General features: G+C 39.6%; 7 protein-coding genes, 1 long non-coding RNA gene, 36 other non-coding genes and 290 pseudogenes across 45 annotated transcripts; 332 read left to right on the top strand and 2 right to left on the bottom strand.

Annotated features, from left to right (window-relative positions):
- The first annotated feature begins 15,766 nt into the window (after window positions 1-15,766).
- On the top strand, window positions 15,767-15,885 carry LOC149704562 (5S ribosomal RNA). The gene has a single exon (XR_016382002.1). It is a non-coding gene; the product is annotated as a 5S ribosomal RNA (ribosomal RNA).
- Window positions 15,886-16,014: 129 nt separating this feature from the next.
- On the top strand, window positions 16,015-16,133 carry LOC149704561 (5S ribosomal RNA; annotated as a pseudogene).
- A 140-nt stretch (window positions 16,134-16,273) lies between these two features.
- On the top strand, window positions 16,274-16,392 carry LOC149704560 (5S ribosomal RNA; annotated as a pseudogene).
- Window positions 16,393-17,289: 897 nt separating this feature from the next.
- On the top strand, window positions 17,290-17,408 carry LOC149704559 (5S ribosomal RNA; annotated as a pseudogene).
- Window positions 17,409-17,548: 140 nt separating this feature from the next.
- Window positions 17,549-17,667, top strand: LOC149704558 (5S ribosomal RNA; annotated as a pseudogene).
- A 1,150-nt stretch (window positions 17,668-18,817) lies between these two features.
- LOC149704557 (5S ribosomal RNA) lies at window positions 18,818-18,936 on the top strand (annotated as a pseudogene).
- A 140-nt stretch (window positions 18,937-19,076) lies between these two features.
- LOC149704556 (5S ribosomal RNA) lies at window positions 19,077-19,195 on the top strand (annotated as a pseudogene).
- A 637-nt stretch (window positions 19,196-19,832) lies between these two features.
- On the top strand, window positions 19,833-19,951 carry LOC149704555 (5S ribosomal RNA; annotated as a pseudogene).
- Window positions 19,952-20,080: 129 nt separating this feature from the next.
- LOC149704554 (5S ribosomal RNA) lies at window positions 20,081-20,199 on the top strand (annotated as a pseudogene).
- A 634-nt stretch (window positions 20,200-20,833) lies between these two features.
- On the top strand, window positions 20,834-20,952 carry LOC149704553 (5S ribosomal RNA; annotated as a pseudogene).
- Window positions 20,953-21,491: 539 nt separating this feature from the next.
- LOC149704552 (5S ribosomal RNA) lies at window positions 21,492-21,610 on the top strand (annotated as a pseudogene).
- Window positions 21,611-21,750: 140 nt separating this feature from the next.
- On the top strand, window positions 21,751-21,862 carry LOC149704551 (5S ribosomal RNA; annotated as a pseudogene).
- A 653-nt stretch (window positions 21,863-22,515) lies between these two features.
- LOC149704550 (5S ribosomal RNA) lies at window positions 22,516-22,634 on the top strand (annotated as a pseudogene).
- A 129-nt stretch (window positions 22,635-22,763) lies between these two features.
- Window positions 22,764-22,882, top strand: LOC149704549 (5S ribosomal RNA). Its single transcript, XR_016382008.1, has one exon. It is a non-coding gene; the product is annotated as a 5S ribosomal RNA (ribosomal RNA).
- A 141-nt stretch (window positions 22,883-23,023) lies between these two features.
- On the top strand, window positions 23,024-23,142 carry LOC149704548 (5S ribosomal RNA; annotated as a pseudogene).
- Window positions 23,143-23,282: 140 nt separating this feature from the next.
- LOC149704547 (5S ribosomal RNA) lies at window positions 23,283-23,394 on the top strand (annotated as a pseudogene).
- Window positions 23,395-23,534: 140 nt separating this feature from the next.
- On the top strand, window positions 23,535-23,653 carry LOC149704546 (5S ribosomal RNA; annotated as a pseudogene).
- Window positions 23,654-24,029: 376 nt separating this feature from the next.
- Window positions 24,030-24,148, top strand: LOC149704545 (5S ribosomal RNA; annotated as a pseudogene).
- Window positions 24,149-24,277: 129 nt separating this feature from the next.
- LOC149704544 (5S ribosomal RNA) lies at window positions 24,278-24,396 on the top strand (annotated as a pseudogene).
- Window positions 24,397-24,537: 141 nt separating this feature from the next.
- LOC149704543 (5S ribosomal RNA) lies at window positions 24,538-24,656 on the top strand (annotated as a pseudogene).
- A 129-nt stretch (window positions 24,657-24,785) lies between these two features.
- LOC149704542 (5S ribosomal RNA) lies at window positions 24,786-24,904 on the top strand. The gene has a single exon (XR_016382006.1). It is a non-coding gene; the product is annotated as a 5S ribosomal RNA (ribosomal RNA).
- Window positions 24,905-25,045: 141 nt separating this feature from the next.
- Window positions 25,046-25,164, top strand: LOC149704541 (5S ribosomal RNA; annotated as a pseudogene).
- A 140-nt stretch (window positions 25,165-25,304) lies between these two features.
- LOC149704540 (5S ribosomal RNA) lies at window positions 25,305-25,423 on the top strand (annotated as a pseudogene).
- Window positions 25,424-25,552: 129 nt separating this feature from the next.
- On the top strand, window positions 25,553-25,671 carry LOC149704539 (5S ribosomal RNA; annotated as a pseudogene).
- A 128-nt stretch (window positions 25,672-25,799) lies between these two features.
- Window positions 25,800-25,918, top strand: LOC149704538 (5S ribosomal RNA; annotated as a pseudogene).
- A 129-nt stretch (window positions 25,919-26,047) lies between these two features.
- Window positions 26,048-26,166, top strand: LOC149704537 (5S ribosomal RNA; annotated as a pseudogene).
- A 141-nt stretch (window positions 26,167-26,307) lies between these two features.
- LOC149704536 (5S ribosomal RNA) lies at window positions 26,308-26,419 on the top strand (annotated as a pseudogene).
- A 141-nt stretch (window positions 26,420-26,560) lies between these two features.
- On the top strand, window positions 26,561-26,679 carry LOC149704535 (5S ribosomal RNA; annotated as a pseudogene).
- A 129-nt stretch (window positions 26,680-26,808) lies between these two features.
- On the top strand, window positions 26,809-26,927 carry LOC149704534 (5S ribosomal RNA; annotated as a pseudogene).
- A 382-nt stretch (window positions 26,928-27,309) lies between these two features.
- LOC149704533 (5S ribosomal RNA) lies at window positions 27,310-27,428 on the top strand (annotated as a pseudogene).
- Window positions 27,429-27,556: 128 nt separating this feature from the next.
- LOC149704532 (5S ribosomal RNA) lies at window positions 27,557-27,675 on the top strand (annotated as a pseudogene).
- A 129-nt stretch (window positions 27,676-27,804) lies between these two features.
- LOC149704531 (5S ribosomal RNA) lies at window positions 27,805-27,916 on the top strand (annotated as a pseudogene).
- A 2,630-nt stretch (window positions 27,917-30,546) lies between these two features.
- On the top strand, window positions 30,547-30,665 carry LOC149704530 (5S ribosomal RNA; annotated as a pseudogene).
- Window positions 30,666-30,806: 141 nt separating this feature from the next.
- On the top strand, window positions 30,807-30,925 carry LOC149704529 (5S ribosomal RNA; annotated as a pseudogene).
- A 140-nt stretch (window positions 30,926-31,065) lies between these two features.
- On the top strand, window positions 31,066-31,177 carry LOC149704528 (5S ribosomal RNA; annotated as a pseudogene).
- A 140-nt stretch (window positions 31,178-31,317) lies between these two features.
- Window positions 31,318-31,436, top strand: LOC149704527 (5S ribosomal RNA; annotated as a pseudogene).
- Window positions 31,437-31,565: 129 nt separating this feature from the next.
- Window positions 31,566-31,684, top strand: LOC149704526 (5S ribosomal RNA; annotated as a pseudogene).
- Window positions 31,685-31,813: 129 nt separating this feature from the next.
- LOC149704525 (5S ribosomal RNA) lies at window positions 31,814-31,932 on the top strand (annotated as a pseudogene).
- A 141-nt stretch (window positions 31,933-32,073) lies between these two features.
- Window positions 32,074-32,192, top strand: LOC149704524 (5S ribosomal RNA; annotated as a pseudogene).
- Window positions 32,193-32,321: 129 nt separating this feature from the next.
- LOC149704523 (5S ribosomal RNA) lies at window positions 32,322-32,440 on the top strand. The gene has a single exon (XR_016382001.1). It is a non-coding gene; the product is annotated as a 5S ribosomal RNA (ribosomal RNA).
- A 141-nt stretch (window positions 32,441-32,581) lies between these two features.
- LOC149704522 (5S ribosomal RNA) lies at window positions 32,582-32,700 on the top strand (annotated as a pseudogene).
- A 129-nt stretch (window positions 32,701-32,829) lies between these two features.
- Window positions 32,830-32,948, top strand: LOC149704521 (5S ribosomal RNA). Its single transcript, XR_016382000.1, has one exon. It is a non-coding gene; the product is annotated as a 5S ribosomal RNA (ribosomal RNA).
- Window positions 32,949-33,089: 141 nt separating this feature from the next.
- Window positions 33,090-33,208, top strand: LOC149704520 (5S ribosomal RNA; annotated as a pseudogene).
- Window positions 33,209-33,336: 128 nt separating this feature from the next.
- Window positions 33,337-33,455, top strand: LOC149704519 (5S ribosomal RNA). The gene has a single exon (XR_016381998.1). It is a non-coding gene; the product is annotated as a 5S ribosomal RNA (ribosomal RNA).
- A 141-nt stretch (window positions 33,456-33,596) lies between these two features.
- Window positions 33,597-33,708, top strand: LOC149704518 (5S ribosomal RNA; annotated as a pseudogene).
- Window positions 33,709-33,849: 141 nt separating this feature from the next.
- LOC149704517 (5S ribosomal RNA) lies at window positions 33,850-33,968 on the top strand (annotated as a pseudogene).
- A 129-nt stretch (window positions 33,969-34,097) lies between these two features.
- LOC149704516 (5S ribosomal RNA) lies at window positions 34,098-34,216 on the top strand (annotated as a pseudogene).
- Window positions 34,217-34,598: 382 nt separating this feature from the next.
- Window positions 34,599-34,717, top strand: LOC149704515 (5S ribosomal RNA; annotated as a pseudogene).
- Window positions 34,718-34,845: 128 nt separating this feature from the next.
- Window positions 34,846-34,964, top strand: LOC149704514 (5S ribosomal RNA; annotated as a pseudogene).
- Window positions 34,965-40,374: 5,410 nt separating this feature from the next.
- On the top strand, window positions 40,375-40,493 carry LOC149704513 (5S ribosomal RNA; annotated as a pseudogene).
- A 129-nt stretch (window positions 40,494-40,622) lies between these two features.
- On the top strand, window positions 40,623-40,741 carry LOC149704512 (5S ribosomal RNA; annotated as a pseudogene).
- Window positions 40,742-40,869: 128 nt separating this feature from the next.
- On the top strand, window positions 40,870-40,988 carry LOC149704511 (5S ribosomal RNA; annotated as a pseudogene).
- Window positions 40,989-41,117: 129 nt separating this feature from the next.
- LOC149704510 (5S ribosomal RNA) lies at window positions 41,118-41,236 on the top strand (annotated as a pseudogene).
- A 129-nt stretch (window positions 41,237-41,365) lies between these two features.
- Window positions 41,366-41,484, top strand: LOC149704509 (5S ribosomal RNA; annotated as a pseudogene).
- A 3,109-nt stretch (window positions 41,485-44,593) lies between these two features.
- LOC149704508 (5S ribosomal RNA) lies at window positions 44,594-44,712 on the top strand (annotated as a pseudogene).
- Window positions 44,713-44,841: 129 nt separating this feature from the next.
- On the top strand, window positions 44,842-44,960 carry LOC149704507 (5S ribosomal RNA; annotated as a pseudogene).
- Window positions 44,961-45,089: 129 nt separating this feature from the next.
- LOC149704506 (5S ribosomal RNA) lies at window positions 45,090-45,208 on the top strand (annotated as a pseudogene).
- Window positions 45,209-45,349: 141 nt separating this feature from the next.
- LOC149704505 (5S ribosomal RNA) lies at window positions 45,350-45,468 on the top strand (annotated as a pseudogene).
- A 129-nt stretch (window positions 45,469-45,597) lies between these two features.
- Window positions 45,598-45,716, top strand: LOC149704504 (5S ribosomal RNA; annotated as a pseudogene).
- Window positions 45,717-45,845: 129 nt separating this feature from the next.
- On the top strand, window positions 45,846-45,964 carry LOC149704503 (5S ribosomal RNA; annotated as a pseudogene).
- A 376-nt stretch (window positions 45,965-46,340) lies between these two features.
- LOC149704502 (5S ribosomal RNA) lies at window positions 46,341-46,459 on the top strand (annotated as a pseudogene).
- A 129-nt stretch (window positions 46,460-46,588) lies between these two features.
- On the top strand, window positions 46,589-46,707 carry LOC149704501 (5S ribosomal RNA; annotated as a pseudogene).
- A 129-nt stretch (window positions 46,708-46,836) lies between these two features.
- LOC149704500 (5S ribosomal RNA) lies at window positions 46,837-46,955 on the top strand (annotated as a pseudogene).
- Window positions 46,956-47,331: 376 nt separating this feature from the next.
- On the top strand, window positions 47,332-47,450 carry LOC149704499 (5S ribosomal RNA; annotated as a pseudogene).
- Window positions 47,451-47,579: 129 nt separating this feature from the next.
- LOC149704498 (5S ribosomal RNA) lies at window positions 47,580-47,698 on the top strand. The gene has a single exon (XR_016381974.1). It is a non-coding gene; the product is annotated as a 5S ribosomal RNA (ribosomal RNA).
- A 141-nt stretch (window positions 47,699-47,839) lies between these two features.
- LOC149704497 (5S ribosomal RNA) lies at window positions 47,840-47,958 on the top strand (annotated as a pseudogene).
- Window positions 47,959-48,087: 129 nt separating this feature from the next.
- On the top strand, window positions 48,088-48,206 carry LOC149704496 (5S ribosomal RNA; annotated as a pseudogene).
- Window positions 48,207-48,335: 129 nt separating this feature from the next.
- Window positions 48,336-48,454, top strand: LOC149704495 (5S ribosomal RNA; annotated as a pseudogene).
- A 376-nt stretch (window positions 48,455-48,830) lies between these two features.
- LOC149704494 (5S ribosomal RNA) lies at window positions 48,831-48,949 on the top strand (annotated as a pseudogene).
- A 129-nt stretch (window positions 48,950-49,078) lies between these two features.
- Window positions 49,079-49,197, top strand: LOC149704493 (5S ribosomal RNA). The gene has a single exon (XR_016381973.1). It is a non-coding gene; the product is annotated as a 5S ribosomal RNA (ribosomal RNA).
- Window positions 49,198-49,338: 141 nt separating this feature from the next.
- Window positions 49,339-49,457, top strand: LOC149704492 (5S ribosomal RNA; annotated as a pseudogene).
- A 129-nt stretch (window positions 49,458-49,586) lies between these two features.
- LOC149704491 (5S ribosomal RNA) lies at window positions 49,587-49,705 on the top strand. Its single transcript, XR_016381997.1, has one exon. It is a non-coding gene; the product is annotated as a 5S ribosomal RNA (ribosomal RNA).
- A 141-nt stretch (window positions 49,706-49,846) lies between these two features.
- Window positions 49,847-49,965, top strand: LOC149704490 (5S ribosomal RNA). Its single transcript, XR_016382005.1, has one exon. It is a non-coding gene; the product is annotated as a 5S ribosomal RNA (ribosomal RNA).
- A 140-nt stretch (window positions 49,966-50,105) lies between these two features.
- Window positions 50,106-50,224, top strand: LOC149704489 (5S ribosomal RNA; annotated as a pseudogene).
- Window positions 50,225-50,353: 129 nt separating this feature from the next.
- On the top strand, window positions 50,354-50,472 carry LOC149704488 (5S ribosomal RNA; annotated as a pseudogene).
- Window positions 50,473-50,601: 129 nt separating this feature from the next.
- Window positions 50,602-50,720, top strand: LOC149704487 (5S ribosomal RNA; annotated as a pseudogene).
- Window positions 50,721-51,096: 376 nt separating this feature from the next.
- LOC149704486 (5S ribosomal RNA) lies at window positions 51,097-51,215 on the top strand (annotated as a pseudogene).
- A 129-nt stretch (window positions 51,216-51,344) lies between these two features.
- On the top strand, window positions 51,345-51,463 carry LOC149704485 (5S ribosomal RNA). The gene has a single exon (XR_016381972.1). It is a non-coding gene; the product is annotated as a 5S ribosomal RNA (ribosomal RNA).
- A 141-nt stretch (window positions 51,464-51,604) lies between these two features.
- On the top strand, window positions 51,605-51,723 carry LOC149704484 (5S ribosomal RNA; annotated as a pseudogene).
- Window positions 51,724-51,852: 129 nt separating this feature from the next.
- LOC149704483 (5S ribosomal RNA) lies at window positions 51,853-51,971 on the top strand. Its single transcript, XR_016381996.1, has one exon. It is a non-coding gene; the product is annotated as a 5S ribosomal RNA (ribosomal RNA).
- Window positions 51,972-52,112: 141 nt separating this feature from the next.
- Window positions 52,113-52,231, top strand: LOC149704482 (5S ribosomal RNA). The gene has a single exon (XR_016382004.1). It is a non-coding gene; the product is annotated as a 5S ribosomal RNA (ribosomal RNA).
- Window positions 52,232-52,371: 140 nt separating this feature from the next.
- LOC149704481 (5S ribosomal RNA) lies at window positions 52,372-52,490 on the top strand (annotated as a pseudogene).
- Window positions 52,491-52,619: 129 nt separating this feature from the next.
- LOC149704480 (5S ribosomal RNA) lies at window positions 52,620-52,738 on the top strand (annotated as a pseudogene).
- A 129-nt stretch (window positions 52,739-52,867) lies between these two features.
- LOC149704479 (5S ribosomal RNA) lies at window positions 52,868-52,986 on the top strand (annotated as a pseudogene).
- Window positions 52,987-53,362: 376 nt separating this feature from the next.
- Window positions 53,363-53,481, top strand: LOC149704478 (5S ribosomal RNA; annotated as a pseudogene).
- A 129-nt stretch (window positions 53,482-53,610) lies between these two features.
- On the top strand, window positions 53,611-53,729 carry LOC149704477 (5S ribosomal RNA). Its single transcript, XR_016381971.1, has one exon. It is a non-coding gene; the product is annotated as a 5S ribosomal RNA (ribosomal RNA).
- A 141-nt stretch (window positions 53,730-53,870) lies between these two features.
- LOC149704476 (5S ribosomal RNA) lies at window positions 53,871-53,989 on the top strand (annotated as a pseudogene).
- Window positions 53,990-54,118: 129 nt separating this feature from the next.
- LOC149704475 (5S ribosomal RNA) lies at window positions 54,119-54,237 on the top strand. Its single transcript, XR_016381995.1, has one exon. It is a non-coding gene; the product is annotated as a 5S ribosomal RNA (ribosomal RNA).
- Window positions 54,238-54,378: 141 nt separating this feature from the next.
- Window positions 54,379-54,497, top strand: LOC149704474 (5S ribosomal RNA). The gene has a single exon (XR_016382003.1). It is a non-coding gene; the product is annotated as a 5S ribosomal RNA (ribosomal RNA).
- Window positions 54,498-54,637: 140 nt separating this feature from the next.
- On the top strand, window positions 54,638-54,756 carry LOC149704473 (5S ribosomal RNA; annotated as a pseudogene).
- Window positions 54,757-54,885: 129 nt separating this feature from the next.
- On the top strand, window positions 54,886-55,004 carry LOC149704472 (5S ribosomal RNA; annotated as a pseudogene).
- Window positions 55,005-55,132: 128 nt separating this feature from the next.
- Window positions 55,133-55,251, top strand: LOC149704471 (5S ribosomal RNA; annotated as a pseudogene).
- A 129-nt stretch (window positions 55,252-55,380) lies between these two features.
- Window positions 55,381-55,499, top strand: LOC149704470 (5S ribosomal RNA; annotated as a pseudogene).
- A 141-nt stretch (window positions 55,500-55,640) lies between these two features.
- LOC149704469 (5S ribosomal RNA) lies at window positions 55,641-55,759 on the top strand (annotated as a pseudogene).
- A 129-nt stretch (window positions 55,760-55,888) lies between these two features.
- On the top strand, window positions 55,889-56,007 carry LOC149704468 (5S ribosomal RNA; annotated as a pseudogene).
- A 141-nt stretch (window positions 56,008-56,148) lies between these two features.
- Window positions 56,149-56,260, top strand: LOC149704467 (5S ribosomal RNA; annotated as a pseudogene).
- Window positions 56,261-56,401: 141 nt separating this feature from the next.
- Window positions 56,402-56,520, top strand: LOC149704466 (5S ribosomal RNA; annotated as a pseudogene).
- A 129-nt stretch (window positions 56,521-56,649) lies between these two features.
- LOC149704465 (5S ribosomal RNA) lies at window positions 56,650-56,768 on the top strand (annotated as a pseudogene).
- Window positions 56,769-56,897: 129 nt separating this feature from the next.
- LOC149704464 (5S ribosomal RNA) lies at window positions 56,898-57,016 on the top strand (annotated as a pseudogene).
- A 141-nt stretch (window positions 57,017-57,157) lies between these two features.
- LOC149704463 (5S ribosomal RNA) lies at window positions 57,158-57,276 on the top strand (annotated as a pseudogene).
- A 129-nt stretch (window positions 57,277-57,405) lies between these two features.
- On the top strand, window positions 57,406-57,524 carry LOC149704462 (5S ribosomal RNA; annotated as a pseudogene).
- Window positions 57,525-57,653: 129 nt separating this feature from the next.
- On the top strand, window positions 57,654-57,772 carry LOC149704461 (5S ribosomal RNA; annotated as a pseudogene).
- A 141-nt stretch (window positions 57,773-57,913) lies between these two features.
- On the top strand, window positions 57,914-58,032 carry LOC149704460 (5S ribosomal RNA; annotated as a pseudogene).
- Window positions 58,033-58,173: 141 nt separating this feature from the next.
- On the top strand, window positions 58,174-58,292 carry LOC149704459 (5S ribosomal RNA; annotated as a pseudogene).
- Window positions 58,293-58,421: 129 nt separating this feature from the next.
- On the top strand, window positions 58,422-58,540 carry LOC149704458 (5S ribosomal RNA). Its single transcript, XR_016381970.1, has one exon. It is a non-coding gene; the product is annotated as a 5S ribosomal RNA (ribosomal RNA).
- Window positions 58,541-58,681: 141 nt separating this feature from the next.
- On the top strand, window positions 58,682-58,800 carry LOC149704457 (5S ribosomal RNA; annotated as a pseudogene).
- A 129-nt stretch (window positions 58,801-58,929) lies between these two features.
- On the top strand, window positions 58,930-59,048 carry LOC149704456 (5S ribosomal RNA; annotated as a pseudogene).
- A 141-nt stretch (window positions 59,049-59,189) lies between these two features.
- LOC149704455 (5S ribosomal RNA) lies at window positions 59,190-59,308 on the top strand (annotated as a pseudogene).
- Window positions 59,309-59,437: 129 nt separating this feature from the next.
- LOC149704454 (5S ribosomal RNA) lies at window positions 59,438-59,556 on the top strand. The gene has a single exon (XR_016381969.1). It is a non-coding gene; the product is annotated as a 5S ribosomal RNA (ribosomal RNA).
- A 141-nt stretch (window positions 59,557-59,697) lies between these two features.
- LOC149704453 (5S ribosomal RNA) lies at window positions 59,698-59,816 on the top strand (annotated as a pseudogene).
- Window positions 59,817-59,945: 129 nt separating this feature from the next.
- LOC149704452 (5S ribosomal RNA) lies at window positions 59,946-60,064 on the top strand. The gene has a single exon (XR_016381994.1). It is a non-coding gene; the product is annotated as a 5S ribosomal RNA (ribosomal RNA).
- A 141-nt stretch (window positions 60,065-60,205) lies between these two features.
- LOC149704451 (5S ribosomal RNA) lies at window positions 60,206-60,324 on the top strand (annotated as a pseudogene).
- A 140-nt stretch (window positions 60,325-60,464) lies between these two features.
- On the top strand, window positions 60,465-60,576 carry LOC149704450 (5S ribosomal RNA; annotated as a pseudogene).
- A 141-nt stretch (window positions 60,577-60,717) lies between these two features.
- LOC149704449 (5S ribosomal RNA) lies at window positions 60,718-60,836 on the top strand (annotated as a pseudogene).
- A 129-nt stretch (window positions 60,837-60,965) lies between these two features.
- Window positions 60,966-61,084, top strand: LOC149704448 (5S ribosomal RNA; annotated as a pseudogene).
- A 382-nt stretch (window positions 61,085-61,466) lies between these two features.
- Window positions 61,467-61,585, top strand: LOC149704447 (5S ribosomal RNA; annotated as a pseudogene).
- Window positions 61,586-61,713: 128 nt separating this feature from the next.
- LOC149704446 (5S ribosomal RNA) lies at window positions 61,714-61,832 on the top strand (annotated as a pseudogene).
- A 141-nt stretch (window positions 61,833-61,973) lies between these two features.
- Window positions 61,974-62,092, top strand: LOC149704445 (5S ribosomal RNA; annotated as a pseudogene).
- A 129-nt stretch (window positions 62,093-62,221) lies between these two features.
- Window positions 62,222-62,340, top strand: LOC149704444 (5S ribosomal RNA; annotated as a pseudogene).
- Window positions 62,341-62,469: 129 nt separating this feature from the next.
- LOC149704443 (5S ribosomal RNA) lies at window positions 62,470-62,588 on the top strand (annotated as a pseudogene).
- Window positions 62,589-62,964: 376 nt separating this feature from the next.
- Window positions 62,965-63,083, top strand: LOC149704442 (5S ribosomal RNA; annotated as a pseudogene).
- A 141-nt stretch (window positions 63,084-63,224) lies between these two features.
- LOC149704441 (5S ribosomal RNA) lies at window positions 63,225-63,343 on the top strand (annotated as a pseudogene).
- Window positions 63,344-63,528: 185 nt separating this feature from the next.
- Window positions 63,529-63,867, top strand: LOC149704440 (uncharacterized). The gene is made up of 2 exons (XR_016381684.1): window positions 63,529-63,621; window positions 63,682-63,867. It is a non-coding gene; the product is annotated as an uncharacterized LOC149704440 (long non-coding RNA).
- Window positions 63,868-65,220: 1,353 nt separating this feature from the next.
- Window positions 65,221-86,633, bottom strand: LOC149704438 (uncharacterized). 2 transcript variants are annotated; one of them, XM_089867004.1, is made up of 18 exons: window positions 86,071-86,633; window positions 85,883-86,009; window positions 85,650-85,795; window positions 85,441-85,585; window positions 85,277-85,357; window positions 85,107-85,206; window positions 84,816-85,034; window positions 84,594-84,748; window positions 68,694-69,043; window positions 68,521-68,606; window positions 68,335-68,445; window positions 68,050-68,264; window positions 67,913-67,981; window positions 67,761-67,856; window positions 67,558-67,681; window positions 67,317-67,506; window positions 66,956-67,235; window positions 65,221-66,847 (listed from the first exon to the last, which is right to left on the bottom strand). In XM_089867004.1, exons 1-16 carry the CDS (start codon window positions 86,081-86,083, stop codon window positions 67,384-67,386), a joined length of 2,160 nt encoding a protein of 719 aa, XP_089723130.1. In that variant the 5' UTR covers window positions 86,084-86,633; the 3' UTR covers window positions 65,221-66,847; window positions 66,956-67,235; window positions 67,317-67,383. The 2 variants fall into 2 exon arrangements, with proteins under 2 accessions (XP_089723130.1, XP_089723131.1); XM_089867005.1 differs by having other exon boundaries at window positions 67,377-67,506.
- LOC149704439 (uncharacterized) lies at window positions 73,563-76,159 on the top strand. The gene is made up of 4 exons (XM_089867060.1): window positions 73,563-73,853; window positions 74,122-74,295; window positions 74,363-74,456; window positions 75,331-76,159. Exons 1-4 carry the CDS (start codon window positions 73,563-73,565, stop codon window positions 75,804-75,806), a joined length of 1,035 nt encoding a protein of 344 aa, XP_089723186.1. The 3' UTR covers window positions 75,807-76,159.
- A 211-nt stretch (window positions 86,634-86,844) lies between the features above and the next one.
- Window positions 86,845-86,963, top strand: LOC149704437 (5S ribosomal RNA; annotated as a pseudogene).
- A 140-nt stretch (window positions 86,964-87,103) lies between these two features.
- LOC149704436 (5S ribosomal RNA) lies at window positions 87,104-87,222 on the top strand (annotated as a pseudogene).
- A 129-nt stretch (window positions 87,223-87,351) lies between these two features.
- Window positions 87,352-87,470, top strand: LOC149704435 (5S ribosomal RNA; annotated as a pseudogene).
- A 128-nt stretch (window positions 87,471-87,598) lies between these two features.
- Window positions 87,599-87,717, top strand: LOC149704434 (5S ribosomal RNA; annotated as a pseudogene).
- A 129-nt stretch (window positions 87,718-87,846) lies between these two features.
- Window positions 87,847-87,965, top strand: LOC149704433 (5S ribosomal RNA; annotated as a pseudogene).
- A 141-nt stretch (window positions 87,966-88,106) lies between these two features.
- Window positions 88,107-88,225, top strand: LOC149704432 (5S ribosomal RNA; annotated as a pseudogene).
- A 129-nt stretch (window positions 88,226-88,354) lies between these two features.
- On the top strand, window positions 88,355-88,473 carry LOC149704431 (5S ribosomal RNA). The gene has a single exon (XR_016381993.1). It is a non-coding gene; the product is annotated as a 5S ribosomal RNA (ribosomal RNA).
- A 141-nt stretch (window positions 88,474-88,614) lies between these two features.
- LOC149704430 (5S ribosomal RNA) lies at window positions 88,615-88,726 on the top strand (annotated as a pseudogene).
- Window positions 88,727-88,867: 141 nt separating this feature from the next.
- LOC149704429 (5S ribosomal RNA) lies at window positions 88,868-88,986 on the top strand (annotated as a pseudogene).
- A 630-nt stretch (window positions 88,987-89,616) lies between these two features.
- Window positions 89,617-89,735, top strand: LOC149704428 (5S ribosomal RNA; annotated as a pseudogene).
- Window positions 89,736-89,863: 128 nt separating this feature from the next.
- On the top strand, window positions 89,864-89,982 carry LOC149704427 (5S ribosomal RNA; annotated as a pseudogene).
- A 377-nt stretch (window positions 89,983-90,359) lies between these two features.
- LOC149704426 (5S ribosomal RNA) lies at window positions 90,360-90,478 on the top strand (annotated as a pseudogene).
- Window positions 90,479-90,619: 141 nt separating this feature from the next.
- LOC149704425 (5S ribosomal RNA) lies at window positions 90,620-90,738 on the top strand (annotated as a pseudogene).
- A 129-nt stretch (window positions 90,739-90,867) lies between these two features.
- LOC149704424 (5S ribosomal RNA) lies at window positions 90,868-90,986 on the top strand (annotated as a pseudogene).
- Window positions 90,987-91,114: 128 nt separating this feature from the next.
- LOC149704423 (5S ribosomal RNA) lies at window positions 91,115-91,233 on the top strand (annotated as a pseudogene).
- Window positions 91,234-96,644: 5,411 nt separating this feature from the next.
- On the top strand, window positions 96,645-96,763 carry LOC149704422 (5S ribosomal RNA; annotated as a pseudogene).
- Window positions 96,764-96,892: 129 nt separating this feature from the next.
- LOC149704421 (5S ribosomal RNA) lies at window positions 96,893-97,011 on the top strand (annotated as a pseudogene).
- Window positions 97,012-97,139: 128 nt separating this feature from the next.
- LOC149704420 (5S ribosomal RNA) lies at window positions 97,140-97,258 on the top strand (annotated as a pseudogene).
- Window positions 97,259-97,387: 129 nt separating this feature from the next.
- LOC149704419 (5S ribosomal RNA) lies at window positions 97,388-97,506 on the top strand (annotated as a pseudogene).
- A 129-nt stretch (window positions 97,507-97,635) lies between these two features.
- Window positions 97,636-97,754, top strand: LOC149704418 (5S ribosomal RNA; annotated as a pseudogene).
- Window positions 97,755-97,883: 129 nt separating this feature from the next.
- On the top strand, window positions 97,884-98,002 carry LOC149704417 (5S ribosomal RNA; annotated as a pseudogene).
- A 3,117-nt stretch (window positions 98,003-101,119) lies between these two features.
- LOC149704416 (5S ribosomal RNA) lies at window positions 101,120-101,238 on the top strand (annotated as a pseudogene).
- Window positions 101,239-101,367: 129 nt separating this feature from the next.
- On the top strand, window positions 101,368-101,486 carry LOC149704415 (5S ribosomal RNA; annotated as a pseudogene).
- A 129-nt stretch (window positions 101,487-101,615) lies between these two features.
- LOC149704414 (5S ribosomal RNA) lies at window positions 101,616-101,734 on the top strand (annotated as a pseudogene).
- Window positions 101,735-102,123: 389 nt separating this feature from the next.
- LOC149704413 (5S ribosomal RNA) lies at window positions 102,124-102,242 on the top strand (annotated as a pseudogene).
- Window positions 102,243-102,619: 377 nt separating this feature from the next.
- Window positions 102,620-102,738, top strand: LOC149704412 (5S ribosomal RNA; annotated as a pseudogene).
- Window positions 102,739-102,867: 129 nt separating this feature from the next.
- Window positions 102,868-102,986, top strand: LOC149704411 (5S ribosomal RNA; annotated as a pseudogene).
- A 376-nt stretch (window positions 102,987-103,362) lies between these two features.
- LOC149704410 (5S ribosomal RNA) lies at window positions 103,363-103,481 on the top strand (annotated as a pseudogene).
- Window positions 103,482-103,622: 141 nt separating this feature from the next.
- On the top strand, window positions 103,623-103,741 carry LOC149704409 (5S ribosomal RNA; annotated as a pseudogene).
- Window positions 103,742-103,870: 129 nt separating this feature from the next.
- LOC149704408 (5S ribosomal RNA) lies at window positions 103,871-103,989 on the top strand. Its single transcript, XR_016381968.1, has one exon. It is a non-coding gene; the product is annotated as a 5S ribosomal RNA (ribosomal RNA).
- A 141-nt stretch (window positions 103,990-104,130) lies between these two features.
- Window positions 104,131-104,249, top strand: LOC149704407 (5S ribosomal RNA; annotated as a pseudogene).
- Window positions 104,250-104,378: 129 nt separating this feature from the next.
- LOC149704406 (5S ribosomal RNA) lies at window positions 104,379-104,497 on the top strand. The gene has a single exon (XR_016381992.1). It is a non-coding gene; the product is annotated as a 5S ribosomal RNA (ribosomal RNA).
- A 141-nt stretch (window positions 104,498-104,638) lies between these two features.
- On the top strand, window positions 104,639-104,757 carry LOC149704405 (5S ribosomal RNA; annotated as a pseudogene).
- Window positions 104,758-104,897: 140 nt separating this feature from the next.
- LOC149704404 (5S ribosomal RNA) lies at window positions 104,898-105,016 on the top strand (annotated as a pseudogene).
- A 129-nt stretch (window positions 105,017-105,145) lies between these two features.
- LOC149704403 (5S ribosomal RNA) lies at window positions 105,146-105,264 on the top strand (annotated as a pseudogene).
- A 129-nt stretch (window positions 105,265-105,393) lies between these two features.
- Window positions 105,394-105,512, top strand: LOC149704402 (5S ribosomal RNA). Its single transcript, XR_016381991.1, has one exon. It is a non-coding gene; the product is annotated as a 5S ribosomal RNA (ribosomal RNA).
- A 141-nt stretch (window positions 105,513-105,653) lies between these two features.
- On the top strand, window positions 105,654-105,772 carry LOC149704401 (5S ribosomal RNA; annotated as a pseudogene).
- Window positions 105,773-105,912: 140 nt separating this feature from the next.
- On the top strand, window positions 105,913-106,031 carry LOC149704400 (5S ribosomal RNA; annotated as a pseudogene).
- A 129-nt stretch (window positions 106,032-106,160) lies between these two features.
- Window positions 106,161-106,279, top strand: LOC149704399 (5S ribosomal RNA; annotated as a pseudogene).
- Window positions 106,280-106,408: 129 nt separating this feature from the next.
- LOC149704398 (5S ribosomal RNA) lies at window positions 106,409-106,527 on the top strand (annotated as a pseudogene).
- Window positions 106,528-106,668: 141 nt separating this feature from the next.
- On the top strand, window positions 106,669-106,787 carry LOC149704397 (5S ribosomal RNA; annotated as a pseudogene).
- A 129-nt stretch (window positions 106,788-106,916) lies between these two features.
- LOC149704396 (5S ribosomal RNA) lies at window positions 106,917-107,035 on the top strand. The gene has a single exon (XR_016381990.1). It is a non-coding gene; the product is annotated as a 5S ribosomal RNA (ribosomal RNA).
- A 141-nt stretch (window positions 107,036-107,176) lies between these two features.
- Window positions 107,177-107,288, top strand: LOC149704395 (5S ribosomal RNA; annotated as a pseudogene).
- Window positions 107,289-107,429: 141 nt separating this feature from the next.
- On the top strand, window positions 107,430-107,548 carry LOC149704394 (5S ribosomal RNA; annotated as a pseudogene).
- A 628-nt stretch (window positions 107,549-108,176) lies between these two features.
- On the top strand, window positions 108,177-108,295 carry LOC149704393 (5S ribosomal RNA; annotated as a pseudogene).
- A 141-nt stretch (window positions 108,296-108,436) lies between these two features.
- Window positions 108,437-108,555, top strand: LOC149704392 (5S ribosomal RNA; annotated as a pseudogene).
- A 129-nt stretch (window positions 108,556-108,684) lies between these two features.
- LOC149704391 (5S ribosomal RNA) lies at window positions 108,685-108,803 on the top strand. The gene has a single exon (XR_016381967.1). It is a non-coding gene; the product is annotated as a 5S ribosomal RNA (ribosomal RNA).
- Window positions 108,804-108,944: 141 nt separating this feature from the next.
- On the top strand, window positions 108,945-109,063 carry LOC149704390 (5S ribosomal RNA; annotated as a pseudogene).
- Window positions 109,064-109,192: 129 nt separating this feature from the next.
- LOC149704389 (5S ribosomal RNA) lies at window positions 109,193-109,311 on the top strand. The gene has a single exon (XR_016381989.1). It is a non-coding gene; the product is annotated as a 5S ribosomal RNA (ribosomal RNA).
- A 141-nt stretch (window positions 109,312-109,452) lies between these two features.
- Window positions 109,453-109,571, top strand: LOC149704388 (5S ribosomal RNA; annotated as a pseudogene).
- Window positions 109,572-109,711: 140 nt separating this feature from the next.
- Window positions 109,712-109,830, top strand: LOC149704387 (5S ribosomal RNA; annotated as a pseudogene).
- Window positions 109,831-109,959: 129 nt separating this feature from the next.
- On the top strand, window positions 109,960-110,078 carry LOC149704386 (5S ribosomal RNA; annotated as a pseudogene).
- Window positions 110,079-110,207: 129 nt separating this feature from the next.
- On the top strand, window positions 110,208-110,326 carry LOC149704385 (5S ribosomal RNA; annotated as a pseudogene).
- Window positions 110,327-110,467: 141 nt separating this feature from the next.
- Window positions 110,468-110,586, top strand: LOC149704384 (5S ribosomal RNA; annotated as a pseudogene).
- Window positions 110,587-110,715: 129 nt separating this feature from the next.
- On the top strand, window positions 110,716-110,834 carry LOC149704383 (5S ribosomal RNA). The gene has a single exon (XR_016381987.1). It is a non-coding gene; the product is annotated as a 5S ribosomal RNA (ribosomal RNA).
- Window positions 110,835-110,975: 141 nt separating this feature from the next.
- On the top strand, window positions 110,976-111,087 carry LOC149704382 (5S ribosomal RNA; annotated as a pseudogene).
- A 141-nt stretch (window positions 111,088-111,228) lies between these two features.
- LOC149704381 (5S ribosomal RNA) lies at window positions 111,229-111,347 on the top strand (annotated as a pseudogene).
- A 129-nt stretch (window positions 111,348-111,476) lies between these two features.
- LOC149704380 (5S ribosomal RNA) lies at window positions 111,477-111,595 on the top strand (annotated as a pseudogene).
- Window positions 111,596-112,470: 875 nt separating this feature from the next.
- Window positions 112,471-112,589, top strand: LOC149704379 (5S ribosomal RNA; annotated as a pseudogene).
- A 135-nt stretch (window positions 112,590-112,724) lies between these two features.
- LOC149704378 (5S ribosomal RNA) lies at window positions 112,725-112,842 on the top strand (annotated as a pseudogene).
- Window positions 112,843-112,971: 129 nt separating this feature from the next.
- On the top strand, window positions 112,972-113,090 carry LOC149704377 (5S ribosomal RNA; annotated as a pseudogene).
- A 163-nt stretch (window positions 113,091-113,253) lies between these two features.
- LOC149704376 (uncharacterized) lies at window positions 113,254-116,653 on the top strand. Its single transcript, XM_089867003.1, has 2 exons — window positions 113,254-113,495; window positions 113,554-116,653. Exon 2 carries the CDS (start codon window positions 113,660-113,662, stop codon window positions 116,651-116,653), a length of 2,994 nt encoding a protein of 997 aa, XP_089723129.1. The 5' UTR covers window positions 113,254-113,495; window positions 113,554-113,659.
- Window positions 116,654-116,725: 72 nt separating this feature from the next.
- Window positions 116,726-118,045, top strand: LOC149704375 (uncharacterized). The gene has a single exon (XM_089867191.1). It carries the CDS (start codon window positions 116,726-116,728, stop codon window positions 118,043-118,045), a length of 1,320 nt encoding a protein of 439 aa, XP_089723317.1.
- Window positions 118,046-118,501: 456 nt separating this feature from the next.
- On the top strand, window positions 118,502-118,620 carry LOC149704374 (5S ribosomal RNA; annotated as a pseudogene).
- A 129-nt stretch (window positions 118,621-118,749) lies between these two features.
- Window positions 118,750-118,868, top strand: LOC149704373 (5S ribosomal RNA; annotated as a pseudogene).
- A 128-nt stretch (window positions 118,869-118,996) lies between these two features.
- On the top strand, window positions 118,997-119,115 carry LOC149704372 (5S ribosomal RNA; annotated as a pseudogene).
- Window positions 119,116-119,244: 129 nt separating this feature from the next.
- LOC149704371 (5S ribosomal RNA) lies at window positions 119,245-119,363 on the top strand (annotated as a pseudogene).
- Window positions 119,364-119,492: 129 nt separating this feature from the next.
- Window positions 119,493-119,611, top strand: LOC149704370 (5S ribosomal RNA; annotated as a pseudogene).
- Window positions 119,612-122,729: 3,118 nt separating this feature from the next.
- Window positions 122,730-122,848, top strand: LOC149704369 (5S ribosomal RNA; annotated as a pseudogene).
- Window positions 122,849-122,977: 129 nt separating this feature from the next.
- Window positions 122,978-123,096, top strand: LOC149704368 (5S ribosomal RNA; annotated as a pseudogene).
- A 129-nt stretch (window positions 123,097-123,225) lies between these two features.
- Window positions 123,226-123,344, top strand: LOC149704367 (5S ribosomal RNA; annotated as a pseudogene).
- A 141-nt stretch (window positions 123,345-123,485) lies between these two features.
- LOC149704366 (5S ribosomal RNA) lies at window positions 123,486-123,604 on the top strand (annotated as a pseudogene).
- Window positions 123,605-123,733: 129 nt separating this feature from the next.
- On the top strand, window positions 123,734-123,852 carry LOC149704365 (5S ribosomal RNA; annotated as a pseudogene).
- A 129-nt stretch (window positions 123,853-123,981) lies between these two features.
- Window positions 123,982-124,100, top strand: LOC149704364 (5S ribosomal RNA; annotated as a pseudogene).
- Window positions 124,101-124,476: 376 nt separating this feature from the next.
- Window positions 124,477-124,595, top strand: LOC149704363 (5S ribosomal RNA; annotated as a pseudogene).
- A 129-nt stretch (window positions 124,596-124,724) lies between these two features.
- On the top strand, window positions 124,725-124,843 carry LOC149704362 (5S ribosomal RNA; annotated as a pseudogene).
- Window positions 124,844-124,984: 141 nt separating this feature from the next.
- LOC149704361 (5S ribosomal RNA) lies at window positions 124,985-125,103 on the top strand (annotated as a pseudogene).
- A 129-nt stretch (window positions 125,104-125,232) lies between these two features.
- Window positions 125,233-125,351, top strand: LOC149704360 (5S ribosomal RNA). The gene has a single exon (XR_016381986.1). It is a non-coding gene; the product is annotated as a 5S ribosomal RNA (ribosomal RNA).
- Window positions 125,352-125,492: 141 nt separating this feature from the next.
- On the top strand, window positions 125,493-125,611 carry LOC149704359 (5S ribosomal RNA). The gene has a single exon (XR_016381954.1). It is a non-coding gene; the product is annotated as a 5S ribosomal RNA (ribosomal RNA).
- Window positions 125,612-125,751: 140 nt separating this feature from the next.
- LOC149704358 (5S ribosomal RNA) lies at window positions 125,752-125,870 on the top strand (annotated as a pseudogene).
- Window positions 125,871-125,999: 129 nt separating this feature from the next.
- Window positions 126,000-126,118, top strand: LOC149704357 (5S ribosomal RNA; annotated as a pseudogene).
- Window positions 126,119-126,246: 128 nt separating this feature from the next.
- On the top strand, window positions 126,247-126,365 carry LOC149704356 (5S ribosomal RNA; annotated as a pseudogene).
- A 129-nt stretch (window positions 126,366-126,494) lies between these two features.
- LOC149704355 (5S ribosomal RNA) lies at window positions 126,495-126,613 on the top strand (annotated as a pseudogene).
- A 141-nt stretch (window positions 126,614-126,754) lies between these two features.
- Window positions 126,755-126,873, top strand: LOC149704354 (5S ribosomal RNA; annotated as a pseudogene).
- A 129-nt stretch (window positions 126,874-127,002) lies between these two features.
- Window positions 127,003-127,121, top strand: LOC149704353 (5S ribosomal RNA). Its single transcript, XR_016381985.1, has one exon. It is a non-coding gene; the product is annotated as a 5S ribosomal RNA (ribosomal RNA).
- A 141-nt stretch (window positions 127,122-127,262) lies between these two features.
- Window positions 127,263-127,374, top strand: LOC149704352 (5S ribosomal RNA; annotated as a pseudogene).
- Window positions 127,375-127,515: 141 nt separating this feature from the next.
- On the top strand, window positions 127,516-127,634 carry LOC149704351 (5S ribosomal RNA; annotated as a pseudogene).
- Window positions 127,635-127,763: 129 nt separating this feature from the next.
- On the top strand, window positions 127,764-127,882 carry LOC149704350 (5S ribosomal RNA; annotated as a pseudogene).
- A 382-nt stretch (window positions 127,883-128,264) lies between these two features.
- LOC149704349 (5S ribosomal RNA) lies at window positions 128,265-128,383 on the top strand (annotated as a pseudogene).
- A 388-nt stretch (window positions 128,384-128,771) lies between these two features.
- Window positions 128,772-128,890, top strand: LOC149704348 (5S ribosomal RNA; annotated as a pseudogene).
- Window positions 128,891-129,019: 129 nt separating this feature from the next.
- Window positions 129,020-129,138, top strand: LOC149704347 (5S ribosomal RNA; annotated as a pseudogene).
- Window positions 129,139-129,514: 376 nt separating this feature from the next.
- Window positions 129,515-129,633, top strand: LOC149704346 (5S ribosomal RNA; annotated as a pseudogene).
- Window positions 129,634-129,762: 129 nt separating this feature from the next.
- LOC149704345 (5S ribosomal RNA) lies at window positions 129,763-129,881 on the top strand (annotated as a pseudogene).
- A 141-nt stretch (window positions 129,882-130,022) lies between these two features.
- On the top strand, window positions 130,023-130,141 carry LOC149704344 (5S ribosomal RNA; annotated as a pseudogene).
- A 128-nt stretch (window positions 130,142-130,269) lies between these two features.
- On the top strand, window positions 130,270-130,388 carry LOC149704343 (5S ribosomal RNA). Its single transcript, XR_016381984.1, has one exon. It is a non-coding gene; the product is annotated as a 5S ribosomal RNA (ribosomal RNA).
- A 141-nt stretch (window positions 130,389-130,529) lies between these two features.
- Window positions 130,530-130,648, top strand: LOC149704342 (5S ribosomal RNA; annotated as a pseudogene).
- A 140-nt stretch (window positions 130,649-130,788) lies between these two features.
- On the top strand, window positions 130,789-130,907 carry LOC149704341 (5S ribosomal RNA; annotated as a pseudogene).
- Window positions 130,908-131,036: 129 nt separating this feature from the next.
- Window positions 131,037-131,155, top strand: LOC149704340 (5S ribosomal RNA; annotated as a pseudogene).
- A 128-nt stretch (window positions 131,156-131,283) lies between these two features.
- Window positions 131,284-131,402, top strand: LOC149704339 (5S ribosomal RNA; annotated as a pseudogene).
- A 141-nt stretch (window positions 131,403-131,543) lies between these two features.
- LOC149704338 (5S ribosomal RNA) lies at window positions 131,544-131,655 on the top strand (annotated as a pseudogene).
- A 141-nt stretch (window positions 131,656-131,796) lies between these two features.
- LOC149704337 (5S ribosomal RNA) lies at window positions 131,797-131,915 on the top strand (annotated as a pseudogene).
- A 129-nt stretch (window positions 131,916-132,044) lies between these two features.
- On the top strand, window positions 132,045-132,163 carry LOC149704336 (5S ribosomal RNA; annotated as a pseudogene).
- A 382-nt stretch (window positions 132,164-132,545) lies between these two features.
- Window positions 132,546-132,664, top strand: LOC149704335 (5S ribosomal RNA; annotated as a pseudogene).
- Window positions 132,665-132,793: 129 nt separating this feature from the next.
- LOC149704334 (5S ribosomal RNA) lies at window positions 132,794-132,912 on the top strand. The gene has a single exon (XR_016381983.1). It is a non-coding gene; the product is annotated as a 5S ribosomal RNA (ribosomal RNA).
- Window positions 132,913-133,053: 141 nt separating this feature from the next.
- Window positions 133,054-133,165, top strand: LOC149704333 (5S ribosomal RNA; annotated as a pseudogene).
- Window positions 133,166-133,306: 141 nt separating this feature from the next.
- On the top strand, window positions 133,307-133,425 carry LOC149704332 (5S ribosomal RNA; annotated as a pseudogene).
- Window positions 133,426-133,554: 129 nt separating this feature from the next.
- Window positions 133,555-133,673, top strand: LOC149704331 (5S ribosomal RNA; annotated as a pseudogene).
- A 382-nt stretch (window positions 133,674-134,055) lies between these two features.
- On the top strand, window positions 134,056-134,174 carry LOC149704330 (5S ribosomal RNA; annotated as a pseudogene).
- Window positions 134,175-134,302: 128 nt separating this feature from the next.
- Window positions 134,303-134,421, top strand: LOC149704329 (5S ribosomal RNA; annotated as a pseudogene).
- Window positions 134,422-134,562: 141 nt separating this feature from the next.
- LOC149704328 (5S ribosomal RNA) lies at window positions 134,563-134,681 on the top strand (annotated as a pseudogene).
- A 343-nt stretch (window positions 134,682-135,024) lies between these two features.
- On the top strand, window positions 135,025-135,136 carry LOC149704327 (5S ribosomal RNA; annotated as a pseudogene).
- Window positions 135,137-135,524: 388 nt separating this feature from the next.
- LOC149704326 (5S ribosomal RNA) lies at window positions 135,525-135,643 on the top strand (annotated as a pseudogene).
- Window positions 135,644-136,020: 377 nt separating this feature from the next.
- LOC149704325 (5S ribosomal RNA) lies at window positions 136,021-136,139 on the top strand (annotated as a pseudogene).
- Window positions 136,140-136,280: 141 nt separating this feature from the next.
- On the top strand, window positions 136,281-136,399 carry LOC149704324 (5S ribosomal RNA; annotated as a pseudogene).
- Window positions 136,400-136,528: 129 nt separating this feature from the next.
- Window positions 136,529-136,647, top strand: LOC149704323 (5S ribosomal RNA; annotated as a pseudogene).
- Window positions 136,648-136,775: 128 nt separating this feature from the next.
- LOC149704322 (5S ribosomal RNA) lies at window positions 136,776-136,894 on the top strand (annotated as a pseudogene).
- A 5,409-nt stretch (window positions 136,895-142,303) lies between these two features.
- Window positions 142,304-142,422, top strand: LOC149704321 (5S ribosomal RNA; annotated as a pseudogene).
- A 129-nt stretch (window positions 142,423-142,551) lies between these two features.
- On the top strand, window positions 142,552-142,670 carry LOC149704320 (5S ribosomal RNA; annotated as a pseudogene).
- A 128-nt stretch (window positions 142,671-142,798) lies between these two features.
- On the top strand, window positions 142,799-142,917 carry LOC149704319 (5S ribosomal RNA; annotated as a pseudogene).
- A 128-nt stretch (window positions 142,918-143,045) lies between these two features.
- LOC149704318 (5S ribosomal RNA) lies at window positions 143,046-143,164 on the top strand (annotated as a pseudogene).
- Window positions 143,165-149,746: 6,582 nt separating this feature from the next.
- On the top strand, window positions 149,747-149,865 carry LOC149704317 (5S ribosomal RNA; annotated as a pseudogene).
- A 129-nt stretch (window positions 149,866-149,994) lies between these two features.
- On the top strand, window positions 149,995-150,113 carry LOC149704316 (5S ribosomal RNA; annotated as a pseudogene).
- Window positions 150,114-150,242: 129 nt separating this feature from the next.
- On the top strand, window positions 150,243-150,361 carry LOC149704315 (5S ribosomal RNA; annotated as a pseudogene).
- A 141-nt stretch (window positions 150,362-150,502) lies between these two features.
- LOC149704314 (5S ribosomal RNA) lies at window positions 150,503-150,621 on the top strand (annotated as a pseudogene).
- Window positions 150,622-150,748: 127 nt separating this feature from the next.
- On the top strand, window positions 150,749-150,867 carry LOC149704313 (5S ribosomal RNA; annotated as a pseudogene).
- A 129-nt stretch (window positions 150,868-150,996) lies between these two features.
- LOC149704312 (5S ribosomal RNA) lies at window positions 150,997-151,115 on the top strand (annotated as a pseudogene).
- Window positions 151,116-152,005: 890 nt separating this feature from the next.
- On the top strand, window positions 152,006-152,124 carry LOC149704311 (5S ribosomal RNA; annotated as a pseudogene).
- Window positions 152,125-152,251: 127 nt separating this feature from the next.
- On the top strand, window positions 152,252-152,370 carry LOC149704310 (5S ribosomal RNA; annotated as a pseudogene).
- A 129-nt stretch (window positions 152,371-152,499) lies between these two features.
- On the top strand, window positions 152,500-152,618 carry LOC149704309 (5S ribosomal RNA; annotated as a pseudogene).
- Window positions 152,619-152,745: 127 nt separating this feature from the next.
- LOC149704308 (5S ribosomal RNA) lies at window positions 152,746-152,864 on the top strand (annotated as a pseudogene).
- Window positions 152,865-152,993: 129 nt separating this feature from the next.
- On the top strand, window positions 152,994-153,112 carry LOC149704307 (5S ribosomal RNA; annotated as a pseudogene).
- A 631-nt stretch (window positions 153,113-153,743) lies between these two features.
- LOC149704306 (5S ribosomal RNA) lies at window positions 153,744-153,861 on the top strand (annotated as a pseudogene).
- A 140-nt stretch (window positions 153,862-154,001) lies between these two features.
- On the top strand, window positions 154,002-154,120 carry LOC149704305 (5S ribosomal RNA; annotated as a pseudogene).
- Window positions 154,121-155,285: 1,165 nt separating this feature from the next.
- LOC149704304 (5S ribosomal RNA) lies at window positions 155,286-155,404 on the top strand (annotated as a pseudogene).
- A 140-nt stretch (window positions 155,405-155,544) lies between these two features.
- On the top strand, window positions 155,545-155,663 carry LOC149704303 (5S ribosomal RNA; annotated as a pseudogene).
- A 142-nt stretch (window positions 155,664-155,805) lies between these two features.
- Window positions 155,806-155,924, top strand: LOC149704302 (5S ribosomal RNA; annotated as a pseudogene).
- Window positions 155,925-156,065: 141 nt separating this feature from the next.
- On the top strand, window positions 156,066-156,184 carry LOC149704301 (5S ribosomal RNA; annotated as a pseudogene).
- Window positions 156,185-156,313: 129 nt separating this feature from the next.
- Window positions 156,314-156,432, top strand: LOC149704300 (5S ribosomal RNA; annotated as a pseudogene).
- Window positions 156,433-156,561: 129 nt separating this feature from the next.
- LOC149704299 (5S ribosomal RNA) lies at window positions 156,562-156,680 on the top strand (annotated as a pseudogene).
- A 141-nt stretch (window positions 156,681-156,821) lies between these two features.
- LOC149704298 (5S ribosomal RNA) lies at window positions 156,822-156,940 on the top strand (annotated as a pseudogene).
- Window positions 156,941-157,069: 129 nt separating this feature from the next.
- LOC149704297 (5S ribosomal RNA) lies at window positions 157,070-157,188 on the top strand (annotated as a pseudogene).
- A 129-nt stretch (window positions 157,189-157,317) lies between these two features.
- Window positions 157,318-157,436, top strand: LOC149704296 (5S ribosomal RNA; annotated as a pseudogene).
- A 376-nt stretch (window positions 157,437-157,812) lies between these two features.
- On the top strand, window positions 157,813-157,931 carry LOC149704295 (5S ribosomal RNA; annotated as a pseudogene).
- A 129-nt stretch (window positions 157,932-158,060) lies between these two features.
- On the top strand, window positions 158,061-158,179 carry LOC149704294 (5S ribosomal RNA; annotated as a pseudogene).
- A 141-nt stretch (window positions 158,180-158,320) lies between these two features.
- On the top strand, window positions 158,321-158,439 carry LOC149704293 (5S ribosomal RNA; annotated as a pseudogene).
- A 129-nt stretch (window positions 158,440-158,568) lies between these two features.
- Window positions 158,569-158,687, top strand: LOC149704292 (5S ribosomal RNA; annotated as a pseudogene).
- A 380-nt stretch (window positions 158,688-159,067) lies between these two features.
- On the top strand, window positions 159,068-159,186 carry LOC149704291 (5S ribosomal RNA; annotated as a pseudogene).
- A 129-nt stretch (window positions 159,187-159,315) lies between these two features.
- Window positions 159,316-159,434, top strand: LOC149704290 (5S ribosomal RNA; annotated as a pseudogene).
- Window positions 159,435-159,563: 129 nt separating this feature from the next.
- On the top strand, window positions 159,564-159,682 carry LOC149704289 (5S ribosomal RNA; annotated as a pseudogene).
- Window positions 159,683-159,811: 129 nt separating this feature from the next.
- LOC149704288 (5S ribosomal RNA) lies at window positions 159,812-159,930 on the top strand (annotated as a pseudogene).
- Window positions 159,931-160,071: 141 nt separating this feature from the next.
- Window positions 160,072-160,190, top strand: LOC149704287 (5S ribosomal RNA; annotated as a pseudogene).
- Window positions 160,191-160,570: 380 nt separating this feature from the next.
- LOC149704286 (5S ribosomal RNA) lies at window positions 160,571-160,689 on the top strand (annotated as a pseudogene).
- A 129-nt stretch (window positions 160,690-160,818) lies between these two features.
- Window positions 160,819-160,937, top strand: LOC149704285 (5S ribosomal RNA; annotated as a pseudogene).
- Window positions 160,938-161,066: 129 nt separating this feature from the next.
- On the top strand, window positions 161,067-161,185 carry LOC149704284 (5S ribosomal RNA; annotated as a pseudogene).
- A 129-nt stretch (window positions 161,186-161,314) lies between these two features.
- LOC149704283 (5S ribosomal RNA) lies at window positions 161,315-161,433 on the top strand (annotated as a pseudogene).
- A 141-nt stretch (window positions 161,434-161,574) lies between these two features.
- LOC149704282 (5S ribosomal RNA) lies at window positions 161,575-161,693 on the top strand (annotated as a pseudogene).
- A 129-nt stretch (window positions 161,694-161,822) lies between these two features.
- On the top strand, window positions 161,823-161,941 carry LOC149704281 (5S ribosomal RNA; annotated as a pseudogene).
- A 141-nt stretch (window positions 161,942-162,082) lies between these two features.
- On the top strand, window positions 162,083-162,201 carry LOC149704280 (5S ribosomal RNA; annotated as a pseudogene).
- Window positions 162,202-162,341: 140 nt separating this feature from the next.
- On the top strand, window positions 162,342-162,453 carry LOC149704279 (5S ribosomal RNA; annotated as a pseudogene).
- A 140-nt stretch (window positions 162,454-162,593) lies between these two features.
- LOC149704278 (5S ribosomal RNA) lies at window positions 162,594-162,712 on the top strand (annotated as a pseudogene).
- A 129-nt stretch (window positions 162,713-162,841) lies between these two features.
- On the top strand, window positions 162,842-162,960 carry LOC149704277 (5S ribosomal RNA; annotated as a pseudogene).
- A 394-nt stretch (window positions 162,961-163,354) lies between these two features.
- Window positions 163,355-163,473, top strand: LOC149704276 (5S ribosomal RNA; annotated as a pseudogene).
- A 141-nt stretch (window positions 163,474-163,614) lies between these two features.
- Window positions 163,615-163,733, top strand: LOC149704275 (5S ribosomal RNA; annotated as a pseudogene).
- A 393-nt stretch (window positions 163,734-164,126) lies between these two features.
- On the top strand, window positions 164,127-164,245 carry LOC149704274 (5S ribosomal RNA; annotated as a pseudogene).
- A 786-nt stretch (window positions 164,246-165,031) lies between these two features.
- On the top strand, window positions 165,032-165,150 carry LOC149704273 (5S ribosomal RNA; annotated as a pseudogene).
- Window positions 165,151-165,289: 139 nt separating this feature from the next.
- Window positions 165,290-165,408, top strand: LOC149704272 (5S ribosomal RNA; annotated as a pseudogene).
- Window positions 165,409-165,548: 140 nt separating this feature from the next.
- LOC149704271 (5S ribosomal RNA) lies at window positions 165,549-165,667 on the top strand (annotated as a pseudogene).
- A 142-nt stretch (window positions 165,668-165,809) lies between these two features.
- LOC149704270 (5S ribosomal RNA) lies at window positions 165,810-165,928 on the top strand (annotated as a pseudogene).
- A 141-nt stretch (window positions 165,929-166,069) lies between these two features.
- Window positions 166,070-166,188, top strand: LOC149704269 (5S ribosomal RNA; annotated as a pseudogene).
- A 394-nt stretch (window positions 166,189-166,582) lies between these two features.
- Window positions 166,583-166,701, top strand: LOC149704268 (5S ribosomal RNA; annotated as a pseudogene).
- A 785-nt stretch (window positions 166,702-167,486) lies between these two features.
- LOC149704267 (5S ribosomal RNA) lies at window positions 167,487-167,605 on the top strand (annotated as a pseudogene).
- A 139-nt stretch (window positions 167,606-167,744) lies between these two features.
- Window positions 167,745-167,863, top strand: LOC149704266 (5S ribosomal RNA; annotated as a pseudogene).
- Window positions 167,864-168,003: 140 nt separating this feature from the next.
- Window positions 168,004-168,122, top strand: LOC149704265 (5S ribosomal RNA; annotated as a pseudogene).
- Window positions 168,123-168,264: 142 nt separating this feature from the next.
- LOC149704264 (5S ribosomal RNA) lies at window positions 168,265-168,383 on the top strand (annotated as a pseudogene).
- A 400-nt stretch (window positions 168,384-168,783) lies between these two features.
- Window positions 168,784-168,902, top strand: LOC149704263 (5S ribosomal RNA; annotated as a pseudogene).
- Window positions 168,903-169,042: 140 nt separating this feature from the next.
- On the top strand, window positions 169,043-169,161 carry LOC149704262 (5S ribosomal RNA; annotated as a pseudogene).
- A 140-nt stretch (window positions 169,162-169,301) lies between these two features.
- On the top strand, window positions 169,302-169,420 carry LOC149704261 (5S ribosomal RNA; annotated as a pseudogene).
- Window positions 169,421-169,560: 140 nt separating this feature from the next.
- Window positions 169,561-169,679, top strand: LOC149704260 (5S ribosomal RNA; annotated as a pseudogene).
- Window positions 169,680-169,819: 140 nt separating this feature from the next.
- Window positions 169,820-169,938, top strand: LOC149704259 (5S ribosomal RNA; annotated as a pseudogene).
- A 393-nt stretch (window positions 169,939-170,331) lies between these two features.
- Window positions 170,332-170,450, top strand: LOC149704258 (5S ribosomal RNA; annotated as a pseudogene).
- Window positions 170,451-170,590: 140 nt separating this feature from the next.
- LOC149704257 (5S ribosomal RNA) lies at window positions 170,591-170,709 on the top strand (annotated as a pseudogene).
- Window positions 170,710-170,849: 140 nt separating this feature from the next.
- On the top strand, window positions 170,850-170,967 carry LOC149704256 (5S ribosomal RNA; annotated as a pseudogene).
- Window positions 170,968-171,330: 363 nt separating this feature from the next.
- LOC149704255 (5S ribosomal RNA) lies at window positions 171,331-171,449 on the top strand (annotated as a pseudogene).
- A 395-nt stretch (window positions 171,450-171,844) lies between these two features.
- LOC149704254 (5S ribosomal RNA) lies at window positions 171,845-171,963 on the top strand (annotated as a pseudogene).
- A 1,175-nt stretch (window positions 171,964-173,138) lies between these two features.
- LOC149704253 (5S ribosomal RNA) lies at window positions 173,139-173,257 on the top strand (annotated as a pseudogene).
- A 137-nt stretch (window positions 173,258-173,394) lies between these two features.
- On the top strand, window positions 173,395-173,513 carry LOC149704252 (5S ribosomal RNA; annotated as a pseudogene).
- Window positions 173,514-174,701: 1,188 nt separating this feature from the next.
- LOC149704251 (5S ribosomal RNA) lies at window positions 174,702-174,820 on the top strand (annotated as a pseudogene).
- Window positions 174,821-174,961: 141 nt separating this feature from the next.
- Window positions 174,962-175,080, top strand: LOC149704250 (5S ribosomal RNA; annotated as a pseudogene).
- A 906-nt stretch (window positions 175,081-175,986) lies between these two features.
- LOC149704249 (5S ribosomal RNA) lies at window positions 175,987-176,105 on the top strand (annotated as a pseudogene).
- Window positions 176,106-177,011: 906 nt separating this feature from the next.
- On the top strand, window positions 177,012-177,130 carry LOC149704248 (5S ribosomal RNA; annotated as a pseudogene).
- Window positions 177,131-178,229: 1,099 nt separating this feature from the next.
- On the top strand, window positions 178,230-178,341 carry LOC149704247 (5S ribosomal RNA; annotated as a pseudogene).
- A 140-nt stretch (window positions 178,342-178,481) lies between these two features.
- On the top strand, window positions 178,482-178,600 carry LOC149704246 (5S ribosomal RNA; annotated as a pseudogene).
- A 131-nt stretch (window positions 178,601-178,731) lies between these two features.
- On the top strand, window positions 178,732-178,850 carry LOC149704245 (5S ribosomal RNA; annotated as a pseudogene).
- A 139-nt stretch (window positions 178,851-178,989) lies between these two features.
- LOC149704244 (5S ribosomal RNA) lies at window positions 178,990-179,108 on the top strand (annotated as a pseudogene).
- A 567-nt stretch (window positions 179,109-179,675) lies between these two features.
- LOC149704243 (5S ribosomal RNA) lies at window positions 179,676-179,794 on the top strand (annotated as a pseudogene).
- Window positions 179,795-180,193: 399 nt separating this feature from the next.
- On the top strand, window positions 180,194-180,312 carry LOC149704242 (5S ribosomal RNA; annotated as a pseudogene).
- A 141-nt stretch (window positions 180,313-180,453) lies between these two features.
- LOC149704241 (5S ribosomal RNA) lies at window positions 180,454-180,572 on the top strand (annotated as a pseudogene).
- A 387-nt stretch (window positions 180,573-180,959) lies between these two features.
- On the top strand, window positions 180,960-181,078 carry LOC149704240 (5S ribosomal RNA; annotated as a pseudogene).
- A 140-nt stretch (window positions 181,079-181,218) lies between these two features.
- On the top strand, window positions 181,219-181,337 carry LOC149704239 (5S ribosomal RNA; annotated as a pseudogene).
- A 141-nt stretch (window positions 181,338-181,478) lies between these two features.
- LOC149704238 (5S ribosomal RNA) lies at window positions 181,479-181,597 on the top strand (annotated as a pseudogene).
- A 390-nt stretch (window positions 181,598-181,987) lies between these two features.
- LOC149704237 (5S ribosomal RNA) lies at window positions 181,988-182,106 on the top strand (annotated as a pseudogene).
- Window positions 182,107-182,238: 132 nt separating this feature from the next.
- On the top strand, window positions 182,239-182,357 carry LOC149704236 (5S ribosomal RNA; annotated as a pseudogene).
- Window positions 182,358-183,970: 1,613 nt separating this feature from the next.
- Window positions 183,971-184,043, top strand: TRNAY-GUA (transfer RNA tyrosine (anticodon GUA)). The gene has a single exon. It is a non-coding gene; the product is annotated as a tRNA-Tyr (tRNA).
- A 514-nt stretch (window positions 184,044-184,557) lies between these two features.
- TRNAK-CUU (transfer RNA lysine (anticodon CUU)) lies at window positions 184,558-184,630 on the top strand. The gene has a single exon. It is a non-coding gene; the product is annotated as a tRNA-Lys (tRNA).
- A 74-nt stretch (window positions 184,631-184,704) lies between these two features.
- TRNAD-GUC (transfer RNA aspartic acid (anticodon GUC)) lies at window positions 184,705-184,777 on the top strand. The gene has a single exon. It is a non-coding gene; the product is annotated as a tRNA-Asp (tRNA).
- Window positions 184,778-192,132: 7,355 nt separating this feature from the next.
- On the bottom strand, window positions 192,133-201,514 carry LOC149704232 (uncharacterized). Its single transcript, XM_089865820.1, has 4 exons — window positions 201,076-201,514; window positions 200,813-201,022; window positions 192,983-193,216; window positions 192,133-192,909 (listed from the first exon to the last, which is right to left on the bottom strand). Exons 2-4 carry the CDS (start codon window positions 200,951-200,953, stop codon window positions 192,583-192,585), a joined length of 702 nt encoding a protein of 233 aa, XP_089721946.1. The 5' UTR covers window positions 200,954-201,022; window positions 201,076-201,514; the 3' UTR covers window positions 192,133-192,582.
- Window positions 201,515-210,156: 8,642 nt separating this feature from the next.
- TRNAI-GAU (transfer RNA isoleucine (anticodon GAU)) lies at window positions 210,157-210,229 on the top strand. Its single transcript has one exon. It is a non-coding gene; the product is annotated as a tRNA-Ile (tRNA).
- A 3,713-nt stretch (window positions 210,230-213,942) lies between these two features.
- Window positions 213,943-217,430, top strand: LOC149704230 (uncharacterized). Its single transcript, XM_089867190.1, has 2 exons — window positions 213,943-217,224; window positions 217,287-217,430. The coding sequence occupies exons 1-2, from the start codon at window positions 213,943-213,945 to the stop codon at window positions 217,428-217,430; spliced, it is 3,426 nt and encodes a 1,141-aa protein (XP_089723316.1).
- A 2-nt stretch (window positions 217,431-217,432) lies between these two features.
- On the top strand, window positions 217,433-219,551 carry LOC149704229 (uncharacterized). The gene is made up of 2 exons (XM_089867189.1): window positions 217,433-217,883; window positions 217,963-219,551. The coding sequence occupies exons 1-2, from the start codon at window positions 217,433-217,435 to the stop codon at window positions 219,549-219,551; spliced, it is 2,040 nt and encodes a 679-aa protein (XP_089723315.1).
- Window positions 219,552-234,890: the final 15,339 nt, after the last annotated feature.

Below are 234,890 nucleotides of genomic sequence, written 5' to 3'. Positions count from 1 at the left end.
TCAAGATAACGGTCGCTCTCTCCCCTCAAGATAACGGTCGCTCTCTCCCCTCAAGATAGCGTCCGGCCTTGCTTGTTTTTTATCGTTGCCTTCCACAGTACATTTTTTTGTTGGGATGCGCTATTTTGCAAATCCATACAGTTGCGGTGAAGATATTCAAACAGCTCGTGCTACTTTGCAGACCGTAGTTCAGGAGACTCATACTGCAGACTCTGTATAGGTTGGAGTTATATTCAAATTATTACGGATAATTACAGATAATTATAAAATAAAGTGCAAAATAAACTAAAATCTTATTATCCATATTTTTTTTCATGTAATACCATGATAATTAATTACAGATAATTATAAAATAAAGTGCAAAATAAACTAAAATCTTATTATCCATATTTTTTTTCATGTAATACCATGCCAATTTTCTGGGTAATTTTAAAATAAAGTGACGTAGCTTATGTTTAAAAAGACAAAGCTCTGGTGCTTAACTATGCAAACGTTAGCTCACACGATTGTGAGATATTGAAGAGGTAATTTCGGAAATTAATCGGGTACAAGCATGCTTGTTGTAGTGTTTTTCGACAGTCATTTAGGCGGTCCAAAACAGTCCGAAAATTAGTGAGTGCACTTTTCGGCAAATTGCAAAATGAATTAATTAATCTTCATTAACAAATTAATTCTAATATCAATTTTGCCTGTAAGTTGTACTCAAGCATTTATTGTGCAACTTTAGAAATAATTGCTTTTGTGTTATGAATTTAATTCACTTTAAGGTATGTTTCCATTTCTCCCCATCTCAGATTTAATAATCGGATTTTTTCTCCCAATTTTTCAGATTCCCATTTTCCCCAAAACCACGTTCCTCCCAAAGCTCTTAGATACAGAATTTAGTAAGGTGGAATTGATTAGGTTCGTTGCAGTCGTAATTGATTACATTAGGTTAGGTTTGGTTGGAATAGATTAAATTTGAAAAGGTTGGATTTGGTTGGCATTGTTTAAATTTGGTTTGGTTACGTTTAATTGGAATTGATTAAATTACGTTAGGTTTGGTTGTATTATAGTTAATAAGGTTAATTAATTAATTTAGTTTGGAATTGAAAAAATAGGTTAGGTTAGGCCGCTTTCTTATTGGAAATGTTTTCTATACGTTTTTAACTATTTTTGGAAAGTCATTATTTTGGTCGAATACATCTTCTTTAGCAAAATATTGCTTCTTTTATACGGCAGGTTTCGTTAGGTTGGAATTGAAACAATTAATAATGTTGCGCTCACTCAAAAACCAAATTTTTTGGAATTTCGGGAAAAATAACTATATAATGGTTTTAAACTTTGAAACTTTGGACGACAATTTAGAAACCTTCATTACACGTCTCTGTAAATTTTCAAGATATTTGAACCGTTGAATCCGAAGAAAACACTTTCAATAAGGGCCGAGCCAACTACTTTATTATAAAAAACCGTCTTGGTTTGGACCAAGGCCGAAAAAACAAACGATATGTTTGAGGTTTATCAATTGACTGAAGTTCAGATATTGAAATTTTTTTCTAGTTATTTTTATCCACTCAATCCTTAATCAATATTTAATTCAATCAACTGATTTTACTGTTAATCGATCTAGTCCCTCTAAATTAATTGAAAAAATTACATATCTACGCTTTTTCAAGAACAATTACGTTTTCCGAAAACATTTTATCATGAAATTAATTATTTTGAAGGGAGTACGTGTTGAGCAGAAGAAAATAGGGGAAGTGGGTAGCCGTAGCCTTGAGCCATACAAGTCGTCCAGTGATTCTCACTTACAATGGTCGATTCCCCTACCACCCTTAAAATTTGAATCTGGCCAATCGGCGCGAAGCATAAAATAGTACCAGATTTCATTGCGAACGCCACCATGTAGCGAACTGTGGAACTAACTTGTGTAGTCTGCTTATATTTCTGCTGTGCTTCAGTTTGAGTTAGGGTTACGTCAGGCAACGGGTTAATGCGGATATTGGTTTAATTAAGGACGAAAATTCGGTTATTTAATAAAATGAATGTCGTTAAGAGTACGCAGTGTGATTTAACGTACAAGGAAACTACCCATAAGAAAACTCAGGCTGTGTTGAAAGGAAAAGTAAGATCTACCCAAACCAATCCCAATATTAAAAATCAAACTACAACAACTTGGATACAACTTTATTACTTTTAACTCTTCCCTATCACAGTTTAAAACTTCGGACAAGTTAATTTTTTCCCTGGAACTTAGAAATACCATTGTATTTAAAAATAAAGACATATTTTAAAATAAGTTATGAATTTAGTACTTACCACTCGATTCCAGCCTCTGCCATTCTGCCCGTGTGCCTCACTGCCTCTAGCAGACGCCTCTAGTCAGTTGGAAGGCGTAGGACCGTACTGTCCACAGATTCACGTCACTCGTGTGTTAATGCGCGTAAAAATCCTATCTCTCTTCACCCCCACGGGGAGGGAAATGGCGCGAAAAATCCGTAAACGGGACGCCTCGCGAAGTTGCCCAAGCTACCCACTTCCCCTATTTTCTTCTGGTGTTGAGGCATCAGTATTGAATATTTGAAATGTTCTACTGGATGTCTAAAAAGAGCAAGCGAACTTTGGCATAACTCGAATGGAAAATGTAAATATTTAATTGATACCAAACCAGGGTGTTGCGCGAATTTATACATTAAATTTCGTATATCGAAATGCTACATTTCTGTTGTCGCCTCTATGAAGGTAAAGTTGCACTGGAACTTCCATTTCCATACTTTAGAATTTCTTGGTCATAACTCAGTCTTCATTTGAAACGTCACCCCCTACTTTACACCGGTTACGTATTACGCGTAATCATTTTAGCAAGCGTAAAGATCATTTCGGAAAACACAGGGGCGAGGCCACCATTGGGGTGTATTCTCCCTCGCACCAAGGGTCATCGCCAGACGGTGCCAGAGTTCACTACGGGCAGGAGGCTAGTCAACTAGCACTGCCTATAGCGGTGTTTCTAAGCGAGCGAGAAAATGAAAGAGAGAAAACACCCCAATGGCGAGATCACACCTGTGTTTCAGTTTCTCTGTATGTAATTTCCGAACTCACTTACAAATGTACTGTACACCGATTACACTGAGTGATCGGTCGTTCGGGCGCTAGCGAGTGTCAAGCCATAACCATAACCATTCATGTACACGAATGTTTTATAGTGTTAGGTTAATAAGGTTGGCGAGCAAGTCCGGAGTGTCATGTACCGTTTACTAATGTGAAAAGGTTTCGATCTATATGGTAATATAATATAGTGTGTTGCGACGGCTCAGATGACCCATACACTGGAACCACTGGTGATTATAAAATGCAATATATTGGGAAAATAGAGGAAGGGAGGGGGTGTCGGTGTTAAATGTGACCTTCTTGGCATAACTAGTAAAGAATGATGTGTTTAACCATATTATCTCCGCGGGAAATGAATATAACAAGTCATTGATACTGAGAAGTATTTCTGTTTATGTGATCTTTACCCTTAACCACGCAGGATAAACTTTGTTGCTTTGTCTTAAGTAGACGACATTCACTGTAAACGACAGTCTTATCAACAACTTAAAACAGATTTAAACTTCTTTTGGTGCAAACTTGAAAATTTGTCAAGCCAGCAACAATTAAAACTATGTTGGTCAAGGTGCTTACAAGTTAGTGATCATCGACACGAAATCCCTTCAAAATAATTAATTTCATGATAAAATGTTTTCGGAAAATGTAATTGTTCTTGAAAAAGCGTAGATATGTAATTTTTTCAATTAATTTAGAGGGACTAGATCGATTAACAGTAAAATCAGTTGATTGAATTAAATATTGATTAAGGATTGAGTGGATAAAAATAACTAGAAAAAAATTTCAATATCTGAAACTTCAGTCAATTGATAAACCTCAAACATATCGTTTGTTTTTTCGGCCTTGGTCCAAACCAAGACGGTTTTTTATAATATCTGTCACTTCAGTCTTAATGTAATTAAATTTTGAATAATCATGTTTGCTTCACCGTCATACATTTGCACTCTAAAATATAACGGTGCATTCAAACACCATATATGCTGTTTTTTCCGGTGCCAAAAAAGACATCATTTAGGGTGTACTTTAACCCCATTTTTATGATCAATTCACGCCATTTGCTAATATTATTTGCAAGTATTAAGGAAATATTAGGCATTAATGCACCATTTACATGGGTTTTTAACATCTTTGTTAGGCAATCTGTTGAACTTCTAATATTACTTAGTTTAATGGTGTTAAAAGTATGTAAAAAGTACGCTACCTCTGTCACATTATTAAACCAAGTGAAGTGAAATAGTTGTAAAATATTTATTTTTTTCATATTTAGCACCACGTTTATGGTGTAAAACAAATCGGTCAATACACCATTTCAAGTCCCTGTTTACCCATTTAAAGACCTTATTTCCCCCGTTTTAACTTTTAAGGCCCTATTGACCCATTTCAAGTTAATTGTACTATGGTAATTAACCGCTTGCCTGCCTTACGACCGAATTCCAATTCGGCTGAAAACTACCTCAATTTGGCGGTTTTGGATTTGGTCTAATGGGACAAACATCTTGGCTTAAATTAAAATTCTATATACGCCCGTTAACATCTGATTAACTTGAGTGGTTATGTAAAATGAGCAATAATCCTATCTATTTTGTAAAACATTAAGCAAAATTTATAGTTTTGAAGAATGAAATATTTTTAAATTGCAGAAATGCACCGTTATAAAGCGATTCGCTTATTTTAATTTTTAAGTCAAATTACGTAACACTGTAACGAACTTAAACGAAGTTTGAACATAGAATGAGTTCCCAAAAATAATTTTCTAACGTAATATAGTGCCTATTAAAAACCACATATTATTAAAAGAAAATATTTTTATTTTTAAACGCTGTCAACGATAAAACGTTTGTTATTATTGAACTATTTTTTTTATTAAATTTATAACATTTATAGGATAAATACGTCTACTATTAAGAGGTACAATGCTTGAAATTTGTGTCTCAATGACACGTAACCTAACTAACATATGCCTTACCTAACCCGACCTATAAAACAAGCCATATTTTCAACGTTTTTTGTTGAGGGACCTTGAAAAATAAACGATTTTTTGGAAAAGGCCCGAGTTGATTAGTAATGACTTAATATTAATCTCGGTTTGTAAAATAAAAATAAAATTCTTATGCCATGAAATATTTTCCAATAAGCATGTATTTTTAAAAAATTGTGCATACAGACCTCAGAAAGGTTTTTAAGTGATGTTTTAAAAAGTAAAACATGCTCATTATTAAAACCATTACATTAGTTGTTGCCCAAAAGAGTTCATTTGGATAATTTTAACGGCATTAACATTTTTACTTAAAATCGTGTTCAGTCAGGATTGATATAATAAGAGAGCCTTCAACGTGTACAAACACAATAGGAAAGGCAGTGAAGTCCCACTGAACAAGACTATAAATATTCCTGTAAATCAGGCGCATGGTCCTGAAATGGGGTGAACAGGGGTTTCATATGGGATTAATAGGGGTTTTAAATTGGGACATGAAATGGGGGTAAATTGGGACATGAAATGGGTGTAAATTGGGACATGAAATGGGTGTAAATTGGGACATGAAATGGGTGTGTAAATTGGGACATGAAATGGGGGTAAATATGGACATGAAATGGGCGTAAATATGGACTTGAAATGGGGGTAAATATGGACATGAAATGGGGTAAATATGGACATGAAATGGAGGTAAATATGGACTTGAAATGGGGGTAAATATCGACTTCAAATGGGTCTAAATATCGACTTGAAATGGGTCTAAATATCGACTTGAAATGGGTCTAAATATCGACTTGAAATGGGTCTAAATATCGACTTGAAATGGGTCTAAATATCGACTTGAAATGGGTCTAAATATCGACATGAAATGGGTCTAAATATCGACTTGAAATAGGTCTGAATATCGACTTGAAATGGGTCTAAATATCGACTTGAAATGGGTCTAAATATGGACTTGAAATGGGTCTAAATAAGGACTTGAAATGGGTCTAAATATGGACTTTTAATGGGTCTAAATAAGGACTTGAAATGGGTCTAAATAAGGACTTGAAATGGGTCTAAATATGGACTTGAAATGGGTCTACATATGGACTTGAAATGGGTCTAAATATGGACTTGAAATGGGTCTAAATATGGACTTGAAATGGGTCTAAATATGGACTTGAAATAGCTAAATATGGACTTGAAATGGGTCTAAATAAGGACTTGAAATGGGTCTAAATATGGACTTGAAATGGGTCTAAATATGGACTTGAAATGGGGGTGAATATGGACATGAAATGGAGGTAAATATGGACTTGAAATGGGGGTAAATATGGACTTCAAATGGGTCTAAATATCGACTTGAAATGTGTCTGAATATCGACTTGAAATGGGTCTAAATATCGACTTGAAATGGGTCTAAATATCGACTTGAAATGGGTCTAAATATCGACTTGAAATGGGTCTGAATATCGACTTGAAATGGGTCTAAATATCGACTTGAAATGGGTCTAAATATCGACTTGAAATGGGTCTAAATATCGACTTGAAATGGGTCTAAATATCGACTTGAAATGGGTCTAAATATGGACTTGAAATGGGTCTAAATATGGACTTGAAATGGGTCTAAATATGGACTTGAAATGGGTCTAAATAAGGACTTGAAATGGGTCTAAATATGGACTTTTAATGGGTCTAAATAAGGACTTGAAATGGGTCTAAATAAGGACTTGAAATGGGTCTAAATATGGACTTGAAATGGGTCTAAATATGGACTTGAAATAGCTAAATATGGACTTGAAATGGGTCTAAATAAGGACTTGAAATGGGTCTAAATATGGACTTGAAATGGGTCTAAATATGGACTTGAAATGGGGGTGAATATGGACATGAAATGGAGGTAAATATGGACTTGAAATGGGGGTAAATATGGACTTCAAATGGGTCTAAATATCGACTTGAAATGTGTCTGAATATCGACTTGAAATGGGTCTAAATATCGACTTGAAATGGGTCTAAATATCGACTTGAAATGGGTCTAAATATCGACTTGAAATGGGTCTGAATATCGACTTGAAATGGGTCTAAATATCGACTTGAAATGGGTCTAAATATCGACTTGAAATGGGTCTAAATATCGACTTGAAATGGGTCTAAATATCGACTTGAAATGGGTCTAAATATGGACTTGAAATGGGTCTAAATATGGACTTGAAATGGGTCTAAATATGGACTTGAAATGGGTCTAAATAAGGACTTGAAATGGGTCTAAATATGGACTTTTAATGGGTCTAAATATGGACTTGAAATGGGTCTAAATAAGGACTTGAAATGGGTCTAAATATGGTCTTGAAATGGGTCTAAATATGGACTTGAAATGGGTCTAAATATGGACTTGAAATGGGTCTAAATATGGACTTGAAATGGGTCTAAATATGGACTTGAAATGGGTCTAAATATGGACTTGAAATAGCTAAATATGGACTTGAAATGGGTCTAAATAAGGACTTGAAATGGGTCTAAATATGGACTTGAAATGGGTCTAAATATGGACTTGAAATGGGTCTAAATATGAACTTGAAATGGGTCTAAATATGGACTTGAAATGGGTCTAAATATGGACTTGAAATGGGTCTAAATATGGACTTGAAATGGGTCTAAATATGGACTTGAAATGGGTCTAAATATGGACTTAAGTGCTCATTTAATTGTAAAGATTAAATAGGAAAATTGAGACTGGGTGAAAGATAAGTGTAGTTTTAATTTTAATTAAATAAGGTATCCATGAATTTAACCAAAAAAATCGTGTTTTGCGTTAATTTCACCTCGATTAAGTTTGGTTTAAAGGCTTATCTCGATTAAGTTTGGTTTAAAGGCTTATCTCGATTAAGCTTGGTTTAAAGGCTTATCTCGATTAAGCTTAGTTTAAAGGTTTATCTCGATTAAGCTTAGTTTAAAGGTTTATCTCGATTAAGTTTAGTTCAAAGGTTTATCTCGATTAAGTTTAGTTCAAAGGCTTATCTCGATTAAGTTTAGTTCAAAGGCTTATCTCGATCAAGTTTAGTTCAAAGGCTTATCTCGATTAAGTTTAATTTAAAGGTGTATCTCGATTAAGTTAAATTTAAAGGTTTATCCTGATAAAGTTTAATTAAAGGTTTATCTTGATTAAGTGTGAAATAGAAATACGAGGCTTTATCAACAGCTATACAGTTTAAATATTAATTAAGTAGTCCATTTAAAATTTATTCGAGTTTTTATCCAAAATATGTATATTGTATGTTTAAATTCACCCTAATTATACTTAATTATGCTGAAATTAATGAAGGATTGTGGTTTGGCAGTATTGATTTAGCTTATAAATTGAGCTTCAAAAAATTATTAACCTTAATTTTAATGTTTAGATGAGTTTTTGATTAGTTCCAACACATTGCGTTCAATTTTTATCATGCCCAGTGCTAAATTTGCGGTAACGTGTACCGGGGAGCCCGTTACAACGGATCACTACAAAGGTTACAATGTTAATGAATGATATGATTCCATAGTTTCGCTTAAATACCAGTAATTAAATCAAATAACTAAACAATTCATAGCAATTCTGACATATAAACAAACGGCAATGAAGACTGTGGAAATAGCGAACGTAACCCTCTGTTTCCCACGTGGTTACGTTGAAAAAAATCTGCACATGGAATTTATTTGACTAATTACGTAAAGACAATGTTCTCCTGGATTAATCAGCACCACTGTTACTTATATTTCTAAATTAAACAATCTACTCTTGGTAACAAATAATTTATAAAACGTAATATCATATACGGACTGTTTCACCAGGAAAAAAATTGTTTTAACGAATCGTTTCCAACGTGGTTACGTTGAGAGAATCTGTGCTGATGTAAACATGGAAATTCCTCTACATTGGTTCAGTTTAAGGAAATATATCACACATCTTCACAATTAGTAGCATTTTAGTGAGATTAACAAATAATGAAACCCTGTATACCTGCTGCTATATTTGTTGGTAGCAGAAAACGAAGCAGACTGCGTATTTTTATAATACAGAGCTGGAAATTAGCTTTTTTATCTTTAAAGGGGAAAGACACTATAAAGACTATATTACATAGACAAACTAAAATACAACTTAAGCCTTGGCCGTAAAGAACGTTCAAAAACTTACTTTAAATGATATAAAAACCTCTGTTAACTGTAATTATTTACCTGAATTACTTTTCTAGACGAAAATTCGACCTGATAACGACGTATTTCTTATTAAGGGTGCTACAGTTAATTAGAAAATACATATAAAGGTGCTCAAGCTCGGATGAAATACCAAAGTAATTTGTCACCGTCTACTGCTAGATAGTCTGACCCAAAAGTAATTTTTGACGTACTTTCAGAATTAACTAAAATTAACATACTTAGAGTTAATTGATTTAAATTAAACTAGCCGATAGCACACCTTGAATACTTAATTGTTAATTCAAGAGTATTCCGAAAAGTAACTTCGCGGTAGTTTTTCTATTCGCGGTGGGGGTAAATCACGAAAAACGCCATGTTAATCTCCATAGGAAATTAAGTAAAAGCATGTGAATTTTGCTTTAACGTTACAAAAGGGTGTCAAGTCATATCTACAAGGGCCTACCGGCCCTGTAGAATGTCTAATGTTAAAGTCCCATAGAGCAGATCATTTTAGCGGGCCGTATCCTAAAAAACTTAATTTACCGGTATATTTCCGTTACATTTTTTCCCAACATTTTCAAATACCGACGAAAAGGTAACTGAACATAGTTGGATATAAAAAGATTCTCCGAGTACGAAGAAAAAACCTGTGTATTACCATAAGTTAATTATCCTCCTCTAAGTACACAAATGCGGGGGTTCGGCTGGGTATCTTCAGCAGGGTAGCGTGACGTCAGAACTTGTATGGCTCTAAGATCGAAAGAGAGAAAATTCTGTCGAGGTGCAGCCACCGAACGGCCGAGACGGTTACTAAATGTGTGGAGCTATATTTTGGGAGAGTTCACTAGTAGTATTTCTGTTAGTAGTCAAGCTGGCAGGTGAACCTTCCCTCCCGCTATCTCAAAACTTCGTATTTTTATCTCTCGCGTAGGGTATTGGGGGGAAAGCATTTTTCAAACCGAACCCCAAAATTCTTCTCTCTGGCGAGTTCGAAGCAGGTTTCAGGCCTAAAGCGTAGTAAAGAATATGTAGGAAGCGCTAGCTCATACAGCACAATTTTGTATTAATGTTGAGTTGATACATGTTACGGATAGGGTATAGGGTCTTTGTAAAGGAATCCAGACAGACACTATTGCCATAGGAAGCATAGCGTTTTGTGTACTTAGAGGAGGATAATTAACTTATGGTATTACCAAAAGTATAAAGATATTAGAACAAAAAGAAGTACAGTTCGTACAATATTAATTGCGAGGGGGTAGACACTTCATTTTTTTATGTTACCCTGAGTTCGAATTTTGCTGAGTTCGCAAGAGATCTTCTGAATACGAGAGAGTTCTATTGAATTCGGAAGAGTTTCTTGCGAGTTCTATTGAATTCCAAAGAGTTTCTTGCGAGTTCCATTGAATTCCAAAGAGTTTCTTGCGTGTTCTATTGAATTCCAAAGAGTTTCTTGCGAGTTCTAATCCGCGCCACTTGCGGACGGTCTGAAAACTACTCCCATTGAGTCTAGGGCGCCATACACGGGTTTGCAGAATCACCGCCAGGGCTCGAGCGCCGCGCCATCTGACGGAAATTTTATAATAATGAATTCCAACCAAATCTAACCTTATTTATTCACTTACCACCAAACCTGACCTAACCGAATTTAATCAATTTCAACCAAACCTAACCTGAATTTATTTATTCAAACCCAGTGAAACATTACTTCAATAAATCAAATCCAGTCAAATCAAACCAATACTAATCTAATTTGTTCAATTCCAACCAAAGATAACCAAATCTACTTTAATCAATGCCAACCAAATCCAACCTTTTCAAATTTAATCAATTCCGACCAAATCTAACCTAATTTAATCAATTAGAACCAAACATAGCCTAAAGTAATCAATTACAACTGCAACGAACCTAATCAATTCCACCTTACTAAATTCTGTATCTAAGAGCTTTGGGAGGAACGTGGTTTCGGGGAAAATGGGAATCTGAAAAATTGGGAGAAAAAATCCGATTGGGAAATCTGAGCGAGGATGCCCATTTCCGCACAATTTTCGAGAATCATAGCCCAATTCCGCACACTTTTTATAACCCATTTCTACATTAAAATTTTAGTTCACCATCTTTTACCATAACCCATTCCCACACAGTTAGGTTCTGTTTGGTTCGGTTAGGTATTGGCTAGGTTAGGTTAGGTTCTGTTTGGTTCGGTTAGGTTTTGGCTAGGTTAGGTTAGGTTCTGTTTGGTTCGGTTAGGTTCGGTTCGTTTAGGGTTGGATTCGGTTTGGTTCGGCCTCGGTTGGGGTTAGGTTCGATTAGGGTTAGGTTTGGTTCGGTTCGGTTACGGTTAGGTTAGGTTTGGTTCGGTTGGGGTTAGGGTTCGGTTTGGTTCGGGTTCGGTTTGGTTCGGGTTCGGTTGGGGTTAGGGTTCGGTTTGGTTCAGTTAGGTCATGCTACAATAGAGGTATCCTATTAAACTTGTGATTTGACCATTGCAATATCACTATCTATAAAGAAAAGTGTATTGATAGACGTTAGCATTAAATTAAGTGTGTTTTTGTTAAAAAAAAAATAGAAGTAAAAGGAGCATTTTTTAAATACCGTTTGTAAAATCTGTATCAAAATTAAATCTATCGTTAAATAGTATCAAAAATTTTATAATCATAAAACCTCATATTTTTCCTATTTACGTTCCAATGAGTCAGCAGCCCAAGCTTAAGGTTACTAAAAGAAAGTAAAAATGGTTTTTTTTGTTTTTTTTTTTATTAAACTGTGCGGAAATGGGTTATGAAAAATTGTGCGGAAACGGGCTATGGGTTTTTAAGGTGTGAAAAATAAAAATGTGCGGAAATGGGCAACCACCAATCTGAGATGGGGAGAAATGGAAACATACCTTAAAGTTAATTAAATTCATAACACAAAAGCAATTATTTCTAAAGTTGCACAATAAATGCTTGAGTACAACTTACAGACAAAATTGATATTAGAATTAATTTGTTAATGAAGATTAATTAATTCATTTTGCAATTTGCCAAAAAGTGCACTCACTAATTTTCGGACTGTTTTGGACCGCCTAAATGACTGTCGAAAAACACTACAGCAAGCATGCTTGTACCCGAGTAATTTCCGAAATTACCTCTTCAATATCTGACAATCGTGTGAGCTAACGTCTTTTTAAACATAAGCTACGTCACTTTATTTTAAAATTACCCAGAAAATTGGCATGGTATTACATGAAAAAATATGGATAATAAGATTTTAGTTTATTTTGCACTTTATTTTATAATTATCTGTAATTATCCGTAATAATTTGTATATAATTCCAACCTATACAGAGTCTGCAGTATGAGTCTCCTGAACTACGGTCTGCAAAGTAGCACGAACTGTTTGAATATCTTCACCGCAACTGTATGGCTTTGCAAAATAGCGCATCCCAACAAAAAAATGTACTGTGGAAGGCAACGATAAAAAACAAGCAAGGCCGGACGCTATCTTGAGGGGAGAGAGCGACCGTTATCTTGAGGGGAGAGAGCGACCGTTATCTTGAGGGGAGAGAGCGACCGTTTTCCTGAGGGGAGAGAGCGACCGTTTTTTCCGAGGAGAGAGCGCGGCTAATGTAAAGAGGGGGAGCGAGTCTATTATAAAGAGGGGGAGCGAGTCTATTATAAAGAGGGGGAGCGAGTCTATTATAAAGAGGGGGAGCGAGTCTATTATAAAGAGGGGGACGAGTCTATTATAAAGAGGGGGAGCGAGTCTATTATAAAGAGGGGGAGCGAGTCTATTATAAAGAGGGGGAGCGAGTCTATTATAAAGAGGGGGAGCGAGTCTATTATGAAGAGGGGGAGCGAGGCTTTTATAAGGAGAGGGAGCGAAGCTTTTATAAGGAGAGGGAGCGAAGCTTTTATAAGGAGAGGGAGCGAGGGTATTATAAGGAGGGAGAGCGAGGCTTTTATAAGGAGAGGGAGCGAGGCTTTTATATGGAGAGGGAGCGAGGGTATTATAAGGAAGGAGAGCGAGGCTTTTATAAGGAGAGGGAGCGAGGTTTAAAGAGAGGGAGCGAGGTTTAAAGAGAGGGAGCGAGGGTATTATAAAGAGGGAGAGCGAGGGTATTATAAGGAGGGAGAGCGAGGTTTAGAAAGAGAGGGAAGGTTTTGAAGGGAGGGAGCGAGGTTTAAAGAGAGGGAGCGAGTTTTAGAAAGAGAGGGAAGGTTTTGCAGGGAGGGAGCGAGGTTTAAAGAGAGGGAGCGAGGGTATTATAAGGAAGGAGAGCGAGGTTTAGAAAGAGAGGGAAGGTTTTGAAGGGAGGGAGCGAGGTTTAAAGAGAGGGAGCGAGGGTATTAAAAAGAGGGAGAGCGAGGTTTTGAAAGAGAGGGAAGGTTTTGAAGGGAGGGAGCGAGTTTTTGAAAGAGAGGGAAGGTTTTGAAGGGAGGGTGCGAGGTTTAAAGAGAGGGAGCGAGGGTATTATAAGGAGGGAGAGCGCGAAATATCTAAGGAGGGAGAGCGAATTTCGAATTTTGTCCGCTTTGGCTCGCCATAGCCGCTTGGAGCCCGAAGCCCCGATGCGACGCCTCGAGTCGGCGACTTCCGCAGCTTGTCAGAGCAACAGTTCGCTCGTTTCCTGTCATTGGACGAAGTGCTAGCGAATCAAAGCGCGATTTACGATTGACATCACAGTTTCAAATGGCGCTAAGCTGAATGGGTTATTTAGTATGTTCAAAATAAATAATTAAAGACAAACTATTTATTTTCGTTACTATTTGCATAATTTTTCGTGTAATAATACTTAAAAAGGATTTTATTAATGGTGGTCCTTTCCTTTAAATAATTAAATTTTATTATTCCAAGTTCTTTAGAAATACTAAATTAAATTAGTTTATCGTTTTTCTCGAAGCTTCGGTGACATAAATATGACTGAAACAAGTGAATTAAATATAGTTTCCGAATGTTCTGGCACATGGTAGCGAAATTATTTTTATGGGTGAGCGTACGATTATAAAAAAAAATAGCATGCAGATATTTTATTCCGATGGACCCAAAAAATATTTAGTGTTTATTGTCTACACTGATAGGAAACTCAACCTGATTTACAGTTCCTTAAAATTCCCGCTCAACGTACGTCGGGTTGGTGTTAGTTTCATTACGAAGAACTATTACTGTTAGGAATTTCCAATGATTTTCAGGGTTTAAAATTTCAAGAATTTACATTTGAATATTCGCACACCCACCGATCTCGCGTGTATTAAACCTTTCGATCCAATTATGTTTTTTTTTTTTTTTTTTACTTTTCTTGGCAGTTGGATGGTCAAGCGAAATTGATAGATATAGAAACCAGGGATCTGGAAGATTTCGTGAACATCACCAAAAAACATACGGAAACAGAAAACGCGGTATGTCAGCCCTTAATCCATCTAGTCTAAACATAGACCGAAAATATCTATAAACATTTTCATTGTAGAAAATGCAATCGGAACTTGAAACTATCCAAAGTAACGTACGTGCTTTACGAGTTGAGCTTCTCCAAATCTCACAACCGAGCAAGCAACTTACTCAGTTGGAAGAGGATGTTCGTCACCGTGAAGAGAAGTAAGTTCTACTTATTAAAGGGAATGAGAAGCTTCGTTTGAAAAACCTTCCGATATATGTAACAAAGATAGAATTAATTTCTGTGAATTCAAAAATATCAAGCTTTTAATTCTCCGATTTCTGTTTATTTGGCAATATGCATTTGAAAATGCTTCATATGAAATGATTTGAAACCCACTTTTAAATTCGAATTATTAACTAGTTCTCTCGGCATTGCAATATCACGCTGAAAACAACGGTTCTCGTCCCATCACAGAAGTTAAGCAGCGTCGAGCGCAGTCAGTACTTGGGTGGGAGACCACTTAGGAACACTGCGTGCCGTTGACTATTTCACTTTTGTTTCCTATTTTAATTTTCACCAGATATGAAAAAAGGGAAATTTTTTCATTAAGTTATTTATTTAAAAAGATGCAGGAAGGCTAATTTGTCTAATTAGTTTTAAATTCGAATTATTAACTAGTTCTTTCGGCAATGGCCATATCACGCTGAAAACAACGGTTCTCTTCCGATCACTGAAGTTAAGCAGTGTCGAGCGCAGTCAGTACTTAAGCGGGAGACCAAAACTGCGTGCAGTTGTCTTTTTCACTTTTGTTTTCCACTTTTAAATTCCACCAGATATGAAAAAAGGGAATTTTTTCATTTATTTATTGTTTTAAAAAGATGCAGAAAGGCTAATTTGTCTAATTAGTTTAAAATTCGAATTATTAACTACTTCTCTCGGCAATGGCAATAGCACGCTGAAAATAACGGTTCTCGTCCGATCACCGAAGTTAAGCAGCGTCGAGCGCAGTCAGTACTTGGGAGGGAGACCACCACTGCGTGCCGTTGGCTTTTTCACTTTTCTTTTCCACTTTTAAATTCCACCAGAAATGAAAAAAGGGAAATTTTTTCATTTAGTTATTTTTTTAAAAAGATGCAGGAAGGGTAATTTGTCTAATTAGTTTTAAATTCGAATTATTAACTAGTTTTCTCGGCAACGGCCATATTACGCTGAAAACACTGGTTCTCGTCCGATCACCGAAGTTAAGCAGCGTCGAGCGCAGTCAGTACTTGGGTGGGAGACCACTTAGGAACATTGCGTGCCGTTGACTATTTCACTTTTGTTTCCTATTTTAAATTCCACCAGATATAATTTATTCATTTAGTTAATGTTTTAAAAAGATGCAGGAAGGGTAATTTGTCTAATTAGTTTTAATTTCGAATTATTAACTAGTTTTCTCGGCAACGGCCATATGACGCTGAAAACACTGGTTCTCGTCCGATCACCGAAGTTAAGCAGCGTCGAGCGCAGTCGGTACTTGGGTGGGAGACCACTTAGGAACATTGCGTGCCGTTGACTATTTCACTTTTGTTTCCTATTTTAAATTTCACCAGATATGAAAAAAGGGAAATTTTTTCATTAAGTTATTTATTTAAAAAGATGCAGGAAGGCTAATTTGTCTGATTAGTTTTAAATTCGAAAAATTAACTAGTTCTCTCGGCAATGGCCATATCACGCTGAAAACAACGGTTCTCGTCCGATCACAGAGGTTATGCAGCGTCGAGCGCAGTCAGTACTTGGGAGGGAGATCACTTAGGAATACTGCGTGCCGTTGGCTTTTTCACTTTTATTTTCCTCTTTTAAATTCCATCAGATATGAAAAAAGGGAAATTTTTTCATTAAGTTATTGTTTTAAAAAGATGCAGGAAGGCTAATTTGTCTAATTAGTTTTAAATTCGAATTATTAACTAGTTCTTAATTTCGGCAATGGCCATATCACGCTGAAAACAACGGTTCTCGTCCGATCACCGAAGTTAAGCAGCGTCGAGTGCAGTCAATACTTGGGCGGGAGACCAAAACTGCGTGCCGTTGGCTTTTTCGCTTTTGTTTTCCACTTTAAAATTCCACCCAGATATGAAAAAAGGGAATTTTTTCATTTATTTATTGTTTTAAAAAGATGCAGGAAGGCTAATTTGACAATAGTTTAAAATTCGAATTATTAACTAGTTATATCAGGCAAAGGCAATAGCACGCTGAAAACAGCGGTTCTCGTCCGATCACAGATGTTAAGCAGCGTCGAGCGCAGTCAGTACTTAGGCGGGAGACCAAAACTGCGTGCCGTTGGCTTTTTCACTTTTGTTTTCCACTTTTAAATTCCACCAGATATGAAAAAAGGGAAATTTTTTCATTTAGTTATTTTTTTAAAAAGATGCAGGAAGGGTAATTTGTCTAATTAGTTTGAAATACGAATTATTGACTATTTCTCTCGGCAATGGCAATTGCACGCTGAAAACAACGGTTCTCGTCCGATCAAAGAAGATAAGCAGCGTCGAGCGCGTCAGTACCTGGGAGGGAGACCATTAAGGAACACTGCGTGCAGTTGGCTTTTTCTCTTTTGTTTCCTCTTTTAAATTCCACCAGATATAATTTATTCATTTAGTTAATGTTTTAAAATGATGCAGGAAGGGTAATTTGTCTAATTAGTTTTAATTTCGAATTATTGACTAGTTTTCTCGGCAACGGCCATATGACGCTGAAAACACTGGTTCTCGTCCGATCACCGAAGTTAAGCAGCGTCGAGCGCAGTCGGTACTTGGATGGGAGACCACTTAGGAACATTGCGTGCCGTTGACTATTTCACTTTTGTTTCCTATTTTAAATTTCACCAGATATGAAAAAAGGGAAATTTTTTCATTAAGTTATCTATTTAAAAAGATGCAGGAAGGCTAATTTATCTGATTAGTTTTAAATTCGAAAAATTAACTAGTTCTCTCGGCAATGGCCATATCACGCTGAAAACAACGGTTCTCGTCCGATCACAGAGGTTATGCAGCGTCGAGCGCAGTCAGTACTTGGGAGGGAGATCACTTAGGAATACTGCGTGCCGTTGGCTTTTTCACTTTTATTTTCCTCTTTTAAATTCCATCAGATATGAAAAAAGGGAAATTTTTTCATTAAGTTATTGTTTTAAAAAGATGCAGGAAGGCTAATTTGTCTAATTAGTTTTAAATTCGAATTATTAACTAGTTCTTAATTTCGGCAATGGCCATATCACGCTGAAAACAACGGTTCTCGTCCGATCACCGAAGTTAAGCAGCGTCGAGTGCAGTCAATACTTGGGCGGGAGACCAAAACTGCGTGCCGTTGGCTTTTTCGCTTTTGTTTTCCACTTTAAAATTCCACCCAGATATGAAAAAAGGGAATTTTTTCATTTATTTATTGTTTTAAAAAGATGCAGGAAGGCTAATTTGACAATAGTTTAAAATTCGAATTATTAACTAGTTATATCAGGCAAAGGCAATAGCACGCTGAAAACAGCGGTTCTCGTCCGATCACAGATGTTAAGCAGCGTCGAGCGCAGTCAGTACTTAGGCGGGAGACCAAAACTGCGTGCCGTTGGCTTTTTCACTTTTGTTTTCCACTTTTAAATTCCACCAGATATGAAAAAAGGGAAATTTTTTCATTTAGTTATTTTTTTAAAAAGATACAGGAAGGGTAATTTGTCTAATTAGTTTGAAATACGAATTATTGACTATTTCTCTCGGCAATGGCAATTGCACGCTGAAAACAACGGTTCTCGTCCGATCACAGATGTTAAGCAGCGTCGAGCGCAGTCAGTACTTAGGCGGGAGACCAAAACTGCGTGCCGTTGGCTTTTTCACTTTTGTTTTCCACTTTTAAATTCCACCAGATATGAAAAAAGGGAAATTTTTTCATTTAGTTATTTTTTTAAAAAGATGCAGGAAGGGTAATTTGTCTAATTAGTTTGAAATACGAATTATTGACTATTTCTCTCGGCAATGGCAATTGCACGCTGAAAACAACGGTTCTCGTCCGATCAAAGAAGATAAGCAGCGTCGAGCGCGTCAGTACCTGGGAGGGAGACCATTAAGGAACACTGCGTGCAGTTGGCTTTTTCTCTTTTGTTTCCTCTTTTAAATTCCACCAGATATAATTTATTCATTTAGTTAATGTTTTAAAATGATGCAGGAAGGGTAATTTGTCTAATTAGTTTTAATTTCGAATTATTGACTAGTTTTCTCGGCAACGGCCATATGACGCTGAAAACACTGGTTCTCGTCCGATCACCGAAGTTAAGCAGCGTCGAGCGCAGTCGGTACTTGGATGGGAGACCACTTAGGAACATTGCGTGCCGTTGACTATTTCACTTTTGTTTCCTATTTTAAATTTCACCAGATATGAAAAAAGGGAAATTTTTTCATTAAGTTATTTATTTAAAAAGATGCAGGAAGGCTAATTTGTCTGATTAGTTTTAAATTCGAAAAATTAACTAGTTCTCTCGGCAATGGCCATATCACGCTGAAAACAACGGTTCTCGTCCGATCACAGAGGTTATGCAGCGTCGAGCGCAGTCAGTACTTGGGAGGGAGATCACTTAGGAATACTGCGTGCCGTTGGCTTTTTCACTTTTATTTTCCTCTTTAAAATTCCACCCAGATATGAAAAAAGGGAATTTTTTCATTTATTTATTGTTTTAAAAAGATGCAGGAAGGCTAATTTGACAATAGTTTAAAATTCGAATTATTAACTAGTTATATCAGGCAAAGGCAATAGCACGCTGAAAACAGCGGTTCTCGTCCGATCACAGATGTTAAGCAGCGTCGAGCGCAGTCAGTACTTAGGCGGGAGACCAAAACTGCGTGCCGTTGGCTTTTTCACTTTTGTTTTCCACTTTTAAATCCCACCAGATATGAAAAAAGGGAAATTTTTTCATTTAGTTATTTTTTTAAAAAGATGCAGGAAAGGTAATTTGTCTAATTAGTTTGAAATACGAATTATTGACTATTTCTCTCGGCAATGGCAATTGCACGCTGAAAACAACGGTTCTCGTCCGATCAATGAAGAGCAGCGTCGAGCGCGTCAGTACCTGGGAGGGAGACCATTAAGGAACACTGCGTGCAGTTGGCTTTTTCTCTTTTGTTTCCTCTTTTAAATTCCACCAGATATAATTTATTCATTTAGTTAATGTTTTAAAATGATGCAGGAAGGGTAATTTGTCTAATTAGTTTTAATTTCGAATTATTAACTAGTTTTCTCGGCAACGGCCATATGACGCTGAAAACACTGGTTCTCGTCCGATCACCGAAGTTAAGCAGCGTCGAGCGCAGTCAGTACTTGGGCGGGAGACCACTAAGGAACACTGCGTGCCGTTGGCTTTTTCTCTTTTGTTTCCTCTTTTAAATTCCACCAGATATAATTTTTTCATTTAGTTATTGTTTTAAAAAGATGCAGGAAGGCTAATTTGTCTAATTAGTTTTAAATTCGAATTATTAACTACTTCTCTCGGCAATGGCCATATCACGCTGAAAACAACGGTTCTCGTCCGATCACAGAAGTTAAGCAGGGTCGAGCGCAGTCAGTACTTGGGAGGAAAACCACTAAGGAACACTGAGTGCCGTTGGCTTTTTTACGTTTTCTTCCTCTTTTAAATTCCACCAGATAAGAAAAAAGCAAACATATTTTCTTTTTTTTAAATTTTTAAAAGATGAAGGGTAATTTGTCTAATTAGTTTTAAATTCGAATTATTAACTAGTTCTCGCGGCATTGCAATATCACGCTGAAAACAACGGTTCTCGTCCCATCACAGAAGTTAAGCAGCGTCGAGCGCAGTCAGTACTTGGGTGGGAGACCACTTAGGAACACTGCGTGCCGTTGACTATTTCACTTTTGTTTCCTATTTTAATTTTCACCAGATATGAAAAAAGGGAAATTTTTTCATTAAGTTATTTATTTAAAAAGATGCAGGAAGGCTAATTTGTCTAATTAGTTTTAAATTCGAATTATTAACTAGTTCTTTCGGCAATGGCCATATCACGCTGAAAACAACGGTCACCGAAGTTAAGCAGTGTCGAGCGCAGTCAGTACTTAAGCGGGAGACCAAAACTGCGTGCAGTTGTCTTTTGCACTTTTGTTTTCCACTTTTAAATTCCACCAGATATGAAAAAAGGGAATTTTTTCATTTATTTTTGTTTTAAAAAGATGCAGGAAGGCTAATTTGTCTAATTAGTTTAAAATTCGAATTATTAACTACTTCTCTCGGCAATGGCAATAGCACGCTGAAAATAACGGTTCTCGTCTGATCACCGAAGTTAAGCAGCGTCGAGCGCAGTCAGTACTTGGGAGGGAGATCACTTAGGAACACTGCGTGCCGTTGGCTTTATTTCACTTTTGTTTTCCTCTTTTAAAATCCACCAGATATGAAAAAAGAAAACATATTTTCTTTTTTTAAATTTTTAAAAGATGAAGGGTAATTTGTCTAATTAGTTTTAAATTCGAATTATTAACTAGTTCTCTCGGCATTGCAATATCACGCTGAAAACAAAGGTTCTCGTCCGATCACAGAAGTTAAGCAGCGTCGAGCGCAGTCAGTACTTGGGTGGTAGACCACTTAAAAACACTGCGTGCCGTTGACTATTTCACTTTTGTTTTCCTCTTTTAAAATCCACCAGATATGAAAAAAGGGAAATTTTTTCATTTATTTATTGTTTTAAAAAGATGCCCGAAGGCTAATTTGACTAATTAGTTTAAAATTCAAAGACCATTAAGGAACACTGCGTGCAGTTGGCTTTTTCTCTTTTGTTTCCTCTTTTAAATTCCACCAGATATAATTTATTCATTTAGTTAATGTTTTAAAATGATGCAGGAAGGGTAATTTGTCTAATTAGTTTTAATTTCGAATTATTAACTAGTTTTCTCGGCAACGGCCATATGACGCTGAAAACACTGGTTCTCGTCCGATCACCGAAGTTAAGCAGCGTCGAGCGCAGTTAGTACTTGGGTGGGAGACCACTTAGGAACACTGCGTGCCGTTGATTATTTCACTTTTGTTTCCTATTTTAAATTTCACCAGATATGAGAGAAGGGAAATTTTTTCATTAAGTTATTTATTTAAAAAGATGCAGGAAGGCTAATTTGTCTTATTAGTTTTAAATTCGAATTATTAACTAGTTCTTTCGGCAATGGCCATATCACGCTGAAAACAACGGTTCTCGTCCGATCACCGAAGTTAAGCAGCGTCGAGCGCAGTCAGTACTTAAGCGGGAGACCAAAACTGCGTGCAGTTGTCTTTTTCACTTTTGTTTTCCAATTTTAAATTCCACCAGATATGAAAAAAGGGAATTTTTTCATTTATTTATTGTTTTAAAATGATGCAGGAAGACTAATTTGTCTAATTAGTTTAAAATTCGAATTATTAACTAGTTCTCTCGGCAATGGCAATAGCACGCTGAAAAAAACGGTTCTAGTCCGATCACAGAAGTTAAGCAGCGTCGAGCGCAGTCAGTACTTGGGAGGAAAACCACTAAGGAACACTGAGTGCCGTTGGCTTTGTTACGTTTTTTTCCTCTTTTAAATTCCACCAGATAAGAAAAAAGCAAACATATTTTCTTTTTTTAAATTTTTAAAAGATGAAGGGTAATTTGTCTAATTAGTTTTAAATTCGAATTATTAACTAGTTCTCTCGGCATTGCAATATCACGCTGAAAACAACGGTTCTCGTCCGATCACGGAAGTTAAGCAGCGTCGAGCGCAGTCAGTACTTGGGTGGTAGACCACTTAGAAACACTGCGTGCCGTTGACTATTTCACTTTTGTTTTCCTCTTTTAAAATCCACCAGATATGAAAAAAGGGAAATTTTTTCAATTATTTATTGTTTTAAAAAGATGCCCGAAGGCTAATTTGACTAATTAGTTTAAAATTCGAATTATTATCTAGTTGTCTCTGCAATGGCAATGGCACGCTGAAAACAACGGTTCTCGTCCGATCACAGAAGTAAAGCAGCGTCGAGCGCAGTCAGTACTTGGGAGGGAGACCACTAAGGAACACTACGTGCCGTTGGCTTTTTCTCTTTTGTTTCCTCTTTTAAATTCCACCAGATATAATTTTTTCATTTAGTTATTGTTTTAAAAAGATGCAGGAAGGCTAATTTGTCTAATTAGTTTTAAACTCGAAGTATTAACTAGTTCTCTCGGCAATGGCCATATCACGCTTAAAACAACGGTTCTCGTCCGATCACCGAAGTTAAGCAGCGTCGAGCGCAGTCAGTACTTGGGTGGGAGACCACTTAGGAACACTGCGTGCCGTTGACTATTTCACTTTTGTTTTCCTCTTTTAAAATCCACCAGATATGAAAAAAGGGAAATTTTTTCATTTATTTATTGTTTTAAAAAGATGCAGGAAGGCTAATTTGTCTAATTAGTTTTAAATTCGAATTATAAACTAGTTTTCTCTGCAACGGCCATATGACGCTGAAAACACTGGTTCTCGTCCGATCACCGAAGTTAAGAAGCGTCGAGCGCAGTTAGTACTTGGGTGGGAGACCACTTAGGAACACTGCGTGCCGTTGACTATTTCACTTTTGTTTCCTATTTTAAATTTCACCAGATATGAGAGAAGGGAAATTTTTTCATTAAGTTATTTATTTAAAAAGATGCAGGAAGGCTAATTTGTCTAATTAGTTTTAAATTCGAATTATTAACTAGTTCTTTCGGCAATGGCCATATCACGCTGAAAACAACGGTTCTCGTCCGATCACCGAAGTTAAGCAGCGTCGAGCGCAGTCAGTACTTAAGCGGGAGACCAAAACTGCGTGCAGTTGTCTTTTTCACTTTTGTTTTCCACTTTTAAATTCCACCAGTTATGAAAAAAGGGAATTTTTTCATTTATTTATTGTTTTAAAAAGATGCAGGAAGGCTAATTTGTCTAATTAGTTTTAAACTCGAATTATTAACTAGTTCTCTCGGCAATGGCCATATCACGCTTAAAACAACGGTTCTCGTCCGATCACCGAAGTTAAGCAGCGTCGAGCGCAGTCAGTACTTGGGCGGGAGACCACTAAGGAACACTGCGTGCCGTCGGCTTTTTCTCTTTTGTTTCCTCTTTTAAATTCCACCAGATATAATTTTTTCATTTAGTTATTGTTTTAAAAAGATGCAGGAAGGCTAATTTGACTAATTAGTTTAAAATTCGAATTATTATCTAGTTGTCTCGGCAATGGCAATGGCACGCTGAAAACAACGGTTCTCGTCCGATCACAGAAGTTAAGCAGCGTCGAGCTTAGTCAGTACTTGGGAGGGAGACCACTAAGGAACACTGCGTGAAGTTGGCTTTTTCTCTTTTGTTTCCTCTTTTAAATTCCACCAGATATAATTTTTTCATTTATTATTGTTTTAAAAAGATGCAGGAAGGCTAATTTTTCTAATTAGTTTTAAACTCGAATTATTAACTAGTTCTCTCGGCAATGGCCATATCACGCTTAAAACAACGGTTCTCGTCCGATCACCGAAGTTAAGCAGCGTCGAGCGCAGTCAGTACTTGGGCGGGAGACCACTAAGGAACACTGCGTGCCGTTGGCTTTTTCTCTTTTGTTTCCTCTTTTAAATTCCACCAGATATAATTTTTTCATTTAGTTATTGTTTTAAAAAGATGCAGGAAGGCTAATTTGTCTAATTAGTTTTAAATTCGAATTATTAACTACTTCTCTCGGCAATGGCCATATCACGCTGAAAACAACGGTTCTCGTCCGATCACCGAAGTTAAGGAGCGTCGAGCGCAGTCAGTACTTGGGTGGGAGACCACTTAGGAACACTGCGTGCCGTTGACTATTTCACTTTTGTTTTCCTCTTTTGAAATCCACCAGATATGAAAAATGGGAAATTTTTTCATTTATTTATTGTTTTAAAAAGATGCAGGAAGGCTAATTTGTCTAATTAGTTTTAAATTCGAATCATTAACTAGTTTTCTCGGCAACGGCCATATGACGCTGAAAACACTGGTTCTCGTCCGATCACCGAAGTTAAGCAGCGTCGAGCGCAGTCAGTACTTGGGCGGGAGACCACTAAGGAACACTGCGTGCCGTTGGCTTTTTCTCTTTTGTTTCCTCTTTTAAATTCCACCAGATATAATTTTTTCATTTAGTTATTGTTTTAAAAAGATGCAGGAAGGCTAATTTGTCTAATTAGTTTTAAATTCGAATTATTAACTACTTCTCTCGGCAATGGCCATATCACGTTGAAAACAACGGTTCTCGTCCGATCACCGAAGTTAAGCAGCGTCGAGCGCAGTCAGTACTTGGGTGGGAGACCACTTAGGAACACTGCGTGCCGTTGACAATTTCACTTTTGTTTTCCTCTTTTGAAATCCACCAGATATGAAAAAAGGGAAATTTTTTCATTTATTTATTGTTTTAAAAAGATGCAGGAAGGCTAATTTGTCTAATTAGTTTTAAATTCGAATCATTAACTAGTTTTCTCGGCAACGGCCATATGACGCTGAAAACACTGGTTCTCGTCCGATCACCGAAGTTAAGCAGCGTCGAGCGCAGTCAGTACTTGGGTGGGAGACCACTTAGGAACACTGCGTGCCGTTGACTATTTCACTTTTGTTTACTATTTTAAATTTCACCAGATATGAAAAAAGGGAAATTTTTTCATTAAGTTATTTATTTAAAAAGATGCAGGAAGGCTAATTTGTCTAATTAGTTTTAAATTCGAATTATTAACTAGTTCTTTCGGCAATGGCCATATCACGCTGAAAACAACGGTTCTCGTCCGATCACCGAAGTTAAGCAGCGTCGAGCGCAGACAGTACTTGGGCGGGAGACCACTAAGGAACACTGCGTGCCGTCGGCTTTTTCTCTTTTGTTTCCTCTTTTAAATTCCACCAGATATAATTTTTTCATTTAGTTATTGTTTTAAAAAGATGCAGGAAGGCTAATTTGACTAATTAGTTTAAAATTCGAATTATTATCTAGTTGTCTCGGCAATGGCAATGGCACGCTGAAAACAACGGTTCTCGTCCGATCACAGAAGTTAAGCAGCGTCGAGCTTAGTCAGTACTTGTGAGGGAGACCACTAAGGAACACTGCGTGCCGTTGGCTTTTTCTCTTTTGTTTCCTCTTTTAAATTCCACCAGATATAATCTTTTCATTTATTATTGTTTTAAAAAGATGCAGGAAGGCTAATTTGTCTAATTAGTTTTAAACTCGAATTATTAACTAGTTCTCTCGGCAATGGCCATATCACGCTTAAAACAACGGTTCTCGTCCGATCACCGAAGTTAAGCAGCGTCGAGCGCAGTCAGTACTTGGGCGGGAGACCACTAAGGAACACTGCGTGCCGTTGGCTTTTTCTCTTTTGTTTCCTCTTTTAAATTCCACCAGATATAATTTTTTCATTTAGTTATTGTTTTAAAAAGATGCAGGAAGGCTAATTTGTCTAATTAGTTTTAAATTCGAATTATTAACTACTTCTCTCGGCAATGGCCATATCACGCTGAAAACAACGGTTCTCGTCCGATCACCGAAGTTAAGGAGCGTCGAACGCAGTCAGTACTTGGGTGGGAGACCACTTAGGAACACTGCGTGCCGTTGACTATTTCACTTTTGTTTTCCTCTTTTAAAATCCACCAGATATGAGAGAAGGGAAATTTTTTCATTAAGTTATTTATTTAAAAAGATGCAGGAAGGCTAATTTGTCTATTTAGATTTAAATTCGAATTATTAACTAGTTCTTTCGGCAATGGCCATATCACGCTGAAAACAACGGTTCTCGTCCGATCACCGAAGTTAAGCAGCGTCGAGCGCAGTCAGTACTTAAGCGGGAGACCAAAACTGCGTGCAGTTGTCTTTTTCACTTTTGTTTTCCACTTTTAAATTCCACCAGATATGAAAAAAGGGAGATTTTTTCATTTATTTATTGTTTTAAAAAGATGCAGGAAGGCTAACTTGACTAATTAGTTTAAAATTCGAATTATTAACTAGTTCTCTCGGCAATGGCAATAGCACGCTGAAAACAACGGTTCTCGTCCGATCACAGAAGTTAAGCAGCGTCGAGCGCAGTCAGTACTTGGGAGGGAGACCACTAAGGAAAACGGCGTGCCGTTGGCTTTTTCTCTTTTGTTTCCTCTTTTAAATTCCACCAGATATAATTTTTTCATTTAGTTATTGTTTTAAAAAGATGCAGGAAGGCTAATTTGTCTAATTAGTTTTAAATTCGAATTATAAACTACCACTCTCGGCAACTTCCATATCACGCTGAAAACACCGGTTCTCGTCCGATCATCGAAGTTAAGCAGCGTCGAGCGCAGTCAGTACTTGGGAGGAAGACCACTAAGGAACACTGAGTGCCGTTGGCTTTTTTACGTTTGTTTCCTCTTTTAAATTCCACCAGATAAGAAAAAAGCAAACATATTTTCTTTTTTAAAATTTTTAAAAGATGAAGGTTAATTTGTCTAATTAGTTTTAAATTCGAATTATTAATTAGTTCTCTCGGCATTGCAATATCACGCTGAAAACAACGGTTCTCGTCCGATCGCAGACGTTAAGCAGCGTCGAGCGCAGTCAGTACTTGGGAGGGAGACCACTAAGGAACACTGCGTGCCGTTGGCTTTTTCTCTTTTGTTTCCTCTTTTAAATTCCACCAGATATAATTTTTTCATTAAGTTATTGTTTTATAAAGATGCAGGAAGGCTAATTTGTCTAATTAGTTTTAAACTCGAATTATTAACTAGTTCTCTCGGTAATGGCCATATCACGCTGAAAACAACGGTTCTCGTCCGATCACCGAAGTTAAGCAGCGTCGAGCGCAGTCAGTACTTGGGAGGGAGACCACTAAGGAACACTGCGTGCCGTTGGCTTTTCTCTTTTGTTTCCTCTTTTAAATTCCACCAGATATAATTTTTTCATTTAGTTATTGTTTTAAAAAGATGCAGGAAGGCTAATTTGTCTAATTAGTTTTAAATTCGAATTATTAACTAGTTCTCTCGGCAATGGCCATATCACGTTGAAAACAACGGTTCTCGTCCGATCACCGAAGTTAAGCAGCGTCGAGCGCAGTCAGTACTTGGGCGGGAGACCACTAAGGAACACTGCGTGCCGTTGGCTTTTTCTCTTTTGTTTCCTCTTTTAAATTCCACCAGATATAATTTTTTCATTTAGTTATTGTTTTAAAAAGATGCAGGAAGGCTAATTTATCTAATTAGTTTTAAATTCGAATTATTAACTAGTTCTTTCGGCAATGGCCATATCACGCTGAAAACAACGGTTCTCGTCCGATCACCGAAGTTAAGCAGCGTCGAGCGCAGTCAGTACTTAAGCGGGAGACCAAAACTGCGTGCAGTTGTCTTTTTCACTTTTGTTTTCCACTTTTAAATTCCACCAGATATGAAAAAAGGGAATTTTTTCATTTATTTATTGTTTTAAAAAGATGCAGGAAGGCTAATTTGTCTAATTAGTTTAAAATTCGAATTATTAACTAGTTCTCTCGGCAATGGCAATAGCACGCTGAAAAAAACGGTTCTCGTCCGATCACAGAAGTTAAGCAGCGTCGAGCGCAGTCAGTACTTGGGAGGAAAACCACTAAGGAACATTGAGTGCCGTTGGCTTTTTTACGTTTTTTTCCTCTTTTAAATTCCACCAGATAAGAAAAAAGCAAACATATTTTCTTTTTTTAAATTTTTAAAAGATGAAGGGTAATTTGTCTAATAGTTTTAAATTCGAATTATTAACTAGTTCTCTCGGCATTGCAATATCACGCTGAAAACAACGGTTCTCGTCCGATCACAGAAGTTAAGCAGCGTCGAGCGCAGTCAGTACTTGGGTGGTAGACCACTTAGAAACACTGCGTGCCGTTGACTATTTCACTTTTGTTTTCCTCTTTTAAAATCCACCAGATATGAAAAAAGGGAAATTTTTTCAATTACTTATTGTTTTAAAAAGATGCCCGAAGGCTAATTTGACTAATTAGTTTAAAATTCGAATTATTATCTAGTTGTCTCGGCAATGGCAATGGCACGCTGAAAACAACGGTTCTCGTCCGATCACAAGTTAAGCGCGTCGAGCGCAGTCAGTACTTGGGAGGGAGACCACTAAGGAACACTACGTGCCGTTGGCTTTTTCTCTTTTGTTTCCTCTTTTAAATTCCACCAGATATAATTTTTACCTCTCCGTGTGACGTAGTCCAGGAGAGGTTCTGTAACGGCCGTGTCTGTGTGTGTGTGTGTGTGTGTCTGTGTGTCTGTCTGTCCGTTGTTACACCCACGTGACCGCGTTCGCAGTTTGCGTATCGGAGCAAACGTGTTCGCCATTTCCGAACTGCTTTCACAGTCACGGAAATGGCTCCTCTACTTGAGTTCTCACACCACCAATCTTCTGGTCTTTGTCCATACCACACGGACACTAGTCTGTTCTTACTGGCTGCTAATCACCACCATCTTCTGGTCTTCGTCCATTCCACGTGGACACCAGTCTGTACATACTGGCTTCTAATCACCACCATCTTCTGTTCTTTGTCAATTCCACATTGACACCCGTCTGCACTTACACTGCCTTCTAACACCACCATCCACTGGTCTTCCGTCTATTCCACATAGACACCAATCTGTATCATTGGCTTCTACTCCATTATCATCGTTTGGTTTTAGGATATACGCGGCGATCAGCTAGGGTTACGAGAAACGTCTAGCCTCCCTAAGGTAGGATCGCTACCAAAGGTTTTCGCATTTGCGGTTTTTCCTTACTATTATAATGGAAACGAATCGTATATATACCCCAAAATTTGAAGAAAGCGGGAAGAGGGGTACCCTTCACTTTAAACGTCAATATTAGCAAAGTTTGAGAAGATAATAAGTATAACTTTATTTTAAACGATTTAACTATTATTAATGTTAATTATTGAAGATTAAAATAATTAAAAATAATTATATTTATTTAAATATTAAAGATAAACCTCTCGTGCAAAGAGAGAGATTATCATTGCCTCCTATATCTACCAAGGCCCGTGCATGCGATATATTTCCTTCATTGCCTCCTATATCTATCAAGGCCCGTGCATTGTGATATATTTCATTCATTGCCTCCTATATCTATCATTGCGATATATTTTTCAAAACAACAACAAAAATGGGAAGCTCCTCTCAGAAACATAATAATTTCATTTCTCTGTATATGAAATGAAAATATGGATAATATTGCGCTCCTTTAATGGTATGAATCCTTGCCTGTCTATTAATATTTTACGTAGGAGTAATACGTTTTTAGCGAAGTTTAGAGAGGATAAACATAAGCGAGATTGTTTCGGAAAAAAAAATACTGCTTCCACTAATGGGTTTACACTCCTTGTTACTGTTGTATAGAGTAATCATGATAAAAGCTTAAAAAATTACGAGAGGACAGACCTTTTTTATCCTCTTGTTTTATTCTTAATAAGAATATAAAACATTTATTTTGTATCAAAAAATATTTTTTGCTGCTAAGATTGCTTTTAAAAAATCCAAACGGTTAGGCGTTGGTAAAAAAGACAAATGATATTTTTCAAATCTAATGAGATAACGCCCACCTAGTTGAAAATTGCCCTTTTTTTATCCGCGGGAGCCATTCTTAATGAGAATTTCGATGCTAGTAGGTTGTCAATTAAACTAGCGGTATATTATTGTTGTTGGAAATTGGATATTAAGTGGTTGTAAAGAGCCAGCAGGTTTTTGCCACTTCTTTTTGTGAGTATTTGATTTTTGTATGTAAAATGGAGGAAGATAATGTTGAGACTAAGGATGAAATGTGGAAGCGCAAAGCGCGGGAAAGGATGAGGGCAAAAAGGTCGACGTTTTCATTGGATACTTAAGGTTATATAATCTTCTCGACACGGAGAGGTAATATTTTGTTTTCCCAACTTGTTTCATTTAGTTATTGTTTTAAAAAGATGCAGGAAGGCTAATTTGTCTAATTAGTTTTAAACTCGAATTATTAACTAGTTCTCTCGGCGATGGCCATATCACGCTTAAAACAACGGTTCTCGTCCGATCACCGAAGTTAAGCAGCGTCGAGCGCAGTCAGTACTTGGGTGCGAGACCACTTAGGAACACTGCGTGCCGTTGACTATTTCACTTTTGTTTTCCTCTTTTAAAATCCACCAGATATGAAAAAAGGGAAATTTTTTCATTTATTTAATGTTTTAAAAAGATGCAGGAAGGCTAATTTGTCTAATTAGTTTTAAATTCGAATTATAAACTAGTTTTCTCGGCAACGGCCATATGACGCTGAAAACACAGGTTCTCGTCCGATCACCGAAGTTAAGCAGCGTCGAGCGCAGTTAGTACTTGGGTGGGAGACCACTTAGGAACACTGCGTGCCGTTGACTATTTCACTTTTGTTTCCTATTTTAAATTTCACCAGATATGAGAGAAGGGAAATTTTTTCATTAAGTTATTTATTTAAAAAGATGCAGGAAGGCTAATTTGTCTAATTAGTTTTAAATTCGAATTATTAACTAGTTCTTTCGGCAATGGCCATATCACGCTGAAAACAACGGTTCTCGTCCGATCACCGAAGTTAAGCAGCGTCGAGCGCAGTCAGTACTTAAGCGGGAGACCAAAACTGCGTGCAGTTGTCTTTTTCACTTTTGTTTTCCACTTTTAAATTCCACCATATATGAAAAAAGGGAATTTTTTCATTTATTTATTGTTTTAAAAAGATGCAGGAAAGCTAATTTGTCTAATTAGTTTAAAATTCGAATTATTAACTAGTACTCTCGGCAATGGCAATAGCACGCTGAAAAAAACGGTTCTCGTCCGATCACAGAAGTTAAGCAGCGTCGAGCGCAGTCAGTACTCGGGAGGGAGACCACTAAGGAACACTGCGTGCCGTTGGCTTTTTCTCTTTAGTTTCCTCTTTCAAATTCCACCAGATATAATTTTTTCATTTAGTTATTGTTTTAAAAAGATGCAGGAAGGCTAATTTGTCTAATTAGTTTTAAACTCGAATTATTAACTAGTTCTCTCGGCAATGGCCATATCACGCTTAAAACAACGGTTCTCGTCCGATCACCGAAGTTAAGCAGCGTCGAGCCCAGTCAGAACTTGGGCGGGAGACCACTAAGGAACACTGCGTGCCGTCGGCTTTTTCTCTTTTGTTTCCTCTTTTAAATTCCACCAGATATAATTTTTTCATTTAGTTATTGTTTTAAAAAGATGCAGGAAGGCTAATTTGTCTAATTAGTTTTAAATTCGAATTATTAACTACTTCTCTCGGCAATGGCCATATCACGCTGAAAACAACGGTTCTCGTCCGATCACCGAAGTTAAGGAGCGTCGAGCGCAGTCAGTACTTGGGTGGGAGACCACTTAGGAACACTGCGTGCCGTTGACTATTTCACTTTTGTTTTCCTCTTTAAAAATCCACCAGATATGAAAAAAGGGAAATTTTTTCATTTATTTATTGTTTTAAAAAGATGCAGGAAGGCTAATTTGTCTAATTAGTTTTAAACTCGAATTATTAACTAGTTCTCTCGGCAATGGCCATATCACGCTTAAAACAACGGTTCTCGTCCGATCACCGAAGTTAAGCAGCGTCGAGCGCAGTCAGTACTTGGGCGGGAGACCACTAAGGAACACTGCGTGCCGTTGGCTTTTTCTCTTTTGTTTCCTCTTTTAAATTCCACCAGATATAATTTTTTCATTTAGTTATTGTTTTAAAAAGATGCAGGAAGGCTAATTTGTCTAATTAGTTTTAAATTCGAATTATTAACTACTTCTCTCGGCAATGGCCATATCACGTTGAAAACAACGGTTCTCGTCCGATCACCGAAGTTAAGCAGCGTCGAGCGCAGTCAGTACTTGGGTGGGAGACCACTTAGGAACACTGCGTGCCGTTGACTATTTCACTTTTGTTTTCCTCTTTTGAAATCCACCAGATATGAAAAAAGGGAAATTTTTTCATTTATTTATTGTTTTAAAAAGATGCAGGAAGGCTAATTTGTCTAATTAGTTTTAAATTCGAATCATTAACTAGTTTTCTCGGTAACGGCCATATGACGCTGAAAACACTGGTTCTCGTCCGATCACCGAAGTTAAGCAGCGTCGAGCGCAGTCAGTACTTGGGCGGGAGACCACTAAGGAACACTGCGTGCCGTTGGCTTTTTCTCTTTTGTTTCCTCTTTTAAATTCCACCAGATATAATTTTTTCATTTAGTTATTGTTTTAAAAAGATGCATTAAGGCTAATTTGTCTAATTAGTTTTAAATTCGAATTATTAACTACTTCTCTCGGCAATGGCCATATCACGTTGAAAACAACGGTTCTCGTCCGATCACCGAAGTTAAGCAGCGTCGAGCGCAGTCAGTACTTGGGTGGGAGACCACTTAGGAACACTGCGTGCCGTTGACTATTTCACTTTTGTTTTCCTCTTTTGAAATCCACCAGATATGAAAAAAGGGAAATTTTTTCATTTATTTATTGTTTTAAAAAGATGCAGGAAGGCTAATTTGTCTAATTAGTTTTAAACTCGAATTATTAACTAGTTCTCTCGGCAATGGCCATATCACGCTTAAAACAACGGTTCTCGTCCGATCACCGAAGTTAAGCAGCGTCGAGCGCAGTCAGTACTTGGGCGGGAGACCACTAAGGAACACTGCGTGCCGTTGGCTTTTTCTCTTTTGTTTCCTCTTTTAAATTCCACCAGATATAATTTTTTCATTTATTATTGTTTTAAAAAGATGCAGGAAGGCTAATTTGTCTAATTAGTTTTAAATTCGAATTATTAACTACTTCTCTCGGCAATGGCCATATCACGTTGAAAACAACGGTTCTCGTCCGATCACCGAAGTTAAGCAGCGTCGAGCGCAGTCAGTACTTGGGTGGGAGACCACTTAGGAACACTGCGTGCCGTTGACTATTTCACTTTTGTTTTCCTCTTTTGAAATCCACCAGATATGAAAAAAGGGAAATTTTTTCATTTATTTATTGTTTTAAAAAGATGCAGGAAGGCTAATATGTCTAATTAGTTTTAAATTCGAATTATTAACTAGTTCTTTCGGCAATGGCCATATCACGCTGAAAACAACGGTTCTCGTCCGATCACCGAAGTTAAGCAGCGTCGAGCGCAGTCAGTACTTAAGCGGGAGACCAAAACTGCGTGCAGTTGTCTTTTTCACTTTTGTTTTCCACTTTTAAATTCCACCAGATATGAAAAAAGGGAGATTTTTTCATTTATTTATTGTTTTAAAAAGATGCAGGAAGGCTAACTTGACTAATTAGTTTAAAATTCGAATTATTAACTAGTTCTCTCGGCAATGGCAATAGCACGCTGAAAACAACGGTTCTCGTCCGATCACAGAAGTTACGCAGCGTCGAGCGCAGTCAGTACTTGGGAGGGAGACCACTAAGGAACACGGCGTGCCGTTGGCTTTTTCTCTTTTGTTTCCTCTTTTAAATTCCACCAGATATAATTTTTTCATTTAGTTATTGTTTTAAAAAGATGCAGGAAGGCTAATTTGTCTAATTAGTTTTAAATTCGAATTATAAACTACCACTCTCGGCAACTTCCATATCACGCTGAAAACACCGGTTCTCGTCCGATCATCGAAGTTAAGCAGCGTCGAGCGCAGTCAGTACTTGGGAGGAAGACCACTAAGGAACACTGAGTGCCGTTGGCTTTTTTACGTTTGTTTCCTCTTTTAAATTCCACCAGATAAGAAAAAAGCAAACATATTTTCTTTTTTAAAATTTTTAAAAGATGAAGGGTAATTTGTCTAATTAGTTTTAAATTCGAATTATTAATTAGTTCTCTCGGCATTGCAATATCACGCTGAAAACAACGGTTCTCGTCCGATCGCAGACGTTAAGCAGCGTCGAGCGCAGTCAGTACTTGGGAGGGAGACCACTAAGGAACACTGCGTGCCGTTGGCTTTTTCTCTTTTGTTTCCTCTTTTAAATTCCACCAGATATAATTTTTTCATTAAGTTATTGTTTTAAAAAGATGCAGGAAGGCTAATTTGTCTAATTAGTTTTAAACTCGAATTATTAACTAGTTCTCTCGGTAATGGCCATATCACGCTGAAAACAACGGTTCTCGTCCGATCACCGAAGTTAAGCAGCGTCGAGCGCAGTCAGTACTTGGGAGGGAGACCACTAAGGAACACTGCGTGCCGTTGGCTTTTCTCTTTTGTTTCCTCTTTTAAATTCCACCAGATATAATTTTTTCATTTAGTTATTGTTTTAAAAAGATGCAGGAAGGCTAATTTGTCTAATTAGTTTTAAATTCGAATTATTAACTAGTTCTCTCGGCAATGGCCATATCACGCTGAAAACAACGGTTCTCGTCCGATCACAGACGTTAAGCAGCGTCGAGCGCAGTCAGTACTTGGGAGGGAGACCACTAAGGAACACTGCGTGCCGTTGGCTTTTCTCTTTTGTTTCCTCTTTTAAATTCCACCAGATATAATTTTTTCATTTAGTTATTGTTTTAAAAAGATGCAGGAAGGCTAATTTGTCTAATTAGTTTAAAATTCGAATTATTAACTAGTTCTCTCGGCAATGGCAATAGCACGCTGAAAAAAACGGTTCTCGTCCGATCACAGAAGTTAAGCAACGTCGAGCGCAGTCAGTACTCGGGAGGGAGACTATTATAATGTTGTCACGTGACCCAGACGAGGGTAGCTTATTCACGTGATCTAGACTGGCCAATAAGAAACTTACACGATAAACAAAGCTACAGTCAGGCTAGGTAGATCGGCGAGACGACAGTCAGGATCAGATACTCGAGCGATGTAGTCATTCTTAATGTTAATTTAACGAGCTTATGTCAAAGTTATAAAGATACTGTTTTTAAGTTTTATGCTGACTTATTATTATAACATGGTGATAGAGGTGGGATTACGGCCCCACGCAAACGTATACAGAAAGATCCGCACCGTCACAACACGCCAAGGCCCAAATTGATTTCGACCACAGAAGAAGGAGACTGACTCCAGATGGCATCGTTCAAAAGCCCTGCGCAATTTATACCCGGTACAGACCCTGCTACCGCTTGGAGGGAATACAAAGAAGGCTACGTCATATACGCCACTGCAGCCAAGTTAAATGGCGAAACCGTATCGATTCAACGCGCCACATTCTTACACGTATTAGGCCCGGTCGGCAGAAGAATATACAATACGCTTCCAATTCCAGAAGTAGACGACGCCCGTACCGTTCCGGTAATTATAGCGGCATTTGACACTTATTATCAACCATACAAAAACCTGCTCTATTCGGGTTATTTGTTTCTATTAACGAAACAACAAGAGAACCAAACATTCGATCATTTCTTCACGGAGTTGAAGGCCAAGGCTTATGAGTGCGATTTTACTCCATTAACTGATCAATTGATAACCACCCTAATCGTCGTAGGCATACACAATGACAAACTACGGAAACAACTACTATCTACACCCAACCTGACACTTGACATAGCTGTTGCCCGATGTCAAGCGGCAGAAACATCCAGCATTCAGGCCTCCTTGATGGGCACACAGCACGCCACTCGGGTAAATACAACAAACGACATACCAATTGCGACCCTTGATGCAATGAATCGACGGAGGTTCCAGACACAGCGACCACGTCACACCGCACCCCCAACCATCTTGCGCCAGCCACACTGCCATGCTAATTCTTCGCGCTTTTCAACCAGTAATCGCCGGAATACCCCATATGAGGAGCGGCAACCTAATCACGACTGTCCCAACTGTACTACAAGTCACGGGGGGAGACCTTGCCCAGCACGGAACTCGAAATGTCTCAATTGCAACATTAGGGGACACTGGCGCCCCAAGTGTCGAAAGACGTTTTGACTTCAAGAAAGACAACAGGCCCAGGAGGACAGAGAGCCCTTACAGGACTACTCACGCCAGCCCATGGTATTTGACGAGATCCCAGCCGATTATAACGAGGTTTTCAACTACAGTATCACATTGGACACCCACACACTTGATGTACCCAAGTTAGAACTACGTCCACTTACACACTTACCGAGAGAGGACGAGATCTACGACCAAATATATCTCCTTGACAAGCCAATAACCTTCAAGGTGGATACAGGATCTCAAGTAAACATCATTCCAAACCAAATTTACGAAACATTACCAGGCAGGCTGACACTACGACAACCCGTCCACACGGTAACAGCATACTCTGGCCATACAGTCCCGATAGAAGGCATAGTCGATCTCCCATGCACCTCTTATAATGCATCAATCACCTGCCCATTTTACGTCATAAAGGACGACCGGACGCCAATCCTGGGTGCCGCAGCCTCTTTTCAACTAGGCCTCATTGAACACCACCGAAGACCATTGGGACCACGTCCAGAATATCAAGTGAACTCTACATCATTAGCTGGCGAAGAAGACCATACGACAACGACTCTACAAATTACACCCACGGAAGTAATTCGACAATACTCCTCAGTATTCGGCGAAATTGGCATAATTCCGGGCACCCATCACATACAATTGAAACCAAACACTATGCCTCACATAGCCACCGCCCACAAAATACCGATAGCACTGCAAAAGCCAGTGAGACATGAACTAAACCGACTTCTACAACTCGGAATCATAGTCCCAGTCCAGGAGGCAGTGGATTGGGTCCATCCGATGGTGGCCGCCCCAAAGAAGGATGGCACAGTCCGCATTTGTCTTGATCCTCGGCGGCTCAACAAGGCCATAATGCGCACACCATATCCAGTTCCAACGTCCCAACAAATATTTGCGGAGCTAAATGGAGCTACAATCTTTACTGTATTAGACGTCCAGAGCGCTTTCTGGAAAATAAAACTTGATGAGTTTAGTTCAAAGCTGTGCACATTTGCCACGACAGAAGGCCAATATCGTTTCACGCGCCTCCCCATGGGCATCTCAACAGGCTCGGAAGTTTGTCAAGCAGCCTTACGGCGCATCTATCCAAAGACACAATTTCCAGAAGTACATATATCGACGGACGATTTTCTTATTGCCACACCGGACATGAACTCGCACATACATTCATTAATAAGAATTCTAGAAAAAGCCTACCAAATAGGATTACGGTTTAGTAGTCAAAAACTACAACTGGCAGTAACGAAAACAACCTACATAGGACATCTCCTTACCCCATCTGGAGTACAAATAGATCCAAGAAAAGTCCAAGCGATTACGTCCTTACCACCACCAACAGACAAACTGGCGCTACAAAGCTTCCTCGGCATGATAAACTACAACGCAAAATTCATTCCTAATTCTAACGAAGACACAGCTCCACTACGAGCTTTGCTTAAAAAGGATGCAGATTTTCGATGGGAAGCCACACACCAACGCCATTATGACAACTTAAAAACACTTACATCCACAGCCCCAGTACTGGCATATTTCAACCCGGAGCAACCAATCGTACTATCAGTAGACGCAAGCCCGCACGGAGTAGGAGCCGTTCTCCTACAGGACGGACACCCAGTGGAATACGCATCGACATCTTTTAATCCAACCCAACAACGCTACGCCCAAATAGACAAGGAATTACTGGCTATAGTCTACGCATGCGAACACTTCAACTACTATGTGGCAGGAACACGATTCACCGTACAAACAGACCATAATCCTCTCATAGGATTGTTGCAAAAACCTCTCCGACTCATCTCACCACGTCTACAACGGCTTACCATGCGATTGTTTCGCTACCAGATCGATCTAATTTATGTACCTGGCAAACAACTTTTGATCGCCGACAAGCTCTCACGAGCCCCTCAAAAACACATGTTAATCAACACACCTGAACTGGAAGGCCCACAAACCGCAGTACATACCATAACTACCCACCCCCAAGAAGTACAGGATCGATACATAGAAATGACGCAGCAGGATTCTACCTTACAGCTGGTAATTGGGTTTGTAAAACGAGGCTGGCCTAAACATCAAAAGACATTACCAGAAGAATGTAAACCATACTAGCCCTATCAGGACGAATTATACTGCAAGCACCACTTACTCTTTCGTGGCACCAGATTGGTCATACCTCAAAGTATGAGACCAGAGATTCTTGGGAAAATCCATAACACTCACCAAGGCACAAACGCGTGTATTGCCAAGGCCAAACTCAACGTCTATTGGCCAAACATAACACAAGACATCACTAACTATGTGAAGGAATGCACGATCTGCATGGAACGACAACGGGCTAATCCTCCAATGAGCATGACACCACACCCGGTACCCGCTTTACCATGGGAAATGGTTGGCACAGATCTGTTTATGATCGGATCACAAACATATATTCTTCTGGTCGATTATCTTTCACATTACGTTGAAGTACAAGAACTACCTAAAGCAAACACGCAAACAGTAACCACTTTCCTGAGATCTCAATTTGCACGATATGGTCCACCTCAAAGGCTCATATCGGACAACGGACCCCCATACAACGCCATGGACTTTAAACTCTTCTTGAAGAAGTGGGGCGTACAACATGTTACGTCCTCTCCTCACTACCCCCAATCAAATGGGCTGGCCGAGAGAATGGTACAAACAATTAAGAACGCCATTATCAAGGGTAATCAAGACGGAATAGACTTAGAAACGGTCCTATTAGAATACAGGACGACCCCCAAAGTGAATCGTCCATCCCCGGCAGAATTAAGCATGGGTCGCCGGCTACGCACGTTACTCACAACTACAAACAAAACCTTGCAACCCCAGTTCCCGATACAAAAGGCCAGGACTGCCATAATTCATCAACAGGCAGACATGGTAAATAGAGCCAACGAAAAACGGACTATGACGTCAACGCCGCTATACCCGGGTCAAGCTATTTATTATCAAAAAGGGAAAAGGAATTGGCAACCGGCAAAAATTGTTGCTAAAGCAACAGAGCCTCTGTCATACAAGATCGAGACGCCAACGGGTCAGATCTATAGACGCACCAGAATCCAACTGCGACCTAAACAGCCAGAGAATTTTTCCAATATCAGTACTCGCAATCCCACTCCACCAATACTCCCAAGACCAGACAACACGCCAGAGCAGAGTCCAAGTCCAGCAAACCATACAGCCTCGTTCAACTCAAGGACATTTTATCGAAGACAGACTGATCAACGACAGGACCCAACACTACAACCAGAGGTCATAGACGAACAACACCCTCCCAGAACAGTTCTTCAGACAACGGGCAATCTTGATGAGACTGAACCCTCCCACACTCACGAAAGGATCCAGATGCCTGACAACGACGTCAACGAGACCAGACCACAGAGCAACCAACGGGAGGACTCCAGAACATACGCCCAGCCTAGCAGAACCAGTAGGAGTGGTAGACCATTAATACCACCACGGCGATACCAAACATAGGATAGGGCAACACTAGCATAGGCATAAAATTAAAAAAAAAAATTAATGAAAAGAAAGATGTTATAATGTTGTCACGTGACCCAGACGAGGCTAGCTTATTCACGTGATCTAGACTGGCCAATAAGAAACTTACACGATAAACAAAGCTACAGTCAGGCTAGGTAGATCGGCGAGACGACAGTCAGGATCAGATACTCGAGCGATGTAGTCATTCTTAATGTTAATTTAACGAGCTTATGTCAAAGTAATAAAAATACTGTTTTTAAGTTTTATGCTGACTTATTATTATAACAGAGATCACTAAGGAACACTGCGTGCCGTTGGCTTTTTCTCTTTTGTTTCCTCTTTTAAATTCCACCAGATATAATTTTTTCATTTAGATATTGTTTTAAAAAGATGCAGGAAGGCTAATTTGTCTAATTAGTTTTAAACTCGAATTATTAACTAGTTCTCTCGGCAATGGCCATATCACGCTTAAAACAACGGTTCTCGTCCGATCACCGAAGTTAAGCAGCGTCGAGCGCAGTCAGTACTTGGGCGGGAGACCACTAAGGAACACTGCGTGCCGTTGGCTTTTTCTCTTTTGTTTCCTCTTTTAAATTCCACCAAATATAATTTTTTCATTTAGTTATTGTATTAAAAAGATGCAGGAAGGCTAATTTGTCTAATTAGTTTTAAATTCGAATTATTAACTACTTCTCTCGGCAATGGCCATATCACGCTTAAAACAACGGTTCTCGTCCGATCACCGAAGTTAAGCAGCGTCGAGCGCAGTCAGTACTTGGGAGGGAGACCACTAAGGAACACTGCGTGCCGTTGGCTTTTCTCTTTTGTTTCCTCTTTTAAATTCCACCAGATATAATTTTTTCATTTAGTTATTGTTTTAAAAAGATGCAGGAAGGCTAATTTGTCTAATTAGTTTAAAATTCGAATTATTAACTAGTTCTCTCGGCAATGGCAATAGCACGCTGAAAAAAACGGTTCTCGTCCGATCACAGAAGTTAAGCAGCGTCGAGCGCAGTCAGTACTCGGGAGGGAGACCACTAAGGAACACTGCGTGCCGTTGGCTTTTTCTCTTTTGTTTCCTCTTTTAAATTCCACCAGATATATTTTTTTCATTTAGTTATTGTTTTAAAAAGATGCAGGAAGGCTAATTTGTCTAATTAGTTTTAAATTCGAATTATTGACTAGTTCTCTCGGCAATGGCAATAGCACGCTGAAAAAAACGGTTCTCGTCCGATCACAGAAGTTAAGCAGCGTCGAGCGCAGTCAGTACTCGGGAGGGAGACCACTAAGGAACACTGCGTGCCGTTGGCTTTTTCTCTTTTGTTTCCTCTTTTAAATTCCACCAGATATAATTTTTTCACTTAGTTATTGTTTTAAAAAGATGCAGGAAGGCTAATTTGTCTAATTAGTTTTAAACTCGAATTATTAACTAGTTCTCTCGGCAATGGCCATATCACGCTTAAAACAACGGTTCTCGTCCGATCACCGAAGTTAAGCAGCGTCGAGCCCAGTCAGTACTTGGGCGGGAGACCACTAAGGAACACTGCGTGCCGTTGGCTTTTTCTCTTTTGTTTCCTCTTTTAAATTCCACCAGATATAATTTTTACCTTTCCGAGTGACGTATGTCACGGAGAGGTATTACACCGGCCGTGTCTGTGTGTCTGTCAGACCCCACGTGACCGCGTTCGCAGTTTGCGTATTGGAGCAAACAAATACCCGATTTCCGGAACGCGTTCGCGGTTCACGGAAATTTGGCCATTCATCTACCAACACAAGTCTTTACTAACTGGCTTCTAAGGACCACAATCTGCTAGTCTTTGTCCATCCCACATGGACACTAGTCTGTACTTGCTAGCTTCTAAGCACCACCATCTTCTGTTCTTCGTCAATTTCACCTTGACACCAGCTTCTATGCACCACCATCTTCTGTTCTTCGTCAATTCCACATTGACACCAGGTTCTATGCACCACCATCTTCTGTTCTTCGTCAATTCCACATTGACACCAGCTTCAATGCACAGCCATCTTCAGGTCTTTTGTCCATTCCACATGGACGCCAGTCAGTACATTCTGGCTTCTTTTCCTCCGTCATCGTTTGGTTCCAAGATATACGCGGCGATCGGCTAGGGTTACGAGAAACGTCTAGCCTCCCAATGGCAGGGCTTCCACCATCGGTTCACGCAAATGCGCTTTTATCTATTATTTGGTTTTAAGATATACGCGGCGATCGGCTAGGGTTACGAGAAACGTCTAGCCTCCCAATGGCAGGGCTTCCACCAAAGGTTCACGCGAATGCGTTTTTATCTATTATTATAATGGAAACGAAACGTATATATACCCCAAAATTTGAAAAAAGCGGGCAAGAGGGGTACCCTTCACTTTAAACGTCAATATTAGCAAAGTTTCGAAAGATAATAGGAACAACTTTATTTTAAACGATTTAACTATTTTTAAAGTTATTTACTGGCGATTAAAATAATTAAAAATAATTATATTTATTTAAATATTAAAGATAAACCCAAGTACCGAAGTCGTTAAATCATTGCCTCCTATATCTATTAAGGCCCGTGCATTGCGTTATATTTCGTACATTGTCTCTTATATCTTTTTAGGCCCGTGCATTGCGTTATATTTCCTACATTGCCTCCTGTATCTATCTAGGCCCGTGCATTGCGATATATTTTTGAGAACAACAACCAAAATGGGAAGCTCCTCTCAGAACCATAATAATTTGTTTTCTCTGTTATATGAAATGAAAATATGGATAATATTTTCGGCAATTCGTTTTGAATGGCTCTTTCTGATGTATCATTCTCTCAGCACTGTTCATAATGGACAGGAACTTAGAGATTCGAGACACTTGGAATTACGATAGTGTTTCAAATCCTCTGTAATGAGGGCTTAACGACTTGGAGTGACTGGAAAGATAGATACACATCCTATTTTTTAGTTGTACCATGCGTACCACAATGTTGCCAGGCGTTTATTGAAGGATGCTTGGGTACTTGGTACAGACTGTTACGTCTACCAAGTTTCCTAGCATCCAAGAATAAATAGGATTCATAGAAGCCAGTGTTATGGGCATGTCATGGGTCAAGTCGTTAAATATATCGACGCAGTTAAATAGCTGATGGCATTATTTTATCCACTTTCTCATTGCGTTTCGAGTGGAAGTTCAACTTTGGCACGGACGACAGATGGCGCTCTTAACCTTCTACCCCCAAAAATCGCAGTTGTCTGCTCGTTTTCCCCTTCCGCGTTTTTTCGCTATAAACTTATGATTTAACGAACTGTTAAGATAAAATTTCATATTTCCTTAGACAGATAAGCTTCTACTCCTTTCATCTTACTCCCAGTTAGATTTAACCTTGTTAAAACATAATCAGATGAATTTGAGTTATAATGTCTAGGAGTGATAGAGACATTTTTACCCATGTCTAGAGATGTTAAGCTTAAGCGAAATTGTTTTACGTTTGAATAAAAATACCGCTTCCAGTAGTGGGTTTATAGTACTCCTTGTTTGTGTAAGATTAGTGTAGCTGTAGAGCGTTGTTGCTGTTTAGTTTATACGCCCCCTAGGCCTATTTGTGAAAGACCTTTTTTTACGCACTTTTATCATTCTTTATTTGAAAAAAGTGTTGGCAATGTATATTTTTTAAATATGACGGAATTGCTGTTGGTATGATAGCGCCCTATTCGCGAAAAAAACCTTTTTTTAAACAGTTGATTCATTCTTTGATAGAATTTCGAAGGAAGAAGTTAAGTGTTAAATTTGCTCGATTAATTTTGTTCGGCAAATAATATAATTAAGCCTTACGTATTACTGAAGGAGATTGATTTTGCCAACCTGTGTGAGTATTTAAGGAGATTGATTTTGCCAACCTTTGTGAGTATTTAACTGATCAATAAGTAAATGGAGGAAGATAATAATTTAAGTAAAGAGGAAATCAGAAAACTAAAGGCAAGGGAAAGAATGAGGGCAAAAAGGTCAGATCCTGAATTTAGGAAACGAGAAAATGAAAGGAGAAGAGCGTTAGCCGCGGAAAAAAGGCTGTTTCTGGAACAGGTTCTAGCACGCAAAATGTTGGTCCTACCACGAGGCCAGTTGGCCATGATCGTACGAAAGATAATGCATTAAATAAATGTTCTATTGAAAGTACTGTAGGCGTAGGCATATCTATTAATAAGGAACCCAATAATGTACAAAATGTTAATGCTAATATTAGTGAAATCATCGAAAGCGATGAACAAGTACGAGCCTAGCTTATGTGTGATTGGGTTGTGGCTTCCATGTTTTGGGGACATTTGCTTTTTGTGTGGCGATGTATGATTCAGCTTTGATATGGACAAATGTTACAAATCATACTGGTAGACTAAGAATACGGTTGAGGTATAGCAAGAGAGTAGAGTTTCCCCAGCAATTGAGAGATATTGAAAAGGCTTGAACAATTGACTATTTTAAAATTGAATTCCTGCACTTGGAAAGAATTAAAAAAAGCGATAGATGCATATATTTAGGTTGTTTAAGGGGTAGTGATAGTCATCTCCACTCGGAGAGGTAATATTTTGGCTTTCCCAACTTGTTTCATTTAGTAATTGTTTTAAAAAGATGCAGGAAGGCTAATTTGACTAATAAGTTTAAAATTCGAATTATTATCTAGTTGTCTCGGCAATGGCAATGGCACGCTGAAAACAACGGTTCTCGTCCGATCACAGAAGTTAAGCAGCGTCGAGCTTAGTCAGTACTTGGGAGGGAGACCACTAAGGAACACTGCGTGCCGTTGGCTTTTTCTCTTTTGTTTCCTCTTTTAAATTCCACCAGATATAATTTTTTCATTTAGTTATTGTTTTAAAAAGATGCAGGAAGGCTAATTTGTCTAATTAGTTTTAAACTCGAATTATTAACTAGTTCTCTCGGCAATGGCCATATCACGCTTAAAACAACGGTTCTCGTCCGATCACCGAAGTTAAGCAGCGTCGAGCGCAGTCAGTACTTGGGCGGGAGACCACTAAGGAACACTGCGTGCCGTTGGCTTTTTCTCTTTTGTTTCCTCTTTTAAATTCCACCAGATATAATTTTTTCATTTAGTTATTGTTTTAAAAAGATGCAGGAAGGCTAATTTGTCTAATTAGTTTTAAATTCGAATTATTAACTACTTCTCTCGGCAATGGCCATATCACGCTGAAAACAACGGTTCTCGTCCGATCACCGAAGTTAAGGAGCGTCGAGCGCAGTCAGTACTTGGGTGGAAGACCACTTAGGAACACTGCGTGCCGTTGACTATTTCACTTTTGTTTTCCTCTTTTAAAATCCACCAGATATGAAAAAAGGGAAATTTTTTCATTTCTTTATTGTTTTAAAAAGATGCAGGAAGGCTAATTTGTCTAATTAGTTTAAAATTCGAATTATTATTTAGTTCTCTCGGCAATGGCAATAGCACGCTGAAAAAAACGGTTCTCGTCCGATCACAGAAGTTAAGCAGCGTCGAGCGCAGTCAGTACTCGGGAGGGAGACCACTAAGGAACACTGCGTGCCGTTGGCTTTTTCTCTTTTGTTTCCTCTTTTAAATTCCACCAGATATATTTTTTTCATTTAGTTATTGTTTTAAAAAGATGCAGGAAGGCTAATTTGTCTAATTAGTTTTAAATTCGAATTATTAACTAGTTCTCTCGGCAATGGCAATAGCACGCTGAAAAAAACGGTTCTCGTCCGATCACAGAAGTTAAGCAGCGTCGAGCGCAGTCAGTACTCGGGAGGGAGACCACTAAGGAACACTGCGTGCCGTTGGCTTTTTCTCTTTTGTTTCCTCTTTTAAATTCCACCAGATTTAATTTTTTCATTTAGTTATTGTTTTAAAAAGATGCAGGAAGGCTAATTTGTCTAATTAGTTTTAAACTCGAATTATTAACTAGTTCTCTCGGCAATGGCCATATCACGCTTAAAACAACGGTTCTCGTCCGATCACCGAAGTTAAGCAGCGTCGAGCCCAGTCAGTACTTGGGCGGGAGACCACTAAGGAACACTGCGTGCCGTTGGCTTTTTCTCTTTTGTTTCCTCTTTTAAATTCCACCAGATATAATTTTTTCATTTAGTTATTGTTTTAAAAAGATGCAGGAAGGCTAATTTGACTAATTAGTTTAAAATTCGAATTATTATCTAGTTGTCTCGGCAATGGCAATGGCACGCTGAAAACAACGGTTCTGTCCGATCACAGAAGTTAAGCAGCGTCGAGCTTAGTCAGTACTTGGGAGGGAGACCACTAAGGAACACTGCGTGCCGTTGGCTTTTTCTCTTTTGTTTCTCTTTTTAAATTCCACCAGATATAATTTTTTCATTTAGTTATTGTTTTAAAAAGATGCAGGAAGGCTAATTTGTCTAATTAGTTTTAAACTCGAATTATTAACTAGTTCTCTCGGCAATGGCCATATCACGCTGAAAACAACGGTTCTCGTCCGATCACCGAAGTTAAGGAGCGTCGAGCGCAGTCAGTACTTGGGAGGGAGACCACTAAGGAACACTGCGTGCCGTTGGCTCTTTCTCTTTTGTTTCCTCTTTTAAATTCCACCAGATATATTTTTTTCATTTAGTTATTGTTTTAAAAAGATGCAGGAAGGCTAATTTGTCTAATTAGTTTTAAATTCGAATTATTAACTAGTTCTCTCGGCAATGGCAATAGCACGCTGAAAAAAACGGTTCTCGTCCGATCACAGAAGTTAAGCAGCGTCGAGCGCAGTCAGTACTCGGGAGGGAGACCACTAAGGAACACTGCGTGCCGTTGGCTTTTTCTCTTTTGTTTCCTCTTTTAAATTCCACCAGATTTAATTTTTTCATTTAGTTATTGTTTTAAAAAGATGCAGGAAGGCTAATTTGTCTAATTAGTTTTAAACTCGAATTATTAACTAGTTCTCTCGGCAATGGCCATATCACGCTTAAAACAACGGTTCTCGTCCGATCACCGAAGTTAAGCAGCGTCGAGCCCAGTCAGTACTTGGGCGGGAGACCACTAAGGAACACTGCGTGCCGTTGGCTTTTTCTCTTTTGTTTCCTCTTTTAAATTCCACCAGATATAATTTTTTCATTTAGTTATTGTTTTAAAAAGATGCAGGAAGGCTAATTTGACTAATTAGTTAAAAATTCGAATTATTATCTAGTTGTCTCGGCAATGGCAATGGCACGCTGAAAACAACGGTTCTGTCCGATCACAGAAGTTAAGCAGCGTCGAGCTTAGTCAGTACTTGGGAGGGAGACCACTAAGGAACACTGCGTGCCGTTGGCTTTTTCTCTTTTGTTTCTCTTTTTAAATTCCACCAGATATAATTTTTTCATTTAGTTATTGTTTTAAAAAGATGCAGGAAGGCTAATTTGTCTAATTAGTTTTAAACTCGAATTATTAACTAGTTCTCTCGGCAATGGCCATATCACGCTGAAAACAACGGTTCTCGTCCGATCACCGAAGTTAAGGAGCGTCGAGCGCAGTCAGTACTTGGGAGGGAGACCACTAAGGAACACTGCGTGCCGTTGGCTCTTTCTCTTTTGTTTCCTCTTTTAAATTCCACCAGATATAATTTTTTCATTTAGTTATTGTTTTAAAAAGATGCAGGAAGGCTAATTTGTCTAATTAGTTTTAAATTCGAATTATTAACTAGTTCTCTCGGCAATGGCCATATCACGCTGAAAACAACGGTTCTCGTCCGATCACCGAAGTTAAGCAGCGTCGAGCGCAGTCAGTACTTGGGTGGGAGACCACTTAGGAACACTGCGTGCCGTTGACTATTTCACTTTTGTTTTCCTCTTTTGAAATCCACCAGATATGAAAAAAGGGAAATTTTTTCATTTATTTATTGTTTTAAAAAGATGCAGGAAGGCTAATTTGTCTAATTAGTTTTAAATTCGAATCATTAACTAGTTTTCTCGGCAACGGCCATATGACGCTGAAAACACTGGTTCTCGTCCGATCACCGAAGTTAAGCAGCGTCGAGCGCAGTCAGTACTTGGGCGGGAGACCACTAAGGAACACTGCGTGCCGTTGGCTTTTTCTCTTTTGTTTCCTCTTTTAAATTCCACCAGATATAATTTTTTCATTTAGTTATTGTTTTAAAAAGATGCAGGAAGGCTAATTTGTCTAATTAGTTTTAAATTCGAATTATTAACTAGTTCTCTCGGCAATGGCAATAGCACGCTGAAAAAAACGGTTCTCGTCCGATCACAGAAGTTAAGCAGCGTCGAGCGCAGTCAGTACTCGGGAGGGAGACCACTAAGGAACACTGCGTGCCGTTGGCTTTTTCTCTTTTGTTTCCTCTTTTAAATTCCACCAGATTTAATTTTTTCATTTAGTTATTGTTTTAAAAAGATGCAGGAAGGCTAATTTGTCTAATTAGTTTTAAACTCGAATTATTAACTAGTTCTCTCGGCAATGGCCATATCACGCTTAAAACAACGGTTCTCGTCCGATCACCGAAGTTAAGCAGCGTCGAGCCCAGTCAGTACTTGGGCGGGAGACCACTAAGGAACACTGCGTGCCGTTGGCTTTTTCTCTTTTGTTTCCTCTTTTAAATTCCACCAGATATAATTTTTTCATTTAGTTATTGTTTTAAAAAGATGCAGGAAGGCTAATTTGACTAATTAGTTTAAAATTCGAATTATTATCTAGTTGTCTCGGCAATGGCAATGGCACGCTGAAAACAACGGTTCTGTCCGATCACAGAAGTTAAGCAGCGTCGAGCTTAGTCAGTACTTGGGAGGGAGACCACTAAGGAACACTGCGTGCCGTTGGCTTTTTCTCTTTTGTTTCTCTTTTTAAATTCCACCAGATATAATTTTTTCATTTAGTTATTGTTTTAAAAAGATGCAGGAAGGCTAATTTGTCTAATTAGTTTTAAACTCGAATTATTAACTAGTTCTCTCGGCAATGGCCATATCACGCTGAAAACAACGGTTCTCGTCCGATCACCGAAGTTAAGGAGCGTCGAGCGCAGTCAGTACTTGGGAGGGAGACCACTAAGGAACACTGCGTGCCGTTGGCTCTTTCTCTTTTGTTTCCTCTTTTAAATTCCACCAGATATAATTTTTTCATTTAGTTATTGTTTTAAAAAGATGCAGGAAGGCTAATTTGTCTAATTAGTTTTAAATTCGAATTATTAACTAGTTCTCTCGGCAATGGCCATATCACGCTGAAAACAACGGTTCTCGTCCGATCACCGAAGTTAAGCAGCGTCGAGCGCAGTCAGTACTTGGGTGGGAGACCACTTAGGAACACTGCGTGCCGTTGACTATTTCACTTTTGTTTTCCTCTTTTGAAATCCACCAGATATGAAAAAAGGGAAATTTTTTCATTTATTTATTGTTTTAAAAAGATGCAGGAAGGCTAATTTGTCTAATTAGTTTTAAATTCGAATCATTAACTAGTTTTCTCGGCAACGGCCATATGACGCTGAAAACACTGGTTCTCGTCCGATCACCGAAGTTAAGCAGCGTCGAGCGCAGTCAGTACTTGGGCGGGAGACCACTAAGGAACACTGCGTGCCGTTGGCTTTTTCTCTTTTGTTTCCTCTTTTAAATTCCACCAGATATAATTTTTTCATTTAGTTATTGTTTTAAAAAGATGCAGGAAGGCTAATTTGTCTAATTAGTTTTAAATTCGAATTATTAACTACTTCTCTCGGCAATGGCCATATCACGTTGAAAACAACGGTTCTCGTCCGATCACCGAAGTTAAGCAGCGTCGAGCGCAGTCAGTACTTGGGTGGGAGACCACTTAGGAACACTGCGTGCCGTTGACTATTTCACTTTTGTTTTCCTCTTTTGAAATCCACCAGATATGAAAAAAGGGAAATTTTTTCATTTATTTATTGTTTTAAAAAGATGCAGGAAGGCTAATTTGTCTAATTAGTTTTAAATTCGAATCATTAACTAGTTTTCTCGGCAACGGCCATATGACGCTGAAAACACTGGTTCTCGTCCGAACACCGAAGTTAAGCAGCGTCGAGCGCAGTCAGTACTTGGGTGGGAGACCACTTAGGAACACTGCGTGCCGTTGACTATTTCACTTTTGTTTACTATTTTAAATTTCACCAGATATGAAAAAAGGGAAATTTTTTCATTAAGTTATTTATTTAAAAAGATGCAGGAAGGCTAATTTGTCTAATTAGTTTTAAATTCGAATTATTAACTAGTTCTTTCGGCAATGGCCATATCACGCTGAAAACAACGGTTCTCGTCCGATCACCGAAGTTAAGGAGCGTCGAGCGCAGTCAGTACTTGGGAGGGAGACCACTAAGGAACACTGCGTGCCGTTGGCTCTTTCTCTTTTGTTTCCTCTTTTAAATTCCACCAGATATATTTTTTTCATTTAGTTATTGTTTTAAAAAGATGCAGGAAGGCTAATTTGTCTAATTAGTTTTAAATTCGAATTATTAACTAGTTCTCTCGGCAATGGCAATAGCACGCTGAAAAAAACGGTTCTCGTCCGATCACAGAAGTTAAGCAGCGTCGAGCGCAGTCAGTACTCGGGAGGGAGACCACTAAGGAACACTGCGTGCCGTTGGCTTTTTCTCTTTTGTTTCCTCTTTTAAATTCCACCAGATTTAATTTTTTCATTTAGTTATTGTTTTAAAAAGATGCAGGAAGGCTAATTTGTCTAATTAGTTTTAAACTCGAATTATTAACTAGTTCTCTCGGCAATGGCCATATCACGCTTAAAACAACGGTTCTCGTCCGATCACCGAAGTTAAGCAGCGTCGAGCCCAGTCAGTACTTGGGCGGGAGACCACTAAGGAACACTGCGTGCCGTTGGCTTTTTCTCTTTTGTTTCCTCTTTTAAATTCCACCAAATATAATTTTTTCATTTAGTTATTGTTTTAAAAAGATGCAGGAAGGCTAATTTGACTAATTAGTTTAAAATTCGAATTATTATCTAGTTGTCTCGGCAATGGCAATGGCACGCTGAAAACAACGGTTCTGTCCGATCACAGAAGTTAAGCAGCGTCGAGCTTAGTCAGTACTTGGGAGGGAGACCACTAAGGAACACTGCGTGCCGTTGGCTTTTTCTCTTTTGTTTCTCTTTTTAAATTCCACCAGATATAATTTTTTCATTTAGTTATTGTTTTAAAAAGATGCAGGAAGGCTAATTTGTCTAATTAGTTTTAAACTCGAATTATTAACTAGTTCTCTCGGCAATGGCCATATCACGCTGAAAACAACGGTTCTCGTCCGATCACCGAAGTTAAGGAGCGTCGAGCGCAGTCAGTACTTGGGAGGGAGACCACTAAGGAACACTGCGTGCCGTTGGCTCTTTCTCTTTTGTTTCCTCTTTTAAATTCCACCAGATATAATTTTTTCATTTAGTTATTGTTTTAAAAAGATGCAGGAAGGCTAATTTGTCTAATTAGTTTTAAATTCGAATTATTAACTACTTCTCTCGGCAATGGCCATATCACGCTGAAAACAACGGTTCTCGTCCGATCACCGAAGTTAAGCAGCGTCGAGCGCAGTCAGTACTTGGGTGGGAGACCACTTAGGAACACTGCGTGCCGTTGACTATTTCACTTTTGTTTTCCTCTTTTGAAATCCACCAGATATGAAAAAAGGGAAATTTTTTCATTTATTTATTGTTTTAAAAAGATGCAGGAAGGCTAATTTGTCTAATTAGTTTTAAATTCGAATCATTAACTAGTTTTCTCGGCAACGGCCATATGACGCTGAAAACACTGGTTCTCGTCCGATCACCGAAGTTAAGCAGCGTCGAGCGCAGTCAGTACTTGGGCGGGAGACCACTAAGGAACACTGCGTGCCGTTGGCTTTTTCTCTTTTGTTTCCTCTTTTAAATTCCACCAGATATAATTTTTTCATTTAGTTATTGTTTTAAAAAGATGCAGGAAGGCTAATTTGTCTAATTAGTTTTAAATTCGAATTATTAACTACTTCTCTCGGCAATGGCCATATCACGTTGAAAACAACGGTTCTCGTCCGATCACCGAAGTTAAGCAGCGTCGAGCGCAGTCAGTACTTGGGTGGGAGACCACTTAGGAACACTGCGTGCCGTTGACTATTTCACTTTTGTTTTCCTCTTTTGAAATCCACCAGATATGAAAAAAGGGAAATTTTTTCATTTATTTATTGTTTTAAAAAGATGCAGGAAGGCTAATTTGTCTAATTAGTTTTAAATTCGAATCATTAACTAGTTTTCTCGGCAACGGCCATATGACGCTGAAAACACTGGTTCTCGTCCGAACACCGAAGTTAAGCAGCGTCGAGCGCAGTCAGTACTTGGGTGGGAGACCACTTAGGAACACTGCGTGCCGTTGACTATTTCACTTTTGTTTACTATTTTAAATTTCACCAGATATGAAAAAAGGGAAATTTTTTCATTAAGTTATTTATTTAAAAAGATGCAGGAAGGCTAATTTGTCTAATTAGTTTTAAATTCGAATTATTAACTAGTTCTTTCGGCAATGGCCATATCACGCTGAAAACAACGGTTCTCGTCCGATCACCGAAGTTAAGGAGCGTCGAGCGCAGTCAGTACTTGGGAGGGAGACCACTAAGGAACACTGCGTGCCGTTGGCTCTTTCTCTTTTGTTTCCTCTTTTAAATTCCACCAGATATATTTTTTTCATTTAGTTATTGTTTTAAAAAGATGCAGGAAGGCTAATTTGTCTAATTAGTTTTAAATTCGAATTATTAACTAGTTCTCTCGGCAATGGCAATAGCACGCTGAAAAAAACGGTTCTCGTCCGATCACAGAAGTTAAGCAGCGTCGAGCGCAGTCAGTACTCGGGAGGGAGACCACTAAGGAACACTGCGTGCCGTTGGCTTTTTCTCTTTTGTTTCCTCTTTTAAATTCCACCAGATTTAATTTTTTCATTTAGTTATTGTTTTAAAAAGATGCAGGAAGGCTAATTTGTCTAATTAGTTTTAAACTCGAATTATTAACTAGTTCTCTCGGCAATGGCCATATCACGCTTAAAACAACGGTTCTCGTCCGATCACCGAAGTTAAGCAGCGTCGAGCCCAGTCAGTACTTGGGCGGGAGACCACTAAGGAACACTGCGTGCCGTTGGCTTTTTCTCTTTTGTTTCCTCTTTTAAATTCCACCAGATATAATTTTTTCATTTAGTTATTGTTTTAAAAAGATGCAGGAAGGCTAATTTGACTAATTAGTTTAAAATTCGAATTATTATCTAGTTGTCTCGGCAATGGCAATGGCACGCTGAAAACAACGGTTCTGTCCGATCACAGAAGTTAAGCAGCGTCGAGCTTAGTCAGTACTTGGGAGGGAGACCACTAAGGAACACTGCGTGCCGTTGGCTTTTTCTCTTTTGTTTCTCTTTTTAAATTCCACCAGATATAATTTTTTCATTTAGTTATTGTTTTAAAAAGATGCAGGAAGGCTAATTTGTCTAATTAGTTTTAAACTCGAATTATTAACTAGTTCTCTCGGCAATGGCCATATCACGCTGAAAACAACGGTTCTCGTCCGATCACCGAAGTTAAGGAGCGTCGAGCGCAGTCAGTACTTGGGAGGGAGACCACTAAGGAACACTGCGTGCCGTTGGCTCTTTCTCTTTTGTTTCCTCTTTTAAATTCCACCAGATATAATTTTTTCATTTAGTTATTGTTTTAAAAAGATGCAGGAAGGCTAATTTGTCTAATTAGTTTTAAATTCGAATTATTAACTACTTCTCTCGGCAATGGCCATATCACGCTGAAAACAACGGTTCTCGTCCGATCACCGAAGTTAAGCAGCGTCGAGCGCAGTCAGTACTTGGGTGGGAGACCACTTAGGAACACTGCGTGCCGTTGACTATTTCACTTTTGTTTTCCTCTTTTGAAATCCACCAGATATGAAAAAAGGTAAATTTTTTCATTTATTTATTGTTTTAAAAAGATGCAGGAAGGCTAATTTGTCTAATTAGTTTTAAATTCGAATCATTAACTAGTTTTCTCGGCAACGGCCATATGACGCTGAAAACACTGGTTCTCGTCCGATCACCGAAGTTAAGCAGCGTCGAGCGCAGTCAGTACTTGGGCGGGAGACCACTAAGGAACACTGCGTGCCGTTGGCTTTTTCTCTTTTGTTTCCTCTTTTAAATTCCACCAGATATAATTTTTTCATTTAGTTATTGTTTTAAAAAGATGCAGGAAGGCTAATTTGTCTAATTAGTTTTAAATTCGAATTATTAACTACTTCTCTCGGCAATGGCCATATCACGTTGAAAACAACGGTTCTCGTCCGATCACCGAAGTTAAGCAGCGTCGAGCGCAGTCAGTACTTGGGTGGGAGACCACTTAGGAACACTGCGTGCCGTTGACTATTTCACTTTTGTTTTCCTCTTTTGAAATCCACCAGATATGAAAAAAGGGAAATTTTTTCATTTATTTATTGTTTTAAAAAGATGCAGGAAGGCTAATTTGTCTAATTAGTTTTAAATTCGAATCATTAACTAGTTTTCTCGGCAACGGCCATATGACGCTGAAAACACTGGTTCTCGTCCGAACACCGAAGTTAAGCAGCGTCGAGCGCAGTCAGTACTTGGGTGGGAGACCACTTAGGAACACTGCGTGCCGTTGACTATTTCACTTTTGTTTACTATTTTAAATTTCACCAGATATGAAAAAAGGGAAATTTTTTCATTAAGTTATTTATTTAAAAAGATGCAGGAAGGCTAATTTGTCTAATTAGTTTTAAATTCGAATTATTAACTAGTTCTTTCGGCAATGGCCATATCACGCTGAAAACAACGGTTCTCGTCCGATCACCGAAGTTAAGCAGCGTCGAGCGCAGTCAGTACTTGGGCGGGAGACCACTAAGGAACACTGCGTGCCGTCGGCTTTTTCTCTTTTGTTTCCTCTTTTAAATTCCACCAGATATAATTTTTTCATTTAGTTATTGTTTTAAAAAGATGCAGGAAGGCTAATTTGACTAATTAGTTTAAAATTCGAATTATTATCTAGTTGTCTCGGCAATGGCAATGGCACGCTGAAAACAACGGTTCTCGTCCGATCACAGAAGTTAAGCAGCGTCGAGCTTAGTCAGTACTTGTGAGGGAGACCACTAAGGAATACTGCGTGCCGTTGGCTTTTTCTCTTTTGTTTCCTCTTTTAAATTCCACCAGATATAATTTTTTCATTTATTATTGTTTTAAAAAGATGCAGGAAGGCTAATTTGTCTAATTAGTTTTAAACTCGAATTATTAACTAGTTCTCTCGGCAATGGCCATATCACGCTTAAAACAACGGTTCTCGTCCGATCACCGAAGTTAAGCAGCGTCGAGCGCAGTCAGTACTTGGGCGGGAGACCACTAAGGAACACTGCGTGCCGTTGGCTTTTTCTCTTTTGTTTCCTCTTTTAAATTCCACCAGATATAATTTTTTCATTTAGTTATTGTTTTAAAAAGATGCAGGAAGGCTAATTTGTCTAATTAGTTTTAAATTCGAATTATTAACTACTTCTCTCGGCAATGGCCATATCACGCTGAAAACAACGGTTCTCGTCCGATCACCGAAGTTAAGGAGCGTCGAGCGCAGTCAGTACTTGGGTGGGAGACCACTTAGGAACACTGCGTGCCGTTGACTATTTCACTTTTGTTTTCCTCTTTTAAAATCCACCAGATATGAAAAAAGGGAAATTTTTTCATTTATTTATTGTTTTAAAAAGATGCAGGAAGGCTAATTTGTCTAATTAGTTTTAAACTCGAATTATTAACTAGTTCTCTCGGCAATGGCCATATCACGCTTAAAACAACGGTTCTCGTCCGATCACCGAAGTTAAGCAGCGTCGAGCGCAGTCAGTACTTGGGCGGGAGACCACTAAGGAACACTGCGTGCCGTTGGCTTTTTCTCTTTTGTTTCCTCTTTTAAATTCCACCAGATATAATTTTTTCATTTAGTTATTGTTTTAAAAAGATGCAGGAAGGCTAATTTGTCTAATTAGTTTTAAATTCGAATTATTAACTACTTCTCTCGGCAATGGCCATATCACGTTGAAAACAACGGTTCTCGTCCGATCACCGAAGTTAAGCAGCGTCGAGCGCAGTCAGTACTTGGGTGGGAGACCACTTAGGAACACTGCGTGCCGTAGACTATTTCACTTTTGTTTTCCTCTTTTGAAATCCACCAGATATGAGAGAAGGGAAATTTTTTCATTAAGTTATTTATTTAAAAAGATGCAGGAAGGCTAATTTGTCTAATTAGTTTTAAATTCGAATTATTAACTAGTTCTTTCGGCAATGGCCATATCACGCTGAAAACAACGGTTCTCGTCCGATCACCGAAGTTAAGCAGCGTCGAGCGCAGTCAGTACTTAAGCGGGAGACCAAAACTGCGTGCAGTTGTCTTTTTCACTTTTGTTTTCCACTTTTAAATTCCACCAGATATGAAAAAAGGGAGATTTTTTCATTTATTTATTGTTTTAAAAAGATGCAGGAAGGCTAACTTGACTAATTAGTTTAAAATTCGAATTATTAACTAGTTCTCTCGGCAATGGCAATAGCACGCTGAAAACAACGGTTCTCGTCCGATCACAGAAGTTACGCAGCGTCGAGCGCAGTCAGTACTTGGGAGGGAGACCACTAAGGAACACGGCGTGCCGTTGGCTTTTTCTCTTTTGTTTCCTCTTTTAAATTCCACCAGATATAATTTTTTCATTTAGTTATTGTTTTAAAAAGATGCAGGAAGGCTAATTTGTCTAATTAGTTTTAAACTCGAATTATTAACTAGTTCTCTCGGCAATGGCCATATCACGCTTAAAACAACGGTTCTCGTCCGATCACCGAAGTTAAGCAGCGTCGAGCGCAGTCAGTACTTGGGCGGGAGACCACTAAGGAACACTGCGTGCCGTTGGCTTTTTCTCTTTTGTTTCCTCTTTTAAATTCCACCAGATATAATTTTTTCATTTAGTTATTGTTTTAAAAAGATGCAGGAAGGCTAATTTGTCTAATTAGTTTTAAATTCGAATTATTAACTACTTCTCTCGGCAATGGCCATATCACGCTGAAAACAACGGTTCTCGTCCGATCACCGAAATTAAGGAGCGTCGAGCGCAGTCAGTACTTGGGTGGAAGACCACTTAGGAACACTGCGTGCCGTTGACTATTTCACTTTTGTTTTCCTCTTTTAAAATCCACCAGATATGAAAAAAGGGAAATTTTTTCATTTCTTTATTGTTTTAAAAAGATGCAGGAAGGCTAATTTGTCTAATTAGTTTTAAATTCGAATTATTAACTAGTTCTCTCGGCAATGGCAATAGCACGCTGAAAAAAACGGTTCTCGTCCGATCACAGAAGTTAAGCAGCGTCGAGCGCAGTCAGTACTCGGGAGGGAGACCACTAAGGAACACTGCGTGCCGTTGGCTTTTTCTCTTTTGTTTCCTCTTTTAAATTCCACCAGATTTAATTTTTTCATTTAGTTATTGTTTTAAAAAGATGCAGGAAGGCTAATTTGTCTAATTAGTTTTAAACTCGAATTATTAACCAGTTCTCTCGGCAATGGCCATATCACGCTTAAAACAACGGTTCTCGTCCGATCACCGAAGTTAAGCAGCGTCGAGCCCAGTCAGTACTTGGGCGGGAGACCACTAAGGAACACTGCGTGCCGTTGGCTTTTTCTCTTTTGTTTCCTCTTTTAAATTCCACCAGATATAATTTTTTCATTTAGTTATTGTTTTAAAAAGATGCAGGAAGGCTAATTTGACTAATTAGTTTAAAATTCGAATTATTATCTAGTTGTCTCGGCAATGGCAATGGCACGCTGAAAACAACGGTTCTCGTCCGATCACCGAAGTTAAGGAGCGTCGAGCGCAGTCAGTACTTGGGTGGAAGACCACTTAGGAACACTGCGTGCCGTTGACTATTTCACTTTTGTTTTCCTCTTTTAAAATCCACCAGATATGAAAAAAGGGAAATTTTTTCATTTCTTTATTGTTTTAAAAAGATGCAGGAAGGCTAATTTGTCAAATTAGTTTTAAACTCGAATTATTAACTAGTTCTCTCGGCAATGGCCATATCACGCTGAAAACAACGGTTCTCGTCCGATCACCGAAGTTAAGGAGCGTCGAGCGCAGTCAGTACTTGGGTGGAAGACCACTTAGGAACACTGCGTGCCGTTGACTATTTCACTTTTGTTTTCCTCTTTTAAAATCCACCAGATATGAAAAAAGGGAAATTTTTTCATTTCTTTATTGTTTTAAAAAGATGCAGGAAGGCTAATTTGTCTAATTAGTTTTAAACTCGAATTATTAACTAGTTCTCTCGGCAATGGCCATATCACGCTTAAAACAACGGTTCTCGTCCGATCACCGAAGTTAAGCAGCGTCGAGCGCAGTCAGTACTTGGGAGGGAGACCACTAAGGAACACTGCGTGCCGTTGGCTCTTTCTCTTTTGTTTCCTCTTTTAAATTCCACCAGATATAATTTTTTCATTTAGTTATTGTTTTAAAAAGATGCAGGAAGGCTAATTTGTCTAATTAGTTTTAAATTCGAATTATTAACTACTTCTCTCGGCAATGGCCATATCACGCTGAAAACAACGGTTCTCGTCCGATCACCGAAGTTAAGCAGCGTCGAGCGCAGTCAGTACTTGGGTGGGAGACCACTTAGGAACACTGCGTGCCGTTGACTATTTCACTTTTGTTTTCCTCTTTTGAAATCCACCAGATATGAAAAAAGGGAAATTTTTTCATTTATTTATTGTTTTAAAAAGATGCAGGAAGGCTAATTTGTCTAATTAGTTTTAAATTCGAATCATTAACTAGTTTTCTCGGCAACGGCCATATGACGCTGAAAACACTGGTTCTCGTCCGATCACCGAAGTTAAGCAGCGTCGAGCGCAGTCAGTACTTGGGCGGGAGACCACTAAGGAACACTGCGTGCCGTTGGCTTTTTCTCTTTTGTTTCCTCTTTTAAATTCCACCAGATATAATTTTTTCATTTAGTTATTGTTTTAAAAAGATGCAGGAAGGCTAATTTGTCTAATTAGTTTTAAACTCGAATTATTAACTAGTTCTCTCGGCAATGGCCATATCACGCTGAAAACAACGGTTCTCGTCCGATCACCGAAGTTAAGGAGCGTCGAGCGCAGTCAGTACTTGGGTGGAAGACCACTTAGGAACACTGCGTGCCGTTGACTATTTCACTTTTGTTTTCCTCTTTTAAAATCCACCAGATATGAAAAAAGGGAAATTTTTTCATTTCTTTATTGTTTTAAAAAGATGCAGGAAGGCTAATTTGTCTAATTAGTTTTAAACTCGAATTATTAACTAGTTCTCTCGGCAATGGCCATATCACGCTTAAAACAACGGTTCTCGTCCGATCACCGAAGTTAAGCAGCGTCGAGCGCAGTCAGTACTTGGGAGGGAGACCACTAAGGAACACTGCGTGCCGTTGGCTCTTTCTCTTTTGTTTCCTCTTTTAAATTCCACCAGATATAATTTTTTCATTTAGTTATTGTTTTAAAAAGATGCAGGAAGGCTAATTTGTCTAATTAGTTTTAAATTCGAATTATTAACTACTTCTCTCGGCAATGGCCATATCACGCTGAAAACAACGGTTCTCGTCCGATCACCGAAGTTAAGCAGCGTCGAGCGCAGTCAGTACTTGGGTGGGAGACCACTTAGGAACACTGCGTGCCGTTGACTATTTCACTTTTGTTTTCCTCTTTTGAAATCCACCAGATATGAAAAAAGGGAAATTTTTTCATTTATTTATTGTTTTAAAAAGATGCAGGAAGGCTAATTTGTCTAATTAGTTTTAAATTCGAATCATTAACTAGTTTTCTCGGCAACGGCCATATGACGCTGAAAACACTGGTTCTCGTCCGATCACCGAAGTTAAGCAGCGTCGAGCGCAGTCAGTACTTGGGCGGGAGACCACTAAGGAACACTGCGTGCCGTTGGCTTTTTCTCTTTTGTTTCCTCTTTTAAATTCCACCAGATATAATTTTTTCATTTAGTTCTTGTTTTAAAAAGATGCAGGAAGGCTAATTTGTCTAATTAGTTTTAAATTCGAATTATTAACTACTTCTCTCGGCAATGGCCATATCACGTTGAAAACAACGGTTCTCGTCCGATCACCGAAGTTAAGCAGCGTCGAGCGCAGTCAGTACTTGGGTGGGAGACCACTTAGGAACACTGCGTGCCGTTGACTATTTCACTTTTGTTTTCCTCTTTTGAAATCCACCAGATATGAAAAAAGGGAAATTTTTTCATTTATTTATTGTTTTAAAAAGATGCAGGAAGGCTAATTTGTCTAATTAGTTTTAAATTCGAATCATTAACTAGTTTTCTCGGCAACGGCCATATGACGCTGAAAACACTGGTTCTCGTCCGATCACCGAAGTTAAGCAGCGTCGAGCGCAGTCAGTACTTGGGTGGGAGACCACTTAGGAACACTGCGTGCCGTTGACTATTTCACTTTTGTTTACTATTTTAAATTTCACCAGATATGAAAAAAGGGAAATTTTTTCATTAAGTTATTTATTTAAAAAGATGCAGGAAGGCTAATTTGTCTAATTAGTTTTAAATTCGAATTATTAACTAGTTCTTTCGGCAATGGCCATATCACGCTGAAAACAACGGTTCTCGTCCGATCACCGAAGTTAAGCAGCGTCGAGCGCAGTCAGTACTTAAGCGGGAGACCAAAACTGCGTGCAGTTGTCTTTTTCACTTTTGTTTTCCACTTTTAAATTCCACCAGATATGAAAAAAGGGAGATTTTTTCATTTATTTATTGTTTTAAAAAGATGCAGGAAGGCTAACTTGACTAATTAGTTTAAAATTTGAATTATTAACTAGTTCTCTCGGCAATGGCAATAGCACGCTGAAAACAACGGTTCTCGTCCGATCACAGAAGTTACGCAGCGTCGAGCGCAGTCAGTACTTGGGAGGGAGACCACTAAGGAACACGGCGTGCCGTTGGCTTTTTCTCTTTTGTTTCCTCTTTTAAATTCCACCAGATATAATTTTTTCATTTAGTTATTGTTTAAAAAAGATGCAGGAAGGCTAATTTGTCTAATTAGTTTTAAATTCGAATTATAAACTACCACTCTCGGCAACTTCCATATCACGCTGAAAACACCGGTTCTCGTCCGATCATCGAAGTTAAGCAGCGTCGAGCGCAGTCAGTACTTGGGAGGAAGACCACTAAGGAACACTGAGTGCCGTTGGCTTTTTTACGTTTGTTTCCTCTTTTAAATTCCACCAGATAAGAAAAAAGCAAACATATTTTCTTTTTTAAAATTTTTAAAAGATGAAGGGTAATTTGTCTAATTAGTTTTAAATTCGAATTATTAATTAGTTCTCTCGGCATTGCAATATCACGCTGAAAACAACGGTTCTCGTCCGATCGCAGACATTAAGCAGCGTCGAGCGCAGTCAGTACTTGGGAGGGAGACCACTAAGGAACACTGCGTGCCGTTGGCTTTTTCTCTTTTGTTTCCTCTTTTAAATTCCACCAGATATAATTTTTTCATTAAGTTATTGTTTTAAAAAGATGCAGGAAGGCTAATTTGTCTAATTAGTTTTAAACTCGAATTATTAACTAGTTCTCTCGGTAATGGCCATATCACGCTGAAAACAACGGTTCTCGTCCGATCACCGAAGTTAAGCAGCGTCGAGCGCAGTCAGTACTTGGGAGGGAGACCACTAAGGAACACTGCGTGCCGTTGGCTTTTCTCTTTTGTTTCCTCTTTTAAATTCCACCAGATATAATTTTTTCATTTAGTTATTGTTTTAAAAAGATGCAGGAAGGCTAATTTGTCTAATTAGTTTTAAATTCGAATTATTAACTACTTCTCTCGGCAATGGCCATATCACGCTGAAAACAACGGTTCTCGTCCGATCACCGAAGTTAAGGAGCGTCGAGCGCAGTCAGTACTTGGGTGGAAGACCACTTAGGAACACTGCGTGCCGTTGACTATTTCACTTTTGTTTTCCTCTTTTAAAATCCACCAGATATGAAAAAAGGGAAATTTTTTCATTTCTTTATTGTTTTAAAAAGATGCAGGAAGGCTAATTTGTCTAATTAGTTTAAAATTCGAATTATTAACTAGTTCTCTCGGCAATGGCAATAGCACGCTGAAAAAAACGGTTCTCGTCCGATCACAGAAGTTAAGCAGCGTCGAGCGCAGTCAGTACTCGAGAGGGAGACCACTAAGGAACACTGCGTGCCGTTGGCTTTTTCTCTTTTGTTTCCTCTTTTAAATTCCACCAGATATATTTTTTTCATTTAGTTATTGTTTTAAAAAGATGCAGGAAGGCTAATTTGTCTAATTTGTTTTAAATTCGAATTATTAACTAGTTCTCTCGGCAATGGCAATAGCACGCTGAAAAAAACGGTTCTCGTCCGATCACAGAAGTTAAGCAGCGTCGAGCGCAGTCAGTACTCGGGAGGGAGACCACTAAGGAACACTGCGTGCCGTTGGCTTTTTCTCTTTTGTTTCCTCTTTTAAATTCCACCAGATTTAATTTTTTCATTTAGTTATTGTTTTAAAAAGATGCAGGAAGGCTAATTTGTCTAATTAGTTTTAAACTCGAATTATTAACTAGTTCTCTCGGCAATGGCCATATCACGCTTAAAACAACGGTTCTCGTCCGATCACCGAAGTTAAGCAGCGTCGAGCCCAGTCAGTGCTTGGGCGGGAGACCACTAAGGAACACTGCGTGCCGTTGGCTTTTTCTCTTTTGTTTCCTCTTTTAAATTCCACCAGATATAATTTTTTCATTTAGTTATTGTTTTAAAAAGATGCAGGAAGGCTAATTTGACTAATTAGTTTAAAATTCGAATTATTATCTAGTTGTCTCGGCAATGGCAATGGCACGCTGAAAACAACGGTTCTGTCCGATCACAGAAGTTAAGCAGCGTCGAGCATAGTCAGTACTTGGGAGGGAGACCACTAAGGAACACTGCGTGCCGTTGGCTTTTTCTCTTTTGTTTCCTCTTTTAAATTCCACCAGATATAATTTTTTCATTTAGTTATTGTTTTAAAAAGATGCAGGAAGGCTAATTTGTCTAATTAGTTTTAAACTCGAATTATTAACTAGTTCTCTCGGCAATGGCCATATCACGCTGAAAACAACGGTTCTCGTCCGATCACCGAAGTTAAGGAGCGTCGAGCGCAGTCAGTACTTGGGTGGAAGACCACTTAGGAACACTGCGTGCCGTTGACTATTTCACTTTTGTTTTCCTCTTTTAAAATCCACCAGATATGAAAAAAGGGAAATTTTTTCATTTCTTTATTGTTTTAAAAAGATGCAGGAAGGCTAATTTGTCTAATTAGTTTTAAACTCGAATAATTATCTAGTTCTCTCGGCAATGGCCATATCACGCTTAAAACAACGGTTCTCGTCCGATCACCGAAGTTAAGCAGCGTCGAGCGCAGTCAGTACTTGGGAGGGAGACCACTAAGGAACACTGCGTGCCGTTGGCTCTTTCTCTTTTGTTTCCTCTTTTAAATTCCACCAGATATAATTTTTTCATTTAGTTATTGTTTTAAAAAGATGCAGGAAGGCTAATTTGTCTAATTAGTTTTAAATTCGAATTATTAACTACTTCTCTCGGCAATGGCCATATCACGCTGAAAACAACGGTTCTCGTCCGATCACCGAAGTTAAAGCGGAAATCTGCTCACGATTCGCCCCTAGAGTTGTACTTGTCCGCACAGCTTCAAAAAAATCCAAGAATGTGCTGCCACCTTTAATTTTTAAGGTTGGTTTATGATCAGACCTTTTTTTCTACCAGTGCTGGACATAAGTTGCCATTTAACAGTTTAGACTTAGAGCAGACGACGGTTTGAAGGCGCGGGCTGTTTATTATTCTAACTTCATGCTGTGAAAGGGTGGTTTGTTTTTGATTATTTAGATGGTCTAAACTGAAATGAAGGTGTAAGATTTACTTATTATATTTGAGAATGTTCGGTCACTCGGGAAAAAAATAAAATAGTTTTATATTGAACGCTTGTTTTATACTCTTTTTATTCCAAAATTTTGGTTTGCGGATGTGATCCTACATAGCCACGATATTGAATGCATTTCAATATCGTCCTATTTTAGTAAGTATTTAATTTAGTTCAGTGACTTACACTTGGTCTTACTGTGTGCTTATTATAATGATAAACCACAAATACAATACATTGATCCTATTGACATTGAAAAGAAATAGATTCACCTTTGCGTTTGACTAATTTAGTTTCATAATTGTAATAGCAAATAAACATGTTTGAGCCCAATTCTGCCACACGTAATCAAAGGGACAACTTACTGTTTCCAATATATAAACAAAGTGAACAAATAAACCAATTACTTTCAAAAATATACATACATTTATATCCAATACTCGAAAATACTCCTCCGCGACGGAAGTCGCAAATATAAATACGACGGACTACAACTACTACTTTGACCTGTTAATTTTCATGTTTAAAGTGAGAAATGGTCTCTTCCCAGAATATGTAATAAACTGGTTCCCAAAGGGAAATAATAATATAAGAACACGTGGAGACAAATATAACTTCTACCCTGAAAGTTGTAACTCGCGCGTTAGAGACAAGAATGTAAAATTTCAAGGCATAAAATGTTGGAATGAACTAGAAAATCACCACAAAATAATAACATCAATAATGCTTTTTAAAGATGCCATGAGCAATCACGTGGCACAGAAATTAAGGCAATGAGGCTGGGATTATCTGTAAACAGGCTCTATACTTTTAATCTAAGTTATTATCCATTACTTTTATTTATTAAATTAACTCTGGACATCATTGTAAATTAGGACTCCACCTTAATGATTGTTCCAATAAAAAGCCAATATTATTATTATTATTGTAAAACCTTGCAAGAAGTTCACCGCGGTATCTGATTCTAAAATAGAAACTCAAAATATGCAATGGAAATATATTTTGAAGTCGGTCAGCAATTCCTTTCCACTGGAAAAATCTTGCTCCGCGACAATGGCGCTACTTTCACCTAGTGCAGTTTAAGCTAGGTAGTGTCATTTCATCCGTACCAAGCGACTTGTGGATGTGGAACCCTTTAATTATAGTCATTATTATTGTGGGAGGAGTCACGTCCCACCACTGATGCCAAATGCATATTGTGCACCCTCACTGTAGCTGCAGCAAAGAGGAGAGAAAGAATCAGTATCAACGTCTATCAAATGCAGGTGTCTATTAAGCCTAATATCACATCTGCTGAGCCGAGTAAGGCTGTAACAGACCAAATCGTACAATCCGTACATTAAAGCTAGTTAGCGGGCCAGAGAAAACATCTTACTACTATAGAGCCCATTAATTAATTAATAAATAATACGTTACGTCATTTAGTTCTTTTATTCCAACAGTTTTCCATCTAAGTGAGAGACACCCGTATACCGCCAACAAGCCCAAACCATGCCGCACCTAAATGAAAAGTGACTAAGCGCGTATATTCGGGATCAAAGGTCACAAACGGAAAACGACGCCTCGTGGCGGCGTCCGTTACTTGTTCCCCAAACACATTCAAATATGATAATTATACAGAAATATAAAATGTTACAATCGATAATCCTATTAGGCATAACAAATATATAATTATTAAACAAAATAGTAGTAGGTATAAATTAGGAAGTAAAATTTTGTATTTAATTTAAATTTAAAAATTGGTTGATATATATGTTCTGACTAGCTGTTACTGGCGGCGTCGCTCGCGTGTAATAAGAACTTCCATCAAAATGATACAAAGAATGGTTAGATTTAACAGATAAATAATATTTTTGTAGCACCGTAGGAGCAAAGGCACTCAGCGTTGCCCGCTAGCCCGTCGGGACATTTTTTATTACTGTTCACGCGGTCATTATTCCATAAAGAAGGGTTTTTAAGTTTTTGGCCGCCATTTAAAAAGATGGCAACAAATCGAACCCGAAAAACCATTCAGCCCGTCTATAGGTTGCCAGTGTACTAAATATTTGTGAAATCGGTTGAAACGCGCGGGCTTTGTTGCATGGAGAAGTTTTTACATTTGTGGGCGCCATTTTTTAAGATGGCGGCAAATTGGAAAAATCTTTCTTAGTACGCGCCTACTACTTTTAAGTAACGTTCCTGCAAAGTTTCAGCTTTCTATTGAAAGCGGTTTGGGCTGGGCGTTGATTATCAGTCTGTCAGGACTTTGATTTATATAGATATAGATGGACTAATAATAATAACTAGGCTTTGTCTATGAAGGGATTTCTACACTAAGCCTGTGGCTAGTTTACAGGTGGGTCCCTTTACATTGCATAGAGGGGTGGTGGCTAGCCCCTATGCCACAGCATACTAACTAATGGAAAGGAGAAACCGGGTTAGACCGCGGAGGAAAACTCCTTTACAGCGTCTCTTCTCGAGCCTGTATCGCTTGAGATACAAAACGACTTTCTTGGTTGCTTGTGGCACAGGAATTTAGGCTTCTCGTTCGACACTGGCGCATCATGTTTCCTTCGTTGACTCCGCTTCCAGGGCGTTCGGTACATTCCTCATCTAGATATGGTAACGGTACATTGGTATGCAGGTCCTTCCGCGCTGATGCCTCCGATGTGGGTAACTCCTCAGGCGCTTCCAATTGCGGGAAGGTATCTGGCCCCTTCATGGTGGTGATACTGAGGAACCTCTCCTCCGATGTCATAAAGTATGAGGGTTATAAAACAAGAAATATGAACTGATGTATTAAGGCCAAGTTTAGAGTCTAATAAGTAATAATACGTTACGTGCTTTGGTTCTCTTTTATTTCAACGGTTGAAGTCCTTTATCGTATGGGGATGTGTTGTCCATCTAAGTGACCAAGGAGACACCGGTATACCGCCAAGTCAGCCCAAACCATGCCGCCTCTAACGTTTACCGACTAAGCGGGTATATGCGGGATGAAAGGTCACCAATGCCAAATGACGCCATCTCGCTGCATCCATTACAAGGTCCCTAGCTCAAGACCTGCAAGGACCATCAACAAACTGTTTCGTCAGTTTCAGGCCATCAATATCAAGCCAGAGCTGATACTAAATAGCAGTGATTGTGTCATGCAGGCACCATCTTACCTACCCGTTGGTGATGAGGACGACTAACGTTGGTCCAAAGAAGAGGGTGGTGATGGATTTTTCAGGTGTCTTATGTCTAGGATCCCAAGCCTTTGTTGGGTCTCTTATGTCTAGGATCCCAAGCCTTTGTTGGGTCTCTTATGTCTAGGATCCCAAGCCTTTGTTGGGTCTCTTATGTCTAGGATCCCAAGCCTTTGTTGGGTCTCTTATGTCTAGGATCCCAAGCCTAATAAGCGTTGATTCCTCAGCATTCCAACTGTCGAAACCTCTTATTTCGTGGATTGCTGAAGTTTATTTTTGACATTAGAAAAGTGATTTCATTTCCCTTCAAGGACTGACAGCAAATTTCCCTTCCTATGACTTACGAGTTATTAGGGTGGTGGGGGGTCGCTTTGCGGTCATTTCCCAAGAAATTTAGTTATTACTTATTATTTAAAATCGAGATATCTGTTTCTCTCTTAATTCCTCCTTTGAAGGGGCTTCTACCATTCCTCTGGTTTTGGCAATCCTTAACGGGTGATCAGCATCCAGTGGTACTTTTTGTTTCAATGACCCCTAGAAATCATAATAAATTTATAGCTGAAAAAGAACAGATTTTATTTTTACCTTGAAGTTTTCCCTCTGTTCGAAAATGATCCGCATTAATTCCGGAATATATGAATATTTTTTCTTCTCATATATTGGCACAATGTACCACGCCTTCGTTCGTTTACTGTAGGCACGTGTATCTCTGGAATCCACACATTTATGACCGTTATGCTTATTTCACAAACACATAGGCTATAATAAGTATATTAATGAAATTTTACTTTGGCTGTCCATCTTGTCTACAAGCCCGAGGCCTTCCACAGTGCTTGTTGTGGTCTATGGCGGCTAATTTAATCCTTATTTGGTAGCCCCAGTAGCTACATCACAGACAAAAATTACTATGTGATTACGATGGAAACAAAGTTAGACATACCCAAAAGCGATTCTTTTTGGGGCATACATTAGAATTAGACTGTGGTAACTTTCGAGAAAGCCTGTGTGCCTGTAACAAACAAGATTTGCGCGTGATGAATGGTGGTACAGTTCATCTCTCTATGTACTCACGCATACCTAAAGTTTGTGAAGTATCCCATATTTTTCAAGAGGTACTTCCTCATAACTTCGCTTCTTAATTTTAAGAAAGTGGGAGAGTTGGCTTGTAACCAGGGGTGTTTTTCCAGCTGCTCTTCAGTTAAAGGTTCATGGTCGCAATGATTGAACTTGCCTATCTCCAAGTGCCACTCATGCTCGTTGATAACATGGTGGAGACAAGTCAACCACAAACTCTATAAATAATTGGATTTCAAATGACCACCTGTTCTTCAAGATTCATTCAAGGTAATCATAGCACAATACCTTCATAGTGAAGACCTGTCCTTGACAATTTTTGGAGCACCACCAGAAATGATTACGTAGTAGAGGAGCCCAGTGACATAAATCTCTATGTTCTTTAGATTTCAGTCCAATCTACATGAAACACGTTCTGTTTCATTCACTTGATAAAGGGTGTGACAAGAGATTTAAAAATGGAAACATATTTACTTCGTTCAATCTCTTTAATATTATTTTGCCACCATGCCACGTGTCCCACGAGTGTTTTACACCTGGCAAACAAGAATCCTCCTTCCCTACGAATAGTCGCAAATAAATTTTTTTTCATAAATATACCATGCATTCTAAAATCGCCAAACGTTAATGTCGTGCTTCAAACTAACTTAGCTCAGCTGAAATTGCTGAATGAGCATCTGTGACGACTTCCAGCACTTTGACATTGTGTTGGGCGCCAAGCTCCAGAACCTCTTTGGAAGCACCTTTGAAAGCCAGGAGCTCCATGTTCGGGCTTTTCCCTTCAGCGTGTCGAACGTCTTTGTTGGATATAGCTATGATTTTCTTTGATTCAGTATCTGCCAAAGTGTACGTGCAAAACATGGCGGAATGCCCTGGACTGTCCATCCTTCCATCTCCAGCTACTACAAGTTCTTTTCCCGACAATTCTTCGAAAGTTTCTTTTTGTGTCCTCTCCCAGAAAACATCAACAGCTGGCTTCAAAAAATGAAGCTGATAGCTGATGGTGAAAAACAATTTCATGCCCAATTTAATAATAATGATATATGCTCGCTAGCGAGAACTCCCCGGTCTCCATGTCTATACATCGTTTTCTCTAAAGGTGAGAGGGGATGAATTTTATCTAGTCCCTTTATTTTATCATTCTCAAACAAGGCAATAATCATTTTGCATTAGTCCGTGTGCTTTCCAATGTGCTAAGGTTGTACATCACCCAACAACGATCTAAGGCTATAGACTAGTAACGGGACTAGCGGTAGAGGGGGTGTAGACGGTGTATCCCTCCCTCTGGTCGCGCTCTTGTATGGACTACTTTGCTCTTAGCTCAGTGTCATCCCCCTACCAGGCGCCTAGAGGGAGGGATACACCGTTTTGAGTGCTTTTAATGGATATTAAAACCGTAACTGAAGTCTCCAGTTTTGTTTTGACTGTACTTCTTCAGTTTTTAACCCAACACCAACGCTATGACAAATTTGTAGTAGAAAAACAGTAAAAAGACATTGCTTTCATTTCAAAAGCATCGGAAAGCTAAAAATTCTTTAACCAATCTCCTTGTCTGTCCCATGAGTCATTAAGTTTATTGGTGCTGACTCTGTAACCCCCCCCCTAAATTGCAACCATCCTGTCCTTCTAAAAGTAAAAGGTTTCCCATAGCTTCTCGTATACAAAATAACCAAGTGAATGCTTTTAGCACAACAATAAAAACTTGGGGCAACCAACAAGAGGAGCTGATAAGCCTGACTATAATTATATCGAGGGGATAATCACGATCAGATTTCGTGTTCAAAGGTATTATATGTAAGGATGTTAGCGCTATCAAGTGCACGCCACTTAAAAAGGGAGGGTGAAGTAGAAAATGAAGTGATTTTTTTATTGATTCTTGTCCAAATTATAAGTCCAGTCTTCATAGTGAAACATTTAGGAAATACATCAGAAAAATTTTAAAATTAAAATTAGGCTCAGGTTTTAAGGATAATTTTAAATAAGGACGTCCGACCAATCGCGTAACGCCGTGCCTTTCTGTTAACAAAATTCTCGTGACACGTTCCGTGTTGAATGAAATTTATCACGAGATTTGATAAAATTTGCGCGCGACGTGACAATCGTGGCGCGAGACATGGCGCGTGACACGAGAATTTGGTTAACAAAAAGGCAGGGCGTTACGCGATTGGTCGGACGTCCTTAATTAAAATTATTATTAAAATCTGAACCTAATTTTAATTTTAAAATCACTCGGGAATATTTTCCGAATGTTACACCATACAGACTGGTTTTTTAATTGGTAGAAGAATCGATAAAAAATCACTTCATTTTCTACTTCACCCTCCCTTTAAAGGTTAAGCATAATCCTTATATTGTAGTAAAAGGTACAGCGTCTACAACGATTACTTTTTCCTTATCCATTGGTTATTAGGCACGAATCCAAAAGTGATCACCCCCTTTGATTTTAACGCCAACATGCTAAAATTGCTCGCTTCACTTTTTCCCACTCTACCATTTCATTTCATTTTAAAACTTGTGTTCTTGAGAGTAGAAGGTGTAACGGCCGGCTACTTCACTCGCCGTATAGTCGCTAAAAGCCGCGCGTCTCCATACTCTCCAACCCTCTATGCCTTTAGGGTGTCCTATTGTCATCTTAGCTGGGATGGTCCTCGTGACCCTGACCTCCCGGACTAGGATGCCATTAGGCACTAATTGGAGTTTCCGATAATCTACCTAAATTTATGGCTTGATGACTTGGCGGAGAGATGTTAAGAAACTCTCTCCGAATGGTTTTATGACAGGTTGACTGTTGTTCCGAATAATAAAATATCAGTTCTATTTCTACCCTCAAAACGAAGAGTCACTTTTTAACATCTCCTACATTCGCTACTAAAAATCGCGCTCGTAGAGAGACCTGTAACGTACATATCCGGGCAACGTTACAAAGGTTCAAAAATATGGAAGACTTCCCAATTGCAATGAAATCGGGTTCAGCCGACCCCTTTTCTAATTGTTGTTCGTGTCGGTCCGTGTGTGCTCGAGCCCATGGGCGCCTAGGGTGCCCATGTAGGGCAAATGGTGTCGAGTGCACCGATCGATGTAGCTGCGGGTTTGTGGGCAAAAAGGTGCTAGCAGTGGCGTCGGAACCGGGGGGGCAGGGAGGGCTCAAGCCCCTGCTATAACGAAATGTGAGGGGGCTGCGCCCCCTCACATTTGGTTTATAATTTTCTTAGTTTGTATTCATTTAGGTATTAAATTTTAGATTAAAAATAAAAAATTCTATATTTTAAGACCTACTGCATTACAAAAAATTGTAAACTAATGAAATGGAATTACGCCTAGTCAACCTAATATTAGAAGTAATATAAAAGATCGCCCTATATCTAGCGAAGTTTCTTGTATTACCAAAAGCGGATTATGCTTCACACATAAAGTACGCAAGTCCCACTTTTCCATTGCTTTGGCCATGGATTTAACCAATCATAAGCCCCTAACCGTAGATAACCGCTTTAATGCCAGACCAATCGGCGACGGCTATTACTATTTTCTTGCATGGGACCTCGACTCGACCTCGCCGTCGACATAACCGGAAACCTCGGAAGGCAAAATACCGTAATCGTTCGTTAGTCGTTATGTTATATTGAACGTTTTAAAGCTCAAGTCTCGAAAAATTTCGAGTCATTTAATAAGTCTTCAACTAAATATTATAAGATTTTTTTAATTTCAACAGAAAAATAGCTCTTCGAATAATAGTAGACTTGAAAACTTCATTAAGCCTTGGCTAGGTATCAGCGGAATCCCAATTCCCGAGCCGCCGGCGGCTAAGCTCGCCGTAGCCGCGGGAATAGAAAACATTCCTCGTAAAAAACAGATACACGGAGTCTTAAATAGTCCATGCAAAGGCTGCCCAGATTGATAAGATCTTTGTTCCTTACTCCCAAATAATCTTTGGTATTGTGAATAGTTTTATCTAAAGAATATTTTAGACACCCTATTCAGTCTTTATAGTAGTTCCATAGCCGACTTGTATTAATAAAGGCCTATAGGTAAGAAGCTACCCATGGGGCGGCATACCAATTTTTTAGCGACCGCTAGATGTCGCCCTTAGGGGGAAAATTTTGTGGCGGGAACTTTAAAACGAATGAAAATGCCAATAGGAGAAAGCTTACTTTATGTATTGAGGTTGGGTTTTTTTTTTTTTGAATAAAGTAAGGCAGTTTTTTTAGAAGTAATACATTTAATTGATAACAATATATTTGTCTTTATCTCATTTAAAGTGCGTTTAGTAAAGTATGTTTTCTACTTTTCTATCTCAGTAAAATGTAATATTTTGAATCACATTACAACTTTGCATATTTTCGGGGCAAGGGTTTTAATTTGTACGTTTTGACTGTTTCTTCAACGTCACTTATATCTTTGGCATAGTTGATCATTAGGAGTTTGACAAGCTTATCTAACATAATATCACATAAATTAATATAAACCTATTTCAGCGTCCCACCAGACCCAATCGTTTCCGCAGTTAAGGCGCGTATTTCTCTCAGATTTCGTATCCACCCCCATTCCTTGCCCTAAAATACCCCAGTAATGTTTTGGTAAATATAGGCATATTCACAGGGTTGGCCAAATTACATGAACCTCAAATAAAAAATTATAATTACAAATCAAAAGTATATTAAATTACAAATTATAAATCATCGTAGGATTCGTATCTGATTTTGTTAAAGAACCCTTAACGTTTCTACCTCGCCAAGATATTTAAGGTATTATAAAGTATGCAATAACGCAATAAGTTACTAAACCTTTTCAATCCTACTGTGATATGTATATATTAATTTATGTGATATTATGTTAGATAAGCTTGTCAAACCCCTAATGATCCCCCGAAAATATGCAAAGTTGTAATGTGATTCATTAATTTCATATGTTAGGTACTAATCAAAACACTTATTTTGAAAATATTACATTGTACTGTGATAGAAAAGTAGAAAACATACTTTTCTAAACGCACTTTAAATGAGATAAAGACAAATATATTGTTATCAAGTAAATGTATTACTTTTGAATAAACTGCCTTATTTTATTCAAAAAAAAAACCCCCAACCTCAAGGCAAAAAGTAAGCTTTCTCCTATTGGCATTTTCATTCGTTTTGAAGTTCCCGCCACAAAATTTTCCCCCTAAGAACGACATCTAGCGGCGGCAGATCACGACGGCCATTGCCAATATCAGAAAAAAAACCGAGGATCACCTATAGGCCTTTATTAATACAAGTCGGCTATGGTAGTTCCCTAATTTACGCACCAGGTAAATTGGTTCTTAAGGCGGAAGGATCGCAAGGATCAGAAAGAGCCGCGTTACCGAATTTTGTTCCTCCGCGTAAGGGGAGGTTCTTTCCTAGGAGCTTAGAGAATATCGTGTAGCTCTCCCAGGCACCTGTTACGTACTTCATGTGTAAAGCCTAATCGGATTCTGGTATTACTACTGTTATTATACTATTTAAAATTATACTTGTGTAAATTACGACAACAGCTTTCAAATGACGCTCCAGAGCAGGTTTGGGGCGTCATCCCATACATCCTCCTTGGTCTTCATCGGAGTCCGAGCCCCCCCAACTTCAAAACACTTCCGACGCCCCTGGGTGCTAGTTTGCACAAACCAGCAAAGACCTAGCACCTCCCGCGCCCCAGACCCTCAAATAATTGTGGGAAGAGCAGGGGAGCCAACTCGGGACCTCATCGAAGAATTGGAAAGAGGAAGCGAGGATTCGAATTCTCAAGATGAGGATCCCAAGGAAGATTCTTCCTCAGAAGAACTTCCCGAGCTGGAGGTTAGGTTTTGACTTTTTAAAATTAATATAAAATAAGGCCAGTTTGACGGTCCGGGACATTTAGTGTTGCGACCGCCGCATCAAGCGTGGCATAGCGTGAAATTAGCCTAAATCATTCTTTGTTCATTGGCCAGATTTCTTTAAAGACCATTTTAACATAAGTTTATAAAGCATCCGAGGATAAATATTGCATGCACGCATGATTTGAATGACAGCCCCATTTTTTTAGTTTTCATATGATGTAAAGGACAAAATATAAATTTTATAGCCCACCCCTGCTCCTAAAAAACGTAGGAGTCGCGGTGCCCAGGCAAGACGGCAACCGGCTCTAAAAAGGGTGCGACAAGCGCAAGACCCGGCGATGAGGGGGGCATTTTCGGTTTTGGTAGTGCCTGCCGAGGCAGGGCCGTCTATTAGTGAAAATATATCTAGAGCCGTTGATGTACGTATATATATATATATATATATTTATTTGAATTACATTCAAAGGTAAACGACATTTTTTGTAGGATGTTATCGACGGTCTAGATATCACCACTAAAGATAGACTTCTCCGAAGATTGGCCAGGTTGATTCCGGAAACGGAAGCCATTTTAGGAGAAAGTAAGACATTTTCTAACTGTCTAATAACAGAGACTTTCCAAGTCTCTTTCCATAGACATTTATAGCTGTGTTCAGTTGGACTTCAGTAGTCCTACTTTCTATGCTATATAACATTCTGACGGAACACGACTATGTATACGGTCTTTGCGTGAAAAAAATGGGATAAGAAGTAGGGGTCTAAAGCCGGTTTACGGGTTAGTGAATATGGCGTTGAAAGGACATACTCATGGAAACAGCAAGGGGACAGGAAAGGGGGAATGAAATGACGTCACAGGCGAGGACCCTATACTTTAAACGAAGAGGATAGAAAGAAGAGAAGTAGAAGCTAACGGCTTTGACAAGGCATTTTTAGAGTTCTCGCTTTTCGTTTTTAATTTTACACGGAATTATGGAATTATAATTACGGTAAAATTTAAGAGAGGGTTCAAGCGTCTGGCCTTTCCTGGACGCGCGCACGATTTGGAGAGAGAGAAGCTAAAGGTAAATTTAAGAGGGGAAGACAGTGGCCGATTTGGAGAGAAAGAGAGAGGCGAAAGCGATGGGGCGCTGAATGAACAGAAGTTAGAGGGGGAAGTTTAAAATTCCCCGATTACTGTATTTCAACCAATGTGAGGGCAGTGAAAGATACGCCAGCATGCTGCAAAAAGAACAAAGCGAGAACTCTCAACCTTAGCCTTCTACACCTCTTCATTATACCCTCCTTGGTTTGAATAAGGTTCCCGAACCTAGGGTAAACGCTCTTTGACCAACCCTAACTAACACGCACACACTTCTACTAAAATCAGTTTCAAACTTCCATGTTTCTTTCATGCAATTTTAGTTGCAAAGCCTAAAATATGAATGGTTGATAATATTCAATGTTTTAATGAAATAGTTTTACGTGAAAACGACGACCCTGGCCTCGGAGACGCACCACAAACACAAACTAGCGATAGATTGAGGGAATGTCCCCCTCCTTCCTCACCCCCCGCGCAGGGGCAACAGTTCTGCCTATGCGGAATCTGTATGCCTATGCCAACAGCGCTTGAGAATGTGTGCTGTCGTACCATCCAGGGCACCATTCAATGCGAAACCCTCAGGCCACAATTTCAATTATTTTGTTTGGAACCAATGGTACTCATATTGACGATGCGCCTCAGGGGCGAGTTAATCCTAGAGAGGAATTTAGACATAGATAACGCAAACTTGAGATTTCAAGCTTACGCGAATCTATGTCTATCCCTCTTTGGGTTCCTCGGCCTTGGCAACAGGATGGTTTTGCCAGCCTGTTGTGTAAGGCGTATTCGTGAATCATTTCCAAGCCCCGATGGGGAATACCGAGGGTTCCAACCGGGAAGATTTCCGGGGTAATTGAAAGAGTTGCCTGAGGGGGGGGGGAGGTTAAAGAGGGAGATTTATGTAAATATGTTTATAATTTTTCTGTTTTGTAAATATGTTTATAATTTTTATGTTTTGTAAATATGTTTATAATTTTTATGTTTTGTAAATATGTTTATAATTTTTATGTTTTGTAAATATGTTTATACTTTTTATGTTTTGTAAATATGTTTGAAGTTTTCATGTTTTGTAAATATGTTTGAAGTTTTCATGTTTTGTAAATATGTTTATAATTTTTCTGTTTTGTAAATATGTTTATAATTTTTATGTTTTGTAAATATGTTTATAATTTCAATGATTTCTTAGTAAACCTTTATTTGAATTCATACAGGTTTTGTAAATTTGTTGCAATTCACTTATATAAATAACATTTTTGCCTATAGACTAGTGGCGGTAGAGAGGGGGTGTAAACTATGTATCCCTTCCTCTGGGCGCGCATTTATGAGAGTGGATACTTACGCGCTTGGTAGTGGGATTACACTGAGCTAAGAGATAGAAGGGTGTGACGTTTGCATACTTAGAACTGCCATTACGAAATTTTTAAATTAACATCATTCACTTACTACTCGGCTTACTAACAAATCCCGGGCAAAGATTCAAATTTTTAGGTGCACGAAAGCTGCCCCCCCTTTTTTTACCTATATCCTGTCGCAGCCCTCCCCCATCTTTTGTAATGGCATGGCCCATCCGTGGGAACCGCTGCTGGGTAGTTCGGAATTCATAAAGTTGTACCGTTTTTATAGTTTTGAAGAGAATTACAAAATAAGCGTCCTTCCAAATACAAATTTCATTTTCTTTTATAATTTTTCGGAATTTTTTAAAACCCGACGCCCACGCCACAAGACCCCCCCCCCAACCCCTGATTTTTTTTATTTTACCAGACGCGTACACGATACGGAGCTCGGAGAGAAACCCGTCGCCGAAGCACTGTAGGCACGCACGATTCGCGAAGCGGCTCGAGTATCGGAGTATCGCCGAGATACCGACACCGTAAAACTCAAGCCTCGGCCGCGTAATAATGTAAACAAACTTCTGACTTTTTTCTCTCTCGGTTGCGCCGATTGCGCATGTGCGCCACGCTCTTAGAGAGCCACTGGCACTGGTAACGTTTTTGAAAGGGGGGCTGACGGAGAATTTGGTCTCTCCGAGAAACGAATTGAAAGCGCGACGTAGAGAGAGAACTGCCTGCCTGCCGTGCCTGGTATATAGTGAGAGGGGGAGGAGGGAGACGGGCGTCTCGGCCGGAGAAGAGAGAGAGAGGAAAGAAATGTAGTTTAAATTTCGCGGGCTTTTTGAATGCAGAGGCATAGTGAATTGATAGAAACTACTTCTCTTTTCCTCTCTCCCGAGCGAAGGGTCTTTGGGGAGGGGGGGAGGGAGGGAGGTTGTTAGGGGAAAAACACGTTTATTGGGAGAGAGAGCTTTCAGCAAGGAGGATATATGATAGGCCTTTTTAAAAAGTTCCCTGTACAAACGATGTAATGGGGGAGGAAAGCGGAGATGGATGGCATTTTTCCCTCCCGCGTTTCTGCGCGCGCCCCATGTGAAACGTCATTTTTTAAATCGCCTATTATACAGTCTCCTTGGTCTCCGGCCTTCTATCAATTCACGGTAGTAATAGAATGCGCTTGAGGAAATTTGTTTTCTCGCTATAGGATAGGCAACACCCTATCTCGGACGGCAGCTTATTCTGTATATACTCTGTTACAACATCGGTTGTCAGCACGCGCAAACCTAGGTCTCTATGCAACCTAGGTTTATGCGTGCTGACAATAGACAAAAAACTTGAGGTTCTTCAGGATTTAAAATATCCGCCAGTTTTTTTAGCTCGGGTGCACGGGCCTCTAGGCCTTAGTTTCAAAGACGTGTAATAGGCTGTAGGCAATTTTACACGTATTTGAAAATAAGGTCTACCTAGAGTTCCTGCACTGGAGCTAAAAAAACTGAGGGATATTTTCCTGAAGATCCTGAAGTTTTTAGTCTCTTGACAGCACGTACCAAACTGCTACGTCACATAGAGACGTGGGTTTGCGCGTGCTGAGAACCCATGTTGTAACAGAGTATATACAGAATAAGCTGTCGTCCTAGATAGGGAGTTGCCTATCCTGTAGAGTGAAAAGAATTTCCTCACGCGCATTCTTCATCCATGGTAATAGTTTCAAAAAGAGGGCTAAAAAAATTGGGAATTGAATTTTTGTCAAAAGGAGCCTTTTTATGAACTCCTTCGGTGGAAGGGTAAGAACACCCTTCGTCTCTACTCCCCCCCCCTGCAAAATATTCTTTTCGCGGGAGGGATGAACACCCTTCGGCCCTGCTTTCCTCCCCCAGCAACATAGGGATTTTATGTAAAGGCCAATTTCAAAAAAGGACCGGCAGACTAAGCCCCCCCCCCTCATCATTTTTTGACAGCCACGCTTTTGATGGAATCTGATGGGGTACAACTTCAATATTTTTGGTCTCAGGCTCTAAACCCAGTGACACACTGAGACATTTCGTGAATTTCAAGGTCGTCCGCCAAACACCAATGTATCTCTTGTGTGTAAAATTTATATGCTATTGGCTTGAAAGGCCAAATTTTCAGTCTGCAAGTGACTTTACTAATTTATAGCGTATATTTATTTAGACTGTATTAACTTATATGATTAAAAAGGCCTAATTTAAATGAAATAGTATAATTTTAATTGCAACTAGCCTTTTTTAATCATATACATATTATATTAAAACCGTTTCTACAATCGGAAAAAACCTGATATATACTACATCGTTGATTTTGGGTCGCCACTCACTGTTCTTGTCACGGCTTCTAAGGGACAGATATTATTTATTCTAACCGTTTCATATAACACCACCATTTATTAAAGCGGTAACATTGCGTCATGACAATTAATATCACATGTCATGACAGCACCAACTGTTAAAGCGCTAATATTACGTCATGACAATTAATTTCACATGTCACAGCTAAAAACTGTCGATTCTTATCAGGGGCGTCAACTTCATTATCTTAACACATTTTCTTTACTTTTTATTTCGGCTGACATTTTTACCATAACTTCGTTGTTATGGCAAAAATTATTTATTTTTAGCTTCAAAAAATGTCAGCCGAAATAAAAAGTAAAGAAAATGTGTTAAGATAATGAAGTTGACGCCCCTGATAAGAATCGACAGTTTTTAGCTGTGACATGTGAAATTAATTGTCATGACGTAATATTACCGCTTTAATAGTTGATGCTGTCATGACATGTGATATTAATTGTCTTGACGTAATGTTACCGCTTTAATAAATGGTGGTGTTATATGAAACGGTTAGAATAAACAATATCTGTCCCTTAGAGGCCGTCACAAGAACAGTGAGTGGCGACCCAAAATCAACGATGTAGTATATATATCAGGTTTTTTCCTATTGTAGAAACGGTTTCAATATAATATGTATATAATTAAAAAAGGCTAGTTGCAATTAAAATTATACTATTTCATTTAAATTAGGCCTTTTTAATCATATAAGTTAATACAGTCTAAATAAATATACGCTATAAATTAGTAAAGTCACTTGCAGACTGAAAATTTGGCCTTTCAAGCCAATAGCATATAAATTTTACACACAAGAGATACATTGGTGTTTGGCGGACGACCTTGAAATTCACGAAATGTCTCAGTGTGTCACTGGGTTTAGAGCCTGAGACCAAAAATATTGAAGTTGTACCCCATCAGATTCCATCAAAAGCGTGGCTGTCAAAAAATGATGAGGGGGGGGGGCTTAGTCTGCCGGTCCTATTTTGAAATTGGCCTTTACATAATATCCCTATGTTGCCCCTTACCCAAAAATAGACCTCCAATTATTGCCTAAAATTAGTCCAATATAGACCTGCTATTTATTTATATTTCACGTTGACCGTTTACGTAAAAATTACGTGACTTACACTTGATTGTCATTTGTGATAAGAGTCATATTATCACTCGTTATAAACCTGTGTGACACCTGATCACTCATTTTTCACTAGACATACGTGACACATAATCACCCGTTATTGACCCAAGAGACAGCCAACATGAGTGAAAAATAATCACCCATTATTGACCCAAAACACCCGACATAAGTGACACATTATCACCCATTATTGACCCAAAAGACACCCGACATACGTGACCCGAGATGTAAAATAATCACCCGAGATGACAGATAATTAATCACCCGTTATTGACCCTAGATGACAGATAATGAATCACCCGTTATTGACCCTAGATGACAGATAATTAATCACCCGTTATTGACCCTAGATGACAGATAATTAATCACCCGTTATTGACCCTTGATGACAGATAATTAATCACCCGTTATTGACCCTAGATGACAGATAATTAATCACCCGTTATTGACCCTAGATGACAGATAATTAATCACCCGTTATTGACCCAAAACACCCGACATAAGTGTCACATTATCACCCATTATTGACCCAAAAGACACCCGACATACGTGACCCGAGATGTAAAATAATCACCCGAGATGACAGATAATTAATCACCCGTTATTGACCCTAGATGACAGATAATGAATCACCCGTTATTGACCCTAGATGACAGATAATTAATCACCCGTTATTGACCCTAGATGACAGATAATTAATCACCCGTTATTGACCCTAGATGACAGATAATTAATCACCCGTTATTGACCCAAAAGTCACCCGACACGAGGTGACAAATAATCACCCGTTATTGACCCAAAAGCCACTCGACATGAGTGACAAATAATCACCCGCTATTGACCCAAAAGCCACTCGACATGAGTGACAAATAATCACCCGCTATTGACCCAAAAGACGGCCACATGAGTGAAACATTATCACCCGTTATTGACTCGAGATGACAAATAATCACCGGTTATTGACCCGAAATACACCCGACATGCGTGAAAAATAATCACTCGTTATTGACCCGAAAGACACCCGACCTGCGTGAAAAATAATCACCTGTTATTGACCCGAAAGACACCTGACATGCGTGAAAAATAACCACTCGTTATTGACCCAAAAGACACCCGACATGAGTGACACATTATCACCCGTTATTGACTCGAGATGACAAATAATCACCTGTTATTGACCCGAAAGACACCTGACATGCGTGAAAAATAATCACTCGTTATTGACCCAAAAGACACCCGACATGAGTGACACATTATCACCCGTTATTGACTCGAGATGACAAATAATCACCTGTTATTGACCCGAAAGACACCCGACATGCGTGAAAAATAATCACTCGTTATTGACCCAAAAGACACCCGACATGAGTGACACATTATCACCCGTTATTGACCCGAGATGACAAATAAACACCCGTTATTGACCCGAGATGACAAATAATCACCCGTTATTGACCCGAGATGACAAATAATCACCCGTTATTGACCCGAGATGACAAATAATCACCCGTTATTGACCCGAGATGACAAACAATCACCCGTTATTGACCCGAGATGACAAATAATCACCCGTTATTGACCCGAGATGATAAATAATCACCCGTTATCGACCCAAAAGCCACCCGAGATGAGTGAAAAATAATCACTCGCCATGGACCCGAAAGACACCCGACATGAATGACAAATAATCGCCCGTTATTGACCCGACGTACGTGACAAATTATCTCTTGCATCCTGGGATACACCTGATAAAAGTGACAAATTGTGGCTTGCGATAGACCTGAGATACACCTTAAATAGTTGATATTATATCACTAGTTTATCTGAAATACACCTAATATAAATGACACACGATGGTTCTCCCCCATTCGGCTGTACCCATAATTCAAATGTCCCATTCAAACGAAACCCCGCATGTTGGCGGTTTTCGAAAAATATGGACGGTGTCAAGTGGCTGCACTTAACGATTATTGAACATTGCTTCGATATCCACGATTGATTTAGAAATCCGAGGACGCAATGATCGATTCATTCAATTACGAGATACTGGCTTATGTATCATTATGGAAAATGTAAAATAAGGCATACTACGAAATTGGTCATCTGTTATTATGCTTAAATGATAATTAAAACGAAAAAAATATATTTATTTCTCAGCTAACAAACTTAATGAAAAAGACTTCTGATCTTATCTTTCATTTTTATTCAAAATCTCTATTATAATACGAACTTAAGGAAGCACTATCATACCAAGATAGGGCCGAATAAATGACACAAATGATATCACCTGTTATTGATCTGAGATAAACCTGAGATAAATGATAATGTATCACTCGCTATTGATCTAAGCATATGTTACTTCTGATCTAAGTGATATCACTCGTTAGTGATCTGAGATACACCCGACATCAATAATAATTTGCCACTCGTTAGTGATCTGAGATACACCCGACATAATTGAAAATTTGTCACTCGTTAGTGATCTGAGATACGCCCGACATAAATGAAAATTTGTCACTCGTTAGTGATCTGAGATACACCCGACATAAATGAAAATTTGTCACTCGTTAGTGATCTGAGATGCACTAGATATAAATGATAATTTATCACTCGTTAGTGATCCGAGATACACCAGACGTAAATGATAATTTATCACTCGTTAGTGATCCGAGATACACCAGACATAAATGACACTTTGTCACTCGCTACTGATCTGTGATACACCTGTCAAAACTGATGTTTCACTCCTTATTGATCTGAGAGACATCTGACATAATAGATAATTTATCACTCGCTATTCAACTGAGTAACACCAAAGGTTACACCAAACATAAATGTTAAAACATTAATTCGTTTAAGTGTGTGACATATATCAGTTACTGAATTTCGGGTGAATATCGAATCCCCAATATTCACTATGGTTTATATGTTGGAGATTCTTGGATGAATCGCGGACCTCACATTAATTCTTGAATGTTTCTGACGAGTGCAGCTGGTATATCTCTGGTGAAAATTGAATGTGTAATATTCACCAACCTCAGTACATAAATGGCAATTTATCAGTCGCTATTGATCTGAAATACACCTGGCATGAATGATAATTTGTCACCCATTATTGATCTGAAATACACCTGGCATGAATGATTATTTGTCACCCATTATTGATCTGAAATACACCTGGCATGAATGATAATTTGTCACCCATTATTGATCTGAGATACACCTGACATATATGATAATTTTTCACCCATTATTTATCTGAGATGCACTTGACATAAATGATAATTTGTCACCCATTATTTATCTGAGATGCACTTGACATAAATCATAATGAAGTGTTATTTGTTGTCAGATATTCATCCGACATGCGCTCACTGAGTTCTTAACAAACAGTATCGACAGAGCCCCGAAGTGATTTTTGGATGTTATTCACCTGATATTGCTATCAGGAACCCTCATTTCATAAAGACTTTGCCTTGAACGTGACCGATATCCATGGGTATATATAAGTGATGCGAGTGTCACTCATGAATCACCTTGACTTTGAAAAGCCATCTAACGTGACACTTTAAAGAGCTGGTATTCACTAATGAAATACTTCTCAAATAGAAGTGATAATCATTGACACGTTGTGTCACGTAATATTCACTTGTACTTGGTAACAATCACGTGAAATTCATGTAATATCTACCTATTTATCATCCAATATTTTAGTAAGGGGCTGGGGGAGGAAAGCAGGGCCGAAGGGTGTTCATCCCTCCCGCGAAAAGAATATTTTGCAGGGGGGGGGAGTAGAGACGAAGGGTGTTCTTACCCTTCCACCGAAGGAGTTCATAAAAAGGCTCCTTTTGACAAAAATTCAATTCCCAATTCCGCCTTTTGCGCACGACGCCCTGCCTTTGCCTGTACTAAATTGCGTTGCGTCCGACGTTTATGAATTCCACCTTTAGCGTCTTATTTTTGTACTTTTCGCCATAATGGTATCCAAGTCTTTCATGACACTTATTTTTTTCACAAAAAAAAGTATTTCATCCCGATAAGTACCCGATATGATTTTTTGCTACCCGAAAAGCACCCGACTAATGGTAGTTTAGCTAGGCCTAATTGACCCGATACCCGATTGGAAGTTTTTTCAACTACCCGTACCCGACCCGAAACCCAAAAATCACTACCCGCACAGGCCTACTCTAGACCTTAGTTTCAAATACGTGTGAAATTGCCTACAGCCTACAGCGATTTTGAGGTTACTGTATGGCTAGTGTACCCGCCTATCCATTACTACTTCCAATTTCCCCTCACTATTACCTGACTTTTACTTCAAAAATATTTTCCCCTGACAATTACCTGACTTTTAATTCAAAAATATTTTCCCCTGACTTTTTAGGCCTATTTCAATTTCCCAGACTTTTCCAGGTCGTGTACAAACCCTGCGGTACATTGATACCCACTAGAAAAACGGAAACGTGGGCGTAAGCCATTGTTTTTAAAAATTTACGAAAAACTATAAAAGAAAATTGAAATTTCTATTTGGAAGGACGCTTATTTTGCAATTCTCTTCAAAACTATAAACAGCAAAAGAGGAGGAGGGCTGTGACAGGATGTAGATCATAATAAAAAAAGGGAAGAATTGTTTTTGGCCAGAATCTTTACTAGGGATATGTTTGTAGGCATGATGAGAAATATTAATTTGAAAATTCTGTATATAGGCAAAATGAAAGTACTCTATGGAGTATTTCTCTCCTTATAATAGGATAGGGTTCTAACAGAGTAGCTTCTCTGAATGGACGTTACAGAATGGGGTCCCAGCACCATAAAGAAAAAGACTGAATTACCTGAAAAAGGTGTCTTTTCCAAAAAAATGTACATTGGAATGTTGCATCAATAACGCCACTTTTCCGTACTGGTTACCAGAGAGAACTATAGAACTTGCAAGTGATAAATTTCCAGCATAGAGGCCGTGAAAATTCGGTTGGCTTTCCCATTTGCCCTATAAGAGTTGAGATATACCTTAGGCATTTGTGATTGAAAGAAAACAATGGAAATCTACTAATTACCTTTGCATGTTTTCCACCTGATCCTTCGCAACAATTCCACGTATAAATGAAGGCGGTAGCTCGCCTATGAACTTTGTAGGTGATGGCTGATTTGCAATATTGGCACTTTGTTCCAAAAGCTTTTTGAACAAGAGATGTCAGAAAAGGAGTAAACACAAAACACATAGGTTCCCTTATTATTTCTTCAGCCGTTAGATGTTTAGGTTTTTGCGGCACAGGCTAAAAAGAGTAACATATAAGTATTAATTTGAAATTATAAGAAGATTGAAGAATTAAAGTGGGAGAACTTACTTCATTGTACTCAATTATTAATTCTTCATAATCAGCATCTTTATCGTCATCTTCCGTAAAATCATTTTCAAAATTGAGATCATCACATTCTCCTTCATTACTATAAGTGTTTGTGGAGATTTAGGGAAATTTCTAACAAATTAATTAAACAATATTCCAAAAATTATTACTCTAGATTTTCAAGTTCGTCTCCCAATGCCTCCTGCTCTACTTCATCAGCGTCTCTTTCCATTTCATCTACATCTTCCTCCCTGAATTAAGGTTGCCCAAATTAGAAAGAACCAAGACTGTAGGATTGTTTTAAGTTTAACACAAATGAAAAGGGCATGTTTACTTTTCAAGCTCTTCCTCCTCTTCCATTTCCACTTCAAATAAGGTACGTTTAGCCCGTTTTGTTGGAGTTCTTTTAACAGGCGTATTAGCCAATGGTGACTCCATAGCCAAACCTAGCCTCTTATAGGTAGGAGTCTCTGGTTTATCTGCAAATAAAAGAAAAAATAAACTCCCGGGCTTAGTTAGGTGAATAAAGCATTGAATATCTACCTTTTGGTGTCACACGCCGATAATGTCTTTGAGGAGGAAACCCTGGAGATGTCATCATCTCAAATGTGGTAATGGGGTCAGTTTGAGTAATTTTCTCAGTGGTATCAAACACACTTTGGGTCCATTTATGACACATTTCCCCCTGGCTTGTTTTCAATAAACATATAAATATATATTAGCCAACAGCATAATAATTACTGTGAAAAAGAGGGTTGGGGGCCTCAAAAACTTACTGCAGTTTGTCAAGCAGGAATGTCACAAATTTATCATTTTGTGATCCTATTCCCATACCCCACCGATTCTTCTCCGTTGTCCATCTTTCAAAAACTGCTTTACTAAGCTTAATTCTATGGATAGGTTCTGCAAAACATAATGGATTTCTAATTTGTCAGACAGTAATTGGTTTAGTTAAATTTTTTACCTTTAGTCGCCATAGTATCTTTACTTATAAATGAATTTCCAAAGCCAAAATTTGAAAGTTTCCTAAGCCTTGGTCAAAACAAACGTTTCACTCACTGTGATATTTTCCTAAACTACAAAATATTTTCTAATATTTCAGTTACTAGTACTATTAATTCTTAAATTATGTTATGAAAATTATAATAAATGTAACAAAAAATTATAAAAACATAAACAAATTCGTGTCAACTTTATATTCAAATCGTAACAAACTAGTCTAGTACAGCTCTCTACGACAGCAAAGTTAGAATGAATTTCAAACTTAGAAAACCGTTGCGAAAACCGGATGAAACCGAATCCTGAAAGAAAAAGACGCGACAATATACCCTAAACGGACGCCCTACGCGCGGGTTCTAGCAAGCCATGATTGATATTGTATTGGACAGTCCAGAATAGGGTCTTTGTATGACGTCATATAATTCAGCCAATCGTGGGGTATGGACTTTTTTGGAAATCCTATACAACACTGTCTTCTCCTGGCGCCATCTAGCGTTCCAGATCGGTAATAAACGGCGCCGACGTAACCTTTAAGCAGCGTCGAGCGCAGTCAGTACTTGGGTGGGAGACCACTTAGGAACACTGCGTGCCGTTGACTATTTCACTTTTGTTTTCCTCTTTTGAAATCCACCAGATATGAAAAAAGGGAAATTTTTTCATTTATTTATTGTTTTAAAAAGATGCAGGAAGGCTAATTTGTCTAATTAGTTTTAAATTCGAATCATTAACTAGTTTTCTCGGCAACGGCCATATGACGCTGAAAACACTGGTTCTCGTCCGATCACCGAAGTTAAGCAGCGTCGAGCGCAGTCAGTACTTGGGTGGGAGACCACTTAGGAACACTGCGTGCCGTTGACTATTTCACTTTTGTTTACTATTTTAAATTTCACCAGATATGAAAAAAGGGAAATTTTTTCATTAAGTTATTTATTTAAAAAGATGCAGGAAGGCTAATTTGTCTAATTAGTTTTAAATTCGAATTATTAACTAGTTCTTTCGGCAATGGCCATATCACGCTGAAAACAACGGTTCTCGTCCGATCACCGAAGTTAAGCAGCGTCGAGCGCAGTCAGTACTTGGGCGGGAGACCACTAAGGAACACTGCGTGCCGTCGGCTTTTTCTCTTTTGTTTCCTCTTTTAAATTCCACCAGATATAATTTTTTCATTTAGTTATTGTTTTAAAAAGATGCAGGAAGGCTAATTTGACTAATTAGTTTAAAATTCGAATTATTATCTAGTTGTCTCGGCAATGGCAATGGCACGCTGAAAACAACGGTTCTCGTCCGATCACAGAAGTTAAGCAGCGTCGAGCTTAGTCAGTACTTGTGAGGGAGACCACTAAGGAATACTGCGTGCCGTTGGCTTTTTCTCTTTTGTTTCCTCTTTTAAATTCCACCAGATATAATTTTTTCATTTATTATTGTTTTAAAAAGATGCAGGAAGGCTAATTTGTCAAATTAGTTTTAAACTCGAATTATTAACTAGTTCTCTCGGCAATGGCCATATCACGCTTAAAACAACGGTTCTCGTCCGATCACCGAAGTTAAGCAGCGTCGAGCGCAGTCAGTACTTGGGCGGGAGACCACTAAGGAACACTGCGTGCCGTTGGCTTTTTCTCTTTTGTTTCCTCTTTTAAATTCCACCAGATATAATTTTTTCATTTAGTTATTGTTTTAAAAAGATGCAGGAAGGCTAGTTTGTCTAATTAGTTTTAAATTCGAATTATTAACTACTTCTCTCGGCAATGGCCATATCACGCTGAAAACAACGGTTCTCGTCCGATCACCGAAGTTAAGGAGCGTCGAGCGCAGTCAGTACTTGGGTGGGAGACCACTTAGGAACACTGCGTGCCGTTGACTATTTCACTTTTGTTTTCCTCTTTTAAAATCCACCAGATATGAAAAAAGGGAAATTTTTTCATTTATTTATTGTTTTAAAAAGATGCAGGAAGGCTAATTTGTCTAATTAGTTGTAAACTCGAATTATTAACTAGTTCTCTCGGCAATGGCCATATCACGCTTAAAACAACGGTTCTCGTCCGATCACCGAAGTTAAGCAGCGTCGAGCGCAGTCAGTACTTGGGCGGGAGACCACTAAGGAACACTGCGTGCCGTTGGCTTTTTCTCTTTTGTTTCCTCTTTTAAATTCCACCAGATATAATTTTTTCATTTAGTTATTGTTTTAAAAAGATGCAGGAAGGCTAATTTGTCTAATTAGTTTTAAATTCGAATTATTAACTACTTCTCTCGGCAATGGCCATATCACGTTGAAAACAACGGTTCTCGTCCGATCACCGAAGTTAAGCAGCGTCGAGCGCAGTCAGTACTTGGGTGGGAGACCACTTAGGAACACTGCGTGCCGTTGACTATTTCACTTTTGTTTTCCTCTTTTGAAATCCACCAGATATGAGAGAAGGGAAATTTTTTCATTAAGTTATTTATTTAAAAATATGCAGGAAGGCTAATTTGTCTAATTAGTTTTAAATTCGAATTATTAACTAGTTCTTTCGGCAATGGCCATATCACGCTGAAAACAACGGTTCTCGTCCGATCACCGAAGTTAAGCAGCGTCGAGCGCAGTCAGTACTTAAGCGGGAGACCAAAACTGCGTGCAGTTGTCTTTTTCACTTTTGTTTTCCACTTTTAAATTCCACCAGATATGAAAAAAGGGAGATTTTTTCATTTATTTATTGTTTTAAAAAGATGCAGGAAGGCTAACTTGACTAATTAGTTTAAAATTCGAATTATTAACTAGTTCTCTCGGCAATGGCAATAGCACGCTGAAAACAACGGTTCTCGTCCGATCACAGAAGTTACGCAGCGTCGAGCGCAGTCAGTACTTGGGAGGGAGACCACTAAGGAACACGGCGTGCCGTTGGCTTTTTCTCTTTTGTTTCCTCTTTTAAATTCCACCAGATATAATTTTTTCATTTAGTTATTGTTTTAAAAAGATGCAGGAAGGCTAATTTGTCTAATTAGTTTTAAATTCGAATTATAAACTACCACTCTCGGCAACTTCCATATCACGCTGAAAACACTGGTTCTCGTCCGATCATCGAAGTTAAGCAGCGTCGAGCGCAGTCAGTACTTGGGAGGAAGACCACTAAGGAACACTGAGTGCCGGTGGCTTTTTTACGTTTGTTTCCTCTTTTAAATTCCACCAGATAAGAAAAAAGCAAACATATTTTCTTTTTTAAAATTTTTAAAAGATGAAGGGTAATTTGTCTAATTAGTTTTAAATTCGAATTATTAATTAGTTCTCTCGGCATTGCAATATCACGCTGAAAACAACGGTTCTCGTCCGATCGCAGACGTTAAGCAGCGTCGAGCGCAGTCAGTACTTGGGAGGGAGACCACTAAGGAACACTGCGTGCCGTTGGCTTTTTCTCTTTTGTTTCCTCTTTTAAATTCCACCAGATATAATTTTTTCATTTAGTTATTGTTTTAAAAAGATGCAGGAAGGCTAATTTGTCTAATTAGTTTTAAACTCGAATTATTAACTAGTTCTCTCGGTAATGGCCATATCACGCTGAAAACAACGGTTCTCGTCCGATCACCGAAGTTAAGCAGCGTCGAACGCAGTCAGTACTTGGGAGGGAGACCACTAAGGAACACTGCGTGCCGTTGGCTTTTCTCTTTTGTTTCCTCTTTTAAATTCCACCAGATATAATTTTTTCATTTAGTTATGGTTTTAAAAAGATGCAGGAAGTCTAATTAGTCTAATTAGTTTTAAACTCGAATTATTAACTAGTTCTCTCGGCAATGGCCATATCACGCTTAAAACAACGGTTCTCGTCCGATCACCGAATTTAAGCAGCGTCGAGCCCAGTCAGTACTTGGGCGGGAGACCACTAAGGAACACTGCGTGCCTTTGACTTTTTCTCTTTTGTTTCCTCTTTTAAATTCCACCAGATATAATTTTTTCATTTAGTTATTGTTTTAAAAAGATGCAGGAAGGCTAATTTGACTAATTAGTTTAAAATTCGAATTATTATCTAGTTGTCTCGGCAATGGCAATGGCACGCTGAAAACAACGGTTCTCGTCCGATCACAGAAGTTGAGCAGCGTCGAGCATAGTCAGTACTTGGGAAGGAGACCACTAAGGAACAGTGCCTGCCGTTGGCTTTTTCTCTTTTGTTTCCTCTTTTAAATTCCACCAGATATAATTTTTTCATTTAGTTATTGTTTTAAAAAGATGCAGGAAGGCTAATTTGTCTAATTAGTTTTAAATTCGAATTATTAACTACTTCTCTCGGCAATGGCCATATCACGCTGAAAACAACGGTTCTCGTCCGATCACCGAAGTTAAGGAGCGTCGAGCGCAGTCAGTTCTTGGGTGGGAGACCACTTAGGAACACTGCGTGCCGTTGACTATTTCACTTTTGTTTTCCTCTTTTAAAATCCACCAGATATGAAAAAAGGGAAATTTTTTCATTTATTTATTGTTTTAAAAAGATGCAGGAAGGCTAATTTGTCTAATTAGTTTTAAACTCGAATTATTAACTAGTTCTCTCGGCAATGGCCATATCACGCTTAAAAGAACGGTTCTCGTCCGATCACCGAAGTTAAGCAGCGTCGAGCGCAGTCAGTACTTGGGCGGGAGACCACTAAGGAACACTGCGTGCCGTTGGCTTTTTCTCTTTTGTTTCCTCTTTTAAATTCCACCAGATATAATTTTTTCATTTAGTTATTGTTTTAAAAAGATGCAGGAAGGCTAATTTGTCTAATTAGTTTTAAACTCGAATTATTAACTAGTTCTCTCGGCAATGGCCATATCACGCTTAAAACAACGGTTCTCGTCCGATCACCGAAGTTAAGCAGCGTCGAGCGCAGTCAGTACTTGGGCGGGAGACCACTAAGGAACACTGCGTGCCGTTGGCTTTTTCTCTTTTGTTTCCTCTTTTAAATTCCACCAGATATATTTTTTCATTTAGTTATTGTTTTAAAAAGATGCAGGAAGGCTAATTTGTCTAATTAGTTTTAAATTCGAATTATTAACTACTTCTCTCGGCAATGGCCATATCACGCTGAAAACAACGGTTCTCGTCCGATCACCGAAGTTAAGCAGCGTCGAGCGCAGTCAGTACTTGGGAGGGAGACAACTAAGGAACACTGCGTGCCGTTGGCTTTTCTCTTTTGTTTCCTCTTTTAAATTCCACCAGATATAATTTTTTCATTTAGTTATTGTTTTAAAAAGATGCAGGAAGACTAATTTGTCTAATTAGTTTAAAATTCGAATTATTAACTAGTTCTCTCGGCAATGGCAATAGCACGCTGAAAAAAACGGTTCTTGTCCGATCACAGAAGTTAAGCAACGTCGAGCGCAGTCAGTACTCGGGAGGGAGACTGTTATAATGTTGTCACGTGACCCAGACGAGGCTAGCTTATTCACGTGATCTAGACTGGCCAATAAGAAACTTACACGATAAACAAAGCTACAGTCAGGCTAGGTAGATCGGCGAGACGACAGTCAGGATCAGATACTCGAGCGATGTAGTCATTCTTAATGTTAATTTAACGAGCTTATGTCAAAGTAATAAAGATACTGTTTTTAAGTTTTATGCTGACTTATTATTATAACATGGTGATAGAGGTGGGATTACGGCCCCACGCAAACGTATACAGAAAGATCCGCACCGTCACAACACGCCAAGGCCCAAATTGATTTCGACCACAGAAGAAGGAGACTGACTCCAGATGGCATCGATCAAAAGCCCTGCGCAATTTATACCCGGTACAGACCCTGCTACCGCTTGGAGGGAATACAAAGAAGGCTACGTCATATACGCCACTGCAGCCAAGTTAAATGGCGAAACCGTATCGATTCAACGCGCCACATTCTTACACGTATTAGGCCCGGTCGGCAGAAGAATATACAATACGCTTCCAATTCCAGAAGTAGACGACGCCCGTACCGTTCCGGTAATTATAGCGGCATTTGACAGTTATTATCAACCATACAAAAACCTGCTCTATTCGCGTTATTTGTTTCTAACAACGAAACAACAAGAGAACCAAACATTCGATCATTTCTTCACGGAGTTGAAGGCCAAGGCTTATGAGTGCGATTTTACTCCATTAACTGATCAATTGATAACCACCCTAATCGTCGTAGGCATACACAATGACAAGCTACGGAAACAACTACTATCTACACCCAACCTGACACTTGACATAGCTGTTGCCCGATGTCAAGCGGCAGAAACATCCAGCATTCAGGCCTCCTTGATGGGCACACAGCACGCCACTCGGGTAAATACAACAAACGACATACCAATTGCGACCCTTGATGCAATGAATCGACGGAGGTTCCAGACACAGCGACCACGTCACACCGCACCCCCAACCATCTTGCGCCAGCCACACTGCCAAGCTAATTCTTCGCGCTTTTCAACCAGTAATCGCCGGAATACCCCGTATGAGGAGCGGCAACCTAATCACGACTGTCCCAACTGTACTACAAGTCACGGGGGGAGACCTTGCCCAGCACGGAACTCGAAATGTCTCAATTGCAACATTAGGGGACACTGGCGCCCCAAGTGTCGAAAGACGTTTTCACTTCAAGAAAGACAACAGGCCCAGGAGGACAGAGAGCCCTTACAGGACTACTCACGCCAGCCCATGGTATTTGACGAGATCCCAGCCGATTATAACGAGGTTTTCAACTACAGTATCACATTGGACACCCACACACTTGATGTACCCAAGTTAGAACTACGTCCACTTACACACTTACCGAGAGAGGACGAGATCTACGACCAAATATATCTCCTTGACAAGCCAATAACCTTCAAGGTGGATACAGGATCTCAAGTAAACATCATTCCAAACCAAATTTACGAAACATTACCAGGCAGGCTGACACTACGACAACCCGTCCACACGGTAACAGCATACTCTGGCCATACAGTCCCGATAGAAGGCATAGTCGATCTCCCATGCACCTCTTATAATGCATCAATCACCTGCCCATTTTACGTCATAAAGGACGACCGGACGCCAATCCTGGGTGCCGCAGCCTCTTTTCAACTAGGCCTCATTGAACACCACCGAAGACCATTGGGACCACGTCCAGAATATCAAGTGAACTCTACATCATTAGCTGGCGAAGAAGACCATACGACAACGACTCTACAAATTACACCCACGGAAGTAATTCGACAATACTCCTCAGTATTCGGCGAAATTGGCATAATTCCGGGCACCCATCACATACAATTGAAACCAAACACTATGCCTCACATAGCCACCGCCCACAAAATACCGATAGCACTGCAAAAGCCAGTGAGACATGAACTAAACCGACTTCTACAACTCGGAATCATAGTCCCAGTCCAGGAGGCAGTGGATTGGGTCCATCCGATGGTGGCCGCCCCAAAGAAGGATGGCACAGTCCGCATTTGTCTTGATCCTCGGCGGCTCAACAAGGCCATAATGCGCACACCATATCCAGTTCCAACGTCCCAACAAATATTTGCGGAGCTAAATGGAGCTACAATCTTTACTGTATTAGACGTCCAGAGCGCTTTCTGGAAAATAAAACTTGATGAGTTTAGTTCAAAGCTGTGCACATTTGCCACGACAGAAGGCCAATATCGTTTCACGCGCCTCCCCATGGGCATCTCAACAGGCTCGGAAGTTTGTCAAGCAGCCTTACGGCGCATCTATCCAAAGACACAATTTCCAGAAGTACATATATCGACGGACGATTTTCTTATTGCCACACCGGACATGAACTCGCACATACATTCATTAATAAGAATTCTAGAAAAAGCCTACCAAATAGGATTACGGTTTAGTAGTCAAAAACTACAACTGGCAGTAACGAAAACAACCTACATAGGACATCTCCTTACCCCATCTGGAGTACAAATAGATCCAAGAAAAGTCCAAGCGATTACGTCCTTACCACCACCAACAGACAAACTGGCGCTACAAAGCTTCCTCGGCATGATAAACTACAACGCAAAATTCATTCCTAATTCTAACGAAGACACAGCTCCACTACGAGCTTTGCTTAAAAAGGATGCAGATTTTCGATGGGAAGCCACACACCAACGCCATTATGACAACTTAAAAACACTTACATCCACAGCCCCAGTACTGGCATATTTCAACCCGGAGCAACCAATCGTACTATCAGTAGACGCAAGCCCGCACGGAGTAGGAGCCGTTCTCCTACAGGACGGACACCCAGTGGAATACGCATCGACATCTTTTAATCCAACCCAACAACGCTACGCCCAAATAGACAAGGAATTACTGGCTATAGTCTACGCATGCGAACACTTCAACTACTATGTGGCAGGAACACGATTCACCGTACAAACAGACCATAATCCTCTCATAGGATTGTTGCAAAAACCTCTCCGACTCATCTCACCACGTCTACAACGGCTTACCATGCGATTGTTTCGCTACCAGATCGATCTAATTTATGTACCTGGCAAACAACTTTTGATCGCCGACAAGCTCTCACGAGCCCCTCAAAAACACATGTTAATCAACACACCTGAACTGGAAGGCCCACAAACCGCAGTACATACCATAACTACCCACCCCCAAGAAGTACAGGATCGATACATAGAAATGACGCAGCAGGATTCTACCTTACAGCTGGTAATTGGGTTTGTAAAACGAGGCTGGCCTAAACATCAAAAGACATTACCAGAAGAATGTAAACCATACTAGCCCTATCAGGACGAATTATACTGCAAGCACCACTTACTCTTTCGTGGCACCAGATTGGTCATACCTCAAAGTATGAGACCAGAGATTCTTGGGAAAATCCATAACACTCACCAAGGCACAAACGCGTGTATTGCCAAGGCCAAACTCAACGTCTATTGGCCAAACATAACACAAGACATCACTAACTATGTGAAGGAATGCACGATCTGCATGGAACGACAACGGGCTAATCCTCCAATGAGCATGACACCACACCCGGTACCCGCTTAACCATGGGAAATGGTTGGCACAGATCTGTTTATGATCGGATCACAAACATATATTCTTCTGGTCGATTATCTTTCACATTACGTTGAAGTACAAGAACTACCTAAAGCAAACACGCAAACAGTAACCACTTTCCTGAGATCTCAATTTGCACGATATGGTCCACCTCAAAGGCTCATATCGGACAACGGACCCCCATACAACGCCATGGATTTTAAACTCTTCTTGAAGAAGTGGGGCGTACAACATGTTACGTCCTCTCCTCACTACCCCCAATCAAATGGGCTGGCCGAGAGAATGGTACAAACAATTAAGAACGCCATTATCAAGGGTAATCAAGACGGAATAGACTTAGAAACGGTCCTATTAGAATACAGGACGACCCCCAAAGTGAATCGTCCATCCCCGGCAGAATTAAGCATGGGTCGCCGGCTACGCACGTTACTCACAACTACAAACAAAACCTTGCAACCCCAGTTCCCGATACAAAAGGCCAGGACTGCCATAATTCATCAACAGGCAGACATGGTAAATAGAGCCAACGAAAAACGGACTATGACGTCAACGCCGCTATACCCGGGTCAAGCTATTTATTATCAAAAAGGGAAAAGGAGTTGGCAACCGGCAAAAATTGTTGCTAAAGCAACAGAGCCTCTGTCATACAAGATCGAGACGCCAACGGGTCAGATCTATAGACGCACCAGAATCCAACTGCGACCTAAACAGCCAGAGAATTTTTCCAATATCAGTACTCGCAATCCCACTCCACCAATACTCCCAAGACCAGACAACACGCCAGAGCAGAGTCCAAGTCCAGCAAACCATACAGCCTCGTTCAACTCAAGGACATTTTATCGAAGACAGACTGATCAACGACAGGACCCAACACTACAACCAGAGGTCATAGACGAACAACACCCTCCCAGAACAGTTCTTCAGACAGCGGGCAATCTTGATGAGACTGAACCCTCCCACACTCACGAAAGGATCCAGATGCCTGACAACGACGTCAACGAGACCAGACCACAGAGCAACCAACGGGAGGACTCCAGAACATACGCCCAGCCTAGCAGAACCAGTAGGAGAGGTAGACCATTAATACCACCACGGCGATACCAAACATAGGATAGGGCAACACTAGCATAGGCATAAAATTAAAAAAAAAAAATTAATGAAAAGAAAGATGTTATAATGTTGTCACGTGACCCAGACGAGGCTAGCTTATTCACGTGATCTAGACTGGCCAATAAGAAACTTACACGATAAACAAAGCTACAGTCAGGCTAGGTAGATCGGCGAGACGACAGTCAGGATCAGATACTCGAGCGATGTAGTCATTCTTAATGTTAATTTAACGAGCTTATGTCAAAGTAATAAAAGTACTGTTTTTAAGTTTTATGCTGACTTATTATTATAACAGAGACCACTAAGGAACACTGCGTGCCGTTGGCTTTTTCTCTTTTGTTTCCTCTTTTAAATTCCACCAGATATAATTTTTTCATTTAGATATTGTTTTAAAAAGATGCAGGAAGGCTAATTTGTCTAATTAGTTTTAAACTCGAATTATTAACTAGTTCTCTCGGCAATGGCCATATCACGCTTAAAACAACGGTTCTCGTCCGATCACCGAAGTTAAGCAGCGTCGAGCGCAGTCAGTACTTGGGCGGGAGACCACTAAGGAACACTGCGTGCCGTTGGCTTTTTCTCTTTTGTTTCCTCTTTTAAATTCCACCAAATATAATTTTTTCATTTAGTTATTGTATTAAAAAGATGCAGGAAGGCTAATTTGTCTAATTAGTTTTAAATTCGAATTATTAACTAGTTCTCTCGGCAATGGCCATATCACGCTTAAAACAACGGTTCTCGTCCGATCACCGAAGTTAAGCAGCGTCGAGCGCAGTCAATACTTGGGAGGGAGACCACTAAGGAACACTGCGTGCCGTTGGCTTTTCTCTTTTGTTTCCTCTTTTAAATTCCACCAGATATAATTTTTTCATTTAGTTATTGTTTTAAAAAGATGCAGGAAGGCTAATTTGTCTAATTAGTTTAAAATTCGAATTATTAACTAGTTCTCTCGGCAATGGCAATAGCACGCTGAAAAAAACGGTTCTCGTCCGATCACAGAAGTTAAGCAGCGTCGAGCGCAGTCAGTACTCGGGAGGGAGACCACTAAGGAACACTGCGTGCCGTTGGCTTTTTCTCTTTTGTTTCCTCTTTTAAATTCCACCAGATATATTTTTTTCATTTAGTTATTGTTTTAAAAAGATGCAGGAAGGCTAATTTGTCTAATTAGTTTTAAATTCGAATTATTGACTAGTTCTCTCGGCAATGGCAATAGCACGCTGAAAAAAACGGTTCTCGTCAGATCACAGAAGTTAAGCAGCGTCGAGCGCAGTCAGTACTCGGGAGGGAGACCACTAAGGAACACTGCGTGCCGTTGGCTTTTTCTCTTTTGTTTCCTCTTTTAAATTCCACCAGATATATTTTTTTCATTTAGTTATTGTTTTAAAAAGATGCAGGAAGGCTAATTTGTCTAATTAGTTTTAAATTCGAATTATTGACTAGTTCTCTCGGCAATGGCAATAGCACGCTGAAAAAAACGGTTCTCGTCCGATCACAGAAGTTAAGCAGCGTCGAGCGCAGTCAGTACTCGGGAGGGAGACCACTAAGGAACACTGCGTGCCGTTGGCTTTTTCTCTTTTGTTTCCTCTTTTAAATTCCACCAGATATAATTTTTTCACTTAGTTATTGTTTTAAAAAGATGCAGGAAGGCTAATTTGTCTAATTAGTTTTAAACTCGAATTATTAACTAGTTCTCTCGGCAATGGCCATATCACGCTTAAAACAACGGTTCTCGTCCGATCACCGAAGTTAAGCAGCGTCGAGCCCAGTCAGTACTTGGGCGGGAGACCACTAAGGAACACTGCGTGCCGTTGGCTTTTTCTCTTTTGTTTCCTCTTTTAAATTCCACCAGATATAATTTTTACCTCTCCGAGTGACGTATGTCACGGAGAGGTATTAAACCGGCCGTGTCTGTGTGTCTGTGTGTCTGTCAGACCCCACGTGACCGCGTTCGCAGTTTGCGTATTGGAGCAAACAAATACCCGATTTCCGGAACGCGTTCGTGGTTCACGGAAATTTGGCCATTCATCTACCAACACAAGTCTTTACTAACTGGCTTCTAAGGACCACAATCTGCTAGTCTTTGTCCATCCCACATGGACACTAGTCTGTACTTGCTAGCTTCTAAGCACCACCATCTTCTGTTCTTCGTCAATTTCACCTTGACACCAGCTTCTATGCACCACCATCTTCTGTTCTTCGTCAATTCCACATTGACACCAGGTTCTATGCACCACCATCTTCTGTTCTTCGTCAATTCCACATTGACACCAGCTTCAATGCACAGCCATCTTCAGGTCTTTTGTCCATTCCACATGGACGCCAGTCAGTACATTCTGGCTTCTTTTCCTCCTTCATCGTTTGGTTCCAAGATATACGCGGCGATCGGCTAGGGTTACGAGAAACGTCTAGCCTCCCAATGGCAGGGCTTCCACCATCGGTTCACGCAAATGCGCTTTTATCTATTATTTGGTTTTAAGATATACGCGGCGATCGGCTAGGGTTACGAGAAACGTCTAGCCTCCCAATGGCAGGGCTTCCACCAAAGGTTCACGCGAATGCGTTTTTATCTATTATTATAATGGAAACGAAACGTATATATACCCCAAAATTTGAAAAAAGCGGGCAAGAGGGGTACCCTTCACTTTAAACGTCAATATTAGCAAAGTTTCGAAAGATAATAGGAACAACTTTATTTTAAACGATTTAACTATTTTTAAAGTTATTTACTGGCGATTAAAATAATTAAAAATAATTATATTTATTTAAATATTAAAGATAAACCCAAGTACCGAAGTCGTTAAATCATTGCCTCCTATATCTATTAAGGCCCGTGCATTGCGTTATATTTCGTACATTGTCTCTTATATCTTTTTAGGCCCGTGCATTGCGTTATATTTCCTACATTGCCTCCTGTATCTATCTAGGCCCGTGCATTGCGATATATTTTTGAGAACAACAACCAAAATGGGAAGCTCCTCTCAGAACCATAATAATTTGTTTTCTCTGTTATATGAAATGAAAATATGGATAATATTTTCGGCAATTCGTTTTGAATGGCTCTTTCTGATGTATCATTCTCTCAGCACTGTTCATAATGGACAGGAACTTAGAGATTCGAGACACTTGGAATTACGATAGTGTTTCAAATCCTCTGTAATGAGGGCTTAACGACTTGGAGTGACTGGAAAGATAGATACACATCCTATTTTTTAGTTGTACCATGCGTACCACAATGTTGCCAGGCGTTTATTGAAGGATGCTTGGGTACTTGGTACAGACTGTTACGTCTACCAAGTTTCCTAGCATCCAAGAATAAATAGGATTCATAGAAGCCAGTGTTATGGGCATGTCATGGGTCAAGTCGTTAAATATATCGACGCAGTTAAATAGCTGATGGCATTATTTTATCCACTTTCTCATTGCGTTTCGAGTGGAAGTTCAACTTTGGCACGGACGACAGATGGCGCTCTTAACCTTCTACCCCCAAAAATCGCAGTTGTCTGCTCGTTTTCCCCTTCCGCGTTTTTTCGCTATAAACTTATGATTTAACGAACTGTTAAGATAAAATTTCATATTTCCTTAGACAGATAAGCTTCTACTCCTTTCATCTTACTCCCAGTTAGATTTAACCTTGTTAAAACATAATCAGATGAATTTGAGTTATAATGTCTAGGAGTGATAGAGACATTTTTACCCATGTCTAGAGATGTTAAGCTTAAGCGAAATTGTTTTACGTTTGAATAAAAATACCGCTTCCAGTAGTGGGTTTATAGTACTCCTTGTTTGTGTAAGATTAGTGTAGCTGTAGAGCGTTGTTGCTGTTTAGTTTATACGCCCCCTAGGCCTATTTGTGAAAGACCTTTTTTTACGCACTTTTATCATTCTTTATTTGAAAAAAGTGTTGGCAATGTATATTTTTTAAATATGACGGAATTGCTGTTGGTATGATAGCGCCCTATTCGCGAAAAAAACCTTTTTTTAAACAGTTGATTCATTCTTTGATAGAATTTCGAAGGAAGAAGTTAAGTGTTAAATTTGCTCGATTAATTTTGTTCGGCAAATAATATAATTAAGCCTTACGTATTACTGAAGGAGATTGATTTTGCCAACCTGTGTGAGTATTTAAGGAGATTGATTTTGCCAACCTTTGTGAGTATTTAACTGATCAATAAGTAAATGGAGGAAGATAATAATTTAAGTAAAGAGGAAATCAGAAAACTAAAGGCAAGGGAAAGAATGAGGGCAAAAAGGTCAGATCCTGAATTTAGGAAACGAGAAAATGAAAGGAGAAGAGCGTTAGCCGCGGAAAAAAGGCTGTTTCTGGAACAGGTTCTAGCACGCAAAATGTTGGTCCTACCACGAGGCCAGTTGGCCATGATCGTACGAAAGATAATGCATTAAATAAATGTTCTATTGAAAGTACTGTAGGCGTAGGCATATCTATTAATAAGGAACCCAATAATGTACAAAATGTTAATGCTAATATTAGTGAAATCATCGAAAGCGATGAACAAGTACGAGCCTAGCTTATGTGTGATTGGGTTGTGGCTTCCATGTTTTGGGGACATTTGCTTTTTGTGTGGCGATGTATGATTCAGCTTTGATATGGACAAATGTTACAAATCATACTGGTAGACTAAGAATACGGTTGAGGTATAGCAAGAGAGTAGAGTTTCCCCAGCAATTGAGAGATATTGAAAAGGCTTGAACAATTGACTATTTTAAAATTGAATTCCTGCACTTGGAAAGAATTAAAAAAAGCGATAGATGCATATATTTAGGTTGTTTAAGGGGTAGTGATAGTCATCTCCACTCGGAGAGGTAATATTTTGGCTTTCCCAACTTGTTTCATTTAGTTATTGTTTTAAAAAGATGCAGGAAGGCTAATTTGACTAATTAGTTTAAAATTCGAATTATTATCTAGTTGTCTCGGCAATGGCAATGGCACGCTGAAAACAACGGTTCTCGTCCGATCACAGAAGTTAAGCAGCGTCGAGCTTAGTCAGTACTTGGGAGGGAGACCACTAAGGAACACTGCGTGCCGTTGGCTTTTTCTCTTTTGTTTCCTCTTTTAAATTCCACCAGATATAATTTTTTCATTTAGTTATTGTTTTAAAAAGATGCAGGAAGGCTAATTTGTCTAATTAGTTTTAAACTCGAATTATTAACTAGTTCTCTCGGCAAAGGCCATATCACGCTTAAAACAACGGTTCTCGTCCGATCACCGAAGTTAAGCAGCGTCGAGCGCAGTCAGTACTTGGGCGGGAGACCACTAAGGAACACTGCGTGCCGTTGGCTTTTTCTCTTTTGTTTCCTCTTTTAAATTCCACCAGATATAATTTTTTCATTTAGTTATTGTTTTAAAAAGATGCAGGAAGGCTAATTTGTCTAATTAGTTTTAAATTCGAATTATTAACTACTTCTCTCGGCAATGGCCATATCACGCTGAAAACAACGGTTCTCGTCCGATCACCGAAGTTAAGGAGCGTCGAGCGCAGTCAGTACTTGGGTGGAAGACCACTTAGGAACACTGCGTGCCGTTGACTATTTCACTTTTGTTTTCCTCTTTTAAAATCCACCAGATATGAAAAAAGGGAAATTTTTTCATTTCTTTATTGTTTTAAAAAGATGCAGGAAGGCTAATTTGTCTAATTAGTTTAAAATTCGAATTATTAACTAGTTCTCTCGGCAATGGCAATAGGACGCTGAAAAAAACGGTTCTCGTCCGATCACAGAAGTTAAGCAGCGTCGAGCGCAGTCAGTACTCGGGAGGGAGACCACTAAGGAACACTGCGTGCCGTTGGCTTTTTCTCTTTTGTTTCCTCTTTTAAATTCCACCAGATATATTTTTTTCATTTAGTTATTGTTTTAAAAAGATGCAGGAAGGCTAATTTGTCTAATTAGTTTTAAATTCGAATTATTAACTAGTTCTCTCGGCAATGGCAATAGCACGCTGAAAAAAACGGTTCTCGTCCGATCACAGAAGTTAAGCAGCGTCGAGCGCAGTCAGTACTCGGGAGGGAGACCACTAAGGAACACTGCGTGCCGTTGGCTTTTTCTCTTTTGTTTCCTCTTTTAAATTCCACCAGATTTAATTTTTTCATTTAGTTATTGTTTTAAAAAGATGCAGGAAGGCTAATTTGTCTAATTAGTTTTAAATTCGAATTATTAACTAGTTCTCTCGGCAATGGCAATAGGACGCTGAAAAAAACGGTTCTCGTCCGATCACAGAAGTTAAGCAGCGTCGAGCGCAGTCAGTACTCGGGAGGGAGACCACTAAGGAACACTGCGTGCCGTTGGCTTTTTCTCTTTTGTTTCCTCTTTTAAATTCCACCAGATATATTTTTTTCATTTAGTTATTGTTTTAAAAAGATGCAGGAAGGCTAATTTGTCTAATTAGTTTTAAATTCGAATTATTAACTAGTTCTCTCGGCAATGGCAATAGCACGCTGAAAAAAACGGTTCTCGTCCGATCACAGAAGTTAAGCAGCGTCGAGCGCAGTCAGTACTCGGGAGGGAGACCACTAAGGAACACTGCGTGCCGTTGGCTTTTTCTCTTTTGTTTCCTCTTTTAAATTCCACCAGATTTAATTTTTTCATTTAGTTATTGTTTTAAAAAGATGCAGGAAGGCTAATTTGTCTAATTAGTTTTAAACTCGAATTATTAACTAGTTCTCTCGGCAATGGCCATATCACGCTTAAAACAACGGTTCTCGTCCGATCACCGAAGTTAAGCAGCGTCGAGCCCAGTCAGTACTTGGGCGGGAGACCACTAAGGAACACTGCGTGCCGTTGGCTTTTTCTCTTTTGTTTCCTCTTTTAAATTCCACCAGATATAATTTTTTCATTTAGTTATTGTTTTAAAAAGATGCAGGAAGGCTAATTTGACTAATTAGTTTAAAATTCGAATTATTATCTAGTTGTCTCGGCAATGGCAATGGCACAATGAAAACAACGGTTCTGTCCGATCACAGAAGTTAAGCAGCGTCGAGCTTAGTCAGTACTTGGGAGGGAGACCACTAAGGAACACTGCGTGCCGTTGGCTTTTTCTCTTTTGTTTCCTCTTTTAAATTCCACCAGATATAATTTTTTCATTTAGTTATTGTTTTAAAAAGATGCAGGAAGGCTAATTTGTCTAATTAGTTTTAAACTCGAATTATTAACTAGTTCTCTCGGCAATGGCCATATCACGCTGAAAACAACGGTTCTCGTCCGATCACCGAAGTTAAGGAGCGTCGAGCGCAGTCAGTACTTGGGTGGAAGACCACTTAGGAACACTGCGTGCCGTTGACTATTTCACTTTTGTTTTCCTCTTTTAAAATCCACCAGATATGAAAAAAGGGAAATTTTTTCATTTCTTTATTGTTTTAAAAAGATGCAGGAAGGCTAATTTGTCTAATTAGTTTTAAACTCGAATTATTAACTAGTTCTCTCGGCAATGGCCATATCACGCTTAAAACAACGGTTCTCGTCCGATCACCGAAGTTAAGCAGCGTCGAGCGCAGTCAGTACTTGGGAGGGAGACCACTAAGGAACACTGCGTGCCGTTGGCTCTTTCTCTTTTGTTTCCTCTTTTAAATTCCACCAGATATAATTTTTTCATTTAGTTATTGTTTTAAAAAGATGCAGGAAGGCTAATTTGTCTAATTAGTTTTAAATTCGAATTATTAACTACTTCTCTCGGCAATGGCCATATCACGCTGAAAACAACGGTTCTCGTCCGATCACCGAAGTTAAGCAGCGTCGAGCGCAGTCAGTACTTGGGTGGGAGACCACTTAGGAACACTGCGTGCCGTTGACTATTTCACTTTTGTTTTCCTCTTTTGAAATCCACCAGATATGAAAAAAGGGAAATTTTTTCATTTATTTATTGTTTTAAAAAGATGCAGGAAGGCTAATTTGTCTAATTAGTTTTAAATTCGAATCATTAACTAGTTTTCTCGGCAACGGCCATATGACGCTGAAAACACTGGTTCTCGTAAGATCACCGAAGTTAAGCAGCGTCGAGCGCAGTCAGTACTTGGGCGGGAGACCACTAAGGAACACTGCGTGCCGTTGGCTTTTTCTCTTTTGTTTCCTCTTTTAAATTCCACCAGATATAATTTTTTCATTTAGTTATTGTTTTAAAAAGATGCAGGAAGGCTAATTTGTCTAATTAGTTTTAAATTCGAATTATTAACTACTTCTCTCGGCAATGGCCATATCACGTTGAAAACAACGGTTCTCGTCCGATCACCGAAGTTAAGCAGCGTCGAGCGCAGTCAGTACTTGGGTGGGAGACCACTTAGGAACACTGCGTGCCGTTGACTATTTCACTTTTGTTTTCCTCTTTTGAAATCCACCAGATATGAAAAAAGGGAAATTTTTTCATTTATTTATTGTTTTAAAAAGATGCAGGAAGGCTAATTTGTCTAATTAGTTTTAAATTCGAATCATTAACTAGTTTTCTCGGCAACGGCCATATGACGCTGAAAACACTGGTTCTCGTCCGATCACCGAAGTTAAGCAGCGTCGAGCGCAGTCAGTACTTGGGTGGGAGACCACTTAGGAACACTGCGTGCCGTTGACTATTTCACTTTTGTTTACTATTTTAAATTTCACCAGATATGAAAAAAGGGAAATTTTTTCATTAAGTTATTTATTTAAAAAGATGCAGGAAGGCTAATTTGTCTAATTAGTTTTAAATTCGAATTATTAACTAGTTCTTTCGGCAATGGCCATATCACGCTGAAAACAACGGTTCTCGTCCGATCACCGAAGTTAAGCTGCGTCGAGCGCAGTCAGTACTTGGGCGGGAGACCACTAAGGAACACTGCGTGCCGTCGGCTTTTTCTCTTTTGTTTCCTCTTTTAAATTCCACCAGATATAATTTTTTCATTTAGTTATTGTTTTAAAAAGATGCAGGAAGGCTAATTTGACTAATTAGTTTAAAATTCGAATTATTATCTAGTTGTCTCGGCAATGGCAATGGCACGCTGAAAACAACGGTTCTCGTCCGATCACAGAAGTTAAGCAGCGTCGAGCGCAGTCAGTACTTGGGCGGGAGACCACTAAGGAATACTGCGTGCCGTTGGCTTTTTCTCTTTTGTTTCCTCTTTTAAATTCCACCAGATATAATTTTTTCATTTAGTTATTGTTTTAAAAAGATGCAGGAAGGCTAATTTGTCTAATTAGTTTTAAATTCGAATTATTAACTACTTCTCTCGGCAATGGCCATATCACGTTGAAAACAACGGTTCTCGTCCGATCACCGAAGTTAAGCAGCGTCGAGCGCAGTCAGTACTTGGGTGGGAGACCACTTAGGAACACTGCGTGCCGTTGACTATTTCACTTTTGTTTTCCTCTTTTGAAATCCACCAGATATGAAAAAAGGGAAATTTTTTCATTTATTTATTGTTTTAAAAAGATGCAGGAAGGCTAATTTGTCTAATTAGTTTTAAATTCGAATCATTAACTAGTTTTCTCGGCAACGGCCATATGACGCTGAAAACACTGGTTCTCGTCCGATCACCGAAGTTAAGCAGCGTCGAGCGCAGTCAGTACTTGGGTGGGAGACCACTTAGGAACACTGCGTGCCGTTGACTATTTCACTTTTGTTTACTATTTTAAATTTCACCAGATATGAAAAAAGGGAAATTTTTTCATTAAGTTATTTATTTAAAAAGATGCAGGAAGGCTAATTTGTCTAATTAGTTTTAAATTCGAATTATTAACTAGTTCTTTCGGCAATGGCCATATCACGCTGAAAACAACGGTTCTCGTCCGATCACCGAAGTTAAGCTGCGTCGAGCGCAGTCAGTACTTGGGCGGGAGACCACTAAGGAACACTGCGTGCCGTCGGCTTTTTCTCTTTTGTTTCCTCTTTTAAATTCCACCAGATATAATTTTTTCATTTAGTTATTGTTTTAAAAAGATGCAGGAAGGCTAATTTGACTAATTAGTTTAAAATTCGAATTATTATCTAGTTGTCTCGGCAATGGCAATGGCACGCTGAAAACAACGGTTCTCGTCCGATCACAGAAGTTAAGCAGCGTCGAGCGCAGTCAGTACTTGGGCGGGAGACCACTAAGGAATACTGCGTGCCGTTGGCTTTTTCTCTTTTGTTTCCTCTTTTAAATTCCACCAGATATAATTTTTTCATTTAGTTATTGTTTTAAAAAGACGCAGGAAGGCTAATTTGTCTAATTAGTTTTAAATTCGAATTATTAACTACTTCTCTCGGCAATGGCCATATCACGCTGAAAACAACGGTTCTCGTCCGATCACCGAAGTTAAGGAGCGTCGAGCGCAGTCAGTATTTGGGTGGGAGACCACTTAGGAACACTGCGTGCCGTTGACTATTTCACTTTTGTTTTCCTCTTTTAAAATCCACCAGATATGAAAAAAGGGAAATTTTTTCATTTATTTATTGTTTTAAAAAGATGCAGGAAGGCTAATTTGTCTAATTAGTTTTAAACTCGAATTATTAACTAGTTCTCTCGGCAATGGCCATATCACGCTTAAAACAACGGTTCTCGTCCGATCACCGAAGTTAAGCAGCGTCGAGCGCAGTCAGTACTTGGGCGGGAGACCACTAAGGAACACTGCGTGCCGTTGGCTTTTTCTCTTTTGTTTCCTCTTTTAAATTCCACCAGATATAATTTTTTCATTTAGTTATTGTTTTAAAAAGATGCAGGAAGGCTAATTTGTCTAATTAGTTTTAAATTCGAATTATTAACTACTTCTCTCGGCAATGGCCATATCACGTTGAAAACAACGGTTCTCGTCCGATCACCGAAGTTAAGCAGCGTCGAGCGCAGTCAGTACTTGGGTGGGAGACCACTTAGGAACACTGCGTGCCGTTGACTATTTCACTTTTGTTTTCCTCTTTTGAAATCCACCAGATATGAGAGAAGGGAAATTTTTTCATTAAGTTATTTATTTAAAAAGATGCAGGAAGGCTAATTTGTCAAATTAGTTTTAAATTCGAATTATTAACTAGTTCTTTCGGCAATGGCCATATCACGCTGAAAACAACGGTTCTCGTCCGATCACCGAAGTTAAGCAGCGTCGAGCGCAGTCAGTACTTAAGCGGGAGACCAAAACTGCGTGCAGTTGTCTTTTTCACTTTTGTTTTCCACTTTTAAATTCCACCAGATATGAAAAAAGGGAGATTTTTTCATTTATTTATTGTTTTAAAAAGATGCAGGAAGGCTAACTTGACTAATTAGTTTAAAATTCGAATTATTAACTAGTTCTCTCGGCAATGGCAATAGCACGCTGAAAACAACGGTTCTCGTCCGATCACAGAAGTTACGCAGCGTCGAGCGCAGTCAGTACTTGGGAGGGAGACCACTAAGGAACACTGCGTGCCGTTGGCTTTTTCTCTTTTGTTTCCTCTTTTAAATTCCACCAGATATAATTTTTTCATTTAGTTATTGTTTTAAAAAGATGCAGGAAGGCTAATTTGTCTAATTAGTTTTAAATTCGAATTATTAACTAGTTCTCTCGGCAATGGCCATATCACGCTGAAAACAACGGTTCTCGGCCGATCACCGAATTAAGCAGCGTCGAGCGCAGTCAGTACTTGGGCGGGAGACCAAAACTGCGTGCCGTTGGCTTTTTCACTTTTGTTTTCCACTTTTAAATTCCACCAGATATGAAAAAAGGGAATTTTTTTCATTTATTTATTGTTTTAAAAAGATGCAGGAAGGCTAATTTGTCTAATTAGTTTAAAATTCGAATTATTAACTAGTTCTCTCGGCAATGGCAATAGCACGCTGAAAAAACGGTTCTCGTCCGATCACAGAAGTTAAGCAGCGTCGAGCGCAGTCAGTACTCGGGAGGGAGTCCACTAAGGAACACTGCGTGCCGTTGGCTTTTTCTCTTTTGTTTCCTCTTTTAAATTCCACCAGATATAATTTTTTCATTTAGTTATTGTTTTAAAAAGATACAGGAAGGCTAATTTGTCTAATTAGTTTTAAACTCCAATTATTAACTAGTTCTCTCGGCAATGGCCATATCACGCTGAAAACAACGGTTCTCGTCCGATCACCGAAGTTAAGGAGCGTCGAGCGCAGTCAGTACTTGGGTGGAAGACCACTTAGGAACACTGCGTGCCGTTGACTATTTCACTTTTGTTTTCCTCTTTTAAAATCCACCAGATATGAAAAAAGGGAAATTTTTTCATTTCTTTATTGTTTTAAAAAGATGCAGGAAGGCTAATTTGTCTAATTAGTTTTAAACTCGAATTATTAACTAGTTCTCTCGGCAATGGCCATATCACGCTTAAAACAACGGTTCTCGTCCGATCACCGAAGTTAAGCAGCGTCGAGCGCAGTCAGTACTTGGGAGGGAGACCACTAAGGAACACTGCGTGCCGTTGGCTCTTTCTCTTTTGTTTCCTCTTTTAAATTCCACCAGATATAATTTTTTCATTTAGTTATTGTTTTAAAAAGATGCAGGAAGGCTAATTTGTCTAATTAGTTTTAAATTCGAATTATTAACTACTTCTCTCGGCAATGGCCATATCACGCTGAAAACAACGGTTCTCGTCCGATCACCGAAGTTAAGCAGCGTCGAGCGCAGTCAGTACTTGGGTGGGAGACCACTTAGGAACACTGCGTGCCGTTGACTATTTCACTTTTGTTTTCCTCTTTTGAAATCCACCAGATATGAAAAAAGGGAAATTTTTTCATTTATTTATTGTTTTAAAAAGATGCAGGAAGGCTAATTTGTCTAATTAGTTTTAAATTCGAATCATTAACTAGTTTTCTCGGCAACGGCCATATGACGCTGAAAACACTGGTTCTCGTCCGATCACCGAAGTTAAGCAGCGTCGAGCGCAGTCAGTACTTGGGCGGGAGACCACTAAGGAACACTGCGTGCCGTTGGCTTTTTCTCTTTTGTTTCCTCTTTTAAATTCCACCAGATATAATTTTTTCATTTAGTTATTGTTTTAAAAAGATGCAGGAAGGCTAATTTGTCTAATTAGTTTTAAATTCGAATTATTAACTACTTCTCTCGGCAATGGCCATATCACGTTGAAAACAACGGTTCTCGTCCGATCACCGAAGTTAAGCAGCGTCGAGCGCAGTCAGTACTTGGGTGGGAGACCACTTAGGAACACTGCGTGCCGTTGACTATTTCACTTTTGTTTTCCTCTTTTGAAATCCACCAGATATGAAAAAAGGGAAATTTTTTCATTTATTTATTGTTTTAAAAAGATGCAGGAAGGCTAATTTGTCTAATTAGTTTTAAATTCGAATCATTAACTAGTTTTCTCGGCAACGGCCATATGACGCTGAAAACACTGGTTCTCGTCCGATCACCGAAGTTAAGCAGCGTCGAGCGCAGTCAGTACTTGGGTGGGAGACCACTTAGGAACACTGCGTGCCGTTGACTATTTCACTTTTGTTTACTATTTTAAATTTCACCAGATATGAAAAAAGGGAATTTTTTTCATTAAGTTATTTATTTAAAAAGATGCAGGAAGGCTAATTTGTCTAATTAGTTTTAAATTCGAATTATTAACTAGTTCTTTCGGCAATGGCCATATCACGCTGAAAACAACGGTTCTCGTCCGATCACCGAAGTTAAGCAGCGTCGAGCGCAGTCAGTACTTGGGCGGGAGACCACTAAGGAACACTGCGTGCCGTCGGCTTTTTCTCTTTTGTTTCCTCTTTTAAATTCCACCAGATATAATTTTTTCATTTAGTTATTGTTTTAAAAAGATGCAGGAAGGCTAATTTGACTAATTAGTTTAAAATTCGAATTATTATCTAGTTGTCTCGGCAATGGCAATGGCACGCTGAAAACAACGGTTCTCGTCCGATCACAGAAGTTAAGCAGCGTCGAGCGCAGTCAGTACTTGGGCGGGAGACCACTAAGGAATACTGCGTGCCGTTGGCTTTTTCTCTTTTGTTTCCTCTTTTAAATTCCACCAGATATAATTTTTTCATTTAGTTATTGTTTTAAAAAGACGCAGGAAGGCTAATTTGTCTAATTAGTTTTAAATTCGAATTATTAACTACTTCTCTCGGCAATGGCCATATCACGCTGAAAACAACGGTTCTCGTCCGATCACCGAAGTTAAGGAGCGTGGAGCGCAGTCAGTATTTGGGTGGGAGACCACTTAGGAACACTGCGTGCCGTTGACTATTTCACTTTTGTTTTCCTCTTTTAAAATCCACCAGATATGAAAAAAGGGAAATTTTTTCATTTATTTATTGTTTTAAAAAGATGCAGGAAGGCTAATTTGTCTAATTAGTTTTAAACTCGAATTATTAACTAGTTCTCTCGGCAATGGCCATATCACGCTTAAAACAACGGTTCTCGTCCGATCACCGAAGTTAAGCAGCGTCGAGCGCAGTCAGTACTTGGGCGGGAGACCACTAAGGAACACTGCGTGCCGTTGGCTTTTTCTCTTTTGTTTCCTCTTTTAAATTCCACCAGATATAATTTTTTCATTTAGTTATTGTTTTAAAAAGATGCAGGAAGGCTAATTTGTCTAATTAGTTTTAAATTCGAATTATTAACTACTTCTCTCGGCAATGGCCATATCACGTTGAAAACAACGGTTCTCGTCCGATCACCGAAGTTAAGCAGCGTCGAGCGCAGTCAGTACTTGGGTGGGAGACCACTTAGGAACACTGCGTGCCGTTGACTATTTCACTTTTGTTTTCCTCTTTTGAAATCCACCAGATATGAGAGAAGGGAAATTTTTTCATTAAGTTATTTATTTAAAAAGATGCAGGAAGGCTAATTTGTCTAATTAGTTTTAAATTCGAATTATTAACTAGTTCTTTCGGCAATGGCCATATCACGCTGAAAACAACGGTTCTCGTCCGATCACCGAAGTTAAGCAGCGTCGAGCGCAGTCAGTACTTAAGCGGGAGACCAAAACTGCGTGCAGTTGTCTTTTTCACTTTTGTTTTCCACTTTTAAATTCCACCAGATATGAAAAAAGGGAGATTTTTTCATTTATTTATTGTTTTAAAAAGATGCAGGAAGGCTAACTTGACTAATTAGTTTAAAATTCGAATTATTAACTAGTTCTCTCGGCAATGGCAATAGCACGCTGAAAACAACGGTTCTCGTCCGATCACAGAAGTTACGCAGCGTCGAGCGCAGTCAGTACTTGGGAGGGAGACCACTAAGGAACACTGCGTGCCGTTGGCTTTTTCTCTTTTGTTTCCTCTTTTAAATTCCACCAGATATAATTTTTTCATTTAGTTATTGTTTTAAAAAGATGCAGGAAGGCTAATTTGTCTAATTAGTTTTAAATTCGAATTATTAACTAGTTCTCTCGGCAATGGCCATATCACGCTGAAAAAAACGGTTCTCGTCCGATCACAGACGTTAAGCAGCGTCGAGCGCAGTCAGTACTTGGGAGGGAGACCACTAAGGAACACTGCGTGCCGTTGGCTTTTCTCTTTTGTTTCCTCTTTTAAATTCCACCAGATATAATTTTTTCATTTAGTTATTGTTTTAAAAAGATGCAGGAAGGCTAATTTGTCTAATTAGTTTTAAATTCGAATTATTAACTAGTTCTCTCGGCAATGGCCATATCACGCTGAAAACAACGGTTCTCGTCCGATCACCGAATTAAGCAGCGTCGAGCGCAGTCAGTACTTGGGCGGGAGACCAAAACTGCGTGCCGTTGGCTTTTTCACTTTTGTTTTCCACTTTTAAATTCCACCAGATATGAAAAAAGGGAATTTTTTTCATTTATTTATTGTTTTAAAAAGATGCAGGAAGGCTAATTTGTCTAATTAGTTTAAAATTCGAATTATTAACTAGTTCTCTCGGCAATGGCAATAGCACGCTGAAAAAACGGTTCTCGTCCGATCACAGAAGTTAAGCAGCGTCGAGCGCAGTCAGTACTCGGGAGGGAGTCCACTAAGGAACACTGCGTGCCGTTGGCTTTTTCTCTTTTGTTTCCTCTTTTAAATTCCACCAGATATAATTTTTTCATTTAGTTATTGTTTTAAAAAGATGCAGGAAGGCTAATTTGACTAATTAGTTTAAAATTCGAATTATTATCTAGTTGTCTCGGCAATGGCAATGGCACGCTGAAAACAACGGTTCTCGTCCGATCACAGAAGTTAAGCAGCGTCGAGCATAGTCAGTACTTGGGAAGGAGACCACTAAGGAACAGTGCCTGCCGTTGGCTTTTTCTCTTTTGTTTCCTCTTTTAAATTCCACCAGATGTAATTTTTTCATTTAGTTATTGTTTTAAAAAGATGCAGGAAGGCTAATTTGTCTAATTAGTTTTAAATTCGAATTATTAACTACTTCTCTCGGCAATGGCCATATCACGCTGAAAACAACGGTTCTCGTCCGATCACCGAAGTTAAGGAGCGTCGAGCGCAGTCAGTACTTGGGTGGGAGACCACTAAGGAACACTGAGTGCCGGTGGCTTTTTTACGTTTGTTTCCTCTTTTAAATTCCACCAGATAAGAAAAAAGCAAACATATTTTCTTTTTTAAAATTTTTAAAAGATGAAGGGTAATTTGTCTAATTAGTTTTAAATTCGAATTATTAATTAGTTCTCTCGGCATTGCAATATCACGCTGAAAACAACGGTTCTCGTCCGATCACCGAAGTTAAGCAGCGTCGAGCGCAGTCAGTACTTGGGAGGGAGACCACTAAGGAACACTGCGTGCCGTTGGCTCTTTCTCTTTTGTTTCCTCTTTTAAATTCCACCAGATATAATTTTTTCATTTAGTTATTGTTTTAAAAAGATGCAGGAAGGCTAATTTGTCTAATTAGTTTTAAACTCGAATTATTAACTAGTTCTCTCGGCAATGGCCATATCACGCTTAAAACAACGGTTCTCGTCCGATCACCGAAGTTAAGCAGCGTCGAGCGCAGTCAGTACTTGGGAGGGAGACAACTAAGGAACACTGCGTGCCGTTGGCTTTTCTCTTTTGTTTCCTCTTTTAAATTCCACCAGATATAATTTTTTCATTTAGTTATTGTTTTAAAAAGATGCAGGAAGACTAATTTGTCTAATTAGTTTAAAATTCGAATTATTAACTAGTTCTCTCGGCAATGGCAATAGCACGCTGAAAAAAACGGTTCTCGTCCGATCACAGAAGTTAAGCAACGTCGAGCGCAGTCAGTACTCGGGAGGGAGACTGTTATAATGTTGTCACGTGACCCAGACGAGGCTAGCTTCTTCACGTGATCTAGACTGGCCAATAAGAAACTTACACGATAAACAAAGCTACAGTCAGGCTAGGTAGATCGGCGAGACGACAGTCAGGATCAGATACTCGAGCGATGTAGTCATTCTTAATGTTAATTTAACGAGCTTATGTCAAAGTAATAAAGATACTGTTTTTAAGTTTTATGCTGACTTATTATTATAACATGGTGATAGAGGTGGGATTACGGCCCCACGCAAACGTATACAGAAAGATCCGCACCGTCACAACACGCCAAGGCCCAAATTGATTTCGACCACAGAAGAAGAAGACTGACTCCAGATGGCATCGTTCAAAAGCCCTGCGCAATTTATACCCGGTACAGACCCTGCTACCGCTTGGAGGGAATACAAAGAAGGCTACGTCATATACGCCACTGCAGCCAAGTTAAATGGCGAAACCGTATCGATTCAACGCGCCACATTCTTACACGTATTAGGCCCGGTCGGCAGAAGAATATACAATACGCTTCCAATTCCAGAAGTAGACGACGCCCGTACCGTTCCGGTAATTATAGCGGCATTTGACACTTATTATCAACCATACAAAAACCTGCTCTATTCGCGTTATTTGTTTCTAACAACGAAACAACAAGAGAACCAAACATTCGATCATTTCTTCACGGAGTTGAAGGCCAAGGCTTATGAGTGCGATTTTACTCCATTAACTGATCAATTGATAACCACCCTAATCGTCGTAGGCATACACAATGACAAACTACGGAAACAACTACTATCTACACCCAACCTGACACTTGACATAGCTGTTGCCCGATGTCAAGCGGCAGAAACATCCAGCATTCAGGCCTCCTTGATGGGCACACAGCACGCCACTCGGGTAAATACAACAAACGACATACCAATTGCGACCCTTGATGCAATGAATCGACGGAGGTTCCAGACACAGCGACCACGTCACACCGCACCCCCAACCATCTTGCGCCAGCCACACTGCCAAGCTAATTCTTCGCGCTTTTCAACCAGTAATCGCCGGAATACCCCATATGAGGAGCGGCAACCTAATCACGACTGTCCCAACTGTACTACAAGTCACGGGGGGAGACCTTGCCCAGCACGGAACTCGAAATGTCTCAATTGCAACATTAGGGGACACTGGCGCCCCAAGTGTCGAAAGACGTTTTCACTTCAAGAAAGACAACAGGCCCAGGAGGACAGAGAGCCCTTACAGGACTACTCACGCCAGCCCATGGTATTTGACGAGATCCCAGCCGATTATAACGAGGTTTTCAATTACAGTATCACATTGGACACCCACACACTTGATGTACCCAAGTTAGAACTACGTCCACTTACACACTTACCGAGAGAGGACGAGATCTACGACCAAATATATCTCCTTGACAAGCCAATAACCTTCAAGGTGGATACAGGATCTCAAGTAAACATCATTCCAAACCAAATTTACGAAACATTACCAGGCAGGCTGACACTACGACAACCCGTCCACACGGTAACAGCATACTCTGGCCATACAGTCCCGATAGAAGGCATAGTCGATCTCCCATGCACCTCTTATAATGCATCAATCACCTGCCCATTTTACGTCATAAAGGACGACCGGACGCCAATCCTGGGTGCCGCAGCCTCTTTTCAACTAGGCCTCATTGAACACCACCGAAGACCATTGGGACCACGTCCAGAATATCAAGTGAACTCTACATCATTAGCTGGCGAAGAAGACCATACGACAACGACTCTACAAATTACACCCACGGAAGTAATTCGACAATACTCCTCAGTATTCGGCGAAATTGGCATAATTCCGGGCACCCATCACATACAATTGAAACCAAACACTATGCCTCACATAGCCACCGCCCACAAAATACCGATAGCACTGCAAAAGCCAGTGAGACATGAACTAAACCGACTTCTACAACTCGGAATCATAGTCCCAGTCCAGGAGGCAGTGGATTGGGTCCATCCGATGGTGGCCGCCCCAAAGAAGGATGGCACAGTCCGCATTTGTCTTGATCCTCGGCGGCTCAACAAGGCCATAATGCGCACACCATATCCAGTTCCAACGTCCCAACAAATATTTGCGGAGCTAAATGGAGCTACAATCTTTACTGTATTAGACGTCCAGAGCGCTTTCTGGAAAATAAAACTTGATGAGTTTAGTTCAAAGCTGTGCACATTTGCCACGACAGAAGGCCAATATCGTTTCACGCGCCTCCCCATGGGCATCTCAACAGGCTCGGAAGTTTGTCAAGCAGCCTTACGGCGCATCTATCCAAAGACACAATTTCCAGAAGTACATATATCGACGGACGATTTTCTTATTGCCACACCGGACATGAACTCGCACATACATTCATTAATAAGAATTCTAGAAAAAGCCTACCAAATAGGATTACGGTTTAGTAGTCAAAAACTACAACTGGCAGTAACGAAAACAACCTACATAGGACATCTCCTTACCCCATCTGGAGTACAAATAGATCCAAGAAAAGTCCAAGCGATTACGTCCTTACCACCACCAACAGACAAACTGGCGCTACAAAGCTTCCTCGGCATGATAAACTACAACGCAAAATTCATTCCTAATTCTAACGAAGACACAGCTCCACTACGAGCTTTGCTTAAAAAGGATGCAGATTTTCGATGGGAAGCCACACACCAACGCCATTATGACAACTTAAAAACACTTACATCCACAGCCCCAGTACTGGCATATTTCAACCCGGAGCAACCAATCGTACTATCAGTAGACGCAAGCCCGCACGGAGTAGGAGCCGTTCTCCTACAGGACGGACACCCAGTGGAATACGCATCGACATCTTTTAATCCAACCCAACAACGCTACGCCCAAATAGACAAGGAATTACTGGCTATAGTCTACGCATGCGAACACTTCAACTACTATGTGGCAGGAACACGATTCACCGTACAAACAGACCATAATCCTCTCATAGGATTGTTGCAAAAACCTCTCCGACTCATCTCACCACGTCTACAACGGCTTACCATGCGATTGTTTCGCTACCAGATCGATCTAATTTATGTACCTGGCAAACAACTTTTGATCGCCGACAAGCTCTCACGAGCCCCTCAAAAACACATGTTAATCAACACACCTGAACTGGAAGGCCCACAAACCGCAGTACATACCATAACTACCCACCCCCAAGAAGTACAGGATCGATACATAGAAATGACGCAGCAGGATTCTACCTTACAGCTGGTAATTGGGTTTGTAAAACGAGGCTGGCCTAAACATCAAAAGACATTACCAGAAGAATGTAAACCATACTAGCCCTATCAGGACGAATTATACTGCAAGCACCACTTACTCTTTCGTGGCACCAGATTGGTCATACCTCAAAGTATGAGACCAGAGATTCTTGGGAAAATCCATAACACTCACCAAGGCACAAACGCGTGTATTGCCAAGGCCAAACTCAACGTCTATTGGCCAAACATAACACAAGACATCACTAACTATGTGAAGGAATGCACGATCTGCATGGAACGACAACGGGCTAATCCTCCAATGAGCATGACACCACACCCGGTACCCGCTTTACCATGGGAAATGGTTGGCACAGATCTGTTTATGATCGGATCACAAACATATATTCTTCTGGTCGATTATCTTTCACATAACGTTGAAGTACAAGAACTATCTAAAGCAAACACGCAAACAGTAACCACTTTCCTGAGATCTCAATTTGCACGATATGGTCCACCTCAAAGGCTCATATCGGACAACGGACCCCCATACAACGCCATGGACTTTAAACTCTTCTTGAAGAAGTGGGGCGTACAACATATTACGTCCTCTCCTCACTACCCCCAATCAAATGGGCTGGCCGAGAGAATGGTACAAACAATTAAGAACGCCATTATCAAGGGTAATCAAGACGGAATAGACTTAGAAACGGTCCTATTAGAATACAGGACGACCCCCAAAGTGAATCGTCCATCCCCGGCAGAATTAAGCATGGGTCGCCGGCTACGCACGTTACTCACAACTACAAACAAAACCTTGCAACCCCAGTTCCCGATACAAAAGGCCAGGACTGCCATAATTCATCAACAGGCAGACATGGTAAATAGAGCCAACGAAAAACGCACTATGACGTCAACGCCGCTATACCCGGGTCAAGCTATTTATTATCAAAAAGGGAAAAGGAGTTGGCAACCGGCAAAAATTGTTGCTAAAGCAACAGAGCCTCTGTCATACAAGATCGAGACGCCAACGGGTCAGATCTATAGACGCACCAGAATCCAACTGCGACCTAAACAGCCAGAGAATTTTTCCAATATCAGTACTCGCAATCCCACTCCACCAATACTCCCAAGACCAGACAACACGCCAGAGCAGAGTCCAAGTCCAGCAAACCATACAGCCTCGTTCAACTCAAGGACATTTTATCGAAGACAGACTGATCAACGACAGGACCCAACACTACAACCAGAGGTCATAGACGAACAACACCCTCCCAGAACAGCTCTTCAGACAGCGGGCAATCTTGATGAGACTGAACCCTCCCACACTCACGAAAGGATCCAGATGCCTGACAACGACGTCAACGAGACCAGACCACAGAGCAACCAACGGGAGGACTCCAGAACATACGCCCAGCCTAGCAGAACCAGTAGGAGTGGTAGACCATTAATACCACCACGGCGATACCAAACATAGGATAGGGCAACACTAGCATAGGCATAAAATTAAAAAAAAAAAATTAATGAAAAGAAAGATGTTATAATGTTGTCACGTGACCCAGACGAGGCTAGCTTATTCACGTGATCTAGACTGGCCAATAAGAAACTTACACGATAAACAAAGCTACAGTCAGGCTAGGTAGATCGGCGAGACGACAGTCAGGATCAGATACTCGAGCGATGTAGTCATTCTTAATGTTAATTTAACGAGCTTATGTCAAAGTAATAAAAATACTGTTTTTAAGTTTTATGCTGACTTATTATTATAACAGAGACCACTAAGGAACACTGCGTGCCGTTGGCTTTTTCTCTTTTGTTTCCTCTTTTAAATTCCACCAGATATAATTTTTTCATTTAGATATTGTTTTAAAAAGATGCAGGAAGGCTAATTTGTCTAATTAGTTTTAAACTCGAATTATTAACTAGTTCTCTCGGCAATGGCCATATCACGCTTAAAACAACGGTTCTCGTCCGATCACCGAAGTTAAGCAGCGTCGAGCGCAGTCAGTACTTGGGCGGGAGACCACTAAGGAACACTGCGTGCCGTTGGCTTTTTCTCTTTTGTTTCCTCTTTTAAATTCCACCAAATATAATTTTTTCATTTAGTTATTGTATTAAAAAGATGCAGGAAGGCTAATTTGTCTAATTAGTTTTAAATTCGAATTATTAACTACTTCTCTCGGCAATGGCCATATCACGCTTAAAACAACGGTTCTCGTCCGATCACCGAAGTTAAGCAGCGTCGAGCGCAGTCAGTACTTGGGAGGGAGACCACTAAGGAACACTGCGTGCCGTTGGCTTTTCTCTTTTGTTTCCTCTTTTAAATTCCACCAGATATAATTTTTTCATTTAGTTATTGTTTTAAAAAGATGCAGGAAGGCTAATTTGTCTAATTAGTTTAAAATTCGAATTATTAACTAGTTCTCTCGGCAATGGCAATAGCACGCTGAAAAAAACGGTTCTCGTCCGATCACAGAAGTTAAGCAGCGTCGAGCGCAGTCAGTACTCGGGAGGGAGACCACTAAGGAACACTGCGTGCCGTTGGCTTTTTCTCTTTTGTTTCCTCTTTTAAATTCCACCAGATATATTTTTTTCATTTAGTTATTGTTTTAAAAAGATGCAGGAAGGCTAATTTGTCTAATTAGTTTTAAATTCGAATTATTGACTAGTTCTCTCGGCAATGGCAATAGCACGCTGAAAAAAACGGTTCTCGTCCGATCACAGAAGTTAAGCAGCGTCGAGCGCAGTCAGTACTCGGGAGGGAGACCACTAAGGAACACTGCGTGCCGTTGGCTTTTTCTCTTTTGTTTCCTCTTTTAAATTCCACCAGATATAATTTTTTCACTTAGTTATTGTTTTAAAAAGATGCAGGAAGGCTAATTTGTCTAATTAGTTTTAAACTCGAATTATTAACTAGTTCTCTCGGCAATGGCCATATCACGCTTAAAACAACGGTTCTCGTCCGATCACCGAAGTTAAGCAGCGTCGAGCCCAGTCAGTACTTGGGCGGGAGACCACTAAGGAACACTGCGTGCCGTTGGCTTTTTCTCTTTTGTTTCCTCTTTTAAATTCCACCAGATATAATTTTTACCTTTCCGAGTGACGTATGTCACGGAGAGGTATTACACCGGCCGTGTCTGTGTGTCTGTGTGTCTGTCAGACCCCACGTGACCGCGTTCGCAGTTTGCGTATTGGAGCAAACAAATACCCGATTTCCGGAACGCGTTCGTGGTTCACGGAAATTTGGCCATTCATCTACCAACACAAGTCTTTACTAACTGGCTTCTAAGGACCACAATCTGCTAGTCTTTGTCCATCCCACATGGACACTAGTCTGTACTTGCTAGCTTCTAAGCACCACCATCTTCTGTTCTTCGTCAATTTCACCTTGACACCAGCTTCTATGCACCACCATCTTCTGTTCTTCGTCAATTCCACATTGACACCAGGTTCTATGCACCACCATCTTCTGTTCTTCGTCAATTCCACATTGACACCAGCTTCAATGCACAGCCATCTTCAGGTCTTTTGTCCATTCCACATGGACGCCAGTCAGTACATTCTGGCTTCTTTTCCTCCGTCATCGTTTGGTTCCAAGATATACGCGGCGATCGGCTAGGGTTACGAGAAACGTCTAGCCTCCCAATGGCAGGGCTTCCACCATCGGTTCACGCAAATGCGCTTTTATCTATTATTTGGTTTTAAGATATACGCGGCGATCGGCTAGGGTTACGAGAAACGTCTAGCCTCCCAATGGCAGGGCTTCCACCAAAGGTTCACGCGAATGCGTTTTTATCTATTATTATAATGGAAACGAAACGTATATATACCCCAAAATTTGAAAAAAGCGGGCAAGAGGGGTACCCTTCACTTTAAACGTCAATATTAGCAAAGTTTCGAAAGATAATAGGAACAACTTTATTTTAAACGATTTAACTATTTTTAAAGTTATTTACTGGCGATTAAAATAATTAAAAATAATTATATTTATTTAAATATTAAAGATAAACCCAAGTACCGAAGTCGTTAAATCATTGCCTCCTATATCTATTAAGGCCCGTGCATTGCGTTATATTTCGTACATTGTCTCTTATATCTTTTTAGGCCCGTGCATTGCGTTATATTTCCTACATTGCCTCCTGTATCTATCTAGGCCCGTGCATTGCGATATATTTTTGAGAACAACAACCAAAATGGGAAGCTCCTCTCAGAACCATAATAATTTGTTTTCTCTGTTATATGAAATGAAAATATGGATAATATTTTCGGCAATTCGTTTTGAATGGCTCTTTCTGATGTATCATTCTCTCAGCACTGTTCATAATGGACAGGAACTTAGAGATTCGAGACACTTGGAATTACGATAGTGTTTCAAATCCTCTGTAATGAGGGCTTAACGACTTGGAGTGACTGGAAAGATAGATACACATCCTATTTTTTAGTTGTACCATGCGAACCACAATGTTGCCAGGCGTTTATTGAAGGATGCTTGGGTACTTGGTACAGACTGTTACGTCTACCAAGTTTCCTAGCATCCAAGAATAAATAGGATTCATAGAAGCCAGTGTAATGGGCATGTCATGGGTCAAGTCGTTAAATATATCGACGCAGTTAAATAGCTGATGGCATTATTTTATCCACTTTCTCATTGCGTTTCGAGTGGAAGTTCAACTTTGGCACGGACGACAGATGGCGCTCTTAACCTTCTACCCCCAAAAATCGCAGTTGTCTGCTCGTTTTCCCCTTCCGCGTTTTTTCGCTATAAACTTATGATTTAACGAACTGTTAAGATAAAATTTCATATTTCCTTAGACAGATAAGCTTCTACTCCTTTCATCTTACTCCCAGTTAGATTTAACCTTGTTAAAACATAATCAGATGAATTTGAGTTATAATGTCTAGGAGTGATAGAGACATTTTTACCCATGTCTAGAGATGTTAAGCTTAAGCGAAATTGTTTTACGTTTGAATAAAAATACCGCTTCCAGTAGTGGGTTTATAGTACTCCTTGTTTGTGTAAGATTAGTGTAGCTGTAGAGCGTTGTTGCTGTTTAGTTTATACGCCCCCTAGGCCTATTTGTGAAAGACCTTTTTTTACGCACTTTTATCATTCTTTATTTGAAAAAAGTGTTGGCAATGTATATTTTTTAAATATGACGGAATTGCTGTTGGTATGATAGCGCCCTATTCGCGAAAAAAACCTTTTTTTAAACAGTTGATTCATTCTTTGATAGAATTTCGAAGGAAGAAGTTAAGTGTTAAATTTGCTCGATTAATTTTGTTCGGCAAATAATATAATTAAGCCTTACGTATTACTGAAGGAGATTGATTTTGCCAACCTGTGTGAGTATTTAAGGAGATTGATTTTGCCAACCTTTGTGAGTATTTAACTGATCAATAAGTAAATGGAGGAAGATAATAATTTAAGTAAAGAGGAAATCAGAAAACTAAAGGCAAGGGAAAGAATGAGGGCAAAAAGGTCAGATCCTGAATTTAGGAAACGAGAAAATGAAAGGAGAAGAGCGTTAGCCGCGGAAAAAAGGCTGTTTCTGGAACAGGTTCTAGCACGCAAAATGTTGGTCCTACCACGAGGCCAGTTGGCCATGATCGTACGAAAGATAATGCATTAAATAAATGTTCTATTGAAAGTACTGTAGGCGTAGGCATATCTATTAATAAGGAACCCAATAATGTACAAAATGTTAATGCTAATATTAGTGAAATCATCGAAAGCGATGAACAAGTACGAGCCTAGCTTATGTGTGATTGGGTTGTGGCTTCCATGTTTTGGGGACATTTGCTTTTTGTGTGGCGATGTATGATTCAGCTTTGATATGGACAAATGTTACAAATCATACTGGTAGACTAAGAATACGGTTGAGGTATAGCAAGAGAGTAGAGTTTCCCCAGCAATTGAGAGATATTGAAAAGGCTTGAACAATTGACTATTTTAAAATTGAATTCCTGCACTTGGAAAGAATTAAAAAAAAGCGATAGATGCATATATTTAGGTTGTTTAAGGGGTAGTGATAGTCATCTCCACTCGGAGAGGTAATATTTTGGCTTTCCCAACTTGTTTCATTTAGTTATTGTTTAAAAAAGATGCAGGAAGGCTAATTTGACTAATTAGTTTAAAATTCGAATTATTATCTAGTTGTCTCGGCAATGGCAATGGCACGCTGAAAACAACGGTTCTCGTCCGATCACAGAAGTTAAGCAGCGTCGAGCTTAGTCAGTACTTGGGAGGGAGACCACTAAGGAACACTGCGTGCCGTTGGCTTTTTCTCTTTTGTTTCCTCTTTTAAATTCCACCAGATATAATTTTTTCATTTAGTTATTGTTTTAAAAAGATGCAGGAAGGCTAATTTGTCTAATTAGTTTTAAACTCGAATTATTAACTAGTTCTCTCGGCAATGGCCATATCACGCTTAAAACAACGGTTCTCGTCCGATCACCGAAGTTAAGCAGCGTCGAGCGCAGTCAGTACTTGGGCGGGAGACCACTAAGGAACACTGCGTGCCGTTGGCTTTTTCTCTTTTGTTTCCTCTTTTAAATTCCACCAGATATAATTTTTTCATTTAGTTATTGTTTTAAAAAGATGCAGGAAGGCTAATTTGTCTAATTAGTTTTAAATTCGAATTATTAACTACTTCTCTCGGCAATGGCCATATCACGCTGAAAACAACGGTTCTCGTCCGATCACCGAAGTTAAGGAGCGTCGAGCGCAGTCAGTACTTGGGTGGAAGACCACTTAGGAACACTGCGTGCCGTTGACTATTTCACTTTTGTTTTCCTCTTTTAAAATCCACCAGATATGAAAAAAGGGAAATTTTTTCATTTCTTTATTGTTTTAAAAAGATGCAGGAAGGCTAATTTGTCTAATTAGTTTAAAATTCGAATTATTAACTAGTTCTCTCGGCAATGGCAATAGCACGCTGAAAAAAACGGTTCTCGTCCGATCACAGAAGTTAAGCAGCGTCGAGCGCAGTCAGTACTCGGGAGGGAGACCACTAAGGAACACTGCGTGCCGTTGGCTTTTTCTCTTTTGTTTCCTCTTTTAAATTCCACCAGATATATTTTTTTCATTTAGTTATTGTTTTAAAAAGATGCAGGAAGGCTAATTTGTCTAATTAGTTTTAAATTCGAATTATTAACTAGTTCTCTCGGCAATGGCAATAGCACGCTGAAAAAAACGGTTCTCGTCCGATCACAGAAGTTAAGCAGCGTCGAGCGCAGTCAGTACTCGGGAGGGAGACCACTAAGGAACACTGCGTGCCGTTGGCTTTTTCTCTTTTGTTTCCTCTTTTAAATTCCACCAGATTTAATTTTTTCATTTAGTTATTGTTTTAAAAAGATGCAGGAAGGCTAATTTGTCTAATTAGTTTTAAACTCGAATTATTAACTAGTTCTCTCGGCAATGGCCATATCACGCTTAAAACAACGGTTCTCGTCCGATCACCGAAGTTAAGCAGCGTCGAGCCCAGTCAGTACTTGGGCGGGACACCACTAAGGAACACTGCGTGCCGTTGGCTTTTTCTCTTTTGTTTCCTCTTTTAAATTCCACCAGATATAATTTTTTCATTTAGTTATTGTTTTAAAAAGATGCAGGAAGGCTAATTTGACTAATTAGTTTAAAATTCGAATTATTATCTAGTTGTCTCGGCAATGGCAATGGCACGCTGAAAACAACGGTTCTGTCCGATCACAGAAGTTAAGCAGCGTCGAGCTTAGTCAGTACTTGGGAGGGAGACCACTAAGGAACACTGCGTGCCGTTGGCTTTTTCTCTTTTGTTTCCTCTTTTAAATTCCACCAGATATAATTTTTTCATTTAGTTATTGTTTTAAAAAGATGCAGGAAGGCTAATTTGTCTAATTAGTTTTAAACTCGAATTATTAACTAGTTCTCTCGGCAATGGCCATATCACGCTGAAAACAACGGTTCTCGTCCGATCACCGAAGTTAAGGAGCGTCGAGCGCAGTCAGTACTTGGGAGGGAGACCACTAAGGAACACTGCGTGCCGTTGGCTCTTTCTCTTTTGTTTCCTCTTTTAAATTCCACCAGATATAATTTTTTCATTTAGTTATTGTTTTAAAAAGATGCAGGAAGGCTAATTTGTCTAATTAATTTTAAATTCGAATTATTAACTACTTCTCTCGGCAATGGCCATATCACGCTGAAAACAACGGTTCTCGTCCGATCACCGAAGTTAAGCAGCGTCGAGCGCAGTCATTACTTGGGTGGGAGACCACTTAGGAACACTGCGTGCCGTTGACTATTTCACTTTTGTTTTCCTCTTTTGAAATCCACCAGATATGAAAAAAGGGAAATTTTTTCATTTATTTATTGTTTTAAAAAGATGCAGGAAGGGTAATTTGTCTAATTAGTTTTAAATTCGAATCATTAACTAGTTTTCTCGGCAACGGCCTAATGACGCTGAAAACACTGGTTCTCGTCCGATCACCGAAGTTAAGCAGCGTCGAGCGCAGTCAGTACTTGGGCGGGAGACCACTAAGGAACACTGCGTGCCGTTGGCTTTTTCTCTTTTGTTTCCTCTTTTAAATTCCACCAGATATAATTTTTTCATTTAGTTATTGTTTTAAAAAGATGCAGGAAGGCTAATTTGTCTAATTAGTTTTAAATTCGAATTATTAACTACTTCTCTCGGCAATGGCCATATCACGTTGAAAACAACGGTTCTCGTCCGATCACCGAAGTTAAGCAGCGTCGAGCGCAGTCAGTACTTGGGTGGGAGACCACTTAGGAACACTGCGTGCCGTTGACTATTTCACTTTTGTTTTCCTCTTTTGAAATCCACCAGATATGAAAAAAGGGAAATTTTTTCATTTATTTATTGTTTTAAAAAGATGCAGGAAGGCTAATTTGTCTAATTAGTTTTAAATTCGAATCATTAACTAGTTTTCTCGGCAACGGCCATATGACGCTGAAAACACTGGTTCTCGTCCGATCACCGAAGTTAAGCAGCGTCCAGCGCAGTCAGTACTTGGGTGGGAGACCACTTAGGAACACTGCGTGCCGTTGACTATTTCACTTTTGTTTACTATTTTAAATTTCACCAGATATGAAAAAAGGGAAATTTTTTCATTAATTTATTTATTTAAAAAGATGCAGGAAGGCTAATTTGTCTAATTAGTTTTAAATTCGAATTATTAACTAGTTCTTTCGGCAATGGCCATATCACGCTGAAAACAACGGTTCTCGTCCGATCACCGAAGTTAAGCAGCGTCGAGCGCAGTCAGTACTTGGGCGGGAGACCACTAAGGAACACTGCGTGCCGTCGGCTTTTTCTCTTTTGTTTCCTCTTTTAAATTCCACCAGATATAATTTTTTCATTTAGTTATTGTTTTAAAAAGATGCAGGAAGGCTAATTTGACTAATTAGTTTAAAATTCGAATTATTATCTAGTTGTCTCGGCAATGGCAATGGCACGCTGAAAACAACGGTTCTCGTCCGATCACAGAAGTTAAGCAGCGTCGAGCTTAGTCAGTACTTGTGAGGGAGACCACTAAGGAATACTGCGTGCCGTTGGCTTTTTCTCTTTTGTTTCCTCTTTTAAATTCCACCAGATATAATTTTTTCATTTATTATTGTTTTAAAAAGATGCAGGAAGGCTAATTTGTCTAATTAGTTTTAAACTCGAATTATTAACTAGTTCTCTCGGCAATGGCCATATCACGCTTAAAACAACGGTTCTCGTCCGATCACCGAAGTTAAGCAGCGTCGAGCGCAGTCAGTACTTGGGCGGGAGACCACTAAGGAACACTGCGTGCCGTTGGCTTTTTCTCTTTTGTTTCCTCTTTTAAATTCCACCAGATATAATTTTTTCATTTAGTTATTGTTTTAAAAAGATGCAGGAAGGCTAATTTGTCTAATTAGTTTTAAATTCGAATTATTAACTACTTCTCTCGGCAATGGCCATATCACGCTGAAAACAACGGTTCTCGTCCGATCACCGAAGTTAAGGAGCGTCGAGCGCAGTCAGTACTTGGGTGGGAGACCACGTAGGAACACTGCGTGCCGTTGACTATTTCACTTTTGTTTTCCTCTTTTAAAATCCACCAGATATGAAAAAAGGGAAATTTTTTCATTTATTTATTGTTTTAAAAAGATGCAGGAAGGCTAATTTGTCTGATTAGTTTTAAACTCGAATTATTAACTATTTCTCTCGGCAATGGCCATATCACGCTTAAAACAACGGTTCTCGTCCGATCACCGAAGTTAAGCAGCGTCGAGCGCAGTCAGTACTTGGGCGGGAGACCACTAAGGAACACTGCGTGCCGTTGGCTTTTTCTCTTTTGTTTCCTCTTTTAAATTCCACCAGATATAATTTTTTCATTTAGTTATTGTTTTAAAAAGATGCAGGAAGGCTAATTTGTCTAATTAGTTTTAAATTCGAATTATTAACTACTTCTCTCGGCAATGGCCATATCACGTTGAAAACAACGGTTCTCGTCCGATCACCGAAGTTAAGCAGCGTCGAGCGCAGTCAGTACTTGGGTGGGAGACCACTTAGGAACACTGCGTGCCGTTGACTATTTCACTTTTGTTTTCCTCTTTTGAAATCCACCAGATATGAGAGAAGGGAAATTTTTTCATTAAGTTATTTATTTAAAAAGATGCAGGAAGGCTAATTTGTCTAATTAGTTTTAAATTCGAATTATTAACTAGTTCTTTCGGCAATGGCCATATCACGCTGAAAACAACGGTTCTCGTCCGATCACCGAAGTTAAGCAGCGTCGAGCGCAGTCAGTACTTAAGCGGGAGACCAAAACTGCGTGCAGTTGTCTTTTTCACTTTTGTTTTCCACTTTTAAATTCCACCAGATATGAAAAAAGGGAGATTTTTTCATTTATTTATTGTTTTAAAAAGATGCAGGAAGGCTAACTTGACTAATTAGTTTAAAATTCGAATTATTAACTAGTTCTCTCGGCAATGGCAATAGCACGCTGAAAACAACGGTTCTCGTCCGATCACAGAAGTTACGCAGCGTCGAGCGCAGTCAGTACTTGGGAGGGAGACCACTAAGGAACACGGCGTGCCGTTGGCTTTTTCTCTTTTGTTTCCTCTTTTAAATTCCACCAGATATAATTTTTTCATTTAGTTATTGTTTTAAAAAGATGCAGGAAGGCTAATTTGTCTAATTAGTTTTAAATTCGAATTATAAACTACCACTCTTGGCAACTTCCATATCACGCTGAAAACACCGGTTCTCGTCCGATCATCGAAGTTAAGCAGCGTCGAGCGCAGTCAGTACTTGGGAGGAAGACCACTAAGGAACACTGAGTGCCGTTGGCTTTTTTACGTTTGTTTCCTCTTTTAAATTCCACCAGATAAGAAAAAAGCAAACATATTTTCTTTTTTAAAATTTTTAAAAGATGAAGGGTAATTTGTCTAATTAGTTTTAAATTCGAATTATTAATTAGTTCTCTCGGCATTGCAATATCACGCTGAAAACAACGGTTCTCGTCCGATCGCAGACGTTAAGCAGCGTCGAGCGCAGTCAGTACTTGGGAGGGAGACCACTAAGGAACACTGCGTGCCGTTGGCTTTTTCTCTTTTGTTTCCTCTTTTAAATTCCACCAGATATAATTTTTTCATTAAGTTATTGTTTTAAAAAGATGCAGGAAGGCTAATTTGTCTAATTAGTTTTAAATTCGAATTATTAACTACTTCTCTCGGCAATGGCCATATCACGCTGAAAACAACGGTTCTCGTCCGATCACCGAAGTTAAGGAGCGTCGAGCGCAGTCAGTACTTGGGTGGAAGACCACTTAGGAACACTGCGTGCCGTTGACTATTTCACTTTTGTTTTCCTCTTTTAAAATCCACCAGATATGAAAAAAGGGAAATTTTTTCATTTCTTTATTGTTTTAAAAAGATGCAGGAAGGCTAATTTGTCTAATTAGTTTAAAATTCGAATTATTAACTAGTTCTCTCGGCAATGGCAATAGGACGCTGAAAAAAACGGTTCTCGTCCGATCACAGAAGTTAAGCAGCGTCGAGCGCAGTCAGTACTCGGGAGGGAGACCACTAAGGAACACTGCGTGCCGTTGGCTTTTTCTCTTTTTTTCCTCTTTTAAATTCCACCAGATATATTTTTTTCATTTAGTTATTGTTTTAAAAAGATGCAGGAAGGCTAATTTGTCTAATTAGTTTTAAATTCGAATTATTAACTAGTTCTCTCGGCAATGGCAATAGCACGCTGAAAAAAACGGTTCTCGTCCGATCACAGAAGTTAAGCAGGGTCGAGCGCAGTCAGTACTCGGGAGGGAGACCACTAAGGAACACTGCGTGCCGTTGGCTTTTTCTCTTTTGTTTCCTCTTTTAAATTCCACCAGATTTAATTTTTTCATTTAGTTATTGTTTTAAAAAGATGCAGGAAGGCTAATTTGTCTAATTAGTTTTAAACTCGAATTATTAACTAGTTCTCTCGGCAATGGCCATATCACGCTTAAAACAACGGTTCTCGTCCGATCACCGAAGTTAAGCAGCGTCGAGCCCAGTCAGTACTTGGGCGGGAGACCACTAAGGAACACTGCGTGCCGTTGGCTTTTTCTCTTTTGTTTCCTCTTTTAAATTCCACCAGATATAATTTTTTCATTTAGTTATTGTTTTAAAAAGATGCAGGAAGGCTAATTTGACTAATTAGTTTAAAATTCGAATTATTATCTAGTTGTCTCGGCAATGGCAATGGCACGCTGAAAACAACGGTTCTGTCCGATCACAGAAGTTAAGCAGCGTCGAGCTTAGTCAGTACTTGGGAGGGAGACCACTAAGGAACACTGCGTGCCGTTGGCTTTTTCTCTTTTGTTTCCTCTTTTAAATTCCACCAGATATAATTTTTTCATTTAGTTATTGTTTTAAAAAGATGCAGGAAGGCTAATTTGTCTAATTAGTTTTAAACTCGAATTATTAACTAGTTCTCTCGGCAATGGCCATATCACGCTGAAAACAACGGTTCTCGTCCGATCACCGAAGTTAAGGAGCGTCGAGCGCAGTCAGTACTTGGGAGGGAGACCACTAAGGAACACTGCGTGCCGTTGGCTCTTTCTCTTTTGTTTCCTCTTTTAAATTCCACCAGATATAATTTTTTCATTTAGTTATTGTTTTAAAAAGATGCAGGAAGGCTAATTTGTCTAATTAGTTTTAAATTCGAATTATTAACTACTTCTCTCGGCAATGGCCATATCACGCTGAAAACAACGGTTCTCGTCCGATCACCGAAGTTAAGCAGCGTCGAGCGCAGTCATTACTTGGGTGGGAGACCACTTAGGAACACTGCGTGCCGTTGACTATTTCACTTTTGTTTTCCTCTTTTGAAATCCACCAGATATGAAAAAAGGGAAATTTTTTCATTTATTTATTGTTTTAAAAAGATGCAGGAAGGGTAATTTGTCTAATTAGTTTTAAATTCGAATCATTAACTAGTTTTCTCGGCAACGGCCATATGACGCTGAAAACACTGGTTCTCGTCCGATCACCGAAGTTAAGCAGCGTCGAGCGCAGTCAGTACTTGGGCGGGAGACCACTAAGGAACACTGCGTGCCGTTGGCTTTTTCTCTTTTCTTTCCTCTTTTAAATTCCACCAGATATAATTTTTTCATTTAGTTATTGTTTAAAAAGATGCAGGAAGGCTAATTTGTCTAATTAGTTTTAAATTCGAATTATTAACTACTTCTCTCGGCAATGGCCATATCACGTTGAAAACAACGGTTCTCGTCCGATCACCGAAGTTAAGCAGCGTCGAGCGCAGTCAGTACTTGGGTGGGAGACCACTTAGGAACACTGCGTGCCGTTGACTATTTCACTTTTGTTTTCCTCTTTTGAAATCCACCAGATATGAAAAAAGGGAAATTTTTTCATTTATTTATTGTTTTAAAAAGATGCAGGAAGGCTAATTTGTCTAATTAGTTTTAAATTCGAATCATTAACTAGTTTTCTCGGCAACGGCCATATGACGCTGAAAACACTGGTTCTCGTCCGATCACCGAAGTTAAGCAGCGTCGAGCGCAGTCAGTACTTGGGTGGGAGACCACTTAGGAACACTGCGTGCCGTTGACTATTTCACTTTTGTTTACTATTTTAAATTTCACCAGATATGAAAAAAGGGAAATTTTTTCATTAATTTATTTATTTAAAAAGATGCAGGAAGGCTAATTTGTCTAATTAGTTTTAAATTCGAATTATTAACTAGTTCTTTCGGCAATGGCCATATCACGCTGAAAACAACGGTTCTCGTCCGATCACCGAAGTTAAGCAGCGTCGAACGCAGTCAGTACTTGGGCGGGAGACCACTAAGGAACACTGCGTGCCGTCGGCTTTTTCTCTTTTGTTTCCTCTTTTAAATTCCACCAGATATAATTTTTTCATTTAGTTATTGTTTTAAAAAGATGCAGGAAGGCTAATTTGACTAATTAGTTTAAAATTCGAATTATTATCTAGTTGTCTCGGCAATGGCAATGGCACGCTGAAAACAACGGTTCTCGTCCGATCACAGAAGTTAAGCAGCGTCGAGCTTAGTCAGTACTTGTGAGGGAGACCACTAAGGAATACTGCGTGCCGTTGGCTTTTTCTCTTTTGTTTCCTCTTTTAAATTCCACCAGATATAATTTTTTCATTTATTATTGTTTTAAAAAGATGCAGGAAGGCTAATTTGTCTAATTAGTTTTAAACTCGAATTATTAACTAGTTCTCTCGGCAATGGCCATATCACGTTGAAAACAACGGTTCTCGTCCGATCACCGAAGTTAAGCAGCGTCGAGCGCAGTCAGTGCTTGGGTGGGAGACCACTTAGGAACACTGCGTGCCGTTGACTATTTCACTTTTGTTTTCCTCTTTTGAAATCCACCAGATATGAGAGAAGGGAAATTTTTTCATTAAGTTATTTATTTAAAAAGATGCAGGAAGGCTAATTTGTCTAATTAGTTTTAAATTCGAATTATTAACTAGTTCTTTCGGCAATGGCCATATCACGCTGAAAACAACGGTTCTCGTCCGATCACCGAAGTTAAGCAGCGTCGAGCGCAGTCAGTACTTAAGCGGGAGACCAAAACTGCGTGCAGTTGTCTTTTTCACTTTTGTTTTCCACTTTTAAATTCCACCAGATATGAAAAAAGGGAGATTTTTTCATTTATTTATTGTTTTAAAAAGATGCAGGAAGGCTAACTTGACTAATTAGTTTAAAATTCGAATTATTAACTAGTTCTCTCGGCAATGGCAATAGCACGCTGAAAACAACGGTTCTCGTCCGATCACAGAAGTTACGCAGCGTCGAGCGCAGTCAGTACTTGGGAGGGAGACCACTAAGGAACACGGCGTGCCGTTGGCTTTTTCTCTTTTGTTTCCTCTTTTAAATTCCACCAGATATAATTTTTTCATTTAGTTATTGTTTTAAAAAGATGCAGGAAGGCTAATTTGTCTAATTAGTTTTAAATTCGAATTATAAACTACCACTCTTGGCAACTTCCATATCACGCTGAAAACACCGGTTCTCGTCCGATCATCGAAGTTAAGCAGCGTCGAGCGCAGTCAGTACTTGGGAGGAAGACCACTAAGGAACACTGAGTGCCGTTGGCTTTTTTACTTTTGTTTCCTCTTTTAAATTCCACCAGATAAGAAAAAAGCAAACATATTTTCTTTTTTAAAATTTTTAAAAGATGAAGGGTAATTTGTCTAATTAGTTTTAAATTCGAATTATTAATTAGTTCTCTCGGCATTGCAATATCACGCTGAAAACAACGGTTCTCGTCCGATCGCAGACGTTAAGCAGCGTCGAGCGCAGTCAGTACTTGGGAGGGAGACCACTAAGGAACACTGCGTGCCGTTGGCTTTTTCTCTTTTGTTTCCTCTTTTAAATTCCACCAGATATAATTTTTTCATTAAGTTATTGTTTTAAAAAGATGCAGGAAGGCTAATTTGTCTAATTAGTTTTAAACTCGAATTATTAACTATTTCTCTCGGCAATGGCCATATCACGCTTAAAACAACGGTTCTCGTCCGATCACCGAAGTTAAGCAGCGTCGAGCGCAGTCAGTACTTGGGCGGGAGACCACTAAGGAACACTGCGTGCCGTTGGCTTTTTCTCTTTTGTTTCCTCTTTTAAATTCCACCAGATATAATTTTTTCATTTAGTTATTGTTTTAAAAAGATGCAGGAAGGCTAATTTGTCTAATTAGTTTTAAATTCGAATTATTAACTACTTCTCTCGGCAATGGCCATATCACGTTGAAAACAACGGTTCTCGTCCGATCACCGAAGTTAAGCAGCGTCGAGCGCAGTCAGTACTTGGGTGGGAGACCACTTAGGAACACTGCGTGCCGTTGACTATTTCACTTTTGTTTTCCTCTTTTGAAATCCACCAGATATGAGAGAAGGGAAATTTTTTCATTAAGTTATTTATTTAAAAAGATGCAGGAAGGCTAATTTGTCTAATTAGTTTTAAATTCGAATTATTAACTAGTTCTTTCGGCAATGGCCATATCACGCTGAAAACAACGGTTCTCGTCCGATCACCGAAGTTAAGCAGCGTCGAGCGCAGTCAGTACTTAAGCGGGAGACCAAAACTGCGTGCAGTTGTCTTTTTCACTTTTGTTTTCCACTTTTAAATTCCACCAGATATGAAAAAAGGGAGATTTTTTCATTTATTTATTGTTTTAAAAAGATGCAGGAAGGCTAACTTGACTAATTAGTTTAAAATTCGAATTATTAACTAGTTCTCTCGGCAATGGCAATAGCACGCTGAAAACAACGGTTCTCGTCCGATCACAGAAGTTACGCAGCGTCGAGCGCAGTCAGTACTTGGGAGGGAGACCACTAAGGAACACGGCGTGCCGTTGGCTTTTTCTCTTTTGTTTCCTCTTTTAAATTCCACCAGATATAATTTTTTCATTTAGTTATTGTTTTAAAAAGATGCAGGAAGGCTAATTTGTCTAATTAGTTTTAAATTCGAATTATAAACTACCACTCTTGGCAACTTCCATATCACGCTGAAAACACCGGTTCTCGTCCGATCATCGAAGTTAAGCAGCGTCGAGCGCAGTCAGTACTTGGGAGGAAGACCACTAAGGAACACTGAGTGCCGTTGGCTTTTTTACTTTTGTTTCCTCTTTTAAATTCCACCAGATAAGAAAAAAGCAAACATATTTTCTTTTTTAAAATTTTTAAAAGATGAAGGGTAATTTGTCTAATTAGTTTTAAATTCGAATTATTAATTAGTTCTCTCGGCATTGCAATATCACGCTGAAAACAACGGTTCTCGTCCGATCGCAGACGTTAAGCAGCGTCGAGCGCAGTCAGTACTTGGGAGGGAGACCACTAAGGAACACTGCGTGCCGTTGGCTTTTTCTCTTTTGTTTCCTCTTTTAAATTCCACCAGATATAATTTTTTCATTAAGTTATTGTTTTAAAAAGATGCAGGAAGGCTAATTTGTCTAATTAGTTTTAAACTCGAATTATTAACTAGTTCTCTCGGTAATGGCCATATCACGCTGAAAACAACGGTTCTCGTCCGATCACCGAAGTTAAGCAGCGTCGAGCGCAGTCAGTACTTGGGAGGGAGACCACTAAGGAACACTGCGTGCCGTTGGCTTTTATCTTTTGTTTCCTCTTTTAAATTCCACCAGATATAATTTTTTCATTTAGTTATTGTTTTAAAAAGATGCAGGAAGGCTAATTTGTCTAATTAGTTTTAAATTCGAATTATTAACTAGTTCTCTCGGCAATGGCCATATCACGCTGAAAACAACGGTTCTCGTCCGATCACCGAAGTTAAGGAGCGTCGAGCGCAGTCAGTACTTGGGTGGGAGACCACTTAGGAACACTGCGTGCCGTTGACTATTTCACTTTTGTTTTCCTCTTTTAAAATCCACCAGATATGAAAAAAGGGAAATTTTTTCATTTATTTATTGTTTTAAAAAGATGCAGGAAGGCTAATTTGTCTAATTAGTTTTAAACTCGAATTATTAACTAGTTCTCTCGGCAATGGCCATATCACGCTTAAAACAACGGTTCTCGTCCGATCACCGAAGTTAAGCAGCGTCGAGCGCAGTCAGTACTTGGGAGGGAGACCACTAAGGAACACTGCGTGCCGTTGGCTCTTTCTCTTTTGTTTCCTCTTTTAAATTCCACCAGATATAATTTTTTCATTTAGTTATTGTTTTAAAAAGATGCAGGAAGGCTAATTTGTCTAATTAGTTTTAAACTCGAATTATTAACTAGTTCTCTCGGCAATGGCCATATCATGTTAAGCAGCGTCGAGCGCAGTCAGTACTTGGGCGGGAGACCACTAAGGAACACTGCGTGCCGTTGGCTTCTTCTCTTTTGTTTCCTCTTTTAAATTCCACCAGATATATTTTTTCATTTAGTTATTGTTTTAAAAAGATGCAGGAAGGCTAATTTGTCTAATTAGTTTTAAATTCGAATTATTAACTACTTCTCTCGGCAATGGCCATATCACGCTGAAAACAACGGTTCTCGTCCGATCACCGAAGTTAAGCAGCGTTGTGCGCAGTCAGTACTTGGGCGGGAGACCAAAACTGCGTGCCGTTGGCTTTTTCACTTTTGTTTTCCACTTTTAAATTCCACCAGATATGAAAAAAGGGAATTTTTTTCATTTATTTATTGTTTTAAAAAGATGCAGGAAGGCTAATTTGTCTAATTAGTTTAAAATTCGAATTATTAACTAGTTCTCTCGGCAATGGCAATAGCACGCTGAAAAAACGGTTCTCGTCCGATCACAGAAGTTAAGCAGCGTCGAGCGCAGTCAGTACTCGGGAGGGAGTCCACTAAGGAACACTGCGTGCCGTTGGCTTTTTCTCTTTTGTTTCCTCTTTTAAATTCCACCAGATATAATTTTTTCATTTAGTTATGGTTTTAAAAAGATGCAGGAAGTCTAATTAGTCTAATTAGTTTTAAACTCGAATTATTAACTAGTTCTCTCGGCAATGGCCATATCACGCTTAAAACAACGGTTCTCGTCCGATCACCGAAGTTAAGCTGCGTCGAGCCCAGTCAGTACTTGGGCGGGAGACCACTAAGGAACACTGCGTGACGTTGACTTTTTCTCTTTTGTTTCCTCTTTTAAATTCCACCAGATATAATTTTTTCATTTAGTTATTGTTTTAAAAAGATGCAGGAAGGCTAATTTGACTAATTAGTTTAAAATTCGAATTATTATCTAGTTGTCTCGGCAATGGCAATGGCACGCTGAAAACAACGGTTCTCGTCCGATCACAGAAGTTAAGCAGCGTCGAGCATAGTCAGTACTTGGGAAGGAGACCACTAAGGAACAGTGCCTGCCGTTGGCTTTTTCTCATTTGTTTCCTCTTTTAAATTCCACCAGATATAATTTTTTCATTTAGTTATTGTTTTAAAAAGATGCAGGAAGGCTAATTTGTCTAATTAGTTTTAAATTCGAATTATTAACTACTTCTCTCGGCAATGGCCATATCACGCTGAAAACAACGGTTCTCGTCCGATCACCGAAGTTAAGGAGCGTCGAGCGCAGTCAGTACTTGGGTGGGAGACCACTTAGGAACACTGCGTGCCGTTGACTATTTCACTTTTGTTTTCCTCTTTTAAAATCCACCAGATATGAAAAAAGGGAAATTTTTTCATTTATTTATTGTTTTAAAAAGATGCAGGAAGGCTAATTTGTCTAATTAGTTTTAAACTCGAATTATTAACTAGTTCTCTCGGCAATGGCCATATCACGCTTAAAACAACGGTTCTCGTCCGATCTCCGAAGTTAAGCAGCGTCGAGCGCAGTCAGTACTTGGGAGGGAGACCACTAAGGAACACTGCGTGCCGTTGGCTCTTTCTCTTTTGTTTCCTCTTTTAAATTCCACCAGATATAATTTTTTCATTTAGTTATTGTTTTAAAAAGATGCAGGAAGGCTAATTTGTCTAATTAGTTTTAAACTCGAATTATTAACTAGTTCTCTCGGCAATGGCCATATCACGCTTAAAACAACGGTTCTCGTCCGATCACCGAAGTTAAGCAGCGTCGAGCGCAGTCAGTACTTGGGCGGGAGACCACTAAGGAACACTGCGTGCCGTTGGCTTTTTCTCTTTTGTTTCCTCTTTTAAATTCCACCAGATATATTTTTTCATTTAGTTATTGTTTTAAAAAGATGCAGGAAGGCTAATTTGTCTAATTAGTTTTAAATTCGAATTATTAACTACTTCTCTCGGCAATGGCCATATCACGCTGAAAACAACGGTTCTCGTCCGATCACCGAAGTTAAGCAGCGTCGAGCGCAGTCAGTACTTGGGAGGGAGACAACTAAGGAACACTGCGTGCCGTTGGCTTTTCTCTTTTGTTTCCTCTTTTAAATTCCACCAGATATATTTTTTTCATTTAGTTATTGTTTTAAAAAGATGCAGGAAGACTAATTTGTCTAATTAGTTTAAAATTCGAATTATTAACTAGTTCTCTCGGCAATGGTAATAGCACGCTGAAAAAAACGGTTCTCGTCCGATCACAGAAGTTAAGCAACGTCGAGCGCAGTCAGTACTCGGGAGGGAGACTGTTATAATGTTGTCACGTGACCCAGACGAGGCTAGCTTATTCACGTGATCTAGACTGGCCAATAAGAAACTTACGCGATAAACAAAGCTACAGTCAGGCTAGGTAGATCGGCGAGACGACAGTCAGGATCAGATACTCGAGCGATGTAGTCATTCTTAATGTTAATTTAACGAGCTTATGTCAAAGTAATAAAGATACTGTTTTTAAGTTTTATGCTGACTTATTATTATAACATGGTGATAGAGGTGGGATTACGGCCCCACGCAAACGTATACAGAAAGATCCGCACCGTCACAACACGCCAAGGCCCAAATTGATTTCGACCACAGAAGAAGGAGACTGACTCCAGATGGCATCGTTCAAAAGCCCTGCGCAATTTATACCCGGTACAGACCCTGCTACCGCTTGGAGGGAATACAAAGAAGGCTACGTCATATACGCCACTGCAGCCAAGTTAAATGGCGAAACCGTATCGATTCAACGCGCCACATTCTTACACGTATTAGGCCCGGTCGGCAGAAGAATATACAATACGCTTCCAATTCCAGAAGTAGACGACGCCCTACCGTTCCGGTAATTATAGCGGCATTTGACACTTATTATCAACCATACAAAAACCTGCTCTATTCGCGTTATTTGTTTCTAACAACGAAACAACAAGAGAACCAAACATTCGATCATTTCTTCACGGAGTTGAAGGCCAAGGCTTATGAGTGCGATTTTACTCCATTAACTGATCAATTGATAACCACCCTAATCGTCGTAGGCATACACAATGACAAACTACGGAAACAACTACTATCTACACCCAACCTGACACTTGACATAGCTGTTGCCCGATGTCAAGCGGCAGAAACATCCAGCATTCAGGCCTCCTTGATGGGCACACAGCACGCCACTCGGGTAAATACAACAAACGACATACCAATTGCGACCCTTGATGCAATGAATCGACGGAGGTTCCAGACACAGCGACCACGTCACACCGCACCCCCAACCATCTTGCGCCAGCCACACTGCCAAGCTAATTCTTCGCGCTTTTCAACCAGTAATCGCCGGAATACCCCATATGAGGAGCGGCAACCTAATCACGACTGTCCCAACTGTACTACAAGTCACGGGGGGAGACCTTGCCCAGCACGGAACTCGAAATGTCTCAATTGCAACATTAGGGGACACTGGCGCCCCAAGTGTCGAAAGACGTTTTGACTTCAAGAAAGACAACAGGCCCAGGAGGACAGAGAGCCCTTACAGGACTACTCACGCCAGCCCATGGTATTTGACGAGATCCCAGCCGATTATAACGAGGTTTTCAACTACAGTATCACATTGGACACCCACACACTTGATGTACCCAAGTTAGAACTACGTCCACTTACACACTTACCGAGAGAGGACGAGATCTACGACCAAATATATCTCCTTGACAAGCCAATAACCTTCAAGGTGGATACAGGATCTCAAGTAAACATCATTCCAAACCAAATTTACGAAACATTACCAGGCAGGCTGACACTACGACAACCCGTCCACACGGTAACAGCATACTCTGGCCATACAGTCCCGATAGAAGGCATAGTCGATCTCCCATGCACCTCTTATAATGCATCAATCACCTGCCCATTTTACGTCATAAAGGACGACCGGACGCCAATCCTGGGTGCCGCAGCCTCTTTTCAACTAGGCCTCATTGAACACCACCGAAGACCATTGGGACCACGTCCAGAATATCAAGTGAACTCTACATCATTAGCTGGCGAAGAAGACCATACGACAACGACTCTATAAATTACACCCACGGAAGTAATTCGACAATACTCCTCAGTATTCGGCGAAATTGGCATAATTCCGGGCACCCATCACATACAATTGAAACCAAACACTATGCCTCACATAGCCACCGCCCACAAAATACCGATAGCACTGCAAAAGCCAGTGAGACATGAACTAAACCGACTTCTACAACTCGGAATCATAGTCCCAGTCCAGGAGGCAGTGGATTGGGTCCATCCGATGGTGGCCGCCCCAAAGAAGGATGGCACAGTCCGCATTTGTCTTGATCCTCGGCGGCTCAACAAGGCCATAATGCGCACACCATATCCAGTTCCAACGTCCCAACAAATATTTGCGGAGCTAAATGGAGCTACAATCTTTACTGTATTAGACGTCCAGAGCGCTTTCTGGAAAATAAAACTTGATGAGTTTAGTTCAAAGCTGTGCACATTTGCCACGACAGAAGGCCAATATCGTTTCACGCGCCTCCCCATGGGCATCTCAACAGGCTCGGAAGTTTGTCAAGCAGCCTTACGGCGCATCTATCCAAAGACACAATTTCCAGAAGTACATATATCGACGGACGATTTTCTTATTGCCACACCGGACATGAACTCGCACATACATTCATTAATAAGAATTCTAGAAAAAGCCTACCAAATAGGATTACGGTTTAGTAGTCAAAAACTACAACTGGCAGTAACGAAAACAACCTACATAGGACATCTCCTTACCCCATCTGGAGTACAAATAGATCCAAGAAAAGTCCAAGCGATTACGTCCTTACCACCACCAACAGACAAACTGGCGCTACAAAGCTTCCTCGGCATGATAAACTACAACGCAAAATTCATTCCTAATTCTAACGAAGACACAGCTCCACTACGAGCTTTGCTTAAAAAGGATGCAGATTTTCGATGGGAAGCCACACACAAACGCCATTATGACAACTTAAAAACACTTACATCCACAGCCCCAGTACTGGCATATTTCAACCCTTAGCAACCAATCGTACTATCAGTAGACGCAAGCCCGCACGGAGTGGGAGCCGTTCTCCTACAGGACGGACACCCAGTGGAATACGCATCGACATCTTTTAATCCAACCCAACAACGCTACGCCCAAATAGACAAGGAATTACTGGCTATAGTCTACGCATGCGAACACTTCAACTACTATGTGGCAGGAACACGATTCACCGTACAAACAGACCATAATCCTCTCATAGGATTGTTGCAAAAACCTCTCCGACTCATCTCACCACGTCTACAACGGCTTACCATGCGATTGTTTCGCTACCAGATCGATCAAATTTATGTACCTGGCAAACAACTTTTGATCGCCGACAAGCTCTCACGAGCCCCTCAAAAACACATGTTAATCAACACACCTGAACTGGAAGGCCCACAAACCGCAGTACATACCATAACTACCCACCCCCAAGAAGTACAGGATCGATACATAGAAATGACGCAGCAGGATTCTACCTTACAGCTGGTAATTGGGTTTGTAAAACGAGGCTGGCCTAAACATCAAAAGACATTACCAGAAGAATGTAAACCATACTAGCCCTATCAGGACGAATTATACTGCAAGCACCACTTACTCTTTTGTGGCACCAGATTGGTCATACCTCAAAGTATGAGACCAGAGATTCTTGGGAAAATCCATAACACTCACCAAGTTACAAACGCGTGTATTGCCAAGGCCAAACTCAACGTCTATTGGCCAAACATAACACAAGACATCACTAACTATGTGAAGGAATGCACGATCTGCATGGAACGACAACGGGCTAATCCTCCAATGAGCATGACACCACACCCGGTACCCGCTTTACCATGGGAAATGGTTGGCACAGATCTGTTTATGATCGGATCACAAACATATATTCTTCTGGTCGATTATCTTTCACATTACGTTGAAGTACAAGAACTACCTAAAGCAAACACGCAAACAGTAACCACTTTCCTGAGATCTCAATTTGCACGATATGGTCCACCTCAAAGGCTCATATCGGACAACGGACCCCCATACAACGCCATGGACTTTAAACTCTTCTTGAAGAAGTGGGGCGTACAACATGTTACGTCCTCTCCTCACTACCCCCAATCAAATGGGCTGGCCGAGAGAATGGTACAAACAATTAAGAACGCCATTATCAAGGGTAATCAAGACGGAATAGACTTAGAAACGGTCCTATTAGAATACAGGACGACCCCCAAAGTGAATCGTCCATCCCCGGCAGAATTAAGCATGGGTCGCCGGCTACGCACGTTACTCACAACTACAAACAAAACCTTGCAACCCCAGTTCCCGATACAAAAGGCCAGGACTGCCATAATTCATCAACAGGCAGACATGGTAAATAGAGCCAACGAAAAACGGACTATGACGTCAACGCCGCTATACCCGGGTCAAGCTATTTATTATCAAAAAGGGAAAAGGAATTGGCAACCGGCAAAAATTGTTGCTAAAGCAACAGAGCCTCTGTCATACAAGATCGAGACGCCAACGGGTCAGATCTATAGACGCACCAGAATCCAACTGCGACCTAAACAGCCAGAGAATTTTTCCAATATCAGTACTCGCAATCCCACTCCACCAATACTCCCAAGACCAGACAACACGCCAGAGCAGAGTCCAAGTCCAGCAAACCATACAGCCTCGTTCAACTCAAGGACATTTTATCGAAGACAGACTGATCAACGACAGGACCCAACACTACAACCAGAGGTCATAGACGAACAACACCCTCCCAGAACAGTTCTTCAGACAGCGGGCAATCTTGATGAGACTGAACCCTCCCACACTCACGAAAGGATCCAGATGCCTGACAACGACGTCAACGAGACCAGACCACAGAGCAACCAACGGGAGGACTCCAGAACATACGCCCAGCCTAGCAGAACCAGTAGGAGTGGTAGACCATTAATACCACCACGGCGATACCAAACATAGGATAGGGCAACACTAGCATAGGCATAAAATTAAAAAAAAAAATTAATGAAAAGAAAGATGTTATAATGTTGTCACGTGACCCAGACGAGGCTAGCTTATTCACGTGATCTAGACTGGCCAATAAGAAACTTACACGATAAACAAAGCTACAGTCAGGCTAGGTAGATCGGCGAGACGACAGTCAGGATCAGATACTCGAGCGATGTAGTCATTCTTAATGTTAATTTAACGAGCTTATGTCAAAGTAATAAAAATACTGTTTTTAAGTTTTATGCTGACTTATTATTATAACAGAGACCACTAAGGAACACTGCGTGCCGTTGGCTTTTTCTCTTTTGTTTCCTCTTTTAAATTCCACCAGATATAATTTTTTCATTTAGATATTGTTTTAAAAAGATGCAGGAAGGCTAATTTGTCTAATTAGTTTTAAACTCGAATTATTAACTAGTTCTCTCGGCAATGGCCATATCACGCTTAAAACAACGGTTCTCGTCCGATCACCGAAGTTAAGCAGCGTCGAGCGCAGTCAGTACTTGGGCGGGAGACCACTAAGGAACACTGCGTGCCGTTGGCTTTTTCTCTTTTGTTTCCTCTTTTAAATTCCACCAAATATAATTTTTTCATTTAGTTATTGTATTGAAAAGATGCAGGAAGGCTAATTTGTCTAATTAGTTTTAAATTCGAATTATTAACTACTTCTCTCGGCAATGGCCATATCACGCTTAAAACAACGGTTCTCGTCCGATCACCGAAGTTAAGCAGCGTCGAGCGCAGTCAGTACTTGGGAGGGAGACCACTAAGGAACACTGCGTGCCGTTGGCTTTTCTCTTTTGTTTCCTCTTTTAAATTCCACCAGATATAATTTTTTCATTTAGTTATTGTTTTAAAAAGATGCAGGAAGGCTAATTTGTCTAATTAGTTTAAAATTCGAATTATTAACTAGTTCTCTCGGCAATGGCAATAGCACGCTGAAAAAAACGGTTCTCGTCCGATCACAGAAGTTAAGCAGCGTCGAGCGCAGTCAGTACTCGGGAGGGAGACCACTAAGGAACACTGCGTGCCGTTGGCTTTTTCTCTTTTGTTTCCTCTTTTAAATTCCACCAGATATAATTTTTTCACTTAGTTATTGTTTTAAAATGATGCAGGAAGGCTATTTGTCTAATTAGTTTTAAACTCGAATTATTAACTAGTTCTCTCGGCAATGGCCATATCACGCTTAAAACAACGGTTCTCGTCCGATCACCGAAGTTAAGCAGCGTCGAGCCCAGTCAGTACTTGGGCGGGAGACCACTAAGGAACACTGCGTGCCGTTGGCTTTTTCTCTTTTGTTTCCTCTTTTAAATTCCACCAGATATAATTTTTACCTCTCCGAGTGACGTATGTCACGGAGAGGTATTACACCGGCCGTGTCTGTGTGTCTGTGTGTCTGTCAGACCCCACGTGACCGCGTTCGCAGTTTGCGTATTGGAGCAAACAAATACCCGATTTCCGGAACGCGTTCGCGGTTCACGGAAATTTGGCCATTCATCTACCAACACAAGTCTTTACTAACTGGCTTCTAAGGACCACAATCTGCTAGTCTTTGTCCATCCCACATGGACACTAGTCTGTACTTGCTAGCTTCTAAGCACCACCATCTTCTGTTCTTCGTCAATTTCACCTTGACACCAGCTTCTATGCACCACCATCTTCTGTTCTTCGTCAATTCCACATTGACACCAGGTTCTATGCACCACCATCTTCTGTTCTTCGTCAATTCCACATTGACACCAGCTTCAATGCACAGCCATCTTCAGGTCTTTTGTCCATTCCACATGGACGCCAGTCAGTACATTCTGGCTTCTTTTCCTCCGTCATCGTTTGGTTCCAAGATATACGCGGCGATCGGCTAGGGTTACGAGAAACGTCTAGCCTCCCAATGGCAGGGCTTCCACCATCGGTTCACGCAAATGCGCTTTTATCTATTATTTGGTTTTAAGATATACGCGGCGATCGGCTAGGGTTACGAGAAACGTCTAGCCTCCCAATGGCAGGGCTTCCACCAAAGGTTCACGCGAATGCGTTTTTATCTATTATTATAATGGAAACGAAACGTATATATACCCCAAAATTTGAAAAAAGCGGGCAAGAGGGGTACCCTTCACTTTAAACGTCAATATTAGCAAAGTTTCGAAAGATAATAGGAACAACTTTATTTTAAACGATTTAACTATTTTTAAAGTTATTTACTGGCGATTAAAATAATTAAAAATAATTATATTTATTTAAATATAAAAGATAAACCCAAGTACCGAAGTCGTTAAATCATTGCCTCCTATATCTATTAAGGCCCGTGCATTGCGTTATATTTCGTACATTGTCTCTTATATCTTTTTAGGCCCGTGCATTGCGTTATATTTCCTACATTGCCTCCTGTATCTATCTAGGCCCGTGCATTGCGATATATTTAGAGAACAACAACCAAAATGGGAAGCTCCTCTCAGAACCATAATAATTTGTTTTCTCTGTTATATGAAATGAAAATATGGATAATATTTTCGGCAATTCGTTTTGAATGGCTCTTTCTGATGTATCATTCTCTCAGCACTGTTCATAATGGACAGGAACTTAGAGATTCGAGACACTTGGAATTACGATAGTGTTTCAAATCCTCTGTAATGAGGGCTTAACGACTTGGAGTGACTGGAAAGATAGATACACATCCTATTTTTTAGTTGTACCATGCGTACCACAATGTTGCCAGGCGTTTATTGAAGGATGCTTGGGTACTTGGTACAGACTGTTACGTCTACCAAGTTTCCTAGCATCCAAGAATAAATAGGATTCATAGAAGCCAGTGTTATGGGCATGTCATGGGTCAAGTCATTAAATATATCCACGCAGTTAAATAGCTGATGGCATTATTTTATCCACTTTCTCATTGCGTTTCGAGTGGAAGTTCAACTTTGGCACGGACGACAGATGGCGCTCTTAACCTTCTACCCCCAAAAATCGCAGTTGTCTGCTCGTTTTCCCCTTCCGCGTTTTTTCGCTATAAACTTATGATTTAACGAACTGTTAAGATAAAATTTCATATTTCCTTAGACAGATAAGCTTCTACTCCTTTCATCTTACTCCCAGTTAGATTTAACCTTGTTAAAACATAATCAGATGAATTTGAGTTATAATGTCTAGGAGTGATAGAGACATTTTTACCCATGTCTAGAGATGTTAAGCTTAAGCGAAATTGTTTTACGTTTGAATAAAAATACCGCTTCCAGTAGTGGGTTTATAGTACTCCTTGTTTGTGTAAGATTAGTGTAGCTGTAGAGCGTTGTTGCTGTTTAGTTTATACGCCCCCTAGGCCTATTTGTGAAAGACCTTTTTTTACGCACTTTTTACCTCTCCGTGTGACGTAGTCCAGGAGAGGTTCTGTAACGGCCGTGTCTGTGTGTGTGTGTGTGTGTCTGTGTGTCTGTCTGTCCGTTGTTACACCCACGTGACCGCGTTCGCAGTTTGCGTATCGGAGCAAACGTGTTCGCCATTTCCGAACTGCTTTCACAGTCACGGAAATGGCTCCTCTACTTGAGTTCTCACACCACCAATCTTCTGGTCTTTGTCCATACCACACGGACACTAGTCTGTTCTTACTGGCTGCTAATCACCACCATCTTCTGGTCTTCGTCCATTCCACGTGGACACCAGTCTGTACATACTGGCTTCTAATCACCACCATCTTCTGTTCTTTGTCAATTCCACATTGACACCCGTCTGCACTTACACTGCCTTCTAACACCACCATCCACTGGTCTTCCGTCTATTCCACATAGACACCAATCTGTATCATTGGCTTCTACTCCATTATCATCGTTTGGTTTTAGGATATACGCGGCGATCAGCTAGGGTTACGAGAAACGTCTAGCCTCCCTAAGGTAGGATCGCTACCAAAGGTTTTCGCATTTGCGGTTTTTCCTTACTATTATAATGGAAACGAATCGTATATATACCCTAAAATTTGAAGAAAGCGGGAAGAGGGGTACCCTTCACTTTAAACGTCAATATTAGCAAAGTTTGAGAAGATAATAAGTATAACTTTATTTTAAACGATTTAACTATTATTAATGTTAATTATTGAAGATTAAAATAATTAAAAATAATTATATTTATTTAAATATTAAAGATAAACCTCTCGTGCAAAGAGAGAGATTATCATTGCCTCCTATATCTACCAAGGCCCGTGCATGCGATATATTTCCTTCATTGCCTCCTATATCTATCAAGGCCCGTGCATTGTGATATATTTCATTCATTGCCTCCTATATCTATCATTGCGATATATTTTTCAAAACAACAACAAAAATGGGAAGCTCCTCTCAGAAACATAATAATTTCATTTCTCTGTATATGAAATGAAAATATGGATAATATTGCGCTCCTTTAATGGTATGAATCCTTGCCTGTCTATTAATATTTTACGTAGGAGTAATACGTTTTTAGCGAAGTTTAGAGAGGATAAACATAAGCGAGATTGTTTCGGAAAAAAAAATACTGCTTCCACTAATGGGTTTATACTCCTTGTTACTGTTGTATAGAGTAATCATGATAAAAGCTTAAAAAATTACGAGAGGACAGACCTTTTTTATCCTCTTGTTTTATTTTTAATAAGAATATAAAACATTTATTTTGTATCAAAAAATATTTTTTGCTGCTAAGATTGCTTTTAAAAAATCCAAACGGTTAGGCGTTGGTAAAAAAGACAAATGATATTTTTCAAATCTAATGAGATAACGCCTACCTAGTTGAAAATTGCCCTTTTTTTATCCGCGGGAGCCATTCTTAATGAGAATTTCGATGCTAGTAGGTTGTCAATTAAACTAGCGGTATATTATTGTTGTTGGAAATTGGATATTAAGTGGTTGTAAAGAGCCAGCAGGTTTTTGCCACTTCTTTTTGTGAGTATTTGATTTTTGTATGTAAAATGGAGGAAGATAATGTTGAGACTAAGGATGAAATGTGGAAGCGCAAAGCGCGGGAAAGGATGAGGGCAAAAAGGTCGACGTTTTCATTGGATACTTAAGGTTATATAATCTTCTCGACACGGAGAGGTAATATTTTGGTTTTCCCAACTTGTTACCTCTCCGTGTGACGTAGTCCAGGAGAGGTTCTGTAACGGCCGTGTCTGTGTGTGTGTGTGTGTGTGTCTGTGTGTCTGTCTGTCCGTTGTTACACCCACGTGACCGCGTTCGCAGTTTGCGTATCGGAGCAAACGTGTTCGCCATTTCCGAACTGCTTTCACAGTCACGGAAATGGCTCCTCTACTTGAGTTCTCACACCACCAATCTTCTGGTCTTTGTCCATACCACACGGACACTAGTCTGTTCTTACTGGCTGCTAATCACCACCATCTTCTGGTCTTCGTCCATTCCACGTGGACACCAGTCTGTACATACTGGCTTCTAATCACCACCATCTTCTGTTCTTTGTCAATTCCACATTGACACCCGTCTGCACTTACACTGCCTTCTAACACCACCATCCACTGGTCTTCCGTCTATTCCACATAGACACCAATCTGTATCATTGGCTTCTACTCCATTATCATCGTTTGGTTTTAGGATATACGCGGCGATCAGCTAGGGTTACGAGAAACGTCTAGCCTCCCTAAGGTAGGATCGCTACCAAAGGTTTTCGCATTTGCGGTTTTTCCTTACTATTATAATGGAAACGAATCGTATATATACCCCAAAATTTGAAGAAAGCGGGAAGAGGGGTACCCTTCACTTTAAACGTCAATATTAGCAAAGTTTGAGAAGATAATAAGTATAACTTTATTTTAAACGATTTAACTATTATTAATGTTAATTATTGAAGATTAAAATAATTAAAAATAATTATATTTATTTAAATATTAAAGATAAACCTCTCGTGCAAAGAGAGAGATTATCATTGCCTCCTATATCTACCAAGGCCCGTGCATGCGATATATTTCCTTCATTGCCTCCTATATCTATCAAGGCCCGTGCATTGTGATATATTTCATTCATTGCCTCCTATATCTATCATTGCGATATATTTTTCAAAACAACAACAAAAATGGGAAGCTCCTCTCAGAAACATAATAATTTCATTTCTCTGTATATGAAATGAAAATATGGATAATATTGCGCTCCTTTAATGGTATGAATCCTTGCCTGTCTATTAATATTTTACGTAGGAGTAATACGTTTTTAGCGAAGTTTAGAGAGGATAAACATAAGCGAGATTGTTTCGGAAAAAAAAATACTGCTTCCACTAATGGGTTTATACTCCTTGTTACTGTTGTATAGAGTAATCATGATAAAAGCTTAAAAAATTACGAGAGGACAGACCTTTTTTATCCTCTTGTTTTATTTTTAATAAGAATATAAAACATTTATTTTGTATCAAAAAATATTTTTTGCTGCTAAGATTGCTTTTAAAAAATCCAAACGGTTAGGCGTTGGTAAAAAAGACAAATGATATTTTTCAAATCTAATGAGATAACGCCCACCTAGTTGAAAATTGCCCTTATTTTATCCGCGGGAGCCATTCTTAATGAGAATTTCGATGCTAGTAGGTTGTCAATTAAACTAGCGGTATATTATTGTTGTTGGAAATTGGATATTAAGTGGTTGTAAAGAGCCAGCAGGTATTTGCCACTTCTTTTTGTGAGTATTTGATTTTTGTATGTAAAATGGAGGAAGATAATGTTGAGACTAAGGATGAAATGTGGAAGCGCAAAGCGCGGGAAAGGATGAGGGCAAAAAGGTCGACGTTTTCATTGGATACTTAAGGTTATATAATCTTCTCGACACGGAGAGGTAATATTTTGGTTTTCCCAACTTGTATCATTCTTTATTTGAAAAAAGTGTTGGCAATGTATATTTTTTAAATATGACGGAATTGCTGTTGGTATGATAGCGCCCTATTCGCGAAAAAAACCTTTTTTTAAACAGTTGATTCATTCTTTGATAGAATTTCGAAGGAAGAAGTTAAGTGTTAAATTTGCTCGATTAATTTTGTTCGGCAAATAATATAATTAAGCCTTACGTATTACTGAAGGAGATTGATTTTGCCAACCTGTGTGAGTATTTAAGGAGATTGATTTTGCCAACCTTTGTGAGTATTTAACTGATCAATAAGTAAATGGAGGAAGATAATAATTTAAGTAAAGAGGAAATCAGAAAACTAAAGGCAAGGGAAAGAATGAGGGCAAAAAGGTCAGATCCTGAATTTAGGAAACGAGAAAATGAAAGGAGAAGAGCGTTAGCCGCGGAAAAAAGGCTGTTTCTGGAACAGGTTCTAGCACGCAAAATGTTGGTCCTACCACGAGGCCAGTTGGCCATGATCGTACGAAAGATAATGCATTAAATAAATGTTCTATTGAAAGTACTGTAGGCGTAGGCATATCTATTAATAAGGAACCCAATAATGTACAAAATGTTAATGCTAATATTAGTGAAATCATCGAAAGCGATGAACAAGTACGAGCCTAGCTTATGTGTGATTGGGTTATGGCTTCCATGTTTTGGGGACATTTGCTTTTTGTGTGGCGATGTATGATTCAGCTTTGATATGGACAAATGTTACAAATCATACTGGTAGACTAAGAATACGGTTGAGGTATAGCAAGAGAGTAGAGTTTCCCCAGCAATTGAGAGATATTGAAAAGGCTTGAACAATTGACTATTTTAAAATTGAATTCCTGCACTTGGAAAGAATTAAAAAAAGCGATAGATGCATATATTTAGGTTGTTTAAGGGGTAGTGATAGTCATCTCCACTCGGAGAGGTAATATTTTGGCTTTCCCAACTTGTTTCATTTAGTTATTGTTTTAAAAAGATGCAGGAAGGCTAATTTGACTAATTAGTTTAAAATTCGAATTATTATCTAGTTGTCTCGGCAATGGCAATGGCACGCTGAAAACAACGGTTCTCGTCCGATCACAGAAGTTAAGCAGCGTCGAGCTTAGTCAGTACTTGGGAGGGAGACCACTAAGGAACACTGCGTGCCGTTGGCTTTTTCTCTTTTGTTTCCTCTTTTAAATTCCACCAGATATAATTTTTTCATTTAGTTATTGTTTTAAAAAGATGCAGGAAGGCTAATTTGTCTAATTAGTTTTAAACTCGAATTATTAACTAGTTCTCTCGGCAATGGCCATATCACGCTTAAAACAACGGTTCTCGTCCGATCACCGAAGTTAAGCAGCGTCGAGCGCAGTCAGTACTTGGGCGGGAGACCACTAAGGAACACTGCGTGCCGTTGGCTTTTTCTCTTTTGTTTCCTCTTTTAAATTCCACCAGATATAATTTTTTCATTTAGTTATTGTTTTAAAAAGATGCAGGAAGGCTAATTTGTCTAATTAGTTTTAAATTCGAATTATTAACTACTTCTCTCGGCAATGGCCATATCACGCTGAAATAAACGGTTCTCGTCCGATCACCGAAGTTAAGGAGCGTCGAGCGCAGTCAGTACTTGGGTGGAAGACCACTTAGGAACACTGCGTGCCGTTGACTATTTCACTTTTGTTTTCCTCTTTTAAAATCCACCAGATATGAAAAAAGGGAAATTTTTTCATTTCTTTATTGTTTTAAAAAGATGCAGGAAGGCTAATTTGTCTAATTAGTTTAAAATTCGAATTATTAACTAGTTCTCTCGGCAATGGCAATAGCACGCTGAAAAAAACGGTTCTCGTCCGATCACAGAAGTTAAGCAGCGTCGAGCGCAGTCAGTACTCGGGAGGGAGACCACTAAGGAACACTGCGTGCCGTTGGCTTTTTCTCTTTTGTTTCCTCTTTTAAATTCCACCAGATATTTTTTTCATTTAGTTATTGTTTTAAAAAGATGCAGGAAGGCTAATTTGTCTAATTAGTTTTAAATTCGAATTATTAACTAGTTCTCTCGGCAATGGCAATAGCACGCTGAAAAAAACGGTTCTCGTCCGATCACAGAAGTTAAGCAGCGTCGAGCGCAGTCAGTACTCGGGAGGGAGACCACTAAGGAACACTGCGTGCCGTTGGCTTTTTCTCTTTTGTTTCCTCTTTTAAATTCCACCAGATTTAATTTTTTCATTTAGTTATTGTTTTAAAAAGATGCAGGAAGGCTAATTTGTCTAATTAGTTTTAAACTCGAATTATTAACTAGTTCTCTCGGCAATGGCCATATCACGCTTAAAACAACGGTTCTCGTCCGATCACCGAAGTTAAGCAGCGTCGAGCCCAGTCAGTACTTGGGCGGGAGACCACTAAGGAACACTGCGTGCCGTTGGCTTTTTCTCTTTTGTTTCCTCTTTTAAATTCCACCAGATATAATTTTTTCATTTAGTTATTGTTTTAAAAAGATGCAGGAAGGCTAATTTGTCTAATTAGTTTAAAATTCGAATTATTAACTAGTTCTCTCGGCAATGGCAATAGCACCCTGAAAAAAACGGCTCTCGTCCGATCACAGAAGTTATGCAGCGTCGAGCGCAGTCAGTACTTGGGCGGGAGACCACTAAGGAACACTGCGTGCCGTTGGCTTTTTCTCTTTTGTTTCCTCTTTTAAATTCCACCAGATATAATTTTTTCATTTAGTTATTGTTTTAAAAAGATGCAGGAAGGCTAATTTGTCTAATTAGTTTTAAATTCGAATTATAAACTAGCACTCTCGGCAACTTCCATATCACACTGAAAACACCGGTTCTCGTCCTATCATCGAAGTTAAACAGCGTCGAGCGCAGTCAGTACTTGGGAGGAAGACCACTAAGGAACACCGAGTGCCGTTGGCTTTTTTACGTTTGTTTCCTCTTTTAAATTCCACCAGATAAGTAAAAAGCAAACATATTTTCTTTTTTAAAATTTTTAAAAGATGAAGGGTAATTTGTCTAATTAGTTTTAAATTCGAATTATTAATTAGTTCTCTCGGCAATGCAATATCACGCTGAAAACAACGGTTCTCGTCCGATCACAGACGTTAAGGAGCGTCGAGCGCAGTCAGTACTTGGGTGGAAGACCACTTAGGAACAATGCGTGCCGTTGACTATTTCACTTTTGTTTTCCTCTTTTAAAATCCACCAGATATGAAAAAAGGGAAATTTTTTCATTTCTTTATTGTTTTAAAAAGATGCAGGAAGGCTAATTTGTCTAATTAGTTTAAAATTCGAATTATTAACTAGTTCTCTCGGCAATGGCAATAGCACGCTGAAAAAAACGGTTCTCGTCCGATCACAGAAGTTAAGCAGCGTCGAGCGCAGTCAGTACTCGGGAGGGAGACCACTAAGGAACACTGCGTGCCGTTGGCTTTTTCTCTTTTGTTTCCTCTTTTAAATTCCACCAGATATTTTTTTCATTTAGTTATTGTTTTAAAAAGATGCAGGAAGGCTAATTTGTCTAATTAGATTTAAATTCGAATTATTAACTAGTTCTATCGGCAATGGCAATAGCACGCTGAAAAAAACGGTTCTCGTCCGATCACAGAAGTTAAGCAGCGTCGAGCGCAGTCAGTACTCGGGAGGGAGACCACTAAGGAACACTGCGTGCCGTTGGCTTTTTCTCTTTTGTTTCCTCTTTTAAATTCCACCAGATTTAATTTTTTCATTTAGTTATTGTTTTAAAAAGATGCAGGAAGGCTAATTTGTCTAATTAGTTTAAAATTCGAATTATTAACTAGTTCTCTCGGCAATGGCAATAGCACGCTGAAAAAAACGGTTCTCGTCCGATCACAGAAGTTAAGCAGCGTCGAGCGCAGTCAGTACTCGGGAGGGAGACCACTAAGGAACACTGCGTGCCGTTGGCTTTTTCTCTTTTGTTTCCTCTTTTAAATTCCACCAGATATTTTTTTCATTTAGTTATTGTTTTAAAAAGATGCAGGAAGGCTAATTTGTCTAATTAGTTTTAAATTCGAATTATTAACTAGTTCTCTCGGCAATGGCAATAGCACGCTGAAAAAAACGGTTCTCGTCCGATCACAGAAGTTAAGCAGCGTCGAGCGCAGTCAGTACTCGGGAGGGAGACCACTAAGGAACACTGCGTGCCGTTGGCTTTTTCTCTTTTGTTTCCTCTTTTAAATTCCACCAGATTTAATTTTTTCATTTAGTTATTGTTTTAAAAAGATGCAGGAAGGCTAATTTGTCTAATTAGTTTTAAACTCGAATTATTAACTAGTTCTCTCGGCAATGGCCATATCACGCTTAAAACAACGGTTCTCGTCCGATCACCGAAGTTAAGCAGCGTCGAGCCCAGTCAGTACTTGGGCGGGAGACCACTAAGGAACACTGCGTGCCGTTGGCTTTTTCTCTTTTGTTTCCTCTTTTAAATTCCACCAGATATAATTTTTTCATTTAGTTATTGTTTTAAAAAGATGCAGGAAGGCTAATTTGTCTAATTAGTTTAAAATTCGAATTATTAACTAGTTCTCTCGGCAATGGCAATAGCACCCTGAAAAAAACGGTTCTCGTCCGATCACAGAAGTTATGCAGCGTCGAGCGCAGTCAGTACTTGGGCGGGAGACCACTAAGGAACACTGCGTGCCGTTGGCTTTTTCTCTTTTGTTTCCTCTTTTAAATTCCACCAGATATAATTTTTTCATTTAGTTATTGTTTTAAAAAGATGCAGGAAGGCTAATTTGTCTAATTAGTTTTAAATTCGAATTATAAACTAGCACTCTCGGCAACTTCCATATCACACTGAAAACACCGGTTCTCGTCCTATCATCGAAGTTAAACAGCGTCGAGCGCAGTCAGTACTTGGGAGGAAGACCACTAAGGAACACCGAGTGCCGTTGGCTTTTTTACGTTTGTTTCCTCTTTTAAATTCCACCAGATAAGTAAAAAGCAAACATATTTTCTTTTTTAAAATTTTTAAAAGATGAAGGGTAATTTGTCTAATTAGTTTTAAATTCGAATTATTAATTAGTTCTCTCGGCAATGCAATATCACGCTGAAAACAACGGTTCTCGTCCGATCACAGACGTTAAGCAGCGTCAAGCGCAGTCAGTACTTGGGTGGGAGACCATTTAGGAACACTGCGTGCCGTTGACTATTTCACTTTTTTTTCCTCTTTTAAATTCCACTAGATATGAAAAAAGGGAAATTTTTTCATTTATTTATTGTTTTAAAAAGATGCAGGAAGGCTCATTTGTCTAATTAGTTTACAATTCGAATTATTATCTAGTTCTCTCGGCAATGGCAATAGCACGCTGAAAACACTGGTTCTTGTCCGATCACCGAAGTTAAGCAGCGTCGAGCGCAGTCAATACTTGGGTGGGAGACCACTTAGGAACACTGCGTGATGTTGACTATTTCACTTTTGTTTCCTCTTTTAAATTCCACCAGATTTGAAAAAAGGGAAATTTTTCATTTATTTATTGTTTTAAAAAGATGCAGGAAGGCTAATTTGTCAAATTAGTTTAAAATTCAAAAAAATTCAAAAAATTCAAATTCAAAAATGTTTATTTTTTACTTTTCATTACATTACAGTTTGCTACGGGGCTAAGTCACATTGTGACTTGTAAGCCCCGTGCCTATCTGCTTAATTTAATTTAACAATTTAATTTAATCAAATAAAAAATAGATTTAACAATGGTGTCTTATAATAATTCGTGTTAAAGATTCATGAAAAAAGATTTAATGAATATATGTTATATCCACTTAAAATTGAACAGTGGCATGGTATATTATAAAATATTTAACAATTGGTTATGCCAAAGGTGGCTTTATAAAAACAAATTAAATAAAAAAGTAAAGGTTTTATTATTTTTTTCTAATATTAGTGATTTTATAGTCTTTTTAAATCTAGTTAAAGTCGGTTTTGCTTGAATTTCAGGTGATATTGTGTTATATAATTTTATTCCCGTATAAAAGATAGACGTGAATTTTTTTGAGGTGTTACATTTAGGTAAATCTAATAGCTCTAGTGATCTAGTATGTCTATTTTTCTGCTTCTGTTTTAGTAGGCTATTTTCCCGCCTAATGTTTGTGTATATGAAACATAAGCTATTATACTGTATACTCTCTTGTATGTTTAAAATTTTTGCCCTAGTAAAATACTCTTGGGTATGGTCTCTAAATGACAAATTATAAATTGATCTAATTGCCCTTTTTTGTAGGATATGTATCCTATTTTTATTAGCTTTTGTTGTGTTGCCCCAGAATTGTATTCCATAAGAGAACACCGAATTAAATAATGCGTGGTATATTTCAATTAGGATATTTCTGGGTACCATTTTTCTACAATGGTAAAGCAATCCATTCACTCGGGCTAATTTTGAGCTGGTTATATTGACATGACTGTCCCAGGTTAGGTGTTTATCAAAGTATAGGCCTAGATATTTGTATTTATCTACTATTTTAATTTTTTCCTTATTAAGTTCGATACCATTTAGTACCCTACTGACATCTCTACCCCTATTATGGAATATAATGCCTTCCGTATTCCGAAATTCGAATTATTAACTAGTTCTCTCGGCAACTGCCATATGACGCTGAAAACACTGGTTCTCGTCCGAACACCGAAGTTAAGCAGCGTCGAGCGCAGTCAGCACTTGGGTGGGAGACCACTTAGGAACACTGCGTGCCGTTGACTATTTCACTTTTGTTTCCTCTTTTAAATTCCACCAGATATGAAAAAAGGGAATTTTTTTCATTAAGTTTTTGTTTTAAAAAGATGCAGGAAGGCTAATTTGTCTTATTAGTTTAAAATTCGAATTATTAAAGAGTTCTCTCGGCAACGGCCATATGACGCTGAAAACACCGGTTCTCGTCCGATCACCGAAGTTAAGCAGCGTCGAGAGAAGTCAGTACTTGGGTGGAAGACCACTTAGGAACATTGCGTGCCGTTGGCTTTTTCACTTTTGTTTTCCACTTTTAAATTCCACCAGATACGAAAAAAGGGAATTTTTTTCATTTAGTTATTTTTTTTAAAAAGATGCAGGAAGGCTAATTTGTACAATTAGTTTTAAATTCAAATAATTAACATCTTCTCTCGGCAACGGCCATATCACGTTGAAAACACCGGTTCTCGTCCGATCACCGAAGTTAAGCAGCGTCGAGCGCAGTCAGTACTTGGGAGGGAGACCTCTAAGGGGCACTGCATACCGTTGGCTTTTTCTCTTTTGTTTCCTCTTTTATATTCCACCAGATATGAAAAAAGCGAACATGTTTTCTTTTTGTTATTCTTTTAAGATGATGCAGGAAGGCTAATTTGTTTAATTAGTTTTAAATTCGAATTATTATCTAGTTGTCTCGGCAATGGCAATGGCACGCTGAAAACAACGGTTCTCGTCCGATCACAGAAGTTAAGCAGCGTCGAGCTTAGTCAGTACTTGGGAGGGAGACCACTAAGGAACACTGCGTGCCGTTGGCTTTTTCTCTTTTGTTTCCTCTTTTAAATTCCACCAGATATAATTTTTTCATTTAGTAATTGTTTTAAAAAGATGCAGGAAGGCTAATTTGTCTAATTAGTTTTAAACTCGAATTATTAACTAGTTCTCTCGGCAATGGCCATATCACGCTTAAAACAACGGTTCTCGTCCGATCACCGAAGTTAAGCAGCGTCGAGCGCAGTCAGTACTTGGGCGGGAGACCACTAAGGAACACTGCGTGCCGTTGGCTTTTTCTCTTTTGTTTCCTCTTTTAAATTCCACCAGATATAATTTTTTCATTTAGTTATTGTTTTAAAAAGATGCAGGAAGGCTAATTTGTCTAATTAGTTTTAAATTCGAATTATTAACTACTTCTCTCGGCAATGGCCATATCACGCTGAAAACAACGGTTCTCGTCCGATCACCGAAGTTAAGGAGCGTCGAGCGCAGTCAGTACTTGGGTGGAAGACCACTTAGGAACACTGCGTGCCGTTGACTATTTCACTTTTGTTTTCCTCTTTTAAAATCCACCAGATATGAAAAAAGGGAAATTTTTTCATTTCTTTATTGTTTTAAAAAGATGCAGGAAGGCTAATTTGTCTAATTAGTTTAAAATTCGAATTATTAACTAGTTCTCTCGGCAATGGCAATAGCACGCTGAAAAAAACGGTTCTCGTCCGATCACAGAAGTTAAGCAGCGTCGAGCGCAGTCAGTACTCGGGAGGGAGACCACTAAGGAACACTGCGTGCCGTTGGCATTTTCTCTTTTGTTTCCTCTTTTAAATTCCACCAGATATATTTTTTTCATTTAGTTATTGTTTTAAAAAGATGCAGGAAGGCTAATTTGTCTAATTAGTTTTAAATTCGAATTATTAACTAGTTCTCTCGGCAATGGCAATAGCACGCTGAAAAAAACGGTTCTCGTCCGATCACAGAAGTTAAGCAGCGTCGAGCGCAGTCAGTACTCGGGAGGGAGACCACTAAGGAACACTGCGTGCCGTTGGCTTTTTCTCTTTTGTTTCCTCTTTTAAATTCCACCAGATTTAATTTTTTCATTTAGTTATTGTTTTAAAAAGATGCAGGAAGGCTAATTTGTCTAATTAGTTTTAAACTCGAATTATTAACTAGTTCTCTCGGCAATGGCCATATCACGCTTAAAACAACGGTTCTCGTCCGATCACCGAAGTTAAGCAGCGTCGAGCCCAGTCAGTACTTGGGCGGGAGACCACTAAGGAACACTGCGTGCCGTTGGCTTTTTCTCTTTTGTTTCCTCTTTTAAATTCCACCAGATATAATTTTTTCATTTAGTTATTGTTTTAAAAAGATGCAGGAAGGCTAATTTGACTAATTAGTTTAAAATTCGAATTATTGTCTAGTTGTCTCGGCAATGGCAATGGCACGCTGAAAACAACGGTTCTGTCCGATCACAGAGGTTAAGCAGCGTCGAGCTTAGTCAGTACTTGGGAGGGAGACCACTAAGGAACACTGCGTGCCGTTGGCTTTTTCTCTTTTGTTTCCTCTTTTAAATTCCACCAGATATAATTTTTTCATTTAGTTATTGTTTTAAAAAGATGCAGGAAGGCTAATTTGTCTAATTAGTTTTAAACTCGAATTATTAACTAGTTCTCTCGGCAATGGCCATATCACGCTTAAAACAACGGTTCTCGTCCGATCACCGAAGTTAAGCAGCGTCGAGCGCAGTCAGTACTTGGGCGGGAGACCACTAAGGAACACTGCGTGCCGTTGGCTTTTTCTCATTTGTTTCCTCTTTTAAATTCCACCAGATATAATTTTTTCATTTAGTTATTGTTTTAAAAAGATGCAGGAAGGCTAATTTGTCTAATTAGTTTTAAATTCGAATTATTAACTACTTCTCTCGGCAATGGCCATATCACGCTGAAAACAACGGTTCTCGTCCGATAACCGAAGTTAAGGAGCGTCGAGCGCAGTCAGTACTTGGGTGGAAGACCACTTAGGAACACTGCGTGCCGTTGACTATTTCACTTTTGTTTTCCTCTTTTAAAATCCACCAGATATGAAAAAAGGGAAATTTTTTCATTTCTTTATTGTTTTAAAAAGATGCAGGAAGGCTAATTTGTCTAATTAGTTTTAAACTCGAATTATTAACTAGTTTTCTCGGCAATGGCCATATCACGCTTAAAACAACGGTTCTCGTCCGATCACCGAAGTTAAGCAGCGTCGAGCGCAGTCAGTACTTGGGAGGGAGACCACTAAGGAACACTGCGTGCCGTTGGCTCTTTCTCTTTTGTTTCCTCTTTTAAATTCCACCAGATATAATTTTTTCATTTAGTTATTGTTTTAAAAAGATGCAGGAAGGCTAATTTGTCTAATTAGTTTCAAATTCGAATTATTAACTACTTCTCTCGGCAATGGCCATATCACGCTGAAAACAACGGTTCTCGTCCGATCATCGAAGTTAAGCAGCGTCGAGCGCAGTCAGTACTTGGGAGGGAGACGACTAAGGAACACTGCGTGCCGTTGGCTTTTCTCTTTTGTTTCCTCTTTTAAATTCCACCAGATATAATTTTTTCATTAAGTTATTATTTTAAAAAGATGCAGGAAGGCTAATTTGTCTAATTAGTTTTAAATTCGAATTATTAACTAGTTCTCTCGGCAATGGCCATATCACGCTGAAAACAACGGTTCTCGTCCGATCATCGAATTAAGCAGCGTCGAGCGCAGTCAGTACTTGGGCGGGAGACCAAAACTGCGTGCCGTTGGCTTTTTCACTTTTGTTTTCCACTTTTAAATTCCACCAGATATGAAAAAAGGGAATTTTTTTCATTTATTTATTGTTTTAAAAAGATGCAGGAAGGCTTATTTGTCTAATTAGTTTAAAATTCGAATTATTAACTAGTTCTCTCGGCAATGGCAATAGCACGCTGAAAAAAACGGTTCTCGTCCGATCACAGAAGTTAAGCAGCGTCGAGCGCAGTCAGTACTCGGGAGGGAGACCACTAAGGAACACTGCGTGCCGTTGGCTTTTTCTCTTTTGTTTCCTCTTTTAAATTCCACAAGATATAATTTTTTCATTTAGTTATTGTTTTAAAAAGATGCAGGAAGGCTAATTTGTCTAATTAGTTTTAAACTCGAATTATTAACTAGTTCTCTCGGCAATGGCCATATCACGCTTAAAACAACGGTTCTCGTCCGATCACCGAAGTTAAGCAGCGTCGAGCCCAGTCAGTACTTGGGCGGGAGACCACTAAGGAACACTGCGTGCCGTTGGCTTTTTCTCTTTTGTTTCCTCTTTTAAATTCCACCAGATATAATTTTTTCATTTAGTTATTGTTTTAAAAAGATGCAGGAAGGCTAATTTGACTAATTAGTTTAAAATTCGAATTATTACCTAGTTGTCTCGGCAATGGCAATGGCACGCTGAAAACAACGGTTCTCGTCCGATCACCGAAGTTAAGCAGCGTCGAGCGCAGTCAGTACTTGGGCGGGAGACCACTAAGGAACACTGCGTGCCGTTGGCTTTTTCTCTTTTGTTTCCTCTTTTAAATTCCACCAGATATAATTTTTTCATTTAGTTATTGTTTTAAAAAGATGCAGGAAGGCTAATTTGTCTAATTAGTTTTAAATTCGAATTATTAACTACTTCTCTCGGCAATGGCCATATCACGCTGAAAACAACGGTTCTCGTCCGATCACCGAAGTTAAGGACCGTCGAGCGCAGTCAGTACTTGGGTGGGAGACCACTTAGGAACACTGCGTGCCGTTGATTATATCACTTTTGTTTTCCTCTTTTAAAATCCACCAGATATGAAAAAAGGGAAATTTTTTCATTTATTTATTGTTTTAAAAAGATGCAGGAAGGCTAATTTGTCTAATTAGTTTTAAACTCGAATTATTAACTAGTTCTCTCGGCAATGGCCATATCACGCTTAAAACAACGGTTCTCGTCCGATCACCGAAGTTAAGCAGCGTCGAGCGCAGTCAGTACTTGGGAGGGAGACGACTAAGGAACACTGCGTGCCGTTGGCTTTTCTCTTTTGTTTCCTCTTTTAAATTCCACCAGATATAATTTTTTCATTTAGTTATTATTTTAAAAAGATGCAGGAAGGCTAATTTGTCTAATTAGTTTTAAATTCGAATTATTAACTAGTTCTCTCGGCAATGGCCATATCACGCTGAAAACAACGGTTCTCGTCCGATCATCGAATTAAGCAGCGTCGAGCGCAGTCAGTACTTGGGCGGGAGACCAAAACTGCGTGCCGTTGGCTTTTTCACTTTTGTTTTCCACTTTTAAATTCCACCAGATATGAAAAAAGGGAATTTTTTTCATTTATTTATTGTTTTAAAAAGATGCAGGAAGGCTAATTTGTCTAATTAGTTTAAAATTCGAATTATTAACTAGTTCTCTCGGCAATGGCAATAGCACGCTGAAAAAAACGGTTCTCGTCCGATCACAGAAGTTAAGCAGCGTCGAGCGCAGTCAGTACTCGGGAGGGAGACCACTAAGGAACACTGCGTGCCGTTGGCTTTTTCTCTTTTGTTTCCTCTTTTAAATTCCACAAGATATAATTTTTTCATTTAGTTATTGTTTTAAAAAGATGCAGGAAGGCTAATTTGTCTAATTAGTTTTAAACTCGAATTATTAACTAGTTCTCTCGGCAATGGCCATATCACGCTTAAAACAACGGTTCTCGTCCGATCACCGAAGTTAAGCAGCGTCGAGCCCAGTCAGTACTTGGGCGGGAGACCACTAAGGAACACTGCGTGCCGTTGGCTTTTTCTCTTTTGTTTCCTCTTTTAAATTCCACCAGATATAATTTTTTCATTTAGTTATTGTTTTAAAAAGATGCAGGAAGGCTAATTTGACTAATTAGTTTAAAATTCGAATTATTACCTAGTTGTCTCGGCAATGGCAATGGCACGCTGAAAACAACGGTTCTCGTCCGATCACCGAAGTTAAGCAGCGTCGAGCGCAGTCAGTACTTGGGCGGGAGACCACTAAGGAACACTGCGTGCCGTTGGCTTTTTCTCTTTTGTTTCCTCTTTTAAATTCCACCACATATAATTTTTTCATTTAGTTATTGTTTTAAAAAGATGCAGGAAGGCTAATTTGTCTAATTAGTTTTAAATTCGAATTATTAACTACTTCTCTCGGCAATGGCCATATCACGCTGAAAACAACGGTTCTCGTCCGATCACCGAAGTTAAGGAGCGTCGAGCGCAGTCAGTACTTGGGTGGGAGACCACTTAGGAAAACTGCGTGCCGTTGACTATATCACTTTTGTTTTCCTCTTTTAAAATCCACCAGATATGAAAAAAGGGAAATTTTTTCATTTATTTATTGTTTTAAAAAGATGCAGGAAGGCTAATTTGTCTAATTAGTTTTAAACTCGAATTATTAACTAGTTCTCTCGGCAATGGCCATATCACGCTTAAAACAACGGTTCTCGTCCGATCACCGAAGTTAAGCAGCGTCGAGCGCAGTCAGTACTTGGGAGGGAGACCACTAAGGAACACTGCGTGCCGTTGGCTCTTTCTCTTTTGTTTCCTCTTTTAAATTCCACCAGATATAATTTTTTCATTTAGTTATTGTTTTAAAAAGATGCAGGAAGGCTAATTTGTCTAATTAGTTTTAAATTCGAATTATTAACTACTTCACTCGGCAATGGCCATATCACGCTGAAAACAACGGTTCTCGTCCGATCACCGAAATTAAGCAGCGTCGAGCGCAGTCAGTACTTGGGTGGGAGACCACTTAGGAACACTGCGTGCCGTTGACTATTTCACTTTTGTTTTCCTCTTTTAAAATCCACCAGATATGAAAAAAGGGACATTTTTTCATTTATTTATTGTTTTAAAAAGATGCAGGAAGGCTAATTTGTCTAATTAGTTTTAAATTCGAATTATTAACTAGTTTTCTCGGCAACGGCCATATGACGCTGAAAACACTGGTTCTCGTCCGATCACCGAAGTTAAGCAGCGTCGAGCGCAGTCAGTACTTGGGTGGGAGACCACTTAGGAACACTGCGTGCCGTTGACTATTTCACTTTTGTTTCCTATTTTAAATTTCACCAGATTTGAAAAAAGGGAAATTTTTTCATTAAGTTATTTATTTAAAAAGATGCAGGAAGGCTAATTTGTCTAATTAGTTTTAAATTCGAATTATTAACTAGTTCTTTCGGCAATGGCCATATCACGCTGAAAACAACGGTTCTCGTCCGATCACCGAAGTTAAGCAGCGTCGAGCGCAGTCAGTACTTAAGCGGGAGACCAAAACTGCGTGCAGTTGTCTTTTTCACTTTTGTTTTCCACTTTTAAATTCCACCAGATATGAAAAAAGGGAATTTTTTCATTTATTTATTCTTTTAAAAAGATGCAGGTAGGCTAATTTGTCTAATTAGTTTAAAATTCGAATTATTAACTAGTTCTCTCGGCAATGGCCATATCACGCTTAAAACAACGGTTCTCGTCCGATCACCGAAGTTAAGCAGCGTCGAGCCCAGTCAGTACTTGGGCGGGAGACCACTAAGGAACACTGCGTGCCGTTGGCTTTTTCTCTTTTGTTTCCTCTTTTAAATTCCACCAGATATAATTTTTTCATTTAGTTATTGTTTTAAAAAGATGCAGGAAGGCTAATTTGACTAATTAGTTTAAAATTCGAATTATTACCTAGTTGTCTCGGCAATGGCAATGGCACGCTGAAAACAACGGTTCTCGTCCGATCACCGAAGTTAAGCAGCGTCGAGCGCAGTCAGTACTTGGGCGGGAGACCACTAAGCAACACTGCGTGCCGTTGGCTTTTTCTCTTTTGTTTCCTCTTTTAAATTCCACCAGATAAGTAAAAAGCAAACATATTTTCTTTTTTAAAATTTTTAAAAGATGAAGGGTAATTTGTCTAATTAGTTTTAAATTCGAATTATTAATTAGTTCTCTCGGCAATGCAATATCACGCTGAAAACAACGGTTCTCGTCCGATCACAGACGTTAAGCAGCGTCGAGAGAAGTCAGTTCTTGGGTGGGAGACCACTTAGGAACACTGCGTGATGTTGACTATTTCACTTTTGTTTTCCACTTTTAAATTCCACCAGATACGAAAAAAGGGAATTTTTTCATTTAGTTATTTTTTTTAAAAAGATGCAGGAAGGCTAATTTGTACAATTAGTTTTAAATTCAAATAATTAACATCTTCTCTCGGCAACGGCCATATCACGCTGAAAACACCGGTTCTCGTCCGATCACCGAAGTTAAGCAGCGTCGAGCGCAGTCAGTACTTGGGAGGGAGACCTCTAAGGGGCACTGCATACCGTTGGCTTTTTCTCTTTTGTTTCCTCTTTTATATTCCACCAGATATGAAAAAAGCGAACATGTTTTCTTTTTGTTATTCTTTTAAGATGATGCAGGAAGGCTAATTTGTTTAATTAGTTTTAAATTCGAATTATTAACTAGTTCTCTCGGCAACGGCAATATCACGCTGAAAGCTACGGTTCTCGTCCGATCACTGAAGTTAAGCAGCCTTGAGCGCAGTCAGTACTTGGGAGGGAGATTACCTAGGAACACTGCGTACCGTTGGCTTTTCACTTTTGTTTCCTATTTTAAATTCCACCAGATAAGAAAAAAGCAAACATATTTTCTTTTTTTATTGTTTTAAAATGATGAAGGTTAATTTGTCCCATTTGCTTTAAATTCGAATTATAAACTAGCACTCTCGGCAACTTCCATATCACGCTGAAAACACCGGTTCTCGTCCGATCACCGAATTTAAGCAGTGTCGAGCGCAGTCAGTACTTGGGAGGGAGACAACTTAGGAACACCGCGTGCCGTTGGAATTTTCACTTTTGTTTTCCACTTTTAAATTCCACCAGATATGAAAAAAGGAAAATTTTTCATTTAGTTATTTTTAAAAAAAATGCAGGAAGGGTAATTTGTCTAATTAGTTTAAAATTCGAATTATTAACTATTTCTCTCGGCAACGCCCATATGACGCTTAAAACACTGATTGTCGTCCGATCACCGAAGTTAAGCAGCGTCGAGCGCAGTCAGTACTTGGGTGGGAGACCACTTAGGAACACTGCGTGCCGTTGACTATTTCACTTTTGTTTCCTCTTTTAAATTCCACCAGATATGAAAAAAGGGAAATGTTTTCATTTAGTTATTTTTTAAAAAGATGCAGGAAGGGTAATTTGACTAATTAGTTTTAACAGGAGCAGATGACAAAGGAGTCTCGGACGCTAGCTTCCACAATATAGAGGGCAATGGGACCCGCGTACGTCACAGCTGTAGCGGTATCGTTTCCCATAGAGGCGCTATCAGACATTATAGCAGACGATGCTTTTGGTGGATTATATCTGGCACCAAAGTCAGCTGGGAATTTTTTTTTAATAACGGACTAACGGTGGCTACTGAGGTTCGTCTTACCCGATTGCGACATAAATATACACAATATAATTACTTTATTCAAACAGCTGTAATCGTTGACTATTTTACTTTTGTTTCCTCTTTTAAATTCCACCAGGTATGAAAAAAGGGAAATTTTATCATTAAGTTGTTGTTTTAAAAAGATGCAGGAAGGCTAATTTGTCTAATTAGTTTTAAATTCGAATTATTATCAAGTTCTCTCGGCATTGGCCATATCACGCTGAAAACAACGGTTCTCGTCCCATCACCGAAGTTAAGCAGCGTCGAGCGCAATCAGTACTTGGGAGGGAGACCACCACTGCGTGCCGTTGGTTTTTTCACTTTTCTTTTCCACTTTTAAATTCCACCAGAAATGAAAAAAGGGAAATTTTTTCATTTAGTTATTTTTTTAAAAAGATGCAGGAAGGCTAATTTGTCCAATTAGTTTTAAATTCGAAATATTAACTAGTTCACTCGGCAGCGGCCATATCACGCTGAAAACACTGGTTCTTGTCCGATCACCGAAGTTAAGCAGCGTCGAGCGCAGTCAATACTTGGGTGGGAGACCACTTAGGAACACTGCGTGATGTTGACTATTTCACTTTTGTTTCCTCTTTTAAATTCCACCAGATTTGAAAAAAGGGAAATTTTTCATTTATTTATTGTTTTAAAAAGATGCAGGAAGGCTAATTTGTCAAATTAGTTTAAAATTCGAATTATTAACTAGTTCTCTCGGCAACTGCCATATGACGCTGAAAACACTGGTTCTCGTCCGAACACCGAAGTTAAGCAGCGTCGAGCGCAGTCAGCACTTGGGTGGGAGACCACTTAGGAACACTGCGTGCCGTTGACTATTTCACTTTTGTTTCCTCTTTTAAATTCCACCAGATATGAAAAAAGGGAATTTTTTTCATTAAGTTTTTGTTTTAAAAAGATGCAGGAAGGCTAATTTGTCTTATTAGTTTAAAATTCGAATTATTAAAGAGTTCTCTCGGCAACGGCCATATGACGCTGAAAACACCGGTTCTCGTCCGATCAACGAAGTTAAGCAGCGTCGAGAGAAGTCAGTACTTGGGTGGAAGACCACTTAGGAACATTGCGTGCCGTTGGCTTTTTCACTTTTGTTTTCCACTTTTAAATTCCACCAGATACGAAAAAAGGGAATTTTTTTCATTTAGTTATTTTTTTTAAAAAGATGCAGGAAGGCTAATTTGTACAATTAGTTTTAAATTCAAATAATTAACATCTTCTCTCGGCAACGGCCATATCACGCTGAAAACACCGGTTCTCGTCCGATCACCGAAGTTAAGCAGCGTCGAGCGCAGTCAGTACTTGGGAGGGAGACCTCTAAGGGGCACTGCATACCGTTGGCTTTTTCTCTTTTGTTTCCTCTTTTATATTCCACCAGATATGAAAAAAGCGAACATGTTTTCTTTTTGTTATTCTTTTAAGATGATGCAGGAAGGCTAATTTGTTTAATTAGTTTTAAATTCGAATTATTAACTAGTTCTCTCGGCAACGGCAATATCACGCTGAAAGCTACGGTTCTCGTCCGATCACTGAAGTTAAGCAGCCTTGAGCGCAGTCAGTACTTGGGAGGGAGATTACCTAGGAACACTGCGTACCGTTGGCTTTTCACTTTTGTTTCCTATTTTAAATTCCACCAGATAAGAAAAAAGCAAACATATTTTCTTTTTTTATTGTTTTAAAATGATGAAGGTTAATTTGTCCCATTTGCTTTAAATTCGAATTATAAACTAGCACTCTCGGCAACTTCCATATCACGCTGAAAACACCGGTTCTCGTCCGATCACCGAATTTAAGCAGCGTCGAGCGCAGTCAGTACTTGGGAGGGAGACAACTTAGGAACACCGCGTGCCGTTGGAATTTTCACTTTTGTTTTCCACTTTTAAATTCCACCAGATATGAAAAAAGGAAAATTTTTCATTTACTTATTTTTAAAAAAAAATGCAGGAAGGGTAATTTGTCTAATTAGTTTAAAATTCGAATTATTAACTATTTCTCTCGGCAACGCCCATATGACGCTTAAAACACTGATTGTCGTCCGATCACCGAAGTTAAGCAGCGTCGAGCGCAGTCAGTACTTGGGTGGGAGACCACTTAGGAACACTGCGTGCCGTTGACTATTTCACTTTTGTTTCCTCTTTTAAATTCCACCAGATATGAAAAAAGGGAAATGTTTTCATTTAGTTATTTTTTAAAAGATGCAGGAAGGGTAATTTGACTAATTAGTTTTAACAGGAGCAGATGACAAAGGAGTCTCGGACGCTAGCTTCCACAATATAGAGGGCAATGGGACCCGCGTACGTCACAGCTGTAGCGGTATCGTTTCCCATAGAGGCGCTATCAGACATTATAGCAGACGATGCTTTTGGTGGATTATATCTGGCACCAAAGTCAGCTGGGAATTTTTTTTTAATAACGGACTAACGGTGGCTACTGAGGTTCGTCTTACCCGATTGCGACATAAATATACACAATATAATTACTTTATTCAAACAGCTGTAATCGTTGACTATTTTACTTTTGTTTCCTCTTTTAAATTCCACCAGGTATGAAAAAAGGGAAATTTTATCATTAAGTTGTTGTTTTAAAAAGATGCAGGAAGGCTAATTTGTCTAATTAGTTTTAAATTCGAATTATTATCAAGTTCTCTCGGCATTGGCCATATCACGCTGAAAACAACGGTTCTCGTCCCATCACCGAAGTTAAGCAGCGTCGAGCGCAGTCAGTACTTGGGAGGGAGACCACCACTGCGTGCCGTTGGCTTTTACACTTTTCTTTTCCACTTTTAAATTCCACCAGAAATGAAAAAAGGGAAATTTTTTCATTTAGTTATTTTTTTAAAAAGATGCAGGAAGGCTAATTTGTCCAATTAGTTTTAAATTCGAAATATTAACTAGTTCACTCGGCAGCGGCCATATCACGCTGAAAGCACTGGTTCTTGTCCGATCACCGAAGTTAAGCAGCGTCGAGCGCAGTCAATACTTGGGTGGGAGACCACTTAGGAACACTGCGTGATGTTGACTATTTCACTTTTGTTTCCTCTTTTAAATTCCACCAGATTTGAAAAAAGGGAAATTTTTCATTTATTTATTGTTTTAAAAAGATGCAGGAAGGCTAATTTGTCAAATTAGTTTAAAATTCGAATTATTAACTAGTTCTCTCGGCAACTGCCATATGACGCTGAAAACACTGGTTCTCGTCCGAACACCGAAGTTAAGCAGCGTCGAGCGCAGTCAGCACTTGGGTGGGAGACCACTTAGGAACACTGCGTGCCGTTGACTATTTCACTTTTGTTTCCTCTTTTAAATTCCACCAGATATGAAAAAAGGGAATTTTTTTCATTAAGTTTTTGTTTTAAAAAGATGCAGGAAGGCTAATTTGTCTTATTAGTTTAAAATTCGAATTATTAAAGAGTTCTCTCGGCAACGGCCATATGACGCTGAAAACACCGGTTCTCGTCCGATCAACGAAGTTAAGCAGCGTCGAGAGAAGTCAGTACTTGGGTGGAAGACCACTTAGGAACATTGCGTGCCGTTGGCTTTTTCACTTTTGTTTTCCACTTTTAAATTCCACCAGATACGAAAAAAGGGAATTTTTTTCATTTAGTTATTTTTTTTAAAAAGATGCAGGAAGGCTAATTTGTACAATTAGTTTTAAATTCAAATAATTAACATCTTCTCTCGGCAACGGCCATATCACGCTGAAAACACCGGTTCTCGTCCGATCACCGAAGTTAAGCAGCGTCGAGCGCAGTCAGTACTTGGGAGGGAGACCACTTAGGAACACTGCGTGCTGTTTGGTTTTTCACTTTTGTTTTCCTCTTTTAAATTCCACCAGGTATGAAAAAACGGAAATTTTTTCATTAAGTTTTTGTTTTAAAAAGATGCAGGAAGGCTAATTTTTCTAATTAGTTTAAAATTCAAATTATTAACTAGTTCTCTCGGCAACGGCCATATGACGCTGAAAACACTGGTTCTCGTCTGATCACCGAAGTTAAGCAGCGTCGTGCGCAGTCAGTAATTGGGTGGGAGACCATTTAGGAACACTGCCTAACGTTGACTATTTCACTTTTGTTTCCTCTCTTAAATTCCACCAGATATGAAAAAAGGGAAATTTTTTCATTTAGTTATTTTTTTAAAAAGATGCAGGAAGGCTAATTTGTCCAATTAGTTTTAAATTCGAAATATTGCCTAGTTCTCTCGGCAGCGGCCATATCACGCTGAAAACACTGGTTCTTGTCCGATCACCGAAGTTAAGCAGCGTCGAGCGCAGTCAGTACTTGGGTGGGAGACCACTTAGGAACACTGCGTGACGTTGACTATCTCACTTTCGTTTCCTCTTTTAAATTCCACCAGATATGAAAAAAGGGAAATGTTTTCATTAAGTTATTGTTTTAAAAAGATGCAGGAAGGCTAATCTGTCAAATTAGTTTTAAATTCGAATTATTAAATAATTCTCTCGGCAATGGCAATATCACGCTGAAAACAACGGTTCTCGTCCGATCACAGAAGTTAAGCAGCTTCGATCGCAGTTAGTACTTGAGAGGGAGACCACTTAGGAACACTGCGTGCCGTTGACAATTTCACTTTTGTTTCCTCTTTTAAATTCCACCAGATATGAAAAAAGGGAAATTTTTTCATTTATTTATTGTTTTAAAAAGATGCAGGAAGGCTAATTTGTCAAATTAGTTTAAAATTCGAATTATTAACTAGTTCTCTCGGCAACTGCCATATGACGCTGAAAACACTGGTTCTCCTCCGAACACCGAAGTTAAGCAGCGTCGAGCGCAGTCAGTCCTTGGGTGGGAGACCACTTAGGAACACAGCGTGCCGTTGACTATTTCACTTTTGTTTCCTCTTTTAAATTCCACCAGATATGAAAAAAGGGAACTTTTTTCATTAAGTTTTTGTTTTAAAAAGATGCAGGAAGGCTAATTTGTCTAATTAGTTTTAAATTCGAATTATTAACTAGTTCTCTCGGCAACGGCCATATCACGCTGAAAACACCGGTTCTCGTCCGATCACCGAAGTTAAGCACCGTCGAGCGCAGTCAGTACTTGGGAGGGAGACCACTTAGGAACACTGCGTGCTGTTTGGTTTTTCACTTTTGTTTTCCTCTTTTAAATTCCACCAGGTATGAAAAAAGGGAAATTTTTTCATTAAGTTTTGTTTTAAAAAGATGCTGGAAGGGTAATTTTTCTAATTAGTTTAAAATTCGAATTATTAACTAGTTCTCTCGGCAACGGCCATATGACGCTGAAAACACTGGTTCACGTCTGATCACCGAAGTTAAGCAGCGTCGAGCGCAGTCAGTAATTGGGTGGGAGACCACTTAGGAACACTGCGTAACGTTGACTATTTCACTTTTGTTTCCTCTTTTAAATTCCACCAGGTATGAAAAAAGGGAAATTTTTTCATTAAGTTTTTGTTTTAAAAAGATGCAGGAAGGCTAATTTTTCTAATTAGTTTAAAATTCGAATTATTAACTAGTTCTCTCGGCAACGGCCATATGACGCTGAAAACACTGGTTCACGTCTGATCACCGAAGTTAAGCAGCGTCGAGCGCAGTCAGTACTTGGGAGGGAGACCACCACTGCGTGCCGTTGGCTTTTTCACTTTTGTTTTCCTTTTTTAAGTTCCACCAGATATGAAAAAAGGGAAATTTTTTCATTTAGTTTTTTTTTTAAAAAGATGCAGGAAGGCTTATTTGTCCAATTAGTTTTAAATTCGAAATATTATCTAGTTCTCTCGGCAGCGGCCATATCACGCTGAAAACACTGGTTCTTGTCCGATCACCGAAGTTAAGCAGCGTCGAGCGCAGTCAGTACTTGGGTGGGAGACCGCTTAGGAACACTGCGTGACGTTGACTATTTCACTTTTGTTTCCTCTTTTAAATTCCACCAGATATGAAAAAAGGGAAATGTTTTCATTAAGTTATGGTTTTAAAAAGATGCAGGAAGGCTAATCTGTGAAATTAGTTTTAAATTCGAATTATTAAATAATTCTCTCGGCAATGGCAATATCACGCTGAAAACAACGGTTCTCGTCCGATCACAGAAGTTAAGCAGCGTCGATCGCAGTTAGTACTTGGGTGGGAGACCACTTAGGAACATTGCGTGCCGTTGACTATTTCACTTTTGTTTCCTCTTTTAAATTCCACCAGATGTGAAGAAAGGGAAATTTTTTAATTAAGTTATTGTTTTAAAAAGATGCAGAAAGGGGAATTTGTCTAATTAGTTTTAAATTCGAATTATTAACTAGTTCTCTCGGCAAAGGCCATATAACGCTGAAAACAACGGTTCTCGTGCGATCACCGAATTTAAGCAGCGTCGAGCGCAGTCAGTACTTGGGAGGGAGACCACTTAGGAACACTCGTGCCGTTGGCTTTTTCACTTTTGTTTCCCCTTTTAAATTCCACCAGATATGAAAAAAGCAAACATATTTTCTTTTTTCATTGTTTTAAAAAGATGATGGTTAATTTACTTATTTGTTTTAAATTCGAATTATAAACTATTACTCTCGTTAACACCGGTTCTCGTTCTATCACCGAAGTTAAGCAGCGTCGAGCGCAGTCAGTACTTGGGAGGGAGACCACTAAGGAACACTGCGTGTTGTTGGCTTTTTCTCTTTTGTTTCCTCTTTTAAATTCCACCAGATTTAATTTTTTCATTTAGTTATTGTTTTAAAAAGATGCAGGAAGGCTAATTTGTCCAATTAGTTTTAAATTCGAATTATTAACTACTTCTCTTGGCAACGGCCATATCACGCTGAAAACACCGGTTATTGTCCGATCACCGTAGTTAAGCAGCGTCGAGCGCAGTCAGTACTTGGGAGGGAGACCTCTAAGGGGCACTGCATACTGTTGGCTTTTTCTCTTTTGTTTCCTCTTTTATATTCCACCAGATATGAAAAAAGCGAACATGTTTTCTTTTTGTTATTCTTTTAAGAAGATGCAGGAAGGCTAATTTGTTTAATTAGTTTTAAATTCGAATTATTAACTAGTTCTCTCGGCAACGGCAATATCACGCTGAAAGCTACGGTTCTCGTCCGATCACTGAAGTTAAGCAGCCTTGAGCGCAGTCAGAACTTGGGAGGGAGATTACCTAGGAACACTGCGTACCGTTGGCTTTTCACTTTTGTTTCCTATTTTAAATTCCACCAGATAAGAAAAAAGCAAACATATTTTCTTTTTTTATTGTTTTAAAATGATGAAGGTTAATTTGTCCCATTTGTTTTAAATTCGAATTTTAAACTAGCACTCTCGGCAACTTCCATATCACGCTGAAAACACCGGTTCTCGTCCGATCACCGAATTTAAGCAGCGTCGAGCGCAGTCAGTACTTGGGAGGGAGACCACTTAGGAACACCGCGTGCCGTTGGCATTTTCACTTTTGTTTTCCACTTTTAAATTCCACCAGATATGAAAAAAGGAAAATTTTTCATTTAGTTATTTTTTTAAAAAGATGCAGGAAGGGTAATTTGTCTAACTAGTTTTAAATTCGAATTATGTACTAGTTCTCTCGGGAATGGCAACATCACGCTGAAAACAACGGTTCTCGTCCGATCACTGAAGTTAAGCAGCGTCGAGCGCAGTCAGTACTTTGGAGGGAGATTACTTAGGAACACGGCGAACCGTTGGCTTTTTCACTTTTGTTTGCTCTTTTTAATTCCACCAGATATGAAAAAAGCGAACATGTCTTTTTTTTATTGTTTTAAGAAGATGCAGGAAGGCTTATTTGTCTAATAAGTTTAAAATTCGAATTATTATCTAGTTCTCTCGGCAACGCCCATATGACGCTTAAAACACTGATTGTCGTCCGATCACCGAATTTAAGCAGCGTCGAGCGCAGTCAGTTCTTGGGTGGGAGACCACTTAGGAACAATGCGTGCCGTTGACTATTTCACTTTTGTTTCCTCTTTTAAATTCCACCAGATATGAAAAAAGGGAAATGTTTTCATTTAGTTATTTTTTTAAAAAGATGCAGGAAGGGTAATTTGACTAATTAGTTTTAAATTCGAATTATGTACTAGTTCTCTCGGCAATGGCAATATCACGCTGAAAACAACGGTTCTCGTCCGATCACTGAAGTTAAGCAGAGTCGAGCGCAGTCAGTACTTTGGAGGGAGATTACTTAGGAACACGGCGAACCGTTGGCTTTTTCACTTTTGTTTGCTCTTTTTAATTGCACCAGATATGAAAAAAGCGAACATGTTTTCTTTTTGTTATTGTTTTAAGAAGATGCAGGAAGGCTTATTTGTCTAATTAGTTTAAAATTCGAATTATTAACTAGTTCTCTCGGCAACGCCCATATGACGCTTAAAACACTGATTGTCGTCCGATCACCGAAGTTAAGCAGCGTCGAGCGCAGTCAGTTCTTGGGTGGGAGACCACTTAGGAACACTGCGTGCCGTTGACTATTTCACTTTTGTTTCCTCTTTTAAATTCCACCAGATATGAAAAAAGGGAAATGTTTTCATTTAGTTATTTTTTTTAAAAAGATGCAGGAAGGAAAATTTACTAATTAGTTTTAAATTCGAATTATGTAGTAGTTCTCTCGGCAATGGCAATATCACGCTGAAAACAACGGTTCTCGTCCGATCACTGAAGTTAAGCAGCGTCGAGCGCAGTCAGTACTTTGTAGGGAGATTACTTAGGAACACGGCGGACCGTTGGCTTTTTCACTTTTGTTTGCTCTTTTTAATTCCACCAGATATGAAAAAAGCGAACATGTTTTCTTTTTGTTATTGTTTTAAAAAGATGAAGGGTAATTTGTCTAATTAGTTTTAAATTCGAATTATTAACTAGTTCTCTCGGCAACGCCCATATGACGCTTAAAACACTGGTTCTCGTCCGGTCGCCGAAGTTAAGCAGCGTCGAGCGCAGTCAGCACTTGTGTGGGAGACCACTTAGGAACACTGCGTGCCGTTGGCTTTTTCACTTTTGTTTCCTCTTTTAAATTCCACCAGATAAGAAAAAGTAAACAAATTTTCTTTTTTTATATTTTTAAAAAGATGAAGGGTAATTTGTCTAATTAGTTTTAAATTCGAATTATTAACTAGTTCTCTCGGCAATGGCAATATCACGCTGAAAACAACGATTCTCGTCCGATCACAGAGGTTAATCAGCGTCGAGCGCAGTCAGTACTTGGGTCACTTAGGAACACTGCGTGCCGTTGACTATTTCACTTTTGTTTCCTCTTTTAAATTCCACCAGATATGAAAAAAGGGAAATTTTTTCATTAAGTTTTTGTTTTAAAAAGATGCAGGAAGGCTAATTTGTCTAATTAGTTTAAAATTCGAATTATAAACTAGTACTCTCCGCAACTTCCATATCACGCTGAAAACTCCGGTTCTCGTCCGATCACCGAATTTAAGCAGCGTCGAGCGCAGTCAGTACTTGGGAGGGACACCGCGTGCCGTTGGCATTTTCACTTTTGTTTTCCACTTTTAAATTCCACCAGATATGAAAAAAGGAAAATTTTTCATTTAGTTATTTTTTTAAAAAGATGCGGGAAGGGTAATTTGTCTAATTAGTTTTAAATTCGAATTATGTACTAGTTCTCTCGGCAATGGCAATATCACGCTGAAAACAACGGTTCTCGTCCGATCACTGAAGTTAAGCAGCGTCGAGCGCAGTCAGTACTTTGGAGGGAGATATATATATATATATATATATATATATATATATATATATATATATGAACACGGCGAACCGTTGGCTTTTTCACTTTTGTTTGCTCTTTTGAATTCCACCAGATATGAAAAAAGCGAACATGTTTTCTTTTTGTTATTGTTTTAAGAAGATGCAGGAAGGCTTATTTGTCTAATTAGTTTAAAATTCGAATTATTAACTAGTTCTCTCGGCAACGCCCATATGACGCTTAAAACACTGATTGTCGTCCGATCACCGAAGTTAAGCAGCGTCGAGCGCAGTCAGTACTTGGGTGGGAGACCACTTAGGAACACTGCGTGCCGTAGACTATTTCACTTTTGTTTCCTCTTTTAAATTCCACCATATATGAAAAAAGGGAAATGTTTTCATTTAGTTATTTTTTAAAAAGATGCAGGAAGGGTAATTTGTCTAATTAGTTTTAAATTCGAATTATGTACTAGTTCTCTCGGCAATGGCAATATCACGCTGAAAACAACGGTTCTCGTCCGATCACTGAAGTTAAGCAGCGTCGAGCGCAGTCAGTACTTTGGAGGGAGATTACTTAGGAACACGGCGAACCGTTGGCTTTTTCACTTTTGTTTGCTCTTTTGAATTCCACCAGATATGAAAAAAGCGAACATGTTTTCTTTTTGTTATTGTTTTAAGAAGATGCAGGAAGGCTAATTTGTCTAATTAGTTTAAAATTCTAATTATTAACTAGTTCTCTCGGCAACGCCCATATGACGCTTAAAACACTGGTTCTCGTCCAATCACCGAAGTTAAGCAGCGTCGAGCGCAGTCAGTACTTGTGTGGGAGACCACTTAGGAACACTGCGTGCCGTTGGCTTTTTCACTTTTGTTTCCTCTTTTAAATTCCACCAGATAAGAAAAAGCAAACATATTTTCTTTTTTTATATTTTTAAAAAGATGAAGGGTAATTTGTCTAATTAGTTTTAAATTCGAATTATTAACTAGTTCTCTCGGCAATGGCAATATCACGCTGAAAACAACGATTCTCGTCCGATCACAGAAGTTAAGCAGCGTCGAGCGCAGTCAGTACTTGGGTCACTTAGGAACACTGCGTGCCGTTGACTATTTCACTTTTGTTTCCTCTTTTAAATTCCACCAGATATGAAAAAAGGGAAATTTTTTCATTAAGTTTTTGTTTTAAAAAGATGCAGGAACGCTAATTTGTCTAATTAGTTTAAAATTCGAATTATAAACTAGTACTCTCCGCAACTTCCATATCACGCTGAAAACTTCGGTTCTCGTCCGATCACCGAATTTAAGCAGCGTCGAGCGCAGTCAGTACTTGGGAGGGAGACCACTTAGGAACACCGCGTGCCGTTGGCATTTTCACTTTTGTTTTCCACTTTTAAATTCCACCAGATATGAAAAAAGGAAAATTTTTCATTTAGTTATTTTTTTAAAAAGATGCAGGAAGGGTAATTTGTCTAATTAGTTTTAAATTCGAATTATGTACTAGTTCTCTCGGCAATTTCAATATCACGCTGAAAACAACGGTTCTCGTCCGATCACTGAAGTTAAGCAGCGTCGAGCGCAGTCAGTACTTTGGAGGTAGATTACTTAGGAACACGGCGAACCGTTGGCTTTTTCACTTTTGTTTGCTCTTTTTAATTCCACCAGATATGAAAAAAGCGAACATGTTTTCTTTTTGTTATTGTTTTAAGAAGATGCAGGAAGGCTAATTTGTCTAATTAGTTTAAAATTCTAATTATTAACTAGTTCTCTCGGCAACGCCCATATGACGCTTAAAACACTGGTTCTCGTCCAATCACCGAAGTTAAGCAGCGTCGAGCGCAGTCAGTACTTGTGTGGGAGACCACTTAGGAACACTGCGTGCCGTTGGCTTTTTCACTTTTGTTTCCTCTTTTAAATTCCACCAGATAAGAAAAAGCAAACATATTTTCTTTTTTTATATTTTTAAAAAGATGAAGGGTAATTTGTCTAATTAGTTTTAAATTCGAATTATTAACTAGTTCTCTCCGCAATGGCAATATCACGCTGAAAACAACGATTCTCGTCCGATCACAGAAGTTAAGCAGCGTCGAGCGCAGTCAGTACTTGGGTCACTTAGGAACACTGCGTGCCGTTGACTATTTCACTTTTGTTTCCTCTTTTAAATTCCACCAGATATGAAAAAAGGGAAATTTTTTCATTAAGTTTTTGTTTTAAAAAGATGCAGGAACGCTAATTTGTCTAATTAGTTTAAAATTCGAATTATAAACTAGTACTCTCCGCAACTTCCATATCACGCTGAAAACTTCGGTTCTCGTCCGATCACCGAATTTAAGCAGCGTCGAGCGCAGTCAGTACTTGGGAGGGAGACCACTTAGGAACACCGCGTGCCGTTGGCATTTTCACTTTTGTTTTCCACTTTTAAATTCCACCAGATATGAAAAAAGGAAAATTTTTCATTTAGTTATTTTTTTAAAAAGATGCAGGAAGGGTAATTTGTCTAATTAGTTTTAAATTCGAATTATGTACTAGTTCTCTCGGCAATGGCAATATCACGCTGAAAATAACGGTTCTCGTCCGATCACTGAAGTTAAGCAGCGGCGAGCGCAGTCAGTACTTTGGAGGGAGATTACTTAGGAACACATCGAACCGTTGGCTTTTTCACTTTTGCTTGCTCTTTTGAATTCCACCAGATATGAAAAAAGCGAACATGTTTTCTTTTAGTTATTGTTTTAAGAAGATGCAGGAAGGCTTATTTGTCTAATTAGTTTAAAATTCGAATTATTAACTAGTTCTCTCGGCAACGCCCATATGACGCTTAAAACACTGATTGTCGTCCGATCACCAAAGTTAAGCAGCGTCGAGCGCAGTCAGTACTTGGGTGGGAGACCACTTAGGAACACTGCGTGCCGTTGACTATTTCACTTTTGTTTCCTCTTTTAAATTCCACCAGATATGAAAAAAGGGAAATGTTTTCATTTAGTTATTTTTTAAAAAGATGCAGGAAGGGTAATTTGACTAATTAGTTTTAACAGGAGCAGATGACAAAGGAGTCTCGGACGCTAGCTTCCACAATATAGAGGGCAATGGGACCCGCGTACGTCACAGCTGTAGCGGTATCGTTTCCCATAGAGGCGCTATCAGACATTATAGCAGACGATGCTTTTGGTGGATTATATCTGGCACCAAAGTCTGCTGGGAATTTTTTTTAATAACGGACTAACGGTGGCTACTTAGGTTCGTCTTACCCGATTGCGACATAAATATACACAATATAATTACTTTATTCAAACAGCTGTAATCGTTGGTATTAAGATAAAAGATAAGACTACATTTTGTGACCTTAAAGGTAGGAATTAATTGACTGCTACAAGAGGTTGGAAACGAAATCACTGTCTCTTACTTTTTGGGTTTTAAAATATCGTGAGTGATTTCTTTTCCCAACCTCTTGTAGCTATCATTTATGGCGAATTCCACTGGGTCCTCCCGGAGCGCTCCCATGGAGCAATAAAAATAAGAGACCCTAATTACTCCTCCCATGTTTATTGCTCCATGGGAGCGCTCCGGGAGGACCCAGTGGAATTCGCCATTAATTCAAGAATAAATTTAAAAAAATTTGGCACTGAAATACATTTTAGTTTTTTAATAGTGTACATACGTTACTCGCTGGGCTTTTCATTATCATTTTTAGTCTAAAAAAAGATTAAAAAGCCGTTGAAATCCATTTTTTAACTCTAATACTCGGTAAGCCTAGGCTATTATAAGCAGAAGATACGTTTTTTCAAAGAGAGGCTCCAGACGCGATTTCCCAGATCTCCTTTCGAGACTTTGCAGCCACGCTATTGGTTGGAAAATAAAGCTCAAATTTCATACGAGAGGTGGCACTGGCGTAATGATTTTGGTTAATAACCGTGACGTTCGCGGATCCCATTGCCCTCTACATTATGGAAGCTAGCATCCGAGACTCCTTTATCATCTGCTCCTGGTTTTAAATTCGAATTATGTACTAGTTCTCTCGGCAATGGCAATATCACGCTGAAAACAACGGTTCTCGTCCGATCACTGAAGTTAAGCAGCGTCGAGCGCAGTCAGTACTTGGGTCACTTAGGAACACTGCGTGCCGTTGACTATTTCACTTTTGTTTCCTCTTTTAAATTCCACCAGATATGAAAAAAGGGAAATTTTTTCATTAAGTTTTTGTCTTAAAAAGATGCAGGAAGGCTAATTTGTCTAATTAGTTTAAAATTCGAAATATAAACTAGTACTCTCGGCAACTTCCATATCACGCTGAAAACTCCGGTTCTCGTCCGATCACCGAATTTAAGCAGCGTCGAGCGCAGTCAGTACTTGCGAGGGAGACCACTTAGGAACATTGCGTGCCGTTGGCTTTTCACTTTTGTTTCCTCTTTTAAATTCCACCATATATGAAAAAAGCAAACATATTTTTTTTTATTGTTTTAAAAAGATGAAGGTTAATTTACTAATTTGTTTTAAATTCGAATTATAAACTAGTATTCTCGGCAACTTCCATATCACGCTGAAAACTCCGGTTCTCGTCCGATCACCGAATTTAAGCAGCGTCGAGCGCAGTCAGTACTTGGGAGGGAGACCACTTAGGAACACCGCGTGCCGTTGGCATTTTCACTTTTGTTTTCCACTTTTAAATTCCACCAGATATGAAAAAAGGAAAATTTTTCATTTAGTTATTTTTTAAAAAGATGCGGGAAGGGTAATTTGTCTAATTAGTTTTAAATTCGAATTATGTACTAGTTCTCTCGGCAATGGCAATATCACGCTGAAAACAACGGTTCTCGTCCGATCACTGAAGTTAAGCAGCGTCGAGCGCAGTCAGTACTTTGGAGGGAGATTACTTAGGAACACGGCGAACCGTTGGCTTTTCCACTTTTGTTTGCTCTTTTGAATTCCACCAGATATGAAAAAAGCGAACATGTTTTCTTTTTGTTATTGTTTTAAGAAGATGAAGGTTAATTTGTCCCATTTGTTTTAAGTTCGAATTATAAACTAGCACTCTCGGCAACTTCCATATCACGCTGAAAACACCGGTTCTCGTCCGATCACCGAATTTAAGCAGCGTCGAGCGAAGTCAGTACAGGAAACTTTTTCATTTAGTTATTTTTTAAAAAGATGCAGGAAGGGTAATTTGTCTAATTAGTTTTAAATTCGAATTATGTACTAGTTCTCTCGGCAACGCCCATATGACGCTTAAAACACTGATTGTCGTCCGATCACCGAAGTTAAGCAGCGTCGAGCGCAGTCAGATCTTGGGTGGGAGACCACTTAGGAACACTGCGTGCCGTTGACTATTTCACTTTTGTTTCCTCTTTTAAATTCCACCAGATATGAAAAAAGGGAAATGTTTTCATTTAGTTATTTTTTTAAAAAGATGCAGGAAGGGTAATTTGACTAATTAGTTTTAAATTCGAATTATTAACTAGTTCTCTCGGCAATGGCAATATCACGCTGAAAACAACGGTTCTCGTGCGATCACTGAAGTTAAGCAGCGTCGAGCGCAGTCAGTACTTGTGTGGGAGACCACTTAGGAACACTGCGTGCCGTTGACTATTTCACTTTTGTTTCCTCTTTTAAATTCCACCAGATATGAAAAAAGGGAAAATTTTTCATTATGTTTTTGTTTTAAAAAGATGCAGGAAGGCTAATTTGTCTAATTAGTTTAAAATTCGAATTATAAACTAGTACTCTCCGCAACTTCCATATCACGCTGAAAACTCCGGTTCTCGTCCGATCACCGAATTTAAGCAGCGTAAAGCGCAGTCAGTACTTGGGAGGGAGACCACTTAGGAACACCGCGTGCCGTTGGCATTTTCACTTTTGTTTTCCACTTTTAAATTCCACCAGATATGAAAAAAGGAAAATTTTTCATTTAGTTATTTTTTTAAAAAGATGCGGGAAGGGTAATTTGTCTAATTAGTTTTAAATTCGAATTATGTACTAGTTCTCTCGGCAATGGCAATATCACGCTGAAAACAACGGTTCTCGTCCGATCACTGAAGTTAAGCAGCGTCGAGCGCAGTCAGTACTTTGGAGGGAGATTACTTAGGAACACGGCGAACCGTTGGCTTTTTCACTTTTGTTTGCTCTTTTTAATTCCACCAGATATGAAAAAAGCGAACATGTTTTCTTTTTGTTATTGTTTTAAGAAGATGCAGGAAGGCTAATTTGTCTAATTAGTTTAAAATTCGAATTATTAACTAGTTTTCTCGGCAACGCCCATATGACGCTTAAAACACTGGTTCTCGTCCGATCACCGAAGTTAAGCAGCGTCAAGCGCAGTCAGTACTTGTGTGGGAGACCACTTAGGAACACTGCGTGCCGTTGGCTTTTTCACTTTTGTTTCCTCTTTTAAATTCCACCCGATAAGAAAAAGCAAACATATTTTCTTTTTTTATATTTTTAAAAAGATGAAGGGTAATTTGTCTAATTAGTTTGAAATTCGAATTATTAACTAGTTCTCTCGGCAATGGCAATATCACGCTGAAAACAACAATTCTCGTCCGATCACAGAAGTTAAGCAGCGTCGAGCTCACTCAGTACTTGGGTCACTTAGGAACACTGCGTGCCGTTGACTATTTCACTTTTGTTTCCTCTTTTAAATTCCACCAGATATGAAAAAAGGGAAATTTTTTCATTAAGTTTTTGTTTTAAAAAGATGCAGGAAGGCTAATTTGTCTAATTAGTTTAAAATTCGAATTATAAACTAGTACTCTCCGCAACTTCCATATCACGCTGAAAACTCCGGTTCTCGTCCGATCACCGAATTTAAGCAGCGTCGAGCGCAGTCAGTACTTGGGAGGGAGACCACTTAGGAACACCGCGTGCCGTTGGCATTTTCACTTTTGTTTTCCACTTTTAAATTCCACCAGATATGAAAAAAGGAAAATTTTTCATTTAGTTATTTTTTTAAAAAGATGCGGGAAGGGTAATTTGTCTAATTAGTTTTAAATTCGAATTATGTACTAGTTTTCTCGGCAATGGCAATATCACGCTGAAAACAACGGTTCTCGTCCGATCACTGAAGTTAAGCAGCGTCGAGCGCAGTCAGTACTTTGGAGGGAGATTACTTAGGAACACGGCGAACCGTTGGCTTTTTCACTTTTGTTTGCTCTTTTGAATTCCACCAGATATGAAAAAAGCGAACATGTTTTCATTCTGTTATTGTTTTAAGAAGATGCAGGAAGGCTTATTTGTCTAATTAGTTTAAAATTCGAATTATTAACTAGTTCTCTCGGCAACGCCCATATGACGCTTAAAACACTGATTGTCGTCCGATCACCGAAGTTAAGCAGCGTCGAGCGCAGTCAGTACTTGGGTGGGAGACCACTTAGGAACACTGCGTGCCGTTGGCTATTTCACTTTTGTTTCCTCTTTAAAATTCCACCAGATATGAAAAAAGGGAAATGTTTTCATTTAGTCATTTTTTAAAAAGATGCAGGAAGGGTAATTTGACTAATTAGATTTAAATTCGAATTATGTACTAGTTCTCTCGGCAATGGCAATATCACGCTGAAAACAACGGTTCTCGTCCGATCACTGAAGTTAGCAGCGTCGAGCGCAGTCAGTACTTGGGCCACTTAGGAACACTGCGTGCCGTTGACTATTTCACTTTTGTTTCCTCCTTCAAATTCCACCAGATATGAAAAAAGGGAATTTTTTTCATTAAGTTTTTGTCTTAAAAAGATGCAAGAAGGCTAATTTGTCTAATTAGTTTAAAATTCGAATTATAAACTATTACTCTCGGCAACTTCCATATCACGCTGAAAACTCCGGTTCTCGTCCGATCACCGAATTTAAGCAGCGTCGAGCGCAGTCAGTACTTGGGAGGGAGACCACTTAGGAACATTGCGTGCCGTTGGCTTTTTCACTTTGGTTTCCTCTTTTAAATTCCACCATATATGAAAAAAGCAAACATATTTTTTTTTATTGTTTTAAAAAGATGAAGGTTAATTTACTTATTTGTTTTAAATTCGAATTATAAACTAGTATTCTCGGTAACTTCCATATCACGCTGAAAACACCAGTTCTCGTTCGATTACCGAAGTTAAGCAGCGTCGAGCGCAGTCAGTACTTGGGAGGGAGACCACTTAGGAACACTGCGTGACGTTGGCATTTTCACTTTTGTTTTCCACTTTTAAATTCCACTAGATATGAAAAAAGGGAAATGTTTTCATTTACATATTTTTTTAAAAAGATGCAGGAAGGGTAATTTGTCTAATTAGTTTTAAATTCGAATTACGTACTAGTTCTCTCGGCAATGGCAATATCACGCTGAAAACAACGGTTTTCTTCCGATCACAGAAGTTAAGCAGCGTCGAGCGCAGTTAGTACTTGGGAGTGAAACCACTTAGGAACACTGCGTGCGTGCCGTTGGCTTTTTCTCTTTTGTTTCCTCTTTTAAATTCCACCTAGAGAGCTGCACGGAACGGAATTTTTTCCGCTTTCCGCTGAGTCCGTTCCGTTCCGCCGGCTTAAAACGGAATCGGAAGGAAGAAAGATCTATATAACGGAAACGGAAGAGCTAATGAACGATTTTATGGAAACGGAACGGAAACAGGAAAAAAATGTTTTATGGTTAAGGCATGGATAAAGAATACCCGTGAGGAGTTTTCACTCTAATGGATAGGCAACTCCCTATCTCGAACGACAGTTTATTCTGTATATACTCTATTACAGCATCGGTTTTCAGCACGCGCAAAGCTAGGTCTCTATGTAACCTAACTTTGTTCATGATGTCACGAGACCAAAAATTTCAGGATTTAATGAATCCGTTAGTTTTTTTTAGCTTGAGTGTAAGGAACTCACGGCCTTAGTTTCAAATGCGTGTGAAATTGCCTACAGCCTACTGCACGTATTTGAATCTAAGGTCTAAGGTTTTTGTCTCTTGTCAGCACGCATAAACCTAGGTTACAGAGAGACCTAGCAATGCGCGTGCTGACAACCGATCTTGTAACAGCGTATGTACAGAATAAGCTGCTTTCTAGTTAGCTGCACCGAAAGGAATTTTTTCCGTTTTCCGCGGAGTCCGTTCCTTTCCGCCGGATTAAAACGAAACCGGAGGGAATGACGATCTATATTAGGGAAACAGAACGGAAACGGAAGAGATAATAAAGGAGTTGTGGAAACGGAACGGAAACGGAAAAGCTAATGAACGATTTTATGGAAACGGAACGGAAACGGAATAGCTAATGAACGATTTTATGGAAACGGAACGGAAAAGCTAATGAAGGATTTGTGGAAACGGAGCGGAAACGGAAGAGCTAATGAAGGAGTTTTGGAATCGGAACGGAAAATGGAAAAAAAAATATCTTATGGCCAAGGAATTGAAACGGATCGGACACAGATATTTTCTTCTTTGCAGCTCTCTATCTCAGATGTGACGTAAAAAGTCAAAGTTTTTCCACATTACCTGACGACCATTTAATTTCTGGGCTTCCGTGGCGCAATGGTTAGCGCGTTCGGCTGTTAACCGAAAGGTTGGTGGTTCGAGCACCTCCGGGAACGTTGGTGTTAATTTTTATAAGTAACGTAAAAAGTCAAATTTTTTCCACAATACCTGAAGACCATTTAATTTTTGGGCTTCCGTTGCGCAATGGTTATCGCGTTCATCTGTTAACCGAAAGGTTGGTGGTTCGAGCCCACCCGGGAGCGGTGTTGTGAGATCTCAAATGTAACGTAAAAAGCCAAAGTTTTTCCACAATACCTGACAACATTTTATATTCTAAGCTTCCGTTGCGCAATGCTCAGTGCGTTCGGCTGTAAACCGAAAGGTTGGTGGTTCGAGCCCATCCGGGAGCGGTGTTGTGAGGTCTCAGATGTGACGTAAAAAGTCATAGATTTTCCACAATACCTGACGACCATTCAATTTCCGGGCTTCTGTGGCGCATTTTCAGCTCGTTCGTCTGTTATCGGAAAGTTTGGTGGCTCAAGCCCACCCGAGAACGTTGGTCTTAAGTTCTATAAGTAACGTAAAAAGTCATAGTTTCTCCAATATACCTGAAGACCATTTAATTCTTGGGCTTCCGTTGCGCGATGGATAGCGCGTTCGGCTGTTAACCGAAAGGTTGGTGGTTCGAGCACACCCGGGAGCGGTGCTGTGAGGTTTCAGATGTTACGTAAAAAGTCAAAGTTTTTCTACAATACCTGACGACCATTTAATTTCAGAGCTTCCGTGGCTCAATGAAATTCGCGTTCGGCTTTGAAGCGATAGTTTGGTGGTTCGATTCCATCCGGGAGCGGTATTGTTAGGTCTCAGATGTAACGTAAAAAGTCAGAGTTTTTCCACAATACCTGACGAACATTTAACTTTTGGGCTTCCGTTGCGCAATGGTCAGCGCGTTCGGCTCTTAACCGAAAGATTGGTGGTTCGAGCCCACCCGGGAGCGGTGTTGTGAGGTCTCAAATGTAACGTAAAAAGCCAAAGTTTTTCAACAATACCTGACGACCATTTAATTTTCGGGCTTCCGTGGCGCAATGGTTAGCGCGTTCATCTGTCAACCGAAAGGTTGGTGGTTCAAGCCCACCCGGGAGCGGTGTTTTGAGGTGTCAGATGTAACCCAATATATAAAAGTTTTTCCACAATACCAGACGACCATTTAATTTTTGGGCTTCCTTGGCGCAATAGGTAGCGCGTTCGGCTGTTATCCGACAGGTTGGTGGCTCAAGCCCACCCTAGAACGTTTGTTGTTAAGTATTATAAGTAACGTAAAAAGTCAAAGTTTTTCCACAATACATGAAGACCATTTAATTTTTGGGCTTCCGTTGCGCAATGGTTATTGCGTTCATCTGTTAACCGAAAGGTTGGTGTTTCGAGCCAACCCGGGAGCGGTGTTGTGAGATCTCAAATGTTACGTAAAAAGCCAAAGTTTTTCAACAATACCTTACGACCATTTAAATTTTGGGCTTCCGTTGCGCAATGGTTAGCGCGTTCGGCTTTTAACCGAAAGGTTGGTGGTTCGAGCCCATCCGGGAGTGGTGTTGTGAGGTCTCAGATGTGACGTAAAAAGTCAAAGTTTTCCCACAATACCTGACGACCATTCAATTTCCGGGCTTCTGTGGCGCATTTTCAGCTCGTTCGGCTGTTATCGGAAAGGTTGGTGTTAAGTTTTATAAGTAATGTAAAAAGTCACACAATACAAGTCAGTGTTTTTAACCATAGTGCGAACACTGTTGGTCAACCAACCCGTCAAAATTATCAAAGAGTAAATAACGGTGCTCGTCCTCGTGAATGCGCGCGCTGTGGGAAGCAGGGGCATACCATAGACAATTGCTGGTCTAGGCCAAGTAACCGGCCAGAGCCTGGAAGGAGCGGCCCTTACTGTCCAAACATTCAGTGTTACGAATGCCATCAGTTCGGGCACAAAAAGGCTCACTGTCCAAATAAAAAGGGGCCGGTTCCGATAACCAAAGAAAGGGGCCAAAAAGGGGTCAGCCGTCCCTTATCGAGGTAAAGAAGAAGGAGAACCCCGCTAGCACGTGTATAACTAAACCACTGAACTTTGTAGGGGGTCAAGATTATCTTGATATTTTTGTAGGTCCTATCCTGGATCCACTCATACTTTGCTTAACAGCGCATTAAAACCCCTTATAGAAAAATTCGGATATTGCACAAAAGAAAGTAATTTAACATTAGCTCAATCAGATTTCTCACTTTTGGCTACAGAAGGTTTAGATAAAGTAGATTTTGGTTTACCGAGGAAACAATTAAGTTTTGAGGCGGTCTACGTTCCGAACGTAGAGTATTCCTGTATTATCGGTCGTGATATGTTACGGGAAACGGGTATGATAGCTAATTTTGGGAAAAATTGTTTTAGTTGGCCCGATAAGGATAGCGAGCCAATAGAATTTCAGAATGTAAATGCTAAGGTAGCATTGTGTTGTAGTTTAGCTCATCAAAACCGTTTTACCGATTATGAAGGAATTAAAGCGGCCTTAGAAAGGACGGATACTCTAGATTTTGAGAAGCAGAAACAGCTTAGGGACTTGGTGTTTAGGTTCCGAAGCATATTTTCCACAATTCCCGGTAGAACCGAAAGAATCGAGCATTATATTGACGTGGGGAACGCGTTACCTAAATCTAGTCGCCCATACCGTTTCAACCCAGCCAAAAGGGAGATTTTAGAGAACATTATTAGTGATATGATTAAGTTAGATTTAATTGAGCCAAGTAACAGCCCCTGGGCAAGCCCAGAATTTTTAGTTATGCAAAAGTCGAAACCGAGAATGTGCATAGATTTTAGACCGGTTAATAGTGTAACTAGAAAAGACGCATATCCGTTGCCGCGTATAGACGACATTTTAGACTCCATCCATAAGCCCGCTTTCATAACGACCTTAGATATGAACGCCGCCTACCATCAAGTACCGATATATGAGCCACACCGCGATATAGCCGCGTTCGTGACACCGAGCGGATTGTTTCGACCAAAAGTTGTCATGTTTGGTCTCACCGGTGCACCGGCTACATTTCAGCGCATGGTCAACAACATGTTTGCTGATTTATCGGGAAAAGGCGTCTGCGCTTATTTGGACGATTTGATTATCGCCTCCGCAGATTTCGATTCACATATAGAAACGTTGGAAAACGTATTCAATCGGTTATTGGAAGCAGGGTTGACAGTGAGCGCAGCGAAAACGCGATTTTGCAAAAAGGAATGCAAAATTTTGGGACATCTTGTTTCGGAGCATGGTGTGAAGGTGGACCCAGAAAAGACAGAAGCTATGGCCGAATTCCCTACACCAAGGAACGTCCGTCAACTTAGACGTTTTCTCGGCATGGCGAGCTATTACATTCGATTTATACAGGATTTCGCTAAAATCGCCAGTCCACTTCATCACCTCTTGAAAAACGAAACAGATTGGAGGTGGGGCGACGAGCAAGACCAATCCTTTAATACCTTGAAGAAAGAATTGTCGTCGGCCCCAGTGTTAAGTTCAACGGACTATACACAGCCCTTCATACTACACACGGACGCTTCCAACCTTGGATTGGAAGCAGTGCTGTCGCAGAAAATAAAGGGAAAGCGACACGTCGTCCAATTCGCTAGCCGCTCACTTAGCGACACGGAAAGAAAATATTCCACGACTGAGCGGGAATGTTTAGCTGTCGTCTGGGCAGTAGAGAAATTCCGCCCATACATAGAAGGGTCAAAATTTGAAGTTTTTACCGATCACAGTGCAATACGCTGGCTTTACCGCGCGCGAGACCCCAGCGGCAAATTTGCCAGGTGGAACGCAAGGCTACAAGCTTTTGATTTCACCGTAAACCATATACCCGGCAAAGATAATGTTGTAGCTGACGCCCTCTCGCGGATACCGGAACAAGACAAGCATACCGAAACTTCAGCGGTAGTTGAACAATCAAGGATCCTAAACAGGGATGAACAATTAACGCGTAACTCCGACTGTGATATAGGTATTCTTAGTGCAATAACATCTAGCACCCCTAATTCTAGCCAGGTATTAGTCAAGTTTGACCGCGACGACAAAGAAATGGGCGCGATTTTTCAATATTTAGAAAATGATAAGACCCCGGTTGACAAAAAGTTAAGAGATTTTGTTGAAAAATATGGTCCACAATGTGAGGTTAGGGATGGTATTCTATACCGAGAAATAAAAAAGATGGTTAGTCACGATAACCTTAGAGTGTGGGTTCCCCTAGCCCTCCGACCACGAGTTTTTTATGTCAGCCATGACATCCCCACAGCAGGACATTTCGGGGTAAAGAAAACCCTTCACCGCGTTCAGAGTCAATTCGTTTGGGATGGACTCACTCGAGACACCATAGATTACTGTCTTTCTTGTACAGTATGCCAGAAGAATAAAGTCCCTCCAGTATCTCCAGCAGGCTTGATGAAATCAAGCGAAATAGTTAACCCCTGGGAGGTTATTTCTTTAGATCTAAAAGGACCGTATCCGAGAAGCAAAAGAGGTTTCCGATATTTGCTAGTGGTGTCAGACACCTTAACCAAATGGGTGGAGATATTCCCGTTAAGGACCGCTACTACTAAGCCTATTGTGCGTCATCTTATCGGTGACATTTTTACGCGATTTGGATTGCCCACCTGCGTAGTAAGCGACAATTTCAGACAGTTTGTTTCTCGTATTTTCAAAAAGGTTTTCGAGACGTTGCAGGTCAAACAACGCTATACGTCCTTATATTCATCTCAGGGTAACCTAACAGAAAGGTTTAATAGAACCATAGGAACTATGGTAGTATACTATGTAGAGGATAATCACAAAGATTAGGACAAAGGCATTTCCCAGTTCGCCATGGCTATTAGGACCGCTCGTCAAGAGACGACAGGATACACCCCTGCGTTCTTGATGTTTGGTCGCGAACTGAGAACGGCCAGTAGCGTTCTGAAAGATAAAAATCCGGAAGAATATTTAGTGCCTGAGACTGAGAGTTTTTATGGTCTCAGAATAGCTTCGGTAGTGGAGGAAGCTGTTGAAAAGGCTAAAGACCGCATTAAAATTGCTCAACAAAAGCAAAAAGCGTACTATGACCGAAGTCATCGTGATTTCGAGTTCCAGGATGGAAATTTAGTGTTACGTAAAACACATTTTTATCCAGCGCTGCGGATGACTTTAGTTTAGAAATTAGCGGATAAGTACGAAGGTCCCTTTAAAATTTCGAAAAAGTTATCAAAACTAACGTACAGGTTGGCTCACCCAAATGGCAAAGAATTGCCTGGAACATATCATGTTTCAGAGCTAAAACCGTACGTCGAAAGACAAAGGCTGGCAGTATCAGCCCTTGCGCAGGGTTACGAGGCTGACAGTACGAATTCGGGTAATGGTGGCAAAATTTCGGTACCGACTAAACGGAAAAATAATAGTCACCCTACCAGTATAGGTTTAATAGGAAACAATGAAATTAAACCATTCGATAATGACGATCAGGATGATCGTGATGATCTTAGTGATCGTAGAGTACTACGACCTAGAGATTTAGTTACGCGTAGAGTTATTAAAAAGTAAATAGATTAATGTGAATTCACTTCGAAGTTAATTTCGAGCGCTCTGTAAATTTTGTGTTTTGTTTTATTCTTTTTATGTATTGCGGTTAATATGTTTAAAGACTAGAGTCTATTTTTTAAAAAATGATTTCGTAAAGTATCATAATCTTGTTAGTCCATTAAATGATTGATTATTCGTGTGGACTTTTGTTTAGGTTACAGTTAACTGGATAGCGCTGCTCTTGATCTGTTTTTAAGATGATAATTTGCTTATGTTTATTTTTGATATTATTTTGATGAACATTAATACTTTTCAAGTAAATAAGTTTTGGATTTCATTTAATCGCTGTCGCTGGTGCTATGTTTTAGTAGTTTTGTTTATGATCAGCAAACGAATTTCTGTTTAGTTTTTGGTTATGCTGAACTAGCGTTTAGTTTTTGCGTTTGCTAGTACCGGAGTTGAACTTAGTCCCACCAGGAGTTCATAATAACTCGAAGTACGAAACTGGTTAAAAAGCCCGTAACAACAAAGTTTCGCCGTAAAGCTCAGCGGATTCATACGCCGCTTAACTCCCAAAGAAATAGCTACCCCATTTTTTAGCGCCCACGCGCATTAACTTACACACATCCGGTTTAGAGCTATTTTTATCTTGTGATTTTGGGAGCGAAAATGGCTCACGTCTGCTTCTGTCGGAACGGTGTAAATTAAGCCTTGGCTAAGAAAGTTGGCTTTTAGTCGGGGTTTCTAGTTTTCTACAAAACATTTAAACGATCGTCAATGATGTTTTGTTGTGATATGTGTGAGTGAGAATTCCGTGGTAAATTAAAACGATTTGGACAAATTTATTCCCAGTATCTTTAATATAAGAATTGCAACGTGTTTCTACGTCCACCATATCGCCATTTTTCTTTTCGACGCAGATCCCAGCCAACGGAAGTTTTGGAACGGAAAACCAAGGAGCATAGATACCACTACGATATACTGTAAGGTTTAGAGAGCTGCATTTCAGTTTCAAACGTTACCATTTCCATACCAGTCTTGTTCAAATTTTTGTTTACCAATTCCACCCATAGATTTCATCAACCTCCCCATACGTTACCGATCCGTGGTTTCCAAATACCAACCATTCCCATTCCCGATTAAGAAACGTTATCTCATTTCCAACCATTACCGAAATCAAATATAGCAGAGAACCATTTCCATACCATTACCGATATTCAATATTATAAACGAACAACGTAATTAGTACCATGGAATGACAAACAAGGAGAACTCACCTGCAACTTCTACACTAGTCGAAGCATTCTTCTGAAATCTGCCCTATTTTTCCTTCACAAAATGAGCCACAACAGAAACATAAATTTATTTCGAATCAGGGCTCATACAAACCTGGAAAACCGGGAAAATCTGGAAAAATCAGGAAAATAAATAGTTGACAAAAACCTCAGGGAAAATTCAGGGAAATCAGGGCCGAGTAATTAAGCAAAATGTTCGTGAACATACACTCCATAGGATTAACATTACACTATACTTTGGAGGCTCGTAACTCTGGTTTTACTAGAGATACGGGGATGTCATTTGAGTATGTTATAGTCCAATTTGTCCCCCATCCCACCCTGTCGCACTCGTTTAGCTAACCCACCCTGTCGCACTCGTTTAGCTGACCACCCTGTCGCAATCGTTTAGCTAACCCATCCTGTCGCACTCATTTTGCTAACCCACCCTGTCGCACTCGTTTAGCTAACCCACCCTGTCGCACTCGTTTAGCTAACCCACCCTGTCGCACTCGTTTAGCTAACCCACTCTGTCGCACTCGTTTAGCTAACCCACTCTGTCGCACTCGTTTAGCTAACCCACCCTGTCGCACTCGTTTAGCTAACCCACCCTGTCGCACTCGTTTAGCTAACCCACCCAGTCGCACTCGTTTAGCTAACCCACCCTGTCGCACTCGTTTAGCTAACCCATCCTGTCGCACTCATTTTGCTAACCCACCTTGTCGCACTCGTTTAGCTAACCCACCCTGTCGCACTCGTTTAGCTAACCCACCCTGTCGCACTCGTTTAGCTAACCCACTCTGTCGCACTCGTTTAGCTAACCCACTCTGTCGCACTCGTTTAGCTAACCCGCCCTGTCGCACTCGTTCAGCTAACCCACCCTGTCGGACTCGTTTAGCTAACCCGCCCTGTCGCACTCGTTCAGCTAACCCACCCTGTCGCACTCGTTTAGCTAACCCACCCAGTCGCACTCGTTTAGCTAACCCGCCCTGTCGCACTCGTTCAGCTAACCCACCCTGTCGCACTCGTTTAGCTAACCCGCCCTGTCGCACTCGTTCAGCTAACCCACCCTGTCGGACTCGTTTAGCTAACCCACCCTGTCGCACTCGTTTAGCTAGCCCACCCTGTCGCACTCGTTTAGCTAACCCACTCTGTCGCACTCGTTTAGCTAACCCACTCTGTCGCACTCGTTTAGCTAACCCACCCTGTCGCACTCGTTTAGCTAACCCACCCTGTCGCACTCGTTTAGCTAACCCACCCTGTCGCACTCGTTTAGCTAGCCCACCCTGTCGCACTCGTTTACCCTCTGGTTCTACAAGAGATACAGGGATGTCCTTTGAGTGTGTTATAGTCCAATTTGTCCGCCCATCCAACCATACTATAAACTTAGGGCTACGACAAGCATGGGCCGAGTAATTAAGCGAAATGTTCAAAAACATTCCATAACTCAGGTTCTACTAGAGATACGGGGATGTCCTTTGAGTATGTTATAGTCCAATTTGTTCCCCATCCAATGATACTAAAAACTTAGGGCGACGAAAAACTGGAGCCAAGTAATTAAGGAAAACGTTCAACATATGGTATCGTCTCACTTATTGTTATTATTTTACTTATGATTTTTAACACTGCCCTTTGAAGACCCATAACTCTTGTTCTATTAGAGATACGGGGATCTCCTTTGAATATGTTATAGCACTTTTTGCTCCCCATACAAGGGTACTTTGAACTTGAGGCTACGTCAATGTCTTCGTCAACTTTTGTTAGTGTCTCGTTTATTGTTATTAGGTTACTTTTCATTTTTAACAATAAATTTGGAGGCTCGTAACTCTAGTTTTACTAGAGATACGGGGATGTCCTTTGAGTATTATATAGTCCAACTTGTCCCCCATCCAACCATACTAAAACCTTAGGGCTACGACAAACAGGGGCGGAGTAATTTAGCAAAACATAAGCAAGCAACTCCCTTCATAGGAATAGCGTTACCCTAAACTTTAAAGGCTCGTAACTCTGGAAAATTCAGGGAAGTATGTGGGGAGAAACCTGGAAATGTCAGGGAAATATGTTTTCCAAAAGTTCTATGAACCCTGTCGAATGTTTTAATTTTAACAAAAGCACCAGTGGTTATCTTTAAGATTTTCGTGCAAAAAAAGAATGATGTCCACTTTATTTGGCTTCAACTGCGTTCTTCTTTCCTCTAAAATCCTACCCTGTTTGCTGAAACAACGTTCACTGGTTGAACTTGAAGCGGGAATTGACATAATTCGCTTAAACAAGGACTTGAGATTTGGCAAATTTTGGTCTTTCCACCAATCTTCAAGTGAAGTTGACGTTGTAGGTAATGGCACAAGTGACTGATAAGTCGACACTTCATCCATGTTTACGTTACAACTAGGTTCGTCCAGTAGGTCTGAAAATATGTCATCCTTTTCCTAAACGAATTTAGAGTTGCTTTTGCAATAAATTATTTTTTAAATTAATTTACACATTAAAAAGTCAGCTAACCACGTTAGTTTTGGCTATTTTTGAAAGTGGCTGCGAGTCAGAGCAATCATCATCATCATCTTCATTAAGTGTAGTATCCTGCTCCAGTTCACCACGAATATAACTGATCACACTAGGTCGCTGCTCTTCAGGAATTGATTTCATTAGTTTCATTTTAGGGTTTAAGAAAACTGCCATTTTATGGTACTTGTTTATCGTGAACTTTTGAAGCTCTGCAAGGAGTAGCTCTTTGCACTAAGAAATACAATTATAACAAGTGTTTCGTTTTACTGTACGTGAAGTTCTTAAAACAGCAATTTTTGGAAAAGAACTACACTGTAAAAAATTGTGGTGTCTAAATAGTGCCATAATGGTGTTAAAACAATGTGCACTATTTGTGCACCTTGACAAGGTGCGCAAAATAGTACGAACATGCCCCAGTAGCAAAATCGACGTTGGGCCAACGGAGTCGGCTCGAGATTCAACCGACACTGCCCTATACTGCCGCAAAATGGTCGGTAGACTTTCCTTTTGACAGTCGAAATGTCCTACCCGAAAATGGGTCGGTCCGGCGGTTTTCCAACCTTTTCAAACGTGCACGGAAATTTTTCGGGATTTCCAAAATGTGGTCGGGATAGAAATTTTGCCAGCACTTTAACCGACTCTAAAAAGTAAGCGTGGCCAGTTCTTACATTATCAAACAAGAAGTCGGCTTTGTTATCTGGTTATGGTCGGATTATTAATCTAATTACGGTCGGATTATTAATCTAATTACGGTCGGATTATTAATCTAATTACGGTCGGATTATTAATCTAATTACGGTCGGATTATTAATCTAATTACGGTCGGATTATTAATCTAATTACGGTCGGATTATTAATCTAATTACGGTCGGATTATTAATCTAATTACGGTCGGATTATTAATCTAATTACGGTCGGATTATTAATCTAATTACGGTCGGATTATTAATCTAATTACGGTCGGATTATTAATCTAATTACGGTCGGATTATTAATCTAATTACGGTCGGATTATTAATCTAATTGCTGTCGGCTTTATCGACTGTTATTTGTCTTGTTTGTGGTCGGCTTTATCGACTGTTATTTGTCGGATTTATGGCTTGTTTGTGGTCGGCTTTATGGCTTGTTTAGGGCAGGCTTTATGGCTTGTTTAGGGCAGGCTTTATGGCTTGTTTAGGGTTGGCTTTATGAATTGTTTATGGTCGGCTTTACGAATTGTTAATGGCCGGCTGTAGAATTTTTTAAAGGTCGGTTTAGAGATCTTTTACTGTAGGTAATGCAAACTGTCTCCCATGATTCCCTCCCATTGGACCGAAATCCCATTCAACCGAAACCACAGAAGGAAGGGAGGTCCCATTGGACCGAATTCCGCACCTTGGGCGGTTTACGAAAAGCGGAGATAGCCATGAATGACTGCACTTAACGTTAATGTACACTGCAGTTATCTCCGATAACAACGAAGTAGCAATGAGTTAACCGTGGAAACGGTTTTAAAGGCTTATGTAAATTTAAGGGAAAGCTAAAATAGGCCGTAAACCATAACATTTTCATTAATGTTACTTTAAAATGATACTTAAAACGAGATATTTATATTTATATCAAGGTGAATAAACATATTACACTATATTGTTGATTCTAAAATTTTATTTTATGTTTTGTTTGTAATACAAATCCAAGTATCTTTGATTTGTCTTAAAACATAAGAAAATAATATATAGCTCCCTATAAGTATGAAACGTAGTACATTTTCATACTACAGCATTTGCTCCCGAATTTGGCGCGCTTACGCTTTTACGCCCCGTGGGAGAAGTTTCGGTACTACGAGTAAATGGGGGGCGAAACCATCGCCGCCACCTAAGGTGCCCGCTTAAGGCACGATGGGCCGGGGAAATATCGCCGCGCAAGTGGAGACACAAGATACTCCTTACCTCGTACCAGTGTAGGCGCTAGCCTCGTTCGTCGAAATCTCGCGCCATCTATTAATTAATTATGATAATTTTGCAATGTACTTAATCAGTTATAATTATCATAGTAATAATTTCAAGACCTTTAACTATTTAATTACGATATAAAATTTAATAATTTTCTAAACAAATATTTCAACTTTTTAACGCCAAAAGCTCTTAATAGGTGGCATTAGAAACTTTTTACAAATTGAAATGGCAGAAATGCTGTTTACATGGCTTAAATGGAGATTTTCATACTTATAGGGAGCTATATATTATTTTCTTATGCTTATAATAACGAAATTTGAAATCTTTAGTATTGATCGGTAGGTAGTCGGATATGCCGACCTCTCGACCCTTGTTGTAAATTTGATAAAAACCCATGTTAGTTGGTAAGGAGTTGAGCAGCCGACCTAATCCTTCCTTACACCAACCGACATAAAATGTAACTATCAGCCAACTCTATTTGTTTGTTCTCACGGCCGACTTCAAAGCGGAGCTGGTATCTGAAGTTGGATAAGAGGCGGACTTTAGTCGTAAGTTCTAACTAGGCCATAAAGCGAAGAATCTACCTCGAACCGACTCAAACGCGGAATAAGCTTCATTACAACTAAATCTGAAATTTTCAGTGTGATCGGTATGCCGTCGGATATGTCGACCTTTACACCCATATTGTTATCTTTTATTTGATAGAAACGCGTGTTAGTTGGTTAGGAGTCGAGCACCCGACCTAATTCTTCATTACATTAACCGACTTAAAATACAACTATCAGCCAACTCTATTTTATTGTTCTCACGGCCGACTGCAAAGCGGAGTTGGCAACTGAAGTTGGATAAGAGTCGGATTTTAGTCGTAACTACCGACTAGACCATAAACCGACGAATCTACCTCGAACCGACTCGAACGCGGAACACTCGTGTTACTGGGGTGGTTCGATATTTTAAAAACACCATTAGCTTAAACGAATGGTGTATAAACGGGTTTATAAAGCATAATTCTTTAAAAGGTGTGCAAATGATACCTTAATTATATAAAAAACCATTGAATACCCCATTAAATGGTGCTCAAATGGCATAGAATTAGTGCGATATTTTTTAAACACCATTCGCTTAAATAAACGGTGTGAATAAGGGTTGAAAAAGCCTCATTCATTAAAAGGCGCACAAATGATACCCTAACGATATAAAATAACACCTTCGCAAGGCCCATATAAAGGGTGTTCGAATAATGTGAAAATAGAGTTATGTTTTGAACACCATTGGCTTAAATAGAGGGTGTAAATAAGGGCGGAAAAAACCTCATCCCCGGAAAGGTGCGCAATTGATATAAAATAACACCTTCGCAGGCCCTTAAAAAGATGTTGAAATAATGTGAAAAATGGAGTTATCTTTTAAACACCTTTCGCTTAAATAGAAGGTGGAAGAAACGACTGAAGAAACCTCATCCTCGAAAAGGTGAGCAAGACTCATAAAAGATATAACGTGAAAATGGAGTTATGCACCCGAAATTAAGGTACCTAAAAAGTGTTGTTGTGTAAAATTTATTCCGCAGTATTTGTACACCTTGACAATGTGTTGAAATTGTATGAAAATAGTGCGATATTTTACAAACACCATTAGCGAAAATGAATGGTGCAAAAAACGGATTCATAAAACATTATTCAATAATAGTTGCTCAAATTATACACAAATGGATTAAAATAACACCTTTGATTATACCATTAAATGGTGTTAAAATAATACGAAAATACACCTTTGCAAACCCCTATTTAGCCCATTCCAAGTCTATATTTACCCCATTTACACCATTGCAAACCCCTATTCACCTCATTTCAAGTCCATATTTACACCATTTCAAGTCTATATTTACCCCATTTCAAGCCCTATTTACACCATTGCAAAATCCCTATTTACACCATTGCAAAACCCCTATTTACACCATTTCAAAACCCCTATTTACACGATTGCAAAACCCCTATTTACACCATTGCAAAACCCCTATTTATACCATTGCAAAACCCCTATTTACACCATTGCAAACCCCTATTTACACCATTGCAAACCCCTATTTACACCATTGCAAAACCCTATTTACACCATTGCAAAACCCTATTTACACCATTGCAAAACCCCTATTTACACCATTGCAAAACCCCTATTTACACCATTGCAAAACCCCTATTTACACTATTGCAAAACCCCTATTTACACCATTGCTAAACCCCTATTTACACCCTTTCAAGCCTTATTTACGCCATTGCAAAACCCCTATTTACACCATTGCAAAACCCTCATTTACCCCATTTAAAGTCCCTATTTACCCCTTTTCCAGCCTTATTTACACCATTGCAAACCCCTATTCACCTCATTTCAAGTCCATATTTACACCATTTCAAGTCTATATTTACCCCATTTCAAACCCTATTTACACCATTGCAAAATTCCTATTTACACCATTGCAAAACCCATATTTATACCATTGCAAAACCCCTATTTACACCATTGCAAAACCCCTATTTACACCATTGCAAAACCCCTTTTTACACCATTGCAAAACCCCTATTTACACCATTGCAAAACCCTATTCACACCATTGCAAAACCCCTATTTACACCAATGCAAAACCCCTATTTACACCATTGCAAAACCCCTATTTACACTATTGCAAAACCCCTATTTACACCATTGCCAAATCTCTATTTACACCATTGCAAAACCCCTATTTACACCATTGCAAAACCCTTATTTACCCCATTTAAAGTCCCTATTTACCGCTTTTCCAGCCTTATTTACACCATTGCGAAACTCCTATTTACCCAATTTCAAATCTATATTTATCCCATTTAAAGTCCCTATTCACCCCATTTCAACTCCATATCTACCCCATTTCAAGCCTATATTTACCACATTTCAAGTCTATATTTACCCCATTTCTTGTCCTATTTTCACTATTGCAAAACCCCTATTTACCTCATTTCAATTCCTTATATTTACCCCATTTTAAACCTATTTACGCCATTGAAAACTCCTATTTACCTCATTTCAAATCCTTATTTATCCCATTTCAAATCTATATTTACCCCATTTCAAGTCTAAATGTAACCCATTTCAAGTCTAAATGTAACCCATTTCAAGTCTAAATTTAGCCCATTTCAAGTGTATATTTACCTTAATTCAAGCCCTATTTACACCATTGCAAAACCCCTATTCACCTCTTTTCAAGTCTTTATTTACCCCATTTCTTGTCACTATTTGCCTATTTCAAACCCCTATTCACCCCATTTACTGGGATCATTATTGTCGTGTTCGGTGGGACTTCACTACCTTTCCTATTGTGTATATACACGTTGAAGGCTTTTCTATTATATCATGAGTGATATAACATATTAATGTTAGCTCCCTATAATTTACTCAGGCTCCATAAGCGTAATGTATCCAGCGATTTCTTCTCATTTCGCCCGCGCGGGGAAAAAATCCGAATGTTGCGCTCTCTCTTGTCGACAAAAAAATCCCGCTCGTACGGCTCCTCAACCTCGAGTCGCCGGCTGCTTTTTCACCAAGGGAGTTAATAACCGGAAAGAAGAGTAAATAAGATTTTCGTTCACGTGGCGGCCGTAGAGCGTCGCATATAATTGGGAAGCCAGCGGCGCGGGAGAAAACGCTGGAGTATAAAAATTAATTGCCTGAGTAACTTATAGCGAGCTAACATATTATTAACTCATGATTATATCAAGCTCGAATTAACACGACTATAAGTTAATGCCGTTAAAATTATCCAAATGATCTCTCTTGGGTAACAACTAATGGAGTCAGATCGGTATTAATAAAGAGCACATGTTACTTTTTAAAGCAACACCTTTCTTTCTTAGGCATTAAACTAGATTCCCACTCGACCGAAAAAAAACCGGCGGAAATCACACAGCCAACGGTAAAAATTTTAACTTACGCTGGCGTCCGGCGGTAGACCGTTCAAACTACGACTGAATTTTCAGTTTGGCGGTAGATATTTTTGGGTCACGTGACAGATTTGAGTTGTTTCCTCAACATCTATTTCACACTCTTTGTCCCTTGTCGCTTGGATCGTACTAGAAGGGATATTTTCTAGCTTCCTCAGTAAACTTTTCCTTATTAACATCTTATCTCTTTTTACTTCCGTTAATTTAATTTTTCTTTCTTGGTGGTATGTTTCCGATAAGCCTTGGTCAACCACAAAAAATGGCGGCTATCAATCGATCTCGCGTGTGCGTGCGGTGTTGAAATTTATGACGTTGTCAGTGGAATAATTTCATTGGCTGAGACACCGGCGTAACGCCGAACACGACTGAAAAAAAATAGAACACAACTTACGCCCAACCGAACGGAAATTCCGTCGGTCGAACCCCTTTCTGCCGGGTTTCCGTCGTCTTTTCCGTGGAGTGGGAATCTAGCTTCATAAAAGCGGGCCTATTCGAAGAAATGCTCCATTTCTTTAGGTCCTTGAACAATAACGTTATATTAATTAAGGATTTTGAAAAATAAGCATCTTCTTTTTCCAAAATACTGCTTGTTTTGTAGATCAGATTAGGGTTAGGAAAGGCATAGGTTAGTTTTGCTTAGGCGTCTTTGAGACCTACGGTTCCTAAATTAAGCATTTGACCTCGTGATAATAAGCGTATGCATATATTCTTATCCTATAAATGCTAAAAATTGAAAAACCATTTCAATGATAACATTTTATCGGTGACAGCGTTTAAAAATGAAATGTTTTTTAGAGGAACTATGTTACGTTAGAAAATAGATTTTGGGTACTCTTTCTATGTTCAAACTTCATTACAGTGTTACATAATGCATATGACTTAAATATAACAATTTGCTAATCACTTTATCAAGGTACATTTCTTCGATTTGAAAATATTTCGTTCTTCTAAACTCCAAATTTTGCTTAATATTTAAAAAAACATGGAATCATTGCTCATTTTACCTAACCACTCAATCTTCATTTTCAGCCGAATGGAAGACAATCTGTTAATTGCCGTAGTAAAATCAATTTGGAATGGGGTGAACAGGGGCTTGGAATTGTTAAAAGGGGACTTGAAATGGAGTAAATAGGGGTTTGAAACGGTGTAAATAGGGGTTTGAAACGGTGAAAATAGGGGTTTGAAACGGTGTAAATATGGGTTTGAAATGGTGTAAATATGGATTTGAAATGGAGTAAATTGGGGTTTGAAATGGAGTAAATTGGGGTTTGAAATGGAGTAAATTGAGGTGTGAAATGGATTAAATATGGCTTTTAAATGGAGTAAATATGGCTTTGAAATGGAGTAAATAGGGCATTGAAATGGAGTAAATAGGGCTTTGAAATGGAGTAAATAGGGGTTTGAAATGGAGTAAATAGGGCTTGGAAATGGAATAAATAAGGGTTTGAAATGGAGTAAATAGGGCTCTGAAATGGAGTAAATAGGGCTTTGAAATGGAGTGAACAGAGACTTGAAATGGTGTATTAATGGCTTTGTTTTGCACCTTAAACGTGGTGCTAAATATAGAAAAAATATTTAACACCTTCACTTCATTTGGTGTAGTAATGTGATATACGTGGCGTAACTTTGCCTACATTTAACACCATTAAACTAAGTAGTAATATTAGAGTTCAAAAGATTTCCTGAAAAAGATGTTAAAAAGCACTATAAATGGTGCATAAATGCCTAATATTTCGTTCATACTTGCAAATAATATTTGTAAAAGGCGTGAAATTATCATAAAAATGGTGTAGAAGTACACCTTAAATGGTGTCAATTTTGGCACCGAAAAAACAGCATATATGGTGTAGGAATGCACCATTATTTTTTACAGTGTAGTCATTATTTTATCACTTAAACATAATTAGAAAGAATTTCTTTCTTACCTTAGATTGTGCTTCTATATTTTGCGAGTTGCACTTATGGTTTTTCAGGCCACTCGTCCCATCTTTGGATTTGAAATTGAGAATCGCGTTGTATTTTGTGTCCAAACACACAACATACTGGGTCAGCACATTATTAACCATAATCTGATTAAACCGCTTCCAAACATCTGAAGGCGCATTTGGAGGACATAAAAACTAACCGTTTCATCCCTGTTTTGAAGTAAATGTTTGAATTTTTCTTTTGTAATAATTGGAGAACTTACTTCGTTTGAGCTCATTGTAATTTTGGTATCCAAATTCCAAAGCACCGCACTAAGCGCACACGCCTTAAACGCCAGTAGCCGGACTCGAGACCGTAAAATAAAGAAAAATCTAGAAAGGGGTCGGGAATCTGTCAGTTTCTGGAAACTGGAGGGCAATAAAGTCGAGGAGTAGTGTTCGAAAGAATATAACCCTTGAGCGTCTTGGTTTGGCCCAAAATTACCACAGCAATACCGGGGCTTCATCGGGAATTTTAGTAAAACTAAGGGGCTGAACAACTGTAGAAAAATCTGACCTCTATTACTCGCCAAACGCCAAGTACACTTCCTAAAATATTTATTCCGAGAATTCGACGCGGAAACTTACAATGGACTGATTGACAGCTATAATAGCCGTGAATTTCGTGTTCTAAAGTAATAGGATGTGCTAGAAGAAGGTACTGTTAGCGAGGCCCTTACAAAAATCTTCTTAAGAACTCTTAAGAAAATTCCTTGGGAAATTTCTTTGGAAATCCTTAAGGCGTTCTTTAGGAAATTGGGGAATATTGGCCTCTTTTTCTTTGGAAATTGCTTTGGAAATATCTTTGGAATTTTCTTGGGAAATATCTTTGGAATTTGCTTGGGAAATATCTTTGGAATTTTCTTGGGAAATATCTTTGGAATTTTCTTGGGAAATATCTTTGGAATTTTCTTGGGAAATATCTTTGGAATTTTCTTGGGAAATATCTTTAGAATTTTCTTGGGAAATATCTTTGGAATTTTCTTGGGAAATATCTTTGGAATTTTCTTGGGAAATATCTTTGGAATTTTCTTGGGAAATATCTTTGGAATTTTCTTGAGAAATGTCTTTGGAATTTTCTTGAGAAATGTCTTTGAAATTTACTTGGGAAATGTCTTTGGAAATTACTTGGGAAATATCTTTGGAATTTTCTTGGGAAATTTTTTTGGAATTTACATGGGAAATGTCTTTGGAATTTACATGGGAAATATCTTTGGAATTTTCTTGAGAAATGTCTTTGGAATTTTCTTGGGAAATATCTTGAGAAGTGGGTAAATTAATTTAGCCACTTGAAACGAGGATAGTTCTTACACGCAGAACCATATCCCAATACAGGGAGTGTAGTGAACTACACCCCACATAGCGAAGGAAGTTCTCGCATGCAGTGTGAAACTGCTTATAAAGTCAGACATTTTATCGACTTAAAACATCCGTAAACGGCAGAAAGTTTTAACCTTGTGCAATTGTATGGTGTACTATGTGGGTTTTGAAGGCTTTAACGGCCAAGCAGTAGATACAGACGTTGTTGTTAAATTTAATAATGTATATTCACTGAGAGTTTTTCAAGTATCAGAAACACGTTTAACCTAATTTTCTCTACAATGTTTTCTAAAAAATATTTATTTTGGACTCTAATTACGCTCGAAATAAAGATAAAACATGCCATAAGAGAATTAAGCAAAAATTCCGACTGACAGCTTAGATTCCCTGTAAATCTAAACATAACGATTTTAATTATATACTCTTATTTTACTTTTAAGAATTAGTGCCAGCCGGGAGTAAGGCGCACTCCTGTAAGCCAAGCTTCTGGGCGGCAAAGTTTGAGGGAATAAGACACATGTCGGAGATCCAACCCTATAGGTGCCGACTGCCCCGTGTCCGCCGGAGGTGACTTGACCCCCACACCCCTTCCGTCACCTCTCAAGTAAACCTCATTTCCTTCCCTGCTTAAACACATACTGAACCCTGACTAATCGCATCCTTGTCGCGGACGTATGTGCCCTACTTACATTGAAACATCCACAATACAAAAAAAGAGTTAGTGCCATAATTTTCGTCATCCACAAACTTAAAATGTGAAAAACTTTGGAAAATAAACCCTAAACCTTCTTTGGAAATTGATCTCAAGAATTCCTAAAGAATTTCGTTGGAAAATATTCCCTAGACGTTCTTTGGAAATTTATCTCTAGAAATCCTAAAGAATTTCTTTAGAAAATAATCCCAGGAAATTCTTTGGGAATTTACCTCTAGAATTCCTAAAGAATTTCTTTAGAAAATAATCCTAAGAAATTCTTTGGAAATTTATCTCTAGAATTCCTAAAGAATTTTTCAGAAAATAATCCCAAGAAATTCTTTGGAAATTTATCTCTAGAATTCCTAAAGAATTTCTTTAGAAAATAATCCCTAGACCTTCTTTGGAAATTTATCTCTAGAATGCCTAAAGAATTTCTTTAGAAAATAATCCTAAGAAATTCTTTGGAAATTTATCTCTAGAATTCCTAAAGAATTTTTTCAGAAAATAATCCCAAGAAATTCTTTGGAAATTTATCTCTAGAATTCCTAAAGAATTTCTTTAGAAAATAATCCCTAGACCTTCTTTGGAAATTTATCTCTAGAATTTCTAAAGAATTTCTTTAGAAAATAATCCAAAGACATTCTTTGGAAATTTATCTCTAGAATTCCTAAAGAATTTCTTTAGAAAATAATCCCTAGACCTTCTTTGGAAATTTATCTCTAGAATTCCTAAAGAATTTCTTTAGAAAATAATCCTAAGAAATTCTTTGGAAATTTATCTCTAGAATTCCTAAAGAATTTTTTCAGAAAATAATCCCAAGAAATTCTTTGGAAATTTATCTCTAGAATTCCTAAAGAATTTCTTTAGAAAATAATCCCAAGACATTCTTTGGAAATTTATCTCTAGAATTTCTAAAGAATGTCTTTAGAAAATAATCCAAAGACATTCTTTGGAAATTTATCTCTAGAATTCCTATAGAATTTCATTAGAAAATAATCCCAAGAAATTCTTTGGAAATTTATCTCAAGAATTCTTTAGGAAATTCCAAGGAAGTCTTTGGAAATTGTTTCTTTAGAAAATGATCCCAAGGGCTCCGTAGGGTTCCAAAGAAATTCCTTTAGAACTCTTAAGAAGTTTTTTGTAAGGGGGGTAGTGGCTACAAGAAACTATGTGAGATGAGTAGTAGTGGGACCTGTGCTATATTGTCATATATAGTCTAATACAGTCAAAGGCAGGGAGCTGCCATTACTCTGTGGCAAAACCCTTTTTAAGTTTATGTCTTTCGAATTTTAGGGTTTTTCATAGAAAAATGGTTCTATCCATTTACCAACCATTTCCAAACTAAAATGTATATCAATTTAACCACTTCCATTCCATATTGGTTGTTTTCCATCCATTCACGATTCGAATATGTGATATTAGTAGAAAAACCATCCATTCCCACGGTTTTCCATGGTTACCACGGTAAATGGAAATTTACCGTTTCCATGCAGCTCTCTAGTAAGGTTGTATGTCCATAAACAGGCTAATCCTTTCTATGCGCAAAGACAGAATCTTGTTGTTCGCGATTTTTACCATTAGCTCTATGGCTAGTTTCATATTTCCCACCGAAGGGGGGTTATTATGAACTCCTGGTCCCACGAGAACGTGTGACTTTAAGTGGGAGAAGGTTGTAATGCGAAATTCGAAAAGACCGAATTAATTTAAGCCAAGTCTAAAATTCACCAAAAATATCTCATATCTTTCTTTTAAATCAGTTTGATTTATTCTTGACAGTTATCCAACATACAGAAACTCTACCTTTTCCTCCTTTAAACTCCCTCGGGCGCTGGTCGCTCGAAGAGTAACAAAGGGGTTATACTTTCAGGCGCCATGGTTAGAGTGTTAGGCCTCGCTCCTTTCATGTCGCCCGATCCTATCTATAGTTTAAACATTACTTTCGCAAGGTTTTAGCGGTGACCATCCAAACGAGGACCGCTAGTATTCCCCATGGTTCAACTCCGTGCCTAGTAGTTCTTTTGTATTTTTTATTTCTGAGAAAAAGGGTTTCGACCAATGGTATATAGAAAGTACCAATTGCCCAGGTATGGCTGGGAACCGAGTGTCGCCGTCATTGTTAAAAGTAAAATGTGTTATATAGAAAGTACCAATCGAGTAGATATGGCTTTATTTTTGGCTGGCGGCCGAAGTTCGCCGTCATTGTAAAAAGTAAAAGCGTCCTTCTTTCAAGATCATTATCACGACCCCGACCACCAGTGCTAAGGTGTTCGAACTTTCGAGGTCGTGAGAAAGTTACCTCCATGGTCGAGCATTCCCCGGGAATGCCTCTGACCTATGGCGAGCGTGCCACGTACACCACGCGTGACGTGACCTGATGCTAACCCTTGCCTGATTGGCAAACGTTTCGCGGGCTTCCGTTTAATTGGAAAGCGGTTTCGCGGGCTTCCGCGACGCGACCCCAAATGCATAAAAAGACGGACCCGATCAGATGACGATGATATGAGATTCGGATCATAAAGGAGGAGCATCAAGACGAGCGAAAAAGATAAAAGAGTTCCTGAGAACTACGGCGTCCGGAAAAGGCAATAGAGCCCCGATGGCATACGCGAGGTGCGCGACTTGTAAATATATGTAAATAACTTGTAAATATTCGGCACCCGGTTACGCGTCGTGGCGGTCAACCTCAGACCACTAATATAGGGACAGTAAACTCAATGGTAATCGCCATTTTATATATGGCAACGCGTAGCAACCGCCACCTCGCGTCGAAAGCGTGAAATTATCCTACCCTGTGTCATGTGACCATTAATATTTTCAGTTCGTCTGCTCATCAATTTCAAACAGTTACGTGTAACGTTACGTTAGTCTTAAGTGAAAACCTACTTCGTGCTATTGTTTTTTAGTTTAGTGGTTAACTTAATTGAGAGTTTAATAGAAAAATGCCGTCAATAAGATGTTCCTATGGGTCTTGCAAGAACGACAAGAGATATTTGCCGCCCGGGAAAAATGTAACATTTATCTAAATTCCAAACCCTAAATATCACTACCCCAAATGTGTATTATGGGTAAATGCTTGTGGTAGGAATGATTTCACTGTGAATGACCTTCTAAAACGTGATAAGAACAATATGACAAGCATACCTGTCCACCATCACTTGGGCTCAGCTCAGCTCACGTTACTTTATAGAAATTGACAACGAGCTCACCTCAAGCTCAAAATTGAAACAATGTTTCCTTAGAGCTCAATGTGAGCTCAAGCTCAGTTAGTTTTTATAAATGAGCTCGCCTCGGGCTCCCCTTACAAAAATCTTCTTAAGAACTCTTAAGAAAATTCCTTGGGAAATTTCTTTGGAAATCCTTAAGGCGTTCTTTAGGAAATTGGGGAATATTGGCCTCTTTTTCTTTGGAAATTGCTTTGGAAATATCTTTGGAATTTTCTTGGGAAATATCTTTGGAATTTGCTTGGGAAATATCTTTGGAATTTTCTTGGGAAATATCTTTGGAATTTTCTTGGGAAATATCTTTGGAATTTTCTTGGGAAATATCTTTGGAATTTTCTTGGGAAATATCTTTAGAATTTTCTTGGGAAATATCTTTGGAATTTTCTTGGGAAATATCTTTGGAATTTTCTTGGGAAATATCTTTGGAATTTTCTTGGGAAATATCTTTGGAATTTTCTTGAGAAATGTCTTTGGAATTTTCTTGAGAAATGTCTTTGAAATTTACTTGGGAAATGTCTTTGAAAATTACTTGGGAAATATCTTTGGAATTTTCTTGGGAAATTTTTTTGGAATTTACATGGGAAATGTCTTTGGAATTTACATGGGAAATATCTTTGGAATTTTCTTGAGAAATGTCTTTGGAATTTTCTTGGGAAATATCTTGAGAAGTGGGTAAATTAATTTAGCCACTTGAAACGAGGATAGTTCTTACACGCAGAACCATATCCCAATACAGGGAGTGTAGTGAACTACACCCCACATAGCGAAGGAAGTTCTCGCATGCAGTGTGAAACTGCTTATAAAGTCAGACATTTTATCGACTTAAAACATCCGTAAACGGCAGAAAGTTTTAACCTTGTGCAATTGTATGGTGTACTATGTGGGTTTTGAAGGCTTTAACGGCCAAGCAGTAGATACAGACGTTGTTGTTAAATTTAATAATGTATATTCACTGAGAGTTTTTCAAGTATCAGAAACACGTTTAACCTAATTTTCTCTACAATGTTTTCTAAAAAATATTTATTTTGGACTCTAATTACGCTCGAAATAAAGATAAAACATGCCATAAGAGAATTAAGCAAAAATTCCGACTGACAGCTTAGATTCCCTGTAAATCTAAACATAACGATTTTAATTATATACGCTTATTTTACTTTTAAGAATTAGTGCCAGCCGGGAGTGTGGCGCACTCCTGTAAGCCAAGCTTCTGGGCGGCAAAGTTTGAGGGAATAAGACACATGTCGGAGATCCAACCCTATAGGTGCCGACTGCCCCGTGTCCGCCGGAGGTGACTTGACCCCCACACCCCTTCCGTCACCTCTCAAGTAAACCTCATCTCCTTCCCTGCTTAAACACATACTGAACCCTGACTAATCGCATCCTTGTCGCGGACGTATGTGCCCTACTTACATTGAAACATCCACAATAGAAAAAAAGAGTTAGTGCCATAATTTTCGTCATCCACAAACTTAAAATGTGAAAAACTTTGGAAAATAAACCCTAAACCTTCCTTGGAAATTGATCTCAAGAATTCCTAAAGAATTTCGTTGGAAAATATTCCCTAGACGTTCTTTGGAAATTTATCTCTAGAAATCCTAAAGAATTTCTTTAGAAAATAATCCCAGGAAATTCTTTGGGAATTTACCTCTAGAATTCCTAAAGAATTTCTTTAGAAAATAATCCTAAGAAATTCTTTGGAAATTTATCTCTAGAATTCCTAAAGAATTTTTCAGAAAATAATCCCAAGAAATTCTTTGGAAATTTATCTCTAGAATTCCTAAAGAATTTCTTTAGAAAATAATCCCTAGACCTTCTTTGGAAATTTATCTCTAGAATTCCTAAAGAATTTCTTTAGAAAATAATCCTAAGAAATTCTTTGGAAATTTATCTCTAGAATTCCTAAAGAATTTTTTCAGAAAATAATCCCAAGAAATTCTTTGGAAATTTATCTCTAGAATTCCTAAAGAATTTCTTTAGAAAATAATCCCTAGACCTTCTTTGGAAATTTATCTCTAGAATTTCTAAAGAATTTCTTTAGAAAATAATCCAAAGACATTCTTTGGAAATTTATCTCTAGAATTCCTAAAGAATTTCTTTAGAAAATAATCCCTAGACCTTCTTTGGAAATTTATCTCTAGAATTCCTAAAGAATTTCTTTAGAAAATAATCCTAAGAAATTCTTTGGAAATTTATCTCTAGAATTCCTAAAGAATTTTTTCAGAAAATAATCCCAAGAAATTCTTTGGAAATTTATCTCTAGAATTCCTAAAGAATTTCTTTAGAAAATAATCCCAAGACATTCTTTGGAAATTTATCTCTAGAATTTCTAAAGAATGTCTTTAGAAAATAATCCAAAGACATTCTTTGGAAATTTATCTCTAGAATTCCTATAGAATTTCATTAGAAAATAATCCCAAGAAATTCTTTGGAAATTTATCTCAAGAATTCTTTAGGAAATTCCAAGGAAGTCTTTGGAAATTGTTTCTTTAGAAAATGATCCCAAGGGCTCCGTAGGGTTCCAAAGAAATTCCTTTAGAACTCTTAAGAAGTTTTTTGTAAGGGTCGGGTTCATTCACATAATTTTGATGGGCTAAGCTCGAGCTCAAGCTCTCTCTAATATCTTTCGCGGGCTCAGCTCGGGCTCAAAATCTATAGAATTTAAGGCTCACCTCGAGCTCGGGCTCATTCAATTTAGTAAGCTCAAGCTCGAGCTTGGTCTCATATTTCCGGAGAATATTTCTTCCAAACAGTGTAGTTGTTGAAATAAATAACTTTGCAGCTCTTTTTACGCGATAAATGCAAAACTACAATACATATTTACTATCCAAATGACTTGCACTACATTTGCATTAAAAAAATTTCAAAACTTCATCTACCAATGAGTAACGCTAGTTTCTGTTGGCACTGAATACGGCGCTGAGCGCAGTCTCAAAACAGTGAGCGCCCTTTCAAAATAGGCGGTCTCATAGTTTTCAGTTGGCCTCGCTCGAGCTCAGGAAAGCCAAAACATTTGTAAGAGAGCTCAGCGCAAGCTCTCGTTGATTTTACAGTTGAACCTGGGCTCAGCTCAAGGCTCACTTTGTTTGTGACGTATTGTGAGCCCGGGCTCAAGCTCAGAAAACTTTTTCATAAACTTTCGGGCTCGGCTCGGGCTCGTGACTTTATCAATTATTTCGAAGAGCCTCGCTCAATTCGCGCTCGGGCTCGCTAAATTGAGGTGAGCGCGGACAGCTATGATGACAAGACGCTACTATATATGTTCAGACCATTTTGAGGGTGGAAAAGGACCCACCGAGCAACACCAAAATCCCATTCAAAACGCCAAAACTGTAAGTACCGAACTATTTTTAAAGAAAGACTGGGCTTCGTGGAAGGTTCTACATTTAGATAATGTACATATAGGTTCAAAAAGTGAATGGAATTAGAAGAGACATTGAGAATAAGGCATCAGCTGTAATGATAGCAACAAATATGGAGGTGGCAGAGTGTAACCCCGTAGTATCAATTTTGGGAAAAGAGAAAGTACATCTCAAGGAGAATCATCTTTCACAGAAAAGTAAGGTTATATATTAGTGGTCTGAGGGTCAACGAGCAGGACGCTCACTACAAACTGTAATGTACAGAAGTACTTTTATTTTACTATTTACTTTATTTGGCATTGGTACGGCCATAGGGCCAATGTATATGTTGTTGTTTATTGTTTGTTTAATTTATGATTAAATCTTGAGTATTGGCGAAACCCAAACCATGGTCTTCTTATTGCTAACGCAAAAGTAAACAATCCCCTAGACACATTGACATGACTCGCTAACCCCACCCTCTACCGTTACGCGAGGAGGAACCCGGAGGTAAAAGTATTTATCGGCAGGACAAAAGGCACGATAAAGTTTTTCCACAATACATGACGACCATTTAATTTCAGAGCTTCCGTGGCTCAATGAAATTCGCGTTCGGCTATTAACCGATAGTTTGGTGGTTCGAGCCCATCCGGGAGCGATATTGTGGGGTCTCAGATGTAACGTAAAAAGTCAGAGTTTTGCCACAAAACCTGACGAAAATTTAATTTTTGGGCTTCCGTTGCGCAATGGTCAGCGCGTTCGGCTGATAACCGAAAGGTTGGTGGTTCGAGCCCATCCGGGAGTGGTGTTGTGAGGTCTCAGATGTAACGTAAAAAGTCAGTGTTTTTTCACAATACCTGACGAACATTTTATTTTTGGGCTTCCGTGGCGCAATGGTTAGCGCGTTCAGCTGTTAACCAAAAGGTTGGTGGTTCCAGCCCACCCGGGAGTGGTGCTGTGGGGTCTCAGATGTAGCCTAAAAAGTCATACGTTTTCCACAATACCTGACAGCCAGTTAATTTTTGAGCTTCCGTGGCTCAATGGTTAGCGCGTTCGGCTGTTAACCATAAGGTTGGAGGTTCGAGCCCACCCGGGAGCGGTGTTGTGAGATCTCAAATGTAACGTAAAAAGCCAAAGTTTTTCGACAATACCTGACGACCATTTAATTTTTGGGCTTCCGTAGCGCAATGGTTATCGCGTTCATCTGTTTTTTGAAAGGTTGGTGGTTCAAGCCCACCCGGGAGCGGTGTTGTGAGGTGTCAGATGTAACAAAAATATAAAAGTTTTTCCACAATACCTGACAACCATTTAATTTTTGGGCTTCCGTGGCGCAATGGTTAGCGCGTTCGGCTGTTATCCGAAAGGTTGTTGGCTCAAGCCCACCCGGGAACGTTGATGTTAGGTTTTATAAGTAACGTAAAAAGTCAAAGTTTTCCCACAATATCTGACGACCATTCAATTTCCGGGCTTCTGTGGCGCATTTTCAGCTCGTTCGGTGGTTATCGGAAAGGTTGGTGTTAAGTTTGATAAGTAATTTAAAAAGTCATAGTTTTTCCACAATACCTGAAGACCATTTAATTTTTGGGCTTCCGTGGCTCAATGGTTAGCGCGTTCGGCTGTTAACCGAAAGGTTGGTGGTTCGAGTCCACCCGGGAGCGGTGTTCGAGATCTCAAATGTAACGTAAAAAGTCATAAGTTTTTCCACAATACCTGAAGACCATTTAATTTTTGGGCTTCCGTTGCGCAATGGTTATCGCGTTCATCTGTTAACCGTAAGGTTGGTGGTTCGAGCCCACCCGGGAGCGGTGTTGTGAGATATCAAATGTAATGTAAAAAGCGGTGGTTTTTAGACAATACCTGACAACATTTTAAATTCTAAGCTTTTGTAGCGCAATGCTTATTGCGTTTGGCTGTTATCCGAAAGGTTGGTGGTTCGAGCCCACCCGGGAGCGGTGTTGCGAGATCTCAAATGTAACGTAAAAAGCCAAAGTTTTTCCACAATACCTGACGTCCATTTAATTTTTGGGCTTCCGACGCGCAATGGTTATCGCGTTCATCTGTTTACCGAAAGGTTGGTGGTTCGAGCCCATCCGGGAGCGGTGTTGTGAGGTCTCAGATGTGACGTAAAAAGTCAAAGTTTTTCCACAATACCTGATGAACATTTATTTTTTGGGCTTCCGTGGCGCAATGGTTAGTGCTTTCGGCTGTTAACCGAAAGGTTGGTGGTTCGAGCCCATCCGGGAGCGGTGTTGTGAGGTCTCAGATGTGACGTAAAAAGTCAAAGTTTTTCCACAATACCTGATGAACATTTATTTTTTGGGCTTCCGTGGCGCAATGGTTAGTGCTTTCGGCTGTTAACCGAAAGGTTGGTGGTTTGAGCCCATCCGGGAGCGGTGTTGTGAGGTGTCAGCTGTAACCCAGAATATAAAAATTTTTCCACAATACCTGACGACCATTTAATTTCAGAGGTTCCGTGGCTCAATGAAATTCGCGTTCGGCTTTTAACCGATAGTTTGGTGGTTCGAGCCCATCCGGGAGCGGTATTGTGAGGTCTCAGATGTAACGCAAAAAGTCAGAATTTTTCCACAATACCTGACGAACATTTAATTTTTGGGCTTACGTTGCGCAAGGGTTAGCGCGTTCGGCTGTTAACCGAAAGGTTGGTGGTTCGAGCCCATCCGGGTGCGGTGTTGTGAGGTCTCAGATGTGACGTAAAAAGTCAAAAATTTTCCACAATACCTGACGGCCATTTAATTTTTGGGCTTCCGTGGCGCAATGGTTAGTGCGTTCGTCTGTTATAGAAAAGGTTGGTGGCTCAAGCCCACCCGGGAACGTTGGTGTTAAGTTTTATAATTAACGTAGAAAGTCATAGTTTCTCCACAATACCTGAAGACCATTTAAATTTTGGGCTTCTGTTGCGCAGTGGTTATCGCGTTCATCTGTTAACAGAAAGGTTGGTGGTTCGAGCCCACCCGGGAGCGGTGTTGTGAGATCTTAAAAGTAACGTAAAAAGCCAAAGTTTTTCCACAATACCTGACAACATTTTAAATTCTAAGCTTCCGTGGCGCAATGCTTAGTGCGTTTGGCTGTTAACCGAAAGGTCGGTGGTTCGAGCCCACCCGGGAGCGGTGTTGTGAGGTCTCAGATGTGACGTAAAAAGTCATAAATTTTCCACAATACCTGACGGCCATTTAATTTTTGGGCTTCCGTGGCGCAATGGTTAGTGCGTTCGTCTGTTATAGGTAAGGTTGGTGGCTCAAGCCCACCCGGGAACGTTGGTGTTAAGATTTATAATTAACGTAAAAAGTCATAGTTTCTCCACAATACCTGAAGACCATTTAATTTTTGGGCTTCTGTTGCGCAGTGGTTATCGCGTTCATCTGTTAACAGAAAGGTTGGTGGTTCGAGCCCATCCGGGTGCGGTGTTGTGAGGTCTCAGATGTGACGTAAAAAGTCAAAAATTTTCCACAATACCTGTCGGCCATTTAATTTTTGGGCTTCCGTGGCGCAATGGTTAGTGCGTTCGTCTGTTATAGGAAAGGTTGGTGGCTCAAGCCCACCCGGGAGCGGTGTTGTGAGGTGTCAGCTGTAACCCAGAATATAAAAGTTTTTCCACAACACCTGACGACCATCTAATTTCAGAGGTTCCGTGGCTCAATGAAATTCGCGTTCGGCTTTTAACCGATAGTTTGGTGGTTCGAGCCCATCCGGGAGCGGTATTGTGAGGACTCAGATGTAACGCAAAAAGTCAGAATTTTTCCACAATACATGACGAACACTTAATTTTTGGGCTTCCGTTGCGCAACGGTTAACGCGTTCGGCTGTTAACCGAAAGGTTGGTGGTTCGAGCCCATCCGGGAGCAGTATTGTGAGGTCTCAGATGTGACGTAAAAAGTCAAAGTTTTCCCACAATACCTGACGACCATTCAATTTCCGGGCTTCTGTGGCGCACTTTCAGCTCGTTCGGCTGTTATCGGAAAAGTTGGTGTTAAGTTTGATAAGTAACGTAAAAAGTCATAGTTTTTCCAGCACCAATTGTGGGGATTTAGAGTTTATTTTGTTTATATTGTTTATTTTGTAAAACTTGTAATTGTGTCTTATCACTTTTGTTGCTTGTGACTCAGCGAAAAAGTAGAGAAAAGTAGAGAATCTGGGGAAAGTTTTCAAAACCCAAAAAGAAAGAGAAACTTATCGCGGTGTGGGGTCTAGCCCCTCCCAGGTAAAAGGGTGAAAAACGAGAGAGATTTTGGAGGGAAAAAACTTCAGTGCATAAAGCGAAACCAGAGCGACAAGTTCGATCTCCATTTTTTCATTAAACTATTTTTTTCTTGATTTCTAAATCCGAGTTTTTATTTAACTTAAGTCCAAACCAGAGCCTTAGTTAAAATAACCAAAGAGTTTATGAGTTATTTTATGGTGCCGAAACCCGGGACAGTTAAATAGATAGAGAAAATTCGGTACTTAAGCGTAGAACATTTAGATAAAATTAGTTTAATCGGTCAACAGAGGTGAACAAAAATGGAAAGTTTAGAGCGATTAAAGAAGGTTCGTGCGTCAAAGCGATCGTCAGTGACCAAATACATAACGAAGACTAACAATGAACTTGCAAAGAGCGCACCAGATGTAAGAAGTTTACAAAAAGACTTAGCCCATCTTCGAAACAGAGAAGAAGAATTAAAAGAATTGGACAAAAATGTGTATGAACTGACGACTATAGAGGAATTAGACAACGAACTACAGAGTGTCCTAAAGTATGAAGACGAGATTAATGACTGCAGAGACCAAGCTGAGAATACCATCGAAGAACATATAGAATCATCAGCTTCTACCTTAATAACGGGTGCAAATGCAATCAATGCAACACCGACGGGATATAATACCCCTACAGGCACCGGAATCCTACAGCAAAGCGCCGGAAATCAACCACAGAGCACCGGAAATCAACCGCAGAGCACCGGAAATCAACCGCAGAGCACCGGAAACCAACACCAAAGCGCCGGAGGTCAACAGCAAAGCGCCGGAAGTCAACAAGGTGTCGTGATTCAAAATCAAGGACCTTCGAGCGGGACTAATAACGGAATCGCGATCGGGTATAATAGCGGACTCGCGTCGCGGTTAAAGCTTCCCAAAATAAATCTCGAAGCATTTTATGGTGATCCAGGAAAATGGTTGAGCTTTTGGGATCTATATAAAATAACAATTCATGACAATGGATCGCTTTCAAAGGTAGATAAATTTACATATTTAAAGTCGTACATAAAGGGACTGGCAGCAAGTTCCGTGTCAGGTCTAGCCACAACTGGAGAAAATTATGATAAGGCAATAGAGCTCCTATTAGAGAAATTTGGGAGTGAAGAGAAGCTTATTAGCACCCACATGAACAATATATCCAGTTTGGCTCCAGTTACGCGTTCTAGCGACATATCAGCCTTGCGTACATTCTATGACCAATGTATCGTTGAAGTAAGGAGTTTGGAATCTTTAGGGTTAGCGGCAGATGGAGGATTTTTGCACCACACAATCACAAAGATGATTCCCTACGACCTAGCGTTAGAATACAGCAGAAAGCTTGACGGTTCAAACCAATTAGTAGTAGCTAATCTATTAGAATTCATCAGGAAAGAGTTAGAGAGCAGAGAAAGGGCCCAGGCATTTACAAGGTCGAACGGAAGAGTCTTAGAGAGTAGCGAACAAAACAATTATAGAAATGCCTCCAAGGAGTATAGAAGCAAGGGATACGAAAAATATTCGTTTCAGCAGAGACCCAAGAAAACAACGTCCTTGGCTCTGTCAAATAGCGTAGAAGTAATTTGCCCATTTTGCGACGAAGCTCATAGCGCCACTGAGTGCAACGGAAAATCACTAGCCGAAAAAATAGAGGTTTTAAAGAGAAAGCGAAGGTGTTTCCGATGCCTAAGAGCGGATCACATGTCGAAATACTGCAAAGCGAAAGTACAATGCAATCATTGCCAAAGGCGACATCACACGGCGATATGCGAGGCAAGAGAGAAAGACGAGAGCGCCAAAAGGGGAGAGAGAGGGCAAAATACCTTAACAGAGGAAGCGGGAAGCCATAGTCTAGTACAGGGAGGAATGAGCGAACCCCCTAGCGGTAGCATTTTGCTACAAACGGCCACGGTCGTACTGAAGGGAAGAGAAAAACAAGAGGTCGCAAGATGCTTAATAGACGGAGGGAGCCAGCGTACATTTGTGAGAAGAGACCTTTCTGAGAAATTGAAGTTACCCACAGTAGGAGAAATAAAGCTCAATTATTTTCCTTTTGGCGCAAATAAGCCTACTTCCATTCTAACAAAGAGAGTACAATTAGAAGTAAAAAGCATACATGATAATCAGTCCATCATTATTGAAGCTATTGAGACACCGGATATCAGCGCAGCGAAGATACAAGTTCCAAGTAGAGACATTAAATTATATCTAGAAGAGAGACATCTCAAGTTAGCGGAAGATGTATCGGATATTTATCCACTTCAAACAGAAATTGGACTGCTAATTGGTTCTGATTACTATTGGAAGGTGTTTAGTAGCAAAGTAGAAAGGTTAAGCGACTCATTAGTCGCCATGGAGACGTTATTTGGCTGGGTGGTGCAGGGTCCGACCACAAGTTCCTGTCTACTCATGACGTCAGACGTAGAGAGAGAAGTAGAAACAAGCGCCACGAATTTGATCTTGGAATCAAGAGAAGAAAATAATATTGGAGAAAGTTTAAAGGCATTCTGGGATTTAGAGTCGTTAGGAATAATAGAGCCAAGCAAAGAGGAATTAAACGAGAGACACCAGGAAGCTATACAAACCTTCGAGCGAACGATCAAGATGGAAGAAGGACGGTACCAAGTACGACTTCCGTGGGCAGAAGACAAACCAAGTTTAGCAAATAATTATCGCATGGCTCAGAAAAGATTAGAAACTCTATCGAGAAGATTCCGCAGAGACGTTAACCTATTCGACAGCTATAAGAAGGTCATAGACGAATATGAAGAGAAGCATATCATAGAGAGAGTTCCCGACGATGAAGCAGAGGCTAAACCATTGTATTACATTCCGCACCAACCAGTAATTAAGCAAGAAAGACTCACGACTAAAGTTAGAGTCGTATTCGACGCGTCGTCGCACGAAAACAGAGAAGTGTCCTTGAATGAATGTTTGTTACCTGGTCCTAACCTCAATCCAGACCTCTACGAAGTTTTACTTCGATTTCGAATGAAAAGAGTGGCGATAACGGCAGATATTGAACAAGCGTTTCTGCAGATTACTATAGCTCCAGAAGACCGAAACGCAACGAGGTTTCTTTGGAATCCCGACCCTTTAAACCAGCAATCCAGCGCTCAAACTATAACGTACAGAATGACGAGAGTTTTGTTCGGGGTAACATCAAGTCCTTACCACCTAGCGGCCACAATCAAGTTCCACGTAAACCATTACGTAAACAAATACCCAGAAACGTGTCAACTACTTAATAGCGACTTGTACGTTGACGATTTAATTACTACCGTGGACGATCATTTGGAGGCATACCAGAGAGCTAAAGAAGCTAGAGAAATCTTCGCAGAAGCCAAAATGAGATTACGAAAGTGGAGAACCAATTCTGAAGAGTTGAGACAAAGGTTCGAAGAAGAGAATTGGGAAAATCACTCCAATACAGAGAGTAACGCCTTAATCACTAGTGCTGGACAGCAGCAAAAGGTACTAGGCATGAGTTGGAACCACCTAGAAGATACCTTCACCTTCGACGTGAACTCCTTAATCAAAGATATGTCCCAATTCAATGACACAAAGAGATGCGTATTGCAATCATCAGAGAGGATTTTCGACCCTCTTGGATTGATTACGCCATTTTCAATCAGAGTAAAAATACTCTTTCAGCAATTGTGGGCATCAGGAGTAGGCTGGGACTCACCTTTACCCAAGGAAATAGCCAAGGATTGGAAGAATTGGAGATCAGAAATACCAGATCTAAGACTAATCATTTCCACGTCATTGTCTCCTGAATATGACAGACGCCGACCTGAAGGAAAAGGAGCTGCATTGCTTTTGCGATGCTAGTGAAACGGCCTACGGAGCGGTCGTATATGCAAGAGCTACGGCAAGAGACGGAACTGTAAAGACGTGTTTAATTACGTCGAAATCTAGAGTAGCTCCCTTGAAGTCAATCACCCTTCCTAGGTTAGAGTTAATGGGAGCCTTAATTGGGGCAAGATTGACAAATAGAGTAAACGAAGTATTCAAGGCGCCCAAAGACAAGATTCACTTATGGTCAGATTCCACCATCGTAATTCATTGGATTCATGGCTTATCCCGAAAATGGGTACCATTCGTCGCGAATAGAGTACGAGAAATTCACGATACAACAGAGCCTAAGGCATGGCTGCACTGCGCGGGGAAGGACAACCCTGCAGACTTGCTAACCAGAGGAATGAAGCTGACAGAGTGGAAAGACGAAGGTGATTTGGTGGAAAGGACCGACATGGCTTGAAAGAAGCCGCGAAGAGTGGCCTATCCGAAATGCGAAGGAACTAACAGATACCGAAAAGGTAGAAATAGATCTAGATCAAGAAACTAGAAAGAGTTATCAAGAAAGCGCGTTGACAGCGGTAAATATTTCAAATGAAGAGTCAATACTATCATTGGAAAATTACAGCGTTCTGAAAACACCAGTTCGTATATTAGCATGGATGAGAAGATTTATTAGCAACTCAAGGAAAAACGCCATCAAGAGAGTAGAACCCTTATCAGCGAAAGAAATACAAGAATCGAAAAACTATTTCTTAAGGAAAATACAAGAAGAGGTTTTTTACAAGGAAATTAAAGACCTGCGAGAAAAGAGAGAGATTGGCTACCCATCCGAAATTAAAACCCTCAATCCAATTTTAGACGAAGCCGGTCTATTGAGAGTCGGCGGACGCCTGCAAAGATCATCTGACCTGGAGTATAACGAGAAACATCCAATTATCTTGCCAAAGAAACACCATTTAACAGATTTGATAATTGATGAAGCACACACCAGAGTTTACCATCAAGGTCTAGCTAACACATTGGCTCAAGTTAGAGAAAATTATTGGGTATTGCAAGGAAGACAACAAATTAAACAACGAGTCGCTCGTTGCTTAACATGCCGTATTTGGAAGGCACGGCCGTTAGATGAGCAGACCGTCCCTTTGCCTAGAGATAGGATTTCGCAATCAGCTAGTTTTGAGGTTACTGGGGTAGATTTCGCAGGCCCCTTGTATATTAAGAGAAACCCTAACGAAAACGCAACCACCAAGGCTTATATCTGTTTATTTACCTGTGGTGTAACAAGGGCTATACATTTAGAGCTAGTTATGGAAATGTCCACCGAGACACTTATGTTAGCGTTAAGAAGGTTTATTTCACGCAGAGGAATAATTAAGACTATGTATTCGGATAACGCTTTAAGTTTCAAGAAAGCAAACAGAGAACTAATCGCGATTTGGAAAAACATAAGTAAAAAAGAAGTATACGAGTTTTTCGGACAAAACGGTATAGAGTGGAAGTTTATCGCGGAGAGGTCCCCCTGGTGGGGTGGCTTCTATGAGAGGCAAGTTAAAACAGTGAAAATCGCGCTGAAAAAGACACTCGGAAAAGCGTTGCTAAACTTCGACGAGTTACAAACAGTCCTCGCGGAAATTGAAGCGGTTATAAATTCGAGACCGCTAACCTATCAATATAGCGAAACAGGAGAGCCAGTCGGGTTGACCCCAGCCCATTTCCTGACTGGACGTCGGCTGACGTCACTGCCAACCGATTCGAAGTTGGATCCCACTTCTAGCCTTAAAAGAATCGACGCAGTGAAGAGATTCAAATATCAGGAGAATCTTCTAAACAAGTTTTGGAGGAAGTGGAAGCAAGATTACCTCCTGCAACTAACGTCAGCTCATAAGCTGGATCTTCATAAGGAAGGTTCAATAAAACCTGGCAACATCCTCTTGGTTAGCGATACCAACCTCCCCCGACAACAATGGAAGATGGCCATTGTAGAAGAAGTGTTTGTGGGGCGGGATGCTAGAGTGCGCTCGTGTGCGCTTAGATTGCCTAATCGAAATATAATTCGAAGGGCAATTAATTTGCTTTACCCACTTGAACTAAACTGAAAATTTAACCCGAACTGAGATGAACTATTCATAGTTCATGGGGGGAATTTGTGGGGATTTAGAGTTTATTTTGTTTATATTGTTTATTTTGTAAAACTTGTAATTGTGTCTTATCGAACTTCCCAGGTAGCAAATTAACGTTGATTTAAAGTAGATTTTTGGTGCCAATGTTTTGAAAACGTTGCACGTGTACTTTACACGTAAGAAAAACGTTTATTTTTGGTACATAAGTTACCTCAAGATGTTTAGGATTTTCTTAACGTCAATAACACGTTTTTACAAAGTGATAATTAAAGCGTTTATTTCAGGTCTACATGTTACGTTTGCAACACGTTTGGGAATGGTGTTCAATTGGCCGTTAGTTTAGCGTTATTACTATATGTTTCGGCAACGTTGTTATCACGTTTATACAAGACCGTTTATTTCAGGACTATATGTTACGTTCGTAACACGTTTGGGAATGGTGTTCAATTGGCCGTTAGTTTAGCGTTATTACTGTATGTTTTGCCAACGTTGTTATCACGTTTATAGAAAGTGATAACTAAAGCGTTTATTTCAAGTCTACATGTTACGTTTGCAACACGTTTGGGAATGGTGTTCAATTGGCCGTTAGTTTAGCGTTGTTACTGTATGTTTCGGCAACGTTGTTATCACGTTTATACAAGAGCGTTTATTTCAGGACTATATGTTACGTTCGTAACACGTTTGGGAATGGTGTTCAATTGGCCGTTAGTTTAGCGTTATTACTGTATGTTTCGGCAACGTTGTTATCACGTTTATAAAAAGTGATAACTAAAGCGTTTATTTCAAGTCTACATGTTTCGTTTGCAACACGTTTGGGAATGGTGTTTAATTGGCCGTTAGTTTAGCGTTATTACTGTTTGTTTTGGCAACGGTGTTAAAATGTTTATACAAGAGCGTTTTTTCAGGACTATATGTTACGTTCGTAACACGTTTGAGAATAGTGTTCAATTGACCGTTAGTTTAGCGTTATTACTGTATATTTGGACAACGTTGTTAAAACTATTATACAAAGTGATAACTAATACGTTTATTTTAGGTTAAAATCACGTTTCGAAATGGTGTTAAGACAGTAACAGTTAAGTGGACTGTTAGTTTTGTGTTTTTGATTTAAGTTTCGAGAAAGTTTTAAACACATTTATACAAGCTTTATTTTCAAGTCTTTATAAGAAGTTCGTTCACAACACGTGTGGAAATGGTTTTAAATGACCCTTATTTTGCATTAATACTGTACGTTTCGTAAACGTTGATATTTCGTACATGTCTTGCGTCATAAAAAGCTATAATCAATCGTTATCACCTCTCCTAGTTTCGATGACGTCACGGAGGTATTTTACTGGACGTGTCTCTGTCCTCGCGTTCGCAGGTTAAAAATACCACATACACACCAATCAGTTCTTATTGGCTTCGAAGACCACCTTGAGCTGGTCTTTCGTCTATACCGCATAGACACCAATCTGCAACATTAGCTTGTCGTTAGGGTTAAAATGTACGAGGCGAGCGTCTATGGTTACGAGAAACGTCTAGCTTCCGATGGTTCACGTTGCATTTTTTCTTATCCGCCTATCTAGGAATCAATCTCCTTATATACCCTAAATTTACAAAAAAATCTTAAAAAGGTGTTCACTAGAAGTCAAACATTAAAAATAGCTATGTTTAAAATGATTTTACCAGGAGCAGATGACAAAGGAGTCTCGGACGCTAGCTTTCACAATATAGAGGGCAATGGCACCCGCGTACGTCACAGCTGTAGCGGTATCGTTTGCCATAGACGCGCTATCAGACATTATAGCAGACGATGCTTTTGGTGGATTATATCTGGCACCAAAGTCTGCTGGGAATTTATTTTGTAATAACGGACTAACGTTGGCTACTGAGGTTCGTCTTATCCGATCGCGACATAAATATACACAATATAATTACTTTATTCAAACAGCTGTAACCGTTGGTATTAAGATAAAAGATAAGACTACATTTTGTGACTTTAAACCTACTAAATAGTAAATTAAGTCCAAACTAGCAGAGAAACCCAGGTAAGCCAAGGCTTAATTAACAATTTGTGCCCACTGGAATGATTGGGCTCGGGTTTTCAAATTATAAAAGCAAGGTTTTAAAAGATGCCGAAACACAATGTTATATATGTGTTTTAGAGCCAAAATATTCCGTATTTTTTTGAATTAATTGACTGCTACGAGAGGTTGGAAACGAAATCACTGTCTCTTGCTTTTTGGGTTGTAAAAGATCGTGAGTGATTTCTTTTCCCAACCTCTTGTAGCTATCATTTAATTCAAGACGAAATTAAGAAAAAATTGGCACTGAAACACATTTAAGTTTTTTAATAGTGTACATACGTTACTCGCTGGGCTTTTCATTATCAATTTTAGTCTAAAAAAGATTAAAAAGCCGTTCAAATCCATTTTTAACTTTAATACTCGTTAAGCCTAGGCTAATTATAAGCAGACGATACGTATTTTTAAAGAGAGGCTCCAGACGCGATTTCCCAGATCTCCTTTCGAGACTTTGCAGCCACGCTATTGGTTCGAAAATAAAACTCAAATTTCCTACGAGAGGTGGCACTGGCGTAATGATTTTGGTTAATAACCGTGACGTTCGCGGATCCCATTGCCCTCTACATTATGGAAGCTAGCGTCCGAGACTCCTTTGTCATCTGCTCCTGATTTTACGAATAAAGTTTCTTAAATCGACTTAACTATAATTAAGGTAAAATAGTGACGATTAAAATAATTTATATCATTCATATAACCCTAATTATTTAAGAAAAACCTCTTTCATCGGAAAGACATCCGTCAAATATATATAGAATATATATATAGAACGAGTAATGAAGTTGGAACTCTACGCATTTCATAGTTAATATGAAGCGAGTAATTAAGGCGTTTTCCCATTGAAATACTAATCATGGGAATTCTATTCAAAGTTAGTAAGGGACTTATGACATTGTTCAGAAGTCGATTTAGGATAGACGGTTGGTTTTTCATAATCAACAACAAAAGCCCTAGTAGGAATTAGAGCTTATTTAAAAAACTTTTGACATGTAATGCATAGGCCTGAGCTATAAATCTTTATAATTATAAGAAGTTTTCAGTTTCTACTCCTCGGTTAATACTCCCTTATTGCTTTTTTCCCTTGTATTGGCGTGAATAGAACTCTTACAAAACTGTATTTTTTTCGTTTTTGCTAAATATAAAATGAAAATATGGTAAATATGTTTCGGCATTACGATTCTTTTAGTAGTTGTATAGCTATAAAGCTATGTTTCGTTTCAAAACTCCAAGATAATCGTTTAAGTTTAATATTTCAAAAGCCTTGTTTTCTTTTGATTTAGCTATACTACATTTATACATAACAACTGAAAACTAGGCTTTGTATTAGTCCTGTCATTGCTGTGATATTGGTTCGGATTGCATCTATAAATGAAAATGCCGAAGCTAATACTGGCAATGTTTCGGTTCCACTTTGAGAACAAGAGTTAAATAATTACACAAGTGCTATTAACTAATTACTAACGTTCAATTAACTTATTACAAACGTCTAATTAAATAAATTTACACGTTCAATTAACTTATTATAAACGTTTAATTGAACAAATTTACTATTTTCACACGTTCAATTATTGTCTTTAACATTTTTAATTAACGTCTTATCACACGTAAAATTAAACTATTTCGCACGCTCAAATATCTTATTAGACGCCTTCAGTTAACGAATTTCACACTTGAAATGGCTTATTAAACGCGTTCAATTTATTTAAAACACAGCTTCAATTTACTTATTAAACACGTGTAATTTACTTATTAAGCACGTGTAATTTACTTATTAAACACGTGTAATTTTCTTATTAAACACGTGTAATTTACTTATTAAACACGTGTAATTTACTTATTAAACACGTGTAATTTACTTATTAAACACGTGAAATTTACTTATTAAATACGTGTAATTTACTTATTAAACACGTGTAATTTACTTATTAAACACGTTAAATCAACGTTATACACAGGTTCAACTAACTTATAAAGCACATTAAACAAATTTTTGTGCACGTTCGATTAAGTTGTTACACTCGTTCAATTAACTTTTGAGACACGTTAGATTAACTTATTACACACGTTCAAATAACCCGAAAAATAAAGCTAATTGGAACCGTTTCCACGTTAACCTACTTTATAATACACGTTTTTAAAACTAGAAATAAACGAGATTTCTCATGTATTTGCGACAAAATAAACACGTGTGTAAACACCGTGTTTCAAGGTGACATGATCACCGTTTTAAAAACGTTAATACACACGTTTATTCAATGCCACGTTTAAACGTTGTGTCAACGTGAATTTGCTACCTGGGTTGTTGCTTGTGACTCAGCGAAAAAGTAGAGAAAAGTAGAGAATCTGGGGAAAGTTTTCAAAACCCAAAAAGAAAGAGAAACTTATTGCGGTGTGGGGTCTAGCCCCTCCCAGGTAAAAGGGTGAAAAACGAGAGAGATTTTGGAGGGAAAAAACTTCAGTGCATAAAGCGAAACCAGAGCGACAAGTTCGTTCTCCATTTTTTCCATTAAACTATTTTTTTCTTGATTTCTAAATCCGAGTTTTTATTTAACTTAAGTCCAAACCAGAGCCTTAGTTAAAATAACCAAAGAGTTTATGAGTTATTTTCAGTACCTGACGACCATTGTATTTTTTGGGCTTCCGTGGCTCAATGGTTAGCGCGTTTGGCTGTTAACCGAAAGGTTGGTGGTTCGAGCCTTTCCGGGAGCGGTGTTGTGAGGGCTCAGATGTAACGTTAAAAGTCAGAATTCTTCCATAATACGTGACAACCATTTAATTTCTGAGCTTCCGTGGCGCAATGCTTAGTGCGTTCGGCTGTTAACCGAAAGGTTGGTGGTTCAAGCCCACCCGGGAGCGGTGTTGTGAGGTGTCAGATGTAAGTCAAAATATAAAAGTTTTTCCACAATACCTGAAGACCATTTAATTTTTAGGCTTCCGTGGCTCAATGGTTAGCGCGTTCGGCTGTTACCCGAAAGGTTGGTGGTTCGAGTCCACCCGGGAGCGGTGTTGTGAGATCTCAAATGTAACGTAAAAAGCCAAAGTTTTTCCACAATACCTGACGACCATTAAATTTCAAAGCTTCCGTGGCTCAATGAAATTCGCGTTCGGCTTTTAACCGATACTTTGGTGGTTCGAGCCCATCCGGGAGCAGTATTGTGAGGTCTCAGATGTGACGTAAAAAGTCAAAGTTTTCCCACAATACCTGACGACCATTCAATTTCCGGGCTTCTGTGGCGCATTTTCAGCTCGTTCGGCTGTTATCGGAAAGGTTGGTGTTTAGTTTGATAAGTAACGTAAAAAGTCATAGTTTTCCACAATACCTGAAGACCATTTAATTTTTGGGCTTCCGTTGCGCAATGGTTATCGCGTACATCTGTTATCGGAAAGGTTGGTGGTTCAAGCCCCTTCGAGAGCGGTGTTGTGAGGTCTCAGTTGTGACGTAAAAAGTCAAAGTTTTTCCACAATACCTGACGACCATTTAATTCTTGGGCTTCCGTTGTGCTATGGATAGCGCGTTCGGCTGTTAACCGAAAGCTTGGTGGTTCGAGCACACCCGAGAGCGGTGCTGTGAGGTCTCAGTTGTGACGTAAAAAGTCAAAGTTTTTCCACAATACTTGACGACCATTAAATTTCAAAGCTTCCGTGGCTCAATGAAATTCGCGTTCGGCTTTTAACCGATACTTTGGTGGTTCGAGCCCATCCGGGAGCAGTATTGTGAGGTCTCAGATGTGACGTAAAAAGTCAAAGTTTTCCCACAATACCTGACGACCATTCAATTTCCGGGCTTCTGTGGCGCATTTTCAGCTCGTTCGGCTGTTATCGGAAAGGTTGGTGCTAAGTTTGATAAGTAACGTAAAAAGTCATAGTTTTTCCACAATACCTGAAGACCATTTAATTTTTGGGCTTCCGGGGCTCAATAATTAGCGCGTTCGGCTGTTAACCGAAAGGTTGGTGGTTCGAGTCCACCCAGGAGCGGTGTTGTGAGATCTCAAATGTATCGTAAAAAGCCAAAGTTTTTCCACAATACCTGACGACCTTTTAATTTTTGGCTTCCGTGGCTCAATGGTTAGCGCGTTTGGCTGTTAACCGAAAGGTTGGTGGTTCGAGCCTTTCCGGGAGCGGTGTTGTGAGGGCTCAGATGTAACGTTAAAAGTCAGAATTCTTCCATAATACGTGACAACCATTTAATTTCTGAGCTTCCGTGGCGCAATGCTTAGTGCGTTCGGCTGTTAACCGAAAGGTTGGTGGTTCAAGCCCACCCGGGAGCGGTGTTGTGAGGTGTCAGATGTAAGTCAAAATATAAAAGTTTTTCCACAATACCTGAAGACCATTTAATTTTTAGGCTTCCGTGGCTCAATGGTTAGCGCGTTCGGCTGTTACCCGAAAGGTTGGTGGTTCGAGTCCACCCGGGAGCGGTGTTGTGAGATCTCAAATGTAACGTAAAAAGCCAAAGTTTTTCCACAATACCTGACGACCATTAAATTTCAAAGCTTCCGTGGCTCAATGAAATTCGCGTTCGGCTTTTAACCGATACTTTGGTGGTTCGAGCCCATCCGGGAGCAGTATTGTGAGGTCTCAGATGTGACGTAAAAAGTCAAAGTTTTCCCACAATACCTGACGACCATTCAATTTCCGGGCTTCTGTGGCGCATTTTCAGCTCGTTCGGCTGTTATCGGAAAGGTTGGTGTTTAGTTTGATAAGTAACGTAAAAAGTCATAGTTTTCCACAATACCTGAAGACCATTTAATTTTTGGGCTTCCGTTGCGCAATGGTTATCGCGTACATCTGTTATCGGAAAGGTTGGTGGTTCAAGCCCCTTCGAGAGCGGTGTTGTGAGGTCTCAGTTGTGACGTAAAAAGTCAAAGTTTTTCCACAATACCTGACGACCATTTAATTCTTGGGCTTCCGTTGTGCTATGGATAGCGCGTTCGGCTGTTAACCGAAAGCTTGGTGGTTCGAGCACACCCGAGAGCGGTGCTGTGAGGTCTCAGTTGTGACGTAAAAAGTCAAAGTTTTTCCACAATACTTGACGACCATTAAATTTCAAAGCTTCCGTGGCTCAATGAAATTCGCGTTCGGCTTTTAACCGATACTTTGGTGGTTCGAGCCCATCCGGGAGCAGTATTGTGAGGTCTCAGATGTGACGTAAAAAGTCAAAGTTTTCCCACAATACCTGACGACCATTCAATTTCCGGGCTTCTGTGGCGCATTTTCAGCTCGTTCGGCTGTTATCGGAAAGGTTGGTGCTAAGTTTGATAAGTAACGTAAAAAGTCATAGTTTTTCCACAATACCTGAAGACCATTTAATTTTTGGGCTTCCGGGGCTCAATAATTAGCGCGTTCGGCTGTTAACCGAAAGGTTGGTGGTTCGAGTCCACCCAGGAGCGGTGTTGTGAGATCTCAAATGTATCGTAAAAAGCCAAAGTTTTTCCACAATACCTGACGACCTTTTAATTTTTGGCTTCCGTGGCGCAATGGTTAGCGCGTTCGGCTGTTAACCGAAAGGTTGGTGGTTCGAGCCCATCCGGGAGCGGTGATGTGAGGTCTCAGATGTGACGTAAAAAGTCAAAGTTTTTCCACAAGAGTTGACGACCATTTAATTTTTGGACTTCCGTGGCGCAATAGTTAGCGCGTTCAGCTGTTATTCAATATATAGGTGGCTCAAGCCCACCCGGGAACGTTGGTGTTAAGTTTTACAAGTAACGTAAAAAGTCAAAATTTTCCCACAATACCTGAAGACCATTTAATTTTTGGGCTTTCGATGCGCAATGGTTAGCGCGTTCGGCTGTTAACCGAAAAATTGGTGGTTCGAGCCCACCCGGGAGCGCTGTTGTGCGGTCTCAGATGTAACGTAAAAAGCCAAAGTTTTTACACAATACCTGACGACCATTAAATTTTCGGGCTTCTGTGGCGCATTTTTTAGCGCATTCGGCTGTTATTCGAAAGGTTGGTGGTTTGAGCCCACCAGGGAGAGGTTTTGTGAGGTCTCAGATGTAACGTAAAAAGTCAGAGTTTTTCCACAATGCCTGACGAACATTTAATTTTTGGCGCAATGGTTAGCGAGTTCAGCTGTTAACCGAAAGGTTGGTGGTTCGAGTCCACCCGGGAGCGGTGTTGTGAGATCTCAAATGTAACGCTAAAAGCCAAAGTTTTTCCACAATACCTGACGACCATTTAATTTTTGGCTCCGTGGCGCAATGGTTAGCGCGTTCGGCTGTTAACCGAAAGGTTGGTGGTTCGAGCCCACCCGGGAGCGGTGTTGTGAGTTCTCAAATATAACGTAAAAAGCCAAAGTTTTTCAACAATACCTGACGACCATTTCATTTTTGGGCTTCCGTTGCGCAATGGTTATCGCGTTCATCTGTTAACCGAAAGGTTGGTGGTTCGAGCCCATTCGGGAGCGGTGTTGTGAGGTCTCAGATGTGACGTAAAAAGTCAATGTTTTTCCACAATACCTGACGACCATTCAATTTCCGGGCTTCTCTGGCGCATTTTCAGCTCGTTCGTCTGTTATAGGAAATGTTGGTGGCTCAAGCCCACCCGGGAACGTTGGTGTTAAGTTTTATAAGTAACGTAAAAAGTCATAGTTTCTCCACAATACCTGAAGACCATTTCATTTTTGGGCTTCCGTTGCGCTATGGAAAGCGCGTTCGGCTGTTAACCGAAAGCTTGGTGGTTCAAGCACACCCAGGAGCGGTGCTGTGAGGTCTCAGATGTAACATAAAAAGTCAGTGTTTTTCCACAATACCTGACGAACATTTAATTTTTGGGCTTCTGTGGCGCAATGGTTAGCGCGTTCGGTTGTTAACCGAAAGGTTGGTGGTTTCAGCCCACCCGGGAGAGGTGTTGTGGGGTCTGAGATGTAGCTTAAAAAGTCTTAAGTTTTCCACAATACCTGACAGCCATTTAATTCTTGGGCTTCCGTGGAGCAACGGTTAGCGCGTTCGGTTGTTATCCGAAAGGTTGGTGGTTCGAACTCACCCAGGAGAGGTGTTGTGGGGTCTCAGACGTGACGTAAAAAGTCAAAGTTTTCCCACAATACCTGACGTCCATTCTATTTCCGGGCTTCTGTGGCGCATTTTCAGCTCGTTCGGCTGTTATCGGAAAGGTTGGTGTTAAGTTTGATAAGTAAGGTAAAAAGTCATAGTTTTTCCACAATACCTGAAGACCATTTAATTTTTGGGCTTCCATGGCTCATTGGTTAGCGCGTTCAGCTGTTAACCGAAAGCTTGGAGGTTCGAGCTCACCCAGGAGAGGTGTTGTGGGGTCTCAGATGTAGCTTAAAAAGTCATAAGTTTTCCACAATACCTGACAACCATTGAATTTCTGAGCTTCCGTGGCTCAATGGTTAGCGCGTTCGGCTGTTAACCGAAAGGTTGGTGGTTCGAGTCCACCCGGGAGCGGTGTTGTGAGATCTCAAATGTAACCTAAAAAGCCAAAGTTTTTCCACAATACCTGACGACCATTTAATTTTTGGCTTCCGTGGCGCAATGGTTAGCGCGTTCGGCTGTTAACCGAAAGGTTGGTGGTTCGAGCCCATCCGGGAGCGGTCATGTGAGGTCTCAGATGTGACGTAAAAAGTCATAGTTTTTCCACAATACCTGAAGACCATTTAATTTTTGGGCTTCCGTGGCTCAATGGTTAGCGCGTTCGGCTGTTAACCGAAAGGTTGGTGGTTTCAGCCCACCCGGGAGAGGTGTTGTGGGGTCTGAGATGTAGCGTAAAAAGTCATAAGTTTTCCTTAATACCTGACAGCCATTTAATACTTGGACTTCCGTGGAGCAATGGTTAGCGCGTTCGTCTGTTATCGGAAATGTTGGTGGCTCAAACCCACCCGAGAACGTTGTTGTGAAGTTTTATAAGTAACGTAAAAAGTACTAGTTTTTCCACAATACCTGAAGACCATTTAATTTTTGGGCTTTCGTGGCTCAATGGTTAGCGCGTTCGGCTGTTAACCGAAAGGTTGGTGGTTCGAGTCCACCCGGGAGCGGTGTTGTGAGATCTCAAATGTAACCTAAAAAGCCAAAGTTTTTCCACAATACCTGACGACCATTTAATTTTTGGCTTCCGTGGCGCAATGGTTAGCGCGTTCGGCTGTTAACCGAAAGGTTGGTGGTTCGAGCCCATCCGGGAGTGGTCATGTGAGGTCTCAGATGTGACGTAAAAAGTCATAGTTTTTCCACAATACCTGAAGACCATTTAATTTTTGGGCTTCCGTGGCTCAATGGTTAGCGCGTTCGGCTGTTAACCGAAAGGTTGGTGGTTTCAGCCCACCCGGGAGAGGTGTTGTGGGGTCTGAGATGTAGCGTAAAAAGTCATAAGTTTTCCTTAATACCTGACAGCCATTTAATACTTGGACTTCCGTGGAGCAATGGTTAGCGCGTTCGTCTGTTATCGGAAATGTTGGTGGCTCAAACGCACCCGAGAACGTTGTTGTGAAGTTTTATAAGTAACGTAAAAAGTACTAGTTTTTCCACAATACCTGAAGACCATTTAATTTTTGGGCTTTCGTGGCTCAATGGTTAGCGCGTTCGGCTGTTAACCGAAAGGTTGGTGGTTCGAGTCCACCCGGGAGCGGTGTTGTGAGATCTCAAATGTAACGTAAAAAGCCAAAGTTTTTCCACAATACCAGACGACCATTTAACTTTTGGCTTTTTGGCGCAATGGTTAGCGCGTTCATCTGTTTACCGAAAGGTTGGTGGTTCCAGCCCACCCGGAACGTTGGTGTTAAGTTTTATAAGTAACGTAAAAAGTCATAGTTTCTCCACAATACCTGTGGACCATTTAATTTTTGGGCTTCCGTTGCGCTATGGATAGCGCGTTCGGCTGTTAACCGAAAGCTTGGTGGTTCGAGCACACCCGGGAGCGGTGCTGTGAGGTTTCAGATGTTACGTAAAAAGTCAACGTTTTTCCACAATACCTGACGACCATTCAATTTCCGGGCTTCTGTGGCGCATTTTCAGCTCGTTCGTCTGTTATCGGAAATGTTGGTGGCTCAAGTCCACCCGGGAACGTTGGTGTTAAGTTTTATAAGTAACGTAAAAAGTCATAGTTTCTCCACAATACCTGAAGACCATTTAATTTTTGGGGTTCCGTTGCGCTATGGATAGCGCGTTCGGCTGTTAACCGAAAGCTTGGTGGTTCAACCACACCCGGGAGCGGTGTTGTGAGGTCTCAGATGTGACGTAAAAAGTAAAAGTTTTCCCACAATACCTGACGACCATTCAATTTCCGGGCTTCTGTGCCGCATTTTCAGCTCGTTCGGCTGTTATCGGAAAGGTTGGTGATAAGTTCGATAAGTAAGGTAAAAAGTCATAGTTTTTCCACAATACCAGAAGACCATTTAATTTTTGGGCTTCCGTGGCTCAAGGTTAGCGCGTTCGGCTGTTAACCGAAAGGTTGGTGGTTCAAGCCCACCCGGGAGCGGTGTTGTGAGGTGTCAGATGTAACCCAAAATATAAAAGTTTTTCCAAAATACCTGACGACCATTTAATTTTTGGGCCTGAGTGGTGAAATGGTTAGCGCGTTCAGCTGTTAACCGAAAGGTTGGTGGTTCGAGCCCACCCAGGAGCGGTGCTGTGAGGTTTCAGATGTTACGAAAAAAGTCTAAGTTTTTCTACAATACCTGACGACCATTTAATTTCAGAGCTTCCGTGGCTCAATGGTTAGCGCGTTCGGCTTTTAACCGAAAGGTTGGTGGTTCGAGCCCACCCATGAGAGGTGTTGTGGGGTCTCAGATGTAGCGTAAAAAGTCATAAGTTTTCCACAATACCTGACGTCCATTTAATTTTTGGGCTTCCGGGGCGCAATGGTTATCGCGTTCATCTGTTAACCGAAAGGTTGGTGGTTCGAGCCCACCCCGGAGCGGTGTTGTGGGGTCTCAGATGTAGCGTAAAAAGTCATAAGTTTTCCAAAATACCTGACAACCATTGAATTTCTGAGCTTCCGTGGCTAAATGGTTAGCGTGTTCGGCTGTTAACCGAAAGGTTGGTGGTTCGAGCCCACCCGGGAGCGGTGTTGTGAGGTCTCAGATGTAACGTAATAAGTCAGTGTTTTTCCACAATACCTGACGAACGTTCAATTTTTGGGCTTCCGTGGCGCAAGGATTGGCGCGTTCAGCTGTTAACCGAAAGGTTTGTGGTTCGAGCCCACCCGGGAGAGATGTTGTGGGGTCTCAGATGTAGCATAAAAAGTCAGTGTTTTTCCACAATACCTGACGTCCATTTAATTTTTGGGCTTCCGAGGCGCAATGGTTATCGCGTTCATCTGTTTACCGAAAGGTTGGTGGGTCCAGCCCACCCGGGAACGTTGGTGTTAAGTTTTATAAGTAACGTAAAAAGTCAAAGTTTTTCCACAATACCTGAAGACTATTTAATTTTTGGGCTTCCGTTGCGCAATGGTTATCGCAATCATCTGTTAACCGAAAGGTTGGTGGTTCGAGCCCACCCAGGAGCGGTGCTGTGAGGTTTCAGATGTTACGTAAAAAGTCAAAGTTTTTCTACAATACCTGACGACCATTTAATTTCAGAGCTTCCGTGGCTCAATGGTTAGCGCGTTCGGCTTTTAACCGATAGTTTGGTGGTTCGAGCCCATCCAAGAGCGGTGTTGTGAGGTCTCAGATGTAACGTAAAAAGTCAGTGTTTTTCCACAATACCTGACGAACGTTTAATTTTTGAGCTTCCGTGGCGCAATGGTGTGCGCTTTCGGCTGTTAACCGAGAGGTTGGTGGTTCGAGCCCATCCGGGAGCGGTGTTGTGAGGTCTCAGATGTGACGTAGATGGTCATAAGTTTTCCAAAATACCTGACGACCATTCAATTCCCGGGCTTCTGTGGCGCATTTTCAGCTCGTTCCTTTGTTATCGGAAAGGTTGGTGGTTCAAGCCCAACCGGGAACGTTTGTGTTAAGTTTTATAAGTAACGTAAAAAGTCATAGTTTCTCCACAATACCTGTGGACCATTTAATTTTTGGGCTTCCGTTGCGCTATGGATAGCGCGTTCGGCTGTTAACCGAAAGCTTGGTGGTTCGAGCACACCCGGGAGCGGTGCTGTGAGGTTTCAGATGTTACGTAAAAAGTCAACGTTTTTCCACAATACCTGACGACCATTCAATTTCCGGGCTTCTGTGGCGCATTTTCAGCTCGTTCGTCTGTTATCGGAAATGTTGGTGGCTCAAGTCCACCCGGGAACGTTGGTGTTAAGTTTTATAAGTAACGTAAAAAGTCATAGTTTCTCCACAATACCTGAAGACCATTTAATTTTTGGGGTTCCGTTGCGCTATGGATAGCGCGTTCGGCTGTTAACCGAAAGCTTGGTGGTTCAACCACACCCGGGAGCGGTGTTGTGAGGTCTCAGATGTGACGTAAAAAGTCAAAGTTTTCCCACAATACCTGACGACCATTCAATTTCCGGGCTTCTGTGCCGCATTTTCAGCTCGTTCGGCTGTTATCGGAAAGGTTGGTGATAAGTTCGATAAGTAAGGTAAAAAGTCATAGTTTTTCCACAATACCAGAAGACCATTTAATTTTTGGGCTTCCGTGGCTCAAGGTTAGCGCGTTCGGCTGTTAACCGAAAGGTTGGTGGTTCAAGCCCACCCGGGAGCGGTGTTGTGAGGTGTCAGATGTAACCCAAAATATAAAAGTTTTTCCAAAATACCTGACGACCATTTAATTTTTGGGCCTGAGTGGTGAAATGGTTAGCGCGTTCAGCTGTTAACCGAAAGGTTGGTGGTTCGAGCCCACCCAGGAGCGGTGCTGTGAGGTTTCAGATGTTACGAAAAAAGTCTAAGTTTTTCTACAATACCTGACGACCATTTAATTTCAGAGCTTCCGTGGCTCAATGGTTAGCGCGTTCGGCTTTTAACCGAAAGGTTGGTGGTTCGAGCCCACCCATGAGAGGTGTTGTGGGGTCTCAGATGTAGCGTAAAAAGTCATAAGTTTTCCACAATACCTGACGTCCATTTAATTTTTGGGCTTCCGAAGCGCAATGGTTATCGCGTTCATCTGTTAACCGAAAGGTTGGTGGTTCGAGCCCACCCCGGAGCGGTGTTGTGGGGTCTCAGATGTAGCGTAAAAAGTCATAAGTTTTCCAAAATACCTGACAACCATTGAATTTCTGAGCTTCCGTGGCTAAATGGTTAGCGTGTTCGGCTGTTAACCGAAAGGTTGGTGGTTCGAGCCCACCCGGGAGCGGTGTTGTGAGGTCTCAGATGTAACGTAATAAGTCAGTGTTTTTCCACAATACCTGACGAACGTTCAATTTTTGGGCTTCCGTGGCGCAAGGATTGGCGCGTTCAGCTGTTAACCGAAAGGTTTGTGGTTCGAGCCCACCCGGGAGAGATGTTGTGGGGTCTCAGATGTAGCATAAAAAGTCAGTGTTTTTCCACAATACCTGACGTCCATTTAATTTTTGGGCTTCCGAGGCGCAATGGTTATCGCGTTCATCTGTTTACCGAAAGGTTGGTGGGTCCAGCCCACCCGGGAACGTTGGTGTTAAGTTTTATAAGTAACGTAAAAAGTCAAAGTTTTTCCACAATACCTGAAGACTATTTAATTTTTGGGCTTCCGTTGCGCAATGGTTATCGCAATCATCTGTTAACCGAAAGGTTGGTGGTTCGAGCCCACCCAGGAGCGGTGCTGTGAGGTTTCAGATGTTACGTAAAAAGTCAAAGTTTTTCTACAATACCTGACGACCATTTAATTTCAGAGCTTCCGTGGCTCAATGGTTAGCGCGTTCGGCTTTTAACCGATAGTTTGGTGGTTCGAGCCCATCCAAGAGCGGTGTTGTGAGGTCTCAGATGTAACGTAAAAAGTCAGTGTTTTTCCACAATACCTGACGAACGTTTAATTTTTGAGCTTCCGTGGCGCAATGGTGTGCGCTTTCGGCTGTTAACCGAGAGGTTGGTGGTTCGAGCCCATCCGGGAGCGGTGTTGTGAGGTCTCAGATGTGACGTAGATGGTCATAAGTTTTCCAAAATACCTGACGACCATTCAATTCCCGGGCTTCTGTGGCGCATTTTCAGCTCGTTCCTTTGTTATCGGAAAGGTTGGTGGTTCAAGCCCAACCGGGAACGTTTGTGTTAAGTTTTATAAGTAACGTAAAAAGTCATAGTTTCTCCACAATACCTGAAGACCATTTAGTTTTTGAGCTTCCGTTGCGCTAAGGATAGCGCGTTCGGCTGTAAACCGAAAGGTTGTTGGTTCGAGCCCATCCGGGAGCGGTATAGTGAGGTCTCAGATGTAACGTAAAAAGCAAA

The sequence above is a fragment of the Phalangium opilio genome, unplaced genomic scaffold, assembly GCF_054372755.1.
Source record: "Phalangium opilio isolate 3A_F unplaced genomic scaffold, DU_Popi_V2 ptg000017l_1, whole genome shotgun sequence".
Taxonomy (NCBI): Eukaryota; Metazoa; Arthropoda; class Arachnida; order Opiliones; family Phalangiidae; genus Phalangium; species Phalangium opilio.
This window is presented reverse-complemented; position numbering and strand designations above follow the sequence as displayed.

What these genes read in the sequence shown, in the direction of transcription:
- LOC149704375 (XM_089867191.1), top strand. Translation starts at nt 116,726, where the DNA reads ATGAGACCAGAGATTCTTGGGAAAATCCATAACACTCACCAAGGCACA.
- LOC149704232 (XM_089865820.1), bottom strand. Translation starts at nt 200,953, where the DNA reads ATGGTTAATAATGTGCTGACCCAGTATGTTGTGTGTTTGGACACAAAA. An exon ending in ATATAGAAGCACAATCTAAG is followed by an intron (nt 193,217 to 200,812) that starts GTAAGAAAGAAA and finishes TGTATTTCTTAG; the next exon opens with TGCAAAGAGCTACTCCTTGC. An exon ending in AAATAGCCAAAACTAACGTG is followed by an intron (nt 192,910 to 192,982) that starts GTTAGCTGACTT and finishes AAATTCGTTTAG; the next exon opens with GAAAAGGATGACATATTTTC.
- LOC149704229 (XM_089867189.1), top strand. Translation starts at nt 217,433, where the DNA reads ATGACAGACGCCGACCTGAAGGAAAAGGAGCTGCATTGCTTTTGCGAT. An exon ending in GACAGAGTGGAAAGACGAAG is followed by an intron (nt 217,884 to 217,962) that starts GTGATTTGGTGG and finishes AGGAACTAACAG; the next exon opens with ATACCGAAAAGGTAGAAATA.
- LOC149704376 (XM_089867003.1), top strand. Translation starts at nt 113,660, where the DNA reads ATGGCATCGTTCAAAAGCCCTGCGCAATTTATACCCGGTACAGACCCT.
- LOC149704438 (XM_089867004.1), bottom strand. An exon ending in GAGGAGGAAGAGCTTGAAAA is followed by an intron (nt 85,358 to 85,440) that starts GTAAACATGCCC and finishes ACCTTAATTCAG; the next exon opens with GGAGGAAGATGTAGATGAAA. An exon ending in GACAGGTCTTCACTATGAAG is followed by an intron (nt 68,265 to 68,334) that starts GTATTGTGCTAT and finishes AATTATTTATAG; the next exon opens with AGTTTGTGGTTGACTTGTCT.
- LOC149704439 (XM_089867060.1), top strand. Translation starts at nt 73,563, where the DNA reads ATGACGCTCCAGAGCAGGTTTGGGGCGTCATCCCATACATCCTCCTTG. An exon ending in ATATATCTAGAGCCGTTGAT is followed by an intron (nt 74,296 to 74,362) that starts GTACGTATATAT and finishes CATTTTTTGTAG; the next exon opens with GATGTTATCGACGGTCTAGA. An exon ending in GGAAGCCATTTTAGGAGAAA is followed by an intron (nt 74,457 to 75,330) that starts GTAAGACATTTT and finishes TTAATGAAATAG; the next exon opens with TTTTACGTGAAAACGACGAC.
- LOC149704230 (XM_089867190.1), top strand. Translation starts at nt 213,943, where the DNA reads ATGGAAAGTTTAGAGCGATTAAAGAAGGTTCGTGCGTCAAAGCGATCG. An exon ending in TCAATGACACAAAGAGATGC is followed by an intron (nt 217,225 to 217,286) that starts GTATTGCAATCA and finishes ATTTTCAATCAG; the next exon opens with AGTAAAAATACTCTTTCAGC.